At 43.7% G+C, this 262,143-nt stretch overlaps 1 protein-coding gene across 2 annotated transcripts; it reads left to right on the forward strand.

Annotated features, from left to right (window-relative positions):
* The first annotated feature begins 44,478 nt into the window (after positions 1-44,478).
* LOC124776212 (toll-like receptor 2) lies at positions 44,479-227,977 on the forward strand. Of its 2 annotated transcripts, XR_007015605.1 has the most exons (7): positions 44,479-44,608; positions 71,483-72,013; positions 127,795-128,126; positions 167,908-168,424; positions 204,797-204,986; positions 225,866-226,187; positions 226,228-227,977. XR_007015605.1 is itself a non-coding variant. In XM_047251063.1 (6 exons), exons 2-6 carry the CDS (start codon positions 71,622-71,624, stop codon positions 226,118-226,120), a joined length of 1,686 nt encoding a protein of 561 aa, XP_047107019.1. In that variant the 5' UTR covers positions 44,479-44,608; positions 71,483-71,621; the 3' UTR covers positions 226,121-227,977. The 2 variants fall into 2 exon arrangements, 1 of the variants encoding a protein (XP_047107019.1); XM_047251063.1 differs by having other exon boundaries at positions 225,866-227,977.
* The last annotated feature ends 34,166 nt before the right edge of the window (positions 227,978-262,143 follow it).

The following is a 262,143-nucleotide window of genomic DNA, read 5'->3' on the forward strand; positions in this document are numbered from 1 at the left end:
AACGCCACCTCTGTATGAAAATCACTGGCTGTGCTGTGTGCAGTCTGTGGCTGCTTTGCATTGTTGTAATACTCGCCATTGTAGTGTTAGGCAGCTGGCTGTGAACAGCGCATAGCGTTGCGCAGTTGGAGGTGAGCCGCCAGCAGTGGTGGATGTGGGGAGAGAGATGGCGGAGTTTTGAAATTTGTCATGAACTGCTATATTTATATATGATGATATCAAGGTAAATACATTGTTTGTTCTCTATTAATATCTTTGATTTGCTAACTATCCCTATCAGTAGTTAGTGCCTTCCATAGTTTGAATCTTTTATTTAGCTGGCAGTAGTGGTGCTCGCTGTATTGCAGTAGCTTGAGCAGCGAAGATTTTTGTGAGGTAAGTGATTTGTGAAAGGTATAGTTTAACGTTAGTCAGGGCCATTCTTTTGTAGGGAATTTTAAAAGTCAGATTGCGTTGCGCTAACAAAATATTGTGTGTCAGTTTAAGCACAGTTATGTATAATTGTTCAAAGGGGACGTTACACCCTCAGTGAAGCTACTGCTTCTCAGGTGAACGAGGTGAGCGCGTCGAAAGTAGCAAATGACAAAGTGCTACTGCTGTTTTTACAGAGGATGAATAGAGATAATAAGGAAAGATTGGAAGTGATGGATAAAGATAATAAGGAAAGAGATAGGGAGACTAAGGAAAGATTGGAAGCGATGGATAAAGATAGTAAGGAAAGATTGGAAGCGATGGATAAAGATAGTAAGGAAAGATTGGAGGCAATGGATAAGGGAAATAAAGAGGCAATGAGGAAGCTACACACAGTTATCAATGAGCGTCTGTCCACAGTTAATAATCAGTTAGATGAGGGGGAGAAGAATCTAGATGCGTTGAAGCAAGTATGTGATGCTGTGAAAGAAAAAGCCAATAATTTGGAGGTACGAATAAGTGCAATAGAGAGTGACATTACAGAACGTAGGGACGTGTTGCCGGATGAGCGAATCAAAGAGATAGTGGAGGACTTACTTGCAGATAAACAAGGGGCATTAGACAGCGTGGAAGCTCAAGTCACCTGGCAGGAAGTGGCGCTAAATAAACACAGGGATGAAGTTGCGGAGGTAGTGGTCAGAATGAATACGATTAGTGCAGATGTAGAAAAGATCAGTATAAGAGGTGAAACAGGCTCAGACAGTACGCAGCGAGAGGTTTATGCCAACCAGGAGGAGATACAATCACTATTACAGTTTAAAGAGGCACAATTAGAAATAAATAGGAAACATAGGGAAGAACTAGCACAGTTGCAATTAGCGTGCAGTAGCGAAGGTGAAACACCACCAGGTAGATTGCAGAGGGAGAGGGAGATAAATTCGAAAAACAAAAATAGGCAGAAAGAGGAAGATGAACTCAGAGGGTTAGAAGAACGGTTGTGTCGGATAAAACAGGTGGCAAACCCAACTGGGTATAGTCCAAGGTCAGAAAACATAAATGCGGAAGAAGACTGTAGGAGGCACTTCGTGTCGGTACAAACGTACACTTGTTTTCCGGATCCAGATAACTACCAACATCCATGCCTGTGGCTGTCTCAATTTCAAGATTCATTACCTTCATCGTGAAGACCGCTCCTCAAAATGAAGTTTGTGAGTAACCATTTGAGGGACGAGGCTAGAGCGAAAATGCAGGAAGTTATTAAAGACTCTAGTAGCTACAAGATATTTTGTCACAAGTTTTTAAATGAATTCTGGTCGAAAAGTAGGCAGGACCAGGTTAAGCAAAGCATATTGATGATGCCAAATTGTAACGGAGGTGGTATAAGAGATCCAGTGCCGTGCTATCAGGAAATGCTGAGACGAAATAGGTATTTGGATGTGCCATACGAAACTGGGGAGTTTATTAGGATCTGTATAATGAAGTTGCCAGTGAGATTGCGCAGAGATATAGTGATAGCAGCAGATGCTTAGACGATTCTTCGTCATTTCAGCACTTGTTACAGGAACTTAGTAATGAGAGCAACATCGTAAACGGAGATACGACTCATAGGTCAGACAGAGTCGAGGATAGGAACAGCAGAAACTATCAGAATGACAGGAGAGCATGGAATCCTGGCATTTCATTCTTGTCATAATGGATTGAAGGATAGGAGAAACTAATCCAACATATCAGCCCTTAACATCTTGCTTTAAAACAAATGCTGCTGGCACTGAAAATTGTCTATGTAGCAGACATACTCTACTGATATGTATGAATGCAAATACCATACTTCTGATCAGAGAATAAAACACCAGTAATGGCATCTGTTAGGCTGGTCTCTCAGAGCAAAATTTGCAAATTTTTATTTCGAACACTAAAGTAAAAGGACTGTTTCCTCAAAACAAACCAGTTGCTAAAAATGTTATGTAATAATGCCAATGAGTCCAGTTTAACTAGTGCGATTTGACTATTGCAGGTACTTAACACATAATGTAAAAAGTCAACACTGTGATCGAAGTTTTTTAAATTAGATGCCATCTGATCTATAGTATGTCATTGTCGTAGTGACAGTTATGAGGTGCTGCCTATGGTTGTTCGGAATCTGGTGTTAGGGAAAGAGGCCACTGGCACCAAAGTTTCTAACACTTGGGCTGTCCCATTTCTCCCAGCTTGTATATTCTCTGCACAAATTTAATTTTCATGTAAGCACAGATTCCTAACTAGCAAATTCTTTACTGTGTACAGTGGACCATTCAGAGTGAGGCGTATTGTCCATAAAAATGCTGTACTGATTGAGGTGATCAAGGGAAAACAATTGCGTGGGCTTCATCACATTTCTAACATCAAATTATGGAAAAGTTAAGGATAGATCGAAAATAGGCAATTTATGGTAGATAGTCAGTGTATTTATTTGTGGTGTGTAACGTTGTGCAGGGTCAAATCGAACATAAGAATTTTCAGGCGGGATGTCAGGAAGTATGACGGAATAGACTGGTCGAATGAGTCATGAACAGGAGTCGACAGAGTGGTGTATGTACGTATTTTTTGTCGTATGAATAAGGATCAAGGAGAAGCGACGTGATGATTAATGAGTGGATAAAGATGGTAGATAGAGAGAGAAGCGACGTGATAAATAGTAGTGGATAAAGGTGATATTTAAGGAGAGAAGCGACGTGAAGCAGCGTGATTAATGAAGAGAGATTCGATGTGATGAAACAGTGGTAAATGAAGGTGATTAGAATTTACACTCCTGGAAATGGAAAAAAGAACACATTGACACCGGTGTGTCAGACCCACCATACTTGCTCCGGACACTGCGAGAGGGCTGTACAAGCAATGATCACTCGCACGGCACAGCGGACACACCAGGAACCGCGGTGTTGGCCGTCGAATGGCGCTAGCTGCGCAGCATTTGTGCACCGCCGCCGTCAGTGTCAGCCAGTTTGCCGTGGCATACGGAGCTCAATCGCAGTCCTTAACACTGGTAGCATGCCGCGACAGCGTGGACGTGAACCGTATGTGCAGTTGACGGACTTTGAGCGAGGGCGTATAGTGGGCATGCGGGAGGCCGGGTGGACGTACCGCCGAATTGCTCAACACGTGGGGCTTGAGGTCTCCACAGTACATCGATGTTGTCGCCAGTGGTCGGCGGAAGGTGCACGTGCCCGTCGACCTGGGACCGGACCGCAGCGACGCACGGATGCACGCCAGGACCGTAGGATCCTATGCAGTGCCGTAGGGGACCGCACCGCCACTTCCCAGCAAATTAGGGACACTGTTGCTCCTGGGGTATCGGCGAGGACCATTCGCAACCGTCTCCATGAAGCTGGGCTACGGTCCCGCACACCGTTAGGCCGTCTTCCGCTCACGCCCCAACATCGTGCAGCCCGCCTCCAGTGGTGTCGCGACAGGCGTGAATGGAGGGACGAATGGAGACGTGTCGTCTTCAGCGATGAGAGTCGCTTGTGCCTTGGTGCCAATGATGGTCGTATGCGTGTTTGGCGCCGTGCAGGTGAGCGCCACAATCAGGACTGCATACGACCGAGGCACACAGGGCCAACACCCGGCATCATGGTGTGGGGAGCGATCTCCTACACTGGCCGTACACCACTGGTGATCGTCGAGGGGACACTGAATAGTGCACGGTACATCCAAACCGTCATCGAACCCATCGTTCTACCATTCCTAGACCGGCAAGGGAACTTGCTGTTCCAACAGGACAATGCACGTCCGCATGTATCCCGTGCCACCCAACGCGCTCTAGAAGGTGTAAGTCAACTACCCTGGCCAGCAAGATCTCCGGATCTGTCCCCCATTGAGAATGTTTGGGACTGGATGAAGCGTCGTCTCACGCGGTCTGCATGTCCAGCACGAACGCTGGTCCAACTGAGGCGCCAGGTGGAAATGGCATGGCAAGCCGTTCCACAGGACTACATCCAGCATCTCTACGATCGTCTCCATGGGAGAATAGCAGCCTGCATTGCTGCGAAAGGTGGATATACACTGTACTAGTGCCGACATTGTGAATGCTCTGTTGCCTGTGTCTATGTGCCTGTGGTTCTGTCAGTGTGATCATGTGATGTATCTGACCCCAGGAATGTGTCAATAAGTTTCCCCTTCCTGGGACAATGAGTTCACGGTGTTCTTATTTCAATTTCCAGGAGTGTATAATGTGGAGATGTCTTAGATGTATGCTACAGAGAGGCCTGTGTATGCTGCAATCGAGATTCGTGCGAATGGCGAAGGAATACCAGGAAATGATGGAGTAATGGACGGACGGAGAGCCGAAATACGAATGAAGAGATGAGGACAACTGCACAACGTGAAAGGACATGAAGGGAGTATGAGATCCAGATGGTGAACGTTGTGGAATACTGACGTAAGATGTAATATAAGTGTGAATCTAATTCTTACCATAACATTTGCAATATGAAAAAAATAATTTTTGTTGTTGTTGTTGTTGAAGCCTGGCACCAGTATAACTAATCAAAACGGTACTAAGAATGTGTACAGTTATTTTGCAGGATGAATAATTTGTGTATTTTTTGTTCTTAGATGAAATGTCGCAATTCTAAATTGATATTTAGCAGGATGAATAATCGGTAAAGTGAATGCAGAGGTAAGCCGATGGAGAGAGGGAGTGAAAGGACGAATTCAGAGACTGGAATGCTATCTCCAAAACAGCTTCATGTGTTATGTGGTTGAGTATAAGGGAGCAAAGGTATGGTATGTTGTCGTGAGTGTGGTGGTGTTAAGGTTAGCTGACTTCTAGACCTATTCTGTTAGTGTATTAATGGATTGATTGAGAAGGAAAATGTGATGTCTGGTGAGTAAGAGTCGTAGAGTAGTGTGATCAATGCGCACACTCCTGTAAAGGGGATGCTACCGATCCATAACAAAAACATTATTGTGCTTTATTGTTTGATTTGGATGAACCTCGATGGCAGGTCAGGATCTGACATCATATGGATGGTACATACATGTCCTAGAAATGTTGTTATATATAATAAAGAGGTAAACTATATAAAGAGATACTAATTTCAGTCTGTCACAAGCACAAAGGTGCATTGTGTGTTGTAGATTTAGTCATCAGTTTTTAAAATATTTATTGTGTTAGGATGTTAAAGTAGTTTACTATTTAACAACATGTGGTAGGTAATTGTGAGCTGTGTAGATTATTTCTTATTTTTTTGTTAGAACACTTTCAAGGGGTATTAATTTCAGTCTGTCACAAGCACAAAGGTTCATTGTATATTGTAGTTTTAGAATCAACGGTTTCTAATATTTTCGCTGTGATAGGATGTTAGAGTAGTCTACTATTTGATATTGTAATTATGAGCTGTATAGATTGTTTCTTATTCCTTTTGTTTTTCTTTTTGTTTTTTTGACACTTTCATGTTTTGTATGAGGGACGACAGGTACAATCAGTAGCACAAGTGTGGGCTGTATATAGAAAAGAGATAAATGTTGATGTTGTACGTGTAGAAAACTAGGGTGTATGATTTTATGTTTTTTAGAACAAAGATTCTTTTATTACCAATGTATCTAATAGATCATGCATGTAATCAATGAGTATTTAAATACTGTAAGAATATCCTTTTGTCTGTAATGTTGTGAGATGCACGGAAGGGTCTGACTGATTGGGTGTCGTAGCGCTGAGGTGCTATGCAGAACGCGCCCATACCGCTAGCGGGAGGCCAAGCTGACGTCGCCATGGGAGAGGCGACAGAGCCGCGGCTCTCCCCACTCCACTGCCGGTCAAAGTACACTCCACGTGCCCACTACAGCAGGTCAACAGCCTGGGGCGACATGCACGTACCACTGGCCATTCATAAGGTCCACCACCCTTATGACTGGAGACAGTATCCCGCAGAGGCAACAACGGGTGGGGGTGGTTTTTTTCTGCTAAACGGCTCTCACGGCGGCGGCGAAACAAGATGACTGCTCTTTATGTCTCCATAAGGTGGAAAGTGAAGGACTGGTGTTTCCACGTTGTGAGTGGTGGAAAAGATTTTGTCTTTAGCAGACAGGACGATTGTTTTCTTTTGTCTTGACCACTGAACGGTGGGATCCATAAACTTTTGGCAGTGACTTGTTAAGTGTGCTTTGTGAATTGCATGTGGGACGCTTGGTATACTTAAAGAGGACAGTTGTCGTTTGGTGACTAATTACTGTACGAATGCAAGAAACTAAAGTGGGACATTGACATTTGCATTTGTAGTAGGAGACATTTCTTTAACTGGTGCGGGAATAAGTGCTGGTGGTTGGAACTCACGACTTTTAATTATACCATGATCTGAAAGGACAGAACCATGGGTAATAGTAGTTGTAGGGCCATTTCTGGACGACCAGATTCATGTGGATGGTACTCTGAGAGTGACTATGACATTTGTGTTTAATGTGTTCAAAATGCCGATTTGAGTGACTTAAAGACTTTCGTCCGGGTAACCATGGGAGAGCTTTGACAGCGAGACAGTGTTTCTAGGGAACCTGTCAGCAACTCTTTTGACCCCAAGAAAATCACAGAATGAAATGATTCCGTGTGACTCGCAAGATAGGGAATAATGTATTTGTACTTTTAATGGTGTAAATTTTTTTATATGTTTCATTCCTGAAGGGACAGCAAGTGTAATTGTATTTCATTAACATTTGTGTTTAGAATAGTTAGTGTTTTTTTTTTGTTTGTTCTGAGTTATCAAGTTCACGTAGCATGTTTATTAGAATATTTGGTACAATGATGCTTTAATTATTAGCCAGTGGTGTAATACTATTGTAGCGGCTCTTGTTGCATTGGTCAGTAAGGTTGCCACAGCGGACAAGAGTTTGCATTGCACAACAAATATCGGAATTAACTGATCCATTTTGATGTCGTGGACTGTAATAATCTTGTTGGTGTGTTGACTGAAGCCACTTATTTTCATTATCACAGTGATGATATTTCACACTGAAGTGTAACAAAGGCTAGTCGAAATGCAAGTTCTTGTTGTCTAAATATGTAACACAGAGAAATGAGCAGTAGAGTAAAATACGAGAGTTACTGGTGGATTTAAGCACTTATTGCTAACCATTTACTCCGTGTATTGATCAAAGTTGATGGACTGACTAGCTCAGCAGTAGGTATTTGTACTGGTGGACAAGGATAAGGTTAAACTCACAGTCGAGTAGTGGTGGCAATTGCTTAAGTGATGATAGTTAATGAGGTATTTTTCCTCGAATTGTACGTTGTCATGATATCCAGAATTTATAATGTGTGCGCCATTCATATTCAGTGCGATGGCCACGTGTTGATAAAAGCCGTTAAATTAAAAAAAAAGAAAATGTGGTATTGCCAGTGCGTAGTGAACAGTCAGAGTAGTGTAAATTACTAATAGTCAGAAGTGCGTTTCCGTTTCCGTTGCGTAATATTCATACAGGAGAATAATTTGTAATTTAATTGTGAGTACTAGAGTTCATGTTACTCGACAAATAAGAATGAATCCACTCGCCTGGCAGACCACTCATCTTGCCGGCCTGACTGCTTGATGCCACAGTATGAGCAAGGCATTTGGGTGCCTCTCAACGCAAACAGCAGCTGACCGGCGTTGCCTGGTGAAATGTTGTTGTGATTCCTCGTGTAAGGAGGAGAAATGCGTACTATCACGTTTCCGACTTTGATAAAGGTCGGATTGTAGCCAATCGCGATTGTGGTTTATCGTATCGCGACAGTGCTACTCGCGTTGATCGAGATCCAGTGACTGTTAGCAGAATATGGAATGGATGGGTTCAGGAGGGTAATACAGAACGCCGTTCTGCATTCCAACGGCCTCGTATAACTAGTAGTCGAGATGACATGCATCTTATCTGCACGGTTGTAACGGATCGTGCAGCCACGTCTCCATCCCTGAGTCAGCAGATGGGGACGTTTGCAAGACAGCAACCATCTGCACGAACTGTTCGACGACGTTTGCAGCAGCTCAGAGACCGTGGTTGCGGTTACCCTTGACGCTGCATCACAGACATGAGCGCCAGCGATGGTGTACTAAACGACGAACCTGGGTGCACGAATGGCAAAACATCATTTTGTCGGATGAATCCAGGTTCTGTTTACAGCATCATGATGGTCGCATCCGTGTTTGGTGACATCTCGGTGAACGCACATTGGAAGCGTGTATTCGACATCGCCATACTGGCATATCACCTGGCGTGATGGTATGGGGTGCCACAGGTCTCGGTCACCTCTTGTTCGTATTGACGGCACTTTGAACAGTGACGTTACATTTCAGATGTATTGTGACCCATGGCTCTACCCTTCAATCGATCCCTGTGAAACCCTACATTTCAGTAGGATAATGCACCACCGCATGTTTCAGCTCCTGTACTGGCCTTTCTGGATACAGAAAATGTTCGGCTGCTGCCCTGGCCAGCATATTCTCCAGGCCTCTCACCAATTGTAAACGTCTGGTCAATGGTGGCCAAGTAACTGGCTCGTCACTATACGCCAATCACTACTCTTGTTGAACTGTGGTATCGTATTGAAGCTGTATGGGCAGCTGTACCTGTACACGCCATCCAAGTCCTGTTTGACTCAATGCCCAGGCGTGTCAAGGCCGTTATTACGGCCGTAAGTGGTTGTTCTGGGTACTGATTTCTCAGGATCTATGCACCCAAATTGTGTGAACACGTAATCACATGTCAGTTCTAGTATAATATATTTGTCCAATGAATACCCGTTTATCATCTGCATTTTTTCTTGGTGTAGCAATTTTAATGGTCAGTAGTGTATTTTCTAGAAGAACATTCCTAATTTCTACCCTGACAGATGGTTCAGAAGTAGCTTCTCACGATTCGTACGACGTCTTTCTTCGAATGTCTGCCAGTTAAGTTGTTTCGGTGTTCCTGTTACACTCTCCCAGTACTCGCCCGTGACCATTTGCTCCACCCTTCTTTGAGTACGTTCAATGTCCTCTGTTAGTCCGATCTGAAATGGGTTCCATTCACTTCGCAGTGTTTATGTAACGATTGTACAAGTGTTTTGTATACAATCTTCTTTGTAGGCAAAATTGTAGATTTTTAGCATTGTACAAATGAATCATAGCCTGAAATTACCCCTACGTATAACTATGTCTTTAGGGTTATTCCACATCATGCCTCTACACACGTTGCTGTTACAATATCACAGAATGTTAAAAATTTTTGTTTTAAGCATAAAACTACGAGAGTAAGTAAAAGCATACCTGACATCATTACACGTCAAGAACAACAACTAACAAAGAAAGTATAACCTAAGTCGCAACCGTGAAAGAGTGTTGTTATATATAATGACATTGAAAACACAAATACTTTCACACACTCTAGCAAGACAAAATACCAACAACTGTCATCATCATATGCAATTTTGCAGATGGTAACCCTGTGATCAGAATGTCTGCTGCTTGTCTCCTGGTTGGTATGTAGTTCACTCTAATCTTCTTATCATTAACTAGTTGTCGAATGTAATGATATGTTGTCTCATTGTGTTTTGATCGTTAATAAAACCCTGATCCATTAATAAATTATCAGCGCTTTGGTTACCTACAGGTTATTTCACAATGGGGTTTACACTATTTTAACTTAAATAACTCGAACAAAAATAACAAAAACTATGAATTTTTAAGTCACATTGGTGGTCACATTATTGATAGTGTTTTACTGTTGAAGATGTTCAAAAGGGCCTCAGTCGTCAGGAATACAGTGTCTGCGACGGGGGGGAAGAGATCGACACGCATATGCCACTGGCTGCCTTTGGAAGGGATATTCACAGGCAGTCACAATCGCCTCTCTAATGCCATCCTGGGTACGCGGCTTTGTGGCGTTTCCCACAGAAAGAAGTCTAACGGCGTTAAAACGGGGCGCCTGCCTGGAAACTCAACACTTTCCATCGACCTGTCCACCTCTCAAGAAATGTTTCATACAGCAATTGCAGTACATTACGATGGTAACTTGACTGTGCACCATCTTCTTGAAAATTAAAAAAACTTCATCAACGTACAATTCGGTTCTGCAACAAGTTAAGGTACTTTACACCCGTCAGTGTCCCTTTAAAAATAATGGTCCTACAATTTCTCTTACAGTCATACCATACTACTCTGATAACCCAGGAAGATTAAATGTTCATCCTTCTGTAGCATGGGAATTACATCTTGTCCATTATACTCAGTTATGGCGATAGATGGTTCCATTTCATTTAAACGTCGCCTCACCAGACCAAACAATGACAACAATCAATCGTTCACTGTTGCAAATCCACGCACAAAATTTGAGGTGCCTATACGGATAGCCGATATACAACGCGGGAAGCAACATGAGAATGTAGGGTTCCCACTCCGTTTCTTTAAAATGCAGTGAACATTTGATTTGCTTACAACTCATTGACGCACAGCTTGCCGAATGGGCATCTTTGGGGATCTTGTGAAACCTTTCATCACTGCGTTCACCATTGTTTCGTCCGCTACTGATTTCTTCCTGCCATACCGTTTCTTCTTCAAATCACGCATACTTGCTTCCTTCCAGGGTTGCCAATCATACAACTTTTTTCCTCGTACGTAAACAACTAAATATCTCGTACTTTGGCTTTCAAACCTCGTACATTTATCAAGCATTTAAGAGGTTATAAAACCAAAAATAACACATATTAAATGACTGTGAATTTATCAGGCATTTGTTAATTTACAAATTTTGAATTAAACAAATAAAATGTTACGGTAGTACGGTAGCCATATTTTATAGATCCAATTTTTGGACACATTACTCGTCTCGGTTGTTTGCGCCAGGGGGGGGGGGGGGGAGGGGGGCTAGAGACGGTGGTATGAGACATACTGGAATGCGTGAATGCTTAATATTGATTAACAACTATGGTATAATTTTATTTCACACTAGGAAGTAACAAGGATTCGCAAATGCGCATTATACATTGAGGTTAAATGAGAATGCACATTAATAAATAATTTCACTAAGAGATATAACAATTAGATGATAATTTATTAGTTTATAAAATTACACAGGTACATGATATTACTATTTAGACGATCTTTAAGGCACTTCGGTTACCTATGTTGTTGGCTGACTGGAATCTTTTCCCCTCTCATTGGCGGGAAAAACCTCTTGTTGCTTTGGCAGATGTTTTCTGACGTTGAAGCGTTTTTCGTTCCTGGTCGGCCATTAGAGGTGCGACTTAGGCCACGACACCGCCACACATTACTCATCTGTGGCGCCATCTAACTTACATTTGCATACAACTATGAAATTGTTTGTGGTATTTTCTAGTCTTAGTTTGTCTCCAAATATAATATCAGGTACATCCTCAGTCTCACTGACATCGTTCTTGTTTATGTTACCGTATAATTTTTCCCTAGTCATATGGCTATATTTGTCTTTTGTCAGTTCAAAATTGACGCAATTTCCAGTACGTGTTGGTCCTTCTACGCTCTCTGCAGCAAGAAGTGTACCGTTCACAGTTTCCACAGTTAGCCGGTTTCTTATTTCTGTTTTTATCGAGTTAACCTTACTGAAAACTCTCTCGCTGTCAGCATTTGTATGAGGTAGGGACAATGTAGTTAGAGCCAAAAGAGCCAGCTCAGAAAAATCTTCAGTTTTCAGTAAAAGATCCCAAAACTTATCTGCACACTAATTTGATTCAATCCTTCAGGATACCGAGCTAGTGAGTTTGGCAGCCGTCTCCACTGATCGTCTATTACTAGTTTTTTCGCGTGATCATCTGGTTCAATTATAAGCGGAACCACTTCAATAAGAGGCACTGCGCACACCTGCGCTAAACTATTGATGCACTGTGAGCTCAGATGTGCCTTAACGATCGCCTGATTTCGTTGCATACGTGTTCATGTTCAAATGTGTGGCTACTTCATTATGAAATACATACTGAAATAATATCGCACCACGCATTGCTAGACTGCATATATTGGCACCGCTACGATTTCAGTTCGGTAATTGTCGGTAAGCGTCGGAGGAAGGGGCCATCTATTCTTGGCGAGTAGTACTTCCGCTTTTGTGATAGAGACGACAAATACGAAGAAGGGAGTTTGTTCCTTGCGGTTTTCCGACTAACTTATCATAGAGCAGGCTGCTTTCTCCATTAAACGATAAAAAGTTTATTTAGGGGTAGCTTACACTAGAATTGCAGTATACGATTGCAAGTCCAGTGCGCAAAATTCGAAACTTAGTTAAAATGAATTCCAGAGATAGAATTTATCAACGAATTACTTTTTTATGAATTGCAAATAAATAAATGTTGATTAATGTCATTATTAAAATAAAACATTTAATTTCTTTAGCAATAGGAAACTCACAGGCATGTTGCGTTTATGTCAAAATTTTAGAAATTTAAATTGCAACTAAAAAAGCACAAAAATCTACCAACAGAAGCGCTAATTTTAGAGTACATTGCTCCATATTTAGGAAATGAACGAGTCTAACATATTACCATGGAGAACAGATCTATTCTCCTTGAGTATTACATTTAACAGTTTTTAAATTGCTCAGTAACAATCTGTCGCGTATCTGTCATTTCAATGAAAATTAGAAGTATAACTTATAATATGCATGGAAATGGGACGCTATTCCTTGTAAAGATTTCCTAGTTTCCTGGGATGAGGGGTAAGCGCGGCAAGGAGGAACGAAAGCAAAAGCCAATGCGCAACAGCGGAATGGCTTCTTCGCAGAATTGCCAACGGGCAGGCAGTCCTCGCTCATTGTAATGTAAGCAGCAAACACATTTGCTGAAAGAGCGTATTCTTGCAGGTTTATATTAAGTTACGGTACTTATTTATATCAATGAATATGAAATATGAAAAAAAGTAAATCATGATAAGACATAGTTATACATTGAGTGAGACATGAATTACATTGAAAACCATGTGAAAACTTATTTTAGTACTCAGAACGGATATAGTCATTAACAAGTCAGTCGCGGGCACTCCATTCTTCTGGACTCTTAGATTTCAGTGTCGTCGTCATCATCACTATAATAATCATTAACACTATCGTGTCCCCTGGACACTGAACTTCTGTTCATTGTAGCGCCGCACGTTGCAGATCACATTCGTTGGCATCAGTGCGTAAAACCACGAGCTCCGAGGAAATCTGAGGGAGCTAAGGGAACTAGCAAAACTTTAAAAGGTACATTAAAATGAAAAAAATCCGCGAACATACCCAATGCGTCTTCTTTTCATATAGCACAGCCAATATAGCCAAAGTGTAAAGAGCCATTTACGCTATAAATTGTTGCCCACAATAAAAGATCATGTTATAAAATGTCCTAGGTCGTAATCTCGCACATAACTGTACGAGCCTGATCGTGCCCTCATGCTTCGTAAGCAGGCTACAAATCTCGTATTTGTACAAGGAAACTCGTACGTTTGGCAACTCTGCTCCCCTCTCAGAGCTGTTGGGTAATTTCTTTATTGTTATACGTGGCGACGGCGCAGTGTCGAACTCTGCCTGCCGTCGTCCCTGCTCTTCCTTAATGTTTACATTTCCAACTACACTTAAAAAAGCACTTTATTTGCTCCAAGAAGTTTCTAGCCCTCTTGTTATTTCCGTGTAGTTAGTGGAACCAGAAAATAAACAAAAGAGCAACATATGAACGGCTACCCACGCTAGTGATGAGACTACCATTCTGCATAGGCGAAATTGGATCATATTGTTATACATGTGACGTCTGTTCTGTCGACCTTGTTCCTCAGAATAGACACAACACATATAATAATATATATGCGCAATAGCGGTAATGGTAAATTCATTGCGAATGCACATTCTGCCCAAATTCTCGCAGGAATCAGGTAAAGCTACGAGCAGTGAGGATAATGGACGGTGGACGCTACGTGTGTAGTGTGCGACTAGTTGAGAATCTGCGTTAGAACGAAAGCGTGTCAGGATAGCCGAAGCTGTTAAAGCGGCTACTCGCGTAAAGCGAGAAATCCGGCTTCGAGTCCCTGTTGTGAAGATGTAGATAATTATGAACGATAATTTTTCTTCTTCTTTCTTTTCTTCTGCTTCATTTACTCTGCACACATGTCTTTGATGGTTTAGAATATTGGTTGTTTTGTTCTATACTGTGGAATTCAACTTTTTTTGCTGTATTAATATTAATACATGGATTGTTTTAATTGAGTATGCAGAAGTGCCAGTGTACTTATGATCTTCTTTGTAATTCTTTTGTGAAATGCGCTGTGTGAAATAAATTGTAATATTCAACACTATTGTATGAACTGTGACGCCAGAGCGATATCGATATCAGCAGTCGAACAGAAAGATTTGGCGGGTCAGCGGGTGTGCAGCTTCGTGACGTGCGCCGTTGTGTTGTGTAACCATGCTAGACAGCAACATACAAAATTTAATGGTTGCGTTCTTATTTTTTGGTCACCGTAAAAACTAAATTTCGACGTGCACGTCGTGATATTGAGTGGAAGAATGTGAATACTGTGAGCTTCATTGAGTACTGCCGGCCGGTGTGGCCGTGCTGTTGAAGGCGCTTCAGTCTGGAACCGCGTGACCGCTACGGTCGCAGGTTCGAATCCTGCTTCGGGCATGGATGTGTGTGATGTCCTTGGGTTAGTTAGGTTTAAGTAGTTCTAAGTTCTAGGAGACTGATGACCACAGAAGTTAAGTCCCATAGTGCTCAGAGCCATTTGAACCATTTTTTTGAGTACTATAAGAAACAGTGACAATGCTTACTCGAGTGGACTATGATTATCGAGGTTAGATCTGAATTTGTTTGCACGTAACTGAGTTGCACGAACTAAGCTCCTTTGAACTTCTTGTTTTGTGTGTAAATTAATGAAGCGCCGCGCACGTTAGAACATGACAGTTTGCCAACAAGACTTTTGAAATGTTTATGACGTGTGACACCATTTTCGCCAGAACTGTGAATTCGCGATCTTCATTGCTTAAAACAGACCGACTGTAACTTCGCGATCGACGAGTAAAAGTGTACTGTACTGTTTTAAAACTGTGTACGGGTCGTTAGGAACAAAACGCATGTGTATGGAACATTGTAATCGCGCGCATACGAAACTGGATCTACACAACAACGATTACGTTCGACCAGCTTGTGATTAAAAGAGTGCAACGGTAGATAATATTATCGTCTGGAAAATAATTCATTGAGGAAGAGGAAGCATCAGTTGTAATTTCATGGCTGATGGAGTCACAATAATTACGCTGCCAGCATCACCAAGTCGCTGCTGACGTCGCAATGCATCTCGACAAAAAGATAAGCTGCAACGCTAAGCGTCCTCTCACCTTGAAGACTCAAGGAGTTTCGTACAGTATCAAATGTGATTTCTTTCTCTTTTACGACAAAGTTTTCTCAACATTTGTTTTCCCGAGAAATAAATGGAATTCCTGTAAAGCGTGTTTACTACCAGCGTTGACATTGTTAAGTTCACTCTTAGTGGTTGTTATTACTATTTGCTTTCTCTGTCTTATTTATTTATTTTATTGTAGTTATTATTGCATGTGATTACGTGTTCTTTTGGAGGGATGTGTTTTTATGAATGTGTGTAGTTATTTTATCCAGCACATTTACGTGTTTTTGTTGGGGTAACACATTGGACAACACTATCCGCATATGTGACGCCATGTTGACGTCACGCGCAATATCGACGATCACAGGACCTGCTAACGACTTTTGTTAGCGTTCGATACAGACCGATAACAACATTAAATGCACGCTTATCGATTTTATAAAAACACGTCTTTCTTGGTATGATTCATTATAATTATTGCTATAATTAAGCGTCACATAAAGATTTGTCAACGGTTAATGTGTCCATATAACAGTGCTGTCTCAGGAGTGAATTGTTATCGTCAATATTTTACAAATTAAGCACGAAACACGCTTGTATTATAATCTGCAGTATATCGTCTCAAGGTAACGGAGCACTGAAAATTTATGACAGACGCGTCGCCATGAGCATTAAATTTCAGTTAATAATGCATTAATTATACAAGCCTTCAAGAGATACCATGATAATCAAGACATGAAACATGCACCGCATGAGTGAGTGCTAGCGTAATGGACAACGTCGCGGTTTCTGGAATCATTTTTATCTCATGTCAGCGTTGTTAACACATCCGGGACTTTATTATGAATGTAATACAAATATGTTCTGCAATATTGTATGTTATTTGCATTTTTGACTGTTTGGAGAAGAAAGGATGAAATAAATATTTAGGGATTTCCAAGTATATGGTTAGGCACGAACCTAACAGGACAACGTCAACTTCCGCGAGTGAAACGAGGAGCAATAACATTCACATTTCTCCTCGTCACAAATATTTCGCAATTTATTTCACATTACGTAGCGATTTCAGATTGTATTGTTAGGCAAGAACTTAAGAGAGCAGCTTAAATGGCTGCGAGTGAATCGAGGAGAAATGACATTCATATTCTTCCTTATCACAAAGTCGTTACACAGTCGAACTATCGTCGATATTACGTGTGACGTCAAAATGACGGCACGCATGCGGGAAGTGTTGTGAAACAAGTGTTACCCCCCTTTTTTTTTTCTTCTTTACCCGCAAGTTGCGGAGTCTGCCATTAAATTCTGGGCGCTGACCAATCACACTTAGGCGGCTTGTCCGCTATTGGTGTAAGGCACGCTATAGATGGGAATTTTGAATCTGACAGCTGTCAACTATATAAACTGGGCTTACAGTCGATAAAACGTCATATTACAACATACTCATAACAAAGTACGAGTTCATTTGGCTGTTACAGGTATAACTGAACAAAATTATAGCAATTTTCTTAATTATTTATGAATTAATCTACAGAGTTTTGGTGTGTAATGTTCTTTTGGTGTTTGCTTCCAAACTCTGACATGGTTGTTCTCGTTAAGCTTTAAAGTGAAACTTCTTTTTTATTTTTTATTTATTTTTTTTAGTTTTAAGTAACCGAAATTCACGGTGAAAATTACACAGTAGATCAGTAAAAATAATTTTCTTCATATATGCCTCAGTTCATGAAATGACTAGATAACACAGCATGTTATGACTTAATTTCGTTACTCTACGAGTCATTTTCTTTGCACGGTCCGGCACAAATTTTAACTTGACGCCGTTGGATTTAATTCAGTTACCAAATGCCGCTGTGATTTGCATTTACCGTAAGTCGTGACAACTGCATCAGGTTAGCATTAGAAGCTCCTCAGTTATTACAGTGGAAACAGTGTAAACTTCTTTATGGGACACCCTGTATTTGTAAAACAGGGGCTGAGGACTCAACAACAGCTGCAGTTTCTTTCAGAAGTTTATCTGGTCAGTGATTTGGAAGCTTCACCCACAGCCACATATTCTGCCGCCATTGAAAAAGCGCCACAGTGCTGTAATTTACTTTTCCATATAACTTGACCTCCATGGAACTCGAGGAGAAAGCCACTAGTTGATCGTCTTGCGCATTTGTCCCCACCACAATCAGCACCACTGTAAGCTTTCATGCTACACTCTTCATTATTCTCAATTTTAATGCCCTCTCAAATAGTTGATTGAAGATCTCTGACTATTCGTATGAGCAATGCAGAATGTCCGAAAGAAGAGACACCACGTATTCATATAATGCAGAATGTGTCTGTGCTGAATGCAGAATGTGTCTGTGTTGGTGAGTCTTGAATTTCCGATGCAACGTATATAGCGTATGATATCTGCTCTTGTACCCTTTTAAATACACCAAAATTTCTCCATAGGTCTGAGTGTCATTAAAAGGAGGTGACTCACCCGGTATCCATCGTGGTTCATTTTATTTCTCTAAAATAAACTGATTTTATTTTAACACCGTCGTCGTGTTTCTTGATTTGTAAACTCGGTTAATAATCAACATTTTCTACAGTTATCTGAAAACATTTACCCAACTGTTCAATAAATTTAGTTGTTGCATCAGTGGAAACCATAGCCAAGCAGTCATCAACATAAAAAAACAGTATGAGGTTTTAACTATAGATGGATCTGAACAACTCTCCCGTAGATTACATTTACTGAGAAATTTAACAAGTCATTCATACCTGTATTTTGAGGGTTGTTTTATACAGTACGGATTCTTCCGCAGTTAGCGTACAAGTACTGCACCGTAATCAGAGCCCTCTCGCTGATACAAGTAACTTTTTCCTGTAAAGTGCCATTGAAAAACTGACTGGCGAAGAAAATGGGAGAACCGGAAGGTTTATCCTGAAGACGGACTCCGGTTGCGACATCCCGCGTCCGGCCATCCTGATTTAGGTTTTCCGTGATTTCCCTAAATCGCTCCAGGTAAATGCTGGGATGGTTCCTTTGAAAGGGCACGGCCGACTTCCTTCTCCATCCTTCCCTAATCCGATGAGACCGATGACCTCGCTGTTTGGTCTCTTCACACAACCAACCACCACCACTGGTTGCGACACGTAAAAACAATAGTCAGAGGACATCGCGTTTCTACGTTCCGCGAAGTTTACTGCTTTGTATTTCTCTTCATTAAGAGCTGCTTATCAGTGTTCGCACTAACCTGATTTTTTGTCGATTTTTTACAGGATATTACCGTTATTATTATGGGACAGAATTTGGTCCTTGATAACGATATTGTCTGCGAAAAGTTGGTGATTGCAGCTGTTACTATTCACTGAGTCATCATTTTACAATTCGGATGACAACGGTTCTCTTGTATTACCTATCGGCACATCAGATATTACTTCAGCGGATGGTACTAATAGACTAAGAGACAACGCCACGTAACTGATTCTATATCGATTTGTCGCGTAAAAGCAGAAGAATGCGCAGCAATAGCACGTTGTTGTTGTTTGTCAGGTATGTCTTCGTGTTGGAAAGCAGTTCTCGAGTCAACACTTCAATTGATCGAAATGAAAGGCTTATCAGAAAACGATTTTTTTACCGAGAACAAAGTCGTTGAAAAAGGCGCATGAAAGTTGATGATTTGTTTTTAAGTGGCACTTTCAGTTGCCAGTCGCTGCACCGTTCCGAGATCCTCAGAAGGCCTAGCTTCATTGTCCTACGGCCTTTCTGGCATGGCAGGGTCACTGAAGGCAACAGCATCCTCCGCGAACAGCCTTGCGGAGCTTCCGAAATTCCACTTAGGCGGTTCTGCATGTTAACAATTACGCAGAATTTACATCTTTTTGTACTATGTTTGGCTTACATGATGTTCTTTCAGCTACGTTTTCATTGCAAAAGGAGAAAATTCATCATTTCATCAGTTGCCATTTGATCTAAATGCAGAAAATTGGGACAGTCAATTATGAGGCATTGTTTTCTCAACGACAGTTTTTGGATGTTAGTACTGTTTCTTTATACGAAAATCCTGACACTTGTGTAATCATTGCTACTATATCTTTCTTGACTCTTCCTACTTTACCTATTCTGTGTGTCAGAAAAACCCATCCTTTTTGGGATTCCGTAGCTCATTCGGTAAAAAAGGAACCCCTGTAAGATCACTTTGTTGTCTATCCATCTGTCCGTATGTTAAGACCCCTTCTTCGCAGGAACGGGTAGACTTACCAAGTTGAAATTTATGTCAAATACTAATGTCGACAGTCCCGTGGCGCTGTAAATAATTGAAAGTTCTAAGTCAAAGCAATCAAAAGATACGGCCAATGTGACACCCATTTTGATACTCGCAAACTCATTCATCCAGATCTGTAGATGAACTGTCTACATACTTGTACGTCTCGGTCCTCGTGGTCCAGCAGTAAACAGCGAGCGTGGAAACTGAGGTCGCGAAGTCGAATCCCGGTAGGAGCATTGCTTTTTCAACCTACCCTTCACATCTTAACGATGTGAGGTGTCGCTAGAAACAAAACTTGGTTCGGATTCCACGATACAAAATAATTCCAGACTTGCACCAGGCCACTGAGCCACACGAAATAACAAAAATTATTATTAGTGGTATTATTATCATCAGTCTACACAACTCAGTATGTACGCGAGTCCTACTCGCTCTCGTCTGGCTTTTCTCCCTACTGTGTCTTGGCCAAGTTTAACGTTTAGCCATCCGGGAAGTTCACCTGCTGTGCAGACCACTGTGACTCAAATCAGCTCTGTGGTTACACTATCGTTGGTTCGATAAGCCTTTATGTGGTTTTTAAGTGTTTTCGATTAGGCTCTAGACAAATGTCCAGATGATTCTCCATTCTCTCTTCTGTATCTGTTGAAATCGAATACAGATAGGTCTGCAACGAAACTTAGCACGCATCGTTGGGAGACGGTACCCACAACATTCCTCTCTTGGGAAAAGTGACGCTTTGTACCTCTAACGAGGGAATCTAGGGAGCGATCGACCTACACGCTCGCGCGCATACACACACACACACACACACACACACACACACACACACACACATCGTCTATTCCCGTTACTACGATACCTTGCCACATATGGGAAAAGACACTGAAGGAAAAGGAGAAGACTAACGCAGCTATCCTGTGCAATTCATATTTTGTGAAATCTCTCTTTGTCAGACGTAATTTCCCTTCGTGGTGTTCTCTACACTTGTTCTGCATTCAGATTCACTCAGGCCTCTCCGCTGACTCATCCTGACAACAGAAGACGCACCGATGCCGTTAACACATTACGCCTTTCCTTTCACACACCTGGGCGCACAGTCTGACGTAGCCTGTCTTGACGCAGCGTTCTCAGCGGAGTGACGGCATGGTATACAGCTGTGAGCTGCTCTTGTATCCTTTGGAGCACAGAAAGTGGCTGCGAAAAATCGTTCCAGAGGAATTTTCTGGCACAGCACTGACGCTAATGAAATGCGACATGCTGTTTTTTTGTATGGAGCTGAGCACATGCCGAAGAGCAATTATTATTCGAAACTTTACTTAAAAATTGCCCTTTTTGTTTGCTAGACCCATCCCAAGAAGACACACAAGCTTTTCTGCAAATAAAATACGCTGTTATCAGCCTTGGATACACCAAATAGATCCTAAACAGGGTTATTTTCGCAAGACGTCACTGTAACTGAAAGGTCAACCTGCATGCTTTCCATGCAAAGGAGCAGAGATTCGATTCCGTGTTAAGTTTCACCAGTTCTTTTTTTTTTCCTCTCCCTCAGTACCAGACACGTGCTATATAAAAAAAAGGTCCAGTTGTGGGTAGGACTCGCGAACAGGGGGTTCTGTACAAACAAGTTTATGTGTAAACACAGTTCATCCACACTGGCAGTCGAGAGACTCGACAATTTTTGCCTGTTATCGACGCTGATAGCGGAAAAAGATCGATCCCAGGGATTCTAAGACTTTCGAGAATGTTTCGATAACAAATGACAGAAGAAACTTTTTTCGTGTTATACAATTACAAATTACTTTTTTCCTTTACTTGTACTGTGAAATCTTTCTTCTTGTCAAATTTTATAATTGTACGTTAGGGGAAGAACGCTGTAGGTTTTAAGAGTGACTTTGCAACTATCAAAGTGTGTGAGATAAATGGCCGTATCTTTTAGTTGTAATGACTTGTTAAACCACTATAGGACTATAGACCTCAGTATGGGACATAAATTTTAATTCGATACGTCTGCCCATTCTCATCATATTACAATTTTTTTTCGTCTGATATAATTACAAATTAATAATTTTCTGATTTTTTTCTTTGGTTCTATTGTGAAACCTCGCTCCTTCGAAAATTTCGTGATTCTGTGTCAACAAGAACTACCCAGTAGGTTTTGATGACTAAGGTTGCGAGTGTCAAAATATGTGCCAACGGCCGTATCTTTTGGATGCACTGACTTCGAAGTTTGCTTTTATTACATCGCCGAGTGACTATGTACCTTAGTATTTGACTTTAATTCCAACTTGATGCGTCCTTCCTGTGCTGAGAAAAAAGAGGGCTCAACAGACGGACGGACAGACTTTTTTTTTCTTGTGAAATAATTACAAATTCTCAACTTCAGGTTTTTTCCTTTACTTGTACACTAAAACGTTGCTTCTTTCCAAATTTCATGCTTCTAGACTAAGTGTAAGTATCCTATAAGTTTTCACGATTGCGTTTGCGAGTGTGAAAACATGTGACATAAATGGCCATATCTTTTGACTGCGTTGACTTCGAAGCTTACGCTTATTATACAGCCAAGCCACCACAGACCTCAGTATGCGACTAAAATTTAAAACTTGCTACATCTACGCATTCCTGAGAGAAAACGGTCTTAAGAGACCGACGGACAGACAAAGTTTTATAATAAATGCTAAAAAGGTTTTTTTCGTGTTATATAAATACAAATTAGCAGTTTTCGGACTTTTTCCTTTGGTGTCAGTGTGAAACTTTGTTTCTTGGCACATTTCATGACTGTAGGTCAACGGGAAGTACCCCATAGATTAAGATGAGCGAGTTTGCCACTATAAAAGTATATGACATGAATGGCTGTAACTTTGATTGCGTTGACTTAGAAGCTTCACTTTTTGACACCGCCAAGGGAACGCAGAGTTTAATATCCCACACAAATTACAACTTGATATGTCTTCCCCGTTCCGGAGAAAAAGAGTTTTGAAAATATAGACAGACAATAAACTAATCCTATAGGGGTTTCGTCTGTACCTAATTAGGTACGGAATCCTAAAAATAGCGTTCTCTTCCGATGATGTACAGTTAATTTTCCACAGTAGATGTGACAAGTCAACGAGGATCACTTGAGGTGGCAAATGTGACCAAGCTGGCCGCAAAATCTGCTGTTAGCCTGTAAGGTGGCAGATTGTAGCACCTTACATGAGATTTATTCAGAAAATAAATGACAAATACCATGCGGACAGGTATAGCCGTTAAACAGAACAATACTAATACCAACAAACGAACGTTCATACTGGTACGTAAGTGTGCATATTATCGTTGGGGAGGTGGTTTGAACGGACTCTGGAAAGAGCTGTTTTGAACTGTGGAACAAGCGAGGTGGCCGGCGGCTGGGCGGAGCTTCACACGGCGGCTGCTTTGGCGGCAGAGTGGCACCAGTGGCCGCAGGGGACATCTGGCGAGCCTGAGACCACACAGGTGGAAGGAGAGAAGAGAGACAGCGTGCATGCGAGGCAGAGGGTTACTGTTTCTCGCCGCTGCGGCTACACAACGGTTGGAACGGGACTCAAGTACGGCGCGCCCATGAATGGTGGGAGAACCGCGTGAAATTTCAGAGTCCTGATTGGCCGAAAACGCGTAAGAACACATGTGAGAGGAACTGGAAGTCTGGTCAGCGAGTGGAGGCCTAGACATAGGTTTGGAGATATTGCTGGCACTGCGACCAGTGATCCCTCTCCAGTTGTTCAGAGTTGGTGCATACGCCTCTACAAAAGCAGAATCTTCTGTTGCTCTGAGAAGAGAAAACAGATTTGTGCTCACTTGTGGCATTCGAATGCAACATTAAGTGTTCAAATGGCTCTGAGAACTATTGGAATTAACTTCTGAGGTCATCAGTCCTCTAGAAATTAGAACTACTTAAACCTAACTAACCTAAAGACATCACACACATCCATGCCCGAGGCAAGATTCGAACCTGCGACTGTAACGGTCGCGCGGCTCCAGACTGTAGCGCCTAGAACCGCTCGGCCACCCTGGCCGGCCAACATTAAGTGTTCCTTTGCTACCGCGCACTTGAGTCTACTAACTACTCCTGGCATTTGTGCAAGTAGATTGTCTATCGACTCGTGACGGACTCCGCAACTAACCAACTTACGGTCAGGAGTTTTCGGACGGAAATCACGTCTATGTTTTTAGACAAAGTCGAGCTTTCACAGGGGAACGACGGCATCACGCCGGTGCCTGGAGCGACCGTCGTAATCTTCGCACTGAATTGTGGTGATATTAGCGCAAATAGCTGGCAAAGTAGGGCACTGTAAATTGTAAATGAGTACGTGTTCCACTAGCTCTTTGCCTGAGCTCTTTGAATTTTTGTCTGTCTAGGTAGAGCTTCATTAGAACAGCGACTTGCGTGAGCAGTATCAACCAACATAAGTTAGGGAAAGTGGCGCGATGAGGAATAGAGTTTCCATTGTGCCAATGGTGGGGTAGTTAGTTTAGGGAGTTAATTTGATTGTTGTTGTAATGTCTTAGGTTAGTAACATTGCTCATCCTGCGTTTAATTACTAAATTTGTTATTTAATTACATACCATAATTTATTTTCATTTCCGTAGGTTGCAAACCACTTACTGAGAATAAAAGTTTTATTAACAGAAATTATCATTCAAAATTGATGGAAACGGTATTGGGGGTATTATTCGCGCAGTTAAACAGAGCCAAAGTCGGATAGCACTAAATAAGTAGGGTTGTTTAATGTACATTATACCCCCGTACGTTGCAAGTCCACCCATATGGGATTATTCTCCCTGCTGGTTATTCAGTCTATGCTGCAGAAGAAGCGTACATTGAGGTTTTTCTGATGATTGTATTAATGATTCCAGCAACGGGAGGCCACACTGCATGACTCATCAGTGTCGATGCGCTTTAACACTCGGATTGGGAACGATTCAAAAGTAATTCGTCGAAATGGCTTCAGATAAGCAAGCCGCAGCTTTCGAAAAGAATAGAGAATCTTAACGCATATAACATCGTATGATCGTTCAGGCAGTATTATGATTAACTACAGCCGTAAACTGTATTGTTATTACGTATGTTAGCTTATTCTGTAATTACTGCACAACGTAAACTTACTCCTAAATTTTAAATATTTGAACTGCCCACATAACATATAAAAAAGTTTCAGGAGAGGATTTGAACCCAACACGTCCTGTTCGGCAAGCAGCAGATCTAATCGCTGCACTAGTTATCCAGTTGAAAGTACAGTATAAGCACCAGTCAAGTGAAAACGAGACAGATGGAGAAAAGTAGGTGAACTGTGTATTATGTGAAAAGTAATCGCAAATACTGTTAATACATTTATCCAACTGTGAGACAAGACGTTCAATACCATCATGGAAAAATATTGGCGGTTGCATACGGAACCATGGTTGTACGCAGAGTGAACGTTTTCGTTCGAAGCAAAGCGAAGGCCACGACTGTCTTCCTTCATGGTTCCAAAAATATGGAAATCGCATCGGAAGAAATCGGGACTTATGGAGAAGGTGTAAGAGCCATTATGTTGCTAATGTTGTTTCGAGTACGCTGCAGAAGTTTGTTTGGGAAGCCCTTACACGTCCTCCATCAGTTCCCATCTCTCTCCATGCTATTTCCATATTTTCTTTTCTAGCACACACAAGCAACCCTTGTGGAAGGTCCCAAGAACCATTTATCCATCATGACAAAGAGAGAGATACGAAATATTTGACTGATTTAAATTCCCAATATATATTCCGAATATAAAAGAGAGAGAGAGAGCAGGATCAAATGCCGTTAATCATAATGCATAATTAATGAGCTAATAAATTCGATTGATAATTTTGACCCTGACAAATGATTTTCTTTGCAATTCTGTAGCGACCAAGACAGGGAACTACCGGAGGAGAAGATCCGCAAAAGTTTCAGCTTCCTGAATGCCAAATTAGTAATATAATTCCAAGACGGCGGCTGCTTTGAAAAGACAGATGTTAGCCGTTGCGTTCAAACTCAGTTCTCAGTAATGGTACGGCGGATATTGACACTGTTTTTGGCGTGGGTCTGGAGCCTCTTCAGAATGACCAACGTGAAAGCTTCAGGAGTCGCCCAAGCTATACGTCTGACTCACCACAGGAGGAAAACGCTATCTCCCTAGTCAGGGTGACAGTACAGGACTATTTTTTACGAGTATAGCGACACTAGTGTGTCGTAGGAGAGGTGATGAAACCGGGGGACGCACGCTCCGGTGCCCCACTCTGAAGCAGTTCCCGGCCGCTATCGATTGGTTATAGTTTATCGAGATACTGGCATCCAAGTCAGCAGCCATCTTAGTCGAAACATTTTCTGGATATCATTATACTGAAGCTAGACGTGTTCGGTAAAGATGCGAGTAAGATCCGATTACATTTCTCGATAATGCGCGCCAGGATGGCGGTCGCGGCGCAAACACGAGCTCATTTCTGGACCTGCGGGCGGTCCATCGACGACACTACAGTGCACTGATGATTACGAAATGTGATTCGCAAATTGCGAAACTAAATCGATTTCAGCTTAACTATTTAACGGTGACATGAGAATTTGTGCCGGACTGGGACTCGAACCCGGATTTCCTTCTTAATGTGAGTGGTCGTCTTAACCACTTCGGCTATCCGTGCATGCCTCCAGGACCGTCCCAAACTTTCATATGTCACACTTGTCCACATCTTCTAATGCCTGCACACACACAATATGTAATTCGCGCCAGAGGGCGACAATCGATATGAATGTAGTTGTGCAACGTCTGTTTTGATAATTCACGTTATACAAAGCTTCTTCAGACGTGCATTCATATGCCTGACCATCCACAGCTGCTGCTTAAATATAACGAAATTTGATTCATAAATTGAGAATCTAAATTGACTTGAGCTGCACTTTTTATCGACGACACGAAAATTTGTACCGGACCTGGTGTCGACCCCGAATTTCCCACTTAACATGAGCAGTCACCTTAACCACACGTACTTGACGAGCAGCTGTGGATCGTCATGCAGTGTTTGTTTTGCATGTCTGAAGAAACATCGTGTAACGTGAATTGTCAACATACGACAATGTACAATTACATAATAAGTGTTACATTCCTCAACTGGAGGCGTGTTCTGACAGTCGAAGGCGTGTATCTGAATTGTGTGCACAGGCATTGTACCATAAGATAATAAGTACTACACTGCACTGTTAAAGTAAGTAAAGAGGTGACGTGCTCATGTTCTCGCTTTGTCATCTAAAGCTCGTGGCTCACTGAGTGTATGTATCTTTTCTAGATTTATTCCTTCCAAATGCTACGTACGTTTTTTTTCGAAACGTTGGACCAACTGACCCTGTTAATTACTTCCCTAATTCTTGCACTAATTTTCCGTGGTTAGGGTCCTGGAGCCATTTGTAGTCCAGAGTTATGGATTATCGACTATTCCTGTATAGTGGACGTCATCTCATTTTTCTTGTATTGCCTTGGAGCAATACACCGATTTTAATTCAATTTGCAGCATCTCAGTTACTTTTCTGGCTCTTCACCTGTCCCTAAATAATCTTAATCACGATGCGCATGAAATACCTGTTTTCGTTTGCTGCCGATCATGGTGACATGCAATTTTACAGTTATACGTGAAATCATAGGAAATAGTATCCGAGATATAAGTACATTTTGATCAACCATACCCTATCTTTTCTCTTAATTAAACTGGCCACGAAGAGTGGCGGTTGTACGATATAATCGCCTCCAAGGCATCACAAATCTGGAACAACTCAAGCATTTACAGCAAATGTATAGGCGCTACACGCCAAATTGCTGGCACAGTTCTGTTGGGTTGTCTGACAGTTTCACTCGGCGTGATATGTCTGTCGTCGCACCGTTCATTTTATAATAGCCAGTGGCAGTGCCCGTGGCAGTGACAGTGACGATTCGAGGTTGGATACTTGAACTATCTCGCTTTGAGTCCGGCTATTTCATTCATCAGGTGTGACTAATCGTCAATAGGCTGTTCGTGACACCGTCATTGCTCTGGTGGAGAACGGGAATTTAACAACGTCGGAGACTGGAGTAAGGTGTAGTGTTCCTGAATGCACAAAGATTGAGGAAATAAAATCGTGATAGTAGAGAATCCAATTGGCGAGTGGGAACTGGACGATGGCATGTCACACCAGTCCAGAATAATGAACTTCTTGACAGATCACGGCAAACCCTTTCTTAAGGGGCAAGACCAGGGTGACGCTCGATACGCTCGATTTTTTAAGCGGTATTCGTGGTTTTTTTTTCATGAAAATAACGAACAAATTATAAAATCGACCTCAGATCTCTATTGTACATGACTAAGATTGTATTATGTATTTTTAAGTAAAAATGTGTGGACACTACACGACATGACTCAAGGCCTTCGCTGAGTGCGAGAGTGGTTAGTGGCACCTCTGAAAGCCACAATTTCCAACCTAGAACAAAAGTTAAAAAAATGTTTTGAAACTGATGAAATTATTTAATATATAGTACGTAGGAATATTAAAAAATGGTTTTTAACAAAATGGTGGTACTCCGAAATAAAGTCGATATTTTCGACAAAAACTTCGTTATAGAAACGTGCACCAAAAATCGAAATTAAAATGTATCGCAAAAATCCTGGGTACTACAGTGAAAAAACGCCGTCTCACAAGTTACAAATAGGTATAATGTAATTGCATGTGTATTTCATGATGTATTGCACATATCATCTTACAAAATATTATTTTGAAAAACCAAGCTTTTAAAATTTCAACTTGTGTTTTTTAATATCGAAACTGAAAAAAGATTTAATCTCATTTTGAATAAATTATATCGATTAACTGGCTGCCGGTTACCAATGGAAGCGTTTTTTGCCCCTCTTGGATTACTTTTCGAATATTTTCAACCCTTTGTTTGCCAATTTCAAGCAATCACCTTTTACTTTGTATAAAAACAAGCGAAATGGCAAGATAAGAAGACGCGAGACAAGCACGTGCTTTCAGACTGTTTACCGTAAACGAAACAGGACCCATATTCCTTCGGTAACCATTATAGTATTCATTACATCAATTACATTCGATCGCTCGCATGTGCCAGACGCCCATGCAGTAAATCGTGGTTTTAGCATATTTTAACACTTATGGCACACTACAGACGAAAGGATCTTAAAGAAAAGCAACTCTAAGGAACATTTTAAGCTGATAAAAATTGGTCTACTAAAAGATTTATACGCTGGTGTATCCCTTTAAACGCGATGCATTTGAAATATCCTACTGTTTCACGGGTAGGTTGACATGGTTCGTCACCGGCTTCGGGAGACTGGGTTTCAAGGCGAATTGCGGCCTTGAAGGGGAAGCTTCGTCATTATCATCGCCTCTGAGCAAAGTATCCATCTTAAATGACGGACTGCAACATTTTCTGTGGAATCAGTAATTTCCACTGCGAATGGTGGTCCAGCACGAGACTGTGGTTCAACCCAAACTTTAGCCGTGAATCGCATCGCAGTGGACGTTTATCTGTGGGAGTTCGGGGCTGATTTGTGTTCCCGTGGACTTGAGATGCTTGACAGGGTACACGGCCGACTTCATGATGCACAGTACGCTCATGTTATGGCTAATGTTATGATCTCATCAATGCGTCAACTACATACTGGCGGATTAACCTGTTTCCAGCGGGGGGATATAATACGAAAATCCGTTTTGGCGCAGGAGGTGTTTGGAGAACAGACTGTGATTTCTCTTCTCGACTGACCTCCTCCTGCTCAAAACTTCACCCCCACTGCAAACGTATGGCCGGAGACAAAACGGACTGTTTGAGGAAACTGATGTGGTGTTCCCACGCAAAGAACCAGCTGTGTCCTTTGGAACGTCGCTTTAGCTGCCTAGGATGAAATGGAGAAAATGAAAGATTTGTTAGTCACTTAACAAACTTCAATGGTAGAAGACCACTGAAGTGGGAGGCCTCTGAAGGGGTATTGAGTGCTAAGGAAACCACTTTGAATGCTGAAAAAATCTTATTGATAACCGAGAGCTGTACCTGCTGTTAATGTCATGTTTCTATAGCTTAAATAAATTAATCCAGTGGAACATAAACAAAAATAACCGTGGACAGTAAAATTCGACATCAATCGTGCCATTGTGGAATTCCTTATTAGTCTGTCGACTAAGCCATCAAACTGTAAAGGCACTTTGCTCACTATAGTGTTATTCAGGTATACGTTAATTTTAATCCGCCCTTGACTCCACGTCATGACTTCAAGTGCCTTTTCCACATCTGAAATCCTGGGAGTGACACAAAGCAGATTTTCTTCTGTGTTCTTGGATGTTTGCTTCGTGCTGACAATTAATAACTACCTCAATTACACCCATAATTCAGGTGAGCGGTAATATACACTGTGTTACGTGACTGACTCCTGTATAACGTGGCAGGCAATTGAAGTTTCAGCCACCGCGGTTTTGCCATCAAGTGTACTTGCTACTGCGAAATGGAAATTCTTAACTCTCAGTGTTGTGGCTTTATAGTCCGTAAAGTGGTACATGTAGTAATTCTGGATGATCCCATGTGATGTGGACGTCGTATGAATGTTCTGGATAGTAGCTGTTCATGAGAATAATAATAGCAATAATAACAATTAATGTGTATGATTCTTGAGTTGGCCCGCAGATATCATTTGAAAAAACAGAAGAGTAACGTCAAAGATGCCTCAGGAATAGTCCAGACTAAATAAGGGGACTTGAGTCCGCCCCCATTAGCTGAGTGGTCAGCACGACGTAGTGCCACGCCAAGGGGGCCAGGTTCGGTTCCCCGCTGGGGCAGGGGATTTTCTCCGCTCAGGGACTGAGTGCTGCATTGTCCTCATCATTATTTCATCCCCATCTCCGACGCCCAAGTCGCCCAATGTGGCGTCAAATGCAATAACTACTTGCCCTCGGCGGCCGAACTTCCCCGAATGGGGGACTCCCGGCCCACAATGCCGCACGCTCATTTCCAAGGGGACTTTAACAGCGTAGAAAAATTTAAGACTTGGGAGAGTTCGTTATGAAAAACGGACTGGACAAGGAATCACTTAATGAACGATTACGTGAACCTGAAACAGGCTGCCAAATGTTGCGCACGTTCTACAACAAGAAGTACCATTGGATATGTACAGAGCCGAAACCCTGTCCATAAATGCAAATAAAGGCCTCTCGAAGAACTGGAGAAAAAAAGCGGCGAATCATTAGGGCAACCCTGGGGTCCAGTTAAAAGAATGGCATTCACTAAAAAAGATCCAACAAGGAAGAAATTACAGATTCAATCCGAGGAAATACGTACAATTTTAAGGTCACCTCAGCTGAATGGGCGGGAACAGGATGACCAAAAGTACCTTCCACTTTTTTATTCAAACCCCAAAACACAATTCTCTGGTTTAGGAATATCAAAGAACACCTCCAACTCCTACAAATCAAATCCGAAGTCCTCTGTGACCGTGATCTCTTCCGTAAGAAGATGGTGACGAACGGGTTAGTCTGCGACGAGCAACCAGTAAGAGGATGCGGGGCCCCTTGGACCGACGAGCGTAAGCAATCTGTCTCATAAAGGACATGTGGGGTTCAAAGAAAGCAATGTTCACTGGCAAATGTAACAATACTTAACGTGGTCTTATATTGCCCCAGCAAAACAATAATTGTAATAAATGTGTATCAGACAGATCGTCCAGGACTTGGTTTACATACTGGTGCGGAAAAGAGTGCTAGCGACGCGATCATTTCTGCACGGTATTTTTAGTGTTCTTAAAGCAAAAATAAGTTACATCCAGCATTATTTAGTACACGATTAAAGTTGTTTACGCATGAAAATCTTCAATATATGGTTGAAGTAAAATATAAGAATACAGTGGTTTTTGACATTAAAAATCTTCCTGTAAGTCTTGAAAGGCAAATAAAATAATTGTTTTAGATCACTTCAGGCGTCGTAGAAAGGGCGTTGTGTCTTATAGCTCATTTGTACATACAAACTTATTTTGCACGAAATCATTACTGGACAGTACAAATGTCCACAGGAAAAGTTTCTTTTTGAATAGATGTTAGGTTGCCATAACTATTAAAGCATTCATATCATTCGTATCTGCGCTGAGCTTTATTCACTTCTGGATACACTCATCACATACAAATAGTTGGTTAGCACTGATTTTTCTCTATGTCTATACAAGGTGTAGTAATAAAGTTTTTGTTATCACCTCGAGAAAACATAATCAACTGTTTGGTTGTTTACGAATATAAGTCTACAGTTACGGTGCACACTGAAAATCGTTGCACCATTATAACTTAGCACGCTGCTAAAGGAGCCAACTAAATTGGCGCTCCATTTTCAGCTGCTGCGGAAACGTTGCAGCTGAGTCAGAACGATTCAAATGACTTCTTTAGCCGTCTGGACTGGCTGGTTTTATCTGTCACTGCCGGTGTGGGCAATACAGGATCTAATTATTTGTAAGGAGCTGGATTCGAGGGCAGTGGTATGAATGGAAAACCTGGACAGTGACACACGTTGGACACCTGGAAAGTGGTACGAGCTGGAGTAGGAACAACCTGGATGAGTGTCCACTAGAATGAGGTCGACAACTGTGCAGAGGAATGTTTTTGATGGCTAGGCAGTGGAATGAGTTGGACACCTGAAAAGTGGACGAGCTGGACATCTGGAAAGTGGAACGGGCTAGAAGTTGGACACTTGGGCTGTGGAATGAGTTTGATGCCTCGGCAGTGGAACAGATTGGAAACCTAGGCTGTGGAACAAACTGGACATCGAAGTAATGGAATGAATTGGACGCCTAGGCTGTGGAACAAACTGCATGCCAGGTAGTGGAACAAAATTCGCATTTGGACAGTGACAAAGGCTGGATGCCTACGCAGTGGAATTAGCTGGATGTCTGTACCACGGAAGAAACTGGATGTCTAGGCAATGGAATGGGCTGGAGACCTTAATAATGGAACAAGTCAGGTGCCTGGGCAGTGGAACTGGTTCGACAAGTGGGCAGTGGAACGAGCTAGAAACGTGGGCAATGGAATGTGCAGAATGTGTGGGTAGTGCAGTAAACTGGACATCTGGGCAGTGGAACAAGCTGAACATCTGTGCAGTGGAACAAACTTGGTACCTGAACAGTGAAACGAGTTGGATACTTGGGCAGTGTTATGGGCTGGATGCATGGGCAGTGGAACGAACTGGACACATGGGTAGTGGAATGATCTTTACACCAGTTCAGCGGCACGATTTTTTTGCTTTGGCAGTAGATGGAATGGATGCATGATTAGTGGGATGAATTGGGCACCTGGGCTGTGGAATCATTTTGACACTTGAGCAGTGGGTGGCGCAGTGGTTAGCACACTGGACTCGCATTCGGGAGGACGACGGTTCAATCCCGTCTCCGGCCATCCTGATTTAGGTTTTCCGTGATTTCCCTAAATCGTTTCAGGCAAATGCCGGGATGGTTCCTTTGAAAGGGCACGGCCGATTTCCTTCCCAATCCTTCCCTAACCCGATCTTGCGCTCTGTCTCTAATGACCTCGTTGTCGACGGGACGTTAAACACTACCCACCACCACCACTTGAGCAGTGGAATGATTTGAACAACTGGACAGTAGAACTAGCTGGGAAGCTGGTTCAGCTGCACAAACTGGACACCTGGGCAATGGCACAAAGTAGAAGGAATAGAAAAGCAACTGGAATCACTCAACAGAGGAAAGTCCACTGGACCTGACGGGATACCAATTCGATTCTACACAAAGTACGCGAAAGAACTTGCCCCCCTTCTAACAGCCGTGTACCGCAAGTCTCTAGAGGAACGGAAGGTTCCAAATGATTGGAAAAGAGCACAGGTAGTCCCAGTCTTCAAGAAGGGTCGTCGAGCAGATGCGCAAAACTATAGACCTATATCTCTGACATCGATCTGTTGTAGAATTTTAGAACATGTTTTTTGCTCGCGTATCATGTCATGTCTGGAAATCCAGAATATACACTGTAGGAATCAACATGGATTCCGGAAACAGCGATCGTGTGAGACCCAACTCGCTTTATTTGTTCATGAGACCCAGAAAATATTAGATACAGCCTCCCATGTAGATGCCAATTTCCCTGACTTCCGGAAGGCGTTCGATACAGTTCCGCACTGGCGCCTGATAAACAAAGTAAGAGCGTACGGAATATTACAGCAGCTGTGTGGCTGGATTGAAGAGTTTTTAGCAAACAGAACACAGCATGTTGTTCTCAATGGGGAGACGTCTACAGACGTTAAAGTAACCTCTGGCGTGCCACGGGGGAGTGTTTGGGACCATTGCTTTTCACAATATATATAAATGACCTAGTAGATAGTGTCGGAAGTTCCATGCGGCTTTTCGCGGATGATGCTGTAGTACACAGAGAAGTTGCAGCATTAGAAAATTTCAGCGAAATGCAGGAAGATCTGCAGCGGATAGGCACTTGGTGCAGGGAGTGGCAACTGACCCTTAACATAGACAAATGTAATGTATTGCGAATACATAGAAAGAAGGGTCCTTTATTGTAAGATTATATGATAGCGGAACAAACACTGGTAGCAGTTACTTCTGTAAAATATCTGGGACTATCCGTGCGGAACGATTTGAAGTGGAATGATCATATAAAATTAATTGTTGGTAAGGCGAGTACCAGGTTGAGATTCATTGGGAGAGTCCTTAGAAAATGTAGTCCATCAACAAAGGAGGTGGCTTACAAAACACTCGTTCGACCTATACTTGAGTATTGCTCATCAGTGTGGGGTCCGTACCAGATCGGGTTGACGGAGGAGATAGAGAAGATCCAAAGAAGAGCGGCGCGTTTCGTCACAAGGTTATTTGGTAACCGTGATAGCGTTACGGAGATGTTTAGCAAACTCAAGTGGCAGACTCTGCAAGAGAGGCGCTCTGCATCGCGGTGTAGCTTGCTCACCAGGTTTCAAGAGGGTGCGTTTCTGGATGAGGTATCGAATATATTGCTGCCCCCTACTTATACCTCCCGAGGAGATCACGAATGTAAAATTAGAGAGATTCAAGCGCGCACGGAGGCTTTCAGACAGTCGTTCTTCCCGCGAACCATACGCGACTGGAACAGAAAAGGGAGGTAATGACAGTGGCACGTAAAGTGCCCTCCGCCACACATCGTTGGTTGGCTTTCGGAGTATAATAGTAGATGTAGATGTAGACACCTCACAGTTGGTGCCGCGCGGGATTAGTCGAGTGGTCTCAGGCGCTGCAGTCATGGACTGTGCGGCTGATACCGGCGGGGTTCGAGTCCTTCCTCGGGCATGGGTGTATGTGTTTGTCCTTAGGATAATTTAGGTTAAGTAGTGTATAAGCTTAGGGACTGATAACCTTTGCAGTTAAGTCCCATAAGATTTCACACACATTTGAACATTTTTCTCACAGTTGGTGACATCTTGTTTGGGTGGGCGAACAAAGGGGTAGCTCTACTGCAGTCGAGCTGGGAGCATAACCCAGAAGAAGTGGCACCAACTGGACAGTATCGACTGGAGCCTTCTGGGTGGTTTTGTTTTCTGGTACGTGCAGAATTTTATGCGTGGAATGCTTTGGAAGTGACTCTATTTTTGTGCTATGTGCTCTGTGCTTTGGATCTCCCAAGGTTACATTGAATTTGCCGGATGTACCACATAGAAGTGGTCGATATTAAATGATTGTGTGTATCTTACGTGACTTATTTTGTTATACAGTTGTGAGGTCATCGTTGCTGCGTCTTGATCGATACTGGAACAAATGCAATCTGTTAGGTTGTTACAAGGGGGCGGTTAAGCATCTCTGGGATCAAAATGAGTCAGCAGTCTACAGTGAGGTCGATCTGTGACAGTCGGAGGAAGTCGTCGAATGATAGCCAAGTATTGTACTGGATTTTATAGTCACCTGCCGAAAAATTATGGAACAAAAATCCACAAGTAGGGGGTGACGTCGAAGACTGAAGCATTCAACAATTACATCTAAATATACATCTGCACTTCACAAGCCACCTTACAGCGTGTGGGACAGAGTACTTTTAGTACCATCATCTTTCCCCCTGCTTTCCTAGTTCATTCACAAATGGCTTATGAGAAAAGCGATTATCAGTAAAGCTCTGTATGATATTATGCCTCTAATTTTGTCATAGTAGGGAAGCTAGAAAATCTGAAAAGGGAAATGCAAAGGCTCAATCTAGGGATAGTTCAGGTATACGTGCCGACGTCATAAGCTGAAGATGAAGAGCTAGAGACAGTATATGAGGATATTCCAATTACAGTACGTAAAGGGATAGGAAAATCTAATAGTGATAGGGGACTAGAATGCAGTAGTAGGAGAAGGAACAGAAGAAAAGGTTACAGGAAAGTATGGGCTTGAGACAATTAATGAGAGGGGAGAAAGATTAATTGAGTTATGTAATAAATTTCAGCTAGTAACAGTGAATACTCTATTCAAGAATCACAAGAGAAGGAGGTACACTTGCAAAAGGCCAGGGATTCTGAAATCAGATTCTGGATTGTAAGGTGCACCCAGGAGCAGATATAGACTCAGATAACAATGTGGTAGTGATGAAGATTAGACTGAAGTTTAAGAGATCAGTCAGAAAGAATCAGTACTCAAAGAAGAGGGATACAGAAGTACTAAGGAATGAGGAGATACGATTGAATTTCTCTAAGGCTGTAGATACAGCAGTAAGGAATATCTCAGTGGCCAGTACAGTTGAAGATGAATGGACTTCTCCAAAAAGGGCAATCACAGCAGCGGGAAAGAAGACATAGATACAAAGCAGGTAACTGCGAAGAAACAATGGGTAACAGAAGAAATACTTCAGTCGATCGATGAAAGAAGGAAGTACAAAAATTTTCAGGGAAATTCAGGAACACAGAAATACAAGTCACTGAGGAATGAAATAAATAAAAAGAGCAGGTAAGCTAAAACGAAATGGATGCATGAAAGCGGTCTAAGGCGCTGCAGTCATGGACTGTGCGGCTGATCCCGGCGGAGGTTCGAGTCCTCCCTCGCTCATGGGTGTGTGTGTTTGTCCTTAGGGTGATTTAGGTTCAGTAGTGTGTAAGCTTAGGGACCTTAGCAGTTAAGTCCCATAAGATTTCACACACATTTGAACATTTTTTTTATGCATGAAAATCTGAAAAAATCGAAAAAGAAATTATTGTCGGCAGGACTGACTCAACATACAGCATATAGGAAAGTCAAAGTAACCTTCGGTGAACTTAAAAGTAAGGGTGATAAGATTAAGAGTGTAACGGGAATTCCACTGTTAAATGCAGTGGAGAGAGCGGATAGGTGGAAAGAGTACTTTGAAGGCCTCTATCAGGGGGAAGATTCGTCTGATGTGATAGAAGAAACCGCAGTCGATTTAGAAGAGTAGTGGATTGGCTACTACAATCAGAATTTAAGAGAGCTTTGGAGGACTTAAGATCAAATAAGGCAGACAGGATGGATAACATTCCATCAAAATTTTTAAAATCAATGGGGGGAAATATTAAAAAAAACGACTATTCACGGTGGTGTGTAGAATGTCCTGCGACATTATCAGATGTCCTGATAGAAGATGCCATTGCTGTCGGGGATGACATCAAGCATGAAAGGGCGGATATGGTCCATATTAATATTCACGTGTTCCACAGCTATAAAGCCATCTATTACTACTACAGGTCCTGTGGAAGTCTAGGTGAATGTTCCGTGTGTTGCATGTTTTGGCAGCCCTTCGCCTGGATGAGGGCATACACGGACACAACTATCGACATACTGCTGCACATGTAGCGAGAAATATGATTCACCCGATCCGGCGATATGTTTCCATTGATACACGACCCAGTCTCCATGATTCGGTGCCCTTGGCAAACCGTAACTGACGATATAGATGAGTCAATATGGTAACACGCAATGGTGTGAAGCTCCACATTCAATAATGTCCGCTGAACAGTGTGCTCCGAAACACTTTTGCCTCACCAGCATTGTACTCTGTCGTCAGAAGCGCCCTAGATCGCCGCCGATCCTACTTTATAGAGCGGGCAAGTCTCCGACCTTCGTGGTTTGTGATGAGGCGTGGACGTCCAACACCATTCTTCAAAAACTTTCCATAGCTGTTCACGACACAACTCGCGAACAGCCGAGCAGCTTCGCCGTTCAGAGACGCTCGTTACCAGCGCCGGACCTTAACAATCTGCCCTTTGTCACAGTCGCTTGGATCAGTGGATTTCCCTATTTGTAGTCCGTACCGTCGCTAGAATTGTTCCCCATCCGTCACTTCTCCGCTTGCAGACTTCCCTTCCTTTGTCACGTGACCGCAACGACACAAGGCGTTAGGCAGTGGTCACAAAGTATTGGCTTATTATCAGCGTAATTAACATACGACTTTGTTGCAAAACTTACTAAGGCTAGTTTTAGTAAAATGATTGAAGGCTAATACTATGCAATTAAATATAAGGTTTATGATTTAGTTAAACTAGAAATATGTCTTAATAAATTTGTGTTTTGAAAATAAATCGATGTTCATTGTCAGACCATGTTGTCCGCTTAAAGTCAAATTTGTGTCTAAAGTGTTCTACATTTCCATACAGCCATCCAATGACCATACTCCCCTGTCGACAGCACCGTCGCCATCGAGCAATCTACTGGCGCTGTTGGTCTTACGTGATAAATCATTTATCGATGTTCATATCATTAACGCTGCGATTAGGCTTTCTCGGGACTCACCCATCATGACTCTCGTGTCTGATGAACATTCGACGCACAGGTTTCTGAAATTCAAAAAGTCCTTGAGTCTATATCATATCTGGGATAGTACTCCATACGCTCGCATCTCCGTCACCTATCGATAGTACAGTACATAGCTGAATGCTTTTCAGTACTGTTGGAAGACGGAAGCGTCTGTTGACCTGTGTCAGCTATCTGAAAGACATCGCGTGAAAACAAAAAGAGATTTTTCTTAAATTGACGGTGTTTCTTGAAACTTTAGATACATTCGAACCTGGGATGTTCTGCAGAATAAGGATAACAGGAATATTGATCCGCAGACTGTGAATGTGGTCTTGTATTCTTCTTACAAACGGTAATGAACCGGCCTCCCTTCAAATCACGTGGGATCGTTCGTTGACCAAGTGATCCTCGATATCTGTGAGTTGAAAGAGGCTGATTCCACGGCGTATTCAATGTACCGTACTTCTAACGTCCAGAAGCAATGCCACGAGCATAGGTGCCTTGTTCTCCTCAACTTTATATAACATGTGTTCGACATGTGTTCGATACATGGAGGCCCCATTTCAATACCATCCGCTTCGAGCTACGATGAAATGGTGGTATGGTAGAACTATCGTTTGGCGTGAGTCTAATTTCGAACATGGAATTCAGTTTTTCGACTTTCGACCTGTTGTCTTGCTTCCCTTACTTTTCATACACAGGTTGATTTTTTTACGCTGTGTACAAACTCTAGGGATTAAGCGATGAGAGGATGCAGAAAAAAGGTCTAGTATGCATGGTTTTCATGCTAGAGACCATTTATTCATCCTTTGTCACAGACACTGTGGTCTAAGACGCGCTGTACCATGCAGCCACAGTTGCAGTATGGTGGTTTCCTACTAGAGTATGGTACTGTTCCTCATACGTCATATCCTACCGCCCTCTCCTGTCATAGGAATTGGTAATGTTGTGCCCGGTTCACTTCTCTGACTCATCTTTGTAGTGGATGTGATACAGCGTTGTACATAATGGTCCCGCATTTGAATCGACAGTTTGCCGACATGGTGTTTACTAACGGAAAGGCAAATGGCAACGGGAGGCGGGCAGCAAGCTTGTATCAGGAGACCTATCCTTGCCGACAACCACAGCAGTCGGTGTTTGCAACAGTGCTTCGCCGTTTGTCTGAGACAAGGTCGTTTCAGGAAGCAGGAAATGATGAAGGACGTACCCGAAATGTTCGGACTCCAGACTTGGAGGATCACGTGATCAACACTGTGGAGGGCGGCCGCCGTGTCAGCACCAGAGAGTTGGCCCGCAAGTACAGGGTAAGCCAGACGACAGTGTGGAACATTCTCCATGACAATTGTTACTACCCTTATCACTTACAGCGTGTGCAGGGCTTACTAGCGACAGACTTTCCACATCGGGAGCAGTTTTGTCACTGGTTTCCTCACCAGGCAACCATGATTCTGGCATCTGTGTCATCCATCCTACTCACAGATGAGATCACCTTTACGCGGAGTGGTGTCTTTAAGTTTCATAACAATCATCTGTGGGATAATATGCAGAACCCCCATGGTATGGTGACAGCGAATCCTCAGCGTCGGTGCAGCCGGAATGTGTGGGGCGGGACAATTGACGACCGTATTTTGGGACCAGTCTCCTGTCAGCGTCGCCTAACAGGCCGGAACTATCGGCGTTTCTTGTGTGTGACTTCGTCTCCCCTCCTGGATGAAGTTCCGTTGATGATTCGAAGGGTTATATGGCTGCTACATGATGGTCTTCCAGCCCACTTAGCCGTTAACGTATCTCAATCGTGCCTTCCTGGTCGATGGATCGGACGAGGGGATCCTGTTGCATGGCGTGCTCATTCACCGGATCTCAACCCGCGCGATCTCTCGTTATGGGGCCATCTCAAAACTATTGTGTATGCAGAGCCCGTTCCAGATGTGGAGACACTGGAGCAGCGTATTCGTGCTGACTTTGACACTGCTCGGATGCAGCCTGCCCGATGTGAACGTGTGGGGCAGGACATGCTACGGCGCGTAGACGCATACGCTGAGGAACGTGTAAACCGTTTTCAACGCATACTGTTAACTGTGACTTCATGGTACAGCGCGTATAAGGCCGCAGGCACTGTAACTACGTATGACTGAATATATGGTCTCTAGCATGGAAACCATACATTTCAGAACGTAAGTTCATTAGACGTTTTTTGTTCCGTATCCTCTCATCGGTCAATCCCTAGAGTTTGTACACGGTGGGAAAAATCATTCTGCATTCTGTACCTGTATAGAATACATAACTGCACTGTCTCATTTGGCGTGTTTCGGTAGATTTGTACAGAACTGGAGGCGGCTGCACGACAACGAGTAACACAACAACACTGTGAGCTACCAAATTTTTTCCTTGCTGTCTTACTGTTCGATGTATTTTATCTGCGATTCATAGTTTGGAAATAAGTGTACTAACATTTGCATGATGAAACATTTTTTGCTGAGAAGTGGTCGCAAAACAGTGGTGCTAAAGTATGTAATGACTCGGAGTCCATTTGGTGGACAGGCGGAGTATGTGGCATTAATTGGGCACAGTATGATTACCGCAAGCGGATGAGAATAAACATGAAGAGTACTGTGGGCCCAAATTCGTTTGTTACGGAACTACAAGAAGGAAAGCCTGTGCCACACCTTATCAGCGAACAATGCCTTACATTGCACCGACAACATTTCACTCTGAAGTATGATCCGACTAATTACTTGGTCAGACTTGTATACGGTTAGCCAGCGTGTTAGTTCATTTTGTGTTGGAGTAATAGCGAGTTATACCAAAATGTTGACCTTCACTTTTACCTAAGACAAAATTCCTAAGTAGGATCCATCCTATCCATTATTGATGATCTGCGAGAGTCCTAATGATTGAGAAACTGTTACGGTGTTTTTATTAAAGAAATAATAGTGAAATTCCAATAATTTGCGAAACAATAATAAGCGCAGGTGCTTCAGTATAATAAACAGCAATTTGAAAGACAGTGCTTAAGAAAGTAAAATTCAGTGAAAGATTTTTTGTTGTACTTTTTCATGGACAAATAAGTTTTCAATTTTACGCAGTCAGAAATGTGTGTTAACATCTTTGCCTAGTAATAGTAGTAATTGCACAAAGTGATTGGCAGTAATTGTTAAGAAATAATAATAAATGTTCAAGCTACAAAAAACGAACCAATTTTCTGCTGTTTTCGCCTTGCAGCAAACCCAAGCATTCTTACGCAAGTTTCTCACCATTACCGGACAGTGATTGTAAAGACAGAAATTTTGCTCACGTACTGAGCTGGCGACCGTTAATTCCCTGTAATTCATTAGCTAAACTTGTAACAATTTCCAAATTTAACTAACTACTGACTTCCATTCAGGCAAATTTTATATTCATTTAACCTTAACCTAGTGTTTACTTCTTGTCGTCGTTGCTGTAAGTACAGAGCACTGGTATTTCGGTTACAACTGCACCTACATTCCACGTATTTCATTTATTCTTCAGAGTACACACCTCTCCCACGCAACAGGGAACTTTAGGTACAAGGTTCATTTAAGTATTAAGCAGCCGGAAGTGCAGTGGGTGGAGGAGGAGATAAGTGTGTAACGTCCCGTCGACAACGAGGTCATTAGAGACGGAGCACAAGTTCGGATTAGGGAAGGACGGGGAAGGAAGTCGGCCGCGCCGTTTACTATCCCGGCATTCTCCTGAAACAGTCTAGGGAAATCACGGGAAACCTAAACCAGGACGTCCGGACGTGGGTTAGAACCATCGTCCTCCCGAACACGAGTCCAGTGTGCTAACCACTGCGCCACCTCGCTCGGTGCAGTGGGTGGTCATAAACGCTCACCCGCACTCTTCGACTAGAGTGGTCGACGTCTTGTTTACGCAGTGCATTAATTCCTCTGAGGCACCTGCCTACGTGCTATGTTTACTTGACCACAAGAACTCAAAGACGTATATCTAGACATTCAGGCCTGGAAAGACGTGTAACATCGAGGCTGTTGTCGATTCCAAAAGGCTGTTGCGCTTTGTCTTCCTACTTTCTCAAGAGTATTACGGAACTTCCTCAAAATGGTTCAAATGGCTCTGAGCACTATGGGACTCAACTGCTGAGGTCATAAGACCCCTAGAACTACTTAAACCTAACTAACCTAAGGACAACACACACATCCATGCCCGAGGCAGGATTCGAACCTGCGACCGTAGCGGTCGCGCGGTTCCAGACTGTAGCGCCAGAACCGCTCGGCCACCAGCGGCCGGCGGAACTTCCTCCCCTGTGGCTTGATCTCAGCGAAAACTCCAGTTCCGGAGTTCTGGTATTCGTGGAATTACCTACTTCAATGAACCAAATTGCAGAAGTGGATCCGGGGTGCGATTCCGGAGAGTGGGGGAGATCGGGGAGGGGAGCAATCCGGTGCTGTTTCCTTCCCCTTTCGCATCACAACTTGCTTAGGATATTATTAATAATAATAATAATAATAATAATAATAATATAAATTGTTTTAATATAATAAGAATATTAATTTGTTTACATCGCTGCATGGTACGCCCCTTAAGCATAATGATAGTTAAATCGACACCCTAGCTGCAAACAAGCGTTGATATACATCATTGGCGACATGTTGAAAATGTGTGCACCGACCGGGACTCGAAACTGGGATCTCCTGCTCACATGGCAGACGCTCTATCCATCTGAGCCACCGAGGGCACAGAGGATAGTAAGCAAGAGATCCCGGGTTCGCGTCCCGGTCGGGACACACATTTTCAACATGTCCCCAATGATGTATATCAACACCTGTTTGCAGCTACGGTGTCGATTTAATTATCATTTCATTCTAGAGAAGCTGGACGGTCATCAGTGGTATCTGTTCTTTCGGGAATAGATACTACCTTCATATATACCTTAAGCATAACTTCCAAGAACTGCAGTTCAGTGAAATACATCTCTTGCAAAGCTTTCATCCGGTATTACAATGAAATGAATACCCCTAGCTGCATACAGGCGTTGATATAAGTCAACGGGAACAGTTGAAAATGTGTGCCCCGACCGTCACTCGAACCCGGGATCTCCTGATTACATGGCAGACGCTCTATCCATATAAGCCACCGAGGACACAGAGGATAGTGCGACTGCAGGGACTTATCTCTGGCACGCCTCCCGTGAGACCCACATACCCAACTTATTGTCCCGCACTATATTCATAGTGCCCCTGCCCATTATACTCATTACTCGCGGCTTTTTGTCGATTTCCGTAAGTGCCTGAGCACTGTTGTGCATCCGCACAGAAGAAGATGGTCAAATGGCTGATGAGCCTTAACTAAATGAAGATCGTATCTATTCTTTCGCACATGCCCGAAAGAACAGATACCATCTTCATGTATAATTTCATCCGGTAATTTGAGAAGAGTATGCGTTACGCAGTTGATTTGAGTTTTGCAATAGCAGCAGACTTTCAAAAGTTCAACAGCGTATTCATATACGTGATGTAACACCGAAGTGTGCACCGACTGCAACCTGTATTTCACTCAGATGTGTGATTGTGAACACAGATCTGCAGGCTATATGAACCGTGCGCACCTTCGCGAAGTCAAAGTACCAGGTAACTTATTTGGCGCCGGCCTCGCGACATACGGCGCAAGATGGCGCGGGCGTGCCTGCCGCGCTGGCCTGCGTGTCTCTACGTTGGCTGAGGGGGAGTCCCCGCTTACGTCTAGGAGAAGGCAGTTCCTCGAAGAGCAGCAGCTGGGTGGGGAGGAGTGGCGCCCTTCCGCGACGGGGCCGCGTCCATTATGCAAGTCGGGTCGCGGAGCTTGGCCTATGTAGACGTCGGCAGTAGCCCGAGAGATTGGTTGCCTGCAGCAACGCCACCACGGCAGGGCGGTGCAAACACGAGGACGTATCTGGTAAGCATCGCATTCAGTGCTGCGAAACTGATTTTAACCCGTGGTGCAAATCCCCTAGATTGAGACAGATTTCGCCCGTGGATACATTCGTGAATCTGAATTCAGCCAGTGGTTATAGAGCGGCGGTGGATGTGACCTCCGTGAGTTACGCATATTGTTGTTGTGTCGTCAGTCCAGAGACTGGTTTGATGCAGCTCTCCATGCTATTCTATCCTGTGCGAGCTTCTTCATCTCCTAGTACCTATTGCAACCTACATCCTTCTGAATCTGCTCAGTGTATTCATCTCTTGGTATCCCTCTACGATTTTTACCCTTGACGCTGCCCTCCGATACTAAACTGCTGATCCCATGATGACTCAGAATGTGTCGTACCAACCGATCCCTTCTTCTAGTCAAGTTGTGCCACAAATTTCTCTTCTCCCCAATTCTATTCAATACCTCCTCATTAGTTATGTGATCTACCCATCTAATCTTCAGCATTCTTCTGTAGCACCACATTTCGAAAGCTTCTATTCTCTTCTTGGCCAAACTACTTATCGTCCACGTTTCACTTCCATACATGGCTACACTCCATGCAAATACTTTCAGAAACGACTTCCTGACACTTAAATCTATACTCCATGTTAACAAATTTCTCTTCTTCAGAAACGCTTTCCTTGCCATTGCCAGTCTACATTTTATATCCTCTCTACTTCGACCATCATCAGTTATTTTGCTCCACAAACAGCAAAACTCATTTACTACTTTAAGCGTCTCATTTCTTAATCTAATTTCCGCAGCATCACCTGATTTAACTTGACTACATTCCATTATCCTCGTTTTGCTTCATCTTATATCCTCCTTTCAAGACACTGCCCATTCCGTCCAGCTGCTCTTCCAGGTCCTTTGCTATCTCTGACAGAATTACAATGTCATCGGCGAACCTCAAAGTTTTTGTTCCTTCTTCATGGATTTTAATTCCTACTCAAAATTTTTCTTTGGTATCTTTCACTGCTTGCTCAATATACAGACTGAATAACATCGGGGATAGGCTACAACCCTTTCTCACTCCCTTCCCAACCTCTGCTTCCTTTTCATGCCCCTCGACTCTTATAACTGCCATCTGGTTTCTGTACAAATTGTAAATAGCCTTTCGCTTCCTGTATTTTACCCCTGCCACCTTCAGAATTTGAAAGAGAGTGTTCCAGTCAACATTGTCAAAAGCTTTCTCTAAGTCTACAAACGCTAGAAACGTAGGTTTGACTTTCCTTATCTATTTTCTAAGATAAGTCGTTGGGTCAGTATTGCCTCACGTGTTCCACCATTTCTACGGAATCCATACTGATCTTCCCCGAAGTCAGCTTCTATCTGTTTTTCCATTCGTCTGTAAATAATTCGTGTTAGTATTTTGCAGCCGTGGCTTATTAAACTGATAGTTCGGTAATTTTCACATTTGTGAACACCTCTTTCTTTATGATTGGAATTATTATATTCTTCTTGAAGTCTGAAGGTATTTCGCGTGTCTCATACATCTTGCGCACCAGATGGTACAGTTTTGTCAGGGCTGGCTCTCCCAAGGCTGTCAGTAGTTCTAATGGAATGTTGTCTACTCCCGGGGCCTTGTTTCGACTTAGGTCTTTCAGTGCTCTGTCAGACTCGTCACGCAGTGTCGTATCTCGTAAATCAGGATTAAAAATGAGAGTGTGACGTCTTCTCGGGGCGAGAACTGATTCCTCTTAAGTGAGCCCACTGGGGCGTTTTGTTTATTTCGAATCAAGTACGCAGAATTTATGGACTCTTTCATCTCAGGCTATTGATCGGAAAAGTAAGACACGACACCGGACTGATTGCTGAAGCGTGCACATGTGAAATTTTGAGCCTGTTAATTACTAGTAGCAGATTATTTGGTGTTCAATCATTACTGCCCGTTATATGTATTGTTCAATTAACAATGCGTCATTGCTTTATTGTAATTCATGTGTGTTGGTCTTTGCCCACTGTTCTCATGACTTATAATTACCACACCTGAAAAATTATTAGGTTTTCATTTACATTAGTTGGGTTCTTGGCATCTTGTTAATTACCCTTTCCCTTCTGTTTTAATTCTTAGTGTTCATATAATTCAAAGGGCTCTGAGTGAAAGATACCTTTCGTGTTTACATATTCTTTTATAGTTTTTAGGTGGTTTTATAATTCAGACAATTCAGTGTGTAAGGTCTCTTTTGAGTTTGCTGCAAATTGGTATCACTGACATTCTTAGAATTGTTTATGGCAACGTTAATAATACAATTAGGTATTTGGACCTTAAAAATTGTGTATTTTGGTACAAACATTAACGTTATCTTCTAGCAACTAACCACTTCCAGATTTTCGCTTGCTGCACCATTTCACTATCGTTATGCTTGCGTATAAATGCGAGTATTGCTGTTTCTTTAAGTTCATTTTCCCCTACTTTCAGGGAACTCAGCCCTCCTGTAATTTTTTTCCTCAGTTGAAGGTATTTACCATTCTGCTTTGTCTTACTCATCACCATCCGGTTTCATGGTTCTACCTGTGGACGCGGCGGCAGTGTCGGATATGTTGTTCACAGCTTATGAAAAGGCACATTTTCCTTGCTGGAATGTTTGGCCAGTCAGCCCACCAGGTCATCCATGTGGGGTGGTTCTCAAGCAAGCAACTAAATAGAGCTTGCAATACAGTTGTTTAGTTTCCATGTCAATTTATTCTATGAAAGTTAACTGAGAAATTTTGAAATTGATATGCAGGTTCTTAGGAGTATAAGTGCAGAATTGTGATAATTGGTACTTTAATATGTACCCGCTTAAGTGTGTTGTATCTTCTGTGCGTCTAACGGTCTTCCCCCAAACATTGCTCATAATTGACTACCATATGTTTTCTGCACGATCGTAACTGTACCACTCAGTGGTAGACTAGCCGTTTTGCGTCTACGTATCCACACTTCAGTACCTGACCTTCTACCCAGGGAAAATTAGCATTAATGTCTTGCTCTTGGCACATTTACTTGGAGGTACTAACCAACTATAATTATTAGTCTCTAAATGAAGTAAATACTGATGTAATGTTATTCAGTATACTGTCCTCAGTCACCAATAAAAGTACTTCCAGGTATGAATATTAACAATAGTGCTTCGTAACTTAGATGGAGACATACAGTACCAATCGCTGTCGCCAGTTCAGTATGAGGTCATAACCATAAAGAAACCGCTGATTTCGCTGTCACTGATTACGAATTCGATGGAAAAGGCGTCGCGGTCACGCACTATCTGTAAGCGAACAGTGTCGTAATTATGCCGTATAACAGCCGCCACAACATAACAACCAGAGCAAAGTTCCAGCCAGAAGGAAAGTTCAACCGCTACGTCCCTCCAAACCACCGCCTCGAATTATCACCAGCCGACAGCAGGAATCATGAGATTGAGAGCTATACTCAGATTAACATTGTATACTAAAAAAGACTTTTAACAACTATCCTGTATGTTATTGGTTTCCTTTTGTACATTTGTCTACATGTAGCTGAATGTTTTTTCTTCCATTTGTGATGTGAAACTGAAGATAAGGGTTCGCTTACAGCAGAGTAACTGGCTGCCTTCATGATTCATGGCCTGGAATACCATTTGTTTTCGTAATAGGTTGAAGCGTGACTGGAGGATACACGCGTCCTCTGTTTCACAAGTATATTAAGTGGGTCTAGGACTCAACTGTCCCCAAAAAGCCAGCCCAGTCTCATTTCCTTATTACCGCCATATCTACTTCCTTAGTCTGACATCGGAGTTATACTGTACCGTCTCCAGCCATAGCACCTGGAAAATCTCAGCTTGATCCACGTTTGTCTCTCTTCTTGTACTTAGCTTCTCACGTGCCTAAGACGGATTACCTCAAATCCTGCGTCATCCACAATAAGACTGAGACTCAATGTATATTGCGACCTGTATTTTCCTATTGCGCTTACAATTGGACTTCTAGACCTAAGGTTTATACGCGAGAATCGTACGAAAAGAATAACATAAATTTCCATTTCTTTCATTGTATATAGTGTTAAAACCAACCAGCCTTGTGTGATAAGTGTGGATGTTGCCGCAGATTACTTAAACAGGGAATGGTTTGCGAAAATTGCAAGTTATGGACTCAGGAAAAAGGGAATTGGGTGACCAGTGAGGCTCTTCCATGGAATAATTGTAGGTTACGCCACAAAGACCGGAAAATCGAGGAACAGGAGGCGAAGATTGGTGCCCTTCAGGCAGAGTTAGAAAACACGAAATTTGAATTACAACAGCTAAAGGCGGAAAAAGAGAAGGGGTGCTGTGGAAGAGGTAGCAAATTAGCTAATTCGAAACTCTGTTTGGCAGTATATTTCGCTTGCTATCGGAATTAGAGTAGTAAGAGCCTCATATAGATGAAGAGAAAACTATGTTAAAGCCGAACTGTGCTAACAAACTTACAGATGAGTCAAGTAAAAAAAGAACGCACCAAAACAGTGACATATTCCGAAAATTTAACCTATGCCGTTGCGGCCTGCCTAACCACACCCATGGAAATCACGGCATATTCGGAAATAAGAGAAAACAGCCAAATACTTTTCAAGGCAGAATATGAATGTCACTGCTGCTCGTTCCAGTCGCACCACTTTGGGCTGTGTTCTTTGGTTCCTACCTGACGACACCCTCGGAAGAAAAGGAGCCAAATATTTGTGACAACCTACACTGAAGAGCCAAAGAAACTGGTACACCTGCCAAATAGCGTATAAGACCCCCGCGAGCACGTAGAAGTGCGGCAACACGACGTGGCATGGATTCGGCTAATTACTGAAATAATACTGGAGGGAACTGACATCGTGAGTCCTGCAGGACTGTCCGTAAATCCCTATGAGCATGAGGAGGTGGAGATCTTTTCTGAACAGACGTTGCAAGGCATCCCAGATATGCTCGGTAATGTTCATGTCTGAGGAGTATGATGGCCAGCGGAAGTTTTTAAACTCATAAGAGTGTTCTGGAGGTGTGAGGTGTCGCATTGTCATGCTGGAATTGCCCAAGTCCGTCGGAATGCACACTGGACATGAATGGATGTAGGTGATCAGACAGGATGCTTACGTACGTGTCATCTGTCAGAGTCGTATCTACACGTATCAGGGGTCCCATATCACTCTAACTGCACACGACCCACACAATTACAGAGCCTGCACCAGCTTGAACAGTCCCCTATGCAGAGTCCATGGATTCCTGAGGTTGTCTCCATACCCGTACACGTCCATCCGCTCGATACAATTTCAACCGAGGCTCGTCCTATCGGGCAACATGTTTCCAGTCATCAACAGTCCAATGTCTGTATTGACAGGCCCAGGCGAGGCGTAGTGTAGTGTAGTTATCAAGGGCACACGAGTGGGCCATCGGCTCCGAAAGCCTATATCGATGATGTTTCGTTGAATGTTTCGCACGCTGACACTTCTTGACGGTCCAACATTGAAATCTGCAACAATTTGCAGAAGGGTTGCACTTCTGTCACGTTCAAAAATTCTCTTCAGTCGTCGTTGGTCCCGTTCTTGCAGGATCTTTTTCCGTCCGCAGCGATGTCGGAGATCTGATGTTTTACTGGATTCCTGATTTTCACGGTACACTCGTGAAATGGTCGTTTAGGGAAAATCCCCACTGTCTCCCATCGTTCGTGCGCCGGCTATAAAACCACGTTCAAACTCACTTAAATTTTGATAACCTGCCTTTGTAGCAGTAGTAAACAATCTAACAACTGCGCCAGACACTTGTTGTTTTATATAGGCGTTGCCGACCGCAGCGCCGTATTCTGCCTGTTTACATATCTCTGTATTTGAATACGCATATCTGTAACAGTGTCTTTGGGGTTTCATTGTAGATTACATGTGTTGGTATAATTTTGTCTGTTACTACAAAGTATGTATGGTAATTTAAAACATTAACCATCCCTATTTGTGTGTTCGTGTGACAAAAAAGTAATGTTGCTATTGGCTGATTAGACCTTGTGTTCTGTGCTATGACTCTGTGCTGCGATTGGCTGACGAGAGCACCTGTCCTGTTCTGAGAGAGCTGACAAAAGCATATCGTGCATCGCAATCTCGATTTCACTGTTTCCGAAGTTAAGGTGCTGTATTTGGTTGATTTGGTATTTATATCTGCGTATTACGAAATTATGCAGTTTCAATGAAACGTTGCATTAAATATCTCTCCATAACATGTTTTTAGAGTAGTATGTTGCAGCAAAGTGGTAGGAAGTGTGATGCGGTATATAATATCACTAACAACACAATAAAAAGTTGTGGTCCCATAACAATTAAAGTTGTTAGTCACTTATCATTAATTCAGGGTGCTTTCCCTGAAATACTGAAATTTGCCATTGTTAGGCATCGCTATAAAAAGGGTGACTCCACAGATGTCAAGTCAACACTAGTACATAATTTTCTAACATTTCTGAGCAGGTGATGTACACCTGTCTGTGTAGTAATAGGATACTTAGTCAATCAGTTTGGATTTCAAGAGTTCTATTAAGTCAGCGAATTTTACATTTACTGAGTACATAGTAAGATCTTTGAATGATAAATCACCAGCTGGGATCTTTCGTGACGTATCAAAAGTATTTGTTTGTGTGAGTCATAAAATTCTATTAGAGCAATTAAGTTTTTATGGAATGTGCGTGACATAGTTCTCATTTTAGAAACGGAGTGCAGAAAGTTGACTTAGGCTATTCTAGTAAGACAATGAGGGACGCCACATCATCTGCATCGAGAGAAATTACAATGGGAGTCCCACAGGCTTGTATCATTAGCCCACTACTGTTCTTGCTTTATGTTAAGGAATTGCCGTTTTGTTAGAATCAGGAAATCTGCCTGCAGATGTGACGAGCGTTATTGTGAAGCCGAGCAAAGAAGCATCAACAGAGAAAGTAATAAATGACGTTTTATGCAATTTTGTCATATGATGACATGGTTGGAGACCTTCGATGTTATTTGAAAACAAATGTTGATGGTGTTGAGACAGCAACCAGCCACAAATTTATTTTAAGTTCCTTCATTCAAAAGGTACCACTACCGGTTACCAATCATTACAATTCATCATCAGACGGCTTTCATGATTTCATTAGAACTTGTGGTGCGTTTTTTATTGATTAGTTGTCGTGAAATGTTGATCTGAAGTATTTGTTTTCATAATTTGAGTTTTCTAATGAAAGCATGAAAGCCATCTGACGATGAATTGTAATGATTCGAAACCGGTAATTATACCTTTTGAATAAAAGAACGTAAAATAAATTTGTGGCTGGTTGCGGTCTCAACACCATCAATAATGATGTTTTAGTGAAAGTATGTTGTGTAAAACCATTCAGTAATTTACTTTCTGGGCCAGTGTTCTTATTTGCATACAGTGCATATCTCTGAGTGGACTGTCAGCATGACAGTCTCTACACAGTCCAAAACTTGAATAGTGCGTTCCAAACGAGCTCTTTCTGGAGCTCAGTTCTGTCTTTCGAACCGTAAAATGTCATTGTTGTATTTTTGTGAAAAATCATTGATATTGTTGTGCGACTCACATTACCCATTTTCTTCACAAAGAGCTGTGCTTATAATTGTACTCTAGTAAGTACAGCAAACGAGTGGACTTGAAAAAGTAAATTACACATTATAATGGCAGTCCAAGTAACTTTCATTAAATGCTGGATTATACTTCGAAGTGTAAGTCACATGATGCTGGTGCTATTTTGCAACATAGTCAACCAAGTCTCTGTAAACGACGATCGGAATGTTCTACCGGTCGTTCAATTTCTGGATTATTATTTATTCGTGTCAGAAGTACCAGGTCACAGACTGTGCTGATTTAAAAAATTATATGTTTGTATACATGAGTAATTCAAAGACTGATAAACGTAATAAAATGAACACATAGGGAAAAAAAGAGTAAGAAATCAATATTTACATAATACACACAATGGTAAGAAATCAATATTTGCATAATATACACAGTAGTAATAAATCAATTTTACATAATATACATATTTATACTAGTTGTGTCCAGTATTTGGCAACGTTGACTGCGTTGCTATAAGCCAAGGCCAATTCCAGTCCTGTACAAGAGTATGGGCAGAGACGACACTTCAGGTGATGGCTTTTAGGTTGTTCATCTGCACACACACACAATGTGTCTCCGCTTTGTGCGATGCTCCATTTCTTCAAGTTGTCCTTCGTTCTTGCAACGCCAGAGCGCGGTCTGTTCAAGGACTTCCATGTGCACCACCCTTCTTGATGACCAGGTGGCAGAGTTTCTTCAGTTACGTCTCGCTTTGGGTGGACAGGATGTCTTTTTATTCCACAGTTCAACCCTGGCTATACTTTGCTCTCTGTCAATTGGAACAGAAGACTGTATAAAGTTCTTCCTGGACTTCAGTCGAGGTGGTGGTGACTGATGTTCGTGTAAGGGGTGGGCTGGGTAATTGCATACCTTTAGCCTCTCGTTGCTAGCAGCCATCTCGCGTCTGATATCGGGTGGGGCTATACCTGCAAGTGTATACAGCTTCTGTATTGGCGTTGGCTTCAGACAGCTTGTGACCAGCCTGCAGGTTTCGCTCAGGCCGGTGTCCACTTATTTTGCACGTGCAGAATTGTACCACACTGGAGTGGCATATTCGGCAGCGGAGTAGCAGAGTGCCAGAGCAGTTGTTCTTACTGTCTGGGGGTGGGCACCCCATCCAGAAACAGTCACTTTGCCCAGTAGGCAATTTCGTGATGAAACCTTGGCTTTAAGGTTGGCGCAGTGTGCCATGAAGGTCAGAGAGCGGTCCAGGGTAACACCAAGGTAAACTGTAGCACTGCAGTGTTCCAACTCCTTTCCATTCCAGTTCACATGCAGCTGTCGAGAAGCACATGTTTTAGTTTTTGATGGGTTTGGCTTGAGATGATTTTCCTCATAATATTCTGAGAGTCTTCAGAACAGCAGTGAGATTTTCTTCTACTGTCTCAAAATTATTACCCTGAGTTGCCAATGCCAGGTCGTCTGCACATATAAAGCTTCTTGTGTGGAGAGGAAGTGGTTGGTCATTCGTGTAGATATTAAACAACATTGGTGCTAAGACACTGCCTTGCGGGAGCCCATTCTTTTGTATTCTCCATCTCCTCCGCCTACCTTGAAATTCTACAAAGAAACGTCGATTCTGCAACAGGGTGGCAACGATTTGCGTAAGCCTGAAGTCCATAGTAAGATCGTAAATCTTCCGTAGGATGATTTGATGTTGTACAGTATCATGGGCTGAAGAGAGATCGACAAAGGCCACTCCAGTGATACTTCCGAACTGAAAACCATCGTCTATGTGCTGTGTCAGGTTAAGGGTCTGTGTACAGCAGTTCTTTCCTGGCCTGAATCCAGCTTGCTCTGGGATAAGAAGAGGTTCGACCAGTAGTGTTATGCGTTTCAATAACAGTCTTTCGAAAACTTTTTAAAGATGGCACAGAAGTGATATTGGTCTGAAGTTCTTTGGCTCTGTTGGCTGATTTCCATGTTTCAGAGCAGCTACAACTTTAGTCTTCCTCTAGATTTTAGGGATTTGGTACCGTTCCAGGCAGTTATTGAAGAGCTGTAGAATCCATTGCTTGGTAAGCTTTCCAAAGTGATGAATCTGCTCCATACGCATATCATCTAGTCCGGCTGTCTTGCCTGTCTTACTCTTTTTTATGGCGTCTTCCAAGTCTTTGATAGTGAATGGGTTGGGCAAGTTAGATGGTTCTTGTTCGACATTTCTTTGAAGCTTAGATGGTCTTATTGTTTTATTCGTTTTTCCATTTATCAAGAGTTGATAAGCAATCTGGTTAGGTGTAATGTTGGAGTGCAAGGAGCCTTTCGTGGGTCATTGTTCAGAGATCTTATTAACTTCCAGGTCTCTCTGCTGTTTTTGCCATGTCCAGTTCTTCCATCAGCTTAACCCAGCTTTCTCTTTTTATTTCGTCCATAGACTGAATTAGTTGACAGCCAGTTTTAATAATGTCCTCGCTAAACGGGTTGTCTTCAGAGAGGGAAATACATTCTTTTAACTTATCTGCTGTACTCTGGTCTAAGCCCTGTATATACTGAGACCTACAGCCTCTTGGAATTGACTTACGAGAGCATTCTTGCACAGCAGTAGTAAAAACATCATATTTCTGTGGGACAGGTTGGATGTCTGCTATCATTTCATCTAAGCATTTTGTGAATTTCGTCCAGTCCGCTTTTTTGAAGTTATATCTTCTCCTAAATGGGACAGATTGTGGGCGTCCTGCTGATACAACTTGGCACATGATGGGTCTGTGCTGTGTATTGGGTAGAGGTTCACAGAAAAGCACTCTTTGGTCGCGGAATCATTCGAGAACTGCTGTGAACGTCCTTATCACTCTACTTTGGTTTGTCAACTGACTGCAGATCGTTGTCTGTGGTCCATGTCGATGGCCTTCCTTCCCAGTCGTATCACCCGCATCTGTGTGGCTTTGGTCAAACTGACTCCACCTTTTCCCTGCTGCTGGATGCGACATTGCATTTGATCCAGATACCGCCAGAACTTCATGGTTAATGAGAGTGCAATTCAGACGTAATGTTCACAAGAATCGTGTTGTCCCGTGTACTTCAGTTTTGGAGCAGAAACCAAGAACAATAGTGGGTCAATGATCGAACCCTGTGGGACTCCGATTGCAATTTCTCGCCGTGCAGATGGTGTGGCGTCCCTCTTTGTATTACTAGAACATCCTAAGTTCACTTTCTGCATTCTGTTTCGTAACTGAGAACAAAATCAGGCATTTGCTGCAGTGCATATTCCATAAAAACCTAATTTGCCATGGCATTTCAGTCAAAAACTGTGGTGCACCCGTTATCCATATGGCAGCGGAACTGTCTGTGGAGAAAACCCAGAATATGTACTCTAGTCTGGCAGTGCACCGCTCTTGTTGTGCAATGCCCTTAACGAGGGACGCAATTGCAAATTACTTTCGGAAGTTCCTACGTAATATAAGAATAAATAAAGTACTAAACGTTGGTGGCTGCTACCAAGACCATCTTGAGGTTCCACGGATTCCCCTTTAGCTGTCCTTAAGAAACCTGTACGATACGAGCGAACAAACGTGTTCATCCCAAATCCTAACGGAATGTTCTTTCACTTGCTACTTGCGAATACATGCACTTGAGTCATCGCTCTTGTCCTCTACTGTTGGTAATCCAAGCGAGGCAAAGCCATTGCGTCTTAAAACAGAATGAATGCCGTGGCCCGAGCGTAGCGGGCCAGGCGGCTTTGAAAACTACCCCCGCCCCCCAGCGTGGAACACAAACCTATTTGACGACACAGAAGTGTCCTGGCGTTTCCGAAGGGCGTGCAATTGGCAGTAACAACAATGTTTGTGGAAATGCTAGGTTGTGATTTACCTGTTACTATGCACTGTGTGCCAGAAAATGAAATCGCCAACAGAAATGTAAGTAAACGTATTAATATATTGCCTAATCATGCTATTCACATAATGTACACACTGTAACAGATTTAACCTTCCACACAGTTCTTTACCCCACTGGCACACACAGCAAATATACATAACTTATCAGCTGATGTATAAGTAACTGTATAATGCACCTTATGACGGCAGCATGCTGCTGAAATGCATTGTGCTAGTAAAATATTAGTAAAAAGTGACTGCAGCAGTATAAATTATTCCACATAATCTTATGATACAGTCGCAGACATCAAACAACATCCATATAACATGGATAAATTTAAAAAAAAATATTTTCGTATTTCTGTGACGAAGAAAGGGAAGAAAATCCTTTGGTAAGTTTCCATTCCAATCGTTTACTATTAAAAATACGATGGGTTACAGGATCAACCAAAATTTCAACAGAATTGGCGATTTATTTTGTCTTAATTGTTAAATATTTCTCATTTGAACGAACATCATCTTTTATGAGAAACGGCTACATTTATCTTGTTGACTGGCTTAATTGTGCTTCTTTTGCCAAAACACTGTAGAAATTCAGAAACTTACCTTGCAATAGCTATTGCGACAGAATCTTAAAACAATGTCGTATTAAACAAGCAAAAGGCATCCAGAGAGGTCAAAAACTTACAGAAAACCTCATTGTGTAGATTTTTTGTAACACAAGAGCAGAAATTTCAGGTGTTTTCATATTAGCAGATTCTTTTTACAAGCTGCCAGTGACTTTTTAAAAATTACAATACGGGATTTAAAAAAATTAAATAAAACGGTAGGTTCAGCTATATCGGCGTAGATAAGAAAGTTCCATATGTTAATCATATGGAAAAATACTATTCCCGTTGTGTCCTATCATTTTCCAAAACCTTGTTTCGATATCTCTAATGGTTTAGGAGATATGAGGTATGCTACGAATATTTCATTCTCGCGCGCATGCGGTCAGAAGTGAACGTGCCACATAAAATCCATTTTCTCGAGACTGGAGACAGATAGAGACTTGCCAAGTCGACAGTTAAATTCAATATCTTAGCTAAATTTCATTCATTTTGCACAAACGCAAAAGCGTAGGGATCCATATTTTCCACTGCAAACATTTCGTGCGTCGCGCTCTCCTTACTTAAATGCAAAAATCACGGTGAGTATGACCGTTGGCGAGATGAGGGGCACTTCACCATGAAGCTGGCGTATAAAGCTATGTGCAGCGTAAAAATAAATTTTTTTTTACCGAATACTTCCTGTAAAGTAGTGTGGGGAAAACTGCAAACCTAACGGAGAGCGCATGATGTTATACCCGTAATGGCACTGCAGAAAGCTACTATACGCCGCTGAACTCAGGACACTACAATGTCGGTTCGCGTTCTGACATCATTGAGCGTTCTGCCCGTTCTCCGCCAAGCTGCACGCAAGCCATAGCCTAACACAGAAATAGTTCTTGAGCTTCTCAGAGGAAAAAAAAAAGAATTATTTGCCAGTTATTGTGGTCTTGAGTTGCAGAGCTGAGTGACACATGTGGCATATCAGGCATATCAAACGATACTGGCGAACATCAGTGGGTTTTAGAGGATGTCATGAGTAACAAATTGAAGATAGAAACCCCGACAACGCTACAGATCATCGAAGTTATAGGCGCCGGCACTTGCCTCGGCAGCAAAATATGACTTTGTGCGGATCGTAGGCGGAACGTCTCTCAATGTTGTTTGTTATTCAGTGAACGCAACTGGCTGCCTTGATTGCCAGTACAGAAGATGGTTCTAGCTGCAGCGTAGACAGGCCTTGTCTTTTAAGAATACGATGCTCGTTGCCTCATTGGATGACGGTCTTGGGACTAGGTTTCTACTTGCAATTTATTTTTCTCCGACATACACGGAAGATTTCAGAACGTTCCAGGAGGAAAGAAAACTGCGGATGGGGCCTTGTGTCCGAAACTGTCATCCACCGAGGCAACAGAGCATCGCAATCATAGGCGTCAAGAGCATCCTACGAAGCTGCTAGCTCCATTTTCTCCATTGGCGATCGTCGCAATCTGTCGCTATGGAAACTTGTGGTAAGGCCGTATGGGACCAAACTGCTGAGTTCATCGGTCCCTAAGCTTACACACTACTTAATCTACACTCATGCTCATAAATTAAGGATAATTGCAGAACGTAGTGCCACACAACGTGGCACTACACAAAACTGGCGCTAATAGCACAGGCATATAGGGAAAACACACGACACAGATCTGAAAGTCCACAGTATTGGTGGTAAGTTGAGAAAAACGTCCCGAAACATATGTGCTACAAAACACCACTGTTTCCTGCACATGTACGCCGACATCAATATGGATATGACCACCATGTATACGTACACAGGCCGCAAAACGGTTGGCATATTCTGGATCAGGTGGTCGAGCAGCTGCTGGGGAATAGCCTCCCATTCTTGCACCAGTGCCTGTCGGAGCTCCTGAAGTGTCCTAGGGGTTTGAAGGCGTGCAGCGATACGTCGGCCGAGAGCATCCCAGACGTCCTCGATGCGGTTTATGTCTGGTGAATAGGCAGGCCACTCCAGTCACCTGATATCTTCTGTTTCAAGGTACCCCTCCACGATGGCAGCTCGTTGGGGCCGTGCGTTATCATGCATCAGGAGGAAGGTGGGACCCACTGCAGCCCTGAAAGGCGGACATACTGGTGCAAAATGACGTCCCGATACACCTGACCTGTTACAGTTCCTCTGACGAAGACATGCAGGGGTGTATGTGCACCAATCATAAACCCACCCCACACGATCAAACCGCGATCAGGTCCCTTTCAAGGACAGTAAGGGGTTGGTATCTGGTTCCTGGTTCACGCCAGATGAAACCCCGGCGAGAATCACTGCTCAGACTATACCTGGACTCGTCTGTGAACATAACCTGGGACCACTGTTGCAATGACCATGACATCAGGCTTTACTGGATCTCCTGTGACCAGGGGTCAGTGGAATGCACCTTGCAGGTCTCCTGGCGAATAATCCATGTCTGTTCAGTCGTCTGTAGACTGTGTGCCTGGAGACAACTGTGCCAGTGGCTGCAGTAAGGTCCCGAGCAAGGCTACCTGGAGTACTCCGTGACCGTCTGCGGGCACTGATGGTGAGATATTGGTCTTCTTGTGGTGTTATACACTGTGGACGTCCCGTACTGTAGCGCCTGGACACGCTTCCTGTCTGCTGGAATCATTGCCATAATCTTGAGATCACACTTTGTGGCACACGGAGGGCCCGTGCTACGACCTGCTGTGTTTCACCAGCCTCCAGTCGCCCTAGTATTCTACTCCTCATAACGTCATCAATATGTGTGCTGCCACGTTCCACTTCAAGGTAGTGTGCTATGTTTCCTGGCGTGAAAATTATGGCAGGAATGGAGACGAATGCAACCCCAAATAAGAAGAAAACTGCTCAGAATAAATGTGTTATTAACCAGCATGTTCTAAGATATTACAAACAACTACTTCACAGTTTCTGTTGCACAGAAGTGGGCCTCAACGGTGACTATAAAACTCCGAGATAAATTATTCTTTCCTTGGGATTTCGTTTTAAAAGGTGCCTAGATAAACGAGACATTATGTGCGAAATTAGCTTCAAAATAGACAAACTGCATTGAAAACTAAATTTAAAAAAAAAACAACATCAGAACTAAATCGGCCAGTAGTTTCCTCCGACAAAAAGTGGATTCATACATATTACACTGTAAATATATTACTAGGAAAGCGATATTATGTGGGCACTGTATCGTTATAGTTTTAGGTGGGGAGTGTTGATTGCGTAAGATACAGGTAGCGGTCGGGTCTGAGCTACCACTGTCAACCGCAGCGAACAGTGCGCTGTAGCCACTACCGAATGCTTTGTGCACTCCAATTTGCTTCGCAGTGTGAATTCTTTTTTATTTAAAAAAACTTGGAAATGAATGAAGAGACTAATCCTGATGCATAAAGGGTTTCGAATGTGAATTTCGTCACAAGAAAGGGAATCGGCGATCCCAATCACCGTTATGTCGGTTCTACTTTCGTGGAAGCGCTGAACGCGGACGTAGGATGGCAGCCCGTAGAGAGGGTTCCTCTCCCCTCGGACAGTCCAAGTTCTCGTTTGTTTACGGTTACGGCTAACTGTTACGATATACTGTCCGCATAATAGTGTCCCACAGGTATCGGCAAACAAAAATACCGGTCAGTGCTTAATTGTTATGATTTACAGAGCTTTGGTGAATAAATATGTAGCGTGTGACGTCACTGCACTTGTGAGAATACGCTGCTACTTCCTCCTCTCTGTGTTTATCGAACGTAAATACGACACGTAAATACATCTACATCTACATCGATACTCCGCAAGCCACCCAACGGTGTGTGGCGGAGGGCACTTTACGTGCCACTGTCATTACCTCCCTTTCCTGTTCCAGTCGCGTATGGTTCGCGGGAAGAACGACTGTCTGAAAGCCTCCGTGCGCGCTCTAATCTCTCTAATTTTACATTCGTGATCTCCTCGGGAGGTATAAGTAGGGGGAAGCAATATATTCGATACCTCATCCAGAAACGCACCCTCTCGAAACCTGGACAGCAAGCTACACCGCGATGCAGAGCGCCTCTCTTGCAGAGTCTGCCACTTGAGTTTATTAAACATCTCCGTAACGCTATCACGGTTACCAAATAACCCTGTGACGAAACGCGCCGCTCTTCTTTGGATTTTCTCTATATCCTCCGTCAACCTGATCTGGTACGGATCCCACACTGATGAGCAATACTCAAGTATAGGTCGAACGAGTGTTTTGTAAGCCACCTCTTTTGTTGATGGACTATATTTTCTAAGCACTCTCCCAATGAATCTCAACCTGGTACCCGCCTTACCAACAATTAATTTTATATGATCATTCCACTTCAAATCGTTCCGCAGGCATACTCCCAGATATTTTACAGAAGTAACTGCTACCAGTGTTTGTTCCGCTATCATATAATCATACAATAAAGGATCCTTCTTTCTATGTATTCGCAATACATTACATTTGTCTATGTTAAGGGTCAGTTGCCACTCCCTGCACCAAGTGCCTATCCGCTGCAGATCTTCCTGCATTTCGCTACAATTTTCTAATGCTGCAACTTCTCTGTATACTACAGCATCATCCGCGAAAAACCTCATGGAACTTCCGACACTATCTACTAAGTCATTTATATATATTGTGAAAAGCAATGGTCCCATAACACTCCCCTGTGGCACGCCAGAGGTTACTTTAACGTCTGTAGACGTCTCTCCATTGATAACAACATGCTGTGTTCTGTTTGCTAAAAACTCTTCAATCCAGCCACACAGCTGGCCTGATATTCCGTAGGCTCTTACTTTGTTTATCAGGCGACAGTGCGGAACTGTATCGAACGCCTTCCGGAAGTCAAGAAAAATAGCATCTACCTGGGAGCCTGTATCTAATATTTTCTGGGTCTCATGAACAAATAAGGCGAGTTGGGTCTCACACGATCGCTGTTTCCGGAATCCATGTTGATTCCTACATAGTAGATTCTGGGTTTCCAGAAATGACAAAATACGCGAGCAAAAAACGTGTTCTAAAATTCTACAACAGATCGACGTAAGAGATATAGGTCTATAGTTTTGCGCATCTGCTCGACGACCCTTCTTGAAGACTGGGACTATCTGTGCTCTTTTCCAATCATTTAGAACCCTCCGTTCCTCTAGAGACTTGCGGTACACGGCTGTTAGAAGGGGGGCAAGTTCTTTCGCGTACTCTGTGTAGAATCGAATTGGTATCCCGTCAGGTCCAGTGGACTTTCCTCTATTGAGTGATTCCAGTTGCTTTTCTATTCCTTGGACACTTATTTCGATGTCAGCCATTTTTTCGTTTGTGCGAGGATTTAGAGAAGGAACTGCAGTGCGGTCTTCCTCTGTGAAACAGCTTTGGAAAAAGGTGTTTAGTATTTCAGCTTTACGCGTGTCATCCTCCGTTTCAATGCCATCATCATCCCGTAGTGTCTGGATATGCTGTTTCGAGCCACTTACTGATTTAACGTAAGACCAGAACTTCCTAGGATTTTCTGTCAAGTCGGTACATAGAATTTTACTTTCGAATTCAATGAACGCTTCACGCATAGCCCTCCTTACTCTAACTTTGACATCGTTTAGCTTCTGTTTGTCTGAGAGGTTTTGGCTGCGTTTAAACTTGGAGTGGAGCTCTCTTTGCTTTCGCAGTAGTTTCCTAATTCTTGAATTTGACGAATTCAGTTTTACAAAAATAAAACTTTTCATTGGAAACTGAACGCAACCAATTTAAAAATTAAATAATGATCGATGTAAAATGATAGCAGAATCGTTGTGATTTAGCGATTCTATCAATATGTTACCACCTTATTGTGTTTTAAGGGCTGTTAACCCTAAATTCGTTTTTCATTATGTGAGATTCGTGCATGTGACGTTCAAAGTGAAACACACTCACATCACTGAGCTTTTTTTATGATGGAAAACAATGAGCTACAGCATCATACAAAATTTGATACAAAATTTAAATATTATCAACACATCCTTCAAATTAATTACGTTAAGCAATGAATTAAAGAATGGAAACAACACAAGTCTACGTTTGGTATGCCCAAGAATATTTTTTAAACAACGTAAATTGTTACTTTTTGCCGAAAATTTTCTCTGTGGTGTGTTGATATACTGTTTGAACTGTTTTAATGCCAATCAGAGTAGTTGTACTGATACAACTGCTACAGAATATGTGCTAGCTAGGAATAAAAATTTGGGAAATGTGCATGTGATATTTGTTGGTGATATGAATGATTTATTCAGATTTGTTATAGATGATATGATTCGTCCCGATTTGTGTTAAGTAAACGTTATATGCAGGGTATTCACTAACACGTGGGAAACATCTTGGGAATGGACACTGGACTTAAAAAGAAGCAAAAAAGTCCATATTACTTACTGTCAAATCCTATCAGTTTCTTAGTTTCAAATGCTTTTTGGTTGCTACATGTTTGTTTAGTTTGTCTTTTTGGTTTTAAATTTCCAACTTTGGGGGCATTTAAGGACGTATTGCATTCACTACCAACTGCAAATGTTTGCATTCTCCGCCAGCAGACACCAGGAATATGGGGGCGCGTAAGGAGTTGAGAAGCCTGTGTTACAGCTATTGGCGGAGATTTTGAACATTTAATTTAGCCATCAGAAGATAACATCTGAAAAGGAGAAATACATGAACCAAGACGAAAATTTGAAAACCAAAAACAAAAAAGACGGAAACGTGTAACAACAATAAATAAATAAAAATAAAAATTGACCGTCCTTAAATATTAAATTTTTTGCTTCTTTTCAAGTCGTAAATCGATTCCCCCGTTCCCCATCTTTTTTTAATACTCTGTATAAGGTAAAGACGCAAAGTACAACAAATGTTGTCAGTAGACTCAATACTACACCTTCACTTATTATGGAAGATACGATTATAGGGGGTACCAAGCGAAATTTCTGACTGGACTGAGGATTTCTTGGTAGGCAGGACGCAGTATATTATCTTTAAAGGAGAGTCGTCGACAGATGTAAAAGTAACTTCTGTTGTGCCCTGAAGAACTGTCAGGACTCTTGTTCATGATGTGTATTAAAGACTTTGTAGACAGTATTAGTAGAAACGACAGACTTTTCATATAATATGATTATCTCCAATGGAGTATTGTCTGGATGGACGCACACCATGCCGTGAAGGCTCACTTACAAAGTTTCAGAACCCAGCTGTAAGTGAGGAACCTGGGAACACACGAAGGCGAGCTGAAAAACGATGCATAGGAATCATTTATGTGCAAAGTCTGAAAGCTTTTTATATAAAGCAAACGTTATTAACTTTCTACATCCTTATCCTATATATTTATTTCTCGCCATAGCCACGTTGGCGACGAACACATTTCTCCCAGCGAGAGACCAGTTTGTTGAGGTCGTCACAGTAGAATGTCTTACTTTGGTGACGGAGCCACAACCTCAGCTACGCTTGCGTCGCTTCGTCACTATCAAAGTGAAGTCGTCGAAGGTGTTCTTTAAGTTTTGAAAGCAAATGGAAATCGGATTGGGTCAAGTCAGGACTGGATGGAGAAGGATGATGATAGTGAGCGCAAGGCGTCGGATCGTTGCAAATGTCGCGGCGCTCGTGTGCGGTCCAGCATTGTCGTGCTGAAGGAGAGGGTGCGCCATGTATGGGCGAACTCTTCCAATGCGAAACTCGATTATAGCACGTTTTATCTCACGCACCGATATACTTACTTTACACACCGCTATGTTACACTTAATTCGGAACGGTCTAGCGGCAGAGGGGTGCAAATATGTACGCATGAAGAATAAAGATGTAGATTGTTAATAGCGTTCGCATTATTTAAAATGGTTAAAAAGCTTTCACATAAGAAATTCGGCGGCATTACTTTTCAACACGGCCTCGTACTGCAGTCCCTACACATCACTCCCTTAGGGGTAGCAAAGACGAGATTAAACTACACACAATGCGCACAGATGTTGTTAAGCAATCATTCTTCCCGCTCTCTAGGTGAATTCAACGGAGAAAAGCCCTAGTAACTGCTAGCTTATACCTTGCGCTTCAGTAGTTCGGAGAGTTGTAGCCGTAGATGTAGATTCATAAGGTGGTCAAAAATGGTCTGAAAAGCTTGTAAGGGTGTTGTGAGGTAGGTTGTGCTTAGGAGTAACTGTTGAGAAAAAAATTCGATATGTTGCGCCGTTTCCGAATTATTTTGCATTGAAGTTGTACAGGTACAGATGTCGGTCCTATATCGGATGGATCGAATCTACCCTTACACTCCTTTGCTACAGCCCAGCGGCATCGCTGACAGGGATGCCCCATAGTTCCATAAGGGAGAGATCGGCGCTTGGAGATCTTTTGGCGCCAAGGACTCAATCAGTCGAGCAGGAGCAAGCCTGCACGGCAGGTCCCGAAAGCTCGTACTTAGCACGTCACGCGTAAAATTGTTAATTACTTTTGCGATATTGTGGAATACGGTCACTCGAGACTGGGCATGCTTATAAGGCAGATCCCGAGTGCATGCGCTTCTCCTTATGGCGCATAAACGTGAAAGATTGTAATGGTAGTCGCACTAGAGTTAAAACGCGAGTAGAACACGTATGAGTGTGAGCGAAGTTAGACTTTTGGAGCTCAGAATTGTATTTCGTATATGGGAGACTTCTTACGTAATAAAAAGGCGATCATACAGTAATGAATGCTTATGACGGCAATTGTAGTGTGAATGCGATCTGAACCACTAGCGACGTGTTACCTGAATTTATACTGAAATACACTGAGGTGACAAAAGTCATGTGCTAGCTTATGCACATATACAGATGGCGATAACATGGCGCACACAAGGTATAAAAGGGCAGTGTATTGACGCAGCTGTCATTTGTACCTAGATGATTCATCTCAAAAGGTCTCCGACGCGATTGTGGCCGCACGACAGATATTAACCCTTTGCCTTACGGTTTAAGTTCCGTCAGCGTGAGCCGTAAGTGGCTGCAAGGTACGGGTGCGCCTTACGATTCCCGGCCGGCGCTTACACAAGGCTGCGGTGCACTACGCCTGGTGGCGTCCGAAGTCGTGCAGACGCCCTCGGCATTTGTAAGTATGTGTGTGAGATACCAGTAACGTGACATTTCTTCAGGTATCATAAATAATGACGATTATTCGCCCATTGGAAATGAAATATTCATTGTCTCAAACGCAACTATATACACTCCTGGAAATGGAAAAATGAACACATTGACACCGGTGTGTCAGACCCACCATACTTGCTCCGGACACTGCGAAAGGGCTGTACAAGCAATGATCACACGCACGGCACAGCGGACACACCAGGAACCGCGGTGTTGGCCGTCGAATGCCGCTAGCTGCGCAGCATTTGTGCACCGCCGCCGTCAGTGTCAGCCAGTTTGCCGTGGCATACGGAGCTCCATCGCAGTCTTTAACACTGGTAGCATGCCGCGACAGCGTGGACGTGAACCGTATGTGCAGTTGACGGACTTTGAGCGAGGGCGTATAGTGGGCATGCGGGAGGCTGGGTGGACGTACCGCCGAATTGCTCAACACGTGGGGCGTGAGGTCTCCACAGTACATCGATGTTGTCGCCAGTGGTCGGCGGAAGGTGCACGTGCCCGTCGACCTGGGACCGGACCGCAGCGACGCACGGATGCACGCCAAGACCGTAGGATCCTACGCAGTGCCGTAGGGGACCGCACCGCCACTTCCCAGCAAATTAGGGACACTGTTGCTCCTGGGGTATCGGCGAGGACCATTCGCAACCGTCTCCATGAAGCTGGGCTACGGTCCCGCACACCGTAAGGCCGTCTTCCGCTCACGCCCCAACATCGTGCAGCCCGCCTCCAGTGGTGTCGCGACAGGCGTGAATGGAGGGACGAATGGAGACGTGTCGTCTTCAGCGATGAGAGTCGCTTCTGCCTTGGTGCCAATGATGGTCGTATGCGTGTTTGGCGCCGTGCAGGTGAGCGCCACAATCAGAACTGCTACGACCGAGGCACACAGGGCCAACACCCGGCATCATGGTGTGGGGAGCGATCTCCTACACTGGCCGTACACCACTGGTGATCGTCGAGGGGACACTGAATAGTGCACGGTACATCCAAACCGTCATCGAACCCATCGTTCTACCATTCCTAGACCGGCAAAGGAACTTGCTGTTCCAACAGGACAATGCACGTCCGCATGTATCCCGTGCCACCCAACGTGCTCTAGAAAGTGTAAGTTAACTACCCTGGCCAGCAAGATCTCCGGATCTGTCCCCCATTGAGCATGTTTGGGACTGGATGAAGCGTCGTCTCACGCGGTCTGCACGTCCAGCACGAACGCTGGTCCAACTGAGGCGCCAGGTGGAAATGGCATGGCAAGCCGTCCCACAGGACTACATCCAGCATCTCTACGATCGTCTCCATGGGAGAATAGCAGCCTGCATTGCTGCGAAAGGTGGATATACACTGTACTAGTGCCGACATTGTGCATGCTCTGTTGCCTGTGTCTATGTGCCTGTGGTTCTGTCAGTGTGATCATGTGATGTATCTGACCCCAGGAATGTGTTAATAAAGTTTCCCCTTCCTGGGACAATGAATTCACGGTGTTCTTATTTCAATTTCCAGGAGTGTATTCACAAAAGTTTTATTTCCCTTTATAAGCAAACATACATCGATGAAATACATATTTACATCTTAATAATGATATACACAACAATGCAATGATCTAAGACTGTATAACATTTTGTTAAAAACATTCTGGGGCATGTTATGTTAGTACGTTGGCAAACATATTTTCAAACGCAACGTCTTCACAATGACATGAACACGAATTTAATAGTCTTCGATTGTATGATATCGTTCAAAACAATCTGGTACATGTAATGCAACCCTTCACTTTTTCCATTCCCACGTTGTTTCACTGCGTCGTTTATGCTTCCTGCACACTACACAAGCTCTCGCAGGATTTACTTTTGATGGTGCTGGACCAATATGTTTGGAAAAATGTGCCCAATGTTGCGCGTGCAGTCTTTGTGGTTTATCGCCGGATTCTAATCGTCCCTTCCGATTATATTCCGGTAAAGGTGTAGTTTTCAACAATGATTCTGCAATGTGAATCCTATATTCAGCGTAGCTCTGTCGTTTGCCGCAATGTGTTTTGTAATACAAAATGTACGTGTTAAATACAGCAACATCAAATTGGTAAAAGAATATCTTGTGGTATCCTTTCATACACTTTCTCACCACAGGGAAGCATGCGAGCATCTGATCTTGGCGATCAATTCCAATCATGCCTCTATTGTATTCGACGACACATTTCGGTTTCCACGACGCACTGCGGAGAGGTGTGTCTGTGGCAGTGGAAAGCATGTAAACGTCTCGTTTATCTTTCCATTTTAGTGCCAATATTCCATTACATTATATTAATCCATTACATTATATATCCCTTCTTTAATTTTGCTTACAGGAAGTCTGTGGGCATATTTTTTCTGTTTGAGCGCACTGTTCCAATCACATTAGTTTTAATGGTGAGGAGAGTTTTGAAAAGTTTCGGTGAAGAAAACCAGTTATCTAAATATAGAGTATGCCCTTTGTGTAATACCGTATGTGATAGCTCTAGAACTACACTTTCAGAGGCACTACCACTAGCATCCCGTTTGTCACTACCCGTGTATATCTTAAAATCATACCAGTATCGTGAACTTGACTCACACAATTTATAAATTTTAATACCAAACCTCGCTCTTTTTAATGAGTTAAATTGTTTGTAGGATAAGCGCCCCTTAAATTTAAAAAATGATTCATCAATGGCAATATTCTCTTGCATTGTGTACACTTTCTTAAACTTTTCACTGAACATGTCTATGACTGGCCTTAGTTTGTACAGCTTATCTGTCTTGTTGGCTAAACTGTTTTTCTCTAGATGCAGAAATCTACTTATGTGCAGAAACCTCCTTAATTGCATCGTCTTCCTAAATATTGGCGTTTCTATTACGGCCCTCCTAGACCAACACATCTGAATCGACGGTTTCCTCACTTCAGCCATGATTATACATAGCGCAATGTATATTTTTATTTCATTACAGCCGAGAGGAAAGGAATATGTGGAAAACACTGATAAGGAGAAGGGACAGGATGATAGGACATCTGCTAAGACATGAGGGAATGACTTCCATGGTACTAGAGGGAGCTGTAGAGGGCAAAAACTGTAGAGGAAGACAGAGATTGGAATACGTCAAGCAAATAATTGAGAACGTAGGTTGCAAGTGCTACTCTGAGATGAAGAGGTTAGCACAGGAAAGGAATTCGTGGCGGGCCGCATCAAACCAGTCAGAAGACTGATGACCAAAATAAAAAAAAAGGAGACCACTTTTGGTCTATTTTTCGTCTCTTCTGTTCATTGTTGAGTGCGTCTTGTGCATGTCTATTCGTCTCAGTTACGATGTTTTTCCAAAATGTACTATTAAATATTACACAGAAAACATCCAATTCTCTTATGCTTGTGCTCACGTGCTGTAAAGCTGCTTCCTTTATTCCGGGAATTTCCGTGTACGACCAGATGGTTGGTTCATTGTCTTCCTTTTGCCACATCCACGTCTCTGATTGTTGCTGGTAGGTTTGCTCTTCTTCGCCAGTATCATCTTCAATCACCAGCCGCTTACACTGTTTTCGTACAGGAAGTAAAACGTCGCTATCACTGTCACTGCCGCTGTCAAAATATCCTGCAAAATCATTGTTGGCTGTGCCAACACGTGTCTCCCTTTCCTCGCGAACACGTTTGCTACACGTCGGGAACATTGTGAAAGTATTTTTGTAATGTCGGCAGGTCCGAATGCGGCGAAGAACATTTCATGTATGCCGTGTGTACTCGATAAGCTCCGCGACGTGTCAGAGACGTTCTGTTTACATTTGGCGCGTCTCACACACGACATGCGCTTGTTTGGCGCAGTAAATGTACCACGTCTCTGATACGTCTAGTTGATGTTTGGCCAGGTCGGCACGCAACGTCACTCACACGACATTGTAAGCTAAGGGGTTTACAAACTTAGAACGAGGAATGATTGGAGATAAACGCATGGTACATTACATTTAGGAAATCGTTAGGGAACCCAGTATTCCGAGGTCCACAGAGTTAAGAGCGTGCCGAGAATACCAAATTTCAGTTCTGGAGGACGACGGTTCAATCCCGCGTCCGGCCATCCTGATTTAGGTTTTCCGTGATTTCCCTAAATCGCTCCAGGCAAATGCCGGGATGGTTCCTTTGAAAGGGCACGAACGACTTCCTTCCCCATCCTTCCCTAATCCGATGAGACCGATGACCTCGCTGTCTGGTCTCCTTCCCCAAAACCAATCAACCAACCAACCAAATTTCAGGCATTACCTTTCACCATAGGCGATTCACATAATGACCGAGAGCAGCGGTGTTTGCGTAGATTTGTCAATGCTGACAGACAAGCAACACTGCGTAAAGTAAGCGCAGAAATCAATGCGGGACGTACGACGAACATATCCATTAGGAAAGTGCGGCGAAACGTTGCGTTAATGGGTTATGCCAACAGACGACCGACGCGAGTGTCTTTGCTAACAGCAGGACATCATCTGCAGCGCCTCTTGCGGGCTTGTAACCGTATCGGTTATGCCCTAGACGACTGGAAAACTTTGGTCTGATCAGATGAGTCCCGATTTCAGTCGATAAGAACTGATCGTAGGGATCGAGTGTGGCGCAGACCCCACAAACCCATAGGTCCAGGTTGTCAACAGGATACTGTGCAAGTTGGCGGTGACTCCATAATTGTGTGGGCTGTGTTTACATGAAATGGACTGGGTTGTCTGGTCGAATTGAACGGATCATTGACTGGAAATGGTTATGGTCCGCTATTTGCAGACCATTTGCAGCCATTCATGGACTTCATTGGTTCGAAGAATATTCTGGACAATTAGAGCGGATGATTTGGCCACCCAAATCGCCCGACACAGATCCCACGAACATTTGTGGGACATAATCGAGAGGTCAGCTCGTGTGAAACATCCTGCACCAGCAACACTTTCGCAATTATGGACGGCTAGAGACGCAACATGGCTACAAACGACTTGTTGAGTCTATGCAATGTGGGGTTGCTGCACTACGCCAGGCAGAAGGAGGTCCGACACGATACTGGGGCGTACCCCATCACTTTCGTCACCTAGAAGTAAGTAACTGTACCGTAAAAAAATGGTCACATATAACGTCTCCAGTGTCAAGGTATATAATCATAGAAGAGTGTCGGAGCATAGATAGGGCGTGCATCGTAGGCTCACGGGCAGAAATTTAGTTGTTGGCGCATGTACCTTGGAAGTCAGTTCGCCCTGTACAACTGCCTGGTTAGTAATGTTTGATGCCTAATTTTACTAATCATCCAGAGTACAGCAAGTCGTAAACACCTATAATCACCTTTAAGAACGCAATAAAGTGGAGTTAGCCAATCAGGTCGGTGGGCGCGCAAATCCAAGTGGCGCGCCAAATACAATTAATGTCAGTTGTTCTCATAGCAGAAATGATAGCGCACGAGACTGCCCAGCATTTGTATCGGCGTCGAACCTTATTACCGTCCAATGTCCCATTTTTTGTCGCTTTTTTGTTCGGTTTTAGGAAGCAAAAAGAAAAACGCGTTTGGTGACGCCGTCTCTGGCGGGTCGCTTGAATTTGAGCGTGCAACGGCCTCACTGGCTAGGTTCACTGCTAATTAACTCGGAAACGGCGCAAAGTATCGATTTTTTGCTTAACAATTATTTCTCAACAAAACTTACCCTGTAACATCCTTACAAGCTTCCCAGACTTCCAGACCCCCCTGTATAGAATTTTAAGTGTGCTTTCTAATAGTCACGCAGACAAATTTTCATTTGGAATCACACAACTGGTGTTACAGATGATACCGCAGAGGTGACAGTCAGCGCTTCTGCGGCGATAAGAAGCGGCGTCGGGGCGAATGACGACGCAAACCGCCGCGAGGCGATAACGAGCGCTTCCTCCGGCCGTCCGCGCACAGTGCTCCAGTCGCGGCGGCCATGGCAGCTCGGCCGCCGACGCTTGTGGCGTTGATGCTGGCGATGATACTTCTGCTGCCGCCGCTGTCCACAACAGCGAAAGCAGATGCTGCTCAGTCTGCCAAACTCCGGTGCATCCCTCCGGGGGCAGCAACGGTTGCCGTCCCCGAATGCTCCTGGCGACAACACATGCCCCACGTGGAGTGCTCAAAGTTCCCGCCTGACGCGCCCGCTCCCGGTCGCGCCAAACTGAGCCTTGATGTTGGAGGTGGCAACTCTATCGACTCGAGGTCAGCCTTCTGCGTCACACTGACACGCTTCCAGAGAAACAGCTGCGACACCTGCTTCGAGAGCCTGGAATTCCGGAACTTCACTGTGGGCTGGGCTGTAACTGGCCCCCGGTGCACGGAAAGGTGAGTGTGGTGGCTCGGCCTTCTGCAAGGGTATATTGATGAATCCAGTAAATTTCTATGAAAATGTGGCAGATTTTTAAAGCGATGTGTGCGTGTGTTGGTAAGTGTGTATCTTGTAAGGATTTGTTCCAAAATTGTTAAGGATTTCATCGCCACTTGTTGGTGTGGCAGGGGGCGAAAGACATTCCGGAGGGCTAACGGAAGGCCTCTCCAGTTTGTCTGACGAACCGGTTTCAGGCTCTGTCTCCGGCTGATACTGATCTTCGGCCGGACATGGCTGCTTGTCCTGTTCCAGAGGTTGCGCCTCAGTCTGCAAGATCCGGGCGGTCGCAGAGGGTGGGCTTACTGGTAGTTGGGAGCTCCGTCAGGCGCGTAATGGGGCCCCTTAGGGATATGGCTGCAAGGGAGGGGAAGAAAACCAATGTACACTCCGTGTGCATACCGGGGGGAGTCATTCCAGATGTGGAAAGGGTCTTTCTGGATGCCAAGAAGGGTACAGGGTGCACCCATCTGCAGGTGGTCGCTCATGTCGGCACCAATGATGTGTGTCGCTATGGATCGGAGGAAATCCTCTCTGGCTTCCGGCATCGTCGACAGGATTGACTGCGGACCTTTGGTACAGAGCCGAGTGGAGGGTCTCAATCAGAGGCTGCGACGGTTCTGCGACCGTCTGGGCTGCAGATTCCTCGACTTGCGCCATAGGGTGGTGGGGTTTCGGGTTCCGCTGGATAGGTCAGGTGTCCACTACACACATCAGGCGGCTACACGAGTAGCAGGGGTTGTGTGGCGTGGACTGGGCGGTTTTTTAGGTTAGATGGCCTCGGGCAAGTACAGAAAGGGCAACAGCCTCAAAGGGTGCAGGGCAAAGTCAGGACATGCGGGGACCAAGCAGCAGTCGGTATTGTAATTGTAAACTGTCGAAGCTGCATTGGTAAAGTACCGGAACTTCAAGCGCTGATAGAAAGCACCGAAGCTGAAATCGTTATAGGTACATAAAGTTGGCTGAAGCCAGAGATAAATTCAGCCGAAATTTTTACAAAGGCACAGACGGTGTTTAGAAAGGATAGATTGCATGCAACCGGTGGTGGCGTGTTTGTCGCTGTTAGTAGTAGTTTATCCTGTAGTGAAGTAGAAGTGGATAGTTCCCGTGAAATATTATGTGTGGAGGTTACACTCAACAACCGAGCAAGGTTAATAATTGGCTCCTTTTACCGACCTCCTGACTCAGCAGCATTAGTGGCAGAACAACTGAGAGAAAATTTGGAATACATTTCACATAAATTTCCACAGCATGTCATAGTCTTAGGTGGAGATTTCAATTTACCAGATGTAGACTGGGACACTCAGATGTTTAGGACGGGTGGTAAGGACAGAGCGTCGAGTGATATTATACTGAGTGCACTATCCGAAAATTACCTCGAGCAATTGAACAGAGAACCGACTCGTGGAGATGACATCTTGGACCTACTGATAACAAACAGACCCGAACTTTTCGACTCGGTAAGCGCAGAACAGGGAATCAGTGATCATAAGGCCGTTGCAGCATCCCTGAATATGGAAGTAAATAGGAATATAAAAAAAGGGAGGAAGTTTATCCGTTTAGCAAGAGTAATAGGAGTCAGGTTTCAAACTACCTAACAGATCAAAACAAAAATTTCTGTTCCGACACTGACAATGTTGAGTGTTTATGGAAAAAGTTCAAGGCAATCGTAAAATGCGTTTTAGACAGATACGTGCCGAGTAAAACTGTGAGGGACGGGAAAAACCCACCGTGGTTCAACAATAAAGTTAGGAAACTACTGCGAAAGCAAATAGAGCTTCACTGCAAATTTAAACGCAGCCAAAACCTCTCAGACAAACAGAAGCTAAACGATGTCAAAGTTAGCGTAAGGAGGGCTATGCGTGAAGCGTTCAGTGAATTCCGAAAGTAAAATTCTATATACCGACGTGACAGAAAATTCGAGGAAGTTCTGGTCTTACGTTAAATCAGTAAGTGGATCGAAACAGCATATCCAGACACTCTGGAATGATAATGGCATTGAAACAGAGGATGACACGCGTAAACCTGTAATAATAAACACCTTTTTCCAAAGCTATTTCACAGAGGAAGACCGCACTGCAGTTCGTTCTCTAAATCCTCGCACAAACGAAAAAATGGCTGACATCGAAATAAGTGTCCAAGGAATAGAAAAGCAACTGGAATCACTCAACAGAGGAAAGTCCACTGGACCTGACGGGATACCAATTCGATTCTACGCAGAGTACGCGAAAGAACTTGCCCCCCTTCTAACAGCCGTGTACCGCAAGTCTCTAGAGGAACGGAAGGTTCCAAATGATTGGAAAAGAGTACAGGTAGTTCCAGTATTCAAGAAGGCTCGTCGAGCAGATGCACAAAACTATAGGCCTATATCTCTGACATCAATCTGTTGTAGAATTTTAGAACATGTTTTTTGCTCGCGTATCATGTCATGTCTGGAAATCCAGAATATACACTGTAGGAATCAACATGGATTCCGGAAACAGCGATCGTGTGAGACCCAACTCGCTTTATTTGTTCATGAGACCCAGAAAATATTAGATACAGGCTCCCATGTAGATTCCCTGACTTCCGGAAGGCGTTCGATACAGTTCCGCACTGGCGCCTGATAAACAAAGTAAGAGCCTACGGAATATCAGACCAGCTGTGTGGCTGGATTGAAGAGTTTTTAGCAAACAGAACACAGCATGTTGTTCTCAATGGGGAGACGTCTACAGACGTTAAAGTAACCTCTGGCGTGCCACAGGGGAGTGTTTGGAACCATTACTTTTCACAATATATATAAATGACCTAGTAGATAGTGTCGGAAGTTCCATGCGGCTTTTCGCGGATGATGCTGTAGTATACAGAGAAGTTGCAGCATTAGAAAATTGTAGCGAAATGCAGGAAGATCTGCAGCGGATAGGCACTTGGTGCAGGGAGTGGCAACTGACCCTTAACATAGACAAATGTAATGTATTGCGAATACATAGAAAGAAGGGTCCTTTATTGTAAGATTATATGATAGCGGAACAAACACTGGTAGCAGTTACTTCTGTAAAATATCTGGTACTATCCGTGCGGAATGATTTGAAGTGGAATGATCATATAAAATTAATTGTTGGTAAGGCGAGTGTCGGGTTGAGATTCATTGGGAGAGTTCTTAGGAAATGTAGTCCATCAACAAAGGAGGTGGCTTACAAAACACTCCTTCGACCTATACCTGTGTATTGCTCATCAGTGTGGGATCCGTACCAGGTCGAGATGACGGAGGATATAGAGAAGATCCAAAGAAGAGCTGCGCGTTTCGTCTCAGGGTTATTTGGTAAGCGTGCTAGCGTAACGGAGATGTTTAGCAAACTCAAGTGGCAGACTCTGCAAGAGAGGCGCTCTGCATCGCGGTGTAGCTTGCTGTCCAGGTTTCGAGAGGGGGCGTTTCTGGATGAGGTATCGAATATATTGCTTCCCCCTACTTATACCTCCCGAGGAGATCACGAATGTAAAATTAGAGAGATTCGAGCGCGCACGGTGGCTTTCCGGCAGTCGTTCTTCCCGCGAACCATGCGCGACTGGAATAGGAAAGGGAGGTAATGACAGTGGCACGTAAAGTGCCCTCCGCCACACACCGTTAGGTGGCTTGCGGAGTATAAATGTAGATGTAGATGTAGACAAATTGCCTATTGGCTTCTGTCTCCGGTTCTCCGGCCGACGTTCGTCTGTTGATTTTACTGGCGTGTCACCAGCAAGAGTGGCTGGCATTGTCAAAGCTTCACTCTCCATTGCTGGAGGTGAACTGGAGACGAACTCGCAGACGCAGACTATATTTAGCTGGCGCGTCAACGCCCGGGGTCCCTCGCCGACATTGGCGCGCCAGGTACATATAGTCTGCGTTCGCGAGTTCGTCTCCAGTTCACCTCCAGCAATGGAGGGTGAAGCTTTGACAATGCCAGCCACTCGTGTTGGCGAGACGTCAGTAAAATCATCAGACGAACGTCGGCCGGAGAACTCGAGACAGAAGACAATAGGCAGTTTGTCGATTTATTCTAACTTTTAAACAGATTTAAGACAATTTTTTGGCTCCTAAAAAGCAAAATAAAACCGTTATCAACCGGATAGCGTGCATTTACATCTGCATGGTGTATCATAATTAACGGCGTTTACGCATGCAGTAGAAAGTACACGAGACTGGAAGTAAAAAAAGTATCAGTAAACATAGGTCCACAGACTTCATTCTGTGTCACCGTCACCCCAGTTAGGAAGAGATAACAATACTGTAAAGGTATCTAATGAAAAATATTTAATGATGGGAAACTGCAGAAAGTATATAATAAAATGAAAATTACTGAATTTGGAAATTGCTAACGAAGGAAACTTCGAACATTGACAGTATTAAATGACACTAAGCTTGTCGCGGAAATGCTCGCTCACAGTGTTTATACGTCCCGTGTCGAGACTGTTTCACGTCTAATTTATTTCACTGTACACAACAAGGAACTCCCCGAATGAGATATGTAATTGGATCCTGATAATGTCTTACCTGCAACAGAGTTGTGTATCGGCTTATCTGCCAATGACAATGATGTTGCGACATAATATGCTGAAAGAGAAAAGTGCTGTGCTGCGACCTATAATTTCGCTCATCTCAGAGAAGACAACACCCCGTCCACTCGTCGTTCTGTTCATTTGCTAACAATGCTCTTAGTACTCACTGTATTCAAAATGCACTTATTTAAGAAAAGGGAGAAGATTATTACAAATTAAAAATGAAATGAAATCAGAACTTACTTAATAAATTTCTCAAAACTACAGATCTAACATTTGAACTCCTTTTAATAAAATTCTTTATTCTTTTTAACCCTATCACAGACAGCAAGCACTACTGAAGTGTAAAAGTGCAATCAGTTTTACTTTTAAATTGTTGAATAAAAATCTCCCTTTAACTAACAAAAGTGGATGGAACTTGCTAACACCTTGGACGTATGACTGATAAATTTTCCCCTTTATCTAACACTCGATATCACTGACAAACTACACTCCTGGAAATTGAAATAAGAACACCGTGAATTCATTGTCCCAGGAAGGGGAAACTTTATTGACACATTCCTGGGGTCAGATACATCACATGATCACACTGACAGAACCGCAGGCACATAGACACAGGCAACAGAGCATGCACAATGTCGGCACTAGTACAGTGTATATCCACCTTTCGCAGCAATGCAGGCTGCTATTCTCCCATGGAAACGATCGTAGAGATGCTGGATGTAGTCCTGTGGAACGGCTTGCCATGCCATTTCCACCTGGCGCCTCAGTTGGACCAGCGTTCGTGCTGGACGTGCAGACCGCGTGAGACGACGCTTCATCCAGTCCCAAACATGCTCAATGGGGGACAGATCCGGAGATCTTGCTGGCCAGGGTAGTTGACTTACACCTTCTAGAGCACGTTGGGTGGCACGGGATACATGCGGACGTGCATTGTCCTGTTGGAACAGCAAGTTCCCTTGCCGGTCTAGGAATGATAGAACGATGGGTTCGACGACGGTTTGGATGTACCGTGCACTATTCAGTGTCCCCTCGACGATCACCAGTGGTGTACGGCCAGTGTAGGAGATCGCTCCCCACACCATGATGCCGGGTGTTGGCCCTGTGTGCCTCGGTCGTATGCAGTCCTGATTGTGGCGCTCACCTGCACGGCGCCAAACACGCATACGACCATCATTGGCACCAAGGCAGAAGCGACTCTCATCGCTGAAGACGACACGTCTCCATTCGTCCCTCCATTCACGCCTGTCGCGACACCACTGGAGGCGGGCTGCACGATGTTGGGGCGTGAGCGGAAGACGGCCTAACGGTGTGCGGGACCGTAGCCCAGCTTCATGGAGACGGTTGCGAATGGTCCTCGCCGATACCCCAGGAGCAACAGTGTCCCTAATTTGCTGGGAAGTGGCGGTGCGGTCCCCTACGGCACTGCGTAGGATCCTACGGTCTTGGCGTGCATCCGTGCGTCGCTGCGGTCCGTCCCAGGTCGACGGGCACGTGCACCTTCCGCCGACCACTGGCGACAACATCGATGTACTGTGGAGACCTCACGCCCCACGTGTTGAGCAGTTCGGCGGTACGTCCACCCGGCCTCCCGCATGCCCACTATACGCCCTCGCTCAAAGTCCGTCAACTGCACATACGGTTCACGTCCACGCTGTCGCGGCATGCTACCAGTGTTAAAGACTGCGATGGAGCTCCGTATGCCACGGCAAACTGGCTGACACTGACGGCGGCGGTGCACAAATGCTGCGCAGCTAGCGCCATTCGACGGCCAACACCGCGGTTCCTGGTGTGTCCGCTGTGCCGTGCGTGTGATCATTGCTTGTACAGCCCTCTCGCAGTGTCCGGAGCAAGTATGGTGGGTCTGACACACCGGTGTCAATGTGTTCTTTTTTCCATTTCCAGGAGTGTATAATAATCGCTACATGCACGCAGAGCAATGCGTCAAATACCTCTCGGTTGCCGAGTCGTTCCTATGTGAAAATAAGATTCCAGAAATCTTCTCCACTTCTCAAAATTTTACACGTAACCACTTGCTATGACCCAGGGTTCGTCAGCTAAGCCGGCCAATCACCGTCACATTTCGCCTTGACCCTATTACGACTCGCTCTCCCTGCTGCTCCTACCGCGCTATTTTACTCAGCAATGCTTTTCTTTATCCTCAGAGACAATGTACACTTTCATGTGTCGTAGCTTTACAAATATATCTTTGAAAGTTACAGTCTTTGCAATCGATCAGTTACGCAAATGACCGATAAACCCATGCTATGGAAAACGGTGTGTCAGTAAATCGATACATTACAGTAAATCGATATATTATAAATGTAGTCGACAAACTTTTTTTTATAAATAAAGTTTCTTCATGATGCAAGGCGCAGGCAATGTGTTTCTCTACGATTCTTCTATAATATAAGCCAAATTTATCTATAAAATTTTCCCGTGCAAAGTACTTTGTAGGTGGGTTTCTCCTTACACGAAACTCTTAGCTGTAAAACATTAAGAAAAGTTATTGGGGATACTTTGGTAGAAATGCACGTGTTCTGAATGAACACAACAGTTACATGACTATACTTGCAGTTAAAGGAAGTGTTGAAAGTGTTCTTGTACCATGTCACAGCAATGAATTTCGATTCTTCTCAATCATACACGGATGATTTGGAAATTGTTGACAAGCACAGACAAGTCTCTGCTCCAGTTCTTTTACCGTACTAACTGGAGTGACGCACACTACACTTAGTCCAGGGAATCCATGGGGTTCAGAGGCCATAGTACAGTTCCCGCTCGCATAGTCCATCTTTGACCATATCGGCGCATTATGTGTCGTCTCACCACAGCAGCAACAGATATCGGTGCACCATCATGTATGTACCACGTTCAAATGGCTCTGAGCACTATGCGACTTAACTTCTGAGATCATCAGTCGCCTAGAACTTAGAACTAATTAAACCTAACTAACCTAAGGACATCACACACATCCATGCCCGAGGCAGGATTCGAACCTGCGACTGTAGCGGTCGCTCGGTTCCAGACTGTAGCGCCTAGAACCACACGGCCACTCCGGCCGGCTATGTACCACGTATCTGTTAGTACCGGCTCCACAATAACGGCGATTCATAAAGTATAGAAGTAACTTTGTCTTGTTGTTGTTGTGGCCTTCAGTCCTGAGACTTGTTTGATGCAGCTCTCCAAGCTGCCCTATCCTGTGCAAGCCTCTTCATCTCCCAGTACCTACTGCAGCCTACATCCTTCTGAATCTGCTTAGTGTATTCATCAACTTTACCTTATAAAAATTATAAACCACAATTAAAGCAAGTTAAAGCATATCAGAATAATTACTTACCAAACATTTTATACAAATATTTATGAAAACCTAACGAAAATGTTTCTAAAACTCCTACCGCCTGCCACCCTCCAAGAAAGCTGAGACTCTATCTAGTGGGCGGTAAGGACCAGGTTGTGACTACCGCTGTTCTAAGGGAACATCTTCAAGCAATCCTGCATGTTGACACCGCAGAAACCGCAGGTAATTCCGTCCATTGAGTTTGCTAGCATGCACAGCCCAATAAGACGATCATCTGTTACAGCCAAGCGTAGGTTTGTCTGCAGCTTGCTGTTGCATCCGCTGAAAAAACACTAGTCTGAGACACAAGTACATCTCACTAAGACGTTGAACTCTTTGAGCGTGGTACGGGTACATTGCACTGTGATGCGTTATTCTCCAAACACTACTGTGGCTCGTTCCAGGAATTTGTGTGTCAAGTCTCCTTGCCGAAATTCCTGGGGAGCGTTCGACTGTTTTCTGCACATCATCTTCAAGCACAGGTGTAATTCGCGCAACCCGCTCTTGCAGCATATGCAAATCTCCCAGTTTCCCGGAATCTCTGATGCACCAGTGTAAACATTCAACTCTCGAACTCTCGGGGTGCCTTCGGGTACAGTACGTTTCTTGGTACAAGCGCGTAGTCACCCGTACATTGTCGTTAGCCCTATCATACATGAAATCCTTTTTCGCATACTCCTCTTTAATGTAATTTTCCATGTTACCAGCAACGCTCATACAACACGCAAACAGTTGGCATGAGTGGCGCATTGACGGTGTACTGTGTTAGTCGACTACGATATTATTGCACCTGGCAAGTGAGGTCGCTTCGCATTGTACTTCGCGAGATTCGTTGAAATACTTGATAGTAGATATGTTACTGCAGAAGTAAGATGATTGGTAAATCCTTAAATTAACTGGTAAAATCTAAGACTTACTCTAACTGTGTGGTTAAAGTCCGAAATTTCTTGTTATATGCAAAGATTTAGAACTTTTACCAAAAGACGTTGGTAAATCTTAGGCTGTAAACTGGTAAAACCATATTCATTAAAAAAATCAGCTTAGCAATTTATTGAAACAGTTTTTATTTATTATAAATTTATGTATTCTAAACATTCTTGCATTCCAATGTGATTATAATGAGCAATATTCCATATTAGTGAAAAATGTTGTAAAAAATGTTACCTTCTGAACGTTAATTTTTGTTGCAACAAGGCTAACTACTGTGGCATTTCGAATTACATAATATGGAAGATGATTTAAACAAGCATTTTTAATTGAAAACTTTTTTAAGCAATTGCACTTTTTTAACCCCTGTCCTCCAACAAAAGATTGTTTGGCAACCACGTCCCATAGGCAAATTTCTTCTTTGCTACTACTTCGATGTTGATAAAATTTTCCTTGCACAATGTAAATTGGTTCCTAGTGTACAGTCGTGCTCAAAAGTATCCGAACGACCTGAATTGCATTTCGCGTGATTCGCATGCAACCCACATAACTCAGCTGTCTAGCAGGTCCTCTAATCGCCCCTTGGTACAGTCGTTTGACTATTGAAAATGGTTCCAACAAGTCACCACTAGAAAACACTGCTCTGTACCGCAATAACTCAAGACGTAAAGTAATACTACGATACTACAAATATCAGGGAACACCTTATCACAGAGAAGACTGTCCTTAAGGCTTGTAAGCTCACATTTATTACAATAAATGACATACCTGAAATGTTACCACTCTCATTATTACGTCAGATAGGTAGTGCACGCAGTAAGTTCGTCGTATTCATGATTTCCTCTTCAAAGTAACATACCGTACTTATTATTTAACACAATATGACATTAAAAATTTAAGTTATTCACGAGCAGCTAGTTGAGAATATGTACGAACTTCAAATGACACGACGAACCGTCTCGTTCTGCATATGGATTCAAACCCAGGTCATGCAGACTGACGGAAACTAACAGTCATTCCTGACTAGGCATACAGAGAGTGACATACCTCGATTTTAGACAGTATCAATTAGCAAATACCAACTTTAAATTACATAACGCAAACATTTTTAACGGACCCGAATTCCTACCCAGCTCCTATTGTCCCTGTTAACGAACTACGAGAGATGTTAAATATTGCTCCTTAACTAGTAACTTATTGGGAATGCCGTGAGGTAAAGCTTTGTGTTGGATAAGGATTCGAACCCAGAACGTAATCGGATAGATATCGAAGCACAATCAACTGTGACATATCGCATTTTCTCGGCACTAGCTAGATGTTTTAACTGAAATGACGAGACGAAACATTAATTTTTTCCTTCTCGGGACTCCAACCCGGCACCTATCGCTGTTATATTCTAGAGAAAACGAACGTTAAATATGGGTTTGTTGCACCAGCAGCGACATGTGAGCATGTTTGAACTAGAAATAATATGACGAAGAGTTCAGTGCTGACTGGGAATAGAGTCATACACATATCGTTGTTGACTACACGCAAAGAGACGTCAACTACCGAATTTTTCTCCACCAGCAGCTCGGAATAACATCTTGAACTTACAGTGATCTCGCAAATAGTTCTCTGTCTCACTGGGAGTCAAAAACGTCAAATATCGTTAGTGTTGACAACGAATGAAAATACATTAAAAATCGAAATTATTATCCACCAGCAGATAGGTGTTCTCATGCTAGATCTTGATAATACATAATGAAATCTTTAGTGCCCGGCCAGGATTCGAACCCATTCACGCGCAATATGTGGAGATGTTGAGGAATCTGCAATTTTGAACAAACAACAAATTGTAGCCGAGCTGTATTGTCACGAAGGGAACAAATTCCGCGTTAAGGGCGGTCTGAGTTGCATTCCCAGTTCAGAACCAATTTTATCGACATACAGAAGCTCAGATAAAAGATGGAATAAGTGTCCTGTGAGCCTACATAGCGTTTGTTTCGTCACTAGAAATAAATAACTAGTATAAGAAAGGTTACTGGTGATACGAGTTTCTACATGTCGCCACTCCAGACTTTATTGTGGCTCAACCTAACGTCTACGTGGTAGAGAAGGAATATCATTTTTAATGTGAATTTCAGACCACAATGCCATTATGTCTTCTTCACTTGGTGTAGCTAGAAGAAAATGGAATCTGTCTCTCCCTATCTAAAATCACTGATCGAAGACCATAGATATATGAACCTCTCATCAGCCCAACAGACCACCAAATCCTCTTCTGAGCGGCTCATTTTTCTATCATAACGCCGTTGTGCCACACTGGCTGAGAATTCTGACACACAGGCTCCCTGTGTCAATTTGCAGCATGTTCAGTAAATTCATTTACTTGGTTGACCGAATCACAATGAACTAGCTGCCTTGGCTACCCAGTGCATACATTCAACTTTATTTTGTAATCACCAAAATAAAATCACGTAACTACATTAGCTGTCGTCTGGTAGTGGCATTTTATTCTTCTTCAAACCTTGTTTGAGAGCTTTAACTCAGAACAAGTTTTCTACATGCATGTAATCAATAAACCACATGTTCATTTTCAGACTGTTATTGATAACATCAAAGAATTCGCATATATCCTTGATGATTAATTTCTCTCTCATGTTTACTATTGTTTTAACAACGCTAAAGAAAACCTTACTAAAATTGTGAGCTGTATTATAAGAAATGTAATAAAACTGCCCACAATGACCTTACGACGAAAATCTGTTTCAATAAAACTGAGTATCTGTACACAAGCGTGCCTGTATCGACACGAATTGGTAAAATACTACTCACTTAGATTTTGATTGGGTCTATGTTTAATTGGTATGCTGTGTCATACTCAAGATGTATGAAAATGCGGCATTTCATAAATAAAGCTATGTATTGCTAGAAACCCAAAATTTGCTTGTCAACAGCGCATAGAGGCACATTAAGTATTTCACCATTGCACTATGAGCCGAAAGTATTTTCTTACGATTTCCTTATCGATGTTTGATCTGACTGTTTGTAGCTCTTTCATAGAAGGGATAAAAACGCTACACTCAATGAGACTGGAAGTGCGAACCATAACAGACGCTGTTTTATAGGTCAGCACGTTACCACAGAGCTGGCGAAGAAGTTTGTGTCTTAACTTCCTCTTACGAGACGAATAGTGGCTAGAACTCGCAAACCGCTATTTGAAGGACGAGATAGTTGCGATTTACACGTGCAACGACTTTCCTGGGCTGAAAACCGTAAATTTACAATCTTTTTTTTTGCACCTCAAGCGATAATAACTCAGATTATTCAATGGAAATGACAGGTAAAATCAAGTGAACATTGAGGCTTAATTCCGTGCACACCAGGGAGTAACTCGTCGATCACAGAGTTGCCAAACATACATTGCCTTGTTGCCAAATCTCAGTTACAATACCAGCAGGAAGAAGACGAAGCGATGTGATCTTACAGCGGGCTGGGAAGTGACCATAGCTGGTGTCTCCAAGTCGCGGCTGCTATGGCCTGGAATACGTAATGCGTCTGATAAGCATTTCTGTAACTAGGTTTAGGGACTGGAGCGTAGTTACTAATAATACTCAGAACTGACTGCAAACGAAGCATGATACATCAGTAACTCTCATAGTCGTTTTTATATTTCTTTCGTAAGTGTACTCAAAACTTAGAAATTCATTCACAGACGTTTTCGTGCCTCGCCGATAGTCCAGCACAACAAACAAATAAAAATAAAAAAAGAATGTGTGTGTGTGTGTGTTTGTGTGTGTGACAGAGAGAGAGAGAGAGAGAGAGATAGATAGATAGAGAGAGAGAGAGAGAGAGATAAAAATCAAAAAGAATGAGAGAGAGAGTAAAAAATTGTAAAGAAATTGAATCATGGTATGTAAAGAAATCATTCGTTAAAATGACACGTTCCACATCATTACGAAATATCGTATTCATGGTCTATGAAACAAGAATTAATTTAATGTAATCTAATCTAATTATATCATATTGATGACTAGCCATGAAGAGTAATGAATTACCGAAATTTTTGCTAAAACCAGTAACCAAATCTAAACTTGAAAATAAAAGACGACAGTTTTTGTAATAAACCGCTACTTCTATCAAGACCCTTTCGTCCCTGTTAACTAACCACGAAAGATGTCTGATATGTCTCTATTCTGAAGTAACATAGTGTGCATGCATTTAAAGATGAAGTGCATGATGTGAAGTTCTGTGACGGAGATACGAACCCAACACGTAATCGGATTGTTAACTAAATAAAATCAAATGTTTCGTATCGGTTTTTCTTACCAGCTGCTAGGCGTTTGAATCTAAAATAAGGATACAAACTTTCGTGCCTAAGCGACAATCGAACTGCACACCTACTGTGCATCCACAAATATAGCTTAAGTATCAGTTGCTTACTCACCAATAGTAAGATTTGTGCGTGTTTGACAAGAAATAACGACACCTATTGCGATTGTTGGCAACACATGAACAGACTTTAAAAATGTAAGTTAATTTTCACTAACAGGCCGGTGTGCATGTGATAGGGCTTGAAATGAAATTATGAATATTTTTGTACCGGATCTGGGTTCGGACTCATATACTTACCTTTGGAGGAGACCTAGAGAAGATTGCAGTCTTGAGAAAAGGAACGAAATGATTGAACTATACTGTTCCGAGAGATTCAGATCCTCGAAAGAGGAGATACGAATTCGAATCACAGTCCAGCACCAAATTTTTCAACGTCTCTAGTTGAATCAAGTACAAGAAAGTAAAAGCCCAGTTCCTTTAAATGGCTATCGGTTCATCAAATAAAATGGCAACTATATTTCTGTTTACCATGACTTCCGCTATGTCATTTCCCAACATAAACCGGCTCTGCCCAGTTGGTAATGAAGGAACGTGATGTTTTATGGGGATTCTGGATTATAACGTCTTTCTCTTGATGTTACCAGGGGTAAAGTAAATCTGTTTGTGCCTATTAAAAGTAAATGCCTGAACCCACGCATTACACCTGTGATAGTTCGGTCCGCCAGACCATTTTGGCCACATTTCCCAGCCCCAGGAGTAACAGATGATGTGCTTAGCTTACAAAATTAGTCGCTGTGGAAAAAACGCGAGTCTATTAAATGGTTTTGTAGAAGCAAGCTTCTGAAGCGGAGATTATGCTATTCTCATGTCAGCAGGATGTAAAGACTCTTCTAGGCATCATAAGCTCGATGTGAAGCCATTTTGAATTTTTGACAAATTCAGCAAATTTCTTAGCTTGAGAAAATCCACTGGGAAGTGTGAAGTTACCGGATAATTCGATTATTACCGTCATTATTACTATCATTTTCTTCATACCGCTGCTGGAACACTGTACTTGAAGATCATGTGATGCCTTTTGGTCACTATAGAAATAGTTTCCCAAGAACAGGTTCTTTCCCTCTCTGCGGAATCCTTTTCATGTTAATATCAAACATCAGTAATTACTCGTAGATTACGTTAAAACTAAAGTAATTGATGAAGACGTTACTTGATAACAAAAACGCGCTGCCTTTCTTCATTTACTTGCCCCTAGAAATGGCTATCGAGTACTCCCAAACTAAAAGGCAAGAGATCTTACTGCCTCCCGATATACGTCGCTGTCAGTTCTTCCATATGATTTGGTCGACATGACCTGTTTGAAGTTGTGTATGACAGACAATGTTTTAGAAAATCAATTTTTTTCCTTTGCAATAAACAGAAAGATTTTCATTCTAAGTACCCAAGTACAAAATTTTCGCAATATTAGTTCAAATTTAATATTCGCTTCTTTAATGTAGGAAAGTATTTCACAGTGGCAAAACTCGCATCCGACTCATTGACCTTACACTTAGTCGCTGACCATAAATTCTAGCTCACAATGACACCAGATTAAGTAAACTAATGTAGCGAAGACTGTTTGCCAGTGCTCTTTCTCACAGGAAAATACGCATTTCACCCACTGGGCTCCATAAGTACACTGTAACAGTAATTTCTGTGTGTATGCCATGCATACGGATTAGAATTTAGTGTTGCACTCTCTTCCACTTCTGTATACAATGTGCCTGACCTAAACGGGCCCTTTATCATTACAGGCCCTGGGCAGTGCAACATCATACTGACAACAGTAATGTGCTTATACTGACAACCTGACTGTTCGTTTTACCTGATTTTGTAATCATTTAAATAAAACAACATGACCTTCCAGTGGGAGACATTTCGTCCCTCTTTTCCTTCTGTGAAATTTGTGAGTAAGCTTTTTGCCTTCCAACCAGTGAAATGCGGCAGAGTTCGGCCGGTAAATGATTCACAAACCATGATTTAGTGCCGTTAAGACGATTTATTTAAACGTCACAAGACTGCACATAGGTGCAATCGATTTTGAGGAGCAAAGTGTTTGTTATCTTACTTTTGTGACAGGTGGGCATAAGTGATTTCTAAAGACTTTTTATTGTACTGAAATAATATTTTGTCACAAAGTAACAAGGTAAGTGTTTTATCCGTATATATTTTGTAGGAAACTGTAATCGTGATGGAAGATTATACACCTGAATGTCTGACACAACTGGTAGGAGAAAACGCTGCATATTAACCAAACCCCGCGCCTCCTCTCCATATCCTCCTATGATACGAGCACGGGATTCTCCTAGCATACCGCTACAGAGCTGTTCCTAGCACAGCTGAGAATTGGCAACATCGTCACAAACATTAGGCAACACTGTGACAGTGCAATCACTTCCGCGTATGGTACTGAATTGACTCGCTAAATTCACTTCATATTCCCTTTCCATTTGAATGACTCGTGCTGTATAATCCTCATTTAAACTCAGACACTGAGACAGAAAATTCAATTTTTTTGCCTAAAGAAATGCTATTCTTCACATAAATGACAACTTTTATTATTTTTCACGATGTGTTATGAGGCTGAGCGACAAATGTTATATCCTAGCCAGTAATGCCACCCGAGCCCGCTGCCAAAAGGTTGGCAGGATCAAAGTCCGGACTCCGTCCGCATAAGCAGCGCCAGCGAGACAGCAAATCGCCGCAAGTCTGCGCGCGCCACCGCTGGCTTCTGGTTTCTTAAGCGCTGGAGTCGCGAGCGCTAGAACAGTTCTGTATTCGCCGCTCAGTTGTATACTCGCCACCGAATTGTGTACTTGCTAGTCAGTTGTGTGTTCATCGCAGCAGAGTTGTTGTTTGTCGTCAGCCGACGCTGACCTAGCCGCTCCGACTCGAACTAGACAGATTTCTGTAGACACGGAGTTCGCTACTGTGTTTCTGTATCTTCGTTAATAAAGATAAGTACCGACTTTTATTTAATCAGAGTGTTTGGGTTTTCATCTTTCTGTTCCAGCGGACCGGTCGGCCCGCTATTAAAAGTGTGGCGGTGACTTCGTAAGCCGTTTCTACAGCGAATTGTTTGTCGCTACGAACGCCGCCACAAAACTGGCGACGAGGACTTACGAACTCGTGTGCAGGGCTGGTTCAACTTGTTTCTTGTTATACTAATTATAGCGATAAAATTTTGGGGGCTGGTTTAATTTGTGTTCACTATGTCTGCCGAATTATAGCAGTTGATCTTCTTACAGAGTCAGCAAATACAAAGTCTGGTGAAAGCAATCGCCAAACAAGCGGCTAATCCTCCAACACAAAAGGAACAAGCACAGGCAGCACCACCTTTCCGTGCTTTTGATGCATCACGACAAGAATGGCGAGAATATTTCACGCAGTTGCAGGCGCACATGACAGTCTACAAAATCACAGGTACTGAGCGGCAGCTTTATTTAATTTCCACTGCAGGCGTGGAAGTCTATCGACTACTTTGTAAGTTGTTCCCGGAATCCCAGCCAGAAGCTTTAGACTATGACGTTGTTGTTAACAAGCTTGCTGAGTATTTCGAGTCGCGAGTTCATGTGGCAGCAGCCAGATTCAAGTTCTTCAGATTAAAGAAACTGCCACATCAATCTAATAAACAGTGGTTAACAGATTTACGGGGCCTCACCCGTCAGTGCCGATTTAATTGTGTGTGTGGAGCTTCCTACAGTGATGTCATGCTACGAGACGCTATTACTCAAAACATTGCAGATTCTCGTATTCGTGCTGCTATCTTAAAGTTGCCTGACCCGTCATTAGAGACTGTGATGAACATCATTGAAGCCCAAGATACTTTTGACTATGCTGAGTGTGAGTTAGATCAGCCATGTATTTCTCAAATTGCCTGTGCTAAGCAAGTTCTGTCACGCCCGCGGCCCCACCGGCAGAGTCAGACTGTAAACACTAGCCGGCCGCGTCATGTTAAACACATTCGTCAGCCGCGTGTGCAAAATGATAGAGTTAAGTCTTGCCCTAAGTGTGTTCTTGCTCATCCTCGTGAACGTTGCCCGTTAAGAAACGCGGTTTGTCACTTTTGTCAAAGGAAAGGACACATCCAGACTGTTTGTTTGCGTAAACGCAAGAACAATTCTAGTGCTGCCCAGCCCATGGATATTCATGTTCTTCAAAGCCAGTCCGCCCAGAAGGTCGCGTTTAAAGACTCTTCCACGGTTCGTGTGGGTAATAAACTTGTTCACAATAAGCCACCCACCCAGCCCTCTGCTATGCGACCCAAGCGTAATTCAAACGCTGTAAAACGTAATGTACAGACTGCAAGTGAAGCGGGAGTTGTTGTTCCACCCGCCCAACCCACGAGTTGTCGTAAGCAGCGAACACGCGCTAAACGCGCTGATTTTGTGTCTTCCGCCTCCACTGCACCGATCCAGAGACAGTGTAATAAACTATTTGTGAAGCTACGCATCCAGGATAAGACCTTCAATTTTCAATTAGACACTGGTGCGTCTGTGACTCTCATAAATAGTGCTACGTATGCGGCTATCGGCCGCCCTAAACTTTCAGCGGCAAAACATTCTTTGGCTACTTATAGTGGAGAACAAATTCCTGTGTTAGGTGTATGTAGCGTGCCAGCCACATTCCGTGGCAATACAAAAACAGTTTCATTCACAGTGCTCCGCGCTACAGACAGTGTAAACATTTTCAGATTAGACTGTTTTGACTTGTTTGGCCTGTCTATCCAAGACAATGTGTTGCAAATTAATTCTGTTGTTGTTCCTCAAGACCGCATAACCGATTTGTGTAAACAATACAGTGACATATTTAAAGACGAACTAGGTTGTGCTGCGAACTTTGCCGCTCATATTACGTTAAAAGATAATGCTCAGCCTCGATTTTGTCGTGCTCGTCCAGTGCCTCATGCCCTCCGGGCACCTGTAGTAGATGAACTTCGTCGTTGGCAAAACAACGGTGTTATTCAACCCGTTTCAGCGAGCCAGTGGGCTTCTCCCTTAGTTATTATAAAGAAACCGTCTGGCAAGTTACGTTTGTGTGCTGATTTTAAGTCGACAGTTAATCCTCAGACTGTCATTGATTCTTTTCCTTTGCCTAGACCGGACGAGCTGATGGATAAGTTAGGGGAAGCTCGTTTCTTTTCCAACATTGATCTCCGTGAAGCATATTTGCAATTGCCCCTCGACGAGCAATCACAGCAGTATTTTGTCATAAACACGTCGTTGGGGTTGTTCCGTTTTCTGCGTTTGCCTTTTGGTTGTGCGTCAGCTCCAGCTGTTTTTCAGCGTTTTTTGTCACAACTTCTGGCTATTGTGCCATCGTGTTGCAACTATTTAGACGATATTGTTGTGTCCGGTCGGACGCCTGATGAACATTTCCGTAATTTGGAGTGTTTGTTTAAAGTGTTGTCTCAGGCAGGCCTACGTTGCAACATCGATAAATGTTCCTTTTTCCTTACGGAGATGGAGTATCTGGTACATGTTATTAATGCTCAAGGCATTCATCCCTCCCAGTCACATTTAGCAGCTATTCGTCATTTGCCCGCCCCTCGCAATCTGCATGAATTGCAAGCAGTTCTTGGCAAATTGACATATTATATTAGGTTTATACCTAATGCATCACAGATTGCTGCACCGTTGCATCGTCTCCGCCGTAAGAATGTTCCGTTTGTGTGGTCAGCTGATTGCCAATCAGCCTTTCAGCAGCTTAAAGAGGCTTTATTGAATGATCGTTGTCTGGACCATTACGACCCTAACAAGCCTCTGGTGTTAGCTTGTGATGCCTCTTCTTTCGGCCTCGGTGCTGTGTTGTCTCACCGAGTCGGTAACACCGAACGTCCTATTGCGTTCGCATCTAAATTGCTAAACAAAGCTCAGTGTAATTATAGCCAATTGGACAAGGAAGCGTTGGCTATTGTGTTCGGTGTCACAAAATTCCATCACTACCTCTATGGTAGACCATTCTATTTAGTAACAGATCACAAGCCCCTGACGTCACTGTTTCATCCGTCTAAACCAGTTCCTCAGCGGACAGCTCAGAGACTACAACGTTGGGCTCTTTTGTTATCACAATACCGGTATGAGATACTGTATCGCCCTACAGCTCAGCATGCAAACGCTGACGCGCTTTCTAGATTGCCGATTGCTGCGGATGATGTCTTCGATTCCTCTGACGACTCTTGCCATCAGATTGACGCCGATGAGCATCAGTCCCTCCGGGATTTTCCGATTGATTATTGTCAGGTGGCACGTGAGACAGCTACGGATCCTCATCTGAGTTTACTATTACGTTTTGTTCAACGTGGTTGGCCGTCCAAGGCAAAGGACATATCGGATCCTGTGGTTCGTCGCTATTATCCGCAACGTCATCTGTTGTCTGTTTCGCACGGAGTTTTGCTGTTACGCACCGAGAATGACCAGCTTCGTGTAGTGGTTCCCCAAGTGCTCCAATCCAAGGTCCTCGACTTGTTGCATCAAGGTCATTGGGGAGTGGTCCGCACCAAGCAGCTTGCCCGCCGTCATTGTACATGGATCGGCATTGATAAGCAGATTACGCAGATGTGTACAGATTGTTCGACGTGTGCCGAACACCACGCTGCTCCGCATCAACGCTATTTTGAGTGGGCACGCCCTGCCGGTCCCTGGCAGCGAGTACATATAGATTTCGCTGGTCCATATTGGAATTCTCGTTGGCTCATCGTGATAGATGCATTTAGTAATTTTCCGTTTGTTGTGCCCATGCAGTCTACAACGTCTGCACAAACTATACAGGCGTTGACTTCAATTTTTTGTATTGAGGGTCTTCCAGAAGTTTTAGTGTCTGACAATGGTCCACAATTTACCTCTGCTGAATTTGAACGTTTTTGTTCTGCCAATGGCATTCGCCATGTTCTTACTCCGCCGTTCCACCCTCAATCGAATGGTGCAGCGGAACGTTTTGTACACACATTCAAGGATCATATGGACCGCCTTCGTGCTACGCACTCTCGTCAGCAGGCCCTCATCACGTTCCTGTCGTCGTACCGGACCACGCCACGCGACGGCCCTTCGCCTGCGGAGCTTCTCTACGTCCGTCGTCATCGCACCCTACTACGGTTGTTGCACCCCCCGGATCGACCCGCCGCTTCTGAGCATCGCACGCGTTTTCAGCGCAACGACGCCGGTTTTTTCAGAGTTTCTCACGGTCGCCGTCGTTGGGAACGTGGTACCGTGATAAGTGTCCAGGGTCGCGGTTTTTATACTGTTCAAGGTGCTACTGGGGTGCACAGGAGGCATCAGAACCAGTTGCGCCGCGCTGGCCGCCCGGATTCTGCCGCTCGTTCTTTGTCCACAGATTTGGTCCGCGGCGGGTTCCAGCCGCGCCTTCCGACTTCGCTGCCGCCACCAGGGCAGCAGCAGCAGCCGTCGCCGCTACCACGCCGACAGTCCGTCCCATTGATGCCTCCCGCGCAGCTTCATCCGGGAGCGCCCCAGGTGGTCGCTCCGGCGCCTGCGGTCCCTCTTCCGTCGCCACCGCCTTCGGAGCTGATGGACGTCGACCCCTCAGCCGGGCCGCCTTCCCACGCGGTGGCTGTGCAGCCTGTCCTGCAGCCGCTTTCCTTGGGCACCCCCAAGGAGTCTGACACCGCAGCGCCTTGTCCGGCGACCACTCAGCAACCGTCGACGCAGCGTCAGGAGACGCTGCCTCTCTTCGTGGGTCCCGACGCCCCGTCGCGTCCAGTACCAGAAGCTGCGCCCGTGGTCACAGGCGTGCACCCTGACCTCGGTTTTCAGTCGGTGTTTCCCGAGGCCCCGCGCAGCCAATGCTGGGGTGCGGACCGGGGACTGCCACCGACAACAGTCTCCGCCCCGGTCTCTTCTGCTACGCCTGCGGCCAGACCCCTCCCCCGCCGTCGACGCTCGCCACGTCATTATTCAACGACGGTGCGGCGATTTGGGGGGGGGGGGGGAGGAGTGTTATATCCTAGCCAGTAATGCCACCCGAGCCCGCTGCCAAAAGGTTGGCAGCATCAAAGTCCGGACGCCGTCCGCATAAGCAGCGCCAGCGAGACAGCATATCGCCGCAAGTCTGCGCGCGCCACCGCTGGCTTCTGGTTTCTTAAGCGCTGGAGTCGCGAGCGCTAGGACAGTTCTGTATTCGCCGCTCAGTTGTATACTCGCCACCGAATTGTGTACTTGCTAGTCAGTTGTATGTTCATCGCAGCAGAGTTGTTGTTTGTCGTCTGCCGACGCTGACCTAGCCGCTCCGACTCGAACTAGACAGATTTCTGTAGACACGGAGTTCGCTACTGTGTTTCTGTATCTTCGTTAATAAAGATAAGTACCGACTTTTATTTAATCAGAGTGTTTGGGTTTTCATCTTTCTGTTCACTGTTCCAGCGGACCGGTCGGCCCGCTATTAAAAGTGTGGCGGTGACTTCGTAAGCCGTTTCTACAGCGAATTGTTTGTCGCTACGAACGCCGCCACAAAAACAAATACCATGATGAGAGTGGCGTACTGGCAGCAGTGTGTCCGTAGCCCGGTGGTACCGCCCGTGTCTTGGGTCAGAACGGCTCAATCAGTCGTCAGTTGTAGCCGTGGTGGGGGCCAGCGTATGCGAGCTTTTTTTTTTCCTGATATATTTTATGGAGCTGCGAATTTCCAGAAAAAATTCTGTATCGAAATCGGAAGAAAACCTTTAGACATCAAATCCTCCTGGTAGCTCGACTCAGTAAGTTGTGTTAATGGTCACAGATCTTGGCTTTCTGACTGCCAAGCTGCTTCGCAATACCAGCGTCTCTGAAGAAATTCGAATCTACCATCAGCGATACGAATTTCAATATTGTTCTTCACTTAAGACTCACATGCCATTGTGATAAGTATGAAGGAAATGAACCTCTTTATTACTATTGGGCCTCTATGCTAAATTTCCGCAGAAGCAATTAGGAACTCCCTGCAGACATTTGCTAACAGCGGCTCTAGCAACTTACTTTTTCTCTGGGTAGCTTCAAATATGGGCAATTTTGTCGCCTTAAATCCAATTGAATATTTTAAATATCACTTGTGAACAGCGTTCACTTCTCCATTAAGATATAGACCTCAAAACAAGCAATTTGCCTGAGTAGCTATAGAGCAGGTTCTGATAGGTATTGACACAATCATTTGCATCTATTTACCATAGAGAATCAAAGAAAGAAATCAAACACATTACACTGCATTTACTCTGTGCCTTGACTAACGCATATGAATCCATGACAATAATAAATTCTTTGAGGAACCTCCCTTGAAAGAAAAAAGAACAGAATGTGACGCTTTAATTGTAGTGCACTGGATAAGAAACAACGAAATTAATTCTGTGCCACATTGATGTATTGCATTCTAGTGTAATAAAATAATCATCAAATAAAAACGGTTTTCTGCCTCCTTTGCTATCAAGAGTGAAACAAAAATCGTAGGCGATTCAGTCTGGAACCGCGTGACCGCTACGGTCGCAGGTTCGAATCCTGCCTTGGGCATGGATGTGTGTGATGTCCTTTGGTTAGTTAGGTTTAAGTAGTTTTAAGTTCTAGGGGACTGATGACCACAGATGTTAAGTCGCATAGTGCTCAGAGCCATTTGAACAAATCGTAGACAGATTTTATGGGTCACCACTCAACAACATTAAAGCATTTTACATGGTCGAGAGTGCGGAGTGGAGCAGATGTTATCGGCAGAAGGCGAGACAATGCAGTGTCTCAGCCCCCGCCGGTAGGCAGCAAACAGGTCCCAGAGAACTCAGACACATGCGGTGTTCAGAGGCAGTTGGCCGGCCAAGAAATCTCTCGCTAAAGCATTGTTGGACCAAACTGTTATTACCAGCGTGACAGAAAGCGAAATCTATTGTAGATTCGCTTGAATTACACTCATAGCTTTAGCACCGAGAGGAAAGGGGCGATAAAAACTTTGTCGACGTGTGCTTTTAGTTACCAGACGTCGTATTAGCTAGTCTCGCGTTTTACCTCAAGACTACGGTCGTAGTCAAGAATAAAGTACTAAGACTGAAGTCAAGACTTCCTCTGGGAAGTGCCGCAGTCTACAATGTTGCCAGATCGAGCATATTGCCGGACATAGGATTCTGAGAGGAGCACGACTGTATTGCCCACCTTACGTGAACGACTCGGCGGTCAATTTTTTGCTCTAAGACTGTATCTACAACACTTATTGCACGCTGAAGACCCAGAAGAATTATAAAACAAAAGTAGTTTATGAGAGCAACGTTAACTATAGCGTTACCAGTATTCTTAGTATTGTATACGTGTGTGTAAACGCCTTCCAATGCCCACTCAAGAAAGACAAGGATACACAGTCTAGCTTCGATATTATAAATTCGCCTCAGTTTGCGGATGAACTCAGACTTGGGTTGATAATCATTTACAATATTTAGCAGTACTGTACCCATTGGTGTTAAACTCGTTTTCAACCAATGATTCCCACAGCCACAGGAACACTACTTGTGATACCTCATACACCAAATACTTAAGCAGTGCAATCAGACGAAAAGATCAACCTGACACAAACTGCGGGAAGTTTGTTTTACAACATTCGTACCTGGATACTGAGCTTTTTCCTATCTGAGATGTCTGTGAACATTGCTGATTGAGACGATTTAAGACGCAACTAAATTCATTCAGCTACGACAATGTTTAAAGAAATCGTCTTAACGGCACTAAATCGTAGTTTGTGAACCGTTTACCGGCCGTATTCTGCCGCATTTCGTTGGAAGGCAAAAAGTTTACTGACATATTTCACAGAAGGAAAAGAGGGACGAAATGTCTCCCACTGGAAGGTCATGTTGTTTTATTTAAATGATTACAAAATCAGGTAAAACGGACAGTCAGGTTGTCAGTATAAGCACATTACTGATGTCAGTATGATGTTGCACTGCCCAGGGCCTGTAATGATAAAGGGCCCGTTTAGGTCAGGCATATTGTATACAGAAGTGGAAGAGAGAACACCACTAAATTCTAATCCGTATGCATTGCATACACACAGAAATTACTGTTACAGTGTGCTTATGGAGCCCAATGAGTGAATTGCGTATTTTCCGGTGAGAAAGAGCACTGGCAAACAGTCTTGGCTACATTGGGTTACTTAATCTGGTGTCACTCTGAGCAAGAATTTATGGTCATCAGCGACTAAGTGTAAGCTCAATGAGTCGGATGCGAGTTTTGCAACTAATATTGCGAAAATTTTGTACTTGGATACTTAGAATGAAAATCTTTCTGTTTATTGCAAAGGAAAAAATTGATTTTCTAAAACATTGTCTGTCATACACAACTTGAAACAGATCATGTCGACCAAATCATATGGAAGAACTGACAGCGACGTATATCGGAAGGCAGTAAGATCTCTTGCCTTTGGGTTTGGCAGTACTCGAGAGCCATTTCCAAGCGCAAGTAAATGAAGAAAGGCAGCGCGTTTTTGTTATCAAGTAACGTCTTCATCAACTACTTTAGTTTTAACGTAATCTACGAGTAATTGCTGATGTTTGATATTAACCTGAAAAGGATTCCACAGACAGGGTAGGAACCGTGACGATTTCGTATCTCTGTCACAGAACTTCACATCATGCACTTCATCTTTAAATGCATGCACACTTTGTTAATTCAGTATAGAGGTATATCAGGCATCTTTCGTGGTTAATTAACAGGGACGAAAGGGTCTTGATAAAAGTCCCGGTTTATTACAAAAACTGTCGTCTTTTTTCAAGTTTAGATTTTGTTACTGGTATTAGCAAAAATTTCGGTAATTCATTACTCTTCATGGCTAGTCATCAATATGATATAATTAGATTAGATTACATTAAATTAATTCTTGTTTCATCGAAAATGAACACGATATTTCGTAATGATGTGGAACGTGTCATTTTAACGAACTATTTCTTTACATACCATGATTCAATTTCTTTACAATTTTTTACTCTCTCTCTCATTCTTTTTGATTTTTATCTCTCTCTCTATCTCTCTCTCTCTCTCTGTCACACACACATATTCTTTTTTTATTTTTATTTGTTTGTTGTGCTGGACTATCGGCGAGGCACGAAAACGTCTGTGAATGAATTTCTTAGTTTTGAGTACACTTACGAAAGAAATATAAAAACAACTATGAGAGTTACTGGTTTATCATGCTTCGTTTGCAGTCAGTTCTGAGTATTATTAGTAACTACGCTCCAGTCCCTAAACCTAGTTACAGAAATGCTTATCAGACGCATTACGTATTCCAGGCCATAGCAGCCGCGACTTGGAGACACCAGCTATGGTCACTTCCCAGCCCGCTGTAAGATCACATCGCTTCGTCTTCTTCCTGCTGGTATTGTAACTGAGATTTGGCAACAAGGCAATGTATTCAAAATATCCACGGGTGTACTGCCGGTCTACAGTGTCCAACGGGCACAATATTGCGGCGATCATACATGCCGCCATCATCAGGTGAACTGACGGACTGAGCTCCTGTGAACGTGCCGGCACGGAGATCCGTACACTATGGATGCTCAGGGGGAACTGGGTTCGGTCGCGGTGGCGGCCGATTTAAATACTCTCCGCCCGCGGCGCGCTCACTCCGCCGTCCGCGCCCCGTGCCACGGTCGCGCGGTGGAACAGATTGCGACAGCGTCTGAGATGACGTCGGTGTGATGGCTCTGTCCGCCATGGTCGTCACAACTATACATTTGCTCGATTTACTCTTGATTAACCCAATCGCTGGTTCCCAAGCCTTGCTAAGATTATAGCCACAGTCACGGTTTATGAGGTCGTCATTGGGGCGAATTTCGATGGCCTCTCTAACAACGCTGTCCCAGTATCTCGACGTCTGTACCAGAATCCGCGTGCGTTCATACTCCATAGCGTGATTTTCCGACAAACAATGTTCAGCGACCGCCGACTTGCTCGGATACATCAGTCGAGTGTGCCTCTGGTGTTCACGGCATCGAACCTCGACGGTACGCATCGTCTGACCAATATACGACTTGCCACATTGACACGGAATCTGGTACACGCCGGTCTTCCTCAAACCGAGGTCATCTTTGGCGCTCCCCACCAGTGCAAGAGTTCTATTCGGAGGACAAAACACAGTTCCGACCCGGTGTTTCTTCAAAATGCGGGCGATTTTCCTCGAGAGTGCGCCTGTATATGGGATAAATGCAGTGCCTACCTCCTCCCTCGTGACTTCATCCATCTCAACAAGTTGTGCTGTAGTGGGTGGGCGGAGAGCACTTTGAATCTGCCACTCTGAGTACCCACTTTTTTCGAAATACAGTTCTCAGATGTTCCAATTCCTGGGGTAGACTCTCTGCGTCAGAGATAGTGCGCGCCCTATGTACTAGAGTTTTAAGTACCCCATTCCTCTGTGAAGGGTGGTGGCAGCTGTCTGCGTGCAAATACAGATCAGTGTGCGTAGTCTTCCGATACGGCCCATGGCCTAGGGTGCCCTCAGGCCTTCTCTTGACCAAGACGTCAAGGAAAGGTAGTTTACCCTCCGTTTCAGTCTCCATAGTGAATTTGATGTTGAGGTGTATGGAGTTTAGATGTGTAAGGAAGTCAAGGAGTTTATCCATACCATGTGGCCAGATGACGAACGTGTCGTCCACGTAACGGAAAAAGCAAATAGGTTTCCATTCGGATGACGACAGAGCTTCCTCCTCGAAGTTCTCCATGTACAAATTCGCTACCACCGGTGAGAGTGGGCTAACCATGGCGACTCCCTCCGTTTGTTCGTAGTATTCTCCATTAAAAAGAAAATACGTGGAAGTCAAGACATGCCTAAAAAGTTCAGTGGTCTTCTCGTCAAACTTCTGACTAATCTATTCTAGTGACTCTCGCAGGGGTACCCTCGTGAACAGGGAAACGACGTCAAAACTCACCATGATATCTGACTCATCCAACCTGAAGCTATCAAGGCGTTTAACAAAATCCACGGAATTACGGATGTGATGAGGGCATTTACCCACATAAGGACTTAATATTCCCGTCAGGTATTTGGCCAACAAATATGTAGGTGCCCTGATGTTGCTGACAATGGGGCGTAATGGTACCCCCTCTTTGTGAACCTTCGGGAGTCCATATAGTCTAGGCGGTACCGGACCTTGGGGTAACAATTTCTTAGCGTCACCCTCCGGTAAATCTGCGTCCTTGAGAAGCGACCTCGTCTTGTTGTCCACCTTCTTTGTAGGGTCAACGCTGATCTTCCGGTAGGAATCGTCATTTAGCAGGCTGTGCATCTTATCAGTGTAGTCCTTATGGGAGACAACAACTGTAGCATTGCCTTTGTCAGCCGGTAAGACAACAATTTCAGAGCGCTCCCTCAGATCACGAATGGCCGCCCTCTCTTTACTGTTGATATTTGACTTCATCGGCTTGGATTTCGTCAACGCACGACAAGTTTCACGACGTATTTCCTCGGCTGATTCTGGCGGAAGTCGAGCTGCAACCTGTTCAACAGCACTAACAATTTCTGCGACCGGTGTGAACTTGGGAGTGGGAGCGAAGTTGAGACCTTTCTGCAAAACCGAGACCGAGACCGCATCATCACTTAACACCATCCCACTCAAATTGATGACAGTCTTGCCCGGAACCTGCAGAGATGGTTTGACAAGGAGACGTGAGAACTTAGCTGTTTGACGTCCCGTTGCCTTCTTATGGGCGGAATCAGCTGCAACCCAGGTGACACCATCAATCCAATCCCAGGAAAAAGAAATGAAATTACTAGCCAGTTGCAAATGTAGTTTGAGTAATTCCTGTGAGATAAACTCAAGGCTCCGGCGGGTGAATTGGACTCTCTCACGTACCGATGCGAGGCTGGCTCGTTTCTTGATTCTCTTAGCTGCTGCAGAATCGATGTGATGCATAACCTTAACAAAATTTGGAACAACATTCTCGGAACAACATCTCTTTAGTAAGGCAAGAGTACTTAGCAAACGACATCTACGGTGGCGCAACTTTTAAAATTTCTTCATGCTGCCGTACATCTCCTCCCCGTAAAGGTGTATGATGTGATTCTTGAGTTTCTCCCGGCGTATTTGATAATCAAATAATCACCCTTTTTCCACATACGACTATTTTGGGTTAGGAAGTGAAGGGAATTATGTTACAACGTCCATTAGATTGATAACTTTAGCAGACAGCAGAATCGCGTTTTGAAAAATATAGCTGTGAATGTACTCGAACTCGCGACATCTTACCTACCGTGCGCGATACTTACCATTACGCTACTAGCCGACACATAGCTTTAACAGCTCCAGAAGTCAAGAACAATTCCTCCAGAACTTCTGCATTCCACTGCGCTGTGGGATAATGCGTATGGCCAGCTCAATACTTACAAGAGACAAACAGTTATACCTTTTCTTTTGCACTGCATGTCGTTTTCAACAAACACATAGCGCAATAGAGCAGCTCAAGTGGAAAGAAACACTTCCTATTTAAATTTCTGCGTCCTTCACTGTTGGCAGTTCTGTGTTGGTGGCAGTTACGTGATTTTATTTTGGTGACTACAAAATAAAGTAGATTGTATGCACTGGGTAGCCGAGGCAGCTAGTTCATTGTGATTCGGTCAACCAAGTAAATGAATTTACTGAACATGCTGCAAATTGATACAGGGAGCCTGTGTGTCAGAATTCTCAGCCAGTGTGGCACAACGGCGTTATGATAGAAAAATGAGCCGCTCAGAAGAGGATTTGGCGGTCTGTTGGGCTGATGAGAGGTTCATATATCTATGGTCTTGGTTCGATTCCAACTTCGATCAGTGATTTTAGATAGGGAGAGACAGATTCCATTCTCTTCTAGCTACACCAAGTGAAGAAGACATAATGGCATTGTGGTCTGAAATTCACATTACAAAATGATATTCCTTCTCTACCACGTAGACGTTAGGTTGAGCCACAATAAAGTCTGGAGTGGCGACATGTAGAAACTCGTATCAGCAGTAACCTTACTTATACTAGTTATTTATTTCTAGTGACGAAACAAACGCTATGTAGGCCCACAGGACACTTATTCCATCTTTTATCTGAGCTTCTGTATGTCGATAAAATCGGTTCTGAACTGGGAATGCAACTCAGACCGCCCTTAACGCGGAATTTGTTCCCTTCGTGACAATACAGCTCGGCTACAATTTGTTGTTTGTTCAAAATTGCAGATTCCTCAACATCTCCACATACTGCGCGTGAATGGGTTCGAATCCTGGCCTGGCACTAAAGATTTCATTATGTATTATCAAGATCTAGCATGAGAACACCTATCTGCTGGTGGATAATAATTTCGATTTTTAATATATTTTCATTCGTTGTCAACACTAACGGTATTTGACGTTTTTGACTCCCAGTGAGACAGAGAACTATTTGCGAGATCACTGTAAGTTCAAGATGTTATTCCGAGCTGCTGGTGGAGAAAAATTCGGTAGTTGACGTCTCTTTGCGTGTAGTCAACAACGATATGTGTATGACTCTATTCCCAGTCAGCACTGAACTCTTCGTCATATTATTTCTAGTTCAAACATGCTCACATGTCGCTGCTGGTGCAACAAACCCATATTTAACGTTCGTTTTCTCTAGAATATAACAGCGATAGGTGCCGGGTTGGAGTCCCGAGAAGGAAAAAATTAATGTTTCGTCTCGTCATTTCAGTTAAAACATCTAGCTAGTGCCGAGAAAATGCGATATGTCACAGTTGATTGTGCTTCGATATCTATCCGATTACGTTCTGGGTTCGAATCCCTATCCAACACAAAGCTTTACCTCACGGCATTCCCAATAAGTTACTAGTTAAGGAGCAATATTTAACATCTCTCGTAGTTCGTTAACAGGGACAATAGGAGCTGGGTAGGAATTCGGGTCCGTTAAAAATGTTTGCGTTATGTAATTTAAAGTTGGTATTTGCTAATTGATACTGTCTAAAATCGAGGTATGTCACACTCTGTATGCCTAATCAGGAATGACTGTTAGTTTCCGTCAGTCTGCATGACCTGGGTTTGAATCCATATGCAGAACGAGACGGTTCGTCGTGTCATTTGAAGTTCGTACATATTCTCAACTAGCTGCTCGTGAATAACTTAAATTTTTAATGTCATATTGTGTTAAATAATAAGTACGGTATGTTACTTTGAAGAGGAAATCATGAAAACGACGAACTTACTGCGTGCACTACCTATCTGACGTAATAATGAGAGTGGTAACATTTCAGGTATGTCATTTATTGTAATAAATGTGAGCTTACAAGCCTTAAGGACAGTCTTCTCTGTGATAAGGTGTTCCCTGATATTTGTAGTATCATAGTATTACTTTACATCTTGATGAGAGGCACCCACATGCCTTGCTCATACTGTGGCATCAAGCAATCAGGCCTGCAAGATGAGTGGTCTGCCAAGCGAGTGGATTCATTCTTATTTATCGAGTAACATGAACTCTAGTACTCACACTTAAGTTACAAGTTATCCTCCTATATGATTAATACGCCACGGAAACACGCATCTGACTATCAGTAATTTACAGAACTCTGACTGTACACTACGCACTGGCAATACCACATTTCCTTTTTGTCTTTTATTTAACGGCTTTTGTCAACACGTGGCCACCGCACTGAATATGAATGGCGCACACATTATAAATTCGGGACATTATGACAACATACAATTCGGAGGAAAAGTCCACCAATCTTTTTCTTTTCCCTATCTTATTTATTCCGATAAATTCTCTAACCTAAACACACAAATTCTACAACCTACAACAATAACACATGAGAAATTCCGCCCAGTGGGCATGGCTTTACAATGGTGAATCTCTATATTATGGTCTCGTAATTATTTTTAACGCTACAGTGCCCTTTCTGGATAGGATGGTGGATCTTTTATTATACCTCACACTTCGACTCTCACAATCATCATCACTAAACTTTCCTCCAGACCGAGCGGTACTGAAGGAACAAGCATAACCCACTAATCTTTTGAAACTACCTCGCTACTCTCCCATGCAAACCACACATACCCAAATTACATGACATACACCACACTACAACATGAAATACTACACAGAGAATAGTCACAACATTATCACTTTCAGCTTTCCCACTTCAATTAATATTTATCCCAGTTTCACACGACACTGGCCACTTCATAATTCCACTTTCCTACTATAAACTCTGGAGATATATGCACGTCTTCCTGTGCAATGCAAGCCAAGTGGCGTTGCTGGATAGACGGCCGACTCACCTTGCTTCTCTCTCAGAGTTTGAATCTAGCGTCACACGGAATCATATCACGCAAAGTAATATTAAGAACGTATTCATCACACACGCGAGTCCTCAACTGATACCATGGACGAGTACTTCTCTTTATCTTTTGTCTCATACACAGTTTGAGACTCACACAGTACTCACCACGTGGAAGTACTCGTCTCTAATTTCAAGTCCTGCACACGCCATTTCTTAAATATTTCAACTTATGGTACACACGCTATTTCTTAAATATTTCAACTTATTGTACACACGCTAGTAATTCAGCTTAACTTAAGCACACAGAAGTATTTCAACTTATTGCTACACGTGGTTTCATTGTGACCATTGGTCACTTCCGAAGATTACTACAATCCCATTAATATTACCTGCCTGACATTTAATTCTCCCCACAAAAGTTCCTGAAATAGAGAAATTAATATTTCAAACTACTCTTAAATATTCCACATGCATACCATGTCTCCACTCTATCGTCATTACGGAGCACAACTAAAACAGGTCTTACCAGCACAAGATCCAGCGGCAGAGTGCCGAAACATGGCCGTTCTCTAGGTCCTCTCCCATCTCTGTCGAGGTGGGGGAAGCACCTTGCTATCGTATTGGTCAGCCACATTTCAGGCGCTCAAAGCTCTGGTAAATTTCATCTCTTTGGTCCCACCAAAGGTGGCCAACGATCGACTCAAAGATGATCATATATTCACATTCACTATCTGCGGTTAGCAGACGACCATACATTCATTCATTTCACAGATCTCACCAAACTGGATGTAGGGATTTACTTTGTGGGAGTGCACATGTGATCAATTAAATAAATAAATTGTCATTCTTTCCCACACTGGTATCCGGCTTCACTGTATTAATTGAAATTGAGTTATTTTACAAAAAAAATGTGTTATTCTGACAAAAATAATGAAGTATGTTGTACCTATTTTAAATGTTGGGCGGTACTGTACCCTTTCACCACCGGCTACCCATGCAGAAAAAAAATGGCACGGTACTATCCTTGCAATGCGAGGGTAGTTCCGAACATTTTTTTAAGAAAGCTGTATTAGAACAAACTTAGCAAGTCATCAAAATAACCAGGAGGAGACCTTAGCCCCTGGTGACCTCAAATTGGCGACCAAATGTTGTTACTTTACCAAATTATTGACACAGTTGTTGCATTATTGTACTCTCCACAATGCGGAGTAACGTACACATACAAATTTACAACAATCCACATGACAAATAAAACATTACATCATACAAATAAAAAATAATGGTGTGATAAAAAATTGCTTAGTTACCGGGATCTCCGTTATTTTTATGAGTAATCCAAACTTCACTAATTCTATGACAAATAAAAGAAAATACTAATTGTACTCATGAAATTTCAAATAGCTCACTGTCCAAACACAGAACAAGTAATCTGACATTCATAAATTGCGTTGTAATAATCTTTCACGGCAATGTCTAAATACAAAACAAAATCAACAAAAAAAAAAAAAAATTTCGTACACTAGTTACACGTAGAAGTCAGGCTCCATATCAATACACGCAATAAATAGTTAGCAATAAGTGCTTGAATCCACCAGTAGCTCTCGTATCTTACTCTACTGCTCATTTCTCTATTGTTACATATTTAGACGACAAGAACTTGCATTTCGACTAGCCTTCGTTACACCTTAATGTGAAATATCAACACTGCGATAATGAAAATAAGTGGCTTCAGTCAACACACCAACAAGATCATTACTGTCCACGACATCAAAATGCATCAGTTAATTCCGATATTTGTTGTGCAATGCAAACTCTTGTCCCCTGTGACAATCTTACTGATCAATGCTACAAGGGCCGCTACGTTAGTATTATGCCACTGGCTAATAATTAAAGCATCATTGTACCAAATATTCTATTAAACATGCTACGTGAACTTGATAACCCAGAACAAACCAAAAAAAAAAACACTAACTATTCTAAACACAAATGTTAATAAAATACAATTACACTTGCTGTCCCTTCAGGAATGAAACACATAAAAAAAATTTACGCAATTACAAATACATTATTCCCTATCTTACGAGTCACACGGAATCATTTCATTCTGTGATTTTCTTGGGGTCAAAAAGTTGCTGATAGTTTTCCTAGAAACATTGTCTCGGTTTCAAAGCTCTCCCATGGTTACCCGGACGAGAGTCTTTAAGTCACTCAAATCGGCATTTTGAACACGCACTGAACAGTAAACTGTATCTCACATTAAACACAAATGTCATAGTCACTCTCAGCGCACCATCCAAACGAATCTGGTCGTCCAAAAATGGCCCTACAACTACTATTACCCACAGTTCTGTCCTTTCAGTTCATGGTGTAATTAAAAGTCGTAAGTTCCAACAAACAGCACTTATTCCCGCACCAATTACAGAAATGTCTCCTACTACAGACGCAAATGTCAATGTCCCACTCTCGTGCAAGGAAAATTTTATCATCATCGAAGTAGTAGCAAAGAAGAAATTAGCCAATGGGGCGTGGTTGCCAAACAATCTTTAGTTGGAGGACAGGGGTTCAAAAAGTGCAATTGCTTAAAAAAGTGTTCAATTAAAAATGCTTGTGTAAATCATCTTCCATATTATGTAATTCGAAATGCCACAATAGTTAGCCTTGTTGCAACAAAAATTAACATTCAGACGGGAACATTTTTTACAACATTTTTCACTAATATGGAATATTGCTCATTATAATCACATTGGAATGCAAGAATGTTTAGAATACATAAATTTATAATAAATACAAACTATTTCAATAAATTGCTAAGCTGATTTTTTTAATGAATACGGTTTTACCAGTTCACGGCCACAACCATCAGCTGGTGCTGGTGTCTCGTTGTTAAGTGGTTGGTTCAAATGCCTCGAGCACTATGGGACTTAACTTCTGAGGTCATCAGTCCCCTAGAACTTAGAACTACTTAAACGTGACTAACCTAAGGACACCACACACATCCATGCCCGAGGCAGGATTCGAACCTGCGACCGTAGCGGTCGCGCGATTCCAGACTGAAGCGCCTAGAACCGCTCGTTGTTAACTGACGTCAAATCCTGTGTGCCTGGTGCTTGCTCATCTGCTGCTGCCGCTTTTTCTACCTAAATTCCTCCTGTTCCAGTAGTTGATTCACAGGCATAAATTCCTTGGCTGTCATTTTCAATTTCTTGTGAGTCAGTGGGAGTGGTGTTTAACATTGTTTCCAAGTCTTATTCAGGGTTTATATTTTTTTATTAAATCACGTGGAACGACTGAGATCGCAGTGCCCATTATCACTGGAGTCCCAAACATGGCTTTATATGGTGAACATCTGATCCCTTCATGATAAGCCCTATTGCTTGCACAAACCTCAGCCCTTCAGACCATTTTGGAGTTTCATTTGTTTTCATCCAAGTTTAATAACATATTTTCGATATCTTGATTTGCTCTTTCGTCCGATCCCTGAGGCTGACTGTGCCTCGGCTTCCATGGACTATCTTTATATCACTCCAAAACCCACGTAAACTTTGAATGTCTTAGTTACAAAACTCTCTACCATTATCAGAAAGAAGGGTACTTGGCGCACCAAAGGTGGTAAAAATATCCCAAAGATGACATGCTACTTCATCAACCCTTTTCGAAGTTAGTGCACAGAGGATAATGAATGTTGTCAAATGATCTTGGTATACAAGTATGAACTTCCACTTATTGTCTGGGTTTGGATGCATGTCGATTAAGTCAATTTGGCATGTGAATTCATTTCACTGTGTATGATAGGTTTCACTACAACACCCCTTTTCATTGTTTTTTGGTTTTTCTGACATGGTTCACATAATCCCAAATAAGTAACGATTGATTCAACAGTCACATTCTTGTACTTACGATTCAGTTCCAGAATCAACCGTGTTCGGCCGCCATGGTATAGCAATGTATGTATCATGTAGTACGTTAAACAGTTCATCAAAACGAACGTAATAACGAGTTTCTTCTTTTCCAGCAGAGACTGGTGCTCTGAGTTTCTCTTCACCTCCAATGATGGGAACATCATATCGCTTCAAACGTCTGTAGTGAACTGATTTTTGATTGGAAACGATTTTTACATTTTTCATTTTACTTAACAGCATATTATATCGCTCAACAGTTACATAAAAACTGTTGTCCTTCTTACTGACTGATCCACTTAAAAGTTAGTAAAATCTGTTACGCATAACATAACTCATTGTGATGCAAAGCTGTAGAAGAAACACCACTAAAACGAGTCGCAAAGATGGCGGTATGCACGGTGCTCGACACTGACTGAAACTACGCAGCGGTGAGCGGACTGAGAACTCATAAGCGCCAACAGAGAAACTTATCTGAACCCAAAATTGGGCAACAATGAAACCTGTCTGAACCTCCACGATGGAGGCGGAAGTCTTCGATCCAGCTTTTACCAGTTTGCATTGGTAAATCCTAAGATTTACCAATTTCTCTCGGTAAAAGTTCGAAATCTATGCATATAATGAGAAATTTCTCGCTTTCACCACACCGCGATGGTAAATCTTAGGTTTCACCGGTTAATTCTAGAATTTATCAATTATCTTACTTTTACAGTAACATGTGCACAGCTGCCTCGAAGTCATTCACATGTGTTTTCGTTAGTCACCACCGTAATTGTTTATTGTAAAAACCACCACGTGTTTCCGATAATGGCCACGGGAGGCCAAGTGCAATAATATCCTGGTGGGATAATACTGCCGTATCCATTCTGTTTACGGTTCCACGTCTCTAAAATATAAACAAATACACACGACGGACAGGCATGTAGAGTTTGCACAGAATCATGTCAGTAGTGTGCGGTAACCTCAAAACTTGCAGTTATCACGCAAACTTACAAATCTTTAACATAATGCAGCACGTCAGCAACCGTATATGTATAGACAGCCTTCAGTTGCAAGGTAATTTTTACTCGTTCACCTAGGTTTCGATTCCAGTAATGGAATCTTCTTCAGAACCTATAAATTAAGCTTTTGCATAATGAAGTCAAGGGATGCAGGCTAGCCACCCTCGAAGAATTGCAAATTTTCAAACATCTTATTATTGATAGAGACAACTTACTTAATGATCAGTTGCAACTAAAAAATAGAAGTTATTTCGAAGGATTTCAACCTTTACTCCAGTGGAGTTGACCCACAGTCCGCTTCGAATGGCCGATGCTGTTTCCCTATCTGCTTTGTCCCTTTATTATAGTGCGATTGTACATGTGTGTCTTTGTATTTCGTAGTATGCTTGGTAATGACACATAGTTGCTAAGGCGTTTTTATGTTAGAGACATTTTATGCTTAGCACGCATGGTTTTCGACACTAATTTTTTAGTTACTGTAGCGGGGCTTCGCCCTCTTACTATAATATTTAAATGTAAAAATTTTTTTTATACCTTGGCTTTGTAGTTTGTTCTCAGGTAAATTGTTTAATGTTGCCATACCAATAGATAGGTTGTCCATTTGTAAGACGGCTTTCAGTCACATTTTGTTTATATGTATATTTGCTCTAAAAATTTTTGAGACAGTTTGTCTCTCGCGCCTGCGCTTGCGCTAGCGCTCGCGCATGCGCTTGGCCGCGGCCGAGCCTCGCCGCGGAACTGCTCGCGACGTCTAGTTTCCATGCCGCTCACAGTTGGTCCATATTTCTGGCCGGCGTAGCTTCGTCTACGTTCGCCTTAATGGTTTTAATTTTGACAGACATAAACTTATGATTATGCGTCTTTATTGTTTTAATTTTTAATCTGTGACACGGCCAGTGTTTGGCTCTCAAAATAATTTAATTTTTTGTAAGTATCACGATTTCTTTATTATTCAATCATTAGACTGATGATGCATTTCAGTGAGTAATATATGTCCGTATGTGGTTTAATTTATAGGTTCTGAAGAAGATTCCATTACTGGAATCGAAACCTAGGTAAACGAGTAAAAATTACCTTGCAACTGAAGGCTGTAAAAATTGTTTATTTCTATCACGCAAACGGTTCGTTTTCAGACCTATTATTACCGACACTTTTTTGCTTCTTGTTACATGTACTTTCAACCGTATGCATTTACGCCATTAATAATGACACACTATGTATATTCCGTAAGCCTTACGGTGTGTGACCCAGGACATTTCTGCTACCATTATCTTTTCACCGTTCCAAATTCCATTCACGAATGGCACGTGGGATGCTTGTCGGCAAATCTCCGGATGAGGTCTTATTTCTTTCATTTTTTCGTGATGGGCATTTCGTGAGACGTATGTGGGAGGAACTAATACAATGTGTGATCAAAAGCATCCGGACACCTGGCTGAAAATGACTTAAAAATTCGTGTCGCCCTCCATCGGTAATGCTGGAATTCAGTATGGTGTTGGCCCACCCTTACCCTTGATGACAGCTTCCACTCTCTCAGGAATATGTTCAGTCAGGTGCTGAAGGTTTCTTGGGGAATCGCAGCCCAATCTTCACGGAGTGCTGCACTGAGGGGAGGTGTCGGTGTCGGTCGATGACGCCTGGTACGAAGTCGGCGTTCCAAAACATTCCAAAGGTGTTCTGTAGGATTTACTTCAGGACTCTGTGCAGGCCAGTTCATTACAGGGATGTTATAGTCATGTAACCACACCGCCACAGGCCGTGCATTACGAACAGGTGCTCGATCGTGCTGGAAGATGCAGTCGCCATCCCCGAATTGCTCTTCAACAGTGGGAAGCAAGAAGGTTCTTAAAACATCAATGTAGGCCTGCGCTGTGATAGTGCCACGCAAAACCACAGGGGGTGCAAGCTCCCTCCATGAAAAACACGACCACACTATAACACCACCGCCTCCGAATTTTACTGTTGGCGCTACACACGTTGGCAGATGACGTTCACCGGGCATTCGCAATATCCACACCCTGCCATCGGATCGCCACATTGTGTACCGTGATTCGTCACTTCACACAACGTTTTTCCACCGTTCAATTGTCCAATTATTACGCTGCTTACAACAAGCGAGGCGTCGTTTGGCATTTACCGGCCTGATGCATGGCTTATGAGCAGCCGCTCGACCAAGAAGGCTAAGTTTTCTCTCCTCCCGCCTAACTGTCATAGTACTTGCAGTGGATCCTGATGAAGTTTGTCTCGTAATTCCTACGTGATGGTCTGGATAGATATCTGCCAGTTACACATTTCGACCTTCTTCAACTGTCGGCGGTCTCTGTCAGCCAACAGACGAGGTCAGTCTGTACGCTTTTGTGCTGTACGTGTCCCTTCACGTTTCCATTTCACTTTCACATCGGAAACTGTGGACTGAGGGATGCTTAGGAGTGTGCAAATTCGCGTACAGACATATGACACAAGTGAAACCCAATCACCTTACCACGTTCGAAGTCCATGAGTCCCGCAGAGCGCCCCATTCTGCTTTCTCACGATGTCTAATGACTACTGAGGTCGCTGATATGGAGTACCTGGTAGTAGGTGGCAGCACAATGCATCTAATATGAAAAAAATATGTTTTTGGGGGTGTCTGGATATTTTTGATCACATAATGTATGTTGTCCGACTCTTTCTGGAATGTATTTTCTCGTAATTTCGGTAGCAAAGGTCTCCATGATTCACTTTGCTTGGCTTGTGACTTCTGTCACTTCAGTTTTGTTGGGAATATGCGTAATTCTCTCGCGCTGAGTAAACAATCCACTGCCGAAACGCTCCGCTCGTCATTGGATCTTTTCTCTTCTGTTATTACTACCTGGTAAAGGCACCAGACTGGTGAAAGTACTCACGAATCGGTCGAGTGAGTGTTTTTTAAGCATTTCTTTCATGCACGAATTACATTTCGTTATGTTTATCCCAATGGACCTCAGTCCGGCACCTGATTTTGCTGCTATTTGTTTTATGTGGGCTTTTTACTTTAGGTCGCTCCGGATGGTTACTAGTGGGTATTTTGCAGTCATTTGTCGTCATTAGTATAATCTAACAGTAGTGTATCTCTGCGCCTGTTAATGTGCAATACGAAACTTACGTTGAAGGTCAACTGCCAGTTCTTGTACCTATCGTCCATCCTCCGCACGTCTTCTTGATACCATATTGATTTACTGGGCATAGCACTACTCAATTTGATACGCCATTACCTTCTTCCGACCTTCGAATTGAGTTACCCAGCTAGTTGGAGAGGGTCTTCAAGTTTGACGTGGACACCGTACTGTGGTTGAAATGGTCATTTTTCACATTCACGAGTCGTTTTCTGAGGTGAAAGAACAGATAGGTGATAGAGAAGAAAAAATATAAGAATAGGATTGAACCCCAGCCTTCGTATCTGTCGTCTGCTACTTGTGCTCTTAGGCACAGAGCTGTGTGTGTGTGTGTGTTTGAGGTTTACGGGCGCTAAACAGCGTGGTCATCAGCGCCCAAAGCTATCTTCATCCATTAGACTTCGTTTCCTTTTTATAATAAACTTGTTTCCGGATTTCGTGCATGTTTACTATACAAAAAAACTTTATAAATTGTAAAATACCTGCATTTACAAAGTCAATCCCTGTCGCTTTGGATGTTCCTTATTTGGAACAACAGTCCCCGTCTTCACTGCCCTGTACTTTACATTTTGGAACAGAAGTCGTGTTAGTGTACAGGACAATTAAATGCACAATAGCGTTTATTCTTGTACGCATGGAAAAACTGTTACAAATGTATTAAACTGCTAATCGAGGAGCCGGCCGGGGTGGTCGAGCGGTTCTAGGCGCTTCAGTCTGGAACCGCACGACCGCAGGTTCGAATGCTGCCTCGGGCATGGATGTGTGTGATGTACTTAGGTTAGTTAGGTTTTAGTAGTTCTAAGTTCTCGGGGACTGATGACCTCAGATGTTAAGTCCCATTGTGCTAAGAGCCATTTTCTAATCGAGGAACCTCATGTGATCATAATTAAGCTTCACAAAAATCCAAACAATACACTGAATGACGCACGATATTGCTCTCCCAGCATGTCGTATTTGAATTCTTTTAGATCAAAATATTTATTGTTACAGCCTCAGATGCAATTAGTCACACATGAAAAATAGTTTCGATCACGTAATGATCACATTCAAATCTAAAAATAAAATTAAATAAAACGTTATTAAGTAGCTAGTTATGGGGAAATGTAGCGGAAAATGTGAACGTTTGTTTAACAAATCTTTACGGGCATAGTAAGACAGAGACTGAAATTTTACATGTGCAAAGGAAAAGAACTGTATTTTAATAGAAAGGATAGTAAAAGAAAATTTTATTGTAGGCTCTAAGAACGTTGTAAGATTAAGATCATTAATTTGTGTTTAAAACTCCATTATTTACAAAATTTTGAATTTTAGACAATCAAAATTAAGTATATTTTGCTAACATGCAATCCGGTAAATGAGAATTTAGTTAAAGGGTGTTATATTTTTAACTTCACTGAGGCAGCTACATGTTGTCAACAGTTCCTGAAAATATGATAGCATTATATACACTTTTTGATAAATGCTTCTAATAATGCTAATAGAAATCCTTGGGTAACAGAAGAAATATTGAATTTAATTGATGAAAGGAGAAAATATAAATGAAGCCGGCAAAAAGGAATACAAACGTCTCAAAAATGAGATCGACAGGAAGTGCAAAATGGCTAAGCAGGGATGGCTAGAGGACAAATGTAAGGATGTAGAGGCTTATCTCACTAGGGGTAAGATAGATACTGCCTACAGGAAAATTAAAGAGACCTTTGGAGAGAAAAGAACCACTTGTATGAATATCAAGAGCTCAGATGCAAGCCCAGTTCTAAGCAAAGAAAGGAAGGCAGAAAGGTGGAAGGAGTATATAGAGGGTTTATACAAGGGCGATGTACTTGAGGACAATATTATGGAAATGGAAGAGGATGTAGATGAAGACGAAATGGGAGATACGATATTGCGTGAAGAGTTTGACAGAGCACTGAAAGACCTGAGTCGAAACAAGGCCCCGGGAGTAGACAACATTCCATTACAACTACTGATGGCCTTGGGAGAGCCAGTCATGACAAAACTCTACCTTCTGGTGAGCAAGATGTATGAGACAGGCGAAATACCCTCAGATTTCAAGAAGAATATAATAATTCCAATCCCAAAGAAAGCAGGTGTTGACAGATGTGAAAATTACCGAACTATCAGTTTAATAAGTCACAGCTGCAAAATACTAACGCGAATTCTTTACAGACGAATGGAAAAACTGGTAGAAGCGGACCTCGGGGAAGATCAGTTTGGATTCCGTAGAAATGTTGGAACACGTGAGGCAATTCTAACCTTACGACTTATCTTAGAAGAAAGATTAAGAAAAGACAAACTTACGTTTCTAGCATTTGTAGACTTAGAGAAAGCTTTTGACAATGTTGACTGGAATACTCTCTTTCACATTCTGAAGGTGGTAGAGGTAAAATACAGGGAGCGAAAGGCTATGTACAATTTGTACAGAAACCAGAAGGCAGTTATAAGAGTCGAGGGGCATGAAAGGGAAGCAGTGGTTGGGAAGGGAGTGAGACAGGGTTGTAGCCTCTCCCCGATGTTATTCAATCTGTACATTGACCAAGCAGTAAAGGAAACAAAAGAAAAATTCGTAGTGGGTATTAAAATCCATGGAGAAGAAATAAAAAATTTGAGGTTCGCCGATGACATTGTAATTCTGTCAGAGACAGCAAAGGACTTGGAAGAGCAGTTGAACGGAATGGACAGTGCATTGAAAGGAGGATATAAGATGAACATCAACAAAAGCAAAACGAGGATAAAGGCACTTAAAGTAGTAAAGGAGTTTTGCTATTTAGGGAGTAAAATAACTGATGATGGTCGAAGTAGAGAGGATATAAAATGTAGACTGGCAATGGCAAGAAAATCGTTTCTGAAGAAGAGAAATTTGTTAACGTCGAGTATAGATTTAAGTGTCAGGAAGTCGTTTCTGAAAGTATTTGTATGGAGTGTAGCGATGTATGGAAGTGAAACATGGACGATAACTAGTTTGGACACGAAGAGAATAGAAGCTTTCGAAATGTGGTGCTACAGAAGAATGCTGAAGATAAGGTGGGTAGATCACGTAACTAATGAGGAGGTATTGAATAGGATTGGGGAGAAGAGACGTTTGTGGCACAACTTGACTAGAAGAAGGGATCGGTTGGTAAGACATGTTTTGAGGCATCAAGGGATCACAAATTTAGCATTGGAGGGCAGCGTGGAGGGTAAAAATCGTAGAGGGAGACCAAGAGATGAATACACTAAGCAGATTCAGAAGGATGTAGGTTGCAGTAGGTACTGGGAGATGAAGGAGCTTGCACAGGATAGAGTAGCATGGAGAGCTGCATCAAACCAGTCTCAGGACTGAAGACCACAACAACAACAACAACAACAACAATGCAAAAAAATGTAAAACGGGGAAAATGGAGTTTTATCATGTAGTTCCTATATTTCAACGTATAACAGGCTTATCTGTATTTTAAAATCATCCAGCTTCTACTCTGTCTGGCCTGTATTTTTAGAGTAGCCAGTACTCTGACAGCTGCGGTGATCCCGCTCTGATCAATCGTGTAAAATGCTTTTGCAATGAACACACCTGGACTTATACCAGCTATCTGCAGCACTTCAGTTCCGCCAGTATATCCGCCAGTGAAACACAAAATTGTATCACAACACCTATTTTTAGTACATTTAGTATACAGAATGCAGTTTTTGAGTATCTAATCGAAATTAATTTATTTAGGCTGTCATGCACATTCTGTAAGTTCCCATGAAGTCACTTCCTCAGTAAATCGGTATTTGCAAGAACTCTTAATGTAGGCTTAATTGTCTTCGTAACAGGTTCTCGTAATGAGTGCTTATGTTTTGTTTATTATGTTGCATTTACATTAATCGTCATTCGGGAACAGATTATGTGTTGTTTAGCCGCTGGATAGTTTATGAAAATAAATAGCCCGCTCAGTACGCCTTACCGCCTTTAAATTGTTTGAATTTTTCGTAATAGTTCTCCCACAAAATACACGAAGGAAATACATTTTTTTAAGAGGAAGCCTACCTTTCCCTCCTAGCGGTTTCTCCATCCTCAAGCGATTCACCTTCTTTCTCCTTTAAAAAGCGACAAAATCTACTACCAAGTTTTTTTTGGATATGCACAACTCATTCTAAATTTCCTATTGCAGTATAATATCGTTTATTATCTTTTAAAGCTTTGAAAGACGACGAATCCCCACCAATATCACCATTTCACAAATGTCTGAAAAGGTGAGCGTGGGTGCGAATGAAGGTTTAAACACTTTAATTTTCTAAATGCGTTGTAATACTGTTATCTTGATAAAATTTGTGCCCAACATATATTAATCTCCGTAGATCGAGAAAAAATATTTTCGAAAAATTGATTTTCCGAATCTAAATGTATGGCATCCTTCCTTAAGTAGATAACGAAGATTAAAACATTTGAAATTTCACATTTTTAAAATTGTAATCTATGTTCGAGTTGTAGGATTTAAATTTATTCAAAAAGAACACAGTTGTACGCTACAAAATAAAAAACAGGACTATAGGTAGTAGACTTGCGACAACATCTAGGGGAATCTAGCGTTTTATTAATCTTACTCTGTGTCATACAGATGCCGGCGTTATAGACGAGAGCTAGGGGCCGGGCACGAGGGGGGGGAGGGGGTCGGGAGGGGGGGGGGAGGGAGGAGGTGGGAGGGTGAGAGAGAGGATAGGCAACTAATACTGTGTGGTAATGAAATGTTACAAAGAAAAGATGTAAAGCAATTAATTTTGGACTAAGACGCTATTTAGATAACTCACTTAATATTCATAAATGACACTTTTTAAAAATTCACGATTAAATTCAAACAATGATCAGAAACGTTGAGTGCGTTCTGTTTTCACCAGAGGGCGTCTGAGGCGTGCGTTTGCTGCATGTTTACATTGGGATCAGTCTCCCCCGGTCGCGCTGTCAACCTCGCTGCCTGCTGGTGCGGGGGGCTGATAAGGCCGTTTTCCGTCGAGAGAGGAGGCAGCAGGTGTGCGGACCTGCTGACCGGGCCGCCAGAGTACGTCGTCCAAGTTCTTGAAATTACATTTAGCGAATGACTATTTCATCTGGTCCTTTCAGGTGATAATGTCCATAGATCTCAAGTTCTTCCGAACGTTCAAAAAAATTTCCTTTAGGCGCCGTACTCAAAATTTCAAGATGTGTCTCTGATGGTCCTGCCGGCTGTTTAGTATCATTTACATGATCTCCAAATGCTGTCCCCGAGGAGAAGTGTGTGCTTTAAATCAAATGTGAAATGTTCTAACAGTCCGACTTGAACAGGGTGTTTCAGTTGTCCTTTCCGATATCGTTTTATGCAAATCGCAATTCAGTATCTTTGGTTTAAAACCCACGTGCGTCCTCGCTCGCTGCGGTCACATTGTCAGTCCTAGAGAAAAAAAATGAACAGGAACTTATTGTAGGAAATGTAATGTAGTTGAATTCTGTACTGAGATACATTTTCGCTGGAGGCCGTAGTCTTCGAGTTATTCTAGAAAAACGTACAAAATTGACCTTCAGATGCACCCCCACTCACACGCTGATCTCCCACCGGTCAGGATTTCTAGCATGCTGTTCATGGCGCATCCTCCTACCATTGTACAAAAATTTTCGACTGCACGAATTATTTCTCATATTCGACCTTTTTTTTTATCTTCACTGACTGGCATTATTGCGCCACCTGCTTAGTCGAGCACTTAAGAATTGTAAACCTGACGTTTGTGTAAATTTTACCTAACAATTTTGTGAATTTTAGCAGCATAAAATGAACAGTTACATAATTCTGTTCGTCAGGCCTTCTGATTGTAAGGGTTAAGTTTGGATCGAATAGTCAACGTGATTAATTTTACTGTGACGTTTAGAAAAGTCATCTGCCTTTCATTACCCTGACGGGCACATTCAAATTAATAATGTTAACGAAATAGCTGATTATGCTGATGGCGCAAGAGCCCCACCAACGGAGATGGAAAAAGTCAAATATCTTGAATAGTTCGTGTAGCCGGAACTCCTTGTACAATGATAGGAGGGAGTGCCACGAACAACATACTAGAAACCGTGACTGCTGATGGATGAGTTTGGCGGCAGAGGTGCATTTGCTGGTCACTTTTGTACGTTTTTCTTGGATAACTCTAAAACTGTGGCCTCCATCGAAAAAGTATCCAAGTACAAAATTTAACTACATTAAATTTCCCACAATAAGACCTGTTGATTTTTTTTCTGTAGGACTAACAGTAGCGCGTAGCGAGTGAGAGAATATGAAGTTTTCAGGCGTGACTAGAAATACACTGTTGTCCAAAATTAATAAGTATTTCCCCTTCCTGTGCCTAATTCACGATATAATCGTGCAACTGCCAATAGATGTCCGTACTATCGCGTTCTGCACGGAACAGGGCTTTCCGGTCATAGGACAACCACACGAACGATGACTTCAGGGAACCTGTCAAACAGGGTGGTGGTTGCCGTGTAGTCCCACATCCACAGTTGCCTGTGTACCCAGTCACAGACGGTGCAGTGCGGCACAGCGAAGACGCCTACCAGGCTCTCTGCGATGGAGGGCCATAGGAAGATTGGAAGCAGGACAGTCGCAAATTGATGTGGTTCGATGGCGTAATGTGAGTCGTTCTGTTGTTTCGTGGATGTCGTGACAGTTTATAGAGACCGAAACTGTATTCCGAAGACCTGGGCAGGACCGATCACGTGTTACACAGAAAGAGAGGACCGTTATTTGGCTGTAAAGGCAGGACAGTACCTCCTTAGTACTGCACGGTTATTGGCATCTGAGCTCACACCATCCACAACACGTTTTGTATCGAGGTAAACGGTGTACAGAAGGCTTCAGCAGAGCGGTCTTTGTTGTCGGTGACCTGTATGTGTATCTCTGACGGGTCTTCACAGAAAGGATCGTCTTAAAGTTGAGTCGTTCACATTCCACCTGGACGGTCGAACAATCGGCCAATGTTCTCCTCACAGATGAGTCCCGACTTGGTCTGAGGAGTGGTTCACTGCGGATTCGCATCTGGAGGGAACGTAGAACATGATTTCGGGACCCAAACATTATGTAAAGAGACCGACATCCAGGAAGATCGTTAATGGTGTGGGTAGAGATTATGTTGGTCACTCGAGCACGTCGTCATGGAATCGTACTGGCGAATCGGCAAGGTTTAATTGTTGTCAAGTATCGTGACGAGAACTTGGGACCTCATGTGCGGTTACTGCGAGTTGCTGTGGGCCCAGACTTGGTATTACTGGACGATAATGTTCGACGTCATAGAGTACGGGTGGCTGACGGTTTCTTGGATATGGAAGATATTGCCCGCATGATGTGACCTGCTCGCTCTCCACATTTGAATCCCATAGAGGACATCTGAGGTGCACTTGCGAGAGGGGTTGCACTACGTCACTGTCCATCAACCACTCTCCAAGAGTTGCGAGCAGCTGTGCGGGAAGAATGGGCGTTATTGCCTGAACATGAGATTGGTGACATCATTCACAACGTGGCCTACGGTTGTCAGGCCTCTATTGCTGCCAGAGATTGTCAAAGCCCACACTGAGCACATTAACCAGCTGTCGGAATGTGTGAAAATCCATTAAGTTGAGAAAAAAAAATAAAGAACATTTTTGTCTTCCGTTATGCATGTTACAGTTGTTTGCGTTCTGTATTCTTTACATTGTTTCTACTTTACTAGCACACGTTTACACTGTTTTGTGACAAAATAAATGCTACCTTGCAAAATTTCACCAGTTTAGAATTGTAGGTAGCATAAAACAGCATCGGTAGGGACAGCTGAATCACTCTGTAACTGCTTGTGAGAGTCGTTGCATTTAATATTATACACACCTGATGCACTAAACTGAGAACTTAGCTTAAAATCAATATTTCACTTGAGCAAAAGCCTATTCTTAACCCGACTGTTCAAAACTCTTGAACTATTTTATCTGATACCCTTACTCTCTATGCTATAGCCATATAGGTTTTTGCACTAGATGTTCCACTTTTAACGTTATCTATATGACGCAGAGTGAGATTACTAAAATGCGGGATACTATTGAATGGTGTCACAAGTGTACTATAGTGACTTTCCTTTTATTTTATAACTGAGCGCTGTGTTCTTTTTAAAGAAATGTGGCTTTTCATAGCTCTGATTAACTGGAGGCAACTTTAAAAAAGATAAATACTACCAGCCTAGTTTGTCTACTTATTTAGTTACAGTTTTAAGAATTTAAAATTCAAAATATTTTAAATCTGCTTTATCTACTTAAATAGTCAATTTTCAATGTTTCTTTTTTTAAATTTTATGTTTAGATCTGGAGTTGATTATTAAGCGATGGAAACTTCTTATAATGTGAGGCTAATTGCAACTGCCGGCTGGAGTGCCCGAGCGGTTCTAGGTGCTACAGCCTGGAACCGCGCGACCGCTACTGTCGCAGATTCGAATCCTGCCTCGGGCATGGATGTGTGTGATGTCCTTATGTTAGTTAGGTTTAATTAGTTCTAAGTTCTAGGGGACTGATGACCTCATATGTTAAGTCCCATAGTGCTCAGACCAATTTGAACCATTTTTGAATTGCAGCTGAAGCTGTTATAATAAACGTATTAAAAAAAAATCCTTCACACTATCCGCCTGGGGGCTACGGAGAAACTCACGGTATGTCAACAGCGGACCATCAGCACCTGTTTAGCTCCAATGCTTGAGCGGCGAATATTGGCGACTGCCTCATGAGACAAGTCATCATCGCCGCAGCAACTCACACGCAAAGCATATACGCACACCCTGTGAGTGACCCTGCCTCTCCTGCTGGAAGCCGTACCTTTGGTGGTACGGAGAGTTAAGTGGCTACAGCATGATGCTGCTTCAGCGCTCGTTGCCTTCTTAAATTTGGAGATTTTTACACTGGTACGGGCAGATCACTCCCACCTGCATGGTATTTTCACAGGTGTGCTTTCAAACCTACACTGTCCAACATTGTTTATCTCCACCTGCAAGTTGTTGCACCTGCTTTTGAACGCATTTCCGGCCGTATGACCACTTTTCCTCCTTATCTTTTCGGATAGCATTTCCTGCAGTTGGCGCCAAAATATGGTTCAAATGGCTCCAAGCACTATGGGACTTAACATCTGAGGTCATCAGTCCCCTTAACTTAGAACTACTTAAACCTAACTAATCTATGGACATCACACACATCCATGCCCGAGGCAGGATGCAACCTGCGACCGTAGCAGCAGCGCGGTTCCGGACAGAAGTGCCTAGAACCGCTCGGCCGGCTAGAGTTGGCTCCATTTGGGAAAACAACCCTTGCATTCACATTGGGGATAACTATGTCATACTTATCCGCAGGGTGAATGCAAGATCACCTAAAGTTTCTTCCTTACACTTTATATCCCATCTCAACGGTTGTCAGACATTCAGTACCAACGCATTTGCACTACAAAAGCCAAAGAAACTGGCACACCTGCCTAATATCGTGTACGGCCCCCGCAAGCACGCAGAAGCGCCGCAACACGATGTAGCATGGACTCGACTAATGTCTGAAGTAGTGCTGGAGGGAACTGACACCATGAATCCTGCAGGCCTGTCCATGAAGCCGTAAGAGCACTGTTCAGAACAGTGCGTTGCAAGGCGTCCCAGACGTGCTCAATAATGTTCATGTCTGGGGAGTTTGGTGGCCATCGGAAGTGTTTAAACTCATAACAGTGTTGCTGGAGCCACTCTGTAGCAATTCTGGACGTGTGTGGGGTGTCACATTGCCCTGCTGCAATTGCCCAAGTTCGTCAGAATGCACGATGGACGTGAATGGTTGCAGGTGATCAGACAGGATGCTTATGTACGTGTCACCTGTCAGAGTCGTATCTAGAAGTATCAGGGGTCCCCTATCACTCCAACTGCACACACCGCACACCATTATAGAGCCTTCACCAACTTCCAGATTCCCCTGCTGAAATGCAGTGTCCGTGGATTCATGAGGTTGTCTCCGTACCCGTACACGTCCATCCGCTCGATACTATTTGAAACGAGAATCGTCCGACCAGGCAACATTTGACCAGACATCAACAGTCCGATGTCGGTGTCGACGGACCCAAACGAGGCGTAAAGCTTTGTGTCGTGCAGTCATCAAGGGTACACGAGTGGGCCTTCGGCTCCGTAAGCCCATATCGATGATGTTTCGTTGAATGGTTCACACGCTGACACTTGGCGATGGCCCAGCATTGAAATCTGCTGCAGTTCGCGGAAGGGTTGCACTTCTGCCACGCTGAACGATTCTCTTCAGTCGTCGTTGGTCCCGACCTTGCAGGATCTTTTTCCGGCCGCAGTGATGTCGGAGATTTGATGTTTTTCTGGATTTCTGATATTCACGCTCGTGAAATAGTCTTACGGGAAAATCCCTATTTCATCGCTACCTTCCTGGAGATGCTGTGTCCCATCGCTCGTGCGCCGACTACAACATCACGTTCAAACTAACTTAAATCTTGAACTAACTAAAATCTTGATAACCCGCCATTTTAGCAGCAGTAACCGATCTAACAACTGCGCCAGACACCTGTCTTATACAGGCATTGCCGACCGCTGCGCCGTATTATGCCTGTTTATATATCTCTGTATTTGAATACGCATGCCTATACCAGTTTCTTTGGCGCTTCAGAGCTGATTCGATCTATGAAAACATCAAGTCTTACGACACTAGATATGGATCAGGCTGCACTAAACAGCTAAGGTGGCAACAAATACCTCCAGCCTTACAGCAAATCAACTAGTTTATTATTCATGCGTGTATTGCTCCATGCCTTCCATTATATGGTATAAGCACCGAAAATTTTACATTGCTGTACTAAAAGTTCCTTCAGTTATCATTCTCTGATTGCCCCAAACATCACACATGTTGTGTGCGTTATTTGAATTCATGTTATCATTGTCTGAAACACAAATGTTTGTCGTAAATTTGAGTAAACCTCTTTTCGGCCAAAGTATTAGAAATCGGTTTTGCTCAGAGAGTCGTCACTACTTTTCCACTGCGTCTTCAATAATGCTGTGGAAAAAACTTTCAGCAACGTGCACGTGTGCTTGTAATTTTTTGAAGTATATTAGCAGATAGAGATGATAATCATTGATAAGTAAAAGCCGAAGGTGGTTTGAACGCCGCAGTGCAGTACTTGGCTCGCATTGTAGTTATGACCAAGCGTACCTACCGTCTCTGGACTGAGTTGCCGAGGTAGCTATAGAGCGACCAAAACTTCACGTGGCCTCTGAACCACGGTGCAACTGGGGTGGGTACTCTTAATCAAGGAAAAAGTAAGATTCTCAAGAGACTAAGGCGCTTTTATCAAATTAGAATTCACCGCCCACTTCTTTCTTTTGTTATGCGGAGCTCAACGTGGACGCACCTGTTTTGTGAACATCTCTTCGTTTCGTTGCTGCCGTGTTGCAGGATCAGAGGGCCTAGAAGGAGCCTTACCATTTCTTTCAAACCATTGTTTTTTAGAGATGGTTTTCTATCAGCTACTCCACCTTCCCTCCAACGACGGTAATTTCTTACAACGATTCTCATGCTTTTGCTCCTGATACAGGTTGTTTTCGAGATTGATTGTCAATATTTTCCCCCTTTTAATTACCACTGTGCATATCCCAGATTTCTCTAAGTTGTGGAGTTCATCCACAATTGACCTAAAACAAATAAAAATAAGAGCTCTCCTAAAGCGAGATACTCATTTTTGTTGTAAATCAGTGTACCCAAATCGAAAGGCTTTTAGATTAATACAGTTTATAGCAGATAGATGTATTATTCACGATACTTTAAAACTTGGGCAGACAATAATAGATGTGCAAATTCGTGTTTGAGTAAGCCCTCTGTCGAACAGTAAACCTCTTTTGGCTAAGGTAAAAGTGTGAAGTAGTAAAAGGAGTGCTCTTATCTTCTCCCAGTTAGGCTTCTTTCTCTTTTCCTTTCTCTGTGAATCACCCCACTTTCTTCCCCTTTATGTTCTTTAACTGGGTATAACCATGTTCATCTTTCCCTCCCTCCTTCATCTCTTTTTCTAAAGCTGATTGCTGCTAGCACTCGTAACTAGAAACATATCTTACAGTAATTTCTAATTATTGTCGTACCTATTATATACGAATATAAACTGTGTGTGTGTATTTTATATGTACTATCGTAATATTAATTTGTAAATATAATATAACATGCTTAACGTAGCATATGCCAAATAAAATGCGAGGGCTATCCAGAAAGTAGATAAGGTTTTCACCCGCTGCAAAAAGAATGGGCGGGGCTAGCGTGGCCACATTGTTGAGTGAGTGCTTGTCCGTTCAGTCGGCATCAAGCCGCGCGAATGTGAGGCCCGTATCGTTTCACGTTATTTCGCAATAAAAATTTTAAATGCCGCAATTGAAAATCCCGGGAGTTCTAAATCGATGTCAGTAATCAGGTTTCTGTTGGCAAGAAACCACAAACCGATTGAAATTTATCGGCAACTGTGTGAACGGAAACAACTTAATCACTGAAGGTGTTGTGGGCCAATGGTGCATTAGGTTTAAGAGTGGCCGAACTAAGGTTCACGATGTAGAGCGGGTTGAGCGGCTAAGCATTGTGGTTGATGAACTGGTCGCGAAAGTCAAAAAATTAGCCTGTTCACAATCCCAGAGCTCTCGTCTAGTCTTCTACAAATTTCACAGAATTTGTTGGATCACATCGTTGCTCAGAGGCGAGGCTACCACAAATTTTTTGCAACATGGGTACCAAAAATCTTAACAGAAAACCACAAGAACCAGCGAATGGCTGGTCTTTAGTATTTCTGGACTCTTACGAAAAAGGTGGTCAATAATTGTTTGATCGAACCGTAACTGGAGACGAGACCTATGTGAACCATGTGAACTGCGAGACTAAATTGCAGTCTATGGAGTGGGGCTACGCAGTTCCTCCCCTCTCCCCCCCCCCCCCTCCCCCCCAAAAAAGAACAAGAGAATGCTCGCAAACGTTGTCTGCAAGAATGCTCACGGCGACTGTTGTTTGAGCCAGGAAAGGTGTGCTCCTTGTCGATTTTCTTGAGCGTGCCATAACAATAAACTCTGCGAAGTATTCGCAGACTCTGGATTGCTTATGAATAGCAGTTCAGAATAAGCGCAGAGGAAAGTCGAGCTCAAAAATTTTGTTCTTGCACGACAACGCTCGACCAAAGACGGCAAAAAAGATGTAAGAAGTACTCAGTGTGGGAGGAGTTGCGTCATCCGCCGTACACTCAGGATCTTGCAGCCAGTGACTACGATCTGTTTCCAACGATGAAGACCCGGCTCGCAACGCAGCGCTTTGACGACGATGTGGGACTAACTGGCTGAAGCCTCAGACGGCAGAACAACATGACAGTGGTATTTTAAAACTCATTCGCCGGCATGATAAGCGCCTAAATTTGTGCAGAGTCTGTTGAAAAGTAGTACTTCAAATGAATACAACAGCACTTTTCCCAGCATTATGTTGTTTTTCAATACGGAAACATGAGCTGCCTTCCGGATAGACCTTGTATGTAGAATGCCTGGTTTGATGTAAGAGAGGATCTGAGAACCATAATGTTGCCAGGTTAAATAAATCTATACATAAAAAGTAAATAAATGCGGAACTAAAACAACGTTCAGAACGAATTGTTAGCTACTCATATGGTATGCAACAATGGAATAGCTGCAGCACTTCCTGACTTAACAGACCAAGCGGCGCAATGCAGTGGATAACGCACTGGAATCCCATTCGGCCTTTGAAAGTGCACGCACGATTCTCCTTCCCCACCTTTGAAAAAGTCCGCGCTTGTCTCCGTCTCTAATGACGTCGACGGGAAGTTAAACCCTGATCTTTGTTCTTGCCTTAGTGGTACTAACGTAACATCACTGAGCTAACGAAATGCTTTCTACTCGTATAGACTGAGAAACACGACGTTCTAGTTACTGAACAGCAGTCCCAAGTCTTACAGGCGCCAAACATTTGGTAGAAGACAGTTATCGTATCTTACAGTGATAATACGTTATTATTCAAAGCAGTCCAGAGAAAAACTGACCGAAGTAAAGGATAACTAGTAATTAACGTGCCGTTGACGACGGGGCCATTAGAGACGGAACAAAAACCAAAAATGGAGAAGGGTTTCAACGGAAATCGGCTATTTGTAACGTAGTTAGAAAATTTTTTGCTATTGTTACTTAAAAGTAGGTGAAATTTTTCATATGCTATTACGTTGCAGCTAAAATAGTGGGTGAAGGTGCACTGCAGAGAACGAAAAACGGTTTGTTTGGGGGGGGGGGGGGGAAGGTAACTCCATTTTGGGTCTCATAGGTTCCCACTGTTTGGAGGTTTTCATCAAATGAAGAAATTATATGACTTGTAATAAATTATCTGGTCGAGCTGGAAAGAAAGTACTACACGAAAATTTTGAAATCTCTCTTGGCTAAAATATTTAGCTTGGCGGGATTATGTGGAGAAAGAAAAAACCGTTTTTGCAAAGTGAGCGTTCTTTATCTAATCTTTTACCAGAATTATCAGACAAACCTCGTATTTACAGGGTGGTCCATAGACAGTGCCTGGGCCATGAATGTTTTAGTTGGGCCACTTTTTTCGCTTTGTGATAGATGGCGCTGTAATAGTCACAAACGTATAAGTACGTGGTATCACGTAACATTCCCCCCGCGCGAACGGTATTTGCTTCGTGATACATTACCCGTGTTAAAATGGACCATTTACCAATTGCGGAAAAGGTCAATATCGTGTTGATGTATGGCTATTGTGATCAAAATGCCCAACGGGCGTGTGCTATATATGCTGCTCGGTATCCTGGACGACATCATCCAAGTGTCCGGGCCGTCTGCCGGATAGTTACGTTATTTAAGGAAACAGGAAGTGTTCAGCCACATGTGAAATGTCAACCACGACCCGCAACAAATGATGATGACCACGTAGGTATTTTAGCGGCTGTCGCGGCTACTCCGCACATCAGTAGCAGACAAACTGCGCGAGAATCGGGAAAATCAAAAACGTCGGTGTTGAGAAGGCTACATCAACATTGATTGCACCCGTACCATATTTCTATGCACCGGGAATTGCATGGCGACGACTTTGAACGTCGTGTTCAGTTCTGCCACTGGGCACAAGAGAAATTACGGGACGATGACAGATTTTTTGCACGCGTTGTATTTAGCGACGAAGCGTCATTCACCAACAGCGGTAACGTAAACCGGCCTAATATGCACTATTGGGCAACGGAAAATCCACGATGGCTGCAACAAGTGGAACATCAACGACCTTGGTGGGTTAACGTATGGTGCGGCATTATGGGAGGAAGGATAATTGGCCCCTATTTTATCGATGGCAATCTAAATGGTGCAATGCATGCTGATTTCCTACGTAATGTTCTACCGATGTTACTACAAGATGTTTCACTGCATGACAGAATGGCGATGAACTTCCAACATGATGGATGTCCGGCACACTGCTCGCGTGCGGTTGAAGCGGTATTGAATAGCATATTTCATGACAGGTGGATTGGTCGTCGAAGCACCGTACCATGGCCCGCACGTTCACAGGATCTGACGTCCCTGGAATCTTTCTGTGGGTAAGGTTGAAGGATATTTGCTATCGTGATCCACCGACAACACCTGACAACATGCGTCAGCGCATTGTCAATGCATGTGCGAACATTACGGAAGGCGAACTACTCGCTGTTGAGAGGAATGTCGTTACACGTATTGCCAAATGCATTGAGGTTGACGGACGTCATTTTGAGCATTTATTGCATTAATGTGTTATTTACAGGTAATCACTCTGTAACAGCATGCGTTCTCAGAAATGATAAGTTCACAAAGGTACATGTGTCACATTGGAACAACCGAAATAAAATGTACAAACGTGCCTACATTCTGTATTTTAATTTAAAAAACCTACCTGTTACCAACTGTTCGTCTAAAATTGTGAGCCATATGTTTGTGACTATTACAGCGCCATCCATCACAAAGCGAAAAAAGTGGTCCAACTAAAACATTCATATTTCTTTACGTACTACACGAATATGCAATAAAAAATGGGGGACCCTATTTAAAAAAACGCAGTTGATATCCGTTTGACCTATGGCAGCGCTATCTAGCGGGCCAACCGTAGCGCCATCTGGTTTGCCCCTTCAAGCTAGACAAGTTTCGTTCTTTGTAGTTTTTTCGTTTGACGCTTATTTCGTGAGATATTTGGCCCGGTCACGATCAGTGGACCACCCTGTATATTTTTACTTAGCAATTTACAAACGTGAGATGTGAGATTCGTTAGTTTATAGTTATTACATTTATTAACTCATGCTTGCTCCGGTAGGATTATGACAATGTTTATGTATTACCACATCATTTGCAGGGACTGCCCGATTGAAGTGTACATCCTGGAGAGTGTTGCAGCCCTGAGTCCTCTGAAGTACAACAGTACTTCGACGGAGTTTTGGAATTTCACAAGCCCAGTGTTCAGAGAAGATGAAAACTTTTTTATCACTTTAGCTTTCAATGACATTACCATGAGGTATACACGCTGTTCCATATCTTTAACGAACATCTACAATTTGGGAAAGACGAGCATCGAAAAATTTGTGCTCTACAACAATGACAATATCAGCACAGATCTGAAACTGGGAATGATGCCAAAGTTGAAGCAGCTCACAATCGCAAATAGCTCTATTCTAGACTTCCCAGAGGGTACGTATTACCTTCTTCTTAGAGCAGTTCTGCTTAGTGCTGAGAAACACTAACACATGCATGCGCACTTTCATAACTAATATTTACGCATTTCTCTGCCTTGCTCCTGTCCTGCGTACACCAAGGTCACAGGAAGGTGGCGATATTACTCTCTATGGAAGGAACAAATCTCAATATTTCAATAGATCAGTCACAAGGAATATCAAGCAACTTCCTTCGCAAAGTAAACTCAAAAGTTGGTAGTCCATCAGTGTTTCAGCATTTTCCAAACAGTCAGCCATGACGATACGTTACGGGTTCCAAACAACAGACAAAACTATTCCAGTCAACAACTGCCTCCGTAGCCATGGTCACCAACGTACACCGGAGTGGTGATGCTCAACTCTCAGGTCGATAGTTCGAATGCTGGTGCTGGAAAAAATTTTCACGCTGATTATTTGACCAGCAAGGTAAGGAGAAATAATAGATTAAAATTCCTGAACATTAGACTTCGTGCCAATGTTCTGGATCAAATTCCAAACGTCTTCTCACCGTCTGATGGAGCGAAGGCACATGTCATTGATGGATGATCCCATGGTCAGATTGGCACGTTGAGTTCTGTGGCCCCCTTGGTGCTATTCGAGATGGGTAGCCTGTGTGTTGACACGCAGTACCACCCTCTCATACGCACCCATTAAAATACCTACACTCAACTAAGAGCTCTTGAAACTTAGCAGTCCCTCTGTAGTCTACAGTGGTGCAGAGTATTTTAGTGCTTACATTTTCCTGTATTGAAGATTAGCTGCTGCATTACGTGTGACATGGTAAAATAAAGGCGAAAGGAAAAAATCTGTATCAATATAGGGATTACAGGACATTACTGTGGGGAATTGCAACTCAGCAGTGACATTCATCGTATCATTCCCCATTCTTTTGGCTAGAAAACCCTATTTTTCAACAAGATCTCCCTTCAATGGGACGGCCTCACGCCAACTCTACTGCTCGACACGGAGCCAGGGTCTGGAACCGCGTGGCCGCTACGGTCGCAGGTTCGAATCCTGCCTCAGGCATGGATGTGTGTGATGTCCTTAGGTTGGTTAGGTTTAAGTAGTTCTAAGTTCTAGGGGACTGATGACCTCAGAAGTTAAGTCCCTTAGTGCTCAGAGCCATTTTTGGAGTCAGCGTCTTGCGGCATAAATAACCTCCCCATCATCCACGTACTGCTACCCGCGGAATACATGCTTCATTGAACCACAAAGATGGAAGTCGGAAGGTGCGAGATGAGGGAAAACAGTCCAATGAAGTTTTGTGAGCTCCTGTTGGGTGCGCATGGGTGAGGCCTTGGGTTGTCATGGGGAAGGAGCAGTTCGTTACCATTTTTGTGACGACGAACGTGCTGATGTAGTTATTTCAGTTTTATGAGGGTGGTACAATACACACCAGAGTTGATTGTTGCACCAGAACGGAGGACCTAGAACAGAATAATCCCTTCAGAGGCTAGAAGATCGTCGCCACGAGTTTACCAGCTGAGGGTAAAGCTTTGAACTTTTTCTTCGGAGGAGAGGTGATGTGGCGCCACTCCATGGATTGCTGTTTTGTTTCCGGTTTGAAGTGATGAACCCATGTTTCATCGTCTGTGACGATGTTCGGCAAAAAATTTTCACGATCAGCCTCACAACGAGCAAGCTATTCCGCACAGATGGTCCTTCATTGCTGTTCAAGATCTCCTGTTAGGCGGTGAGGAACAAAGCGGGAACACACATTTGAGTACCCCAACTGGTGGACCAGTGTGTCAACACTGCCGACATGTTTGAGATGCGTCGATCTCCTCAAATTAATGTCCGCCCGTTTCAGTATTGCAGGAGTCACAGCTGTGTGCAGCCGGTCGTCATGCGGGAGATCGGACAAGTTTGCGCAACCTCGTTGCGATGATGACAAACGACGACTCACCTTGCTTTTATTCAGTGTCAGGTCAATGTACACGTTCCACTAGCGCCTACCAATATCTGCGATGCTCTGGCTTTTCATCAAAAGAAACTCAGTCACAGCTTTCTACACTACTGGTCATTAAAATTGTTACACCACGAAGGTGACATCCTACAGACGCGAAATTTAACCGACAGGAAGAAGATGCTGTGATATGCAAATGATTAGCTTTTCAGAGCATTCACACAAGGTTGGCGCTGGTAGCGACACCTACAACGTGCTGACATGAGGAAAGTTTCCAACCGATTTCTCATACACAAACAGCAGTTGACCGGCGTTGCCTGGTGAAACGTTGTAGTGATCCCTCGTGTAAGGAGGAGAAATGCGTACCATCACGTTTCCGACATTGATAAAGGTCGGGTTGTAGCCTATCGCGATTGCGGTTTATCGTATCGCGACACTGCTACTCGCTCGAAGACCATGGCTGCGGTTACCCTTGACGCTGCATCAGAGACAGGAGTGCCTGCGATGGTGTACTCAACGACCAACCTGAGTGCACGAATGGCAAAAAGCCATTTTTTCGGATGAATCCAGGTTCTGTTTACAGCATCATGATGATCGCATCCGTGTTTGGCGACATCTCGGTGAACGCACATTGGAAGCGTGTATTCGTCATGACCATATTGGCGTATCACTGGGGTGCCATTGGTTACACGTCTCGGTCACCTCTTGTTCGCACTGACAGCACTTTGAACAGTGGACGTTACATTTCAGATGTGTTACGACCCGTTGCTCTACCATTCATTCGATCCCTACGAAACCCTACATTTCAGCAGGATAATGCACGACCGCATGTTGCAGGTCCTGCATGGGCCTTTCTGGATACAAAAAATATTCGACTGCTGCTCTGGCTAGCACTTTCTCTAGATCTCTCACCAGTTGAAAACGTCTGGTCAATGGTGGCTGAGCAACTGGCTCATCACAATACGCCAGACACTATCCTTGATGATCTGTGGTATCGTGTTGAAGCTGCATGGGCAGCTGTACCTGTACACGCCATCCAAGATCTGTTTGACTCAATGCCCAAGCGTATCAAGGCCTTATTACGGCCAAGAGGTGGTTGTTCTGGGTGCTGATTTCTCAGGATCTATGCACCCAAATTGCGTGAAAATGTAATCACATGTCAGTTCTATTATAATATATTTGTCCAATGAATACCCGTTTATCATCTGCATTTCTTCTTGGTGTAGCAATTTTAATGGCCAGTAGCGTACCTCCGGTACAGATGCCATTTTGATGGCTATGTATAGGCCGCCACCTATCGGAACTTCATGAAATTATAGGAGCTGAAGCGAGAATATTCCACGATGTCCCACATCAAATTTCGCGTCTTTTCGACGCAACTGCCCGAGAAAAAAATGTGATGCATTACTTACCGAACGCCTTTCGTAATACCATGTTTCTGACAAAATGGGTGGTTGTAGAATGAAACACCAAGAGGCTTAAACCTGCTGCCAGCAAGTAGACAACCTCTCTTGAAAAAAAGGAAAGTCCAGCTTAACGTTCTCATCTGGCGAACAGTTCTTTATTATTAACATGATAAGGACGCAATAAAGGCGACAGTGTAGAGAAGTTTGGGATTTAACACAGCACAGTAGCGCACAGTCTGGAGTTAATGAACTGCACTCTGTAAATCAACACTGGTGACGACAATTACTTTCCCCAGCAGGACCACTGTCGACTGCCTCCAGTCGAAGGCCACCGCGCAAGGGTGCTTTAAAAGTCTTCAGACTGACTCAGTGATGGAGATGAGATACCAGATTAGTGGCCGTCCAGTAATCCATTAACGGCTAATGAGCAAATCAGGCCATATAGGGAACTGACTGTCATATTTACAGTAATTTGCCAAGATGAACGACGAGCGGAGAGTCATTGTGTAGTGAGCAGGGAAATAATGCTAAGGACACAGTGGAGGAGTTCTGAGGAGGGGTTCTGAGGAGAGATGTCACGTCGGAAACCCGAAATATTATAAGTAGACCGCATGTTCTAGAACTTCGCATACCACAATATTTACATTGTCTAATTAAAAAAGTGAAGTAAGAAAATGGTTCAAATGGCTCTGAGCACTATGGGACTTAACTTCTGAGGTCATCAGTCCCCTAGGACTTAGAACTACTTAAACCTAACTAACCTAAGGACATCACAAACATCCATGCCCGAGGCAGGATTCGAACCTGCGACCGTAGCGGTCGCGCGGTTCCAGACTGTAGCGCCTAGAACCGCTCGGCCACCCCGGCCGGCAAAAAGTGAAGTGCCCAGAAGACATGGTCGGATGCCAATGTAACTTCGTACACGTACATACCATCGGCGGGTATGCAAATGTTTAGAGTGGAAATTCTCTATGACCGGTAGGATGGCCAGCGGATTTAGTGTTGCTCGCTTTTGGTTTTTGGTACCTGGACTCGTAATATATACAAGCGGCTCGAACAGCGTCGGATGTTGAGTCATTCCTGTGAAGGACATAGAGATGCCGCGTACTGGTGTAACACGGCGTTATCAGCACTTGCCAGAGTTTGAAAAGGACCTCATTGCATGTTTCCATTTGGCCAACTGGTTGAACCGTCCAATATCCAGATTTGTGGGGCGCTCAGATACGACAGAGTCCTGATGTTGTACTGAATTGGACGTGACAGCAGGTGTATTCCGTCATCAAGGTCTCATGAGACCACCAAGCACATGGTAACCCCTTCACGTCTACACCTGCCGTCCAAGAAGAAGTAATGGACACCCTGCAGTATTCTGTGTCATTGTTCAGAGGCTAGCTGCTGTCGGACTAGGGAATTGTCGGCCCATGCGTAGGCTGTCGTTAATATCACAACACAAACGACTGCTTTTGGAGTGTTGCCGTGACCGGCGAACATGAATGGCGTCGCGTTAAGTGATGCATCGCGGTTCTCCACTAAACCGAATTACCATACGCGGCAAGTAAGGCGGTGGCCTTGAGAGAGGTCCAAATCTTCTAATATTTTGTAGAGGCACAGCGTTGTTAATTTTGACGTGGGGAGCCATCGGGTGTAACTTCGGCTCACGACTGGTAGTGAGTGACGAAACTCGGCAAAGTGATACGCCACGGACATCCTGCGTCCTCATAAACACTGAAGAGCCAAATAAAGTTATACACCTACGTAATATCGTGTAGGGCCCCGACCTGGCATGGACTCGACTAACGTCCGAAGTAGCGCTGGAGGGAACTGACACCCTGAACCCTGCGGGCTGTCCATAAATCCGTGGTACGAAGGGGTGGATATCTCTTCTGAACAGCACGTTGCAAGGCACCCCCGATATGCTCAATAATGTTCATGCCTGAGAAGTTTGGTGGCAAGCGGAAGTGTTTAAACTCAGAAGAGTGTTCCTGGAGCCATTCTGTAGCAATTTCGGACGTGTGGGGTGTCGCATTGTCCTGCTGGAATTTCCCACGTCCGTCGGAATGCACAATGGACATGAATGAATGCAGGTGATCAGACAGGATGCTTACGTACGTGTCACTTGTCAGTCGTATCTAGACTTATCGGGGGTCCCATATCATTCCAACTGTACACATTCCACATTATTAAAAAACCTCCACCAGCTTGAACAGTCCCCTGCTGTCATGCATGGTCCATGGATTCATGAGGTTGTCTCCATAACCGTATACGTCCATCCGCTCGATAAATCTGAACGAGAATCGTCCGACCAGGCAACATGTTTCCAGTCATCAACAATCCAATGTCGGTGTTGACGGGCCCAGGCGAGACGTAAAGCTTTGTGTCGTGCAGTCATCAAGGGTACACGAGTGGGCCTTCGGCTCTGAAAGCCGACATCGGTGATGTTTCGTTGAATGGTTTGCACGCTGACACTTGCCGATGGCCCAGCACTGAAATCTGCAGCAATTTGTGGAAGGGCTGCACTTCTGCCACGTTGAACGATTCTGTTCAGTGTCGTTGATCCCGTTCTTGCAGGATGTATTTCCGGCCGCAGTGATGTCGGAGATTCGATGTTTTACCGGTTTCTTATTATTCACGGTTCACTCGTGAAATGGTCGAACGTGAAAATCCCCACTTCATCGCGACCTGGGAGATGCTGTGTCCCATTGCTCCTGGGCTGACTGTAATACGACGTTCAAATTTAGCTAAATCTTGATAACCTGCCATTGTCGCAGCAGCAAGCGATCTAACAACTGCGCCACACACTTATTGTCTTATATAGGCGATGCGCAGCGCCTTATTCTGCCTGTTTACATATCTCTGTATTTGAATACACAGGCCTATACCAGTTTCTTTGGTGCTTCAGTGCATTACCTCTCATTTGACTAATTGTGGTGAAATTTTGCAGCAGGACAATGATCGTCCACACTTAGCACTTGTCTCTATAGACTGATAGAGTAATTTTGAAATAGCCCTCTTGGGAACAGGATCCCCAATCTGTCCCTGACGGAACATGTGAGGGTCCAACTCGGACAGCAACTCCATCCCATCCCAGTGTCAAGGATATCAAAGACCAGCTATAGTAGCTATAGGCCAGCTTACCTCAAGAAAGCTTACAAAAGAACAAAGTAAAAACCTTTCCATCTCATAAGTTAGAGGTGCCATGGCTCGAAAAGTGATAAAATGCTGACAACAAAGTTTATACATTTCACAAAATATTTGTGATATTACTGAAGTGTAAATACTACTATTCTAACTTACTACCGGCTTTTCTTCTCAGAACAGCACTAGGTATCAACTGTAAAACTTGCTGCTTCTTGTTCTTCTGGCAATCTCTTCGAAGAGTGTTTTGCCGCAGCTCTCCCTGCTATCTTGGGCAAATCTTTTCGTATCTGCATAAATCTAGTTAGCATCCCACATCCATTTGAACCTGCTTAGTGCATTCAAAGTTTTGACACCCTTTACAAATCTTACCGTCCCCTCCCCCCCTGCCCGCCCCTCAATTCTCTCCATTACCATAATGATTATTCCTTCAAACCTCAGGATGTCTCCTACCATGCTTCTTCTAGTCATATTGTACATAAAAACTCCCCCCTCTTTCCCCCCCAATTCGATTCCGCATCTGTTCGTAAGCTACACCATTTTCTCACCTAATCCTCAGAATTCTTTTATATCAGCATATTTCAATAGATTCTCACCTGGACTGTTTATCGTCCGCATTATACTTTCCTATAAATAAGAACCATCAGGAAAGACTGCTCAACACTTAAAATTGTATTCGATAGTTGATTTCTCAGTTTCAAAAACGCTTTTTTTATTTCTGTTCTATAATTTACGTTCTCTGTGGTCTCTCCGTCGCCAGTTACTACTTTCAGTGTATCAGTTTTTACTGTAGTTACTTCAAAATCACCTGATCTGATTCTAAGACTCTCCATACCGCTTGTTTTACTTTTAGTTATGTTCATCTCATAAACTCTTTTCAGGGCACTGTACATCCCCTTCACCTGATCGTCTAAGTCCTTTGCCATGTCTGACGGACTTACAGTTTCATCATCAAATCTTTAAGTTTTTTTCTTCGTAAACTTTAATTCATTCTCGGGTTAGTGTTCGATTTCCCTCACTGCTTCCTCAGCGTAAAGATTGCATAATGTGAAAGGCAGGTCTCAATTCTTTTTCTATCACTGTCTCCATTTCACACCCTTCGAACTTTAGTGCCTCGAGTCTGGTTTCTCTACAAGTTGTAGATAATCTCTCGGTCACTGTATTTTATGCCTCATAACTTCGCAGTTCCAATGAGTGTATTCCAGTCAACAATGTGGAAATCTTTTTGTAAATTTACAAATACTATGAATTCCAGTCTGCCTATTTCCTAAAATATTTTGTATTGTCACTGTTTCTTCATGCGCCCTTCTTTTCTATCTTACGTATCCCACTTATCAGGTGGAATAGTTTAATGAAGAGTAGTTCTCGCAAGGATCTGGAGCCAAATGTTTATTGAATCGAACACTGGCAATAGCCATGAAAACTATAGGAAAGGACTAAAAAAAGCATACTCTCGACCTGCTATCTTTAACGCTTCTTAAATTTTGACAAACGAATTCAGCAGTGTACACAGGTAACGTCTAGCACATACCATGTTACGAGAATTACAGTTTCTCGCAACGCTGATTCGGCGAATTGTGTTGTATTTACAACAAACTTTACAGAGAGTTAGAATTAGTGCAAGAAGATGCATTTCAATAAATCTCAAAATCGCAAACTCTTGTAGGCAGAGCAATCCTGCCTTGTCTATACTGATCTTCTATGAAGTAAGAACGGAAAAGGCCTCAATTTCATGGCTACCAAATAAAGAAACATTGTAGCCTACTAACATAAAGTTTACAAACCGCTTGGGGAAAAATAGTTTTCATGATCTTAACTATGTTGATAATGAAGGGGCACCTCTAGTAGTAGACGATCTCTTATTCAAAAGCAGAGAAAACTTTAAATATTAGCGAAATGTTTTTCACAAATGTAGTGGCTTTGAGTGTGAAACTGAGTTAAGACAGTCACCACTTCACAAACGATATTTAGTTTCGCTCACGTATTTAATGAAAATAGCCACTTTTAAAAAGAATCAAAATCAGATTGTCACATCTCCACTACACAACAGTAATCTGCTACTCGCACGGAGCTCTAACTGCCGAGAAGAAGGCATAAGAAAGAAAATTTATTGCCTACGGGCAGATCGCTTTAAGGAAAATACTTGGCTCTCTGAGAGAGATTTACTCACGAGAGTGGAAAATGTTGAAGAAAAAACTACAAAAGAATTAATATCTTACACCCCCTAATTGTCAGCAAAACAAAATAGAGAATAGTCATTTGCACAAGATAGGCAATGTGGATGCCAGAAAGCAAAGTGACCTTAGATACATTCTTGGTAGCAGTTCATGGCAGAAGGAAACAACCAAGACAATACTGACAAAATCACTTTATGATTACAGACCAATTAGCAACAACCTGTCGCCAAGAAACCTATGGGATACATTGCTCGCAATCAAATGTCTTATCGTTGAATATCTCCTAATTTTAATAATGATAACGGTAGAGTTTCTTACGCAGCCAGTATGACATTCCAGCTACTTACGGAGAAGGGTGAGAAGACAGCCTAGCGCTTGCAGTTTCAACGAAGCTCACAATTTGGCGCTTTGGTTCTGAGTCGAGTGGAAGGACTGAACCAGAAGAGACATCGAAAGTTCTGTGACAGGTTAGGCTGCAATTTCCTTGACTAGCGCCATAGGGTTGAGAACTGTAGGGTCCCCCTAAATAGGGCAGGTGTGCACTACACATCAGACATTACTCAGATAACTGACTGTATGTGGGGTGCACACAACAGTTTTTTTAGATTAGGCGTCTCTCCATCCAATCCAGATAACGATAGCTGTAGGAAACACAGAAGTGTCAAATGGTTCAAATGGCTCTGAGCACTATGGGACTTAACATCTATGGTCATCAGTCCCCTAGAACTTAGAACTACTTAAACCTAACTAACCTAAGGACATCACACAACACCCAGTCATCACGAGGCAGAGCAGAAGTGTCAGTGTAAGATCTAAAGAAATGCCTCCCACAAGTAAGAGTATTAAAATCCTAATGGTAAACTGCCGAAGCATTCGCAACAAAATTCCAGAGTGGGAAGCGTTCATGAAAAGCAGTGAAGCTCACATAATACTAGCTACAGAGAGTTGGTTGAAACGTGAAATTGATATCAGAGAGATTTTTGGGGAAAATTGAAGTGTGAAGCGGAAAGATAGGTAAATAGGAAATAGGGGTGATGTGCTTGTCGCAGTAGACAAGAAACTCAAATCCAGCGAGATAGAAATTGAAGCTGTATGTGAAATTGTTTGGGCAAGACTCAGTATCAGGGGTGGGCATAAGATGATTGGATCCTTCTATCGCCCACCAAACTCATCTCCTGATGAAACTGAGAACTTTACAGAAAACCTCAGTTCACTTGTACGCAAGTTCCCCCATCATACGGTAATCATCGTTGGTGATTTTAACCATCCAACAAGTAATTGGGAAAACTACAGTTTTCTAAGAGGTGGGCGTGACAAGACATCCTGTGAAACTTGACGAAATGCCTTCTCTGAAGATTGCCTAGAACAGATAGTTAGGAACCCCACCCGTGATGGAAATATAATAGCTGTAATGCCAACAAAGAAAACTGACGTCTTTGCGGATGTCCACATCGAAACTGGTATCAGCGGCCATGACGCGGTTGTGGCAACAATGATTACCAAAGTAAAAAGAACAACTAAAACAAGTAGAAAGATATATTTGTCAAGCAAACTAGATAAAAAATTCAGTAGTGTCATAGCTCAACCAGGAACTTGAAACTTTCAGCACAAGTCAGGAACATGTATAGGAGCTCTGGCTCAAATTTAAAAGAAAAGTTGACCACGCACTGGATAGATATGTATCCACTAGAACAGTTCACAATGGGAGGGAACCACCATGGTATACAATCACTGTAAAGAAACTTCTAAAGAAATAGAGATTACTGCATAATAGGTGTAAACAAATCGTAGGGTTATAGATGGAGAGATGCTAAATAAAACGCGTTTGGCTGTCAAGAGATGCTTTCAGTTACTGCCATAGCAGAGTATTGTCAAATGATATTTCACAAAATCCAAAGAAGTTCTGGTCGTATGTAAAGGCTGTTAGTGACACCAAACTTAGTGTTCAGTCCATAGCGAATGAGACAGGAACTGAAATTGATGGTACCAAAGCTAAAGCTAAAACGCTTAACTCCGTTTTCAAATGCTCCTTTACGAAGGAAAACCCAGGAGAATTGTCTCAGTTTAATCCTCGAACAGCTGAAAAGACGAATGAAATAAGTATTAGTGTCAGTGGTGTTGAGAAACAGCTGAAATCATTAAAATTGAACAACGCTCCAGGCCCCGATGGAATCCCTCTCAGATTCTATACTGAAGGCGGCTGAGCTAGGCCCTCTTATAACAATTATCTACCGTATATCATTCGACCAAAAAACTGTGCCCAGTTCCTGGAAAAAGGCATAGATCACACCCGTCTACAGGAAGGGTATTAAAAGTGATCCACAAAGCTATCGCCAATATCCTTGACATCGGTTTGTTGTAGAATCTTAGAACATACTTTGAGCTCAAACATAACGAGGTATATTGAATAGAATGACCTCCTCAGTGCCAACCATCTACATCTACATCTACGTGATTACTCTGCTATTCACAATAAGGTGCCCGGCAGAGGGTTCAATGAACCACCTTCAAGTTGTCTCTCTACCGTTCCACTCTCGAACGGCACGCGGGAAAAACGAGCACTGAAATTTTTCTGTGCGAGCCGTGATTTCTCTTATTTATAGTGATGATCATTTCTCCCTATGTAGGTCGTTGGAAACAGGATGTTTTCGCAATCGGAGGAAAAAACTGGTGACTGAAATTTCATGAGAAGATCCCGTCGCAACGAAAAACGCCTTTGTTTTAATGATTGCCATTCCAATTCATGTATCATGTCTGTGACACTATCTCCCCTACTTCGCGACAATACAAAACGAGCTGCCCTTCTTTTGTACTTTTTCGATGTCATTCGTCAGTCCCACCTGATGCAGATCCCACATCGAACAGCAATATTCCAGAATACGGCGGACAAGCGTCGTGTAAGCAGTCTCTTTAGTATACCTGTTGCCCTTCTAAGTGTTCTGCCAATGAATCGCAGTCTTTGGTTTGCTCTACCCACAATATTATCTATGTGATCGATCCAATTTAGGTTATTTGTAATTGTAATCCCTAAGTATTTAGCTGAATTTAGAGCGTTCAGATTTGTGTAACTTATCGCGTAATTGAAATTTAGCTGATTTCTTTTAGTACTCATATGAATAACTTCACACGTTTCTTTATTCGGGGTCAATTGCCACTTTTCGCACCATACAGATATCTTATCTAAATCATTTTGCAAGTCGTTTTGATCATTTGATGACTTTACAAGACAGTAAATGACAGCACCAGGCAGTGCTGATTTGGTATCCCGAGTCACGGTTGATTAGATTGTCTGTGACTTTAATCTCAATGGCTTCTTTAATGACACTGTCCCAAAATCTTGAGGTCTGTGTCACAATCTTGGTGTCATTGTAATCCATTGAATGACCAAGTTCAAGACAGTGCTCTGCTATGGCTGATTTAGTTGCCTGCCTGAGTCTGGTATGTCTCTGGTATTCTTGGGATACCAAATCAGCACTGCCTGGAATCCAGCGCTTGAGCTTGTGAAAACTCAACGCAGGACACTCCGGGATTCTACAAGAAACAGAAGTGGAGACCGAGAGAACAGCCGTGAGACAAGGTGTCTGACATTGGAGACCAGATCTGACACACCCCAGATCATGAACTCGACTTCAGAAGACGGCCAGGCCGGGCGCGGACGGCGGAGGGAACACCAGCGACCAGAGAGGGACAATGTAGCCGCGTCTGGCGGGCGCGGACCTCAGACGGAACACACGACGCGGCGCGGACCGATTAGGGAGCGCCCAGCACGAAACAGAAGTGGAAATCATAGTAACAGTCAAGAGATAGAGTACCCAACATCTCAGACCGGGTGTGACACACCTCAGATGATAACCACATCCGTTGAGGACGGCCAGAACGGGCGCCGACGGCAGTCGGAACATCTGCGACTGGAGGGATCCGTTGAAGCCGAGTCTGGCGGGCGCGGACCGCAGATGGAACACTCGACCCGGCGCGGACCGATTAGGGAACGCCCAGCTCCTCCCAGGTATAAATACTGGACTCGATCGACCCAAGGACCCCTGACCTCATCCCTATCCTACTGCCCTTAACCGCAGGCTCAACAACACCAACTCACCTCGACGAAAGAACAACAGAATAACCACAAACACACTCACAACCGCACACACACACACTCAAAACAATCCACCACAGGAAACACAGACAATCCAAACAACACCAAACAGCGCTCACCCCCTCTCAGGGAAAGGAAAAGAAGAAACAGGATAAATAATGTATTTCATACACCCATTTATTATGTATTCTTCAAATTAAACTATCTATATGCATATATACACTTGTAAAGCAAGCTACGCTCGGAATCTGTAACAGACACAGACTAACTATATATATACATGCATCAACTCCACACACCACATTATCAACCACACACATAAGCACAAGACATGTACCTAACTAAATCATCCAATAAATTCTCATATGTTAACATAAATTTACATACTATATGTCTTTTATACCCCATTTATTTTGTATTCTACGTATCTATGCTCCTTCATTGCTAACATACCTGATTAACTTACCCTCATTCATCTTCACTTATCTTCATCTCTCGTAAACTTAAATTGCATCATGTTAACAAAATTGTTTATGTTACTTTCATCACCTTTTCTTTTACTGTAAATTTAAATTTTTAAATTTTATTATGTTTTAAATTTTATTTTTATTATGTTTTAAAATTTATTATATTAATATATTTGTTTATAATGTTTTCATTCTGCTAAAAACCTGCAATAACAAAATTGTCAACAAATCATAAAAATGCACTTGCAGGAAAAATAAATTGTACAAAATAAAAATAACCATGTAAAAACCCAACGGCTGAAAAGGGACGCCAGCATGCCCTCAAACAGCCCGCCCTCCTCCATCAGAGGAGGGAATGAAAAGTGAAAAAAAAAAAAGACTCAAGGACCAGTCTCAGGTAGCACCTGAAGAAGACAGCGAGGCACGCTGTTGAAATATCGTGCGAGAACGACGCGAACATTCGGCTGGATTCCCGAATATCCAAGATGTCAACAGATCGCCGGGAAAGCATGAAGAATTACATCAATATTGAAACAGTTTCTGTACGCTTTGTGCAGCTGCTTCGCTTGTCTACAACGCGATTTTGTAAAGGTCTGTATGGCAACATCTCTTCGTAGTTCTATAGACGAGCATTGTTTTCATCTACAGACGTTTGTGCTTCGCAGTTGAAAGCTGTCAAAATCCGGCCAGGTGTCAGGAATTTCCTTAAGTTGACTCGACTGTAGGAGTGTCTTAGCAGCAAAGAATAAATGTATTAAAACTTTATGCATCATGTGGCATTTTTTCACGCATCTCACTGTTTATGTCGTCATACATCCTGAAGTATAATGGTTAGGTGGTTTTTATCCCCACAGCGGTTGTTGCCTGACAATAAGGGATATGTTTACCAAGTTTGGTTGCCATCGGTCCAGCTGTATAGAAGATACAGAACATACACTTATACACATGTACATACATAAATCAGTTTTTATAATATATTTTGATATTATTATTATTGTTATTATCTACATATTATTATTATATCTGATTATCGTACTATTATTATTATTATATGCTTGTTGTCTGATTGTTATTAACATTAATTTATTTTGGTTTCACTGCCAGTCTTATCATTTGCTATAACCAACGTGCGAAGGATGCATGAGTAGATATAAGGGAGAGCCTCATGGCTTTAGTTTTGCCGTGTAAAATAAATGTGTGGTGTCACCGCCAGACACCACACTTGCTAGGTGGTAGCCTTTAAATCGGCCGCGGTCCGTTAGTATACGTCGGACCCGCGTGTCACCACTATCAGTGATTGCAGACCGAGCGCCGCCACACGGCAGGTCTAGTCTAGAGAGACTTCCTAGCACTCGCCCAGTTGTACAGCCGACTTTGCTAGCGATGGTTCACTGTCTACATACGCTCTCATTTGCAGAGACAACAGTTTAGCATAGCCTTCAGCTACGTCATTTGCTACGACCTAGCAAGGTGCCATATTCAGTTACTATGAATGTATTCTGAACAGATAATATTGTGAATCATGTACCGTCAAGAGCGACGTTCATCATTAATAGATTAAAGTTAAGTATCAAACTAATTATGTCCGCTTTCTGAATTCTCATTCCTTGTCATGTTCTAGACCTGACGTCAGTATAGTTCTTCCCTCCTCACGCCAGCCTGCGTGAGCTAAAACGCGTGCATTTCGGGCCCCAATCGTAACACGGTGTTGGCTCTTCTGCCAACACAAAAAAATGTGTATTCAAATACAAGTCACTTGAAGTCAGAAATCCAGAAATTATAAAAGGCAAGGCTGAAGACTTTTGTCTTATAGGCAGTTAGGCCATCGTCTATGTTTCCGTGATTCATACTGAAGGTCTAAAGACGCAGACAGTACTTCCCAAACTGTTTATACTTAGCTGCAACTGGGAACCGAGTAGATGCGCCAGGCGCAGCAGAAGTTTTTTTTACACACAGTACTTAGTTAAGTTTTCATTCTGACGTGCTTCTAAGAATAAATGAACTGGATTTGTGTATTTTACTGTGTTGACTGGTGTGTACCAACGTATTCTTAGTTCTTTCAAAAATTTTAATGGATTTGCATAGCGTGAGCTTGTTTCGAGTATAATATAAACCAGAAGTAACATAGTAGAAACAGAGTGAATCTAGTGACTACTTCGGTCAATGTTGCATTCCTTGAGGTATAGGTGAACACTAATTAAGGATGGATAGGGACTGCACCAGCTGTGCACGGATGCACAGTGAACTGGTCACTGTTTGTGAATAGCTGGAAGTTAAACTGGCCGCTGTCTGCAGGCTTCAGACTTCTGCCCATAGCTGCGGCGATGGGCCACCTGAGATGAATGCTGTGGCACCTATAGTGTGGCAGGGAAGCGTGGCAGGGAAGCGAGTCTCAGCACCGGAGGCGAAAATGAGTATTGGCCGCACCGCCGACCTCTTGCACCTTAAAACCAGCTTTGAGGTATTGCCCTCTACTGAAAGTATATCCGAGCCAGCACAGGGCGCTTCGTCAGTTGGGTCTGGGCAGGTGGTGCGGGGGTGGGGGGGTGGGAGGGAGTGGGGGGGGGGGTTACGTCCAAGATTTGGAGAAGGCTCTGCCGGCAGTGCTTGAGCACACGGGGTGCACCCAGCTGCAAATTATGGTTCATTTCGGCCCGAATGACATCTCCCACCTAGGTTCAGAGACCATCCTCGGTTCCTCGATTCAGGGACGTCTCGAGACACGTCTTCGGTCTGGGATCTCGTTGGCTAGAGGAGAATTGTCTTCAGTGTAGTCCGCTTCGAACTGAGCATCGAAAGCCAGTGATGGAGTGTCTGGAGACGTCCCGAACAGCAAATGGTTCAAATGGCTCTGAGCACTATGGGACTTAACATCTATTGTCATCAGTCCCCTAGAACTTAGAGCTACTTAAACCTAACTAACCTAAGGACATCACACACATCCATGCCCGAGGCAGGATTCGAACCTGCGACCGTAGTGGTCACGCGGTTCCAGACCGTAGCGCCTAGAACCGCACGGCCTCACCGGCCGGCCCCGAACAGCAATCGGATACTAAACTGACTGTCACCTACCACACCGCCCAACAACTAGGAATGATGATCTAGGTGCCATTTCATTTCGTAATAGGACGTCTTTGGTTGTCATCCGCTGCACCCTTACGGCACAGCGTACATAGACGATATTATAAAAAAAATGTTATGCCCCGTTTTGCTGCCCCTCATGGCAAGCCATCCTGGGCTTACGTTTCAGTAAGATAATTTCCTATCCGCACACGACGAGAGTTTCTAGTGCTTACTAAACGCTACATTGGCCAACAACGTCGCCGGATGTCTCCCCGATTGAGAATTTTGGAACGTTATGGGCAGGGCTCCCCAAACAGCGAGAGATTTTGGCGATTTAACACGCCAATTGGATAGAATTTGCCACGAAATTTAATAGCACCTCCAACCCTCCAACAACTGTCAGTCAATGCCAAGCTGAATAACAGCTTGCATAAGGGCGAGAGGTGGACCAGAGCGTTATTGACGTGCACGATTTGTGTAGCTCTTTCTCTGGAATAAATCATCCAATTTTTCTGAAACTGTAATCATTTGTTTGTCCGTATATGCACGTCATGTCTACAGATTTCCGTCCCATACGGATAATTCTTTCGAGGTGTGTCTTTTTTTTTGTCTTGGAGTGTACAACGATACAAGCATCAGAGCATGGAACTATTCGCACAGTGGAGGATAGTTCGTTCCAGAGGCGCGTAGCAGCAACAGAGGAGCAGTTTGTGAATGTTTTCGCTTTATGTATGGCCACAGCTAGTGCACTAGATAAGTGAGACCTTCCATTTCGATCATGATATGACAGGTGGGTAATCTGTGACGCGAGATACTCGTGTGCATGACCACGGAGGAGTCGATGAAGTAGGCTTAAAAGGAGACCGCGCCTGCTCGTCGTCACCGATTTCGTCTACATTTATGGTATATGCAAGGCTTGGTCAGAAATGATAGTGATGGTAGTTGAGCTCCAGATGGCCAAGCTTTTGGAAAAAGTAGCATTTTTGGTGCTGGTTGGGCGAGGTATGAGCCATTTATATTACAGTAGTTTACAGGCAGCGGTTGGATCGGCGGGAAGAGCAAAGAACGGAAATCCGAAGGTCGTAGGAAAGAGCCCCTATGACGAAGCCTTTTCTTAATCATCAATTTTTACGCTATTTATTCTGGAAATAGCCCGAAATGTCAACAAATTAACCTACTCATATAAGCGCAATATGGTATACCCCTTTCTGCAACGTTATTGCCAGCAGACTACATATGCTTAAAACACAGTACTGGCTCTTTTGGACCGAGGGTTCAAAAAACGGTGGGTGAGTAGGCGGCGAAATATAGAAATGTCGTCATTACTTTGTGCACTATACAGAATTTTTTTCGCTGGTGCGATGAAGCCCTACGTGAAAGAGAACAGACTACTTCTGTTAATTCACCCGATGGGAAGACAAGCAAATCCACAGTTATACGTCGTGGTCTTTCGAGATGTGGGCGAACTGTTATCGTGCAGTACTACAGTGATTCTCCCCAAAAACACTTCGCTAGTGCAACACTGCGATGTTCACTTTTATGGTCAGGTGAAGAATTTAATCAAAAAGCTGCAAAACTGCTCTCATCTCATCGAGAGAGAAAAAGAAATCGGACCCCGAGAAGGCTGCATCAAAATGCATTCAGTTGTACATCATCAGCTATCGTCACCAATATTTGCCGAAATGATGCGTTACGCATGGTTTGTTGCCAATTCGTGCGAAAAAAGCCACCCATTCATGAGCGTAAACCAAGTTTGTTTTTCTATAGAAACTTGAAAAGAACTTTGTAACAGTAAAACTGCATCGTTTGTAACGTGTCCAAGATGTCGAGAAAGTTACTGTTCCCTTTACTATGAACATCACCCCAGCATGTGTAAATCATCAACCATGAAATAATAAAAGTATCTAACTTTGTATACGAAGTTCACATGTACGCCTTATAATACCTTCCTGGAAATCTATTTCCAATCCCAAATTTTCCTTTGTCTTTTCTTTTCAAGCCTTTTATGAACATACTAGCTGGCGTACACGGCTTCTCTCGGGGAGTTGATATGAGATTGTGTGGTAGTTGGAATAATGGATAAACTGTAAAGTATAAGAGGTAAAAGAATTTTACTGAAAACGTATTCTTTTTACAATACTTTTCAAATCACAAGAGATAAAAAAATTGTTGAAAACATATTCTAACTATTTACAGTACTTGTTGATATTCGAATTTCCTACTTGCGAGCAAGCTACTTATGTTGAAGCAATATTTTAAAGTTTGTCCTTGCGCTTTATTAATTGGAAATCTGTAGGCTAATCTGATTGGAAATTGCAGTCTTTTAAATTGGAATGGCAGAGATCACTCGTATTCTCGGGATAAATGATGTGTGTCCTTTGTATTACCGAGTCGTAAGTTCGGCTTCGATTATGTTATTCGATAGGTGTTTGACTATCATCTTTGTTCCATTACATAGTTTTGATGAGTTGAGATTTCTTAGTAGTGTGATCACGGGCGCTAAAGACTACACTGTTGAGCGCCCATAACACCATATCCATCCACCAGTGTGATCGGAGATGCAATTTTAAGTCGAAGGCAGTGTAATGGCATTCCTGATACTTGGAAAGAATCAGAAAATTTGTAGGGAACTTCACACTTCCTTCAACGGTTACCATCGTGACGATCGATTTGTGTATCGTGTCTTCACCGAGAATCTTCTTTATAATATTAAAGTTGATATCGTCGACAATATTATTTTCAGTTGCCAAAATTGCCCTTTCAAAGAGCCAGACCGGATTGGTATAGTCGTGAACAATGTCTGGATAAATTTGGTGGACGGGTTCATTTTCGGCAGTGGCTATGTTCCAGAAATCGCTGTTGAGTTTAATGAGGCCGGTCGTGTGGCCAGTAGGATATTTGCCCTCACCTATTTATAAAAGCTGTTGAGGAAAATGTTTCTCGTCTTTCGATATTTCAACTCTCATATTTTTTGTTAGTCGTAGTATTGACATGTGTCGCCAGAGATGAGATATTTTTTAGCTGTTCTGCTGGTCTTGGGCATAACTGTAGGTGTTTGTAGAAAATCTGACAGTGCGAGTAGAGCTCCACCAATGGCTTCAGCGTTTCCTCGCAAATGTCATAATGTACTATCCATGCTTCAAGTGAATTTCTATGTGCCATTGTGCATTCATCCCAGAAGATAATTTAAACTGCTTTTGAAGTTCACCTAGTCCAGGTGCTCTCGAAATTTTACATACCGGGAATTATTCTTCTGCTATATTTAGTGATAGTTATAGTGCGGAATGGGGAGTTCGTTCTCTTACCATAAGTGTGACTGCAATGCCGGATATGCTAGTGCAAATGTGATTTGTTTTTTAGTATCTATTTCCCCCAGCAGTAGATTTATTAGAAATGTTTTCCCGATGCCGGCTAGTGCGTTCAAGTGAATAACTCCGCCAGTGTTGATGTCGATCCGGTCCATGATAACGCTGTAAATTTCGTTTTGTCATTGAGGAGCGGTTTGTTGTGAGCAATGCATTGAAGAAATTCGTTGATGTTGTGGCTTTTTTTGTAATTTCGAAGTTTAGCACACTGATAACATCTTTTCGTGGTCTTGCAGCCCATGTTGTACTAAGCTCTTGTTGATTATTGCTAAACATTTATCTTCTAGGTTAGTGAGTGTTCCATTGAAGATGTTGTCGTTTACTTCGATGGTCAGTTCAGGATGAGCTTGTCTGATTTGGTCGGTGTCGTACTCATTCTCTCTTTGAAGGAGTCCCATAGCCGTTTCTGGATCCGATGGGTTACATGTTGTTAGAATTATGGCGAATAGGTCTCTCATTTGTTCAGCCGAGGCTGTGAGTGAGACTTCTTGTAGTGTAAATCCCCAGTGGTTGTCGTTTTCCAGTAGTCCTCAGCGTTGGCATGCTACTCTGTACGTCTGGCGTAGGTAACCGTCAACAGCGTTGAGACCGTGGAACTTGTTGATCCCCGTCTTTCGTGTAGCAACAACCGAAGCTAAAAAACATTCGGCGTTGTTTGGATGTGTATACTCGGCCTAGTGCGCCAGTTTTCATGATACCTGAATGATATCCTACTGGAATTCCTTGTTTTCTTGTTGTGTTCCAAGTAGCCAACGTCGACATATAATAATGTTTTCACGAATGGATACGTTTGGCACAGTTTCTAAAAAGCTGTTAATGTTGTGTTCTGAGATGATTCGCTTCCAGTTTTTGTGGCGGTGTCTTCTGTGAATTAAACTTTCTGTCCATTTCCCAAATGTACTATTTGATGGATTTCACTGAATTGCAGTATTGGTTGGTTGGTTAATTTGCGAGAAGGGACCAAACAGCGAGGTCATTGGCCCATCGGATTGGTAAGGATGGAGAAGGAAGGCGGCCGTGCCCTTTCAAAGGAACCATCCCGGCATTTGCCTGAAGCGATTTAGGGAAATCACGGAAAACTTAAATCAGGATGGCCGGACGCGGGTATGAACCGTCGTTCCCCCGAATGCTATTCCAGTGTGTTAACCACTGCGCCACCTCGCTCGGTAATTGCAGCATTCTACGTTCATGTGTGCTTGGAACATTTTTCAAAGTAGTGTGTTTATGGTGCTACCTATTGATTATCTGTTTCCAGTTCGTCGCTGCCCCATTTTCGTATTTTTTCTGTGAACCCTCCGTTTGTTGGTGATCGTCTTCTGTATTTGGGATAGCCAACTCCGGTTTGTGTATCGTCCAAGAATGGTATTGGGTATTTTTTTTGTACATTTTCCGTCACTCATACATGGCGAATTGGGGTTTAATGGCCCGCATGGTCGGTGAATCATGTTTTTCACTAGTATGTCGTACCGTTCCAGATGTTCTTGTGGATTGGGGAATTCAGCTTGGATGATTTTGTCCATATCTGTTGGATAAATTCTATTGTGTGGCCGCACGGTTTGTGTGTGTGCTGTTCTTAGCATAAGGTAGTTTAAGTAGTGTATAAGTCTAGGAACAGATGACCTCAGCAGTTTGGTCCCTTAGAAATTCGCACACATTTTTTGTTGTGTAGCCATATGAGACTGTGTGTGAGAGGCAGTCCTTGTTTTTGCCATTCCATTGTCTACATCCAGCATCTAACCGGTCCAAAGACGTGGTATTTTGTGATGACTTCAATAAATCTCGTTTATTTTTGTCGGAAAACTCGGCTATTATGTCGTGTTGATCCATGAGGGATTGTCTGTATCTTTGTTGTTCTTTGATTTCTAGCCACGACGAGTTGCATGTGCATGTTATGAATAGGTCAGGTCATCCATAATTTCTTATGTAAGTCATGGTATCTTCAGTGTATCTGTATGATGAGGATGAGATTACCATTGTTCCAATGTCGTCAATGTTTCCGTGATTTACTATTGCGTCTCGAAGATGGATGTATTATTCCGTGCATAGTTTCTTCTGATTCTGGCTTATGTAAAAAATCCGTTCCGCTTCTATTTTTTGCCTACATACCCACCAGGAATTGTTAAAATAAACGGCGAGTGTTGAGAATGTGGTTGTATATTTCATTGTCTCTCATCATTAAGCGGTAAGCATAGAACTCCTTGGAAGTGACTTCTTTATTTGTTTCTACGCCTGTTTCAGGTTAAATTTGTTTTACATTAAAATGTTATCCGTCCTCTCCGTCCAGAAATATTTATGTATATAGCGGGGCATCATATGAACGGTGTGTCTCTACAATGCATTATAGTCCTTCTCTTCTTCGTTGTACAATTGTCACGGCTTGTGTTTTCATTGTCCACAATTAAGATGGCGACTTCGTTTGAGGTGCATTAAACCGACTTCGTGTTCTCCAGTGGTCTTTTGTCAGCTCGAATCACAACTTTATAGTCACCAGATATCATTCGGTCTCGAGCTGATTTGAAGACGTTAACCAGGTGACTGTATTCGTGTAATATCCTCTGTACATCTCGGACTACTTCTCGTCTCAGTCCACTGATATTTGTGTATGGTTGATCAATTTCTAAAAAAAATGGCTCTGTGCACTACGGAACTTAACATCTTAGGACATCAGTCCCCTAGAACTTAGAACTACTTAAGCCTAACTAATCTAAGGACATCACACACATCCATTCCCGAGGCAGGATTCGAACCTGCGACCATAGCGGTCGCGCGGTTCTAGACTGAAGCGCCTAGAACCGCTCGGCCACTTCGGCCGGCGATCAATTTCTATTTCTCAAATTCCGATGACATATACATGCAGAAATATATGATCGTTTTGGGCAATGATAGTAACGATCCCATGTTGCGATAGATTTGTCCTTCGATAGAAAAAAACATAGTCTATTTCATCTCTGTTCGTGTTAATCGAAGTGGCGCCGAAAGAAGTCATTTTGAAACAGGCGTTGTACGCTTTTATATTTCGAAGAAAGTGTTTTGATTCAGGAGTTTCCCCGGTCATATAATGTAAAAGTTCCTGCGGAGATGTTTCCAGTGGTGGTAACTGAATTTTTCCATTCATGCAACAGAATCCTCACGACCCTCTCTTCTCGCGGCACCAACCGCTCCTTGGAACCTCCGCTAAAATAGATGGCAGATGTTTTGCTCGACCCACGCCAGTAATAAACGCTTGGCCATCTGGAGCTCGCACTTCAGTCACTTTCATTTCTTGCTGAGATCTATGTATACAAGGGGCTTTCAGTTAGCAATACAACACGCTCTTTTCTCGGCCAGTTTCAAGTGAAAAAAAGCAATATTCGTTGTGGGACATCTTGGAATGTACAGGCTTCAGTTCCTGTAGTTTAATGGAGTTCCGATAGGTGGCGACGCTGTTGGTAGCCTTCAACATGGTGTCTGTAATTGAAGTGCGTTACAAGCAGAGAGCTGTCATGGAGTTTCTTTTGTTGGACAACCAGGGCATCGCTGATATTTATAGGCACCTGCATAATGTCTACGAAGACCTGGCAGTGAACAAAAGCACGGTGAGTCGTTGGGTGAGGCCTCTGTCATCATCGAAGCAAGGCCGCGCACACCTGTCCGATCTCCCGCGTGCGCCGGCAACACACAGCTATAATGCGAATGAGTAGGAAAATCAAACCCGTAATGTTCGGATACAGCATTAATACTGTCCTGCTTGACAAAGTCACGTCGTTTAAATATCTGGACGTAACGTTGCAAAGTGATATGAAATGGAACGAGGATATGAGGATTGCGGCAAGAAAAGCGAATGATCGGCTGCGGTTTATTGGGAGACTTCTAGGAAAGTACGGTTCATCCTTAAAGGAGGCCGCATTAAGAATACTAATGCGCTCTGTTCTTGAGTACTCCTCGAGACTTTGGGATCCGTACCAAGCCGAGTTAAAGGAAGACATCCAAGCAATTCAGGGGCGGGCTGCTTGATTTGTTGCTGGTGCGTTCGAACAACGCGCAAGTGTAACGGACGTGCTGCGGGAACTGAGATGGGAATCCCTGGAGGAAAGGCGACGTTCTTTACTAGGAACACTATCGAGAAAATTTTTAGAATCGGTTTGTGAATATGATTGCCGAACGATTCTGTTACCTCCAACATACATTACGCGGAAATACCACGAAGATAAGATACGATAAATTAGGGCTCGTACGGCGGCATATAGACAGTCGTGTCTCCCTCGTTCTGTTTACGAGTGGAACAGGAAAGGAAATGACTAGTAGTGGTACGGGGCACTCCGCCACGAAACTTAGGTGGATTGCAGAGTATCGATGTAGGTGTAGATGCAGATGTTACTCCTGCGGTACTGGAACGTGCGGACACTCTCATTCGAAGTCATCGACGTATCACAATCAAACACGTCGCTAGCTGGACGTTGGTAGAGCTGACACATTCTTCCACCAGCTGGTGTACTTGAAGGTGTGTGCCCGTTAGATTCCTCGCCGCGTAACAGATCATAGACAGCAACGAAAGACCATCTGTTTCGACCAATGAAGGATGCACTCTGCGGGAAACAGTTCGTATATGATTAGATGGTTACTTATGCAGCAAGACGGTGTCTCCGACCTCGACCTGTAGAGTGTTACCATGCGGACATAAGGCCCTTCCAGTAAGGTGACAAAAGGCCGTCGCTTTCAACGGAGATTGTGTTGAAGAATAGGGTTTTATAGACAGAAGAGTGGGGAATAATATTGTGTATTGGAATCCGGAATAAAATAAATACAAAAAAAGTAAAATTACCAAATAAACGTTAACCAGTTGCAAAATCATGTTTTATTTATTTACTTTTGCAAATGCTAACACCGTTTTACGTTTTGGCGTTATGATTAACTTTTGCTCTTTGATAATATGATAAATAGTTTAAATTTAAAAAAAAAAATTTTCTATTGTGTGCTTCTCACCTATGTTTGTTCCTTTTTACTAATTTGTACTTTCGGTTTTTGGCGTATATAACTGTACCACGTGGTTCACAAAATCTTTGTCAATACATCCATTTTTTGTAAATATTTTAGTATTTTACCATTATATTTTATCTCACTTTTTATGTCATTTCTTCTTCTCATTTTTATTTTAGCTGTATCTTTTCGCATAGAGGGCGGGATTGCTTTGCAGCGCCTCCTTATGTTTTCTCGTTGTCATAGTTAATTCTCGATGTATTACTTTATGTTTGACCTCTGCTTAAGACTGTGTTACTCCTCAGGGCACATATTCGTTGAAAGGTAAATTTATAACCGCCGTCTGCTTCACGTCTGCTGTGCAGCGAGCTACCTTAATTTAAGTATTAACTGTTTTTTTTCTTAATTGTCATTTCTTCTTCCGTGTGTGTTTGCTTTTAGGAAGCTTTAATTGTCGAGTGCTATTAATAGTGTTCCATAGATTTCGTGTTTGTTTTGAATAAAGTCAGAGAGAGTCCCTTTAGTCAACTATAGTGCCAGTAGTGCTAGTGTTTGTTTTCAATACAGTCCAGAGACAGGCAGTGCTATTTTCATTGTTTTCTACAAGAAGTGGCTAGCAACCACAGTTTAGTCAGCCGCCTTTAGTGAATTAGCAGTCTAGTTAAAAGTTGATTAACTCTCTTCAGTAAATTGATTCCTTAGGATGGATAGGATGTGTGACTGCTGTGTACGGACGCAGGAGGAGCTGGCCACTGTTCGCGAACAGCTGAACGTGTTGATGGCCGCGGTCAGCCGTCTTCAGGCTGCTGCCTCGGAGTGTAGCGGCAGTGGGGAGTCTGGTGCGTCGCAAGGTACACCCCAGGTGTTACATGCTTCACCCACTGTCCCTGCTGTCGAGACATCTTCGCGGGTACCGGGCGCGGTTGGGCCACCCTCGCCCCAAGGGGAGTGGCGGGTTCAGCGGCGTTCGCGGCGCACGAGGTGGAGGGTAAATGTGGAGGCTGGCCGTGTGGCATCGCCCGCTCTGTCTGTGAGTGGACATGTGGCCGCTCCTTCAGCAAGGTCCGACCAGGCACACGGGGGGAGGGGTTTATTAGTTATTGGGAGCTCCAACGTTAGGCGGGTGTGGAGCCCCTTAGGGAAATAGCGGAAAGGTCGGCGAAGAAGGCCAGTGTTCACTCTGTCTGCTTGCCGGGGGGTCTCATCCGAGATGTGGAGGAGGCCCTACCGGCGGCGATAGAGAGAACTGGGTGCACCCGACTGCAAATTGTTGCTCATGTCGGCACCAATGACTCCTGCCGTCTGGGTTCAGAGGTCATCCTCAGTTCGTTCAGACGGTTGGCGGAATTTGGTGATGGCGGAAAGCCTCGCTCGCGGGGTGGAATCTGAGCTAACTATTTGTAGTATCGTTCCCAGAACCGATCGCGGTCCTCTGGTTTGGAGCCGAGTGGAAGGCTTAAACCAGAGGCTCAGACGATTCTGCGGAGATCTGGGGTGCAAATTTCTCGACCTCCGCTATCGGGTGGAGAAATGTAGGGTCCCCCTGAATAGGTCAGGCGTGCACTACACGCCGGAAGCGGCTACAAGGGTAGCGGAGTACGTGTGGAGTGCACATGGATTTTTTTTAGGTTAGAGAATTCCCTCCCTAGGCCCGACAAGACGCCTCCTGAGACGCGGCAAGGTAGGAGTAGGCAAAATGCAACAGGGAATAACAATATTAAGGTGCTAATAGTAAACTGCAGGAGCGTCTATAGAAAGGTCCCAGAACTGCTCTCATTAATAAACGGTCACAACGCCCATATAGTACTAGGGACAGAAAGTTGGCTGAAACCAGACGTAAACAGTAATGAAATCCTAAACTCAGATTGGAATGTATACCGCAGAGACAGGCTGGACAGTGAAGGGGGAGGCGTGTTTATAGCGATAAGAAGTGCAATAGTATCGAAGGAAATAGACGGAGATCCGAAATGTGAAATGATTTGGGTGAAGGTCACGGTTAAAGCAGGCTCAGACATGGTAATTGGATGTCTCTATAGGCCCCCGGACTCAGCAGCTGTTGTGGCTGGGCACCTGAAGGATAATTTGGAAAATATTTCGAGTAGATTTCCCCACCATGTTATAGTTCTGGGTGGAGATTTTAATTTGCCGGATATAGACTGGGAGACTCAAAGGTTCATACCGGGTGGCAGGGACAAAGAATCCAGTGAAATTTTTTTAAGTGCTTTGTCTGAAAACTACCTTGAGCAGTTAAACAGAGAACCGACTCGTGGCGATAACATATTAGACCTTCTGGTGACAAACAGACCCGAGCTATGTGAAACAGTTAACGCAGAACAGGAAATCAGCGATCATAAAGCGGTTACGGCATCGATGATTTCAGCCGTAAATAGAAATATTAAAAAAGGTAGGAAGATTTTTCTGTTTAGCAAAAGTGACAAAAAGCAGATTACAGAGTACCTGACGGCTCAACACAAAAGTTTTGTCTCAAGTACAGATAGTGTTGAGGATCAGTGGACAAAGTTCAAAACCATCGTACAATATGAGTTAGATGAGTATTGCCAAGCAAGATCGTAAGAGATGGAAAAGAGCCACCGTGGTACAACAACCGAGTTAGAAAACTGCTGCGGAAGCAAAGGGAACTTCACAGCAAACATAAACATAGCCAAAGCCTTGCAGACAAACAAAAATTACCCGAAGCGAAATGTAGTGTGAGGAGGGCTATGCGAGATGCGTTCAACGAATTCGAAAGTAAAGTTCTATGTACTGACTTGGCAGAAAATCCTAAGAAATTTTGGTCTTATGTCAAAGCGGTAGGTGGATCAAAACAAAATGTCCAGACACTCTGTGACCAAAATGGTACTGAAACAGAGGATGACAGACTAAAGGCCGAAATACTAAATATCTTTTTCCAAAGCTGTTTCACAGAGGAAGACTGCACTGTAGTTCCTTCTCTAGATTGTCACACAGATGACAAAATGGTAGATATCGAAATAGATGACAGAGGGATAGAGAAACAATTAAAATTGCTCAAAAGAGGAAAGGCCGCTGGACCTGATGGGATACCAGTTCGATTTTACACGGAGTACGCGAAGGAACGTGCCCCCCTTCTTGCAGCGGTGTACCGTAGGTCTCTAGAAGAGCGTAGCGTTCCAAAGGATTGGAAAAGGGCACAGGTAATCACCGTTTTCAAGAAGGGACGTCGAACAGATGTGCAGAACTATAGACCTATATCTCTAACGTCGATCAGTTGTAGAATTTTGGAACACGTATTATGTTCGAGTATAATGACTTTTCTGGAGACTAGAAATCTACTCTGTAGGAATCAGCATGGGTTTCGAAAAAGACGGTCGTGTGAAACCCAGCTCGCGCTATTCGTCCACGAGACTCAGAGGGCCATAGACACTGGTTCACAGGTAGATGCCGTGTTTCTTGACTTCCGCAAGGCGTTCGATACAGTACCCCACAGTCGTTTAATGAACAAAGTAAGAGCATATGGACTATCACACCAATTGTGTGATTGGATCGAAGAGTTCCTAGATAACAGAACGCAGCATGTCATTCTCAATGGAGAGAAGTCTTCCGAAGTAAGAGTGATTTCAGGTGTGCCGCAGGGGAGTGTCATAGGACCGTTGCTATTCACAATATACATAAATGACCTTGTGGATAACATCGGAAGTTCACTGAGGCTTTTTGCAGATGATGCTGTGGTGTATCGAGAGGTTGTAACAATGGAAAATTGTACTGAAATTCAGGAGGATCTGCAGCGAATTGACGCATGGTGCAGGGAATGCCAATTGGATCTCAATGTAGATAAGTGTAATGTGCTGCGAATACATAGAAAGATAGATCCCTTATCATTTAGCTACAAAATAGCAGGTCAGCAACTGGAAGCAGTTAATTCCATAAATTATCTGGGAGTACGCATTAGGAGTGATTTAAAATGGAATGATCATATATAGTTGATCGTCGGTAAAGCAGATGCCAGACTGAGATTCATTGGAAGAATCCTGGGGAAGTGCAATCCGAAAACAAAGGAAGTAGGTTACAGTACTCTTGTTCGCCCACTGCTTGAATACTGCTCAGCAGTGTGGGATCCGTACCAGATGGGGTTGATAGAAGAGATAGAGAAGATCTAACGGAGTTTATGTAGTACTGACGCCGTAAAATGGACAGACGTTACGGATGTAACGCATACAAGCATTCATGGTTAGTTCTAACCGTGTAGAGGTCTCACTATTCGTGCCAAGTTGGGTTATATCACGACAGTGGAGGTTCGGTAGAACGAGTGATTGCACAGCTTTACGTTTCACGCCCCGTAGAAATACGTTCACGATGGACGCTCCATTAGCAGCCTCTACAGACGAAAGTACTCATCCATATTTAAGACCTCCATTATGTGTTATGTTGATGTATGAGTTCGTAGTATTTTTGCTTTGCGTGTTGATTATTCCCTATGGCTTCATTTATCGATTATCCCTTTTTATTTTTAGTTCTCTATTGTTATTTTGTTGTTTGAAGATTGCGAGTGGATCTGTGGACGCTAGAAAATGGCATGCCAAGTGGAGAAATCGGAACATTTCGGACATATCCTTCCGTTTGAGTTCAGTTGATGGGTAACAACAGCGGAGGCAGCCAGAAACATTTGCGCTGTTTATGGAGATAATGCCATTGGACAGATCACGGTAAGAAAACGGTTTTCTCGTTTTATGGAGGATAGTTTTGAAATTAGCGACTCTCCACGTTCAGAAATACTATAGGGGTCTGATGAAGATCGTTTAAGCGCATTAATCCACAATCATCCATATCAAAGTAACTGGCATATGTTGACGAACTGTTATCATTCCACCATCGTGTGAAATTTTCATACAGTGGAGATGCTCAAAAACCGGGTGTGTGGGTAGCGCGTGCTCCAAGCCAAAATCACAACAATCAGTGGGTGGCCATACGTTTATCTCTGTTTGCTCGTCATCAGTTGGCTGGTAAACACCGACCATTCCCGTCCTGTATTGTCACTGGTGACGAGAAATGGTGTCTTGATGCTAACATAAGTAAAAGAAAGGAATGACTGAGCAATAGCAAAGCAGCAACTCCCCGTACAAAGAGCTGCGCGCATCTACAAAAGGTAATGATATGCATCTGATGGAACAGCGACTTTTTTGCATACCACGAATTGCTTCTGCAAGTGTAACCATCACTGTTGACATTTACTGCCAACAACTGAGACCTCTTGGAGACGCAATCAAAGAACAACGACCAGGAAGACTGTGTGAAGTGGTGCTACTCCACGACAATTCCCGCCCGCATTCTGCTAGATTGAAGAAAAACGCTGTACAGGAATTGGTTAGGAAGTCAGTCCGCACCCACTTTATTCACCTGATCTTGTATCCTCCGATTGTCACCTTTTCCGATGTCTATCTAACAACCTTCAAGGAACTTTTACTCAAAACCACGTAATTTCTACACTCATTGAATCGAAAAATTACTCCAGCTTTGGCAAACTGTTATAAATAGTGAGGGGAATGTATTATTGACGACTAAAGTCTCTGTTATTTGTATTTGCTGTGATTATTAAACTTACGGAAAAACGCTGTGACCCTGTGCACCAACCAAGAATTAATACTGATCAAACAGGATGCCAGTACCAATTGACGTACAATAGGTCCCTTGCGTAACAAGGAGCGAAAACCTTCCCTGTGCAGGAAAGAGCTGAACAAGCTTAGGCATTCCTTTAAAGCAGGATGCACTATAATTGCGTGTTCTCGTATGCGGGAACTGCTCGGGAAATTTCGTCGGATTGTCCAAAACAGAGTTCACAAGTTGGCTCACAAATTAAAAAAATGAAACTGTGACCTGCATGAAGTCAGGACGGTTTACTAAAGTGCTGTACGAAGATTTTTTTAAAATCTGTCATTCTTCCCGACGTGCCACAAGATAAATTACTTTACCGCATTGATTTTTGGGGAGGGCAGACTGATCAGACACTTTACAATCGAATCTTTGCATATGAAAGAGAATCCTGCATCTGCACCGTAAGAATGATCCTGCCCAAATTAATCTACTTTGCCAGCTGCAGACAGGTCAAAATCCCCCCCCCCCCAAAAAAAAAATCAAAATGTTCCCAACTTGCTCAAGACTAATAGAGAAATCGCTTCGAGGGAAGATTCCATAAAAACGCATTGGTTAATTCTACATACGTTCAGTCCATCAACTTTCACAGGAACGATCAAATATGAGTGGTTGGCATCGAAGCTGATAGAAAAAAGAACAATCTTTTTGATTAAAATGAACTCATTATCTGGCAATGTTTCTGAACCATCCATGTGCCTGCAAGGCAGTAACTTCCATTATATGTGTGTGTGGTGCTCTACGAATTTGTGATTTGGTTTTTTTGCGAAAAATACAATCCAGAAGCCTGTTCTATCACAGAAAGCGACGCGAGCAATGGTGAGTAAGACGATTCTGTACTCTCTTCTACAACAAACGGAATACGCATTTTAGGAAGTCTGTTATTGACTGATTAATGAAATTACCACGGCGAAAATGACTACTTTTGAGTAATTTAGCAAGAAGTGTACATATACTGAAGCGCCAAAGAAACTGGTACAGGCATACGTATTCAAATACAGAGATACGTAAACAGGCAGGTCGGCAACGCCTATATAAGATAACAAGTGTGTGGCGCAGTTGTTACGTCGGTTACTGCTGCTACAATGGCACGTTATCGAGATTTAAATGAGTTTGACCGAGGCGCTATAGTCGGCGCACGAGCGATGGGACACAGCATCTCCGAGATAGCGATGAATTGTGGATTTTCCCGTGCGACCATTTCACGAGTGTACCATGAATATCAGGAATCCGGTAAAACATTAAATCTCCGACGTCGCTGAGGCCCGAAAAAGATCCTACAAGAACGGGACCAACGACGACTGAAGAGAAGCGTTGAACGTGACAGAGGTGCAGCCCTTCCGTAAATTGGTGCAGATTTTAATGCTGGGCCAGCAACAAGTGTCAGCGTGCGAAACATTCAACGGAACATCGTCGATATGTGCTTTCGGAGCCGAAGGTCCACTCGTGTACCTCTGACGACTGCATGACATAACGTTTTACGCCTCACCTGGGCCCTTCAACACCGGCATTGGACTGTTGATGACGGAAACATGTTGCCTGGTCGGATGAGTCTCGTTTCAAATTGTATCGAGCGGATGGACGTGTACGGGTATGGAGACGACCTCATGAATCCAAGGACCCCCTATGTCAGCAGGTGGAGGCTCTGCAATGATGTGGCAGTTGGAGTGATATGGGACCCCTGATACGTCTACATACGACTCTGAGATGACATGTATGTAAGCATCCTGTCTGATCACCGGCATCCATTCATGTCCATTGTGCATTCCGGTGGACATGGGCAATTACAGGAGGACAATGCGACACACCAAACGTCCAGAATTGGTACAGAGTGGTTCCAGGAACACTCTTTGAGTTTAAACGCTTCCGCTGGCCACCAAACTGCCCAGACAAGGACTTATCTGAGCATATCTGGGATGAAACTTTCTGGCAGATTAAAACTGTGTGCCGGACCGAGACTCGAACTCGGGACCTTTGCCTTTCGCGGGCAAGTGCTCTACCAACTGAGCTCTCCAAGCACGACTCACGCCCCGTCCTCACAGCTTTACTTCTGCCAGTACCTCGTCCCCTATCTTCCAAACTTTACAGAAGCTCTCCTGCGAAACGTGCAGAACTAGCACTCCTGAGAGAAAGGATATTGCGGAGACATGGCTTAGCCACAGCCTGGGGGATGTTTCCAGAATGAGATTTTCACTCTGCAGCGGAGTGTGCGCTGATATGAAACTTCCTGGCAGATTAACACTGGGTGCCGGGCCGAGACTCGAATTGTGAGGACGGGGCGTGAGTCGTGCTTGGGTAGCTCAGTTGGTAGAGGACTTGCCTGCGAAAGGCAAAGGTCCCGAGTTCGAGTCTCGGTCCGGCATACAGTTTTAATCTGCCAGACAGTTTCATATCAGCGCAGACACCGCTGCAGAGTGAAAATCTCATTCTGGCATATCTGGGATGCCTTGCAATATGCTTTTCAGAAGACATCTCCACCCCCTTGTACTCTTACGGATTTATGAACAGTCCTGCAGGTTTCATGGCGTCCAGTCCCTCTAGCACTACTTTAGAATTAGTCGAGTCCATGCCACGACGTGTTGTGTCACTTCTGCTCGCTTGGTCGAAATATAACTAACATTATGGATATACGAGGGCTCTCCGGAAAGTTGGGAACGATCGGTCGCGAAATGGAGAGTACAGTGAAATTCCAATGAAACTTTGTACAGATGTTGATCTGTATCTCTAGTATGCATGTTGTTAGCGCCACGTCGCTCTTCTCCGTTCTGAGCCTGTAAAGGTACGTGGAAAATAGTGTCTCCCGACAAGTATGGGTGCCTGCCGGGAGATTTCGCCTGATTTAATGCAACCTCACATTTCCTTCTTCAAGGCAGTTCTCGGCCGCACAGTGCCTGGGCAATGACGCCTCTGCAGCATTTTCAGTGGGAAGTGTTTGATCACTCGCCGTACAGCCCGGAATTGGCTCTCTCTGATTTTCAAGTCTGCTCAGATGGACCAGCGGCTATGAAGACAACATTTTGACACAGACAACGACCTGCGGTCCATTGTACAAAATTGTCAGAAAGCACAGGAGGTTGCTTTCTATAACGAGGGTACTGGAAGGTTGGTACAATGCTACGGCAGTTGTCAAGTCGGAACGGTGGCTAACAAGGGAACCTCCCCATCGCACCCCCCTCAGATTTAGTTATAAGTTGGCACAGTGGGTAGGCCTTGAAAAACTGAACACAGATCAATCGAGAAAACAGGAAGAAATTGTGTGGAACTATGATAAAAAAGGCAAAATATACAAACTGAATCGTCCATGCGCAAGATACGCAACATCAAAGGAGTGTGAGCTGAGGAGCGTCGTGGTCCCGTGGTTAGTGTGAGCGGCTGCGGAATGAGAGGTCCTTGGTTCAAGTCTTCCCTCGAGTGAAAAGTTTAATTTTTTTTTCAATTATCAAAGTTCAGGCACTCACGCATAATCAACTTCGCTCTCCAAAATTCCTGGCCATGTTCAGATTTGCTTGGACATATGCAGGATTTGACGGTCTACACACGGAAAAATTTGAAAACGTTAAAAACATATGTTCTGACAGAGCACACGGAAAATTGTGCGACTGTGAAACTGTTGCAGTCATTTGTTGCAGTTTATGTGACAAACTCTTATGTTTTCATCACTTTTTTGGGAGTGATTATCACATCCACATGAAAACCTAAATCGGGCAAGGTAGAAGAATCTTTTTACCCATTCGCCAAGTGTATAAGTTAAGTGGGTCGACAACATATTCCTGTCATGTGACGCACATGCCGTCACCAGTGTCGTGTAGAATATATCAGACGTGTTTTCCTGTGGAGGAATCGGTTGAGCCGGCCGCGCTCAGTCCGGAACCGCGCGACTACTACGGTCGCAGGTTCGAATCCTGCCTCGGGCATGGATGTGTGTGATGTCCTTAGGTTAGTTAGGTTTAAGTAGTTCTAAGTTCTAGGGGACTGGTGACCACAGATGTTAAGTCCCATAGTGCTCAGAGCCATTTGAACCATTTTTTTGAATCGGTTGACCTATGACCTATGACCTTGCGATCAAATGTTTTCGGTTCCCATTGGAGAGGCACGTTGTTTCGTCTACTAATCGCACGGTTTTGCGGTGCGGTCGCAAAACACAGACACTAAACTTATTACAGTGAACAGAGACGTCAATGAACGAACGGACAGATCATAACTTTGCGAAAATAAAGAAAGTAAACTTTTCACTCGAGGGAAGACCTGAACCAAGGACCTCTCGTTCCACAGATGCTCACGCTAACCACGGGACCACGGCGCTCCGAAGCTCACTCGATCCTTGATGTTGCCTATGTTGCGCATGGTCTACTCAGTTTGTATATTTTGCTTATTTTATTCATAGTTCCACACAACTTCTTCCTGTTTTCTCAATTGATCTGTGTTCAGTTTTTCAAGGTCTATCCACTGTGCCAACTTATAACTAAATCTGATGGGGGTGCGATGGGAAGGTTCCCTCGTAAGTAGAGGCATAGCTGGAAGATGTAGGTAACTGTTGCAAATGAAACAGTTTTGATTTTCGCTGTGATTTCCGTTTCGCCAGGAGTCACTCCTTACTATCAGAACAGCCCTCGTAGATGGTACGCACAAAACGTCAACATTGACTTTCTCGGAAACTATAGGCCGTCGCATTAAAAGTCGATAGCCAGGCACTCGTGTTAGATCCCTCTACAACATTTCTAAGAGATATCAAAATCCGTGATTAACAGGTGTGATGGTCCTCTTGTCAGATGAAGCTGGAGATCGCCAACAAGAAATGGTATTTACGGGACGACAGGGAGGTATCATTGATCTACATGGAGAACAACAGTGGGCCCACGACTAATGTTCAGAGTGTGTGAATTCCTCAGGGATCAAACTGCTGAAGTCATCCGTCCCTAGACTTACACACTACTTAAACTAATTTATGCAAAGAACAACACACACACACACACACACACACACACACACACACACACACACACACACACCCACACACACACACACACACACACACACATGGCCGAGGGAGGACTCGAACCTCCGGTGGGAGCAGCCGCGGAATTCGTGCATGGCGCCTCAAACCGCGCGACCACTCCGCGCGGCCCCAGGACTGACTGTTGTGCCATTCCTGAGGTAGCATCCTTCCAGGATAACTTTTTATTCCTACAGAAAACACGATAAACTGTCGACATATACATTACTATATATTTATATGGGTATGGTGTCTGTTCTTTCGTCTATGTCCGAAACAACGGACACCATTTCCATGTAAGTATATAGTTCTGGCAATACCGGCCATGACCTTCTTCTTATGTGCGGATGCACACATATTCCCCGAACTCTTACGGGACTTGGTAAGAATTTCTTCCACGAGTAATGGGTGTTTTGGGGTGGGACACTACGAATGTAGTGTGTGGACATAGAAGGTGAGAATGTGGGTCTCGCGGGAGGCGTGCACGAGATAGTCCCTGCAGTCGCGCTATCCTCTGTGCCCTCGGTGGTGTGTTTCTCCTACCTTCCTTAATAAAAAAAAAGAAAAGAAATGGATAGAGCTTCTGTCATGTAAGCAGGAGATCCCGGGTTCGAGTCCCGGTCGGGGCACACATTTTCACCTGTCCCCGTTGAGATATATCAACGCCCGTTAGCAGCTGAAGTTATTAATATAATTCTAATATACATTGCTGTTTGTAAAAAGTGAAACACACAGAAGCAATGGCCTGTGACACGCCCAGTAAGTGGATGTAGAACAGCAGAACCAGTATAAGTGATTTACATGGCACAGAGGTGGTGTGCACGTAGGCCCAACAGCGCTCTCTTTTGTGTGGCCAGACAGATAGTTGTGACGCAACGCTCAGTCAATGCGGAACTGTCATACAGAACAGAAATGTGAAACAAAGTTCCACTTTGTCCCGCCGGCATCACAGTGTGGAATATCGGCACGTGAGTGCATTCGAACGGGGCAGAATTATTGGTCTCAGGGAGGCGGGTCTGTCGTTCCATGACTCTGCGAATCGTACAGGGCACGCTGCTTGAGCAGTTAGGCGCATGTGGAATCCGTGGAGAGAAGAGGGTCGTACACAGTACTGACAGGGACTGGAAGACATAATGCGACTGCAGCGTGAGACGCCTGTCATGTTGACCGCTTGGCCGTAATGGACAGAACAGCTTCATTAACAGTGCTGGCGCGACATTGGAGCACTGCATCGGATGTGGATATGTCTGCGTCGACGGTCCGAGCCGTCTACATCTACATCTACATCCATACTCCGCAAGCCACCTGACGGTGTGTGGCGGAGGGTGCCCTGAGTACCTCTATCGGTTCTCCCTTCTATTCCAGTCTCGTACTGTTCGTGGAAAGAAGGATTGTCGGTATGCTTCTTTGTGGGCTCTAATCTCTCTGATTTTATCCTCATGGTCTCTTCGCGAGATATACGTAGGAGTGAGAAATATACTGCTTGACTCTTCGGTGAAGGTATGTTCTCGAAACTTTAACAAAAGCCCGTACCGAGCTACTGAGCGTCTCTCCTGCAGAGTCTTCCACTGGAGTTTATCTATCATCTCCGTAGCGCTTTCGCGATTACTAAATGATCCTGTAACGATTCTTCCAATGAATCTCAGTCTGGCATCTGCTTTACCAACGATCAAATTTATATAACCATTCCATTTTAAATCACTCCTAATGCGTACTCCCAGATAATTTATGGAATTAACTGCTTCCAGTTGCTGACCTGCTATTTTGTAGCTAAATGATAAGGGATCTATCTCTCTATGTATCCGCAGCACATTACACTTGTCTACATTGAGATTCAATTGCCATTCCCTGCACCATGCGTCAATTCGCTTCAGATCCTCCTGCATTTCAGTACAATTTTCCATTGTTACAACCTCTCGATACACCACAGCATCATCTGCAAAAAGCCTCAGTGAACTTCCGATGTCATCCAAAAGGTCATTTATGTATATTGTGAATAGCAACGGTCCTATGACACTCCCCTGCGGCACACCTGAAATCACTCTTACTTCGGAAGACTTCTCTCCATTGAGAATGACATGCTGCGTTCTGTTATCTAGAAACTCTTCAATCCAATCACACAATTGGTCTGATAGTCCATATGATCTTACTTTGTTCATTAAACGACTGTGGGGAACTGTATCGAACGCCTTGCGGAAGTCAAGAAACACGGCATCTACCTGTGAACCAGCGTCTATGGCCCTCTGAGTCTCGTGGACGAATAGCGCGAGCTGGGTTTCACACGACCGTCTTTTTCGAAACCCATGCTGATTCCTACAGAGTAGATTTCTAGTCTCCAGAAAAGTCATTATACTCCAACATAATACGTGTTCCAAAATTCTACAACTGATCGACGTTAGAGATATAGGTCTATAGTTCTGCACATCTGTTCGATGTCCCTTCTTGAAAACGGGGATGACCTGTGCCCTCTTCCAATCCTTTGGAAGGCTACGCTCTTCTAGAGAACTACGGTACACCGCTGCGGGGCGGGCTGGACTAGTCGCTCGCATGCCGCTGCGTCGGCTTCCATTGATCAGAACCCTCCAATGCCGTAAAGTGGAACGGGCACGTGAACGCCGAGGCTTGCGTGCTGAGTGGCAAAATGTAGTGTTTTCGGAGGAGTCTCGCTTCAACTTGTCCTACAATGATCGCCATACACGCGTTCGACGCAGCCGTTGTGAACGCAATCGGGCAGACTGTATTGTTGAGCGTCATAGTGGACACACGCCAAGTGTGATGGTTTAGGGCGCTATGACCTGTAACAAACGATCTCGCCATCTATGCCTTGCGCGCAATCTGAACAGCTACCGCACTGCTCCTCCTGCAGGCCGTTCCACATATCACATTTCAGCTGGACAACGCTCGGCCGCATGTGACGAGGAATGTGCAAGCCCTCTTCGACGAATGACGGGTACCACTGCTTCCATGGCCTACCCATTCGCCTGACATGTCGCCTATCGAACATGTCTAGGATATGGCCAGTCCGCAACTTGTTCATTCAGGACCTCCGCCAGTCACAGCTGATGCTTTCTGGACGCACATTCAAATCGCATGGCAGAATATTCCTCAGCAGCCTATTCAAGCGGCCCTAGATTCCAAGCCACGACGTGTAGTGGCTCTGACTGTAGCACGTGGTGGCGCTATTCCATACTGAATTTCCGTAGTCACAGTGCACGTAGAGGTCCGTAATGGCAATCGTTTGCATAGTGTCATGACCCAAGTCAGTGGAATAAATTTTATTGTGATCACATCTGTCGGTCTTGATGTGTCTCTCTCTCTCGAAACAGTAGTGTAGTTCAATATTACTGACCTGTTGTTGATGTTGTTGTGGTCTTCAGCCCTGAGACTGGTTTGATGCAGCTCTCCATGCTACCCTATCCTGTGGAAGCTTCTTCATCGCCCAGTACTTACTGCAACCTACGTCCTTCTGAATCTGCTTAGTGTATTCATCTCTTGGTCTCCCTCTACGATTTTTACCCTCCACGCTGCCCTGCAGTGCTAAACTTGTGATCCCTTGATGCCTCAGAACATGCCCTACCAACCGGTCCCTTCTTCTTGTCAAGTTGTGCCACAAACTCCTCTTCTCCCCAATTCTATTCAATACCTCCACATTAGTTATGTGATCTACCCATCTAATCTTCAGCATTCTTCTGTAACACCACATTTCGAAAGCTTCTATTCTCTTCCTGTCCAAACTATTTATCGTCCTCCATACATTGCTACGCTCCATACAATTACTTTCAGAAACGACTTCCTGACACTTAAATCTATACTCGATGTTAACAAATTTCTCTTCTTCAGAAACGATTTCCTTGCCATTGCCAGTCTAGATTTTATATCTTCTCTACTTCGACCATCATCATTTATTTTGCTCCCGAAATAGCAAAACTCCTTTACTACTTCAAGTGTCTCATTTCCTAATCTAATTCCCTCAGCATCACCCGACTTAATTCGACTATATTCCATTATCCTCGTTTTGCTTTTGTTGGTGTTCATCTTATATCCCCCTTTCAAGGACACTGTCCATTCCGTTCAACTGTTCTTCCAACTCCTTTGCTGTCTCTGACAGAATTACAATGTCATCGGCGAAGCACAAAGTTTTTATTTCTATTCCATGGATTTTAATACCTACTCCGAATTTTTCTTTTGTTTCCTTTACTGCTTGCTCAATATACAGATTGAATAACATCGGGGAGAGGCTACAACCCTGTCTGACTCCCTTCCCAACCACTGTTCCCTTTCATGCCCCTCGACTCTTATAACTGCCATCTGCTTTCTGTACAAATTGTAAATAGCTTTTCGCTCCCTGTATTTTACCCCTGCCACCTTCAGAATTTGAAAGAGAGTATTCCAGGCAACATTGTCAAAAGCTTTCTCTAAGTCTACAAATGCTAGAAACGTAGGTTTGCCTTTCCTTAATCTTTCTTCTAAGATAATTACTGACCTAAAAATGATAAATTAAGGAACTTGAATTAGTTTGAGGAAAACAAAAAAGTCAGTCTCGTTTCAGTGTCTGATTACTGTTTTTGACAGATGCGCACGTCCTGATGCCGGCGCTGGAAAGATTGGACCTGAGAGACAACAGTCTGACATCGATACCGGCGGCCATTGCGAGCATGCGGAAGCTGGAGGAGCTGAACATGTGCGGGGCGAGGCTGCGCCGACTGGCCGGGCAGCTGCCGCCGCTGCCGCGCTTGAGGGAGCTCAGCCTGCGCAACACTGGCCTGTGCTGCCTGCAACAGGAGCAGGACGCCTTCCGGGGGGTCCCCAACCTCGAGCTGCTCGACATCTCGCAGAACCAGCTGACCTCACTGGGACAGGCACTGCGTGGACTCAGCCAGCTTCAGTACCTCGATGTCTCTAGAAACCAGCTGACCGAATATCCGCAGCTGTGGATACAGGATTGCAGGGAGGGACTTCTCAGCTTTGCGTTCAATCACCTGCGAACGCTACCAGACTGCAACAGCTTCTGCCAGAGCAGTAACGTGCTGCTCCTTGACGTCGAAAACAATCAAATTTCTTCCTGGGATGGCAGTCCTGGCATGCTGAGGTAATGAGATTTAAGTCTAATGTATTAACCCAAACACATGATAATGTTACTGTCATTTACGAGAACACGCATAGGAAGCTCTTGCGTACCCAAGGACTTCATTAAAACACTTCTACATCTACATCTACATCCATACTCCGCAAGCCACGTCACGGTGTGTGGCGGAGGGTACCTTGAGTATCTCTATAGGTTCTCCCTTCTATTCCAATCTCGTGTTGTTCGTGGAAAAAGGATTGTCGGTATGCCTCTGTGTGGGCTATAATCTCTCTCATTTTATCCTCATGGTCTCTTCGCGAGATATACGTAGGAGGGAGCAATATACTGCTTGACTCCTCGGTGCAGGTATGTTCTCGAAACTTCAACAAAAGCCCGTACCGAGCTACTGAGCGTCTCTCCTGCAGAGTCTTCCACTGGAGCTTATCTATCGTCTCCGTAACGCTTTCGCGATTACTAAATGATCCTGTAACGAAGCGCGCTGCTCTCCGTTGGATCTTCTCTATCTCTTCTATCAACCCTATCTGGTACGGATCCCACACTGCTGAGCAGTATTCAAGCAGTGGGCGAACAAGAGTACTGTAACCTACTTCCTTTGTTTTCGGATTGCATTTCCTTAGGATTCTTCCAATGAATCTCAATCTGGCATCTGGTTTACCGTCGATCAACTTTATATAATCATTCCATTTTAAATCACTCCTAATGCGTACTCCCAGATAATTTATGGCATTAACTGTTTCCAGTTGCTGACCTGCTATTTTGTAGCTAAATGATAAGGGATCTATCTTTCTGTGTATTCGCAGCACATTACACTTGTCTACATTGAGATTCAATTGGCATTCCCTGCACCATGCGTCAATTCGCTGCAGATCCTCCTGAATTTCAGTACAATTTTCCATTGTTACAACCTCTCGATACACCACAGCATCATCTGCAAAAAGCCTCAGTGAACTTCCGATGTCATCCACAAGGTCATTTATGTATATTGTGAACAGCAACGGTCCTACGACAGTCCCCTGCGGCACACCCGAAATCACTCTTACTTCGGAAGACTTCTCTCCATTGAGAATGACATCCTGCGTTCTGTTATCTAGGAACTCTTCAATCCAATCACACAATTGGTGTGATAGTCCATATGATCTTACTTTGTTCATTAAACGACTGTGAGGAACTGTATCGAACGCCTTGCGGAAGTCAAGAAACACGGCATCTACATGTGAACCCGTGTCTATGGCCCTCTGAGTCTCGTGGACGAATAGCGCGAGCTGGGTTTCACACGACCTTCTTTTTCGAAACCCATGCTGATTCCTACAGAGTAGATTTCTAATCTCCAGAAAAGTCATTATATTCGAACATAATACGTGTTCCAAAATTCTACAACTGATCGACGTTAGGGATATAGGTCTATAGTTCTGCGCATCTGTTCCACGTCCCTTCTTGAAAACGGTGATGACCTGTGCCCTTTTCCAATCCTTTGGAACGCTACGCTCTTCTAGAGACCTACGGTACACCGCTGCAAGAAGGGGGGCAAATTCCTTCGCGTACTGTGTGTAAAATCGAACTGATATCCCATCAGGTCTAGCGGCCTTTCCTTTTTTTAAGCGATTTTAATTGTTTCTCTATCCCTCTGTCGTTTATTTCGATATCTACCATTTTGTCATCTATTGCACAGGAGCTTACTAGAGAGAAGGTTGGAATCAAATAGGGATACTTACACAACTTTTATTGCTATAGAAAAGGTATTTGACAGTATTAGCTGGAAACTATTTAATCCATGTATGGATCAAATCACATAAGATGAACGACTGTATCGACATTTTCACCAAGACGGACCAACAGCACACACTGACTTGACAGCCTCGTCAGGAATGCATGGGGTTTTTGGTGAAGAGAGAACAATCAACAGATACTGTTTAGTTTCCTGCCCATCTAGATCGCCTGATACCTTTCCCTGTGAAAACTCTTAAAGATCTTGGAAGATATACATTTACACTGGAAACATGCGGTAGATGAACAATACTAAACATATAAAAAAACAAACAGATATGGCGAGAACTTTACAAAGCCAAAATCAGAAATAGGCTAAGACAAGGATGTTTAACATCTCCATGGAAAGGACTATAAGGATCTTTTAAGAAAAAAATATCAGGATTTAAAGTGAAAGGAATTCCTATTCACTCACACAACTGCAAACAGATGAAAATAAACAGCATCAGCAACTCATGCACTCATAATTTTGAACAATTATTAAGAAATTGGTCAGGTGTGATTAATACTCGCGCACTGATGGTTCCATATATGTACACAGAAAGTTTGTCCATTCGCGGAATCGAGCGTATTGACGCTTTTAGCCTTTTTTGGACAGTAATACTGGCAAGATATCGGTCCCAGGGATTCCAAGACTTTCGGGAATGTTTTAATGTCAAGTTTGAAGACCGCTAAAAAGTGACAAAGGAAAAATTCTTCTCACGATATAATTATAAATTAACGATTTCGGATTTTCACCTTTACTTATTCTGTGAAAACACCTTGCCAACCTCATGAGTTTATGTCAAGGGGAAGTACCTTGTCAGTCTTGATAAGTGAGCTTCTGGGATGCCTTGCAACGCGCTTTTCAGAAGAGATCTCCACCACCTCGTACTCTTACGGATTTATGGACAGCCCTGCAGGATTCATGGTGTCAGTTCCCTCCAGCACTACTTCAGACATTAGTGGAGACCATGTCACGTCGTGTTGTGGCACTTCTGGGTGCTCGCGGGAGCACTACACGATATTAGGCAGGTGTACCAGTTTCTTTGGCTCTTCAGTTTATATGTGTGTGTGGTGGTTGCTCTGTCGGGTATGTTCAACACAACAGACACTGCACTGTCGTTTAATACAGCGGCCATAAATATAAAATTCTAAAGGATAGATCAGCTCCAGAAGAAATTGGGCATCAACGGACTAGGACTCGAACCCGGACCTACCGCTTAACGCGAACAATTGCCTTAACCGCCTCTGACATCCGCACATGTTTTCGGTCCGACACAAATGGTCATCTTGTCATATGGTAGTAGCATCCATCGTCCATTCACCTACTTGCTCGCACCGAGTCCTGTGTTCCCGCAAGAGGATAACTTCAGTGCGGATGCACAACTGGGTTCGTGCCACTTGCGAGAATATAGGACATGTTGCTAGCAAGTAGGTAAATGGATTGTGGACAGTACTAGCGTATCGCAAATCGAGAACTGGCGTCAGACGGGAAGCGTGCCCAGATGGTTGAAGCGGTAAAGGCCTGATTACGGCTGGAGTCGGTCTCTTCTTCGAAATGTGATATCTAAGGCCACTGTATAAAACAATGTGGTTCTGTTATCTCGGACACTTCGGACAGGATACCACAGAAATTATATATATGTATATATGGTGTACCTGAAATGAATTTTGAAAATGATAGAGCCGGTAGAGTGGGTCATCAGCATATTTCATATAGAGCAACCCATGTTTACATGCTGTCCGAGCTGCCATGGTATAGCAGGTCTGCAAGGCAACGTTTTCGATGTATTTGTGGCATCAAGGTAAATGAGAAATCAGGGTGAAGTTTTATAACCTTTATTTGGAAATATTACGGAAGTGCTCAAAATTACGTCCTCCTGCTTGAATGCACGCCGTGCAACGCCGCTGGGGTGACTGTTGCACTCTTTCAAACACTTCTGGCAAAGTTGAATTTGAATCTGAGGCCGCCATAACGCGCGTTATCGGCTTTTCATCATCCTCAGTGGGTGTTCCATTGACAACAGATTTCAGAACAAAAGATTTCAGAACAAAAAATCAGTGGGCGTCAATTCGGGAGAATGTACAGGCCATGCCACCGCGCCCTGTGCAGTTCTCAACAAAATTGTCACACAAACGCGTTTGCACTGCATGCGCGAAGTGCGCAGGTGCACATTCGCTGTCGCATGTTGAGCAGAACATGTTCCAACAACTCTGACAGAGTTTCTCGTAAAAAGATTATTTGTTTGCGTTCAGTCGCCAGGGGAACACGTATGGACCGACCAGACTATCACTTACCCAGCCGGCAGAAAAAAAAGACAGCAAGGCGATCTTGGTGCGGATTTTCTCGTGCCCACATGTGTTGATTGCGGCTGTTAAACAAACCCTCTCGTGTAAAGGATGTCGCATCCGTAAAAGTACACGGTTCGTGAAGTCCGGCTGAATCGCACTCCTTTGCAAAAACCACTGGCAGAATTCAGTTCGACGTGGAAAAACGTCTGGGTTAAGATCGTGAAGCTTCTGAAGGCTCCTCCTCTTGAAGTCCTGGTGCGTTGACGACCTCGTCCGTCGGACCTTCTCGCCTGTAACGCCAAAAGAATACACCTGTTCCGAAGTAGGCCTTAAATGCTCATGCGTCATTACGAGAGTATGACAGTGAAGAAAATGTACCTCAAGCGAATCTGTCTGTCGTAGGGACCTGGGAATGACAGTACATGTGCGTGGATCTGGCACTCGATGATTCGATAACCTCCGAAAGTACAAACGTCGCGCAGGGTGAGCATTTCCATCCGCCGCCCCGTAAGCACAGGTCTGTCCTCTCACGAGTCCTTCGTTTCCTGTCCGCTCAACACAGTAACGAACGAAAGACTGACCTCATTTGATGGCAAACTGATGCAGGGCGAACCAGACCCCGCAGTGTGCACAGGTGCTACCTTCTGTGCAACAATTAGGAAACAGGCATTTGCACAGCCAAAAGCAACACGTTCACGTTCCAGTAAGAAAACCTGTAGTGCTGTCCCGCCTGGAATACCCACAGCTATGTCGACTACAGCGTTTGCAAATAAAGATCATAAACCTTGAACCCAACCTCTCTTTTACCTTGATGTCACAAACACATTGAAATCGTTGGCCTGCAGACCTGCTACTATGACGGCTCGGATGGATGTGATGTGTGTCCTCTTGGTGGCGCTCGACGATCGTCAACGACGCCTAGCGCCGTACGTAAAGGGATGCGGACTGCTATGTGAAATGTGCTTATTATGACCCACTAAACCAGCCCTCTCATTTTCTACATTCATTTCTGATAATCATATATAAGACTGCCTGCGACCAAGTAGGTGAGTGGTCAGTGGAAGCTACTAGCGCGTGAAAAGTTAAGAACTGAGGTCAGGTGGGAAGTGTGTCCAGATGGCTGAAGCGGTTAAGGCAACCGCTCACCTTAAGTGAAAGATCTAGTTTGGGGTCCCGGTCCAGCACAAATTTTGAGCTTTCGCCATCGATTATATCGATGCCCGACTGCGGCTAAAGTCCTTCAATCATTCCAAATTTGGTATTTAGGTTGCTGTGTCAAACAACTGTGTGATTTCTGTTCTGTCGGACGGGACATTTCGTCAAGGTCACTTCTGTCAGTGGATTTCCATATTTGTGACGCGTATCGTCGCTGAAAGGACTCCCCATTCATCTCTGCTTCACTTATTTTCCTTATCGTATCATCTACCCGCAGCGATACAAGGCGGAACTCTGTCCCGTGGTGGGCAGTGGTCACAATGTTTTGGCTCATGCGCGTATGTACATAGTTACATATAGATATTATAATTAAATGTCTCCCTGAGACATTTCAGTCTCCTTTTATTACCTACTATAATGATCGAAGCAGGCGAAATGAATTAAAATTTATGCTGTGACCGGGACTCGAACCCGGATTTTCGTGCTTGCTAGGAAGAAATGCTAACCATTACACCACCTCAGTACGATGGTCAACACTGCTCCACGTACTACCCAAGCTGAGTGCACTTCCCAACACAAACTTCAGTTCGTTTTCCCCTTACATATTGTCACTACTGCCAGAGTTCTCCGATATTGACAAGCACTTCAGCACTGGACGTAATGGGACGTCCTTGTACAAATTTTAATTTATTTTGTCTGCTTCGATTATTACCGTACATATAGATACATTCAAAAAATTAATTTGGATGTTGGTGCCTGAGTCTTAGGCAATTTTTATGATCTGACATCGTCCTATATAGGGGAGAGAAAATAACACTGCCCAGAAAGGCAGGATTGACCCTCGCTGATGATCATCACAGAAGATGCCGGAAGTGGCAACCATTGACGTTGATGCGGTGCTGTGTTGGATTCATCAGTCTTTGAGATAACTGTAGCTGCTTACAGCGGCAACGGCGTTTGCAGTGTTTGGCTACTCCTCTGCCAGTGGTTATTTGAGTACACCTGACCATTCTATTTGTCCCACCGGTAAAAATCACAGAGAAAGGTTTCGGGCGAACGAGATGGGCAGGAAACTTAATTGCACCTGTTGATTGTGCTCTCATCACCAAATACCCCATGCATTCATGACAAGGTTGTGAAGTCGGTGTTTGCTGTAGCTCTGTCTCGACGAAAATGTCTATACAGTCGTTCATCTTGATCCGCAAATGGGTTAAATACTTTCTTGGGGATACTGGTTATCCCGTGGACAGTTTGATGTAAGAATTTTGTTGTGATGCTGACAGGAGACATTGCTCAGCAATCACTAATCTTGAGATTATGCAGTGGCTCTGGAAATTACTGGTAGGGGTTTTCTGATTGCTGCTTTCAGGGTTCCGTGCCTTTGTTGTCTGTCACTGTCCTACTGTTAAGAGCCCTTTTTCTCAGAAACGAGAAGTTGTATCAGTTGAAATTCATGTCACATATTAAGGTCTATTTTCCCTTGCTGGTGAAAAAATCTTAAATTTCTGTCAATTCCGTCAAAACATAAGGCCATTCATGTCACATATTTTGATACTTCAAAACTCTCTCTTAAACACCTATAGGGTACTCCCCCTTGACCTCTAATCATGTAATTTGGCAAGAAGCAAGGTTTCACAGTAAGAGTTAAGTGGAAAAAATCCGAAAATTCTGAATTTCTAATTATGTAACACGATTTTTTTTCCATCTGTTTGTCTGTCTCTCCGTCTGATAATTTAGTGTATCAGGCTCAAATTTATGTCGCATACTGAGGTCTACGATCTCTTGGCGGTGCAAAAATGTTAATCTTGTTAGTCATTTCAAACAAAAGATACAACCTTTTATATCACAATTTGCAAGGCATCCCAGATGTGCTCAATAATGTTCATGTCGGGGCAGTTTGGTGGCCAGCGGAAGCGTTTAAACTCAAAGAGCGTTGCTTGAGCCCCTCTGTAGCAAGTCTGGACATGTGGGAAGTCGCATTGTCCTGCTGGAATTGCCAAAGTCCGTCGGAATGCACAATGGGCACGAATGGATGCAGGTGATCAGACAGAATGCTTACGTACATGTCACTTGTCAGAATCGTATCTAGACGTATCAGAGGTCCCATACCATTCCACCAGCACACACCTCACACCATTACAGAGCCTCCACCAGCTTGAACAATCCCCTGCTAACATGCGGGGTCCTTGGATTCATGAGGTTGTCTCCATAACCGTACACGTCCATCCGCTCGATACTATTTGAAACGAGAATCGTCACACCAGGCAACATGTTTCCAGGCATCAACAGTCCAGTGTCAGTGTTGATGGGACCAGGCGAGGCGTAAAGCTTTGTGTCGTGCAGTCTCAAGGTTACACGAGTGGGCCTTCGGCTCCGAAAGCCTATATCGATAATGTTTCATTGATTGATTCACACGCTGACACTTGTTGATGGCCCAGCCTTGACATCTGCAGCAGTTTGCTGGAGGGTTACACTTCTGCCACGTTGAACGATTCGCTTCAGTCGTCGTTGGTCCCGTACTTGCAGGATCTTCTTGCGTCCCCAGCGATGACGGAGATTTGATGTTTTACCTGATTCCTGATACTGACGGCACTAGAGGGAGCTGTAGAGGGTGAAAACTGTAGAGGAAGGAAGAGATTGGAGTACATCCAACAAATAATTGAGGTCTTAGGATGCAAGTGCTTCTCTCAGATGAAGAGCTTGACACAGAAGAGGAATTCGTTGTGGGTTGCATCAAACGAGTGAGGAGACTGTAGACAAGAAAAGAAATGAACACGTGTCAGCTGTTTTTGAAGCCTTGTTCTCCCCACAATAGTTATATGTGGGAATGTGCAGTTCCACTGGTAGAGTATTGAGAAAACTGCCACTGCCTCTGCTGATGCGACTCCTGCCACTCATGCTGTGCTACAGCAAGGTTTGAAGTTTGTGCACCCTGTTGTACGTCATAACACTTGCATCCACCCAACTGTTGTGCAAAGCAAGGAAGCCAAGGACTTCGATTAATGCCTTGTTCCCTCGGCGTTTTATGACATGATCTGTGACAGACACATCTGGTTTAGAGTTTCTCTGTAATTCTTCTGTATGAAAACTCCCGGCAACTTCTTCACCTTCAATGTCCTTTGAGATTTAAGTTCTAGGAGTTTTTTGTTGCACTGTAAATACATCAGCAACCTGTTCGGTAGGTACGATTCCTAGAATTCTATCTTTTACTTTGGAATACATGCTATATCATCTATATTAAATTTCTGCTTATGTGTATCCAGCATTTTTATCGATTTTATAGTGTATTTAGAAGCTCATAATAATAACTGAATTGGTTTCATTTTTATTGCATGGTGTGTACTTCATTTATACAGTCAAATTATATGTGGGAGAATATCTAGCCATCTTTATGATCCTCAAAGTGTACAGTGCGTCCACATTTGGTGTTTTATCATTCTGTTTAAACATTCCACGATATCGATTTCATGTTGGAGAATGTCAAGTAATTGTGTAATCCATACCACCCCATTACCGTCTTGAAGTACCTATTACAGAACTCACCTCCATGATCGGGTTGAAGGTTGTCTGGACAACTATAAGTTCCTGTCTGCAGCAATTGTTCGAATATCTGTGCAAGTTGTTTCCCCATTTTGTTTACCACTTACATTCAGGCAAATTTATGTATCAATAGCCATTAATATATATTTGAAACCTTTATTTCTGTTTGAATATTGCTTCATATCTACAATATGCGCTTGCCAGAAGATGTGCAATCCTCATATTGTAACATGTGTTTGTGGGAATGTTTTGCATGTCAGGTTTTGGAGTTCTCAAACTACTATTTCTGTAATTATTCAATGATGTGTCATTCTCTTAACTCAGAAATGGTTGATTTGATTTCATCATGTGTGCTGTATTCCCAGCTGATGCTGTGAGCAGTCGTACCTGTTCTGTTTTTTCGCTGGGGTTATCATAGTATATATACCGTAGGGATCGATTGATCATCTTTTTATGTTTAAAGTATCTACCTTCGATGCTGTTACGTGTATTATCTGGTGTCGGATTAGTAATGGTTTTGTATTTCACACTATTGGACATTTTGGCCCTCTACTGGTGTTCTTATGCACAGAAGTCAAGAGTAATATTTTACCATACATTTGTAGCTATTTCAGTAAATAATTCTCAAGTCTTCAAGCTCTTACGAATATTAGATTCAGTAAGCTAGGTGTTCTTCCAAATTGTCTTCCAACAACCTGTCTTAAGTACTCAGTTAAATTTATAGTTTGTGTTACCAGATATGTGGCTTTCCCTGCTGACTCCATGTATTTTATCTATCTTAGCATTGCTGTGACGATTAATGATTTCGGCAATGGCATTTTCTTCTTCTTCTTTCATTTCGAGAGGGGATCAAGAGATTTAGCAGCTGGTTTAAAAATTTCTCTGAGAAACTGATCACATTCCAAATACCCTAACCTTAGCAACCGTAATTTAAAATTATTTTAACTACTTCACCTGATGTCCCTGTCAATTTATTCTTTCATTCAGTCTTTGTTAATTCGTAACATCCAGAAGTTTTTCAATTTCGATTAACTTCAAAATGGGTCTAATAGCATTAATATAATTTCCTGTATCTGCTAACGGTTTTCCAATTAACACAGTCCTTGCAGCTAACATACTGACTGTCTTCCCCATGTCCATGAATTATGAGATAAGTTGCTCCCCAGTCTTCTGTGTACCAATTTGCTGATTAGTTATCACAAGCACCATGTCAACCAGTCTAGTCAAGTTTGCCTTGATATTTTAAATACCTTTACCAATTTTCCAATCATGATATTTAATACTACGCATACCGTTTCAACTTTTGCACCCACATATGTATCAATATTCTATCTATGTATCCCTCACCTCCCAGACTGAATGCCTGACATGGATATGATTTGTTTGTGGTGTAATGGTCACTGATGTACTTACTTCATTGTTTAGTGTATATAGTAGTTTAAAATAAAATCATGGAAGTTTCGTCTATACAATCTGTCATTTAATTCTCTTGTTTTATCAGAAACCTGTTTCTTGCAATTCCAAGAAACTCTTCACAGATTTGTAAATATAATGTCAGTTCCTATATGCACTTGATAAAAGTATTTCAAATTCATATTATCCAGTGTGAAAGCTATAATAAGATTGGAATCATCCCGTACTAATCGTTTCAGAGTCCTCGAATATATCTGACATCAACCCTCACATGATACCAAAATAGAAATATTTCCATATTTGATCCTGGTTTTCCACAGGAACATCATCAGATATAAATACAGTTAGATATTCCTGCTTTCACTGAATGTGGTGTATGTTACGCCGTTGATGCCATTCTATATCTCCTGTAGTAGCTGGTATCTGGGCTAAAATAATATTTTTTTAAAAATACTGGCTACTTCAAGTGTTTCAGAATGATGTACTTATTTCTAAATATTAATCTTATTATAAACTTTATGATTTGAATGTGGGCTGTGAAACTGATGGACCTCCTCCTATAGTGAGGGTTGAAAACAGGATAAATAATACTAATGTTTCTCTTAAAAAAGATGTGCAGTCACTATAGTGTGTTTCGGACTGACGAATGGTGGCATTGTACACAATAGACTTTGGGCAGTTTTGTGCCTCCTCTAACAAATCAGCTACTGCTGCACTGTGGAAAAGAAGAAAACCACAAGTATTTGTGAAATTACATATACACAATGACCAATGAATAATGAGAGGAATGGTTAGTACTTACATGACAAATGACCTACTGGCTTCTGTCTCAGCTCTTTGGCTGAAGATCGTCTGATGATTCTTCAGACGTTTTGCCAGAGTGAGTCTGGCATTGTCAAAGCTTCACCCTCTATTGCTGGTGGTGGATTTGAGCTCGCAGCAAAGATTATAAGTGTCTGGCGCACCAGTGTTCAAGGGCTTTGCCATGGATCTCACGTTGCTACCAACAACAGTCATTTGCTGCACCACAGGAATCCAAGATACATTCAACTTGAGGGTTCCTTCCCTCCTGTTGAAGCTCTTGACAAGTTTTTGTATTTCTACAGTTCCCCTGAACAAGTGAGTCTGACAGTCCTTCTCTACAGTAAGAACTTCCATGTTGGCAAATTTTACAAGTACTATGTGGTCAGTCTCACACAATACATGCTTTGCCATGGCTGACTGTTTCACCTGCCTAAACCTGCAGTGCCATTTATTTTCGATGATCCTGGTGTTGACTGACTGTCCAGTCATTCGAACATACACTTATCCAAATGTACATGATACGGAACTACCCGTGGTCTAGGGGTAGCGTCTTTGATTCATAATCAAAACGTCTTCGGTCCCGCGTTCCATCCCCGCCACTGCCCAAATTTTGATAAATAATCAGCATCGGCGGCCGAAGACTTCCGGCATAAGAAGTCAGCCTCATTCTGCCAACGGCCTTGCCAAAGAGGGCGGAGGAGCGGATAGAGGTTCAGGGCACTCTCTTGTCCTATGGGTGGGAAATTGCCCCTAAAGGCGGAAGACTCAGCAATGATCAACGACATGAGGATGCAGAAGACAATGGAAACCGCTGCATTAAAGGCGGAAGAATCAGCAATGATCAACGACATGAGGATGCAGAAGGCAATGGAAACCACTGCATTAAAGACACGTAACGTGTATCCACAGGACATGTGGCGTGTAATTGAAGAAGTGTCATGATGATCTCTCCATTGGCAAAATATTCCGGAATAGTCCCCCATTCGGATCTCCGGGAGGGGACTGCCAAGGGGGAGGTTACCATGAGAAAAAGATTGAATAATCAACGAAAGGATAACGTTCTACGAGTCGGGGCGTGGAATGTCAGAAGCTTGAACGTGGTAGGGAAACTAGAAAATCTGAAAAGGGAAATGCAAAGGCTCAATCTAGATATGGTAGGGGTCAGTGAAGTGAAGTGGAAGGAAGACAAGGATTTCTGGTCAGATGAGTATTGGGTAATATCAATAGCAGCAGAAAATGGTATAACAGGTGTAGGATTCGTTATGAATATGAAGGTAGGACAGAGGGTGTGTTACTGTGAACAGTTCAGTGACCGGGTTGTTCTAATCAGAATCGACAGCAGACCAACACCGACAACGATAGTTCAGGTATACATGCCGACGTCGCAAGCTGAAGATGAACAGATAGAGAAAGTGTATAAGGATATTGAAAGGGTAATGCAGTATGTAAAGGGGGACGGAAATATAATAGTCATGGGCGACTGGAATGCAGTTGTAGGCGAAGGAGTAGAAGAAAAAGTTGCAGGAGAATATGGGCTTGGGACAAGGAATGAAAGAGGAGAAAGACTAGTTGAGTTCTGTAACAAGTTTCAGCTAGTAATAGCGAATACCCTGTTCAAGAATCACAAGAGGAGGAGGTATACTTGGAAAAGGCCGGGAGATACGGGAAGATTTCAATTAGATTACACATGGTCAGACAGAGATTGCGAAATCAGATACTGGATTGTAAGGCGTACCCAGGAGCAGATGTAGACTCAGATCACAATATAGTAGTGATGAAGAGTAGGCTGAAGTTCAAGACATTAGTCTGGAAGGATCAATACGCAAAGAAGTTGGATACGGAAGTACTAAGGAATGACGAGATACGTTTGAAATTCTCTAACGCTATAGATACAGCAATAAGGAATAGCGCAGTAGGCAGTAAAGTTGAAGAGGAATGGACATCTCTAAAAAGGGCCATGACAGAAGTTGGGAAGGAAAACATAGGTACAAAGAAGGTAGCTGCGAAGAAACCATGGGTAACAGAAGAAATAATTCAGTTGATTGATGAAAGGAGGAAGTACAAACATGTTCCGGGAAAATCAGGAATACAGAAATACAAGTCGCTGAGGAATGAAATAAATAAGAAGTGCAGGGAAGCTAAGACGAAATGGCTGCAGGAAAAATGTGAAGACATCGAAAAAGATATGATTGTCGGAAGGACAGACTCAGCATACAGGAAAGTCAAAACAACCTTTGGTGACATTAAAAGCATCAGTGGTAACATTAAGAGTGCAACGGGAATTCCACTGTTAAATGCAGAGGAGAGGGCAGATAGGTGGAAAGAATACATTGAAAGCCTCTATGAGAGTGAAAATTTGTCTGATGTGATAGAAGAAGAAACAGGAGTCGATTTAGAAGAGATAGGGGATCCAGTATTAGAATCGGAATTTAAAAGAGCTTTGGAGGACTTACGGTCAAATAAGGCAGAAGAGATAATTAACATTCCATCAGAATTTCTAAAATCATTGGGGGAAGTGGCAACAAAACGACTATTCACGTTGGTGTGTAGAATATATGAGTCTGGCGATATACCATCTGACTTTCGGAAAAGCATCATCCACACAATTCCGAAGACGGCAAGAGCTGACAAGTGCGAGAATTATCGCGCAATCAGCTTAACAGCTCATGCATTGAAGCTGCTTACAAGAATAATATACAGAAGAATGGAAAAGAAAATTGAGAATGCGCTAGGTGACGATCAGTTTGGCTTTAGGAAAAGTAAAGGGACGAGAGAGGCAATTCTGACGTTACGGCTAATAATGGAAGCAAGGCTAAAGAAAAATCAAGACACTTTCATAGGATTTGTCGACCTGGAAAAAGCGTTCGGCAATATAAAATGGTGCAAGCTGTTCGAGATTCTGAAAAAAGTAGGGGTACGCTGTAGGGAGACGGGTCATATACAATATGTACAACAACCAAGAGGGAATAATAAGAGTGGACGATCAAGAACGAAGTGCTCGTATTAAGAAGGATGTAAGACAAGGCTGTAGCTTTTCGCCCCTACTCTTCAATCTGTACATCGAGAAAGCAATGATGGAAATAAAAGAAAGGTTCAGGAGTGGAATTAAAATACAAGGTGAAAGGATATTAATGATACGATTCGCTGATGACATTGCTATCCTGAGTGAAAGTGAAGAAGAATTAAATGATCTGCTGAACGGAATGACCAGTCTAATGAGTACACAGTATGGTTTAAGAGTAAATCGGAGAAAGACGAACGTAATGAGAAGTAGTAGAAATGAGAACAGCGAGAAACTTAACATCAGGATTGATGGTCACGAAGTCAATGAAGTTAAGGAATTCTGCTACCTAGGCAGTAAAATAACCAATGGCGGACGGAGCAAGGAGGACATCAAAAGCAGACTCGCTATGGCAAAAAGCATTTCTGGCCAAGAGAAATCTACTAATATCAAATACCGGCCTTAATTTGAGGAAGAAATTTCTGAGGATGTACGTCTGGAGTACAGCATTGTATGGTAGTGAAACTTGGACTGTGGGAAAACCGAAACAGAAGAGAATCGAAGCATTTGAGGTGTGGTGAAAATTAGGTGGACTGATAAGGTAAGGAATGAGGAGGTTCTACGCAGAACCGGAGAGGAAAGGAATATGTGGAAAACATTGATAAGGAGAAGGGACAGGATGATAGGACATCTGCTAAGACATGAGGGAATGACTTCCATGGTACTAGAGGGAGCTGTAGAGAGCAAAAACTGTAGAGGAAGACAGAGATTGGAATACGTCAAGCAAATAATTGAGGATACTCTTTGATCTTCTTAGTCTTTACACCATGTCTGCACAATATACGGCCGATTCAGTCTTTCACTCTGGGAATGTATGGCAGAAAGTCTGCACCTGGCATAATAAAATTTGCCGATATCGAAGTTCTTGCTGTAGACAAGAGCTATCATATACACTTGTTCAGGGAAGCTATACAAATACAGAAACATGATAATAGCTTCCACACGACAGGAGAAAGCCTCAAGGTGAATGGATCCTCGATTCCCGTGCTGCAGTGACCGATCTTTGCAGGTAAGAAGGGGAGAACAACAGAGGTAACGACCATGGAAAAGTTCCTGGACGTTGGCGCGGCAGATACATGTAATCAGTGGCCAAGAGCTGGGCTACAGTCCACCAGCAGCTTCGACAACGCCAGCCACTAGTACTGGTGAAACGTCAGAAAAATCATCAGACAAATATTGGCTGAAGAACCAAGTGAGAAGCTAACAGGCAGTTTGTCAACAAAATGGCAATGAAAGCCTTAACAGTTATCTAATACTTCCATGTTAGTTTTCCTCCCCTGCCTGGCTGCTTTTGATATTGCTGGCGCTTGATCCTTTCACTGTGGTATACAGATGACCAGTGAGGAGGCCCACCTAATTGTCCTAAAGAAGGGGGAAGGAGAGAGTGAACCAACAAGAGGCCTCAAGAGAAGTGGGAACCATGTTAGCTGAGCTCGTTTCTCCAGCCAAGAGGACAGTAGCCCTCTGATCTTCCTGCCATCTTTAAGCGACCCAGTTCGCCTAGAGAAGTAGGTGGGGTAGAGGGGGGAAGGAATGAGGGGGAAGGAAGAAGGGAGGAAGGGAAGGGGAGGAAATGTGGCAGCAATGCAGAGTGATATGAAATGCCTACTGGACACTACTTGCCTTACTTGTCACTGCTGAAAATCACATAATATAAAGACAATACCAGCAATGTTGCTGAATGCACAAAATATTTGCAGAGACTGGTATGATTAAACAGAGCATATGGAGTATATCATCGCCAGCTACAGTACATGACATTATTTAAACATATGGTGGAGGGAAAACAAAGGACGTCTTGAAAAAGCAATTGTTATAAATGTGATCTGTTAGAAAAAGAACGTTTTCTGCAAGACAAGCAGTTGTACAGTGAGGGTTGTTAATTAAAACCGATATTCAAACAAGAACAAAAGTAGCTAACTAACAGAAATTATTCAAAATACTACTTTGTAAGAGTCGAACTGAATTGCTGCCACTTAGGTGAGGGCAATTATATACACATATACACTCTGGGCAAGAACGGCGATGCAGTATGTGATTCACGTAGGCACACTTCACAAAGCTTAAGGTCTGGCTTCAATCGGAACCCAAGAGAAGAATGAAATGATTTATCGCACGTAGCTGAGCTCATCTCAGTTTAGTGCAACAGATTGAAACTGCAGTGCATTCCCTAAACCCAGAAGTATGTAGAGATCTCACTGGCAGTGACAGCAACATTAGTTTAGATAGCTTAGCGACAGGTAGATGATGACAGTGCGACTAACCAGAGACAAGTACGAGCGTAAAGATGCTAAATTTTGACTGTTGTAAATCCAATTCTTACAACAAAGTGTCTGATTGGCCTAATGTATCCAAAGAGTGTCACGTAAGGCATGTCAGTCGTCTGGATACCTGGCTAGTCCAACGAACTAAGTGAAGTATTCTTGTCACCCCAGATTATGTTCACAAAAAGATGCTTGCTTCTTGGGAGTTGACATATTAGCGTCACCTTAGTGTGTTAATGAAACAAGGCAAAAAGCAGATTCATTTCAAGCTTAATGGCTGCTTAGAGCTTGACATGTAGACGTGTTGCGAACACCTGCTCTGATGGGCGAACATTAATAAAATCGACAAACTGTAGGGGCGGATTAATGCCTTAAAATGGACGAAAAAAGGTCTATGGACAAGTATCTGGAAATGGACGGTGTGCGTGCAATGACAGCAGACCGTCCCAGAACACAGTACAGAGCTATATCGCGTCCATGTCAAAACAGATCTTCAAAGTGGCCTCCATGGGATGCAGTGCTCTCATTCAGACTTCGCATCATGGATTTCCGCACTATTTCGCACATCCTGCCCTCTCTCTGAATAATGTCAGAGGCGTTGTGAACACGCTGTTGAAGGGTCTGAACATCAGGAACTGGTTCAGCATACGCAGCGCCTTTTAGATGCCTCTGCGGTAAAAATCAAGGGGATTTAAGTCTGTTGATCCAGCAGGCCATGCTACAGGGCATCCACATCCCATCTGACTGGGTAAGATGATGTTGACGTGTCAGTGAACTGTAATGCGAAAGTGAGGTCGTGGCCCATCATGGAGAAACCAAATGATTTGTCATATTACCAAAGGCACACTCCGAAGCAGTCCAGGCACAGTATTTCCCAGAAAGTCCAGATACGTTCCTCCATCAAGATGCTGTGGAATAGTAAATGGTCCAGTTATTTGGTCACCAAAAATCTCTGCCCACACACTGATGCTGATGAGATATGTCAACCAGTTACTGAAGTTTTTCTGTAGCCCATAGATGACGATTATGCAATTGATGATGCAACTTATGGTAAAGCTTGCTTTGTCGATAAAGAGGACTGAGCCGGCCGCGGTGGCCGTGCGGTTCTAGGCGCTCCAGTCCGGAGCCGCGCTGCTGCTACGGTCGCAGGTTCGAATCCTGCCTCGGGCATGGGTGTGTATGATGTCCTTAGGTTAGTCAGGTTTAAGTAGTTCTAAGTTCTAGGGGACTAATGACCACAGCAGTTGAGTCCCATAGCGCTCAGAGCCATTTCAACCATTTGAAAGAGGACTGATGACACAAGTCCCATAATTGTGATGGTCTTGTGTAAAAACCATCGAAAAATGTTTCCTGTAGAGGGAAATCTGCTGCTGATAATCCATGCACTCATTGCATGTGATAGGGATAGTAGCAGTTGTCATGGAGGATACACATAAGCGTACTTTGGTTTACACCATGTTGGTGGGCAATATGCATGGAGCTTATAATAGGGTTAATGTCAATAACCTGGAGAATCCAGTCCTGCAAATCTGGTGTACGGACAGTCTGCCACCTCCCTGTCTGTTCGTCTGTCTGAGAGGACCCATGATCACAGAAACGTCCAAAAAGGGCTTGAAATGTTGAGTGATGTGGTTGGTTGGTGCCTGTGAGGGGACTTGTTTTGGTATAACCATGCTGCCTCTCGTCCATTCCCAGCTGCTGGGCCGTGCACAGAGATCATCTCGTCTTGCTCCCGACACGAATACCGGACCATTCTGTTGCTTATGGTACGCTACGTCAGTCACACGGCCCGCAACACACGAGGAATACACGGCACGTTGTCAGAGGAACTACCATTCGCCAGCACCATGTATCGTGGCAACGATACATTTCTGGACACATATTCGTAGGACCCTTTTTCTTCCGTTTCCAGTCAGGAATCCGTCCCTGCAGATCGTCGGTTTTATTAACGTTCACCATACATAATGCGAAAAGATGCAACGTGTGCACGGCTGAAAAGTAGTAGTCTCCGTACGATTTTCAGGTGCGTCTCGGGGCTGCACTTGTCGAACAACACGGTGTCGGAGCTGAGCGCGACCATGCTGCGCACTCTGGACGCGGTGAGCGAGGTGAAGCTGGCGCACAACCCGCTGCGGTGCGCGGGCTGCCCGCTGGTGCGGCTGCAGCAGTGGCTGGTGGGCACGGCGGTGCGCGTGCTCGGCACCCCCGGCGGCGGGTCGGCGGGCCAGGCGCTGCGCTGCGCCGCGCCCCGCAACGTGGCCGGCATGTCGGTGGCGGCGGTGCCCGCGGACCCCGCCTCGTGCCGGCCGCCGCCGCCGCCTCCGCCGGCGGGCGCGGGGCTCGCGCTCGGCCTCTCCCTGGCCGGCGCCGCCGCGCTCAGCACGGCCGCGCTCGCCGCCGCCTGCTACCGCTACCGCTTCGAGGTTGCCTACGGAGCCCACCTGCTCAGGATGCGCATGCGCGCTAGCAGTAGTCGGCGCCGAGCCAAGGACGTCTCCGGCACCCCCTTCGTGTTCGACGCTTTTATCTTGTACAGGTACGAGATCCCGTCGCTTGTCGATAAGAAATTTTGAGAACAATGAACCGAGCGATATCATTCGTGTGAATTGACAACAGACTACATCAATGTGGCGGACATAGACCATGCGTCTCAATCCATTTAATTACCCGAGGGGAAGATAAACGCCAAAAAAATCTACCCTAGACAATCATGAACGATAATTCACATATTTGAAATTTGATCCACTAGTAACAGTTTAATTTTACTGTTGTGATATGTTTTCTATAGCAGTTTGTAAAAATTTACCTTAAGAACAACAAAATGTTAGTACTAAGCTAACCAACACCCCCTTACAGTTTACACTGACGAGCCAAAACATTACGACCATCTGCTTAATAGCTTGTTGTGCGATCTTTGTAACACAATAGAGCAACGTTTCTGCGTATCATCGATTCTACAGGTCGTTGGTAGATTTGTGAACGTGTGTGGCACCAAACGTCAACGCACAAGTGATGTGATCCCCTTAAATAAATGGCCGCTGATTTTTTACAAGGTTGTGACGTCCGCTAATGGTCCATACGGCTTCCAATGGGTTCATATCAAGCGAATTTGGTCGCCGACACATCAACGTGAGTTCATAATCGTGCAGCTGAAACTACTGCAGCACGGTTTTAGCTCCAGGAGTACGGTTCTGACTCAGAGACATAGACAGTTACACTGCTGAAAGATGATATAGGCATCCGGGAAGACATCAAGCATGAAGCGATGTAGATGGTCAGCAGCTGTCAGCTTCTCTTCGCTGGCTACCACGGAGCAAGAGAGTGTCTCTCACAGCGCAATACTATTCCCAATGGCCTGTGACAATGGCGCGACACACGTTTCGAGCCACTGTTCGCCTGGAAGATGCGTTTGTGGAACGTCCATCGACATGGTGTAGCAAAAACGTGATTTATCCGGCGAGCCGAGACGTTTCCATCCATGCACGGTCTAATCTCGATCATCCCGTACCCAGTGAAACGGTAATGGGCGATGTCGTTCGGTCAGCATGGGAACACGCAGGGGTCGCCTGATGCAGAGCTCAAACGCGGACACCAAAACTCTTGTGCGTGCACCAATATTGTACTCTTTCGGCACAGATGCCACACATCGCCACCTGTCCTTCTTTACAGAGTAGGCAAGCATCCGAACCCCACATTCTGTGAAGAATCGTCGACATTCAATCATTTTTCTTCACTTTCTGTAGATCATCACGATGCATGCATGTATCATATGAGGTTAGTGGTGTATGACGTCATGTGTCCTGTGGTGTGATTGGTGATAGTTCAAGCCGGGCGGGTGCCGTGTTGGTGTTGTGTGTTTGCAGAAGTAAAGTACAGTCTTTCGTGTGTGTATTCATACTCACAGACTAAAAACATGACCAGTTTGGTTGATGCACTGCATTAAAGACCTCTCCAAAACATGTCGGTTTTGGTATGATTTGCTGTCTAAAAGTGTGGTGAAAAGTGGCATTGGTGAATAAGACTGTCATTTAATGGTTTCATCTGACATCACATCTAGGGCACAAGTTCATTTGTCAGGTAATGAATGTTCATTTTAAGGTGATGTTTGAATCTCAGCCTTGAGAAGAAAATTGACGATCCAGTTTCAACATTAAATAACTATCAGCTGCCTATATCAGTAGGTTCAATGAACCCTCTGCCAGGCACTTTATTGTGAATAGCAGAGTAATCACGTAGATGTAGACTGTAGCTCGTTAACATTCGACAAGCTTCGCCATTTTCGACATACTCGTTCACAGGCTCCGGGTAGCAATAATCTGCCCTATGTCCAAATCACTGATCTCCGTGGATTTTCCCATTTGTGGTCCGTTTCGTCGCTGTCACGCTCCTACAACGCCAGCAGCTGGCATCCAACTTCGTGGCGGGCAGTGGTCATTACGTTACACCTTATCAGTCTAAAAGTTTGATAGTCGGTGGTTCAACATTGGTATAACTTCCTTTTAATTTTCGTAGTATCTCTTGAAACTTCTTGCCTGCTCCCAGACAAAAAAAGTTATTTCCACACTCAACATATTCACACAGTTCGGACCAGGGTTTTTTCCTGAATTGCAAACTGCACATCTTATAGATAATGAGTGAATAAGCTGATGTTCACTGCTTTCGTGCCAAATATGTTCGTCTACGTGTGGCTTGTGTGCCTTGATTTGAGATGATGAATTATTTTGGTATAGAGAGGATGAAGCAGCAGCCAATGAAACTATTTTTGGAGCCAAAAAGCTTTTTACACTTCAGAGTTGGCGGTAGTTCCTAGAACAGACCAGAAATTGATTTTTTATGCACTTCGCAACAATAAAAGAACTAATTGACAGCACAAGAGTAACAGCGCTGACGTGTCAAAGTCATTGGATGGCGATATTCAGATATGCAGATGGCGGTAATATCGCTTAAACAAGGTATAAAAGGACAATGCATCGGCAGAGCTATCATTTGCACTCAGGTAATTCAAGTGAAAAGATGTCCGACGTGATTATGGCCGCACGACGGGAATTAATAGACTTTGAATATAGAGTGGTAGTTAGTGCTAATGCATGGGTCGTCCCATGTCGGAAATCATTAGGGAATTCAATCTTTCGAAATCTACAGCGTCAAGAGTGTGCCGTGAACCAAATTTCCGGCATTACCTCGCACCACGGACAAAACAGTGGCCGAGGGCCTTCACTTAACGATCGAGAGTAGACGCGTTAACGTAGAGTAGTCACGGCTAACAGAAAAGCAACACTCCTTGAAATAAGAGCAGATTGTGCGATGAACGAATCCTTTAGGACAGTGCGGCGAAATTTGGCGTTAATGCGCTCTGGCAGCAGGCGACTGACGCGAGTGCTTTCGCTAACAGCATGACATAACCTCCATCACCTCTCCCTGGCTTGTGACCATAGACGACTAGCCTGGTCAGATGAATCCCGATTTCAGTTGGTAAGAGCTGAAGGTAAGGTTCGAGTGTGGCGCAGCCACAACGAAGCCATGGACCCAAGTTGTCAACAAGTCACTATGGAAGCTTGTGCTGTCTCTTTAATGATGTGGTCAGTGTTTACAATGGAATGTGCTGGTTCCTCTGGTCCAGCTGAACCGACCATTGACTGGAAATGGTTATGTTCAAATGGTTCAAATAGCTCTGAGCACTATGTGACTCAACATCTTAGGTCATAAGTCCCCTAGAACTTAGAACTACTTAAACCTAACTAACCTAAGGACATCACACACACCCATGCCCGAGGCAGGATTCGAACCTGCGACCGTAGCAGTCCCGCGGTTCCGGTCTGCAGCACCAGAACCGCACGGCCACCGCGGCCGGCGAAATGATTATGTCCGGCTGCTCAGAGACTGTTTGCAGTCATTCATGGACTTCATGTTCCCGAACAATGATGGAATTTTTTTGGATGACAATGCGCGATGTCATTGCGCCACAAATGTTCGCGACTGTTTTGAAGAACGTTCTCGACAATTCGAATGAATGATTTGGCCACCTAGATAGCCCGACAAGAATCCCATCGAACATTTTATGGAAATTTGTGTTAAGGTCTTATGGGACGAAACTGCTGAGGTTATCGGTCCCTAAGCTTACGCACTACTTAATCTAACTTAAACTAACTTAAGCTAAGGACAACACACACATCCACGCCCGAGGAAGGAGTCGAACCTCCGACGGAGGGAGCCGCACGGAGCGAACATTTGTAAGACGTAATCGAGAGGTCAGTTCGTGCACAAAATTTTGCAGCGGCAATACGTTAGCAATTACGGACGGCTATGTAAGTAGCATGCCTCAGTATTTCTGCAGCGGACTTCCAACAACTTGTTGAGTTCCATAACACGTCGAGTTGCTGCACTGAGGCAAAAGAAGGATCGACATGATATTAGGAGGTGTCCCATGACTTTGACAACTCAGTGTTTGTAAGGCTACTACACTGCATTAGAGCCTACACGTTACTACCGTTATTATTATTGGCGGCAGTGGTGGTATTCGCAGCTTGAAGACTTCCAGTTTCTGTCAGTCCAGAAGTAAGGAGTCCAGCAGTCAAGTGATTTACAAATGACAAATGAAGTGCATAAACTGTAATTTGGTTGATTTTAAATTTGTATGTAGGGTGTGGGTGAAGCAAGAGTCAGTAAGGAGAGGAGTGGTGGAGCGGAATCACGTTTTGTGACAAGTGTTTACCCTCAATGTGGATAGTTAGCTTCCTCTTCCGAAAAGGAGTTGTTGGTAGCACTCACTATGCTCTGAAAACTGCTTCACTGTAGTATAAAAAGGGTTATTAGGAATAAGCGGTTCCAGAATTGCTACACTGTTGTATAAAAAGGGTTATTAGGAATAAGCGGTTCCAATTGTCTCATTGATCAGTAGTTCATGGTTAAAAGAAACAGCTACTAAAAGGGAATATCATTTATATTTCACATTTTAGAAACGGAAATGTACTAGCTTATCCCTGACTAAATTCAGGGATAACGGTCTCAGAAAGGTTGGGGCTACTGCTCGATGACCAGGACTGTCTCCAGTCAAGCACATGTGGGACATCATCGGACGACAACTCCAGCGTCATCCACGAACAGCATTAACCGTCCCCGTATTAACGGGCAAAGTGCAACAGCCATAGAACTTCATCCCACAAACCGTACAACACAATGCATGCACGTCTGCATGCTTGCATTCAACACTCTGGCGGTTACACCGGTTATTAATGTACTAGTATTTCACATTTGCCTTGGCTTTTCTCGGGCATACATTATCCTATGATGCCGAAATGTCACTCACCTAGACAAATTTGTTCCCCAAATTTCGTTACTCTACATTAACTACTTTTTGTTGTTGCGTTTTTTTTCCGTCTGTGTATAATAAGGCGGTAGAAAACCCAGAAGAATTTTAATCATCATAGTGACAACACTGTCACCAGACTGCGATGGGAGCACTTAACTCTTGGAAGGGTGGGCGTCATTGTAACCTATCACATAGGTAGACACTATGAAAAAAATGGCTCTGAGCACTATGCGACTTAACTTCTGAGGTCATCAGTCGCCTAGAACTTAGAACTAATTAAACCTAACTAACCTAAGGACATCACACACATCCATACCCGAGGCAAGATTCGTACCTGCGACCGTAGCGGTCGCTCGGCTCCAGACTGTAGCGCCTAGAACCGCACGGCCACTCCGGCCGGCAGAAACTATGAAAAGGGCAGTGGTCAGTGCTGCTAAGCACATATTTTCTCAGTCTACCACTCAGGGGCATTTATTCTGTCAACTAACCATCTAATTGTTGACTAAAGTTTCAGTAGATGGCACGAGAATCACAGTGCAGTACTTTCGCCGAGTATTTATGACACGAGCTGATATTCAAGTCTTGTTGGTGTTGTTAGTGGAAGTGTCCTGCATTTATCTAGCTCTTCTTTATACGTCTATTTTTTGTAGCAACTGACATTCCATAAATCTAAATGTAATATTACTTTTTATTCGAACAGAATTTTCTATACTTCACAGACGGGTTTCCGTGTGGTTAGTGGCGCTAACCACCGCCATTCCTCTCCATCTCGTATGTCTCGCTGAAAAAACAAGGAACTAAGGAACAAGACAATGACTCGACTAAAACATGTGGTTAGGAAAATGTTGATAAATTCGTTTGACAATGTATACCGTCCGGCACACTGTGTCCTTTGTAAATGCTAGTATTTTAAAATAAATTATGATTAATGGTAACTTAAGTAATCAAAATTACAGACTTATGAAATAGTGATAATAGTAATGGTCTTTAAGATTGTTTAACTTTGCGACCAAAACGCAATTGTGCCGTTACAATTTTTATACCTTAAAAAATTCTGTTTTACCCCTTAGGGGATAATTACCACCAGTTTGGGAACCCCTGCTGTAGAGCATGTTGGGTTACAACAGGCCGCGCGGGTTTAGCCGAGCGGTCTAAGGTGCTGCAGTCGTGGAGTGTCCGGTTGGTCCCGGCGGAGGTTCGAGTCCTCCCTCGGGCATGGGTGTGTGTGTTTGTCCTTAGAATAATTTAGGTTAAGTAGTGTGTAAGCTAAGGGACTGATAACCTTAGCAGTTAAGTCCCATAAGATTTCACATACATTTTTTTTTGTTACAACAGCAGTATGTGGCCGAGCGTTATCCTGTTGGAAAACGCCCCCTGAAATGCTGTTCATGAACGGCACCACAACAGGTCGAATCAGGTTGCGTGGGATAACCACAAATGGTTCAAATGGCTCTAAGCACTATCGAACTTAACATCTGAGTTCATCAGTCTCCTAGACTTAGAACTACTTAAACCTAACTAACCTAAGTGCATCACACGCATCGATGCCGGAGGCAGGATTCGAACCTGCGACCGTAGCAGCAGCGCGGTTCCAGACTGAAGCGCCTAGAACCGCTCGGCCACGAGGATAACCACGTGGGTGCTCCTGCTGTAATACGATACCGCACCCCAGACCATAACTCCAGATGTAGGTTCGGTGTGTGTAGCATGCAGCCAGGTTGCTGCAGGCCCTCAACTGGCCTCCCTCTAACCAACACACGGCCATCACTGGCACCGAGGCACAATCAGCTTTCAACAGAAAACACAACAGGCCTCCATCCTGCCCTCCAGTGAGCTATTCCTTTACACCACTGAAGTCGCAAATGGCGGTGGTTTGGGGTAAGTGAAATGCACGCTACAGGGCGTTGTTATTCGATGTCACTGAAGTAGCCGATTTGTAACAGTGCGTTGTCTGACTGTGGTGCTAACAGCTGCTCAGATTGCTGCTGCAGCTACAGTACGATGCACCAGAGCCATACACGGAACACGATGGTCATCGCTGAGGTGTTGATACTGGACTCGTTGTCGCCTTAAAGGCATTCTTGACTAACATCAGCTTACCACGTCCAATCTCAAAGATAACTAACGCTCACGAACGTTACAGCGTATATTTAAAGCAAAACTGATTTGGAACCCCATGGTGGCGCCACTCTTATGCGACTCGCGTGAAATCTAAATAGACAGAATCTTTCAGATACAGACACTCCTACCAACTTTCGTTTACGTCACGCAACTCCTTCGTGTTGCGATTTTTTTCCGTCACTATATAAAATACTTTAATTATCAACTGTAAAACCAACGTTTTGACCGTTTTACAGCGGCCTTCCGTAGGACAAGGCTGGTTTTCGTGGAGGAAAGGTGCCTCTATGTATTGCAGACGATCAGTACGTCATTTTTGTGAAACTTTACTGACCCTAGAATATAATAAACTAATCATGACGAAACGGAGGGGATAGGAAAGTAGCTATTCGTGGGGCAGCCGGCTTTGAAGTGATTCGCGACAGTCTGCAAGCCAGCGCTTGGTTTCTGGTTGGCATGTCTTCCTGGTGTGCGCGGAAATACACTTGACAGTCCCTCTAAACGTGAGACCGCACTGAGCAAAACTACACTTCAGCAGAGCAGCGCGGCACAACGCCATTAGATATTGTTTCTAAGCAATCGTATGAAACAGAATGCACTAGGCAGCAGCGGAACTGCCCCACGCAGCACTGCGAAGCAAAGTTGACCAACTGGCCAACAGTGACGCGCCGTGCGGCGTCGCGTGCTTCCGTTGTTGCTAGTGCGGAGTAGCAAGTGTCGCAGCACTGCACGTCACTCAGATCGAATCTCTTTTGGCTTTCCAAACGAAAGTCTGTTTACCAAAACGGCGTTAGACGAGGAAAAGCTAATTGTATGTATAAGCGAATATCCAGAGTGATATGGCCTTTAAAACGAGCGTTATAAGAATAGTACCAAAAAAAGAAACATTTGGAAACACATTGCCAAGGAAATGGGAGTAAACATAACGTACGAGTACCTGCAAATCGGATTTTATTTTACTTTGAGAAAAGAACGATTAGTACTCTATTATTTAGTATCACGTGCCTATTACTACATTTTTTTACTGGTTATTGTCTGTTCGACGATATCCCTTGTTTATCATATCGTTTTGCCAGACCAAACTATCTTGCGTGGAACTGAAATAATCTGTGAATCATCCCGCATTTGGATAACTTTCTCTGTAGTTCCAGACTGAGATAGATTTTGCGATAGTAAATCATTAATTTTATGACACAGTATTCCAAAAGCGTTTTCTGCTCTGTTACGTCTGGGGCGTCATCTAACTTCGTACCAAGATAAGATATCATCAGACAAATTTTTAATAGAAAAGCTTCTCCGACAAACATGTGAGGCAGTCGAAGTCTCGTACCTGATAATTCTTTTGGACCTGGTAGTTCTTTGGCTAAATCTCACCGAGAAAAGATCCCCGCATCACTATTCTTTCAGAGGTCACCACCATGTTCGCATAAATAAGATTATAGCCTTCTGCCTCACATAAAAAAGAAATTATTACCACATCCATGTCACTTTTAGAACGACTCACATACTAAATTCGCAATGTATTGTCACGCCCGTTGCATTTCAGATGCTGTGCACTAAATAGAACGGCGGTTTTCTGCTCAGTACGGTCTTACCTTAAAGCTGTTTGTTAACCCTGTCGCGTCCATGTCTGGTGTGGCTTTTGCCCACCGACCGCTCGCGGCCTGTTGGATAGGGAGAGCCGGCAGCCAGGACACTGGAAGTTTGGAGTCATCCTCTCTATGGATATTATGAGGCTCCTTAATAATTTTTATCGCCTCTCGAATTTTCCGTTGGCGCTTCCACGACTCTTTTGCCAGAAAACAACGTTGTGTTACCATTTCTGGATGTGGAGGTGCATAGAACTGCGGACTGCACACTGGGACACAAAATGCGCCCGAAGCCAACCCGCACAAATCGGTACGTAAACTCAGACAGCTACCATGACCCACCTCAAAAGTATTCATTTCTGCACAGTCCGACTGTCCGTGCCTACTATGTGAGTGACACCACCAACATCAAAGAAGAATTGAGGGTGCTACACCACACATTTCGCGCCAACGCTTATTGCAACAGTGTTATAAGAAATGCGACCGAGGCCAACCGAAATAAAACATGAGAAGAAGGCAAGGAAGAGAAGCTTCCGCTAGTGCACTTACTAAATGCGTCCATCAACGGCTAGGCAATGTCCTTCACCGACGAGGTTTCAAACCGATTTTCCGCAGCAGCCACAGGAACCACAACATGACAGGTTCAACCAATGATGCGAAAGGAAAGTAGATGGTTCAAATGGCTCTGAGCACTATGGGACTTAACATCTGAGGTCATCAGTCCCCTAGAACTTAGAACTACTTATACCTAACCAACTTAAGGACATCACACACATCCATGCCCGAGGCAGGATTAGAACCTGCGACCGTAGCGGTCGCGCGGTTCCAGACTGCAGCGCCTAGAACCGCTCGGTCACACCAGCCGGCGGAAAGTAAATACTGCAGGGGTATGTTAACTACGTTGTAAGTGCGGAACTGCCCACACAAAGGAGATCATAGCACACGAGAAGCAGAACATGAATGCTATATGCGATTAGCACAGCACAATAAATCGGCGATAGAGGAACACCGCCTTGACTGTGGACAGCCTCTCTTGCTCCAGGAAGCCTGTGTGCTAGCGAAAGACTTGTGCACGAGCCGACGCAAAATTCGAGAGGCGATAGAAATGATGAAGCAGTCTGAGATCAGTAGAGAGGACGGCTAAAAACTTCCGGCGTCTTGATTGCCAGCTATCCCTGTCCAGCGAGCCGCGAGCGGTCGCGGGACAAAAGCCACACCGTACACGGATACGACAGCCTAGACAAACATCTTTAGAGGGTCTGTCAGTGCATTTCCCCGCACACCAGAAACCAAGCGCTGATATGAAGACTGACCCCAATCACTGAAAAGTCAGCTACCCCACGGATAGCTACTTTCCTACTCTCTCTCTTTCTTATTGAATAAGCCGACTGTTGTGGCCTCGCGGTTCTAGGCGCTTCAATCCGGAACCGCGCTGCTGCTACGGTCGCAGGTTCGAATTCTGCCTCGGGCATAGATGTGTGTGATGTCCGTAGGTTAGTTAGGTTCAAGGCTAGGCGCAAATTGAGACGCGTATAGCACGTGTGACGTGACACGACACTACAGCGCGACACGCACGTGCCGCACGAATCGCGCGGGTGCAGCGCATATTGCGACGCGTACTTCGCACGCGCCGACTGGCGACGCTCTGCGCTGACAGAACCGAAGCGCGCGCAACCTGTTATCTTTCTCAAACGATTTTACAGAAACTATTCACTGAAAACATATGATTTTTGCCTTACTTCTAGCGTCGTCATCTCGCTAATGACCGTTCTTACTGTGATGTACACATTTTAATAAGACACTACGCAAAACTCAAAAAGTTTGCAACGAAAATTAGGGGTCGCTATGATTTTCCGTTTGGTGCCTATTACACAATAGGTTGCTGCGTATGAAATTTAGCTAACATGCTGAATTTTTGTTTAGACTTGGAAGGAGGTCTCTATCTGTCTCCGATCTCGAGAAAATGAAACCCATGTAGCGCGCTCACTTCCGATCTCACGCCCGCAAGAATGAAATACAACATCTCTCATATCTGCTAAACCGCTCGAAACATCGAAACGAAAGTTCGGCGAATGATAGCACACAAGGAGGAGAGTGTTTTGCCAATTCTTAAACACACAGAACTTCCTTATCTATGGCGATATATCATTACTTATACTTCCCTTTTTATATATTTCACTCCAGTGACTGTAATTTTTTAAGAGTTATCGACAGCTAGCGGAACAACAGCTTCCTAGTATGAAAATAAACATGAAATTTCTTCTTTTATGTTATTGCAAACCGACACCATGAGGTTTCCCGTAAACTATTGAGCTCTGTGATTGCCAATTACTTGTTTGATGAGACACTCCGTTTCGGAATTCTGTCTCAATAGCTGCTGTGAGATGAGTTTGGCGAATTACACTGTGACAAAGGAAGTACAATTAAACTAGTCACCAAGAGCAATGTGGCCATTACTCACAAATGGTGATGCATCTTCGAATGAGACAAGGTTAACAAATCACACAAAAATAGATTGCCAGTTCGGTTGGAATTTTTGTGGAATCCCCGTAACCCATCGTATTTTTATCGCTGAGCGACTGGAATGGAAAGTTACCAAAGGACTTTATTCCTTCTCTTGATCTGAGCAGTATTAAAATAATGACGAGCGTTGCTTCAGGCGGAATGATAGGCAAATGACAGATACTGGTTACTCACCTACGGCTTGCCAAACTGACAATGTGTGATCGCGAATAAAATAGTTGTTATTGAGAAAAATAAACAATTGATCTGTCGCACAACACAATGGTCAGTGTATTGTCAGCAGCGGAGGATAATGCGCGCGACAGCAATGCACAAGCTAGCCATGTGTGCCTAGTGAGTTGCAGTTCGAAAAACATTGTCATGAAAGTAGATCTGCCTTTGTCAGCAGTACATTTCAACAAATTAAATATATCTAATCATAGCACTCTTTTAGGATATTCCTACTTTCGTAATAATACCGACCATTTTCTTCATTTGTGTAGCCTGTTGTATAATTAGTTTATTAATGCTGATAATGTGCATGCGGTAATTGAAATGCTTTTTCTCATCACGGCGAACCAATTAAAATATTGTTAATTGTGACTGCTTTTCAACTGTTTCTAGCTTGCAGTGGAAATGTGATGTTCACATGCATGTAGCACAGGGTGTCGTATTACACTATTACCTCCATATCAGAGTAATCACAGTGAGACTTCTATACTTCAGATCTTGGACGCTTTTTACCAGGAGCAGAAAAGGGATCATACCTGTGGAGATTATCCCTTTCTAAAGTTTTGTAACAGATCGTACAGATACGCCAGCATACTAGGCAGCGAGAAGATAACCTTGTTTTACTTTCCTGCCTTGGTTCTTAATCACGTGATTTTATAATATTCCTTGCTTCCTTATTCACAACCCTCTGGCCCTCCTTGCGATCTGAAAACATCGCGAAGTCATATGATACAATTCCAACAGCCAATGGCTCATCAGTTACTGAAGTATGCATTTTTCTTGACAGAAGAAAAACAAAACAAAACTATACAGATATAAATAACAGAAAAGTATAATGTACTAACGAAGAAAGCTGGAGCGTTTAAATGGCGAAAAACGAAACACTACCCAACGGCAATAAAATTTAGTACACAGTAAGGCAAAATTTATCGTATAGGAAATACTACCTCTGCTCATATGCGCCGTTCCGGTGTGAGCATATGGCCGGGCTACTTTTCCGCTCCCCGCCTCAAATTTCCCACGGTGCTAGCGAGGCACGCGCGACGCGCGGCGCGAGAAACCGTGCCCCAAACACAACGCCGCGCGACCTGGCGCAGGCGCGTGTCGCGTCGCAGTCGCGTCGCGTCGCAATTTGCGCGGTCCCATTTGAATAAGTGAAGTTACAAAAACCCGCGCTGCGCTGCGTCGCGCCACACGCATAGCGTCTCAATTTGCGCCTAGCCTGCGTAGTTCTAAGTCTAGGGGACTGATGACCTCAGATGTTAAGTCCCATAGTGCTCAGAGCCATTTGAACCAATTTTTCATGAGTAGCCTGCTATATATTAGGGTCAATAACTCCTCCTCCGAAACAGGCCACGAAGGCCCAACGGTACTGACCGGCCGCCGTGTCATCCTCAGCTCATAGGCGTCACTGGATGCGGATGCGGAGGGGCATGTGGTCAGCACACCGCTCTTCCGACCGTATGTCAGTTTCTGAGACCGGAGCCGCTACTTTTCAATCAAGTAGCTCCTCAGTTTGCCTCACAAGGGCTGAGTGCACCCCACTTGCCAACAGCTCTCGGCAGACCGGATGGTTGCCCATCCAAGTGCTAGCCCAGACCGACAGCGTTTAACTTCGGTGATCTGACGTGAACCGGTGTTACCACTGCGGCAACGACGTTGGCAGGGTCAATAAAGTTTCACAAATATGACGTATTGATGCCGATCGTCTGCAACAAATAGAGGCACCCTTTCTCCACGAAACCCACTAAGGAAGGCTGTTGTAATACGGTAGAGACGTTGGTCTTACAGTTTATAATTAAAGTATTTTATACAAAACGTAGAAAAATGTTAAACATCATGACACCGGTCGCGGAAGCCCAGGTAGTTATAATCTGACTGTTTCAGAGCAATAAGTAAAACCCCGGAAAACGTCCCTGATATTTCCACCAGTATAACAGGCATGTTATTGTTTCTTGTTTACATCTTACCGATGAAAACAGTCACCCGGTTTCATAATCGTATTTTGTAAAGGATAAATGAATCTATCGTTACGATTCGTCTGTTTTGGCACTGAGAGCCATCGAAATGTCGCATATAAATCACTCATCGAAATCGGCTTAAGCAATCCTATCACAGTTTGTCTGGCGATGTTCTCACTGTCTCAGAACAATAAATAAATTCCAGGAAAACGATCCTGATATTTCCATCAATATATCGGGCATATTACTATCTTGTATATATATTCTTTTCATTTTCGTAGTACTGACGGAAATACTGGGTAATTCCGTGACGATGTTACAAACTGTCGGGGATGGTGGAGTAAAAGTATCAATGTGAGGTATGGAACACTGCTCCAGAAACGACTGGGTCCAAAGCTATAGCGTAAATTGTCCGACACCTCTTTTATTCTAATCTCTTTGCTTTCCATATTTTGGGAGGCGGTAGTATAGGCCAAAACGAGAAAAAATTTCCGGGTAAAGATGGATCTAAAGTGCGTACCTGTTCATCTTTGCTACTCTGAAACACATGTCTTCTATTAAACATGACTCTCAATGTATGCATTTTAGAGCCTATCTGACCTGGATGTAAGGTAATCCAGAACGCCGAGACTACAGTCTCCTTACGTAAATCTGCTGTGGCAGCATTGCTGCAGCCCTGGCGGCTCTCGTCGAAATTAGACATGTGGTAACTTGTCCCGGGGCAGTGGTTCTCGCTCTGTTAGCAAAATTCGCTTGTAGCTCCTTGCGAAAGTATGTCTTACTGACTGCCGTCTGTATGATCTCTCTAAGGTTTCTTGTATCGGCCGCGGTAACGTTTTCTGATAACGTGGCCGCCAAGCACTGAAGCCGTGCTGCAACCATTGAAAAAAAAATCGCAAAGCAACATCCTCTCCAGCTCCAGATACACACTCCTATAGACATATTGTGCAAGCCTCTATTTATAATCGTGGTGCTAATTGAAATATTCACATTGGTGAGTACACTCGTCGATTTTATACTGATCAGCCAGAATATTAAGACCACCGACCTACTACCGATATAAACCCGTCCAGGCGACAGCAGTGTCACTTGGCGAGGAATGACTGCTACTCAGACACAAGCTCGGTGCATGTAGAATCAGCGAGCGTGCTGTCCTTGTGTAGAATGGGGGAAGCGTGCGATCTATCTGAATTTGACCGAGGACAGATTGTGATAGCCCGGAGGCTCGGCAAGAGCATTTCGGAAACGGCATGATTTGTCGGGTGTTCGAGGAATGCTGTGGTGTGTGCCTTCAACAGGTGCCGAAGGCAAGGTAAAACCACGTCCAGACATCGTGGGGTTGAGCGACCACCCCTCATTCCACATGTCGGACGTCGTAGGCTGGTCAGACTGGTAAAAAAGGATAGGCGGCGAATTGTGACGGAACTAACATCAGATTTTATAGCTGGGCAGAGGAGAAGTGTGTCTGAACATACGGTACACCAAACACTCCTGACGATGGGCCTCCGCAGCCGACGACCTACGCATGTGCCAATGTTAATACCACGGCATCGGCACTACTGAAATGGGCACGTGACTATCGGCACTGGACATTGGCGCAGTGGCGAAGCGTTGCATGGTCTGATGAATTCCGATACTTTCTTGATCATGCCGATGGGAGGGCGCGAATCCGTAGTCTTCCAGGGGTATAGCTCCTTGACACCCGTATTGCTGAACGGAGACAAGCTGGTGGCTGCTCCATTATGCTCTGGGGAACATTTACATGGGCGTCCATGGGTCCAGGGGAGCTCGTGCAAGGAACCATAACGGCCAAGGAGTATCGTATACTGGTTGAAGTCCACGGATACCTCTTTGTGACGATCATGTTCCCCAACGGCAATGGAATTTTTCAACAAGGTAATATGGCTCGTCACAAGTCCAGGAGTGTGATGGAATGGTTCGAGTTCCAGTTCATGTGCTGGCTCCCCCATCGTGCCAGATCTGAGCCCAGTGGAACACATCTGGGATGTGACTGAACATGGCGTCGGAGATGATCGCTCCCGTCTTCGGAATTTACGGGAATTAGGTGACCTGTGCTTGCCGATGTGGTGCCAACTCCCTCGAGCGATCTACCAAGGTCTCACTACTTCCATACCACAATGCGTCGCCCCTGTTATCAGTGCCAAAAGTGGACATACCGGCTAATAGTCAGGTGGTCATAATGTTCTGACTGATCAGTGTACGTCATGTAAATCATGACGTCAAGGTAATGAGAGTTCGTCCCTATTATTGTTCTTAAATCAGCTGTATTTAAAAAATACTTCCCTACTTGTAATTTTCGGACGAGTACTTTTTAAATGATGAGTTTCTCTGAATTCAAATTTTTTGAAACTTATGCTCAAGCAATGTACTAAGCGTTGATGTCAGAAAATTTCTATTTATTTATTTATTTATTGTTATTATTATGCAAATCCTAGGTACCTGTGGCATATTAATTTTGGAAGTGACTGCAAGTTCCATTCGTGGAGGGGAGAGGGGAGGGCAGTAACGAGCTGTGACCCCCTCCAGAACTTAACACTGGATTGTTGCCTGCCTAGTAGTCCCTCCAAAGGTCCACCCTACCTCAGAACTCGGATCTTGCTGTTTGTTGTGTCCATAATTCACAATTCAACGCTCTATACACTGATGAGCCAAAACATTATGACCACCTACTTAAAATCGTGTTGGCCCACTTTTGGAGCCCAGTTCAATAGTCATTCCGCTTGCCATGGATTCTACAAGTACTTGATAGGTTTCCAGAGGTTTGTGGCATAGTTCACACACCTCCCGTAATTTACGAGCGGTTGGTTTGTGCGCGCAGAGCTGGCGCGTGGCAGCGACCCAGTTGCGTTTCATCCAGTTAAGACAAGCCGAATTTGGCGGTCAGGATATCAACGTGAGTTCACTATCATGCCCCTCAAACCACTACAACACTATTCTGCCCTTGTGACACGGACAGTTATCCTGCTGGAAGATGCTGTTGAGGAAGACATCAAGCACAAGGGATTACGGGTGGTCCCTAATAATGTTCTCGTAGTTCACAGCTGGTCCCATGCAAGCCCAGGTGAATGCTCCGGAACATAATATTCCTCCCACCGGCCTGCGTCCATGGCGCGCTGCCTGTTTAGAGCAAGCCGTTCGCCTGGGTAACGGCATATCTGGACACGACCATCGATCTGGTTTAACAATAAACGGGATTCATCCTACCGGGTGGCACGATTCTATTGATCCGCGGTCCAGTCACTATGATCCCATGCCCACTGCAATCATAACTGACAGTCCTTTCTTACAGGAGTGCTAGTTCTGCAAGATTGGCAGGAGAGCTTCTTTGAAGTTCGGAAGGTAGGTGACGAGGTACTGGCGGAAGTAAAGCTGTGAGGACGGGTCGTGAGTCGTGCTTGGGTAGCTCAGTTGGTAGAGCACTTGTCAGCGAAACGCAAAGGCCCGATTTAGAGCCTCGGTCCGGCACAGAGTTTCAATCTGCCAGGAAGTTTCATAACTGACAGTGTTGTTGGGTAAACATGGGAACACGTAGGGGTCCTCTGCTGCGGAACTCTATGTCCAACACCGTGCGTTGAACGGTATTCTCCAAAACACTTGTGCCTGCGCCACCACTGCATTCTGTAGTCATACCTGCCACAATGGTCGCCTATATTGCTTTAGGCAGCGGGCAAGCCTTCGATCCCTAAGTTCTGTGATGAGGTACGGACGTCCAACTTCTTGTCGCCTACTCGTGATTTCAGCATTTATCAACCACTTCCCGCAGATGCCCACGACAGTAGAAGGCGAGCAGCCGAACAGTTCCACCGTTTACGGGATTCTCGCTTCCAGGCACTGGGCCACAACAATCTGGCTTTTGGGCTTTTCTCAAAGTCGCTGAAGTCGGTGGATTTCCGCATTTGCGCCATTTGTTGCCGCAAGAATGAGTCCACATTCGTCTCTGCTCCGTTCAAATAATTCTTTTTCCGCGTCACGTGTCCTCAGCCCCACCAGGCAGCATACAACCTCGAGGTGGGCAGTGATCACAACGTTTGTCTCATCAGTGTATATTTTCCCAAGGGTGGAAGGCGGAAATTTGCGTCTTCCACGCTGCCTGCCTCTTGCAGCTAGCTCTCCATTCTACACTCCTGAAAGTCGTAGCCTCGCGCTCAGATCAGTACAATTACAACGTGTTTAAATAGTGCTTTACTTGATCTATCTTTGCGTCCAGTTCCTTTAGTTTTCTAAAGAAATCAAGCGCTTAACAATACCTTTCGGCTTGGAATCCTTTAGGTAATACCGTTCTCCCACCCGTAAATGATACGACCTGTATGAACAGTTATAGGCAAGTTCAGATGGGTCCTCCACCCAGATTCCGTCTGATTGGTTACAGCAGCAACGACCGCCCCTGGGTGGTGGGCACGCTGGTGCCATTGCTGGAGAACGGACCACAGCGCTACCGCGTCTGCCTTCACGAGCGCGACTTCCAGTTGGGCACCGTCATCGTGCAGAATATCTCCAGGTCCATGGATCACAGCCGGCACACCATCGTTGTCCTCTCAAAGAGCTTCCTCTCCAGCAGGGTGAGTTATCTGCAGTAACAATAATTTTCTTTTTTTTGAACGTCTTTCTTTCCCTACTCCCCCGAAAGTTGTTCTTCTGGGTCACACATCCCAGTAGGTCAGGGGTAGGACGGAGGGGTTTCCAGTTGAGAATATTTGAGAGAGAGAGGGAATTTGCAGTTCCAGTATTCGCCTGATAACCCAGGAAAACCTCCCCGAAACTTTGGCTAGAATCGGGGGGAATGGAAGTATTTTAAATTATTTTTCGATCTGGGTTGACCACTGTCCCAATCAAAAATTAAAATTTTGTGTGCTTCTGATTAGTAATATGTTTCAGCAACTTATAACGAAAAAACCACAAAAATACTGCAAACGACGACCACCGCTAAGCTTACATAAGCGAAAGCCCTGAGTCACCCCTTCGCGTCACAGGATATCCATGCTAAGGCCGTCGCTGGAGGTTTATTGTAAAACACACTGCTTGGCGTTAAAGTTATAACACCACGTAGGAGGCATGCAGGGAACGTTAAACTGTCATGAACTATGTTACAGAGTCCAGCCACATTAATGTAATGACCATCTGTGTTCGACGTCAACATGCGATAACCACCCACAGATGGCAGGTGGCAGCATTAGCGGTGGAGGCAACACTGGGTGAGAAAAGTCATGGGAAAGGGACATGCACATATTCAGATGGCGGTAGTATCGTGCACGTCAGGTATATCTACAACTGCTTCTACATGGATACTCTGCAAATCACATTTAAGTGCCTGGTAGAGGGTTCATTGAACCACCTTCAGAATAATTCTCTATTATTCCAATCTCGTACAGCGCGCGGAAAAAACGAACACCTATATCTTTCGGTGCGAGGTCTGATTTTCCTTATTTTATCAGGGAAATCGTTCCTCCCTATGTAGCTCGACGTCAACAAAATATTTTCATATCGGAGGAGAAAGCTGGTAATTGAAATTTCGTGAAAAGATTCCGCCGCAACGAAAACAGTCTTTGTTGTAATGATGTTCACCCCAAATCCTGTATAATTTCAGTGACACTCTTTCCCCTATTTCGCGATAATACAAAACGTGCTGCCCTTCTTTGAACTTTCACGATGTACTCCGTCAGTCCTACCTGGTAAGGATTCCCTACCGCACAGCAGTATACTATAAGAGGGCGAACAAGCGTAGTGTAGGCAGTCCTTTTAGTAGATCCGTTACATTTCTAAGTGTCCTGCCAATAAAACGCAGTCTTTGGGTTGTCTTTCCCACAACATTTCTTACGTGTTCCTTCCAATTTAAATTGTTCGTAGTTGTAATTCCTATGTATTTAATTTATTGCCCTTGGATTTGACTTATTTATCGTGTACCCGAAGTTTAACGGAATTCTTTTAACACTCATGTGGATGACCTCACACTTTTCGTTGTTCAGGGTCAATTGCCAATTTTCGCATCATTGAGATATCTTTTTTAAATCGTTTTGCAATTCGTTTTGATCTTCTGATGACTTTACTAGTTGACAAACGACAGCGTCATCTGCAAACAACCGAAGACGGCTGCTCAGATTGCCTCCAAAATCGTTTATATAAATGAGGAACAGCAAAGGGCCTTTATCGCTACCTTGAGGAACGCCAGAAACCGCTTCTGTTTTACTCTATGACTTTTCGTCAGTTACTTAGAACTGTGAACTTTCTGACAAGAAATCAAGGATTCAGGCACATAATGAAACGATATTTTATAACCATACAATTTCACTACAAGCTGCTTATATGGTACAGTGTCAAAAGCCTTCGGGAAATCTAGAAATACGGAATCAGTATGAAATCCCCTGTCAATAGCACTCAGCACTTCGTGTGAGTAAAGAACTAGCTGCGTTTCACAAGAAAGATGTTTTCTAAATCCGTGTTGACTGTGTGTCAATAGACTGTTTTTTTTTTTCGAGGTAATTCACAACGATCGAACACAATATATGTTCCAAAATCCTGCTGCATATCGTCATTAAGGATATGGGCCTGTAATTTAATGGATTACTCCTACTACCTTTCTTGAATATTGGTGTGATCTATGCAAATTTCCAGTCTTTGGGTACGGATCTTTCGTCGAGCGAACGGCTGTATATGATTGTTAAGTATGGAGCTATTGTAACAGCATACTCTGAAAGGAATCTGACAGGTATAAAATCTGGACCGGAAGACTTGGTTTTGTTAAGTGATTTAAGTTGCTTCACTGCTCCGAGGATGTTTACTTCTACGTTACTCATGTTGGGAGATGGTCTTGACTCGAATTCTGGAATATTTACTTCGTCTTCTCTGGTGAACGAATTTCGGAAGGCTGTGTTTAGTAACGCTGCTTTGGAAGCACTGTCGTCGATAGTATCTCCATTGCTATCGCGCAGAGAAGAAATTGATTGTGTCTTGTTGCTAGCATATTTCACATACGACCAAAATTTCTTTGAATTTTCTGCCAGGTTTTGTTGTGGAACCTATTGTAAGCATCTCGTATTGAAGTCCGCGCTAAATTTCGAGCTTCTGCAAAAGATCGCCAATCTTTGAGATTTTCGTCCGTTTAAATTTGGCAGTGCATTGGCGGACTTATCACTTGTCCTCAGGTTATTCATGTGAAAAGGTTTCCGACGTCATTATGGTCACACGGCGGGGACTAACAAACTTTGAACGAGAAACTGCAGTTGGAGCTAGACGCCTAGGACATTCCATTTCGGAAAGCGCTAGGGAATTCAATGTTTCGAGATCCACAGCGTCCAGAGTGTGCCGAGAATACCAAAATTCCGGACATTGTCCGCAGTGGCCTACAGTCTTCACTTAACGACCGAGAGTGCGAAGAGACAAGCAACACTGCGGAAACAGCCGCAGGAATCAGTGTGAGACGTGTGACTAACGTATCCGTTAGGACAGTGCGACGAAATCTGGCGGTAATGGACTGTGGTGGCAAACGAATGACAAGACTGCCCTTGATAACAGCATGACATCGCCTCCTGGGTTGTGACCATATCTCTGGCCAGAAAGCCCATCTTAATACACATCTGCGAATTCAAGTTCTATGGGTAGCTAAATTCAACACCGCATTCCTCCACCCTGTGCATTGCAACGAGCTTGAGTCCTCATGGGTATGCTGTGCACAACGTGGTCGAACGTTGCTGCTCAAGCCGTACTACACGACAACTGCGATTCTCCTAAGGCGTATCGTACGACGAGGGATCCTGCGACGAAGCACTCCAATGTCAACTGGCCCTGAACGTGCTCAGTCGGGTTCATGTCAGCAGATTCCGTTGGCCTTAGCATTCGGATGCTTCCTGCCTGCTGGAGGGAGGCGTTCATGAGTGGGGGGTCATGCACTGATGTGCGATCTCATCGCCGAAATGTTGTCTACAGGAATGGTTCATTCTGTTCCAGTACTGTGCAGCCCTCAAATGGCCCTCGAGAGTGATGGGAGTCTAGCGACATATGTACGCAATGCCATCCCAAAACATGGAAGGACCAGATCCCTGCTGAACCCGTAGGAGTGTATTGGTTTCTGGTCACCTCCACACTCTTCTTTGGTTTACTGCACAGGTTCGTAGTGTTTTCCATGAGTTTAATAAACGCAACAGATCACATAACAGTCTGGCAACGCTGGGGTAGCTTTTAGATTCCACAACTGTAGAAATCACGAGGCGAAGCACTCGTCGAGCCTTGTTCGGAGCCCACTTTCATCCGGAAAAGGAGTTCCTTGAAGACTGTTCGATAGAGAGCAGAGAAGGTGAAAATCTGAGGATGCAAGATTAGGTGAATAAGTTGTGCACAGAATGACTTCCAAACCCAACTCCTGTGTTGATTTTTCTCAGTTCAGCAGAATGTGGGTACTATCGTGGCGTAGCATAACTTCACACAGTCTTCCTTGTCGTTGTTCTAGGATGCGTCTGCAAGAAGTCTCAGTTGTTGACAATAAAACAATAAATGTCAGCAGTGATGGTTACACCGCGGGGAAGCAATTTGTAGTACACCACACCGTCGCTTTTCCACCAGAAGCGTAACACTGTCATTCACGGATGCACGCAGGTCTTTGTACAGCGAATTGCTGCTTTCATTAGACTCAACCGTACCTTTCTTTTCCTTATGTTAGCATAAAGACACAATTTCTCGTCAACAGTAACGATACAGGATAAGAATGGTTGGTGTTGTTCACGAGCCAATTGATCATGAGATGTAGACCTGACCACCCGCTACTTTCGTGATTTTGGCTTACAGCAAGCAGTACCCATACGTCCGATTTTTGAACCTTTCTCGCTGAATGAAAATGTCGCACGATGGTGTAATGATTACAGTTCATCACATTTGCCATTTCTAGAGTACACTGACATGGATCAATGTGGATTAAAGCGTTTAAACGATCTTCATCAAACCTCGAAGGTCTTCTTGAACATGGAGAAACACCAATGTCAAAACAATTCTTCTTAAAACAAGGGAACCATTTTCTTCCCGTGCTCTGTCCAATGGCACTATCCCCATACACGGCCCAAATGTCTGTGGCTGCCACCACTGCTGTCACGCCTCTACTGAACTCAACCAGAAGAATAGGTCGGAAATGTTCCGATGCACTCCATTTTCTAGTGTCCATAGCTTCACTTACTACCTCCAAACGACAAATGTAAACTCAACTAATGACAGTGAATTACAAATAAAAGATGTCAATCGATACAAAGCCCCACAGCAACCAGGATGCCAACATGCAAAAGAAAACGCTACGAACTTATGCACCAACCTAATGCTATGAGAATTAATCGCTAGAAATATGGGTGTTAGCAGGGAGGAATTCTTGCCTTTATTATTTTCTGAAATATTACTATGAAATTAACATTGTGTCTCATTATATAGTAGAACCCATCCAGTGGTGAAAAAGTCACCCCTCAGAAGGGAACACTGGTCTCTCTCTAAGGCTGTTGGTGGTGTAAAACTGGCACAGGATGATTATATGACCACCCATCGCTGGCGTAAATCGTGTGAGTGGAGTGGTGTTAGACGCCAGTTGGCTGTAAGGAATCAGCGCATTGAGTTGTTTCCACTTGGGGACGTGACAGAATGGCAGAAATGTGTTATCATATTTTGACGTGCCCTGACGAAACCGTGAATGAAGTTACCAGAACTCTTCATTTCTCACAGCCTCGAGCACTACATGTCTACAAGAAATGAAGTACCACTCGCAACCATCTGACACGGCATTTGAACGGTAGTCGCAAAAAGATCACAATCAGAGGAACCAGAAAAGAGTGACACGTCTTGCCAGCGACAGTAGTTTCAAATCCGACAGGAATCGCTGCTGTTGGAGAAAGCAGTTCCATCTCAGCCGCTTTCCGGGCGAACATTGCGAACTGAACTGCATGTAACGGACATTAGAAACAGGTACTCCTCAAAATGTCGTTCTCAAAAATGGTTCAAATGGCTCTTAGCACTATGGGACTTAACATCTGAGGTCATCAGTCCCCTAAAACTTTTAACTACTTAAACCTAACTAACCTAAGGACATCACACACATCAATGCCCGAGGCAGGATTCGAACCTGCGACCGTAGCGGTCGCGCGGTTCCAAGCTGAAGCGCCTAGAACCGCTCGGCCACACCGGCTGGCATGTCGTTCTCACAGTTCACATTAAGTTGCACCTCTGCAGTCGGCCAAACAGCACAGAAACCGGACAGTAGCCCAGCGGAGGCATATTGTGCGGTTGGATCGCTCAAGATTTTTTTTTTTTCCAGGTGATGCGAGGCTTTGCGTGCACCGAAGCTCCAAAGAGGCGTTTAACCAACAGAGTGGCTTTTCTCGTTAGTCGGTCTTCGATATCTGGTTGTGCCGCCCTCAAGGCGGTGCTTCAATTCTGGGGACTCACACAGATACCTGACAGAAGAAAAACGAACCGAACTCCCTTACTAGTCCGCAGCTATAAGAAATGGCGACATCTCTTACCACTAATTCTAAAAAACATAAAAATCCCTTCCTTTCCCTCTTCGTTTGGTATTTCCTTCAATCCAACCCTCGCGTCGTACTTGCCGTCCGATTTCAGAACGGGGACGAACGTCAGTCTCGACCTAGAGCATTTCCTTATCCGACATTGCCCATATTACGCTTGCATCCAAATGGGTGGCTCTAAAACTGAGGCCGTTGTGGCATATGCGTTCTTCAGCCCCTCTAGCGGCTTCTGCCAATTGTTTGCACTTTTGTCTGAATCGTTTGTCTTTACGGCGGCGTCACTGGTCATCAGGGAAGCCATTTATCACAGCACACAACAGACGTTCGGGCTCGTACTGCTCCTCACGGGCCTCCCAAAGCGCGTTGCGGAAACTGTAACATCCGGTATTTGATAAAAGACTAACGAATATGCTTCGGATATCTTGGCGCCCATAGCAGACGCGCGGACATTGAGCACAGACGTCCGCTTCCTCTGGATAAAAGTGCACCACGGTATTCTCCATGATGAAATTGTTGACCGTCTAGCCAAGAGGAGCATTACGGAAGGACAATTAGGCCCAACACCGATCCCTTATATGGATCTCAAATCTACGATTCAGAAAGCTGCTTATGGAACTGTGAGTGGCACATATCCCAGCAGCATAACGACGGTCACCTGGCGGCCATATATTTAAAAGACTTTGCTCGCGGACTGTTTAAAAGATGCCGGTGTCCAGCTTCAGACTATACGTTGCAGTAGATTTCATCCTCACATGAAACCAGGACGATTAAGCAATCTGCAGACCCTGTTGCTGTTTACACAGCTGACTGTAGATGAGTTGTATTTGGCCGCACATACGAACGGAGGGTGGTTATTTGTCAACAACACTGTTCCCATATTCCTAAAACATCACTTGCTGTTGCGAGGTGCCAGGGCTAGCAGTGAATTTAACACTACATTCTTCTAGAATCTACACATGTAAATGATATGTAAATGATGCTCTAAGCCCCCCCCCCCCCCCCCATTCTAACTCCGACTTTTGCTGTTGCACATGGATTAAAAAGAAACGCGAACTGACTGTAATCGACCCTGCAAGTGGAGTAGAAAAGAGTTTGGCACCTGCAATAATTTAATTTGATAAATAAGTTAAATAAAGGAAAGTTTCATTAACGTAGTGAGAAATGATAGGGTTGCTCTACCGATTAACAGAATGAAAATTCTGTCCAAAATAACAATATGATTTATTATGACTAAACTCAAAATAATAATCAAAACACATGTAACATTTACAATACATCAAATTGGCTCAAATTGGATACTCAAATAAATGCTGTGAAGGTGAAGTTGTCCCTAAACTAGATTGTGACATTTATGACGAAGTGGTATGTGGAGCGAATTCCTTGCAACTCAAATCTTAAGAGAAACACACAGCCAATCCAACATTAATTGCTGCTACAGTAGTGAGAACTCAGACAATGAACACCCAAGACAGAACAAAGTTGGAAAAGACGAACAGGCGCGCTCTGCTGAGCTCTGATTATCACCTAGAAAAATTCCCTGCTTTGCCGGTGCTGCGGATGTACATTACCAAGCTGTCTTCTTAACTGCAAGGACACGATCTGGCGTACCGGAGGCGATGGCTGGTTGCTTCGACGTCCCGTCGTGGTGATGATAATGTCGCGAGTATAGCTCGAAACAAATTATCCTGGTCTGGTTGTTCCAGACTAAAGACTTCCTAGCAATACAAATGCGCCTCTGAGGGAGACGAAGAAGGCTTGTCACACAATCACTGACGGTACAGTGATTGATTTTAACAAGCGAAGTCACACAGTAACTCCGACACAGTCAACTTTAGCCAAAACTGCTCAAGACAGACATCATAGGCCGCTTGTAAGCAGAACGCTCAATTGGTAACTGTACTCGGAAAGTTACGTTGAAGTCGAAACTTCAGCAACTTCGTCGAACAGTTACAATTAAATAAGAGTATATTAGACAGCCAACGGAAAGCAGGCTGTCCAGAGCAGCGAGAGCTCAGTCTTGTAACCTACCCCGACCGAAAGGCGACTCTTTCAAGAGCACCCGTACAAGCCGAACACAGAACATTCCCGCCCCCACAACAGTGGCCGTGGTTAAACATTCCAATCAGCAACTCGAAAACCGGCGGAAAATTGCCGAAGTACTACCATTCCACCAATGGAGATTCTTGGCGCCAATTTCTTCGCCGATTTTGCTAGGTCACGGAGATATGCCCTGAGCAAGCCAACCACAGTTACGATTTTGCAGAAAACGCGGGAATTTTGCCCGCGAAGACTGCCTGGGAACACAAGTCATTCCCACGCCTCACTGGTAGCCCACCAGAAACGGTTTTCGCTAAGTTTCTGCGAAGTAACGGAATCTCTAGCCCAGCCGCTCCTTCAGGCCCCTGCGCGCGTGTCTCCGCCGCTATTATGACAATGTCGGCGTCTGGAAAGCATTCACTCGATTCCCTCACACCCATCGGCTTAACCCTTTCAAGCTCAGCGGAACTCGCCTGTCACCGGACCACCCGGGTGACGAGAGATGCTGTGTGGAAAGTCCGCGTGTGAAGGAATAGCAACTTTTCACCGCATGCAATTAGAGAGGAAAATCGAATTACTCAGAGTAAGATAGAAATATGAGAGGGGGCTTCTGCCACCTCTCATAGCCCCTACGCCATTTTAGATTGTAACTGGTGAGCAGTTGGCTCACTTAGGAGCAAGGTAGTGAGTCAATCGCCCAAGAACAATCTTGCAAACTGACTCCACATGCCGCACTGTATAAAAAAAAATCACTGCAACTGAAAAATGCAGCTTATAGAGGGAGGATTATTTATGATGTAGCCAACTTCACCTTCTTAATATGGAACTCTAACACTCACATCACACATCCATACCCAGGGAGCCCCTTCCAAACACTGATTCACACAGACATTCACACTCTAAATATGGCCCGGGCACGTGAGCCAAATATGGAGCAGTTTATTCTTTACAATCAGAGTTGGAGTGCTCTGCAATTAAATGCCCAAGATGTTACAACAATTTCAATCATTAAAATAACCTGAACTCAATCACACATGTTACTGTTAGGTTAACAATTTCTTTGTGAGCTTTCATAATCTAATTGCAACCCCTGATTCATTCCGTCTCCCTGCAGCAAGAATAACCTTTACAAAATGTACACACAACAATAAATACAGAATACAAAAAAACATGGTGTGGAGAACAATACAGTAATTTGTGCGCCCTACTCTATTACTTATATAATAATTACAATGCAAAACACAGACACATACAAGGTATAACATGCATTACAAAAACAACACTAGAGAAAGAAATTTAAGAAAAAAAACAAGGTTCATGGGGTGTCAAGTTGTGCTTGCACATTGCACAATGTTCACGACTGTGCTGAGAATGAGGCACTAAATCACATTGTTAGAAATATTCGAAGCACTTCACAAATTCGTTAGTTTCTCTGAGCGGGTTGGTATGTTGAGTCATATGCATTGATGCACATGGTCCCATGTCTTGAGCATCGGAGGGGGGCTTTTGGGATGGGGCCACAGTACTGACATCACATAGGGCTAAACGTCGGCTGTTGTTGCTATGTTGTTGCAACAGCAATAGGGTGTGCTGGAGCATCTGCAGTACTCTGTTGAGATTGCAACAAGACCCACGCATATGATCACGGCAGTACGGTAGGAAGACATAGTGATAGTCTCTCCTCATGTCGATTAATTGTCTCTGAGGTCTACTAGTTGGGATACATCAGTAGTCCAGGTCTCTTCTATCCCTGGACAGTACTTTACGTTTCCCAATATTGCAGTTCGGCGAGGGATGATGGCACGTGGAGTGACTCCACAAGTGTGTGAGGTCATCCAGACAGGATCGAACTAGGAGTGACGATTGCTACAACTGCTCTCTAAATGAGAGGAGGAGTTAGAAATAAGACAATTCATTTGTTAGAGTTTGTGGCACGATATTGCTTTGTGTATGCAGATCGGCCAATGCTAGTGAGTTGTAAAACCTCAAGTAGGTGATTATATAGCGTCCCTTTCTGTCCTGAGGCACATGAGGCGCAGGTTCTGGCACCTTATGTGATCTTCGTGTACTCACGACAACGTGGTCTACCGCAGGGAATCCCTCCAAACGGCTGCCGCGTACGGAGAGCTAGCTGGTTGTTGCGTGCTGGTCACGTGTCAGTGTCAACGGCCAGCCACATTTTCGCTTGTGGCCCGGCGAGGGCTGTCTGCCGCCTAATCCCTCAGGTATACGGCCCGGTGACTGTCAGCTTGTAGGACCGGACGCTGCCGCACCCTTCTCGTCAGGTGGCGCGCTGACGCTCCCCTTCTTGCAGATAGCCGATGACCTCTTGTTTTTTGCTCTGGCCGGCCTCTGCATTGCCACGATTCCCGTCATCTGCACAGTTCTGACAAAAATCTTATGCCTAACTTTTTCCCATGACCTTCTATGCTATAATAAATTTACATGACGATACATTGATGGTCTGTCATTTCAGACACTCTTATTTTAATTTTACAGTTATCAATCTATGGCTATCATTATAACAAAATCTTGGTATATCTAATCCAGACATGAAAATAATCTCTCTTGATATTTGTGTAGAGACCGATCTCACTACTGTACATGGTGTGTGACGCTATATTGGATGAACAACTAAATGTGCGGGCCCGCACTAATATTACTATTCATTATATAGAGCGGCAGTAGACATGCTCAAGAATTAACTACCATTTGCCAACGATCTACATTCTATGTCTTTTGAATAAATTATGTTATTATGCAGGTCGAAGTTTTACTGTGCTATAAAGAACATGCAACTATTCTACTTTCGCTCGCCCGTCGTCCCTCCATCTCGGGTCTGTGGTTTGATGACCTGAAAAATAGCATCCCAACAGGCGCGCGCCAAACACTTTTGGTAGAAAACCCCCACAATATTAAGGATCTAGTTACTGTTAAATCCTAAAGTTTAACTTATCCTAGTGTATGGTACTCTCTCTGTCTCTCTCTCTCTTTTTTACCTTATACAACACTCTTATATAATTCCTGTTACGCTGACATGTCTCGCTGCTCGCCGCTATTGACGACAGTGATGTGCGCGCTGTACGACACGGCCTCAGAGTTCTCACTACGCCTCACTGAAACTCCGGAGACTGGATTAGCCATGGTTATACAAGACAATAAATTTATAGTTGCAACTTCTTTTTCTATGTGAAGCGGTTTTCGCGATCAAAGCACACCTTTCCAGAGGCAATGTAATATGACCAAGCCAGGATTGTTTCCTGTTGAGGATTCCGTCGCCCACCACACACCAGCTACACAGTATGTCACGAATCTCCAAGTATAATTCCTTGGTTTTTCATCTGTGACAGTCACGAGCAGCACGCTAAATCCCCAACCAGCACATTGGCATGGTAGGCTTTATGCCCGCATTTCTACCGTCTAGGCCCTAGGGCACCATTGGAGTCAAACGCTCACAGGTTCACCCCGACTTGCAAGACAACGATGCTGGCGCATCCCTGTAAAAACTATACTGCCCATATTCATCCTCGAAATCACGCAATATACCACAATCTTGCAGTGCACTGATGCGTGCCTGCAAGCATTGGTATGAACGTCTCATGAACTGGTTGTGGCCGCTATAGAGTGTATCACGACTTCTCAGAACGCTTCTAAAAGTACGTTCTTGTATGCGCCCGTTTGTGCGACATCTCCTCACTCATCATCATCCCTCAACATGGACACCAGACAGGAAAGGTCAATAACATTGCTCATGGAATGGTAGTACCTCCTACTCCATCGACATTGTAAGTCACGAACATAAACCAAAAACGGATAGCAGCACTAAATTCTAATGCGAGACAACACAGCGTGTTAATACTTTAGCAATCTTAATCTATTAATGCGACTATTATTGTTCCCCTAAGAAAGGTTCACATATTCGCCTAATCTACTATGTACACCACTTACACTGCTACTATTCCACGAACTCCTTTATGTGAGAGATGTGGTGGAGTCCTATGGACTTATTTCCTTTCAGCGTCTCCAATTCATAAGCATTGTGGTGAGCTGCTCTCCTTATACGGTACGGGTCGTTGTAAACAGAATAGAATTTTTGGCATTTCATTTTTTGTTTGTTCGAGAGTCGGAAAGACTTCACGAGCAGCCTTTGTCCAATTTGGAAGTGTCGTAGACGAGCTCCCCTGTCGGCACGTCTCTTCCTGACCTCTGCTGCAGCCCGTATCCTCTTGAGAGCCAAATCCACTATGGCTCGGTGCTGCGTTCGCGCCCTTGGTGGGAAGTTTACGACCTCGGTTATTAAGTCCTTAGAAATCCGGTTTTTCAGTACTGTAATGGGTGCCAATTTTGTTATCCCATGGGGTGCCTCATTGATCACCTCCTGGAAGTCTTTAAGGAAAACGTCCCATGTCGTGTGCTGTTTGTTACAGTACACCCGGCACAAGTTTCCGAGTTCCTTAATAACCCATTCTGCAGCATTCGAGCTCGGATGGTGTGAAGATATAAAAATGGGATCAATTTTACATCGACGCAACGTCTCCTTCCATGTTTTTGACTTAAACTGTGGCCCGTTATCAGAAATAATTGTACTCACATGACCAACCTGTGGTAGGAAATCCCGGATTAGGGCTCGTGATACAGTTCGTCCTGTCGCCCTCTTCAGTGCCGTAAAGGTAACATATTTGGACGTTAGTTCAACAAACACTAATACGTAAGTATTAGTGTTTGTTGAACTAACTTGACAAAGGCCCCATCAAATCAGTTGCTGCTAATTGTCTTAATTTGGTCGGTACGATTGGGTATAATGGTGCCTGCACACTCACAGTGGTGTGCTTAGCCTTTTGGCAGTCTTTACACACCGACAGTACCCTCCGAATTCGGCGCTCCATGTTTCGAAAGTAACACATGGTCCTTAGCTTGGGATTGCACTTGCGTGGTCCGAAGTGTCCATAGCTGAAGTGAGTGTGCCATATAACCTTGTTTATTAAGTGTTCAGGGATGCATACCCCCCATTCAGTGTCATTGGCATAATTTCGGTGGAAAATTATGCCTTTCCGCAAGAGGTAGAACTGCCTGACGGTGGCGTGTCTTCTGTCTATCCATTTCTGTTCCAATAACACTAGGGCAGGGTCCTTGTCTTGCTCCTTCTTAATGTCCTTCATACTCCAGGTAATAAAATTTTCAAAGGCTACTTTCTGCATATAGAAAAGGCAGTAGTGATTTTCCTCGAGATCTTCGTCCATGTTGTGCTCAAATCCGATCGGTGATCGTGATAAGGCGTCTGCAATAATGTTCTGACTGCTGGGGACATATTCTATCGAAAAATTGTACTGCTGCAGATATGATGCCCACCTAAAGAGCCGCCTGTGATTAAGCTTTGCAGTCATCAGGAACTTGAGTGCCTTGTGGTCTGTGTAGACCCTCGTCTTGCAACCAAACAGAAAGTATCTGATTTTTTCAAACGCCCATACAATAGCCAGCGCCTCTAACTCGGTTACCGAGTAATTCCTCTCACTCTTGGCTAGTACTCTGCTACCAAACGCAATTGTCTTCCACACCCTGTTTCCTTCATGTACATATTCTTGGAACACCATGACACCCAGACCTGAATATGAACCGTCCGTTACTATGCAAAGCTCTTCTGCTAAATTAGGGTGTGAGAGGATGGGTGCTTGTAATAATGCGAATTTTAATGCTTTCCATTCGGATTCGGCCACCTCATCCCATTCCCAGGGAATCTTCTTTCCTGTAAGTTTATGCAACCTAGGACTGCTCTGAGTGTAAAGCGGTTGTAAAAATTTATGATCCCTAAGAACCCCCTTAACTGCTTCTTTGTTGTAGGAATGGGAAACTTTTCAATCGCTTCGATCTTTTCGGGATTTGGCGCAATGCCCTCACCCGTGATGATATGTCCTAGAAATTTGACAGAGGACGTCCCAAAATTCGATTTTTCGATATTGATAGTCACTCCGTATTCCTTGAATGTCGCAAGGAGTTCACCGAGGACCGAATTGTGCTCTCCCCAAGATTTCTCCGCGATCAGCAAATCGTCCACATAGCTGGTGACATGACGTTTCAAATTATCGCTTAGTATGCCGTCCAGCCCCCGAATGAATGCGGCAGACGAAATTTTCAAACCAAATGGTAGGCGACGAAACCGGTAACATCTTCCAAATGCTAAAAAGGCTGTGTACTTTCTGCAATTTGGGTGGAGCTCGATCTGCCAGAAACTCGATTTTAGATCAACTGATGAGAAGATTGATATTCCATGGAAGTTTTGTAAGAGTTCCTCTAATCGTTCCGGTCTGTCTGTTTCGGGTTCAATTATGGTATTAATTTGTCGCGAGTCCAAGACTAAACGAATACTACCATCTGCCTTCTCGACTACTCTTAACGGGTTATTATAGGCTGAAGCCGTAGGTTCTATTATTCCTTCACTCAGCATTCGCGTAATTTCAGCTGCTACTTTCTGTCGATATGCCAAGAGGATTGGGTAGGGTGGCACACGAAACTGGTTGTGCGGACGTACACGGAATTCATATTGGAAGTTCTTTATTGATCCTGTCTTGGGAATGAAAACCTCCGCATGTTCTACTAGTAATTTATGAAGTTCTTTGGGGTGGTCGCACCTTATATTCTTTATTGCTTCCACTTTTTCTCCTATTTTCTCCTTTATTTCTCCCATTATACTTCATTCTCATCCGTGTCCTCTCCCCTACCCGCAACGTCGACCTGTTCTTCCTTTCTGTCTTTCAGACACGCATAGTTTATCCGTACACAGACGGTAGTTGAGCTGGGATCAGCTGGTCGTCGAACTGAATGTGGACGGGATTCCTTTTCCTCAAAACCACTTCACCTCGTCCTAGATCAACTACCGCTTCATACTCATTTAGGAAGTCCGTTCCTATTATCATGTCGATCGCCAGATTTGGCACGATCCAGAAGTTAGACTCTATTTTGTGTCCTTGGCAGGAGAACTCCAGTCTTGTTTGTTGGGTGACCTCCTCCGTACATTTACCCGCTAATGCCCCTTTTATTTTGCTTTTCTTAACCGATAGGACAGGCCAGTCCACCTCCTGAGAGCACTTCTTGTATGCTGCCTCAGATATTGCTGTGTAGCTTCCACGATCTATTATCGCATTCATACTCTTTTCAGCTATTGCTACTGTGATAAGAGGCTGCCGATCCTGTCGAGGAGTTGTTTTATGTTCTTCGAGCAGGATTTCTGATAAATCTTCGTAATTTATCATCCGTAGTTGGCCAGGTCCGAGATTACGTGCGAAATTCCGGCGGCCTGTGTTCGCACTAGTCTGGCGTCAAGCCCTTGTTAAGCTCCCCCCCCCCCCTCCCCCTGACGTGCATTAGGATTTGCGGGTCTAGGTTCAATCTCCTGGCTCCACTGTTGTCCTTGGTTTCGCTCTCTCCAATTACGGTCGCTTTGCCGTTCATTATTCCTCCTATCCCAGATTCCTTGTCTAGACTGATCCTGTTCCCTGACGTTCTGGTTTCCGTTTCTCTGCTTTCCATAACCTTGAATAGCGTAACCTTGACTTCCGTAACCCTGGTTTCCTAACTGACCAGTGCGATTATGCGATCTGTTGTCGTCTTCCCTTCCTGGCCCGTGGTATTTGTTACTTTGCTCCTTCTTCCTGCCCTTTGCGTCTTGTTTATCAAAGACTACTTCGAGTTCGCGCAATAGACTCTTGAATGCTTCCATGTCAGATCCACACTTCCAGACAAGTGTCTGTTGGTACCTAACTGGCAATTTGGAAAAGCACAATTTAATGATTTCTCCGTTGCTACATCGACTATCCAAAAATTGATTCTTCTTGAGTAAATCATCAAGAAATTTGGTTGCGCTCCTATGCCCGGACACTTCCAGTTCAGGACAAAATATTATTTCCTCTTTAATCCTGTCTTGCGTTTCCTTTGACCAGTAGGTCCGCAGGAATGCACCAACAAATTCCTGATAAGTCCGACACGTCGCTGCCACACCCCGCATCTTTTCCGCGGCTTGGCCTTCGATGTGTCCACACATGAATTCTAATTTTGCCTGGGTTGGCCATGATGCCGGTAATGAATTTGTAAACTGCATCACCCAGCTCTTCGGATGCATCGACCCTCCATTTTCTTTGAACTTCTGGAATTTTAGTATCGACAGGAAGTGATTGTGATCAAAATCCTGTCTGATCCTCGCACTGGTGTTGTCACTCGTTGCCGATACTTGCACGTCTGCTGAGTGTCCTGTTCTATCTTGCTGATAACTGTGATGTGCTACCTCTGTATCACAGTGGAATTGGCACTCAGAATTCACTCTCCTAAGTGGGCTACAATTATTGGAGCTATTACTCGCTGTTTCTGCGTGTGCATTGTTAGTTCCGCACTCGGTCATTGGGCTAGAGCACGGCGGGCTTTTCCTCGGAGACACAATTCTGTGTACTCCATCATTGGTATCTGAACGCGCAGTGCTCGTGTGCCCGTTTTGCTCTAGTTTTGCTATCCGGCTCTCTACTTCTTCCATTCGTTTCGTGGTTTTCGCAACCGCGATATTACCTTGAGTTTTTAAGAACGCTAGGGATTTTGAGTGGGATTGTGTTGTACGTCGCAAGCGCCCTGCGAGTTTAGAAGTTGCTTCCGCGACTTTCATTGCCCCTATTGCTGCCGTTTTGGCCAGGCCTGCTACTTTTTGTGCAGTCATTGACATTTGTTTTACTTCTCCACATTCTTTCTTTATTGTTAGTAATTCCCCTCGAATTTCTCCTACATGCGAAATTATTGCCTGAGTGTCCTTCTTACGCTGTTCGTCAGCTTCTTCCTTCTCCTTCTTACGCTGTTCGTCAGCTTCTTCTTTCATTGATCGTAGGAAGCTCAGTATTGGGTTTATGTCATCTTTTTGATCCTCTTCAAACATGGGCGATGTAACTCTGGACACCTGGGCGCTAGAGCTCTGACGTGACCGAGTTGGCCTCTGTCTGCTCTCGTTCGTTTGACTATAAACTTCTGCTACCGTCTCGACCTGCGTGACTGTCTCTGTTTCATCCTCTAGCTCACTATCATAATCACGGCCGCGACGTTGCTCTAAGATCGCGTCCAAATCACCTTCCTCATCAATGAACCTGCCGCCCTGTCCTGCTAAAATTGTGCCCATCTCATCTCCGAACCTATCCTCGGCAATAATCTGCCCCTTCTCCATTATGCTATCTACTTTTGTTTTAGCTTCACTCGCTAATAGTCGTGCCTTACTTCTCGTAATCATTCATGAAAAACAAATTTATCTAAAATACACAATAAAATAATCTACTCCCTGTATTTTTCCACATAGACATAAAATTTGAACAACGCCATTCCAATGCTGTAACTATATGCACGATTTGTTGTGGTACAGAAACTGCACACAAACCCGACAAAGTGTGATATGATATGGACTCCACATCAAAGAAATACAAAAAACAATGAACAAAAAAACATATACGCTGAAAACAAAAACTATAATCATGCGCCGCTACTTAAAAACTAAACGTGAAACTATCGGAAAAAACTTGGGTATTAATCAATAAAAAAAAGTAGAGAAAAAAATTTGAATGTTCCTACTAAGAATACTCTTTGCTTATCAGTGATTCACAGGAAAGATCCTGGCAGGGTCGCCATTTTATGCGAGGTGCTGGGGCTAACACTGTAGTTAACACTAAATTCTTCTAGAATTTACATACATAAATGATGCTCTAAGCCCCCCCCCACCCCGCCCCCCATTCTAACTCCGACATTTGCTGTTGCTCATGGATTAAAAAGAAATGCGAACTGACTGTAATCGACCCTGCAAGTGGAGTAGAAAAGAGTTTGGCACCTGCAATAATTTAATTTGATAAATAAGTTAAATAAAGGAAAGTTTCATTAACGTAGTGAGAAATGATAGGGTTGCTCTACTGATTAACATAATGAAAGCTCTGTCCAAAATAACAATTTGATTTATTATGACTAAACTCAAAATAATAAACAAAACACATGAAACATTTACAATACATCAAATTGGCTCAAATTGGATACTCAAATAAATGCTGTGAAGGTGAAGTTGTCCCTAAACTAGATTGTGACATTTATGACGAAGTGGTATGTGGAGCGAATTCCTTGCAACTCAAATCTTAAGAGAAACACACAGCCAATCCAACATTAATTGCTGCTACAGTAGTGAGAACTCAGACAATGAACACCCAAGACAGAACAAAGTTGGAAAAGACGAACAGGCGCGCTCTGCTGAGCTCTGATTATCACCTAGAAAAATTCCCTGCTTTGCCGGTGCTGCGAATGTACATTACCAAGCTGTCTTCTTAACTGCAAGGACACGATCTGGCGTACCGGAGGCGATGGCTGGTTGCTTCGACGTCCCATTGTGGTGATGATAATGTCGCGAGTATAGCTCGAAACAAATTATCCTGGTCTGGTTGTTCCAGACTAAAGACTTCCTAGCAACACAAATGCGCCTCTGAGGGAGACGAAGAAGGCTTGCCACACAATCACTGACGGTACAGTGATTGATTTTAACAAGCGAAGTCACACAGTAACTCCGACACAGTCAACTTTAGCCAAAACTGCTCAAGACAGACAACATAGGCTGCTTGTACACAGAACGCTCAATTGGCAACTGTACTCGGAAAGTTACGTTGAAGTCGAAACTTCAGCAACTTTGTCGAACAGTTACAATTAAATAAGAATATATTAGACAGCCAACGGAAAGCAGGCTGTCCAGAGCAGCGAGAGCTCAGTCTTGTAACCTACCCCAACCGAAAGGCGACTCTCTCAAGAGCACCCATACAAGCTGAACACAGAACATTCCCGCCCCCACAACAGTGGCCGTGGTTAAACATTCCAATCAGCAACTCGAAAACCGGCGGAAAATTGCCGAAGCACTACCATTCCACCAATGGAGATTCTTGGCGCCAATTTCTTCGCCGATTTTGCTACGTCACAGAGATATGCCCTGAGCAAACCAATCACAGTTACGATTTTGCAGAAAACGCGGGAATTTGCCCGCGAAGACTGCCTGGGAACACAAGTCATTCCCACGCCTCGCTGGTAGCCCACCAGAAACGGTTTTCGTTAAGTTCTACGGAGTAACGGAACCTCTAGCCCAGCCGCTCCTTCAGGCCCCTGCGCGCGTGTCTCCGCCGCTATTATGACAATGTCGGCGTGTGGAAAGCATTCACTCGACTCCCTCACACCCGTCGGCTTAACCCTTTCAAGCTCAGCGGAACTCGCCTGTCACCGGACCACCCGGGTGACGAGAGACACTGCGTGGAAAGTCCGCGTGTGAAGGGATAGCAGCTTTTCACCGCATGCAATTAGAGAGGAAAATCGAATTACTCAGAGTAAGATAGAAATATGAGAGGGGGCTTCTGCCACCTCTCACTGTCTCCAAGTCGACAGTTAATAAATTGCAGTTTGCTGTTTTCCAGCGAGCAGTGATACCTAAAGCTGTTTACTGTTCAGCTTGAAAACTAGAACGAGTTGCCGTTCCATAGATTCGTTACATTACGTTTATGGAATAATGAACCACAGTAACTCGTATCCATATGAATACAAGTACAAGACACTTTTGTCTCTTTGCGGCAACAAAACCGTACATATCAGTAATGTACTAGTTGATGTGTCTAGCTGACGTATCAGTGTAATAGTTGCATTTTTTGCTTTTCCTCGTGACAAAGTCGTGATTTTGGAAATTGGAAATTTGTTGTAAGTTCGATGGGACCGAACTACTGAGGTCATCGGTCCCTAGGCTTACACACTACTTAATCTAACTTAATCTAACATACACTAAGGACAACACACATAAACACCTCATGATTTTGTCTCATCAGAAGATTTCCCTGTGATTTTCAGATTTTTCTGCTTGACATTCCAAATTCCCTGAACCAGTTTTTGTTCTATGTGAGAGCAGGTTCTACTTTACTACATTCTATGGACGCAAATGAAATTTTTCGAGTTGAAACGTTATTTATTACTGATTATTCCTAGTTCAGTTAGGATTTACAGTATTAGCAAAACTTTCGTAAGTTACAAGGCATTGCTGCCGCTGCAAATTCTTTCGTTGTCGTCGTCTGTCACCCTTCCTTGCCGTCCCATGCCATCCTGCGATAACTTCAAATAAACGAGAAATTTGCTCAGGAACACACTTCTAACTGTTCTCATTGAAATTTAATGTCAATAGATTTTGACTGCAAGGACGACACGCTCTTCTCACTACGGCGACTGTTGATTTGAAGTATGACGCAGTGAGAAAGCGCGGAAAGTACTACTGTCAACGGAAACTAGCAAAAACGAACTTAAACATGTATATTGAATACTTATCTATAACACAGTCTGGTACAAACAAGGAATTTACATTTGTTTTTGTGCGAAGGACAAATTTACAGCTACATCAGAAATTCTTACTCCATCGCACTCATAATCATGAAATGGTGAGCGAACATGATAACGAAGATCCCCTATGTCGAAGAGCACGCAGGAGGTAGCCACGATCGCTAACCAATGTTACAGAAGTTCAATGCTCTCTTTCATCTTTTATTGTACAAGTCTATAATCGAAAGTTTTGGAAGCAGAATCTAAGAGTAAATTGTAACAAAATGATAACTTACCTTAGGTCTCTTAGAATTTCCTGAGCCGTTCAGAGTTATCTAAGATTACTCAAAATTTTCTTCCCTTTAGACTTCCCCAATTTCCTGGTTTTCCAGACAAATCGCCACACTGTGCAGTGATGCTAAGGAGCTAATCAGGAAACTATCCAAAGCATATCTTCTTCCTAAGCAGGTCGCTCGAAGCTGCCGCCAGCATGTGTCCCAATGCCTTGACTGATTTTGTAGACTTACTGACCAGAGCAGAGTGATCTGTAACAACGTGAGCCACGCGCACGCCGGCTGTTGCAGTGGTGCCTGTGGGAGATGGATTTGGCGAACCACCGTACACTGGACCCGTCGCAGCGCGAGTTCATCATCCTGCTGGAGCTGGAGCCGCTGGAACGTTCGGCGCTGCCGCGGCACCTGCGCTTCCTCATGGACACCCGCACTTACGTGGAGTGGCACCAGGCGGGCGACGTCCAGTACGAGGAGCAGGCGTTCCGCAGACTGAAGAGGGCGCTGGGGGCCAGCTGCTTCACCTGCTCTGACGTCGGCCGCTGCTGACAGCACCTCACTGCCAGAGCCATCTGGACGGTAGCGGTTGTGGTCGCAATCGAACTTGCAGTCAGATCACAGCCGCAGACAGACAGTATTCAGCACCCATATAAAAAAAAAAAAATGATATTTCCACAAGCACATTCCACCCAGAACCTATCCCTTCCTTCTCGATTTATCTGCCGATGAACAAAGCCTTTGTGCCACGTACTTCCTCTCCCATCAACGTAACTACTGAAAATCCATTACCTTTGTATCCTTTGATGTCGAGAAAGCCAACGACCGTGTATAGTATTCTGATCTCACTTTCAGCTCCAAATATTTCCACTTCCAGTTTCGTATATCTGCCTTATTAGATTACATCTGTTATGGCCAACAACTATTCTTCCTTCTGTCCCTTCACCTCATGCCTAAGGACTCCATTCTCTTCCTACTCCTACAACTCGTGCATACTACGCATATATAGGGTGAATCAGAACTTCGCCGTTACTGTTCGTGGATATCTCATGAGTATTTTGGTAGAAGGAGCCCAAGGTCTCTGACGGATCGTTAAAGTTATTGAATTTCGTTCAGTTTCTTGCCCAAATAGCTTTGTATCTAAAATAGTGCACAACAGTGCAATGTCGAAGATATACTCTGTGTATCTTAGTTGTATTCGTTCACGGTACCTGATTCTGACAACCGTGATGTCCTTTTTAACTCGTTGTCCTCGACCTTCTTTCAGTACTGCTCGGTTCCGTCTAATTGTTTATTTTCCAACAGCGTTAACAGTGATAAACAGCAGTACTGTGGACAGGTTTGCTGTGAAGCATTAGCCTATGTGCACCTCGTGTATAGGTTCACTGAATGCAATGGAAGAGCGACACAACGACGCAGTGGTGGGGTGTTCCCACAGCGACGGCATACCACATCACAGTACTTTTTCATCTCTCTGAGGATTGATGCATAACTCTTGTATGTTGCAGTTGTGTTTATTGCATATTACAGGCTTCGCTGTGAAGGTATTTTCACGGAAACAGGGGTGACTGCCGTAACAAACTGAATAAATCACAATTACCTTAATACAGTGTAAAGAGTTATATCCATTCTACCGATCGACTGTTGCCATAATTCCCCTCTCAGTAACATACTAAATCTTCTCAGAGTAACCGTTAACCCTGAAGTGACCTGAACCACCAACCACTGATCACGTAAAGAAGACCCACAAAAGAGTAAAACCAGTTACTGGATGAACATTGGAATTGAACTCTTCCACCATACTCTACACGCATACAACTCTAATCCATCCCATCGTTTCTTTTGCCAGTGTAGCATAATTTTCTGCAGATTCGAAATTCTACAGATACCTCCATATCACTGACCACCAAGTGCTCCACCTTCTCTTCCAGATTAGTTTACCTTCTCCAACGTCTGTTCTTAACCAACTTACCAAGTTTACTTTTTCCCCACACTGAACACTTCTGAATACTCCACACCTCCGATAAACTTAATAAATGTCCAGTTCCCAACATCTTCACCAACGCAACTTTCCAACCTGTCACCAACACAAACCAGGCATCCTCTCTCCGTAATGTGTTAAGCAACTTATGTATACCTTTGTCTGTCCATCCTACCAACTCCTGACCATTTCTCCTCTTCCACATCATGACTTCTGTCACCTGTTTTCCGTCTGACTTCAAAACCTCCCACCTAAGATCGGATCGTAAATCTCCTAACTTGGCTGCTGAGACACACTCGAAATATTCCTTTTGATACCACTAATCGCTATTGTCTTCATCTTCTGTAACCGACAAAACTATGTCAGACATTATTGTAAACCACCATAAATCATGACATTAAAATTAAATCATATAACTTGTAATCGCATTTGTATTTACCGTTTTTAAAATATGTGTGTTATATACTATTATTGGGTTCCCATTTATAAAATATCATGGGAGAATGACATGTATTTTGTACCTCTGCCAGCCAACTCACCCTGTGTAACGTGACGAGGATGGGAGAACAACAAAGGAAGAAAAATGCGAACCCTTAAATGTTTTCCTTTTACAATCGTGTCGCATTTAGCGCTCGCGCCTTTGAACCTCAGTTAACGCATTTACTCCCCTCTCACCCTGTTTTATATGTACCCTTATTTCTGGCGTTCGCCCCCGGTAGATGAGTGGTCAGCGCGACAGAATGTCAATCCTAAGGGCCCGGGTTCGATTCCTGGCTAGATCGGACATTTTCTCCGCTTAGGGACTGGGTGTTGTGTTGTCCTAATCATCATCATCTAATCCCCATCGAAGCGCAAGTCGCCGAAGTGACGTCAAATCGAAAGACTTGAACATGGCGAACGGTCTACCCGACGGGAGGCCCTAGTCACACGACATTTACTTATTTCTGGCATGATCTCATGGTTAGAATTTAAGAGTTTAGCTGTCCGTCACCGAAGAGTCATCACAGATGGTGCACAGGCTTGGACTGGGTCGGGAAATCGGCCGTGCTACTTTTAAAGGAAAAATACCAGATTTTGCCTTAAGTTTTTTAAGGTAATCGTGGAATTCGTGAATTTGGACGTCGGAAGGGTAATGAATCTCCAGATGCGACTCGTACGTTTTAACCAATGCGACTCGTGGCTCGGTTCCGGGCTTGTAACTCAGACGAAAGGGCTGCAGTTTCTTTATTTTCATAGCCTTGTACGTTTGCATCTGAAAAACGACCAGTTCAAATACTGCACATGCACTATGTTTACTACAGATGTTCGAGTAGGCAACCAGCTTCTGCATTCGTCTGGAAGCAATCGTGTCATTATGCACACTGTTTACTGTTCCATGATCGACCAAACCTCCCAAATACAGCAATCAGTTTTGAAAGTACAAGCGTTCCGAGTACATATAGTGTACTCAACTTACTCTCACTAGCCATAACAGCGCTGAAAATCTTCAATGGTGACTTTTTCAGAACCAATGGTTCAAATGGCTCTGAGCAGTATGAGACTTAACATCTAAGGTCATCATTCCCCTAGAACTTAGAACTACTTAAACCTAAGGACATTACACACATCCATGCCCGAGGCAGGATTCGAACCTGCGACCGTAGCGGTCGCGCGGTTCCAGACTGAAGCGCCTAGAACCGCTCGGCCATACCTGCCGGCTTTCAGAACCATGTCTACTATTTATGTCTAGTCTTTGTCCAGTCCACTGAAAATGCTTTTGCGACTGTCATCCTGTGCTGCAAATATTTCAACCCATGTTCTGAATCGGCTGTATGGCAACTTCTCAAGAGGTATGTGGAATGAAGTACGATCACTGTGATTAGCTATGCCTCTCTGATTCTCTAGAGGTGACCATGTACCACCACAACATGTTCCTGAAATTTGTTATCTGAAATTGCCTAAGTTAAATTTAATTACAGAAATCTAGGCTCGCGACTAAACTGACATTATCCAATACACCACAAATTAATCTAGAAAAATGCTCAAAAAGTTTTGGAGTATCCTCATGTCTGTATACTTTTTTCTTATGAAACCCACTTTCACGTTGCACCTGTGATCATTGGAAACCAGTACTTTCAGCCACCTCTGTCACGGAGATAAAAGTAAACCTGAATTTACCGTGTGGTTCGTTGGAACGAGCTACGTCTCCAGCCGTGAACGGGACAATGCGACTTGTTACACCATGCTGTCTCTCGACATTCCTCTAATGCTCATTTCAATCTTAGATCCTCAGCGCTTTGTTTCTGAAGTAAGAAGATTCGGTCACCGAATTTGCAGACGCCACAATGACGTCATTCGAACATTCAGCTGCCATCATCAGCTGCGAAAGATCGAAATTCTGCCTCGCAATAATCGTCGACAGTCAACAACACAAGCTCATGAGTGTTAGTTACAAATTATGGTTCATATGCACTTTGACGAAATTGCAACGGTAGTGCGCGCTTTCTTCCGCTGTCAACTGCGAGGATTGTTTATAGCCACACAGTACGAAGGCATCTCCACACGATACTTTGTACTCCAGGCACCCATAACATAGAACACTCAAAAGCCCCACTACCTTGCGCGAAGAACATGAGTAACAGAATAAGTGTAATGTAACCCGAATCAGTGGTGTCAACTTCCCTTCAGTGACGAGAGGATGTTTTGTTAGACCCCTGATGATCGTTGTAAAAAAAGTGCAGAGATCGCCAGGTGAATGGGCACACCTCAGGCAAGCAGTCCCACGATTTCAGCAGGGTTGGGAATCATTATATATTTTGGCCTGCCATTATGTACCAACTTTCTGACGCCTGTCATCACTCTTGAGGACAGTGCTGTATCGGGATACAATCCTCCAATCCACAGCATTGTCCACCGCTACAGAAAACATTTCTGAGATAGTTTTTTTGTGGTTACTGTTTTTTTTTTAAATTTCAATAAAGTTATTTACTTAGTATTATAATGCCTCAGATCGAAGCTGCAGTATCAGAATGATCGCCCATGTTGTTGGATTTTCTAAAATACACGTACATAGTGTTATTTCTGTGAATATGCGCTTACGGAAAATTGTTAGAACAGGTATGTGATGTAGAGTGTTAAGGAGCTTTATGGTGCCACTTGACTAAAGTTAGGTACAATGTATCAGGATATATCCAGTAGCATCGAGGAATTGTTAATTTGGCACTGGGGGAAGAGGTAAGAGTGAGTGAGTAAGTCTGTGCGCTTGTTAGGAGTGGATTGACAAGGGCGGGGGGGGGGGGGGGGGGGGGGCAGGTGACCGTAGATAGGTTGCAGTAGTTAGGCAGAACCGAAGACACTGCATAGGACATACTGTCATGGAGAGCTCCTTGAGCGCTATCGAATCGTCTTGAGATGTCTACGATACAGTAACTAAATTAGCCGTCGGAAGTGGCACAAGGGTAATGAGATTGAATAATTAATTTACAACCAATTAAGTACAGAGACACAAATACACGCTACAGCAATTGATAAGATGAGCACATTCTAGTAAGAACACAGCTTCATATTTATCGAGTCACCTTGTCTTGAGATAATGGCTCTGAGCACTACGGGACTTCTTCTAAGGTCATCAGTCCCCTAGAACTTAGAACTACTTAAACCTAACTAACCTAAGGACATCACACACATCCATGCCCGAGGCAGGATTCGAACCTGCGACCGTAGCGGTCGCGCGGTTCCAGACTGAAGCGCCTAGAACCGCTCGGCCACCAGCAGCCGGCTTTCTTGAGATAATTACACATTTATGGAACATAATGACGAATATTTAATTACAGGCACCATAGAAAAGGTAAGGAAGAATCTTTTCAGTATATCTACTGTCAGTTTTACACAAGTTTCTTTTACAGTTCAAAAAAATCACGTTGAATGAGAACACGTAGAATTTACATCATTTGGTGTGGTAAAATTATGTTGTTGACACCATTTTTATAAGCACATCTAAACTAAACTCCGTCCGGACAGGTCTCGGAAGAGCCAACGGTACTGGCGACCGACCGCCGTGTCATCCTCAGCCTATAGACGTCACTGGATACAGCCATGTAGGGGCATGTGGTCGGCACACTACTCTCCCAGTCGTTGTCAGTTTTCACGACCGGAACCGCTGCTTCTCATTCAAGTAGCTCCTCGATTTGCCTCACAAGGGCTGAGTGCACCCCGCTCGCCAACAGCGCTCGGCAGACCAAACTGTCACCCATCATGGTGCTAGCCATGCCCGACAGCGCTTAACTTCGGTGGTCTGACAGAAACCGGTGTTGCCACTGCGGTAAGGCCGTTGGCTTATTAACACATCAATGTGCTTATTTTCGTGTATTTTGATATACTATTAGTTCTATAGCTTAAGTTATGTAAAATAAACTGCTCACTGGTGCAGTTAAAAGAACAGATGCCCTCCATAAGAGTTTGTACGAATCAGATAGAACAGAACAGTGTAACGAGTGTTGGTTAGAGGATCTTTGCGAGTCTGAGTGCCGATGAAGTGCACCTGTTAGCTTCACGTTGTGTAATCTGATTATGTATTTTAATGTTCTAAAACAAAAGTCAAGCTGTATTACTTCTGTAACAGGTGTATTTCCAGGCAGTACTCACGGTTACGAACTAATCAACTACTTCTTCGTAAAAATGCCTATCTTAATATAGCGCATGCGTCGATCGATGCGGGAAAACATCAACAAAAATGGTTCAAATGTCTCTGAGCACTATGGGAGTTAACATCTGAGGTCATCAGTCCCCTAGAACTTAGAACTACTTAAACCTAACTAACCTAAGGACATCAAGCACACCCATGCCCGAGGCAGGATTCGAACCCGCGACCGTAGCGGTCTCGCGGTTCCAGACTGTAGCGCCTAGAACCGCTCGGCCACCCCGGCCGGCCAGATCTTAATCCAACTATACGCATTAGTACTGGGAAACTGGTAATTTTAAAGGAGCATTGCAAAATAAAGCGTTTATTTACATTTTCATGTCCAGTTGACATGGACTTTGACAGTAAACGAACGTAAAGTGAGTTCATTTAATTGTCCCGTACACATTCACAACTGAGTGAAACGAAGTGCGAGAAAAATCAGCATGGGGTGTACTGTGTGCACGGACGGAACGGGGACAATGTTGGAGGGGATGTTAATCAGGCAAATACGAGACTCGCTCCGTTAATGGAAAATATGAGACACGAAAGCGAACACTGATATTTTAGCAATTAAAACTCCAGAGCATGTACGAAACAAACTAAGGGAGTTGAAGCTCCGCTAATTAAAGCATCCGCAGTTAATAACAGGATGGACTATTCTGGGACAAAGTAGTTCTGAAAGAACAAATCGTACACTCACATGAGCTGAAACCAAGATTCTAAATCTTCTCATAATTTGTCATCAAAAGGAGGAAAGGTGAAAGTGCTGTTGAAGCTATCAGTTACTTCGCAGTCCATAACTCATAGCTAGCCACACTTGCCAGCGTGCTGGCTGGAACAGTTTTGGACGGCAGCGACCCCTGTGGTCTTCCATCGCTCATCTACTACATTTGACATGAATCTGCTCTGTGAACCACACCAAATTTTTTCTGAGAACATTAGCATTGAATTAACTCCCAGCTTTTATCTGACCATACATTGCAATGAAATTATTCATCATAATTTCTATAATTTCCCGATTTAATTACACAGATATCTTCATTGCACATTCAGCGTACCACAAAGCTAACACGACCGCCGTCCTTGCGTCGCCAAAGGTACCTGTCTTTACTACAGCGGCCAAGATGCCACCTTGCACGCGTTTTTTCGCAATCGACACCGACCAATCCTCTGTCACGCTTTTCTGCGCGACAATACAGGCCTATCAGATCCCGAGAAGAGCTCATAGGAATACATCTTCTTTGGAGCCCTTTTGCCGAGAGAAAGCTAACAGGAACTTCTAGAAACTTCTCCCGAGGAATCGGGCGGACCAATGAAACGCCTCGCCTGTAAATTTCGCTATTGTGTTACGAAACCTAACGGTACCTCCCTGCGTTCCCTCAGCAGGGCAGAGCAGACACAAGAAAAACTCAGCTAAACGTACATACTCATGCACTACAGTGAACCGACACACAACTGGGATTTGCTGATCCGAAGGGACACTAAAAAATTAAAAATAAAACGCAGGTTAAGCGGACACTTCCTTTGGGTATCGATATTACTCCACAGCAATGAACACAGGTGAAAAACATAATATGATACCAAGTTAAATTAATCGATCGTAGAATCAATTTAAAGAGGTACGAAAACAACGTTCATCTTACACAGCGAATGAAAGAATGATCCTTACGAAACTAAGAAGTGCGTTAAACAGCGGACGTTGATCGTCTTAGGCGTCTCCTTTTTTCTCCAGAAGACGTTGTGTCATCGAAAGAATTTATGAAGAGGACACAGCGTTTCTTTCGCTGGCTTGTCACAAAATTTCATATGTTCCCGTGCCGTTTTTTCCAAGTTTTACAAAATATTTTGCCAAGTGTCAGTGCCCTACTCTCTGTGAAAGCACAGAAAGTGAATGACTAGTGTCTGGGTTTCACGTAATGGTTCTGGTGTACGTCCGTCACGGAGGACTGGAAAGCCCTCAGACTTTGGGTGAACTCCGTACTGTCTTCCTAGTCGTGCACTCAAAACGACCTCTGATACCTCCACACTCCAACACCTCTAACGACTGCACCAACATCAACATTTAGCCACCATATCTTGATCCCTAAATTTTCGAACTTCTGACTTAGTTTAACTGATATGGTAAACTTTCGATCTGTATATCGGCGTATTTCTGTTGATCACGTAATTCTGTTCACACGTAATGTACTCTGTAGTACTTTTTTTGTGTAACCTGCCGAACATAACTTTAACAGTCCGTCTTCTACGTTAGCATCCACAACACTATTTTTACACACATCTCTCTTTTCCTGGACTGGATACACTTTCTGTAGTGTTGGCAGAAAAGCCAACACTGTTTTTCTAGAGGAGGCCGAAATGCACGCGTTTAATTACACGCTGACTGGCGTGAGGTCTGGAACAGGACAATATCTTGAGAATTGCAAATAAAGTACGTAGTTGATATAATACTTAACTTTAATCCACAATTGTAGAACATCTCTCGTTACGGCACATGCTTCATAATATTAACTGAATACGGCGCCATGCTAGGTCGTAGCAAATGTAGCTGAAGGCTATGCTAACTATCGTCTCGGCAAATGAGAGCGTATCGGTCAGTGAACCATTGCTATGAACGTCGGCTGTACAACTGGGGCGAGTGCCATTACGTCTCTCTAGACCTGCCGTGTGGTGGCGCTCGGTCTGCTATCACTGACAGTGGCGACACGCGGGTCCGACGTATACTAATGGACCGCGGCCGATTTAAAGGCTACCACCTAGCAAGTGTGGTGTCTGGCGGTGACACCACACTTTCATTAGTGAAGACGTAGTGATGACAGTGCACTGTGACCACCTCCATTGAGTTGAAAGTAAAACACCATTTAGATCACTTGTTTTGTACCCAGTTTCGCCCTCTTTTAAGGTCATCCTCATTGTCATTAATTACCAATTACCGCGAGGCGCACTTCGTCAACTGGCTGGATTTTAGTTCTAACCATTAACTTTTTGTGTTAAGTCAGCTGCTGAGATTATCGAAATTATTGTAAAAAGTCATGTTGTCTGCGGAACTATTTTCGAAACTGTTGTATATATTGGCGTCTCCGAGAGGATTTCAAAAAGTAAGTTACGAGGGTAATCACAAAAGTAAGGTCTCCAATTTTTTTATAAGCACATAGACCTGTTTATTTGTGCAATGGTTTACATCAGTTTACAGCTTGAACATTTAGCAATTTTTCGAAACAATCACCATTTCTGTCGATGCATTTCTGTAGGAGCTGTTGCAGTTTTTGTACGCCCATGTCACACTAGCTCGCCGCCATGTTATTCAGAAAATTATTAACCTCTTCTTTCACCTCGTCGTCGGAGCTGAATCGCTGGGACCACAATTAACGCTGACAGGTACTGTGAGACTCTGAAAAAACTCAAACGGGCAATTCGCAACCGGAGAAGAGGAATGTTGAGCAAGGGCGTACACATTCTCCTGACAACGCTCGCCCACACATAACTCGGCAAACCGTTGCTGTTCTGCAACAGTTTCAGTGGAACATAATCACCCACTCACCCTATAGTCCTGACTTGGCGCCCAGTGACCATCACCTGTTCCCTAGGTTAAAAGAACATTTGGCCGGAAATCGATTCATGATATATTTAAAAAAAATAGGGTGATTTATTCAAGAGAATGAGTTTCACAAATTGAGCAGGAAAATAATGCTTTGGTCTACATTTGTCCCTTATACAAGCAGTTATTCGGCTTGGCATTGATTGTTAGATGTCCTCCTGAGATATAACGTGCAAAATTATGTCCAATTGAGCAGTTAGATCGTCAAAATCCCGAGCTGGTTGCAGGGCCCTGCCCAACTGCAGAAGGATCCGCGACCTCGCTGGTCAAGATGGGGCTAAGAAAGGCGAAGAAAAGCAGCAGAAACTCTCACCGTGTGCCGGCGGGCATTATCTTGCTAAAATGTAAGCTCAGGATGGCTTGCCATATAGGGCAACTAAACGGGGCGTAGAATATCGTCGACGTACCGCTGTGCTGTGGATGACAACCAAAGGGGTCCTGCTATTCAAAGCAACGGCACCACAGACCATCACCAGGCCGTATGGCGAGCGGTAAGCAGGTTGGTATCCCACTGCTGTCCGGGGCGGCACTCATCACTGATTTCTACTCCACTCAATGAGATACCAGGGCGAAGACGACGAGAGTGTCTATTGTTTATTGTCTTCGTGCTTGCCAAACCCTGTCCTGGGCAGCAAGGTCATCGGATCTCTCCCCAACTGAGAGCGTTTGGAGCATTATGGGCAGGGCTCTGCAGCCAGCTCGGGATTTTGACGATCTAACGTATCAGTTGTACAGAGGCAGGATTCGAACCTGCGACCGTAGCGGTCTCGCGGTTCCAGACTGCAGCGCCTAGAATTAAGCACGTAGATTTTTTCATTCCAATCATGAGCAAACAAGTAATGTGTTTCTAGCGTAATATTGTATCGTACTATCTAAATTCAGATGCCACGAGAGTGCACGGGAGCTCTCCAGCACATAAAGTGTTATACACTATGTGATCAAAAGTATCCGGACATCGTCAAAAACATACGTTTTTCATATTAGGTGCATTATGCTGCCACCTACTGCCAGGTACTCCATATCAACGACCTCGGTTGTCATTAGACATCGTGAGAGAGCAGAATGGGGCGCTCCGCGGAACTCACGGACTTCGAACGTGGTCAGGGGACTGGGTGTCACTTGTGTCATACGTCTGTACGCGAGATTTCCACACTCCTAAACATCCCTAGGTCCACTGTTTCCGATGTGATAGTGAAGTGGAAACGTGAAGAGACACGTACAGCACAAAAACGTACAGGCCGACCACGTCTGTTGACTGACATAGACCGCCGACAGTTGAAAAGGGTCGTAATGTGTAATAGGCAGACATGTATCCAAGCCATCACACAGGAATTCCAAACTGTATCAGGATCCACTGCAAGTGCTATGACAGTTAGGCGGGAAGTGAGAAAACTTTTTCATGGTCGAGCGGTTGCTTATAAGCCATGCATCAAACCGGGAAATGCCAAACGACACCTCGCTTGCCGGCCGCGGTGGTCTCGCGGTTCTAGGCGCGCAGTCCGGAACCGCGCGACTGCTACGGTCGCAGGTTCGAATCCTGCCTCGGGCATGGATGTGTGTGATGTCCTTAGGTTAGTTAGGTTTAACTAGTTCTAAGTTCTAGGGGACTGATGACCTAAGATGTTAAGTCCCATAGTGCTCAGAGCCATTTGAACCACACCTCGCTTGGTATAAGAAGCGTAAACATTGGACGATTGAACAATGGAAAAACGTTCTGTGGAGTGACGAATTACGGCACAGAATCTGGCGATCCGACGGTAGTGTGTGAGTATGGCGAATGTCCAGTGAACGTCCTGCCAGCGTGTGTAGTGCCAGCAGTAAAATTCGGAGGCGGTCGTGTTATTGTGTGGTCGTGTTTTTCATGGAGGGGGCTTGCACACCTTGTTGTTTTGCGTGGCACTATCACAGCACAGGCCTACACTGATGTTTTAAGCACCTTCTTACTTCACACTGTTGAAGAACAATTCGGGGGTGGCGACTGCATCTTTCAACACGATCGAGCACATGTTCATAATGCCAGGCCGGTGGCTGAGTGGTTACACGACAATAACATCCCTGTAATGGACTGGCCTGCACAGAGTCTTGACCTGAATGCTATAGAACACCTTTTCGATGTTTTGGAACGCCGACTTCCTGCCACGCCTCACCGACCGACATCGATACCTCTTCTCAGTGCAGCACTCCGTCAAGAATGGGCTGCCATTCCCCCAGAAACCTTCCAGCACCTGACTGAACGTATGCCTGCGAGAGTGAAAGCTGTCATAAAGGCTAAAGGTGGGCCAACACCATGTAGAATTCCAGCATTACCGATGACGGGCGCTACGAACTTGTAAGTCATTTGCAGCTAGGTGTCCAGACACTTTTGATCACATAGTGTATATTTGTGAAAAGCAGAACTGACACGGCGGTCGATTTTTTTAGTGTAATTCTATGACTGCTTGTTTGCTTTTAGTTTTAGAGGAAAAACCTCGCTTCTGAGTTAAAACTCTGGTCTGCTATATAGGATAACAACATCTTGTCTATAACTCAAGTCGTTTGGTCTCTAAACTACACTCCTGGAAATGGAAAAAGGAACACATTGACACCGGTGTGTCAGACCCACCATACTTGCTCCGGACACTGCGAGAGGGCTGTACAAGCAATGATCACACGCACGGCACAGCGGACACACCAGGAACCGCGGTGTTGGCCGTCGAATGGCGCTAGCTGCGCAGCATTTGTGCACCGCCGCCGTCAGTGTCAGCCAGTTTGCCGTGGCATACGGAGCTCCATCGCAGTCTTTAACACTGGTAGCATGCCGCGACAGCGTGGACGTGAACCGTATGTGCAGTTGACGGACTTTGAGCGAGGGCGTATAGTGGGCATGCGAGAGGCCGGGTGGACGTACCGCCGAATTGCTCAACACGTGGGGCGTGAGGTCTCCACAGTACATCGATGTTGTCACCAGTGGTCGGCGGAAGGTGCACGTGCCCGTCGACCTGGGACCGGACCGCAGCGACGCACGGATGCACGCCAAGACCGTAGGATCCTACGCAGTGCCGTAGGGGACCGCACCGCCACTTCCCAGCAAATTAGGGACACTGTTGCTCCTGGGGTATCGGCGAGGACCATTCGCAACCGTCTCCATGAAGCTGGGCTACGGTCCCGCACACCGTTAGGCCGTCTTCCGCTCACGCCCCAACATCGTGCTGCCCGCCTCCAGTGGTGTCGCGACAGGCGTGAATGGAGGGACGAATGGAGACGTGTCGTCTTCAGCGATGAGAGTCGCTTCTGCCTTGGTGCCAATGATGGTCGTATGCGTGTTTGGCGCCGTGCAGGTGAGCGCCACAATCAGGACTGCATACGACCGAGGCACACAGGGCCAACACCCGGCATCATGGTGTGGGGAGCGATCTCCTACACTGGCCGTACACCACTGGTGATCGTCGAGGGGACACTGAATAGTGCACGGTACATCCAAACCGTCATCGAACCCATCGTTCTACCATTCCTAGACTGGCAAGGGAACTTGCTGTTCCAACAGGACAATGCACGTCCGCATGTATCCCGTGCCACCCAACGTGCTCTAGAAGGTGTAAGTCAACTACCCTGGCCAGCAAGATCTCCGGATCTGTCCCCCATTGAGCATGTTTGGGACTGGATGAAGCGTCGTCTCACGCGGTCTGCACGTCCAGCACGAACGCTGGTCCAATTGAGGCGCCAGGTGGAAATGGCATGGCAAGCCGTTCCACAGGACTACATCCAGCATCTCTACGATCGTCTCCATGGGAGAATAGCAGCCTGCATTGCTGGGAAAGGTGGATATACACTGTACTAGTGCCGACATTGTGCATGCTCTGTTGCCTGTGTCTATGTGCCTGTGGTTCTGTCAGTGTGATCATGTGATGTATCTGACCCCAGGAATGTGTCAATAAAGTTTCCCCTTCCTGGGACAATGAATTCACGGTGTTCTTATTTCAATTTCCAGGAGTGTATTACCTCAGGTTACACTGATCCAGGTCTATATAGTATGAAACGCGACAGTTTCGACTCTGTAACTCACGTAAAATAGCAAATTTGTTATCTCAGGCTTCTCTTCACTCTAGCGATGATGTCTGGTTTACGAACCCGTTTCTGACAGTTACGGTTTTTGTTCACTGCAGAGTCCGTTTTGCGCCATTCTCCCACTGCGTTCAGCACTGCAGACTTTACTGGAGCGTTTACCAAAACATCTCCAAACTTAACCTCTTGTGCAAACACTTCCACACATGTTTTCCTCTAATTGTGCTTCGCACAACACGTGACAATGAGCTCGCTCTCAGCCGACCGGTGTGACCGAGAGGTTCTAGGCGCTTCAGTCCGGAACCACGGGGCAGCTACGATCGCAGGTTTGAATCCTGCCTAGGGCATGGATGTGTGTGCTGTCCTTAGGTTAGTTAGGTTTTAGTAGTCCTAAGTCTAGGGGACTGATGACCTCAGATGTTAAGTCCATAGTGCTTAGAGCCATTTGAACAATTTAAGCTCGCGCTCTTTTATCGTGAGCACCATTTTATGTTGCATTCAAGTGGCCACTAAACTCCTCTCAATCACTCAAAAACGGAATGACACGGTAATGTATTCCGTACAGAGTATACGGGAAATGCACAAGGGCAGACATGTGACAGCAACTTATTTCTGCATCGAAATCACGGTTTCCAACATTTTCTGCGGTGGACTGGTCTCCAGGTCATTAACCAAGCTCATTTGCGCGTCAGTTGCAGCAATATTTTCCCATCCGCTTTATTTTTCCCATCTGGATACTGCTACAGAGCGCTTTACTAAAAAGAACTGACGAATCCTGCGAAATTTTCTAGAAGTATGCAAGCGTACTCTTATTGTTTTCATGGGACTCCACAGTCATATAACAACAGTGGTAACCACATACATTTACTGAACGGCATATAAGAAAGAGAAAAAGTCTTTATTTGAGAGCGTGCATATCGTAATACTTCATTGTTTACTGAATCTGTTTTCTGAAGAGCATCGACATTTTAGCTAAGAGCTCGCAGATACATGTTGTTACACAACAACAATAAGCCTTTTCAAATTAGGATTTGGGTTTGGTTCAAATGGCTCTGAGCACTATGGGACTTAACTTCTCAGGTCATCAGTACCCTAGAACTTAGAACTACTTAAACCTAACTAAGCTAAGGACATCACACACATCCATGCCCGAGGCAGGATTCGAACCTGCGACCGTAGCGGTCGCGCGGTTCCAAGCTGTAGCGCCTAGAACCGCTCGGCCACTCCGGCCGACTTTTGGGTTTATTGCACAAACTGTAGGTATCCGTTTATTGGACAGAATGTTAATACTTTGTACAATGTGTACTTTTTACATTTGTGCCGACGGTAAACAATATTCAAGTCGCTACCAGCATGAGAAATGCATGGCCCATTCACATTAATGTTAGTTAGTTAGTTACTTCCATGTTCGATGGATCATTTTTGCCTGATAAATCATCATGATGTGGAACGAGTCATTTTACATTCATATTGAAAATTAATTTGTACATCTATTTGTACTCTAAGCACCACCATATTTTTATTATTTTTTTCCAAAATGAAAAGATGGTGTACAGATTGAGTTAGAAAATCCTACCCACCACGTGCTACACATTACAAACACGGAAATTCTTTTACGAATGGCAAACATAGAATTTTTTTTACGGAATAGAAGGAGTTGTCATCGAGAAAGTTTTCCAGTTTATCTTCAAATTTTACCTTGCTTTCTGTTAGACATTTTATATCGCTGGGTAAGTGGTCAAAATTTTTTGTTGCAGGGTTGTGCACCCCTTTCTGTGCTAAAGACAACCTTAATGTTGAGCAATGAATGTCATTTTTCTTCTTGTGTTGTACTTATATACCTCATTATTCCTTTTGAACTGTAATGGATTATTTACAACAAGCTTCATGAGGGACTAAATATACTGTGAAGCAGTAGTCAGAATGCCCAATTCCTTAAACAGATGTCTACAAGGTCATTGCGGGTAAGGACCACATATTATTCTTATAGCACGTTTTTGGACAATGAAGACCTTTCTTAAAGATGAGTTACCCCAGAACATTATTCCATATGGAATTACTGAATGAAAATAAGCAAAATAGTTATGTCAGCTTACTGATTTCTCTCTCCCCAAAATTTGCTATGATTCTAATTGTTAATGTGGCTGAACTAAGGGGTTCCAAAATGTGTTTTTTCCAATTTAAATTCTCATCAGTATGGACACCTAAGAATTTAGAAGTTTCCATCCTATGTATTATTTCATTAGCATGTGTTACACTTATCGCTGGTGCAATACCTCCAGAGGAGCAGAACTGTTCGTGATAAGTCAAGATGAGACCATTCGCAGAAAACCAGTCAATGATACTTTTGAGAACTTTGTTCACCATTTCTTCCATTTATGTATGTATACTGGGAGTGATTACAATACTGGTGTTGTCTGCAAGAAGAACTAATTCTGCTTATTGTACATTATACGGTAGATCATTTACATATATGAGAAACAGTAGTTGACCTAAGATTGAGCCTTGGGGAGCCCCCTACGTAATTTCTTCCCTGTCAGAATTATGTCCGTGGATTCTGTTGGTTGAATTACTACTAAATACAGCTTTCTGCATTCTTTTGGTTGGCTGTGACATGATCCATTCGTTGGCTATACCACCAATCCCATAAACATCAATTTATCTAGGAGTATACTATGCTTCACACAATAAAATGAGTTGGCCAGGTCACAGAAACTACCTGCCGCTGCTATTTTGTTATTTAATGCTTGTAATATCTGGTGTGACCATCGCCTATTTTCGGCGTCAGCCCATAGACGGTGGGTGGCAGTACTAGCAACGGAAGGTGTGCAAAGCGTGTCGGGGAGAGGAGAGGACGCGGAAAAAAGTGCAGTCGTTCTCTCAATGCGGAAACGGAGCAATTTATCTGACGTCCAAAAGGGGATAATCATTGGCTTTCGGGCCAGGCTTATAAATTATTCGCGTGCCGCCGAGGTTAAACTATACCGTGTATGACAAATGGCGCTATCCAGAACCGCGGCCGAGGCAACTGCGATGCACCCCGCGGCATATATGACAGTGGTGAACGACGGCTGTGAAGATGTGTGCGGGCGGAAAGACGTCCAGCTGTTGAGCAACACACCGCCCAGACGAACCAAGGGACTGCAAACAGTGCCTCGTCAACGACTGTTCAGTGAACGTTGCTGCGTTGTTGCGACTGTTCATCGGCGTCGAAGGCTGGAAATTTCACGAGAATACCGCAAGTGGTCGTCCAATGAGTGGCGACAAGGCATCGTCTCAGAAGATTCACGTTTTCCGCTTGTAATGGTTCTTTATTTACGTGACCATTACGGCACTCCAACCCAGTTCTCGATACCAGTAATATCGTACAATTTTTCTGCGAAGTAACAGACATATTATTGTGATAATATTCACATTTGGTTTTATTGATGTATAGGTGCTCAGATGTATCGATATATTACAGTGATATGGTTCTTGTGTGTATTCATTTCTGTGAGACTGTCATAATCTTTGACTTAGTTGTAACCGTTTTGTCGCGAATGCGCACAGAGCAGTCTTTGTTTCACTTTGCAGAAGTTAAGTTGTTATTTCGCTCTGTAAAAGAACAGTCAAGTCTTGTCTTTGGTTAAAGTGGAAATTAAATATATGAAGATTGATACAAAACTGTTTTCTTGATGTAGTGACAATTAAGAAAAAGTATATGTAAATTTACAAGAAGTTTAATAAAAATGTGGATAGTGAACACCAAGTCAAAAATTATTTCTGCCATACCATTGTTCTGATCTGGGATTGTTTGATCATTAAGAATTTCCTGAAAAACACATTTGTTAGGTCTTCAAATATTGCTAAAATACAGATCTGGACCTTCTAGCAGTCAAAGTGGAATCACCCTAGAATCGACAAGATGAGCCATAACAACTTCGACGAAATCTACGTGGGAATCCATTCAAGAAGATAAGTGCCAAAATTAATTACTTTTTTACAGTGACTTCATTATTTCCATTCTGACGATACCATCCACAGTCAATAACTTTGTTGTTGCCCGATAAAGCGAACATATGCTGCGTGAGCAACATTATTAAACTGATTTCTAACCTACTTGGCAAGTGGTGGTATTTTTAGACGCTCCATCGGACGGAATGCCTGTATTAATCAGTGTGTGAACTTCAAAACTTCATGCTTCGAGGAACACATTAAATCAGCTGATAATGCAAATCAAGAGAATAACTTCGTGTAGGTTTGAAGAGGTCCTGTCGGCATCGGGAAGGAAGTGGTTGTGGATCACTGCTGCTTGGCCACAAACATTTTGTAGTGGCCTTCTGCGGTTCAGTGGAATCTACGTTTCGATATGCAAGTGCCAGTCTTACCTTTGACGCTTTTAACTCTCGCACATTTAGTAGGGATGAGGCCAGTTCGCAGCTTTTGTGTGAGTATTATCAACATAACTTACCTAAAAAAGAAAAGAAACAAGATATTAATATATGATGCAAATTACTCATAGTAATAAAAATGTGGAAATATAGATTATGTGTAACAACATGCTTCCTCATATTGCTAACGAAATAAATTATTTAACTTGAACTTTTAAAACTTACAGTTATTTTATTATATCGCTATTAATATAATGGCAAGTCTGCTCAATATTCTTTCATTCAAAGTTCACTGTTCCCCCAATAGAATATGTACCTACTGCCCGCATCAATAAATATTGTACCACAGTATTCACAGCTTTGAAACGTGAGTTTCTTACAGAAAAGTAGTTCCCTATTTCAGTACACGGCGGTTTTAAGTAACATGAAGCAGCTATTTTCGTTACATGTCCACAACTCCCTCACTTGCTTATCACCCTGAAGGCAGCAGCCAAGCAATTGGCGTAATTACTGCCATGTGTCAGCTCCTGCCGCTGTTACTGGAAGGTTCAACCTTGGGGGAAGGCTTTCCACTTCATTCTAATGCGCTCATAGCGGTATTTGTTCCTATTCGTCGCTCAACATGGCGAACAGTTGTTCCTAGCTTTTGGACGAATACGCGCATTTGCAGCGTTACATCTTCTTAAAGGTGGTGAAAAGGTTTTCACGTTGGACCTGCGAGCTATCCAGACCAGCGAATCCACTTTCCAGTAATCCACGATCGACTAGTCCTCGCTTTAAAGAACAGTACCATTATCATACTGGTAAACGAAATGTTTAACTGTTCCGAAAAACAATCCACTGTCTACAATATGCTTGTGTTCGGATTTCTAACAACCAAACTAATGATCCGATCACAAAACAGGATAAAAAGCCCCATGACACATCAGCATCTCCACTGAGTTTCATCTTCGCCAGAAGAACTGACGTGATAACCGTTTAACAGGAAATGACTGAGCACACACTTGTTCATGCACGTACTAAACTGTGCACTGTAATTTCACATGTTCAGCAAACGGAGATTCAGTATCTATATTCTGCCAATCGCTGGGAACTGCTTTGTAGATGATACTTTTTTTTTACCATTTATTAACGTTAGTTCCCACTCCGTATATTAACAGCGTGTGACATGAACGATGGCTACCAGGTCTATACTTATTTATCAGAATAACATTCCTAAAATCTACCCTGAAAGAAGATCCAGGAAGCAGGTTTTCACGAGATGTACGACATCCTTCTAAGAGTGTCTCTCAGTTAAGTGGTTTTGGTATTCCTGTTACACTCCCCCACTACTCAGACAAGCCTGTCACCATTCGCTCCGCCCTCCTCTCTGTACGTCCTAATATGGGCCGCATATAATTTGCCGTGTTCGAGTAAGATTGTACAAGTGTTTCGTATGCAGTCTCCTTTGTAGATAAACCGTTGTTTTTTAGTATTCTACTAACGAGTCGTAGCCTACGATAAGCCTTACACACAACTAAGCCTTTACGATCGTTCCACACATTATGCTTCTACACAATATTCCTGTTACCATATAAAGGCCGTTAAGAACATATATTTTAAGCATAAAATGGCTCTAAGCAGTATGGGACTTAACATCTGAAGTCATCAGTCCTCTTGACTTAGAACTACTTAAACCTAACTAACCTAAGGACATCACACACATCCATGCCCGAGGCAGGATTCGAACCTGCGACCGTAGCAGCAGCGCGGCTCCGGACTGAAGCGCCTAGAACCGCTCGGCCACAGTGGCCGGCTTTAAAGCATAAAAAATACATCCATCACATCATATTTCTCCAACATGTTCTTCACATATGCAAACAGATTTATTTGAGTAGTATTGTCAACTTCCTTGATTTATAAATTCAAGAAGTAATCAACATTTTCTTCAGTGATCTGAAAACTTTTATCCAGTTGTTCAATGAATTTATTAGCCACGTCAGTAAAGACAATAATCAGTCATCAACATACAAAAAACAGCATTAGATTTTCACTCAAGATCATAAATGCATCTGGACAGCTCTCCCTTAAATTATATTCACAGCGAAATTTAACATGACATTCATACCAGCATTTTGAGGCTTGCTTTAATCCGTACAGACTCTTCCGCAATTTACAAGGAGCGTTCAGCAAGTAATGCAGCACTTGTTTTTTCTCGCCCAATTTCTGCTAAAAATGCGGAATTTGTTGTTCGACATAGTGGAATAATCACGCCTCTGCCCCTATAATGAGTTTCATGAAGTTCAGATAAGTGGCGGCGCTATAGGTAGCCTTCGAAATGGCCTCTGTAACGGAGGTCCATTCCAAGCAGAGAAACGTCATTGAGTTTTATTTAGTGGAAAACTAGGATATCGCCAATATTCTTAGGCGCTTGCACAATATCTACGAAGACCTGGCATTGAACAAAAGCACTGTGAGTCGTTGGGCGAGGCAAATCGTGCAAACCTGTTCGGCCTCCCACTTGCGTGAGGCCTTTGTTTTCATAAAGAAGGAGAAGTTCGTTTGTATTTTTTGTAGCGGTGAACACGCTCAAATCGTTTCTTCAATTCCCGGAGGGTAGCGCAGTACACTTCTGGGTTGATCGTTGCACCATGTGGGAGGACATCAAACAGAATAACCGCTTCAGTGACCCAGGAGACCCTCGCCTATGTCTTTACCGGCTGAGCGTGTGATCTTGAACGTTTTCTTCAGAGAAGAGATGAGGTGGCGCCACTTCATCGAAAAAAATGGTTCAAATGGCTCTGAGCACTATGGGACTTAACAGCTGAGGTCATCAGTCCCCTAGAACATAGAACTACTTAAACCTAACTAACCAAAGGACATGACACACATCCAAGCCCGAGACAGGATTCGAACCTGCGACCGTAGCGGTCGCGCGGTTCCAAACTGTAGCGCCTAGAACCTCTCGGCCACTCAGGCCGGCCCACTTTATCGACTGCCTTTTTGCTTCAAGTTCGAAGTGATGAACCTTATTCCGACAGTCGCCCCGCCCAACGACTTACCGTCCTTTAGTTCACTGCCAGGTCTTCGTAGACATTCTGCAAGCACCTATGAATATCTGCGACGCCATCGTTTTCCGCCAAAAGAAACTGAGCGTCAGCTCTCTGCTTGGAACTTACATCCCTTATAGGCGCCATTTTGAAGGCTACGTATGGTGCCGCCAACTATTGGAACTTCAGATATTCCAAGATGCCCCACAACAAATCCTGCATTTTTTCAACCGAAATCACCGGAGAAAAAATAGTGTAGCATTATGTATGGAACACCCCTCGTCTATCCAGTAACTGCCCACAACCTGATGCCAGGAACTGGAGAGGTACGGGTCTCACGAATCGCTGTTCCTGTGACACTCCACCGCGTCGTCAAAGGAACACATTGGCGTCGTCGGTCTGACGGCCACAAACAGAAGAGAGACTCACCGCTTAACTATGGACATGAATGGTGTCTGTTCTGTCGAACATGACCCACAGAGCATGCACCACTCATCTCTATAATGTCCACCCCCGGTACGTGAGCGATCAGTGAGACAGATTGTCAATCCTAAAGGCCTGCGTTCGATTCCTGGCTGGGTCGGAGATTTTCTCCGCTCAGGGACTGGGTGTTGTGTTGTCCTACTCATCATCATTTCATGCCCATCGACGCGCAGGTCGCCGAAGTGGCGTCAAATCGAAAGACTTGCACCCGGCGAACGGTCTACCCGACGGGAGGCCCTAGTCACACGACATTTTATATTTTATCTCTATAATTCTACGGGCGCGACGGCTGTCTGACGAAAAAGTGTCAGTGGGGACGGACAACCAACGTCCGAACTACTACGGGAATCAGAAATTTGCGAGTAGGGGGTTAATAGGTGGAGGTACAAAATACCGAAGTTGTATTGTTCAAAAAATGCCTCTGAGCACTATGGGACTTAACATCTTAGGTCATCAATCCCCTAGAACTTAGAACTATTTAAACCTAACTAACCTAAGGACATCACACACATCCATGCCCGAGGCAGGATTCGAACCTGCGACCGTAGCAGTCGCGCGGTTCCAGACTGAAGCGCCTAGAACCGCTCGGCCACTCCGGCAGGCGAAGTTGTGTTGTATTAGTCGACAAAAAATCAGAATTTTTTTTATAAAAGACAGAGGAGTTCGGAGAGGAAGTCTGCTCCCACCAGTGCTTTTCAATGTAATCATGGACAACGTCATAAGGGCGGCGAATAGGAAGACGGGGATTTCAGTTTTACAGGAAGCGTGTCCTAATTCCGAGGCGGTTGAGGCAACTGTTCTAGAACAGCGGAGCATCCGGGATCGAGTCCCGGTGCGGCAAAAATTTTCATTTCTCGCCGTTGCATTGCCACAATGCCCTGTGTGGCCGGAAGTTATTATTTCCTTCCTATCTCTTTCCCATCGCGTTTCCTTTCGATTGATATCACCCTAATTACTCATGTCATCGCTGAACAGGCGGCCGGAGTGGCCGAGCGGTTCTAGGCACTGCAGTCCGGAACCGCGCGACTGCTACGGTCGCAGGTTCGAATCCTGCCTCGGGCATGGATGTGTGTGATGTCCTTAGATTAGTCAGGTTTAAGTAGTTTTAAGTTCTATTGGACTGGTGACATCAGATGTTAAGTCCCATAGTGCTCAGAGCCATTTGAACTATAGGGTGATCAAAAAGTCAGTATAAATTTGAAAACTTAATAAACCACGGAATAATGTAGATAGAGAGGTAAAAATTGACATACGTGCTTGGAATGACATTGGGTTTTACTAGAACAAAAAAAAAAGTTCACAAAATGTCCAACAGATGGCGCTGGACAGCAAAACTGCTACCGTGACGAGTGAGAGGTGCGCCGATATGTTACAGAATCGCATCACCCCCGCCTCGCTGATAAACACTTGCTGGAACGTACCATGTTTATGCATGATGGCGCTCCACCCCATATTGCTAGACGCGTGAAAGATATCTTGCGCGCGTCGTTTGGTGATGATCGCGTGCTCAGCCGCCACTTTCGTCATGCTTGGCCTCCCAGGTCCCCAGACCTCAGTCAGTGCGATTATTGGCTTTGGGGTTACCTGAAGTCGCAAGTGTATCGTGATCGACTGACATCTCTAGGGATTCTGAAAGACAACATCCGACACCAATGCCTCACCATAACTCCGGACGCGCTTTACAATTCTGTTCACAACATTATTCCTCGACTACAGGTATTGTTAAGGAATGATGGTGGACATATTGAGCATTTCCTGTAAAGAACATCATCTTTGCTTTGTTTTACTTTGTTATGCCAATTATTACTATTCTGACCAGATGAAGCGCCATCTGTCGGACATTTTTTGAACTTTTGTATTTTTTTGGTTCTAATAAAACCCCGTGTCATTCCAAGCATGTGTGTCAATTTGTACCTCTCTATCTACATTTTCCCGTGATTTATTCAGTTTTCAAATTTATACTGACTTTTTGATCACCTGGTATACTGAAAAGCGGTGGTGAGAGCATACTTCCTCACCGAACTTCTCTGTCTGTTATAAAAAATTCTGATTTTTTGTCGTCTAATATAACACAATTTAGGTATTTTCGTACATGTTACTGATCCTCAGCTGCATTCCTTTTGACAGTTCCAGTCTATTTAGACCTCAGCATATCTCCTCCCTTCTGACAGTGTCATAAGCCTTTTTTATATATGTGAACACAACTACGATGTCTTTCCCAAATTCCCACTTCTTTTCTATAACCTTTATGGCTGTAAATATGGCATGTATAGTTTCCTTAAATCTCCTGACGTAATTGACAGGATGATTCTTTCCGAATTCATTTAGAGTTCAACTTGTACTCTGTCGCCTTTGTTTTTATAATTTTCAAAGAAAGAGAAGTAAAATATTACATGGGACATTATGTAGACAGTAGAGTCGTTCGGAAATACTTGAAATATTCTTATTAGTCAAAAATTCATTCATATTTACTCAGCACTGTTCAAAGCGTTATTATGGAGCAGACCCCATGCCTTTTCGATTTCTGATTGAAAGCGCCAGAATTTTTTTCTGGAACTATTGAGTATCTGGACGTAAAATAATGCACTCACCGTTTGTTCGATTGGTCTATACAACTTCCTAATCATTACAGTAAAAATAAACAAGTAATCAAAGGACAGTGAACATGAGGTTTACTTTTGACTCGTTCTTTGGCACTCTTTTCGTTGCACTGACGCCAGAGGTTTGAGTGGGACTACAATCTCGAATAACTTCCACCGCGCTACATAAAATTCAGAGAGTTGAATGACAAGAATAGAAGAGCAAATCTAAGTAGGAGTACCGGAAGCGGCACGAGATATTCGGAAATTTATGGAAGCTAATGTTGTCTTACAGTGAAAAGCTTGAAAGTGGACTCGCCTTATTGTAGGTGAAGAACTAGAGGATACTAACCACGACACTATGTCCGCCAGTCAACGACGGAAACACGCTACAGATTACGATTCTGTCAGTTGATGACCTTGGAATACAGGAGACCACAAAGCACCACTGTAGAGGGTACGGAGGTTTGTGAGTGTGTAATTCAATGAAGTCTGTGGTGAGCTATGCGCTAGAAGAGAAAGATTAAGAATTATAATATGAGAATGCGTGCCGCAAGCACGTGCGAGCACATGCGCGCGCACGCGCTCTTGCGCATGTGTGTGTGTGTATGTGTGTATGTGTGTGTGTGTGTGTGTGTGTAGAGAGAGGGAGAGGGTGGGGGAGAGAGAGGGAGCGGGGAATGCATTTGAGGAAGAATATGGTCGTAGGATAACTATTTCGTGAATATATGCTGTAGGTAATAGTGGTAATTGAATAATATGTGATAAGTTTATGTGAATATCAAATCAATGACAAACAAACTAAATAAAAGTAAAGTAACAAAAGCGGGTGATTGACTGTTCAGCTGAATGCCACGTCACCTGGCGAACATCAGAGTGCGCTTTGACTTCCTTCGAAACTGTGGCCAGTAATCAGGATGCAATCGCTGAAGTTGTAAGTGGACCGTGGAAGTTCCTAACTGTTTGCTAGCTTCTCATGTTGACGTCCCTGAACAGGACATGAAATAATGCCTTATCGACTTCTCATGATACTCCGGGTAACCCTTCCTAGTTTTATTTCAGCATGCTGATGAAAACTGTTCTTCCCCTGCTAGTGGATATCACAGAGCAACAGTTTGAAAGACAGGGCGGAAGTTTCGCTGTACTTGTGTAATTCTTCCCGAACGCTCGCATGTGTGCACTCTCTCTCTCTCTCTCACTCTCTTTCACACACACACACACACACACACACACACACACACACACACACACACACTGCGTCCTACTTCGCTGAAATAAATCCTGAATTGCTTCATTGTACTCCTGCTCGTGCTTCCTTTTTTTTAAAGTTGGGTGTGCCTGTATCTAAACGAAATGATTATTTTAAAACTGTTACTTTCATAAAAACAGGCTACATGTCTAAAAAGGGTCATCGTGCTTGTATATCTCATGTCGTTTCTTAGGTGCTGACCTAAATGTAGTTATTAAGAACTGTCCGCGCAAACTAAGTTGATTCTTGGTGCGGTGGATGATGGGAGCGACCGTGAATAGGAAAGAGTATTACAGTCGCTCTCCGATCGCGTAGCTCAGTGGTAGTCGGCACGGTAGTTCAACGTATTCGGTCAGGAGACTGTCCACCCTCTGTAATAAAAACACAGAGTGATATGAAACAGGGGAAACGAACACATATGTTCAAATAATGTATATTAGAATCTTGACGAATGAGCAATTTGCAAAAGCTACCGGCAGCCATGTCCTTTTCCCGATTTTAGATTTTGTGAGGACACTGAATGTACCCACTCTCATTACGATGATCCATTTACTAATCTATTTCACCATCGCCTATGTTTATCACAGCGTATTGACGCATTAACTTTATTACTGCTCGTACGATAATGTGCTTGTGGTCTTATAAGTGTTTGCGTATTTTAATTTACAACATCTTCCTTTAACATTATTTATTTCTCAGTGTTCTCTCACTGCCCCCCGCCACTTCCCCTCAATGTTTGTTCACTTATTGGCAGTTTATGCCGTAGACGTGGTTCGATATTGGCGCATGCGCCATCTGTCTTGTTTTCCTGATGGTCACGCTCAGCGTTTCCTATCAGTCGGCATTCGCCTCGATAGCTGAGTGATCAGCGCGGTCGAATGCTACGCAAAGGGGCCCGGGTTCGGTTCCCGACAGAATCGGAAATTTTCTCCGCTCAGGGGCTGGGTGTTATGTTGTCTTCATCATTATATCATCCCCAACGACACGCAAGTCGGCGAATTGGCGTCAACTCAAAAGACTTGCACGAAGCGACCGATCTACCCCACAGGACGCCCTAGCTACACGACATTTCTTTTTATCAGTCGGCAAACACCTCATAACATGACCTGTTATTTTATTTGATTGATTTTGTATCTGGATTTTAATTTCTTACTTGACAATCCCTGATCGTAGGGCCCAGCAGATTTATTAATGTGTACAATGATAAGCGCTGACAGCATATTGTTATTGGACAAATGTCAGGGCCGCGCAGAGTGGCCGTGCGGTTTGAGGCGCCATGTCACAGATTGCGCGGCCCGTCCCGCCGGAGGTTCGAGTCCTCTCTCGGGCATGGATATATATATATATATATATTCAGTAGTGTGTAAGTGTAGGGCCCGATGACCTCAGCAGTCTGGTCCCTTAGGAATTCACATACACATATTTGAACAAATGACAGATAGCTCCATTATTTGGTGTTTCTACAATGTGAAATTTTAGTAAGTACTACCTATTATTGTTTTGATTATGTTTCATGATGTAGGCGATATTCCCATCTCTTTGTGGGTATCTAATGTCTTTATGACATATAATTCTGACATGTACGTTTCCGAGTTTGTAATTATTGCTGTTACGTTGTCTTCAGATTAGATATATTCCTGAAGAATACGGGGTTTACATCCATCGAAACCATGGTCGAAAGTTTAAAAAACCACTTTTTGTTACAACTGGTTGGCTGCTTTGGATTCATTTACTAAATAAATGGTTCTTTGTTCCTCCAAAATGTCCTTTGTTCATCCGCCACATGCGCTTTACTTCCCTCTCTGACCTGAAATTCAAATTTTGTACTTACAGAACAATTCAAAATTAATATAGCGATTGAGAATGGCTATACCTATTTAATTCATACCGATGCATCGATAAGAATTACAGAGAATGTAAAAGAAAGTTCATTTTTTTACATACCTCATAGGCGTAGTTTATTTCCACAGACTCGTGTGTATTAGAAATGCGCATTTAGGATACTGATATTGTTTCCGGCAAGGGACGAACATACAACAGGTCTTTCACTTAATCCCATTAAAAGAAATCCATGGGTGTGAGGTTTGGAGATCTAACGGTTTGGAAGATGCGGATCTAAAAATGTTCTAACCTCCATATCACAATTTGAGGGTGTTCCAATTTTTGTGCTGACATCGCACATATCACATTAACTTTCGGTGAGTTGCACATGAAGGCTTTTCTGTACACCATATTCTAATGTTGAACTGAATAACTTCGTTACTTACAGAGTGACAATTATTGAACTATATGAAAAAGCGTAAATTACATACGAATTACGGCGTTCACAATCTTTATTCAACATGTAAACGTCACTACAGATATTTAGAGTTAGGTTATGACATGTTAGATATGCCGACCATGCTTGTCAATGATGTACACACGAACAGCGAACTTCTGCATGACCCGCTGAAGTGCAATATCAATGCTATCGATGACCTCCTGAATGGCTGTTTTCAGCTCAGCAATGGTTTTGACGTTATTGCTGTATACCCTGTCTTTAAAATGGTTCAAATGGCTCTGAGCACTATGGGACTTAACTTCTGAGGTCATCAGTCCCCTAAAACTTAGAACTACTTAAACCTAACTAACCTAAGGACATTACGAACATCCATGTCCGAGGCAGGATTCGAACCTGCGACCGTAGCGGTCACGCGGTTCCAGACTGTAGCACCTAGAACCGCTCGGCCACTCCGGCCGGCTCGCAAACTTCCTTTGAGCCGCAGGTTGGGCTGTTATATTACTCACATAGTAAGTCTTCACCATTCAGAATTTGTGATTTTTTGCATATAGTTCAATAATTTTCACACTGTATGTGGAAGGTTGACAACAGTTTCCAGCATTGCTGTAACAAGATTTGTACATTTAACGTAAACTAACTAATCATCTGACCACCACCTCTTCCTAGGAATTGGTGGGGAAAGGACTCAGCCTGTCCTGAGCTGCTGCATAGGATCGATGTAAGTGTCTATTTTGCATTCAGTGCATATTTAAACAATTTGAGGCAGTAGCTCCATCCAGTGTGTTCACCATGAAGTCTGGAGTCCAACTGAACTAGTTCACAGCACCACCAGAGGGCGCTGTCGTTCCTTCTGTGACGTAATCCAAGATGGCAGTCTGGGGGGAGAGGGGGGGTTGGCGGGAGAAGGACTCAGCCTGTGCTGGGCTCCTGGGGAGAGGAAGGAGTGTACTTTATTTACTTTGGAACACTTTATTTACTCATGGATTTCACATAGTTTATTTATTACATTGATACAAAACACGCGTTCTAGCATGCTTGGGGACACAACACAAGGCCTATAGGCCTGCAAACTACTCCTAAATTATCAAAATAATGCAGTACACTGATATGCAGACACGAGAACAACTCGTAAATTTAAAAAAATTACCGAAATAATGCAGTACACAGCATACAGACCTGCAAACTATTCGTAAATCAGCGAAATAATGCAGTACACTGATGTGCAGACACGAAAACAACTCGTAAATCATCAAACTAACGCGTGTAAAACGCTCTGCAGACACACTCACTAATTCTTAACTGTCCAAGTAATGCAGTTCATAGCCTACAGACCTGCAAACTATTCGTAAATCAACGATATAATGCATGCTTACAACGATTAAACAGGCGAAAATAATGTAGTGCACAAACACTCAGTGCACTTAAAAAGCACTTTCATACTATCGTCAACCACAATGTATCAGAGCCTCCAACACGCGCACATGCCGATTCCACTGCAAACCTCCACTGGACAGACCAGCACAGGAGCACGAGCCATTGCTCTCAGGCCGCTATCAGCTACAGCCAGCAGGTGGAAGTTGCATCAATTTTTGGGTATACATTGAGAGCGTCCACATGTGGTTACTGACGTAACAGGTTGCGATATAGAAATCAGTTGCAATGCTTCCCAGAATAGCAATCCTAACAGGACATGTGAGACGCCTCCATCTGCACATGTGTTTACTGTGACTGATGTCTACCTGCAAGTCCAGTGTCAAGCGAGAGATGTCTGAATAGCAGCTCAGCCATGCAGGTGCATCTAAAAGGTTCTCAATGTTATACTGACATTATATGGCTATGTAAATAAGAGGCAAGTCTACCTCTTAGAAATTGTAAAATGTCACAGAAATAGTTAACGGTCGCTTTTGTAGGAGGTTTCGTGATGTCTCAGTTTGTCTGCATGCAAATTCTTGTCCTAACAGAACCTATTTACGAAAAAAGCCCAGAATAATGCTGAATGCATCCCTTGTGATGGTCCTAATGTGGCACCCCATCTGTCACGTGTTACCCTTCCAGGAAATCGTGAAGTCCAGCTTTCAACAAATATCTCTCAAACGCAAATATTCTCACCACTGCGTAAAGGCTCCTAGGTCCCAGCTCAGAGAATGTCTTGTGAATGAATGGAGCATTGTGATTGGCTCTTACTGAATTTACCCACCAAATGCTGCCAGTGTGGAATCACTGTCCACCTTTTTCTTTCTGCAGACAAGTCTTTCAGCGGCAAAACTATTTTGTACATATCGCCATATTGCACCAACAGTTTAACTCTGCAAAAGTGCCCTACATATCTTCAAATACAGAAAGACTCTTGCTCAGTTACACTGCTCTGTCACTGAGGACGGAAGTTTGAAAATTAGAGCATGAAACCGATCTCTAGCCTGGCAATATATCACCACATACCATGTCAATGTAGTGAACATACAATTCGTATCCTGCACCATATCGAATCGTCTGTTTTGCATCATGCATATAGCTATCGACCGCCAGACACTTGCACATATACTACGAAGACAGACACCATAAGCACTAGATATTTTCCTGCAAGGTTGGGCCGTCATCCACTGCAGCCAATGGTCACAAGTCATCCGCCCCGATGCATGACCAGAGTGCACTCAGCGGACCGAAGTCACCGAAGTCGGACTCATTTCCCCTTGGCCCAACCTGCTTTCTTGCTTTCTACACCCTTCTCCAGACTCTGGACTTAGAAGAACACATGTATTTTGACATGGTTTGCCAAAATATTATACCATTTACGCGATACTTCTCAATATCAAAGCACACAGCAATATCGCTCGCACAGTACAGTTCCGAAGATATGGACTGGAAATTATTTCTCTAGAAACCTGAAACTTTAGCGAGGTGGACCATACTGTAAACCACTGAGTAACTAGAGAGTGTAACGGACATGATACAGGATTTGGGGTGGACATCATTAGAACAAAGGTGGTTTTTGTTGCGGCTGGATCTTCTCACAAAATTCCAATCACCAGTTTTCTCCTCCAAATGCGAAAATATTTTGTGCATGCCGATCTACATAGGGAGAAAAGACCATCATAACAAAATAAAGGAAATCAGAGCTTGCACGGAAAGATATAGGTGTTGTTTTTTTTTTTTTTTTTCGCGTGCTATTCGAGAGTGGAATAACAGAGAATTTTTGTAAAGATGATTTGATGAACCTTTTGCCAGGCACTTAAGTATGATTTGCAGAGTATCCATGTAGATTTAGATAGTTCTAGAATCCTTTATATAGTAAGTCTGACTAAAAACTGTTTTTTTCAGTACTACTATTACATATCTGTTCACTTAATATATAATTTTCATCTTCCTAGCTCCAGTAACTTGTAAGAAAATCTTCCCTATAGTAGGCATAATTTGACACTTCGAACATAGGCAGCTTCTTTTTTTTTATCGAATTTGTTGACCATTAGCTTGCACTATACCACAAGCACACATTTGCATAAAATATGCAGGTATTGATACAACATATGAAGTTACAAGTAGACCAGCATCGTGTAACCAGTGCATAATCAAGATTTATATAACTCTTTCGTGCAGTCTATTGACTACATCGCATGGAAAAGTCTGTCTACATGAACACTATGCAATTCACTTTCAAGTGCTTGATTTCTCTTATTTTATTACAATGGTCATTTTTCCCTATGAGGTTGTCGCCATTAAAATATTTTCACTTCCAGAGAAGAAAGATGGCGATTGAAATTTCATGAAAATATCTCGCCGCAACGAAAAACACCTTCCATAATACTCTCTTCCCTGTTTCGCCACAATACAAAATGAACTGCTCCTGTTTGAACTTTTTTGATGTCCTCCGTCAATCCTATCTGGTAAGGATCCTACACCGCACAGTAATTTGGTAATTTGAATAGCCCAGAATTCAGCAAAAATGGTGTGCAATATGTGCTTCCGGCAGGTGGACTGGTTTTGGAACCATCAGCATTAATACGTATAGCCTCCAGATGCTGGCCTAAAAATTGCGCCAAAGTTTTATTGTCAATGCGAGCCTCATTGTCATACTCCATAAGAAGCTTTCCCAAACTCAGTTCCAAGGGAAATAAATAAGTACTCCGCATAAAACTCCTAATAAAATGGCCTTTTATTCTCGACATTTTGACGATACTAACATTTTAATTTTATTATGATTTCTGTGTTACTGTTTCCAGTACTTATTCTTAGATGAAGAGGCTTGCACGTGACAGAGTAGCATGGAGAGCTGCATCAAACCAGTCTTCAGACTGAAGGCAACAACAACATGTTGTTATTAATTATGATTTAAAACTGAAGCAATCACCGAAAAAAACAAATTTTTCTAACTTTTTAAAATGTTATTAACTTTCGAAATGAACAAAGCCTTCCACCGGAGTACCAAGATTCTCGAAGTGTTCTGTCAGAGGAAAAGTTGGGGAATCATTGCTACACAAGAGGATGGATAAGCATAGTGCAATTAGTCTCTCTAATAGATCTGTTGCGTTTGTAAGTCTTCTGTCAATTAAAAGGCAGTCTTTGGTTCACCTAACCCCACTACATTATCTGTATGATCTTTCCAGTTTAAGTTGTTCATAATTGTAATCCCTAGGTATATAGCTGAATTGACAGCCTTTAGATTTGTGTGATTTATCGTGTATCGAAATCTAATGTAATCCTTTTAGTAACCCTGTGGATGACATCGTATTTTTCGTTATTTATAGTTAATTGCCATATTTTGCATCATACAAGTTGAGGAACAAGATTCACGTCAAGACACGCTGCATTGTTGTCAAATTTCTTCAAGATGGCGGCGATGACGTCATCCAAGATGGCTGCTTGTAGACTTGGCAACATCGCATGACGTCATCCAAGATGGCGGATTTTGGCGGGAGAATAGTCCAATTGTGCTACGTCCACTAACCTAACCTCAAGAAAAAATGGCGGGAATTTTGAATTGTGCTACGTCCACTAACCTAAGCCTCCAGAAGGAAAAATGGCGGTAAGTTTCAATTCCAACAGGATAAGGCATGCAAAAAACCTTACTTTTCTTTATTATTATTGATTATCATTTATTAACATTCATTATTATTTATTATTATTTATTATCATTTATTATTATTTATTATTATTGACCTGCCTCCACTAGAAAATTCCCTCCAAATTCAAGTTCCAACACGATAATGGCTGCAAAGCCTTGCTTTTGTTTATTATTATTCATTATTATTTATTAACATTCATTATCATTCATTGTCATTTATTATCATTCATCATCATTTATTATCATTCATTATCATTTATTATTATAGGCCTACCTCCACTAGAAAATTGCACCAAATTCAAATTCCAACACGATATTCTCTCGAAAACTGTACTTTTATTTATTATTATCATTTATTATTTATTGAAGATGTCGGATTTTCTCGGTGAGAAAGCCATTTTCCTTACATCCATAGCAAAAATCTATCACAAGTTCAAATCCCAACACCATAATTGATCACACGTACGAACTTTCTCCCTCACTTATCTTTTTTCACTGGTAGCCTATCATGATCGTGTCAAATAATAAACTGCTCTTATAGTAACGTAATTCAAGTCCTTTGATTTTGCAGGGGGGAAGGGACTGAAGACTTTATGTCAAGCAGTACGGTCATCACTTGTTCTCCAACACAGTCCGCACACACATCTTTGATATCGCAGTACAGTCACCACGACGTCCGCGCTCCAACTGAATTAGTTCAAATCCTCGCCACACCCTGGCCAGCGCGCGGAGACACTGTCTACGCCTGTCACGTGAGGCGGCTGGCCACTAGCGCAGGGGGCGAGCCCAGCTTTTTATTCTATGTTCCTTGAGCCCAGCGATCGCTCCAACGTCGTAAACATGTTTTCGCTGGACAAACTGGAACTTGTCGAGTTTGACATCACAGCGCCCCCTTGTCCGCTCACCACGTGTATCCGTCGCCTCCGCACGTCTCCCGCCAAAATTGTCTGCCTTGGAGCTGAATCACAGAACGGTCGACCGTTCGCTGCCACACTTTTGGCGCCACGTTCAAACCTGTCGATGCCAACCGCTCACTGTTCACCACGTGTCCCTGTGCGAGCGAGAACACAGTGCTACACTTTTGGCGGCAAAGTTTGCTAAACAGTGGAATCCGCCATGACTATATAACAGCACGTTTGGACCGCACTAGAACGCCTGCTAATTGACTCGCTCTCGCGCGCGCGTAATAACTGTACAATCGCTACGCCGCCGCCCCGCTTACGTCACACACCCTCCATACACGCGACGGACATAGCCTTCTGTAAATACCTGGAAAATGACTCTTTATTTCAGACATTACGGTCATGCAGGTGTGTCCCAACTGACTTCTCCATGCTCACACAGCGAAACTCCAGAGCGCAGCTGACGTATACGCGACCGGCTGAGCCCGCTCCATCGGCAGCTCCCTGGCCGGCTGACGTCAAGCGACTACCGCACACCCCCACGGCAAGCGCGCCAGGTAGGTGGCGGTGAGCGGCGCCTAAGGGTCCCGCCACAAACGGTCAGCCGCGCTAGCCTCAAGAGTCCGACTACGTAAACATCTTTCCACGCCCGCGAGCACTTAACGCTGGACAGGATGGAACCTGTCGACCGCGTGCCGGAGAAAGGATACATTTGGCGCCAGAGTTTGACCGACAGTGGAATCCACCATGACCGTATAACAGCGCGTTTGCTCGTCGCGAGAACGCTCGCTAATTCACTCTCACCACCCCGCTATATTAAATATTTGAATTTACAATTTCATATACGTGTGCAAACGTGTTCAACTCCCTAATTTCAACTACTTTTCGAGGACCAGACCGCCACCTCTTCCTCCTAGGAACCAGCGCCAAGTTTGAAATCTGCCAGTAAACAAAGCTCGCTTGTGCTTCCGCTACCAACCAAAGAAAATTGTTTCAAACTAAGCCACCAGCACCCACCCTCTTCCTACACGTTTCTGGTAAATGGACTCACCCTGCACTAGGTCCATGGACCGAGGAACGAATTTACTTTATTTAGGAATGGAGTATATGTATCACACCGACATGTCCCACATAATACAGACCTGCAAAACACTCCTACATAACTCATTTATAATGTTCTAGACACACGCTTGTTAATTGTAAACAGTTAAAAATAACTCATAGCACAGCCTACAGACATGCGAACCGCTCGTAAATAACACAAAACATTTACCTCCAAATAGCCAAACAACTGCTAATTTTCGGAAATAATTTCAGTGCATAGGCTGATGGAAGGAAGAACGAGTGTACTTTATTTAACTGCGATATATCTTTTTGAAACTTTTACTTCTCATAGGTTTCGATATGTAAGGGTGACATAAGGCAGTTTCTGAAATTCAGTAGTGCACTACACTTGGCAACACAACCACACCCATCAAGATATTCATTCCAATCCAGACCTGTAACTCCTCTACAGATAAATTTGTCCAGTTATTTGTCTACTCACTCACATTCTGACCAGATTGCCGTTATTGCGCAAAAACAGCTCAGACTGCGCTGTGCTGCTCGGGGAAGTAAGGAAGGGCTGCACTCTATTATTTGGAGCCCTTTTATTTAGTTGTGTGGTATATTTGTCACAAAACACCCACACTGATCCGACTGTGGTCATCTGACACAGGCCACAAACACGTAAACAACTCCTAATTTCACCACACAATAGCAAACAGCTCTTAAATAATGCAGTACACAGTATCAGCAGACGAGCTCTGTACTCTTAAACTCTCCAAGTAAAGCACCGCACAATGCACAGACATGCTCGCAAAATAGTGCAACAGACGCGCCCAAACACCACCAGCTGCCAAACCGACCAAAAGTCTCTGCTCGGTCTCCTCCAAACATGACCTCAACACAGTCGCATTCGCACCTATCACCGGAGAAGTTGTTATCGCCTATGCGCCTTAGATTACGCTCCAAGGCAGGCCGCGAGCGCGTGCGGTTAGCGTGGAAGGGGATTCCAGAGTCTCCGGCCAAGTTCAGCTTCCGAGCGCTCGCGACAGCTGACGCATTTCAAAGCTTCATTGTTCTTCTGATGTATACCGCCGGCGTCTCACGTCTGGACCTGCCTTCACGTCTATTGGCAGAATAGCTCATACCTCATTGACACACTCGATTAACGCGGCCGGGAAAACATTTACTACTCGCATGACGGAAAACCAATCACTCTGATCTGCGCTGCAGGCGCGTGTAATCATTGAGAACACTCTATTTATTTATTTTCGAACAACTTATTTAACCATACAGTATATC

This window comes from Schistocerca piceifrons, chromosome 2 (genome assembly GCF_021461385.2).
Source record: "Schistocerca piceifrons isolate TAMUIC-IGC-003096 chromosome 2, iqSchPice1.1, whole genome shotgun sequence".
Classification (NCBI taxonomy): Eukaryota; Metazoa; Arthropoda; class Insecta; order Orthoptera; family Acrididae; genus Schistocerca; species Schistocerca piceifrons.

Excerpts from the sequence above, each read along its gene's own strand:
- LOC124776212 (XM_047251063.1), top strand. The coding sequence starts at position 71,622 with ATGGCAGCTCGGCCGCCGACGCTTGTGGCGTTGATGCTGGCGATGATA. Across the intron at positions 168,425-204,796 it reads GGCAGTCCTGGCATGCTGAG|CAGCAACGACCGCCCCTGGG; the intron begins GTAATGAGATTT and ends GATTGGTTACAG. Across the intron at positions 204,987-225,865 it reads AGAGCTTCCTCTCCAGCAGG|TGGTGCCTGTGGGAGATGGA; the intron begins GTGAGTTATCTG and ends CGGCTGTTGCAG.